We start from the raw sequence: 247023 nt of genomic DNA, 5'->3' as shown, positions 1-247023 counted from the left end.
AGCCCTGAAGGATAATCTCCCAGCACACACTGCACATTAGAGGGAGCTCTAGAATCTCCCAGATTACCGTGCACATGACTGGGGTATCTGTAATATCCCAATACACACTGCACATTACGGGGGGCTTTCCAATATCCCAGTACACACTGCACATTACTGGGGGGCTCAGTAATATCCCAGTACATACTGCACATTACTGGCGGCTCTGTAATATCCCAGTACACCCTGCACATTACTGGGGGCTCTAATATCCCAGTACACCCTGCACATTACTGGGGGCTCTGTAATTCCTCATATACTGCACATACCAGTTGCCTACACTCATTAAGTTTTTCTTTACTGTATATCTTTTTCCCACCCTCCGTTGTCCGAGTTTGGAGTTATACTTCACAAAAGCATTTGATGAGCTTGTCTCAACTTGTCAACCAATGCAGCTCCTTTGGCTTAAAACTCTCAATATTCTCAGCCAGATTCAGCAGGATGATAGCAGTCTATCACCGCATGAATAATTAAAATTGACAGGGTAGCCAGTAGCGTTGGCCTGTCACTGTAAGATGGGCCTGGAGCTTTAACTCCACTTGCCCCAATGCCAACCTGGCCTTGTGAAGGGCAAATTAGACTTGTATTGTGCCGCTACAGTGAGCATGTATTAGCTTATAGGGTGATTAATTCCCAGACTCATTGTTAGTCTCTTTTCAAGCATAACGACAGCTCTGTGATGGAAAATACGAAATAGAGAAACAGCTGTTTTATTGGCATTATATGGACTTGTCTTGTGTCATTAAAAAAAAAGTCCTCTCACTTATTAGCCTTAATAAAATGTCATGTTTTCGATTTTATTATTATTAAATCCTCACTTCCCCCATGCAAATAAGGAACAGGCACAGGTGAAAGTGTTTACCATTTCCATAACAGCAAAGGAATGCACAATCTGTCTTTCGCAAACGTGTAAAAACCTGCACTTAGGCAGATCTATTAACATATTTGCATACACATTTTCTAATATTTAAAACCATGTCCAACTATGACCTACATTTAAAAAAAAAAAAGGAAAAAAAAAAAAAAACACACAACCTTGCTAAAAGGAACAGGAATGGCAGGGACATAGGGAGGTCCAGAGTATGAAATTAAATTTTTTTTTGTACCCTAAATACCTTCCTGGCTTTGGGTAGAACACGTCCAGGGATGCAGTCCCAAAGTCTCTAGTGTGAGGAACAGGTTTTGAAGTGGTTTAATGGAGGATGAAAGAATGGGTTTCGGGATACACAGTTCCACATGGTCAATTTGAAGGGACGGAGAGGGTTAAAGGTCAGGACAGAGTCACACAGTGTCTCTTGAGAGGTAGTTGTTAGGGGAAGGGGGGGGGGGGGGAGGGAAGAGCGTGCAAAATAGAGGACATTGTCATAGTACACTTGGAATTCAAAGTGATTTTCTAATTTTACGGTCTAAAATTAGTCAAAACTAAAATATGTACTCCTATTGACTTTGAGACTTTTTGTGGAGATAGATATAGATATATTCCAGAAAGGTAGCTGAACTCACAGAATTTAAAAAGTCAACATTTTATTAGAAAATATTTAAAATAAGATCAACGTTTCAGTCCTATGTATAGGACTCTCTTCAGGATCTCTATCTATCTCTTTACTAGTATGAGGGAAGGGGATCCCACACAGGTGTTTGAACAAGCAAACAGCGCACTAAGTGATCCATATTGTAGAGTTTGCATTAAAATTAAAATATGGCCAACTTGGGATTTCAAAGTTCTCATGTTAAGGTAAGAATTGCCAAAAAGGAAAATGTATCTAGCATTTTTTTTTTACATAGATACATCATCATGTAGGCTATGTATTCTCTACCAGTTGTACTGGACGAGTTCAAAGTTCATAGCTCTTTAAAACAATAAAAATACATTTACTACATGTAGCAGAAAGGTGAACTACACTCCATGTATCTATATCAAGAATATCATGGCATACCTCCCAAGGTTCCCTATAGAGAAGGAACAGTATCTATTTTGGGCCTAAATCCTCCGGTACCTCTTTTCTAGGAGCTCTGCCTGCAAGGGAGAAGCAGTTACGTCTGTCTCCAGCGTGCAGTGCGGGCTGATGGACGTAATTTATGCACAGAATTGACATTAGGCAGCCCAGAACAGATTTAAGTGTGCTGGGGGTGCAACTTGCCCCCAGCAAAAAAATTAAAATATCTCTGGACGTACAGTGTTTTAAGCTGAAACACTGCACCTCCAGACTCCTACCACCTTTACCACTTCAAAAAGCAGAAGTGTTCGTGGTGGTTAGAGTTAACACTTTAAATTGATTTTCCAAGATTTCCTCATTTTTATTGGGGATGGTGATTGCAATGTTCCTTCACAAAGAATATTGTGTAATTTTACAGAATACCAATAGATGCTTTATACAGCTACAAGTTGCCACAGCTGAAATCAGATTTAAAGGGACACTGTAGACACCCAGATCACTTCTGCTAATTGAAGTGGCCTGGGTGCAATATCCCAGTCCCCCTTAGTCTTGCAATGTAAATCAACAGCCACTAGAGGCACTTGCGGCTTGCTAGTTGACTTTTGGTCACCTCATGCTAGACGTACGTGCGCTCTGCATGAGGATATCCAGCATCAGTTAAATCCCCATAGGAAAACAATGAAGCATTGCTTTCTTAGGGGAAGGGCCTAATGAACTTGCTGCGCTCGCCACGCACGCGCATTAGAGGGCCTCCCCCCATTGGATGACAATGAAGGAGGCGGAGCGCCAGAGGGAACTACAGTATAATGAATCCTTATAGAATTCCTTTAACTATAGCCAGTGTACCGGACATTTCTGGAAGCAGCATTTGACACCTCAAGGCACAGTAATTACAATGAAAACTTTTTTTTGCTTTTGTAAAAGCAAACAGTTTATTTTAATGTTGTTACTCTAACAGTAAACACCATTTATAAACTCTTAATGATAAAGTGATTCACATTCTTTAAAATACGATTTAGCAGTGTGAACATGTATTCTTGCCATACAGCTCTGCCATATGTGTTTATAGTAAAGGGAACCTAAAATATAAAAGTGTGTCAATGCCGTCATGTGACTGAGTCACATGACAAGACAGCAATTTGTTTTTCTTTAGAGTAGAGACCACACCGGTCTTTTCTTTGTACGGTGTAACAAAGCTCTGTAGCAGACTTGGACACATTAATTAAAAATACAATAACCCATCTGAAACAGGAACTGGATACAATTAGATACCGGGACGCAGGTTATATTTGGCAGAGATATCAGCTATCACATGATTGCCGCTTTGGAGAATTGAGGAGGACAAGTTGCAGGAGAGCTGCCTGCAATGAAGGGGTGTTTACATTGAATTTGCTTCCGTTTACGCATTTATTAAATCTATTGTTTGAACTGAAACTCCCTTGTTTCAACATTTCATTAAAAAGGAACTACTTTTGTCTGATTTTAAGTTTTAATTTATAAAATAGAGCCATAGAACAAAATAAAAGTAACTGACAGCAGATTTCAATGTGAGAGCCTGCTTGTAATTATTATTGCCATTTATATAGCGCCAACAGATTCCGTAACGCTTTACAGTATTATGAGAGGGGGGATTTAACTATAAATAGGACAATTACAAGTCAAATTACAGGAACGATAGGTTGAAGAGGGCCCTGCTCAAAACGAGCTTACATTCTATCATGGGTATCAGCTGTCCGTGGTATACAACCCTATTCTGCATTTTTACACGAGCACATGTAGGGTATGCTTATACCTTAAATCCTTAAATACCTACATTACTTTACAGGTTTTATTTAAAAATTAAATTACTGCTACTTTTATTTAATTGAATTTTTTTTTTTTTTTTTGCTCATTCACTTTCTTTACATTATTACAAATTCAGCTCCGTTTTTTTTTTTTATAGTTATACATATGACAAAACAGGGATAACTAGAGCTTTGAGAATAGGCGGTTCTTAAACAAAGTTAAGCCAATTTACCCACAACCCATCAGTCAAAAGAATTCTACAGTAGGCAACCTACATCATTAACAGAAGAAAACAAAACGGCAGCCCCCAGGTATTGAGATACAGCACACGGAAAAAAAGAGAATAAAAATAAAGGCAAGTGGAAATGGGGGGACTATAATTATTATGATACATGGGGCATAAGGAAAGAGAATGTGAGGGGGAACAAATGCCTGACAGGGCTACTTTAACCCCTTAAGGACCAAACTTCTGGAATAAAAGGGAATCATGACATGTCACATCTTTGCCAGATTCATGGTGGCACTGGTCGTTACAATGTCAATGCTAAGTTTGTGGTAATACTTAATTCTTTAATTGCTGGCAAGGTAATGCTCATGGATGTCATCCTTGTGTACATTTGAGGAAAAAAGGGAAAAAAAAAAAAAAATTCTTAATTTCTTAATAAAATGTTTCGTTTTTGAGGTAAATTTTCTCTAAGCACTTTATCTCCATATTGATAAAGGTAAATGTTCTGCATACTTTAACCACTTTTAAAGCAGTTTCAATCAGTAGCCACACATTTGTTTAATAACTGTAAATTGTACATTTTATATTACCCTTGATATGTCTGGTTTAGTATATTAGATTAGCTTTCAAAATGGACCATAGGAAGTACTTTTTAACTGACAAGTAATGTGATATTTTTTAGAGATATTTGCCTTATTAATTTACCTCTGCCTTGTACCTTTACCTACAATTTCTGCATAATTAGTCAGTCGCTCCCATCTCCACAAGTCAGCTTTCACCTCAAGTATAGAGCGTTGTATAGGACTTCAGTGAAAGTAAAGAAGTCAAAATATGTATTTATACTATGAAGTTTGAACCAGACAATGTTTTGACCTGTAAGTTCTTTTTTTTAAAGGAATAAACGTCAATTGTAACATGTGGTTTTAAAATAGTGGAGTTAAAAATAATAATTTAATAAGATAGTTTGAGGCTTTGCTCATTATACGCTTGCCCCACTAAATCTCTTGGAGAGGTGCCATGTTTGTGTGACTAGATCATTTGCACAACGGGTGTAGAACAATAGAAGCAAAATGTATTGGCCCCACAGCATTCGGGGAACATCTCAATACCTCCCATGTGTCCCTTTTTAGGAGAGGGAGAGTTCCTTTTTTGTTGGTGTGAGTGTATAACTGAGCTCCTCAGGAAGAATACCCAGAGTAATGTGTCTTTTTATACTACAATAAATGTGTTCAGAATTGTGGCTGTGTAAAAGGAACACTATAGTGAGAAGAATACAAACTTGCATTCCTGTCACTTTAGCTGTGAAAACCTATCAACCTGTCAGCTAAGTGAAAGGTGATTGTACTCATCTTTATTCCAGTGCCATATGGGTCTCCTTGTGGAGTCGCCACTCCACCTCCTTGGCTGACATCAACAAACTTGATGATTTCAGCCAATCCAATGTTTTCTAATGGGAAAGCATTGGGTAGCTATTGCGCATGCAAGGCAAAACACAAAGCCAATCAGCATCTCTTCATAGAGATTCATTGAATCAATTCATCTCTATGAGGAAAGTTCAGTGGCTCCATGCAGAATGTGGTGACACTGAATGTCAGTGCTGCACAACATTAACTCAGGAAGAAGCTCTAGTGGCCGTCTGAGGAATGGCCACTAGAGGCGTTACTAGGCAGCAATGTAAACACTGCCTTTTCTCTGAAAAGGTAGTGTTTTACATTAACCCCTTAAGGACACACGGCATGTGTGACATGTCATGATTCCCTTTTATTCCAGAAGTTTGGTCCTTAAGGGGTTAAAAAGCCTGCATGGACAGGCAATACACAACAGAACAACTACATTAAGCTGTAGTTGTTCAGGTGACTAAGTCTCCCTTTAGTAAGATACATTGACCTTGTTACACATTACATTTTAGTTGCATAATTGTGTATTAAGTCACCTCTACTTTCTAAGAATAGTCCTGCCCTTGGCCACACCCCCACTCACACCCCAAAAATGTAAGTGCCCTTCTCATTCCATTTGAAATGTTGGGCGGTATGCATCTTCCATCATCCTTTGACAGCATTAAGATAGTTGCTTAAATGCACACTATAGTCACCAGAACAACTACAGCTGATTGCATTTGTTCTGGTGAGTAGAATCATTACCTTCAGGCTTTTTGCAGTATACACTGTCTTTTTAGAAAGAAATGCAATGTTTACATTAAAGCCTAGTGATAACTCTACTGGCCACTCCTTAGATGGCTACTAGAGGTGCTTCCTGGGGTAGTGCTGCACACTGTGATTGCCATTCAGTTTCTCCGCCCTCTGCATGCAGACTCTGAACTTTCCTCATAGAGATGCATTGATTCAATTAATCTATATGAGGAGATGCTGATTGGCCAAGGCTGTGTTTGACTTGTGCTGGCTCTGCACCTTATCTGCCACCATGACAGTCTCAGCCAATCCTATGGGGAAGCACTTTGATTGGCTCAGACCACCACTTCTCATGAGGTCAGCAAACAGAGGCAATACACAGGCAAATCAGTGCAGAGCCAGGAGCTGCATACTTGAATACAAGTAATATTTTACTATATTTAGGGAAGCAAGAGAGGTCAGGGGGGCTAGATGGTGGTTTTAACACTATAGGGTCAGGAAGACAGGTTTGTGTTCCTGACCCTATAGTGCTCCTTTAAGTTAAGGGAGAAGTTAATTTTAGGCCCAAAGTGATTTGATGTCAAAAACAGATCTTTGTTCTCTTGTTCATAATTCCTAAGAGGAGAAGTACAATAGCCTTATAGAATATTTGTTTGGTGAAAGCTGAAGTAGATTAACACTTTTATTCTGTTTACAGTGACCTTGCACAGTTCATAAATACACAAGGGTGATATTATTCAACCCTCAATGTTACAATGTGTTAATGCAGTTTGTAAAATGGATATTTGAACAGATCCATTGAATGCTTGCCAGCAGAGACAGGATGTATAGCGGTTGACAGACCATAAGTTTCTCAAAAAATAAAAATAAATCCACAAAACAAAAAATTTAATCCATATAAAGTATTCCTCTACAGGTAGCATGAAAACAACATATCCAAAAGGACCAGTTATTAGAAATTAGACACAAACTTATTTAAAAAAAAAAAAAAGGTAAAATTTGTGGAGAATTTCCAACGGAATTTAGAAATTTTATAGCAAAATGGGATATATATATATTTTAATCAAACTGATCAAGTGTTCCCTCAACAACAATCTTTTTAGATCTGTTCCAAACCAAAGAGCATGCATCCCACTGACCAGGGTCATGTATTGCAGATGGCACTAAGGCAGGTCAAGAAGGTTAAAGCTGTCAAATTGTCATGGAAGTTGAATTGTACAACAGCTGAGGGCCTACCTTTTGGCCAACTCAGCTAAAATGCTGTAGGAGAAGTTTGAATGCAACCATTTGCTCTTGGCAACAACCATGTATGATGCACCTGCGGTATTACAAATAAAGTCAAAAGTGTCACACTAAAGATACGCCGGGTAAACATTCTATCTGATATTACTGGGGTCAACAACACAGAAGTGAAATTCTCAGATAAGTCTATTCACTGCGTGGCACCAATCCAAATTATTTGGCACTCAACTCCTCATCTATCAATGCAATAAATCACATTTATTTATACATATTGTAATGCACGTCATTTAAAATAATGACAGGTTAGACAACAGAATAACGTGAAGCACCATGTATAAAAGCTATATTGTATCGCACATGAGAGGTGAAAATGTTGGTTGTGTACTCACTGTCAGTTAGAGGGTTAATGCAATGTCAGGGACAGAAATTGAGCCACTTGCCCGGCAGCTGGTTCAGTGATGAATAGGGGCAATGAGGCCCCAACATTAAATGATCCAGGGGCCAACAAGCTAAGTGCAGATTGCCTGCACTGATCAGACAGATGTGAATTGGCGATGGGACAAAAAGGGTCAGTTTTCACAAACCAACTCGCTCTCATTTCATATGCAGAAACAGTGACTAGGTTTTATTTCATAACGTTTACAGACATCACATGGCATATCACCCCCTGCTCCTCTTGCATGACAATACGTGAGCAAATCGCACAGCAGGAGGGCAAGGAAATCGGAAAGAAAAGCATTAATCTGCCTGGATAATTATTCTATTTCTAAGCAAAGCATCCAAAATCTTTCAAAGATTGGCAGTTTGTAATTTGGATTATTAAACATGTTCTTTTATAACTGTACATCACGTGCTTTTCTGCACACGTAAAAAAAAATAAAAAATAAAAAGAAGCCATTTCATGTAAATGAAGCCTAATCCCATGATAAAAGGACAGGGTCCATGGGGGGATCTAGGGGCCGACCAGACTGCAATTTATTGTGCTTTGTCCTGGTTTGAACCTCTAAGATCCAGCCCAGAAAGACAGATTCTCTTCTGGACAGTTTTCAAATCTTATCTACCCCAGATTCTACAAAACCTAAAATGTATCTTACAAAAAGGGACAATCACTTTTCTATAGGTAATTAGATTGATCACATGAAGAAAATATTGGAAAAACAAACAAAACAAAAACACACACACACACACACACACACACACACCTAATCAAAACACAAAACCTGATGGTTTACTTGTTTAACAATTTACTATTCGTAAAGTTTTTAGTGAACAAAAAGATCATCATGCAAAAGGATGAGGGTTTTCCAAGGGGTGAACAAAGGACACAACACTTCCAAAAAAAATTAAATTGAATTTAATTTTTTTTTTTTGTAATAATCTTAATAGTGCATCAGAATTCACAGTTTAGTGAATGAGCCCCAAATATTTTGCCTAAAAATTGCTCATGTCCCTTTTTAGGAATATTAACCCATTGTAAAATGCATCATATTAGATTAGCATTTTTACGATTCTGTTTTAACATAAACACTCTGTTTTGTCACGGCTTATGCTGACAGAGTAGAAAAACAAGACATCGATAGGCCTTACTCCAAGACCTAAAATAACCTTAGCCATGTATGCAAAGAAATATGCAGAAGGTCTGCTCCATATGTCATTTGACGTATACTAGGCCTCCTGTGATTGGATCCTGTAGGGGTGTGTTTGAAACGTAAAAGGGATCTCCAAGCCACATGTCAAGGTTAGCACAGCATAAACAAAACAGGTTTGGGAACAATAGAAGGCTTATAATTCATTCATAACCAGCAAGGTGTAATAAAGAACTTAATGCAAATAAGATTTTATGTCCAGATTTATCCTTCTTTGGAATTTAGCAAAGTCTCTAAATAGCAATCTTTCATGCAGAAATTAAGAAAAAATTATAATTTTACTTAGAATATTTTTACTGCTATTTCTTATCAAACACCTGCAGATTTTACAGCTTCATTCCAAGCCACAGGGGAAGTACATAACAGTGATGGCTTGGCATGTTTTGAAACGACATTACCCATGATACTCAGCCAGCCTTTAGGTTAAGAATCAGTACAAATTAACATGCAAACACGGGTCAATTATAACGAAGACATGATACCAAAGAAAGAACAGAGGAAGACATACTTTTCTCAGAATACCAAAAAATCCATAAACCAAAACAACCTGCCGCGCCACAAAAAATCCCAAACCATTCAAGTTATAGAAATAAGAATAATCAAAATGACCAAATGTCACTAGAACAGGGATCGCTGGGCCCACAGAAGAGGAGTAAGTCCCCACTGGTTCTAGGCTTATATGTGTCTGAAATTGTTAGAATTGTCGTGTCGATTTAGATGTACATGAAGAGACAAGTGTATATTGGCTGAATTGACATGGCTGGGCATAGGGTAACTGAAGTACTCCTAAGAGTGATCTGCGTGGGGCATGCTGCTACTGTAGATAGATTTTGGAAGAGATGCCAAGGCAGTAATGTAGTCTCCACAGGTTAGATATTACTTTCCCTATACATACATACACTGAAAAGACATCCTTAAACTATGCACATTTACATTGGGAAATCTGATACTGACTGATGCAACGTGCACTTTGTCCACCTACACAAACTAGGAGGAGATGAAATTTTTTTTGCTGTATGACTTAAATGACTATTATGAAGGCTATTCACTAAACCACACATTTGTGTAGTACTCTAACCCATCTGTCAGCTCACCCACAAAGTGTTATGGGTGGTTAAACTGTATGCAATAGTCCACCATCTGCTACTATTTACAGTGAAAAGTGAGGGTCACTCAACATACAGAATTAATGCTTTATTTAACAGTTAGAGATGAGAAGTGGAGGCCATACGCTCTTAAGCACCTGTGGGTTTAATAAGGTATTGGAAATATATTCAGTTTGAATTTTGTAAAATGGACGCATCTCTCTTGGATTGTATGTTCCTGTGAACCAAACAACATGACTGACTTGACTTCTTAATCAACAGTTAGTATACAGAGCAGCAGAGGAGTCTATAGGATCGCATAAGAATTCCAGATTAAACGATACAACTCAACAATGTTTCTAAATACGTTCCGTGACCCTGTTGACCTGGTTTCCACTCCATCCCCCCACTTCCGTTTGGACCGGTGGGGGTCATACCGGTCCCACACTCACAACAGCGTTGATGTTGAGCTGACTACCTGCCACATAGACTACATGGCGGAGCGCACCTCTGTCCACAAGATGGCTGACAGACGCATACAACAAGGGCGCATGCAACAGCTGCCACACCAAGACCCAAGAGATTAAGTTGACAATTTTTTACAGAAAATGGAAGCACACTTCAACACCTTCTAGGCTAAGTTGGAAGCTAAGACATCGGCAACCCAGATGCAGCCTCCGGGCAGTGAACAGAGAAACGAGCAGCAGAATGGCGGAAGGCCTCAGGCACAATCGGCACATACTCACTCTGCTGACCTACCCGGGCCGAAAACCACCAAACATGCCTCCCACACTCACCCACCTGGGAAGTCAGCTCGACGTTGTCGGGCCCAACTGTCTGTCACCATCCCTAAGTGGGTGCTCCTCATTCGGCGAAAACCGTGCAACCGCGACTTGATGAGGCGGCGAACAGGCCTGTTGCGGAGCGGAGGGAGACAAGCTCTAGGACTGCTAGGCGGAAGCAGGAGAAGGAGAGGCATTGAAGAAATCCGGGAGGCCACAAAGTTTCCCGGTCACCACAACAGCCCTCACACTGCTGGGCTGGCGGAGTTACTCTACCCTGAGGGACTACCTCCGTATCGCAGCAAGACGCACCTGGTTGAACTGTGCATGCATGGCAGCATGTACCCAGTCTGGGATTGTGCTGACTCTCTGGTCCAGCTCACACATGTCCACATAGCAGGTTTAATTATCTGTTCGCCCCATTGCATTACCCTATGCCTTAACTAAACAACACCTCTTACTCCTTGGACATGTCTTATCAAGAGCCTAGTCTCCCATTACGTAGGGCTTAGGGCAACTGGGCTCTCATGGTATGTGCACCACTAGTTTATACAGGTTCTCGACACATCAGCGCACATCTAGGTATACTCAGATTGTACCCTCATCCCTGCTTCAAACCTAGATGTGACTGACACCTTGAGCACACATATTACGGTTTTGTTTTTCAACTCTTGTCCACACTCATGCTACGTTTAATGTTTATCATAAAACCCTTGGTTCATGTGTAAAACTACCCGAGATGTAATATTTTGATGCCTGTATTCACCAATGCCCATATCACTCTTTGTCTCTAATGATCACTATTTAGCGACCCACTCCTGTCTACATAAATTGTCTTCTTTATTCACTACACATGTGGCATTGATTCATTTGTTTATTTTTGTTATAAAAAAATAAATAAAATGTGCAAGTATCTCATGCCATGGCAATGTATTTTCATGTAAGTTAATGCAATGTTTGTTAACGCTGTTGTGACGCCACAAGCCTGTTTGTTCCTCTTTTCACAATAAAAATAAAGATTTTTTTTTCTTCTTTTTTTTTTAAACTACAATTCTGTACCTATGGGTTCATAAATGAAAAGCACTTTCATGCCAAGCCCAGATTTTCATTGGCGTTAGCATTGGAGGTGGATCAGTCAGTCATAAGCCTGTGTTTTCCACAACTAAATAACAATGCCCCGATAACTAATGTACAGAAACGCTTCCAGAGCTATTACAAAAAAATGTTGATACGGAAGAAATACAAAATGTCACTCTTCCAGTAGTCGACATATTTCAGCAAAAAAAAAAAACATCATTACACAATTGCTTTATGGTGGTCTCAAACCAATATAGACCTTCTCTGTCCAGTCTTGTTCCAGTTCAGAAGCATCTTCTGGTGAAGTCTTCAGATGGACCAGGGCTTTATCTCCACCAACCATTCCAAGCAATTCTAGGTCTTATATAGGATTTAGAATTAAAACGAAGACCCTTCATGATTAATTCTGATTTATACACCAATGAAAACTGGCGAATGACACCTACATTTCAGTTTGTTAGAGAGGCTGGATAATTATGGATGACCTCCCAAACCTAGCTATTCCGAATACACTTGCTAGAGATCATTGGTTTCCCATTAAGTGTTATCATTCTGGCAAAAATCCTGTTGCAAAATCCAAGATCAACAAAACAACTTTGCAATGTTTCCCAAAGCTCACGGCATCTAGAATCATCAATTCTACCAGCCCACACAATACACATAACTGACAAATACATGTGCCGCATTCTCAAGGGACTATCTCATCATTCCAACTCCAAGCATCGAGTCGACTCAAGAGATACACACATCACCAAAAAGTCAACGTGTCTACATACAGACACATATGCTGTGAAAAGGGAGGGGGTGGCCTAACATTTTGCCAAACCATATATTTCAAATATAAATAAGCATCAACGTCATTGTAATAAAATAATGACATGTTAGACCTGTTGGGAGAAAAAGAAAAAATGATCTTATTCTCTACCAAGGGTTCACCACTACCTCATTTATACTGTTGTACAGTTTGTATATCAGCATATACAAGTCAGAAAAACAAGCCACTTTATCAATCCAATGAAAGGGAGCACAGCCTGAGGCCTGAGCTGTCGTTATGACTCAGAGCAATGCAGAGAGGCCTGAATAGTTTCATTTTGAGAACAATGGGCTCCTTACCTACACAGTTTATTTATTTATTTGCACAATGAATGGATTCTTCAAGCTGTCCAAGGATCAGAGTAGATCTAGGCATAGGCCAACGTAATGGAAGTGGCTTAGCAACAGATTAACTCACGTGTCCTTTGAAGGGACTCTGTGATGCAGAAGATATGTTTATTTTAAATTTGATATAACTGGGATTGTGCAGGGTTGTTACAGAATTGCTTGGGGAAAAAAAATAGGTATAAAAAAACAAAACAAAACAAAAAATAAAAAAAAACCACCAAGAAAAACAACTAAAAAAGAAACCACAACAGATATAAAATTGACATTGTCACAAAGGCTTAGTGATGCATAAATACATTTACCCACTTACACTGGACTCTGCGAAGATGCATCATAGATTCAATTTGATAAGGAATATAAAATATATATATATATATATAATAATAATAATAAAAAAATAATAATGCAGTTTCCAGTTTAGGAAATAAACCACACTAAGGGAAAGGGATATGGATTATTTGCTTTATAACGCACATAGCCCAGTCTTGATTGAAGCTATAGGCTAGACTAGACTAGACTAGACTAGACTAGAATACCTAGCTATGCAGTATTCTTTGCACAGAGTACAGTTTGCTGCATTCTTTACACCGCATGCTGATCTGAGCTCACAGCTCCCCCACTGCAGCTATCTTAATCTCAAGAGGGCCAAGGTACAGGAGAATACCCAGGGAAGATACAAATAAACCCATTCACAATTACTGCACTTTTCAACCCTCTTAGCCTTCAGTGGGCAAAGTCCCCTCAGCACCCAGAACCTGCAGAAAAAGAATCTCTATGCTTTTGTCTTTCAGAGGAACAGGAAGCGATATTGCTAAATATTATTTATTACTGTGACATAGGGAAAGCAGTGAGTGGGCTCAGTGCCAGCCACCCTCCCAACCCAAAAAGCAAATCAACACCTTGACACTTAGTAAGGACCTGTTGCTTCCTCCCTCTTACTCATTCTTAGTGTTAAACGCCATGGCACGCTCTCTATATAGAGTGGCAAAGGCTGGCACATACAGCATGGGCACAGTCACCATCAGAACTTCGCTTTAAACTGCTTGGCATAGACTCCCACCACACAGTATACAATTAGCATGATTGGCACCGGTCTTCATATTGAGAGGCACAGACTGACTCCATATAGTGGTGGCACTAATCATTGATAATGCACCTTATATTGAGGACACAAATTGACTCCCTATAGTGTGATACAGAAGTTGACACTGGTATCTTTTTATATTAAGTTTGACAGGTTACCTCGATATAGTGGCAGGTACTCATCACAGAAACACTATTAAATCACAGATTACCTCCATATAGTGGTGGTAGTCTCCTCCCAATGAGGGGCACTATCTGCCTCCATATTGTGATGGTACTCATTATTGGCACCCACCCATATACGGAGGATCAAACCTTGCATCACTCACTGGTATCCTTGGCACACTATAAAAGAGATAGTAGCCCACTCGTGTTATGATGCCAGACAGCCAGAGGCTTCACTTTGTGCATTGATGCCTGGATTATACATATTACCCCCCTTTCTAGTGTGATACCGGGCGACACACATTACCGGTTCTCAGTGTATTGTTGCCTGGGGCCCACAGATTACTCCCTCCCCCCAGTGTGATGCCAGGGGCCCACAGATTACTCCCTCCCCCCAGTGTGATGCCAGGGGCACACAGATTACCTCCTCCCCCAGTGTGATGCCAGGGGCACACAGCTTACCCCTCCTTCCAGTGTGATGCCAGGGGCACACAGATTACCCCCTCCCCCAGTGTGATGCCAGGGGCACACAGATTACCCCCTCCCCCAGTGTGATGCCAGGGGCACACAGATTACCCCCTCCCCCACTGTGATGCCAGGGACACACAGATTACCCCCTCCTTCCAGTGTGATGCCAGGGACACACAGATTACCCCCTCCCCCAGTGTGATGCCAGGGACACACAGATTACCCCCTCCTTCCAGTGTGATGCCAGGGACACACAGATTACCCCCTCCCCGCAGTATGATTCTAGGCTAGGGGCATACATGTTACCCCCTCCCCCAGTGTGATGCTAGGGCACACAGATTATTCCCTCTCTCATGGCTATGGAGGGCACACAGATTACCCCCTCCCCCCAGTGTGATGCCAGGGGCACACAGATTTACCCCTCTGTCATGGCTATGGAGGGCATGTCTAATCCCACCAGTCAGGTCTCACCTCCAGCACATCCTGCCAGGAAGTCCATCGCTATTCTCCAGAGATTGATAAATATAGAGCAGCCTGGATCTGGGGTCCTCTGAGCGCTGCAAGCCCCCCGCAGCTCCTGCTCCCCAGAGCTGCCAGTCAGTCAATGCACAGTAATCTCCAGCAGGCGAGGTCTGACTCCCCCCACCCCTCCTCCCTTGCCGGCTGTGTGGCTGTGTACTAATACCAGCCTTTCTATTCCAGACACCACCCAAGAAGGTGCAAATGCCCTAATTTAGGAGATACCTCCTGCCCAATGAGAGCAGAGGGACAGGACAACACCCCCAGACTCCACCTCCAGCCTCAGCTCTCACCAAGGAGTGTGTGAGTGAGTAAGACTGAGAGGAGGAGAGACATCTCAACATCATCTGTATCTACATCAACGAGGAAGCCAAGGTAGGGGGGTGAACACAGGGGAGGGGAGGTCCTGGGTGGTAGAATTTAGGAAAGAGTGGTGTGTGTGGGTTATGCATGTACAGATATATAATCCGCTTCTTATCAGACCAGGAGAATGGATGGCTGCAGATGTATTATTCCTGAAACAGAATACAGGGATTTCGTTGCTATGGAATAAGAAAGAATAAATTTCAAAAAAATACATACATACATACATACATACATATATACACACACACACACACACACACACACACACACACACACACACACAATCCATATCTAAAAGCAGAGAAAGATGTGTTGAATCTAAGACATTTTAATAATAAATTGCTTCAGATATGAGGAAGTCTCTGGAAAGCTTATAACTAGCATGCTGATCGAATTAAAAAAAATAAACATAAAAATGTATCATTGCACACTGCAATACTCTGATTATTTTGGCATCTTTATAATAAATCCAAATAAACGAATAATAATAATAATAATAATAATAATCATCATCAAGACTACTGATTTTGGAAAAACCTAAATGGTGATTATTTATTAGTATCATTATCTGACAGAACAACAGCTAACAGTGACAGGCATAAGACCGGTTTGGCTGTTTTAGAATTACCTTCTTATTATATTGGGTAATGGTGCAATATTATTCCTATACTAAATACAATATTATTCTTAATACTAAATGCACCGATTATAAATATAAGTAAAAAATAAAAATTCTTAAGGCCAATATTTAATGCAATTATAGTTTTAGTGAATTAACGAATAAAATGGTTTACCTCAGTTGATACAAAGCCAAGTCCTTAACTGGAGGCTAAACCATGTCATTCTATACATTTTCACAGCCATAGTCTTAACATATCAATCCAGGCACAGCAAGCGACACAGCAAACACAGTTGGACCTACCGAACTATGGACTTTAAAGCGAGACACTCACCATGGTACACTGACCCGGCCGTAAGAGACACATACCATATCCCTCCCAAGGGAACGCACTCAAAGGCTGCTCAGTAATGTCTCACATTAACTTAACTACTCACTGATGTTACTAATTCCTTTCTTCCACTACTGTTCTCGATATGTATCTTTAATGACGCACTAACAGATTAACCAGTCCAAATACACAATAGTAAGGTTCTACCACAGCTATTATATACACACTGGCATGTCTCTACATCGAATGTAGCCTTATCGTCTTAATTTTGCCCTGTCTCCCGCTACTTAGCAGATATAGCTCCTACTTAGTGGCAGCTAGGAAAGCATATTGTCAGCTAATCACGTATTGTCATGTCTCTGCCCAGATGCAACTGCTGTAGACAAGCTAGTATGGCCTATTGGCATTTTCCTTAACCATAGTCTGCAAGGAACTCACGCAGTATGATGTTTTACCCGCTCCTCATGTTATACACACCAGACTCACTGAGTTAGCTACTATATAATAAGTGCTTACTGTGCTACCATTACCGCTACCATAATGCAAACCACTCTGCTGTCTCTTAATCTGTAACACTCTTAGGCTCGGACGGTTATCCTCATGTTGACCCTCAAGTTATTCCTGCTATTAAGCCTGGCACAGACTCCCAGCGTATATTTACTCATGCTTTACTATAATAATTACTTGCCTGTTACTGATAAGAATCTGCGCTGTTAAGCCATGTATAGCACCTATAATGTCCATCACTTTGATTTCTTTACTTTATTCTGTTCCTTCTGAGATAAGCTTGTTTATATAATTTAAAATGAGGATGTTAAACCTAGGAGATATTGCAATTCGTTATGATGTCCTTAACCTGTATATCCCCTGCAAGTCTCCCTCTCTTTATTCTGTACCACCATAATCACATACCTCAATAAAAGAAAGATTGACAAAAAAAAATATCAATCCAGGATGATCAATTTACGCTGAATTTCTAAAAACAGACGAAACACAGAAAAGCTGTAGAACCATAAAAGAATTAGACGTTCCAACTTAATTTAAAAAAAAAAAAAAAAAAAAAAAAACACAATGAAACCATTTGGAATTCCCACAACAAAAATAATCAAAAGGAATAGGTGTCACATAAATTGAAAAGAAATCACATTAAAGAAATAAAAAGGACCACTAAAATCACCAGCAATGTAAAGAATCTGCCTCCAGTGGATGTCTTCCTGACTGCAAGCGGAGGCACTTCCTCCTCCAGAACAGAGTAAATCTCTGTCCTGGAATCAAATGTTGCTCATAGTTCATTTGACTGGAGGAGTGTATCTTTCAAACCTATTGCTTCTCACCCAGAACATGCATTTCTACATAGTGGTGCAACCCTGAAGACCAACTATTCAATAATGCAGATGCAATATCATTCAAAACCACCCCATTGCAAATTATAGCACTATACTGATCGTTGGCATAGTTATAGGATTCCCATGGGTTCCACGGTGTAAAGAGGTAGCTAAATCTTCAGTCTAGGATCTTACTATAATAATATTAAATGGGCAGCAACAAAATCCTGCACCTCGGAAATTCATTGTGCAGGGGGTTTAGGATGGTAAAGATCCTCTAAAAGCAGACTGACTAATATACAAGCTCTACGGATTTACAGAAAAGCCAAAAACAACTCGTATGTTAAATACAAACATTTTGCTTTGCAAAACAAGCAATGATCTTCAAATTTAAAACAGGTCAAACTTAACTTTTCATATATAAAAAAAACCCAACGTTTTTTCTATTGTATTTCAATAACTCGGCTGTTTGAGAATAGAAAGGTATCATTCCTTTTTGTAAATAAAATAAATAAATAAATAAAAAAGGGCTTAAAGCAACATTCTTCTTCGTAAAAACAAAACAAAACACTTTCTTGACAACATTTAAAAACAGGCTTGGGTTGGGTTGGGTTTTATTTTATTTTTTTGCATTTTACGGACTTTAGTCCTAAGCACACATTGTAACCCCTATAGTACATCCCATCTAGTTTCTCTTCTGACAACGTTAAACAACCCTATGCAACACTTTCTTCTGTTTACATTCTTTGTTCGATAACCGTAACCAAAAACAACCACATTTGAACTGAATCCAAAAACCTGACAAGTTTGTATCATGTTGTACTCCGGATTAAAAATCCTTAGACACTGTAAGCTATCTATTAAGCAAATATTTCTATATAGATCCTTAAAGGAGTCACTAAAAGCTTTAATTTTTTTAATTATTTTTTTTAAATGCACTAATTGCAATCTTTAAAATCTGTTATTTCTGACAAAACATGCAATTATTTAAGAGATCTCAACCATACGTTTTACCTACAGCAGTATTTATCACATAACATATCAATCGATCATCAGGTCATGTCATTTTCTGACCGTTTACATGTATTTTTTTTAATAACCTTATTATACGTAAAGGGATACTATGTGCAGCAAAACAACTTTAGCTTAATAGAGTGGTTTTGGTGTATAGATAACGTCCCATGCAGTCTCACTGCTCAGTTCTCTGCCATTTAGGAGTTATGTTTATGCAACCCTAGTCACACCTACTCATACGGTTTTCCTACACATTGCCTATAAAAGGAGATCTAATGTTCACATTTCCTTTATTGTACAGTGTGTTTAATTTATAATTTATTATCTCCTGCTCTGTCAATAGCCTGCTAGAGCCTGAATGAGCTTCCTGTGTGTGATTAAAGTTCAATTAACAAATAAGGAGATAACTTTTACAGTAAACACATTGTGCAGTCAAGGCCGGCCTTAGGGGTGTGCGAGCTGTGCAGTCGCACAGGGCGCCATGCCAGTAGAAGGCGCCATGCGACCAACACAGCTTGCACACTCTCTTAGTGACATCTGTGAGGTAGTGCTCAGAGCACTCCCCTAATACAGGCTGCGCTGTGTAGCGTGGTCGTGCTCCGCCCCCACACGGATCAAAGGGAGCGGAGTTAAGCGGAGGCGGAGCTACAGGCAGGCGAACCCTCTGCCTGGTAAGTTAGGAGAAGCAGGAAATAATTCCTGCTCCTCCACCTACCACCACACTGCCACCTAGCCTCACTGTGCCCCTGCTCCCCCAACTAATAATAACTATAAATTTAATAAATCCTATATACAAAAATAATACACACCTATTGACACACACTGTACATGGATGAAGAGGTATAATGGGGGGGGGACGCTGTGAAGATTATTCGCACAGGGCGCCTTAAGGCCGGCCCTGTGTGCAGTCACATCTGAATGAAAACTTTTCTCATGTAGGCTGTGTGAATCACAGCCAGAGGGAGGTGTGGCTAGGGCTACAGAAGCAAAAGTTATTTAACTCCTAAATAATAGAATTGAGCATTGAAACTGCAGGGTAACGACCAATACACTAAAACTGCTTCATTAACCTAAAGTTATTGTGGTGTTTAGAGTATCCCTTTAATTCAATCTCATTTTGCTTTAGCAAGACTATTAGGAGGAGTCCCGAACTCTAAATTCTTTGTAACTGTACAGTTTCATTAGATAGAAGTTTTCTTATAAGGAAAGAGTAATCCAGACTTGGACCCCTTGCTTATGGTGCCTTCAGTGATATTGGCTATACCTCATTGATGATGCCCAACAAGGTTGACAACGATGATCTGGGGTTGCTGTATCTCTTGTGCAGAGAGGGCTGGCCTGTATTTTAGATATGTTCTGCAATTTTGGGTGAAACCGATCTGAGATGCATGGCTTGGTTCTCTCTGTAATGACACAAGATGAGCTAAAACCAGCTTGAGAACTGAACTGGGACCAACCGAAGGGCAGGCTAATTGAGCGGTTGTCTTGTCTCAACTCTCTTGCTACTTTTTCTTTGTTTGTCTAATAAGTACTCGTCCCCCGATACCTTCTGCATTCGGGAGCGCAAATTGTTGGATTGCAGAGATCGCCCTGTGGTATCTCATAAACCTTCCCACTTTGAAGGTGTAAAAGAACATAAGAAAGGGGAGAGAGAAAAGAAAAAACAGGGAACAGAGAACAAAAAATGTGGGGAGGGGAGGGAGGTCCATTGGTGCTAGGTGTTTTCTGCGTCTTGGGTACATCAGTCTGTAAAGTTACTACTTAACCACTTTTTTTTTTTTTCCATTGATCCTCTGACCCTTGCAGTCAAATTGTCTATTAGGCAATGGGTGTAATGGGGATGTTCATCTTAAGCAATGATTGGGATAATAGTTACCGTATATACTCGAGTATAAGCCGAGTTTTTCAGCACATTTTTTGTGCTGAAAAACCCCAACTCTGCTTATACTCGACTCGACTTGCATTGCCATAATACAGACAGGGGCTGTGGGGGCTGTCAGAGCTGTAACTTACCTCTCCTGCAGCTCCTGTCAGCTCTCTCCTCCTCCGCGCCGTCCGTTCAGCACCTCGGTCAGCTCCCAGTGTAAATCTTGCGGGAGCCGCGGCTCTCGCGAGACTTACAGTGGGAGCTGACAGAAGAGCTGCACGGACCGGCGCGGAGGAGGAGAGAGCTGACAGGAGCTGCAGGAGAGGTAAGTTACAGCTCTGACAGCCCCCACTGAACTGCCAATGCCACTGGACCACCAGGGAAGGAGAGCCCCCCTCCCTGCCATATATCAAGCAGGGAGGGGGGACGAAAAAAAATATATAATAAAATAAAAAAATAATTCAATTAAATAAAACATAATAATAAGAAATAATAATAAAAAAAAATATCAAAATAATTAAAAATAATAATAAAATTGCCCACCCCCCACCAAGGCTCTGCAACACACACACACACTGCACTCAAATATTCAATTAATATTTTTTTTTTAGGATCTAATTTTATTTATAAATTTACCAGTAGCTGCTGCATTTCCCACCCTAGTCTTATACTCGAGTCAATAAGTTTTCCCAGTTTTTTCAGACACTGCAGGAAACCCCTAAAATAGCCCTTTCAAAAGGAAGATTGCCTACTATGCTTTGGATATTTTTGCAATTCAGTGGTATTTTAAAAAATGATAATAATAAAAAAATAAAATTAAAAAAAAACAACAAAAAAATACTTTTGTTATGAACGTACATTAGTAATATACATACACAAATTGTGCGTATACATGCAGACAGTCAGTAGCATAGAACAGAATTAGAGGATGACTGATTTTATACTATTTGCATGGAGGGAGTGAGAAAATAAAAGGTCACACAGCCTGTTCTGTAAGGGGAGGAAGGGAGGCGAGTAGTCAGAGTGCCTATAGAAATAAAGGTGAACAGAAATGGGAGGGTGTGGATGGAACAATGAGGACATCAGCAGGGTTCTGGCAGAACAGGGGTGGGGAGCGATAAGGTCAATGCGAAGAGGATTGTACGTTGACAGAGTGAGATTAGTAGTAAGGAGCTCAAGCTGTCCCTGCGCAGACAGAGCGGGGCACACGATCGTGAAGGATATACAGCCGTACATCTTTTAAGTAAGTCTCACTTTTTATTAACGGACTTCCTGGGTGTTAGCGAGCCACATCTAGTAATGGTCCTTTCTCTGCAAAGTGCTCAGTACAAAAAGCAACTTTGTAGCTTTACAGGAGGGAACATCATTATTAGAAGGGCGTAGATAAAAAAAAAAAAATAATAAAAAACTACTTAAAAGGTGCCCTCCAGGCAACCACCCGTTCGATTACAGTTAGTTATTCCGAGTGTTTTTATTAAGAATCTTTAATTAAAAACATTAATAATAGTAATAATGATATTCTATAAGTCTGCATTTTGTGGCCCACTATAATTCTGAAAATTAGGTAATTAAAGGGAAACTATAGTGCCAGGTAAACAAAGCTGTTTTTCCTGGCATTATAGCTCCTTATAGTACCTCCTACCCCTCCGTCCCTTACCTGAGACTAGGGCTAATGTCACGTGGCACTGGCTCGGACTCCGCTCCTCCCCTGCCGACATGAGCCAGTGGGTGAGACCTAATGGCCGCACTCACATTAGCATTTCCCCATAGGAAAGCATGTATAATGCTTTTCTATGGGGATTCAAGTGACGCTGGTTATCCTCATGCATAGCGTGAAGTCCCTCCCGGAAGTCCCTCTAGTGGCTGTCTGGTAGACCGCCACTAGAGGGGTAGTTAACCCTCAATGGTAATTGTTGCAATTTATACAAAACTGCAGTAATTACTATTGCGGGGTTAAGGGACCTGGGACTATGCACCCAGACCATTTCAATGAGCTGAAGTGGTCTGGGTGCCTATAGTGCCCCTTTAATGAGTGAACGTCTTAAACTACAATTCCCTTAAAGCCTGGATATACCCATAAAGCACCGCTTAAGGGATAGGTTCATCAATGCTTTATCATTTCCTGGTTTGGTGTGACTTCACTGCAGCAGTTGTACAGGACGGATGTTCGTGGGATTTGTAATTCAGTCAGGAGCGGACTGAGAGCCTTTGGGGCCCTTGGGCAAAATTAGATCCCAGGCCCTTTGAAGGCCAAATATATGTGCATTAAATAAATGTTAAATATAACTCTCCTATAATATGGCATTCCTTTGGATGTGTATATTGTGAAGACCTGTGTATCAATGCATGTTTGTATTTGAGTCTGTGTGAATGCACTTGTGCATGTCTGGATGACTACATGTTCTTTTTTGTATAGAGTGTCAGTGTGAATGCATATGTGTATTGAGTGTTAGTGTGTGTCTGCATGTGCAGGGGTTTGGATGACTGGTGACAGAGTGAGGGAGGGGGTGACTAGTGACAGAGTGACTCCCCATTTTCCCCTTATATCCTACCTCTTTGCCCCGCCCCCTCTGGTCTCTCTCAGGGTGCTGCCTCTCCCATCACACAGTGCACCTCACGGGACAGGAAGAAGGAGACCTGGCAGAGAGAGAGCAGGTGAAGCTGCCAGGTCTAATTTGAGAGGGGGGGGGTTGATGTACAGAGCGGTAGGTTGCTGGGGCCCTGCGCTGCATCAGGGGCTCCCCAACCTATTAAAGGAAAATATTTTTTTTCTTTTGCCATTCCAGTTGGAGAGATGTCTGATCTCTCCATCTGGAGCATGGCTGTGCGGCCGGGCCCCTGGCTGTCTCGGGCCCTCGGCCCATGACCGATGTGCCCGAGTGGTCCGTCCGCCCGCCCCTGAATTCAGTCATCAGCTTTCTACCTAGGACAACAGTTTGCCAAGCTGTAACTGCTAGCCCTGTCTATAGCATTATTTATATTTATTATTATGATGATTATAAGGGGAACACGGAACAATAAATGCGACCTTTATAAAATGATACGGAAATAATTAGTACATGAGGACCCTGCCCAAATCAGCATACAATCTAGATCACGGGTGACCAAAAGGTAGATCCATAGATGTTTTAAAACTACAGCTTCCATGATGGCTTGTCATTTTACAGCATCCTAAAGGTATGCAAAGCATCATGGGAGTTGTAGTTCTACAACATCTAGGGATTTCCCTGTTGGGCAGCCCTGGTCTAGAGATTAGTGACCTTATCCTACAAGCCAGGGATGGGCAATCATTAGATGTTGTAGACTACATCTCCCATGATGCCTTGCCAGCATTATGATTGTAAAAGCATTAAGGGAGATTGAATCCACAACATCTGGATTGCTGAAGGAGGCCTACCCCTGCTAAGCAGTGCTTTAAGAGAACAGCAATGGTTCCAATGAGTTGTACTTTAATATTCAGCTTTCTGCTCTTCAAAAAGAACGAAAGCACTTGGAAATTAAAATAACGGCATCATGTGCAGAAGTATCTTTGGAACAAATAAGAAACAAACAAATACATGAAACTCCCCCCCCCCCCCCCCCAAAAAAAAAAACCCCCACATGTGCGTTAGCCTGTAGTGCTCCGTCAGTTCCTGTAATTCATATGGAATTTGGCCTTTTCTTAGTAAAGTAAATAAAAACCCTATCTTCACTCTTTGCCCTAAATATGAATGAATGTATAGCAGACTTAAAAACATATAGCCACCTGGAAGCTTTAACCACTTACACTAACTGGCGCATTTAGATTTAAAAAAAATTCTAGCCGCACTTAACCTCTTCGCTACAGAGCACGTTTTGATTGTAAAAAAAAATATTAGTATAAGATTTATCTGAAGCAAGAGGTGCATAGGTAGCATATCAACATTTAACAGCAGTTTCACGTATAGATTGCTTTGCAGACAAAACGTTAAAAATATATCAAATTTACACTATTTATTTTTCACTTATTTATTCATTCATCCTTTACAAAAATATTTGGGAAATGAAAAGATTTAGACAGCACAGTGTGAAATATTGCAAGATAAAAAGGACACAGTTTGAAATATTAGTATAAAAGCAAAAAATACAACGTGTCACACATATAATCGGTGTGACAAAAATAGATAAATAAAAATGGTCAAATACCTTGCTTATGGATATTAATACGGACCCAGAGGGCATTACTAGCGGCACAAATCATCATGGCAATAGAATGTAAAAAGAGTGTCTGCATTTGAGAATAATGTCCATATACAGTAAATAGTTAAATCATATATTTCTAAAATAAAAAGGTTTTTAAAACTACTATAGCAATCTTGATCAATCTCTGGACTGCTAATGTAATGCAGACTCTAACAGGCTGGAAATAGAAACAGAAACGTGACGACAGATAAGAACCATTCGGCCCATCTAGTCTGCCCAATTTTCTAAATACTCATTAGTCCCTGGCCTCATCTTATAGTTAGGATAGCCTTATGCCTATCCCACGCATGCTTAAACTCCTTCACTGTGTTAACCTCTACCACTTCAGCTGGAAGGCTTTTCCATGCATCCACTACCCTCTCAGTAAAGTAATAACTAAATGAGGGCATGCAAGGCTTTATGGACTAGATTTTATACTGCTAAACCCATGAAAATAAAAATGTTAAATACTAGATTTTGGTGTTGATGGGGTTAAACCCCTTTCTGCTGCTCCCACATGATGCAATGGCTGAGGGCACAAGAGGACTACTTGTTCCTTCAGTGGATCACATAGGAAAACCATTGCAGTATATTCAGCATAGTGGAGCCAATCTTGTCTAAAATGAGCAATTTACAGATTTTTTTTAAAGATTATTTCCACATGCAAAACTAACCTAGCAACAACCTTTTAAATTAGCGGTCGTGCAACATATGTTTAGGAGTTTAGTTTAATCATGCTCCTATTTAAAACGGTGCATTGTTCTAGCAAAGTAAATATCTAATAAAAAAAATGTTTTTTTTAAAAAAGTGAATAATGGCATTTGAAATACATACAGTTGCAAGCCTGCTGCTAAATTTCACAAGGAATGCCATATGGAGCCGCCATCTTGGAGGAGACCGATAAAGGGCTAAAAAAATAAAAAGAACAACCCTGTCAGTCACTTGCCTGTTTCCAGCGCCAAAGTCCCCTATTGGGTTTTGCTTGACGCCAAAGCGTGAGGACGTCCAGCTTCATTTCAAGGAGTCAAACTCTGTGAAACTGCATTAAGCGCCTCCAGTGGCTGTCTGGTAGCCACAGTTTCTCTAAAACAGCATTTTTTTTCATATCGCAGGGTTAAGGGAACAGGGACACTGCACAAAGAACACTTAAGTGAGATGAAGGGGTCTGGGTGCCTATAGTGTCCCTTTAAGGCAGTTCATTTGGAACTCTACCAGATTACTCAACTGATTTTCAGGTGCGGCCCACTAGAGTAGGAAAGTGTGCATTCTAGAACATGCAGGGTTATTTAAATAGAATTTTAACTCTAAGACCAAATAGTCGAACTGGAAGCATAGCTGACTTTTTTCCAGGTCAGCTACTTTGGCCTGAGATTTTAAATTCCTCACTGTTTTCACTTTAGTGAATAGAACACATTGAGACTTGATTCATGGAGTTCCTTTAAAGTAGAATAAAATAAAATTAACCCTTTTAGTGCCTGAGATGGTGAGCAAAAAACAAGCATAACAAGGGTTAATGCGGTAGAGTTTTATCAGCAAACTCCACTGCTATCATTAAGCAAATATTTATATGCACATTGCTTTGATATTATGATGTGGAGACTTTTAAAAAATGCTTCATGTAGATAAATCATTTTAAAACCTGCTGAGGGCATGTATGTACATGCAGAGTGTTGCCTCATAGTATGCAGTATTCATATGCTGCAAAGAGAAAATTAATCCAAGGAGGTCTTTTGTACTAAAACAATAAACTAAAAATAATTAAAAACCAGATACTCACATTTTAACTTCCTGCATTTGTTGCAAATCATCATCATTTACAGCTGCTGCAGTGAGCTCTCAACAAAACAGGAAGTAGGTTTGCTTATTGATGCCTAAGGCCTGCAAAAAAAAAGTGCAGGGGCAGAGCGATTGGGTGCCGTCTTCCAGACTTTTAAGTTAAACCTTTTGTTAACCGTATAACCCCTTAAAATAAGAAGGTGCCTGGAACCTCCTCACACCATAACAACTTCATTGCAATGAAGTTGTTATGGTGCCCGGAGTAGCCCTCTTAAGCAGTGCTATAGGGGCACTTCAATGGCTTCTATGAGTTGTAGTTCAATTATTGGATTTGCATACCTCCCACCATTTCAAAAGGACAAAGAGGAACACTTTAATGTTAGGGGGTGATAGTGGGGGTGTGGCTGTTCTGAGACATATTAGGTAGCTTACTAATAATACATGCAACTAAAAAGTAATTTAGAACAATTTAGAACAACCAATGTATCTTAATTCCGCAGACTGATTTCTAGAGACATTCATTGTAGTTTAAAGACACATTACTGGGAGTGTGATTGCTGTGGAGTTCTGTGATGCACTCAGACACACCAACAATATAGAAAAGAGGGATTTGGCCCCCATAATAGGGACTGTCCTTCCTAAATAGGGACAGTTGGGAGGTATGGATTTATATTCTATTCGTGACCAAAAAGGGAAACACTGCTGGCTGTGATGGAGGGGCAGCAAGGGTGGACTTATAGGGGGCAAAAAAGAATAATGAAGTATATTAATCAAAACAAAAAAGGAAAAAAAGAATAAGCCAAAATCTTCTCACATAAGTGAGGAGAGGGCTCCCTGGATATATACCAACCAGAATCTAAAGTAATGGTGTGATCTCTGTGGTGGAGGCAAATGTAACAAAAACTTAAAGGATCACTCTAGGGTCAGGAACACAAACATGTATTCCTGACCCTATAGTGTTAACACCACCATCTAGCCCTCCTGGGCCCCTCATGCCTCCATACATATAGTAAAAATCTTACTGTATTCAAGCCAGAAGCTGTAACTGCATGCTGTTAGACTCAGAAAAACAAACAGTCTGCTGACATCATCAGAAGTGGTAGCCTGATCCAATCACAGTGCTTCCCCATAGGATTGGCTGAGACTGACAAAGAGGCAGATCAGGGGCAGAGCCAGCATGATTCAAACACAGCCCTGGCCAATCAGCATCTCCTCATTGAATCAATGAATCTCTATGAGGAAAGTTCAGTGTCTGCATGCAGAGGGAGGAGATATTGAATGTTTGGATGCATTTTAGGTAGCCATGACCCAGGAAGGATCTCTAAGAGCCATCTGAGGAGTGACCAGTGAAGTTATCACTAGGCTGTAATGTAAACACTGCATTTTCTCTGAAAAGTCAATGTTTACAGCAAAAAGCCTGAAGGTAATGATTCTACTCACAAAAACAAATTCAATAAGCTGTAGTTGTTCTGGTGACTATAGTGTCCCTTTAACTTATAAGCAAAATGGCTAAATACATAAATTCCTTAGCCTTGTAAGGCTATTCCTATATTAGATGAAACAGGTCTACCACACAGTATACATGACTGGCTTAATTGTTGGTAAAAAAAAGTAGGTCCAGTGTAAGGTAGATTCTGTATGTATATTAGTCAGATTTGAGCAAAGAACACCACAGTATGTATATCAAATTAGTATACAAAGTAATCATGCCAATAGTATTGATAATACTAGCTTGTGTTACTTCTGATGTTGTGATGGCAGGATAGTACCAATATATACGGAAAGATATAGGTCTGTCAGGTGCTGTGCTTAAAGGACCACTATAGTGCCAGGAAAACATACTCTTTTTCCTGGCACTATAGTGCCTTGAGGGTTCCCCCACCCTCAGGGTCCCCCTCCTGCCGGGCTCTGGAGAGAGGAAGGGGTTAAAATCTTACCTTTCTCCAGCGCCGGGCGGGGAGCTTTCCTTCTCCTTCCTAGCGATGTCATCGGCTGAATGCACATGCGCGGCAGGAGCCGCGCGCAAATTCAGCCGGTCTTATAGGAAAGCATTTTCACAGTGAGAAGCACGCAAGCGCCTCTAGCGGCTGTCAATGAGACAGCCACTAGAGGCTCTAGAGGCTGGATTAACCCTCAGTGTAAACATAGCAGTTTCTCTTTTTTTTTTAAAAAAAGATAGCTGGCCAAATTATGATGACACAAACTGATACAAATATCCAATGTGCATCAAGAAAAATGCAGTTTTAGTTTTATTTATTAGTTTATTTTTTTTAATCTCTCTCAAACTGGGCTCAGTATTCCAGTGCTGAATTTGAGTGAAATTTGTTTTTTTAATTCCTTATATGACTTCCCCTGTGAAACCACCACCCTGAAATGGGAAGTAGAATTTCCATTTCTCAACACATTCGCCCACTCGTTGATTTCTTTGAAATCATGCAGAATGTAATCAAAGTAAAGAAACAATGCCTCTAACCATTGTTCTGATTTTTTAATTTTTTTTTTTTTATACGTCTGTTTTGTAAGGTCACAGATAAGCCGCAGTGCCGTAGGAAGCATAGTGTTTGCAAAAATATTCAAATAGTTTATTGTTCTTGTGATGCTTGCAGTTGGCAGGGAGAGTATATTAAAAGGTTTGTGGCATCTGCCACACCTATTAATACATGCATTAAATGTGAAAGCATGTATTCATTCGTGGTATATCTACAAAACTGTTGAGTGATACTTTAATTGCATTAGTGAGTGGCTGGTAAAATGCACCAGACGTTGTGTGTAGTGCAACCATGCCCGGAAAAGTTAGGTACTTGGGTGAAATTCACCCTCTGCATCTACCATAGCTCACCACTGGCAGTGATCGAAGCCGTAGCATAGACGTCTAAACGGTAAAGGTAAACTGTGGAACAGGATAACAGTAGTAAAGGCTAAGACAGAAAATTAATTTAAAATGGCTAAGATGTACATAAGGCTTTTTATCAAAACAAAATAAAAATCATCTAATCAGTCAAATTTCATAATTGTCAGAACAGATGGGGCCACGATTTCTCATCTGTTAATGCAATCTGTTTCCAAAATAATAACGCAAAGACTCACAGCATAATATCTTTTATTATCACAGTTATTTTCATATATTTTATTATGAAAGTATTTGTGATTTTTTTTATTTTTAGATTAACTTCAATATCAATCCAGAATAAAACTGGTAATACAACATAATATAATAATAAGCAGATTTATATACAATTATTACTTTATTAAGGGAACGTTTATCCAGATAATACATAAAAAGAGAGATCATCTGCTGGTGTTATCTGCCCGGTCCCCCCACTCTCCCCCCTCCCCCCTCCCCCCCCAGTGAACACATTTAATGTAGTTTAAAGACACATTACTGTATTATTTCTGTGGCGCTCAGTTATACACTCAGAGCTCCAACAATATTGAGCTCTTGGGAAAGAGAGACATTAGGATATAAAAGAGAGGGACAGAGGGGTTTTGACCCCAAATAGGGACTGTCCCTCCTAAATAGGGACACTTGGCAGGTATGTGTTACGTGTTACAAGGGATATTCTTTAGAGCAGTGTTTCCTGACCTTGGCACTGCAGGTGTTTGTGAACAATATTTCCCAAAGACTCTAAGACCACCACATACTTCCACTGCTCAATGACCAACAGCAGAGGGCAGCAGCAACCACAAGTTGTATTCAATTCTCAGGCACAAAGAAGCGGACCCAAAAAGATCTGTCGAGCAAGTTGTCCGTGAAGGTGGTTACCATGGAACACACAGTTTGAGCTGCCAATGAACGAGCAAATTATTGACAATAGTGAATGTTTCCAGAGCACCTGTCTGAACTGGATACACGGTGGTCAAGGAATGTTAAAGTAGAGGAATTAAATACAAGTAACTAGGTGACGTCATGGTGTCCTAATAGTAGGTATTATGTCTCGCTGGCTTGCAGTAATGACTGATGTCCCAGTTTCAAACAGACCTCCAGGATGTAAGCAACACTTGTGAACAAGTGACAGTTAGACCTATACATTACAAATCTGATGAAAATGACAGCATTGAGAAAAAAAAAATAACAATGTCAATAGAAAACGCAGCAGGTTAGACCCTACACACAAGGAGGAACAGAACAGTAAGAAATTACAAGAGTGTGTAAATACAGTGTTACAGAGAACTGTATATTAGTTATGTTTAAAGGGATAGGTAAGCCTCACAACAGATACTTCAAATCTTATGTCCAGAAACTCAGATCCACTTAAAATGCAGCTCAGTGAGTTTTCTTAGGTTTCCACAGCTATTTCATATCTTCAAATCCATATTCCTAAGAAATGAAATAATGAAATATTTAACGAGAGTGTTCTCTCAACATTTCTTTGCTTCCACAACATATTGGAAATTTACTACAAACATCGAAACCTCTTCTTGTCTTCTCCCAAGTAATCAGTCTTGGCTTTATTCCCAGGTGGCCTTGAGAAATATCCATATGGCAATAGGGCAATGCTCCCCATCGGTGACTGCCATAATATTCCTTGGCCATGTGCATTTACTTGTTAAAGACATATTCACGTTTCACGGTAGCCACATCTGTCTGACTAAACAGAAACAAAAGTGATTTAACTCCTAAATGCAGAGAATTGAGCAGTGAAACTGCAGGTGCATGATCTACGCACCAAAGAGGGCTTTATTAAGCTAAAGTTGTTTTAGTGCCTATAGTATCCCTTTAACACAGGATCCTGCCATGAATGCTAGGTATCTATGCTGTGTCCTGGTTAGTGGCGGAACTAAAGTATAGTGGGCCCTGAATTTTTTATGGGCCCCTCTATCGCACTGATGGGAAAAAAAAGATATCTCACTGTTTATTGTACAACTCCCATAATGCTTTGCCAGCTGGGGCTCTACCATCTACCTGTGAGGATTACTAGTTGATTCAGCACGTAGAACTGTATAACAGCTAGGACTAAAAGGTAACGTCTTACCGGGCATTAGAGTGGCCAGACTTAACGTACCAAAGAATAGTCAGAATACTTGCCGAAGTCGGGAACACAGAAAGAGACACAATGATGAGGGAAAGCCAAAAGTCAGGGATACCAGAATACAGGGTTGTCAAACGAAGCCAAAGTCAAAACCAGAAATAAATTTCGGATTTACCGGCACAGGGTTGCCGAGCAGTACCTTTTTTTTAATGCCAGGATGGCATTTGTCACTGCGGGCACCACAAGGTGAGGCTGAACAGGTGACACTACCCATTTTTGCAGGGTTGTGTTTAGCGCTGAGCAGTATTTGTATGTTTGAATGTAAGCATGGTTTTGTATGGAGTATGTGTGCGTGGCTGTTGAGGTGTATTTTTGTGTAGTGTTGTGTATTGTTGCCATATGAAGGCAGTGGTTTACTTGTGTGTAGAGTTTGCCTAGAGAGTGTTTCTGTATGTAGTGTTGATGTTTGAATGCAGAAGTGTATTTTTGTACAGTATTAGAGGTTGAATTCTGAGATGTATGCACATATACGTATACACTGCCACACACACTGATACACATATACACACACTGACACATATATATACACAAACACACGTGCAGACACACAGATACTGTAGTGGACCCCCTTGGTAACCTGACCAGTTACCTCCGCTAATTCCCTTCCTTCAGCCGTTCAGGAACCCTTACAATAAGTCATTAAAGCTCCGTTAGGACCCGTTCATGGAGTCCCGGTGTGAAGACCCTATAAGGGAAGCGTCTCCTTTCTGGATATGAATGCTTCCCCTGGGTGGCGTTCTCCTATACTAAAATGGCTGCCACCCAGAGGGGCACGCATTAATTACTTCCCTTGCAGTTTCACACTTATGTTACAGATGCAAACGTACTGATTGATTGGAGTGAACATTCTAATGGGGTACCGGGGTGGTCCGCGTTCAGGAGACGAATGGGTTCTGTTCGCCTGGGCGCTCCCGAACGGTCAACAGGGCATATTACACAAAATACTTAGGAATACATGGGAAAATGTACTGTACACCGGGGAAAACACACGAATGAGCAGTGGGCATGGTACTTAGAATTGGCGGTCCGCCACAGATACATACACTGACACACATACAGACACATAGATACTGACACACATACAGATACACAGATGACTTGTCTCTGGTGTTCCCAATAGTGGGATACCCGAGACAAAAAGTGGAACAGGGCTATTAAAGTGTGTTGTTCATGTGTGCAGATGTTCTCTGTGGTGTTGTATGTGTTTAAAGGCTGCTTTTGAGATTACATGTGTATATGTTAGACTATTTGTGTTTTGTGTGTGTAAAGGGGTCTGTTTGTGATGTACTATGTGTGGCTAGTGTTTAGGGTGTGTGTGTGTGTATATGTAAGTGTCGGTGGTGTAGTGTGCATATAGGGATATGGAGTGTGTGTAGTGTGTGTGTGCAGGGGCTGTAGTGTGTGTATATAGTAGTACAGAGTGTGTGTAGTGTGTTAATGCAGAGGATGCAGTGTGTATATAGGGGTAAAGAGTGTGTGTAGGGTGTTTTTGTGTTAGTGCAGGTGCTGTAGTTTGTATATAAGGGATCGAGTGTATGTAGTGTGTTTGTGTGTTAGTGCAGGGGCTTTAGAGTGTATATATGGATATAAAGTGTGTGAAGTGTTTGTGTGTTTAGTGCATAGTCTGTAGTGTGTGTATATCGGTTTAGCGTGTGTATAGTGTGTTATTGTGTTAGTGCATGGGCTGTGATGTGTGTGTATATGGGTTTAGAGTGTGTATAGTGTGTTTTTGTGTAAGTATGAGAGGATGTGTGGATATAGTTAGTAGGAAAGAGGCTTAAATAATTAACTTAATAATTAAAAAAAAAACACATTAAAACAAAAACAAACAAACACATTTTCTCCCCCTTCCCATTATTACCTTGCAGAGGGGAGACGGAGTAGGCAGATCCCTGGTGGTACAGTGAGAGGGGGTACTCCGCAAGATAATCCCTGGTGGTCCAGCCGGCAGGTTATTTAGTCTGTACCTCTGCTGGGTACAGACCATGTCTCTGCCTCTCGCGAGCGTTGCCGCGGGTTACTATGGCAACACTCTGATAATATCGGTGCTTGCGAGAAGACAGACTGCTTGCCCTGCGTGCATGGAGCATTTCGCTCCCTGTGTAATCTTCCTTCCTCTGGCCCGTGAGGGGAGAGAACTCCCTCTTGATCTCTTCTGCTGGCCTATGGCCATCGCGGCCCACCGGGCATTTGCCTAGTTTGCCCAATGGTTAGTCCGGGCCTGCTGACATATACACCATAGGTGACCAGCCGGCCAGCTCTTGGGCCCCCATAAAACGAGGCTAACAATGCATTAGCCTCGGCATTTGGGAGCGACGGTTTTTGCCGCCTCCTGGAAAGTGCTGCCCAAGGTAAAGGCCTTGTTAGCCTCGAGATAAATACAGCCCTGCCAGCACCGTGCATCTCAGTGTGCAGGGGGCCTGGTCTCGCTGTTAAAGTCCTGCGGCACCTGACCGGGCCCCTGATTAAAGATGGTCATCGGGTAGTCTTAAATATATGGGCCATTCAATGGGCTCCCTGAGCTTTCTGGCCCCAGTGCAGCTGCACTGGCTGCACTAGAGGTAGTTCCACCACTGGTCTTGGTGCCCTGGGCCTTAGTAGGCACGTTGGTTTACCTTAAGGGTAATTCAGCTGTGGTTTTAGTTTATTTAATGTTTTTTTTATTTTGTTACAGGATCACTATAGTGTCAGGAAAACAAAGCGGTTTTCCTGACACTATAGTGCCCTGAGGGTGCCCCCACCCTCAGGGTCCCCCTCCCGTGGCGCTCAAGGGGTTAAAACCCCTTCAGCAGCTTACCTTATTCCAGCGCCGGGATCCCTCGGTGCTGGTGACCTCTCCTCCCCTGCCGACGTCAGCGGAGCCGAATACACATGCGTGGCAAGTGCCGGGCGCGCATTCAAAGTGTCCATAGGAAGACAGCCACTAGAGGCGGGATTAACCCCAAATGTAAACATAGCAGTTTCTCTGAAACTGCTATGTTTGCATCTGAAGGCTTAAAACCTGAGGGACCTGGCACCCAGACCACTTCATTGAGCTGAAGTGGTCTGGGTGACTATAGTGTCCCTTTAACCATGTGTCTTCCTCTATTTAAATAAAGCAGAGTTTAGACCTTGTGTTTTTTAGTTATCATGACTCATGATAAAAGCTTTGCCAAATCTCCTGTCCTCAATGTAATTATTATTGGTGGTGTTGCCCTTTCTGTTATAATTCTGGAATACTTGTCTGCCAATATCCTCTGTTCTACTGGCTGTAGTATCTTTTTAACTAAATCCGCTTTGACGAGTTGTGATGATTAAATACATATTAACTGTACAGTATATTAAAATGATCAACTATATACTATAGACTATCAGCCAAGAGCAAAAGAAAAATAATTATAGAAAGTTAGACTAACCTGACTAGATAGCTGTATTCTCTTGTTACCAAAGTAGGACCGTGCAAAGTTCAGTTGGAAGTAAAAGGCGTCATGGTGCCCTGTCCAAAGAGAACTCTGTAACCTTACAATGTGGCCAAACGTCCAAATAGGGCAAAGATGAATCTCTCACCGCCTCCAGTTTTATCTATTAACAATTATCTCTTCACGCAGCAACTTGATCTAGGCTTCAGAATCAGTTTATATTAGATTATATAAATCGCGCTTTAAGATAATATCTTCATGATCCTTCAGCTACCATGAAAGCAAGCTTCATGTGAGGTCCATCTCCATCCACCTACCTGTACATTTTCTATTTACAGAATAAACAAAAAAGGGGGAAAAAGCAAGATAACAGATAAAAGGAGGCAACACATCTAAGGTCTAAAGAGAACTTAAGGTTTGCCAGAATAAAGATACCATTTTTTTGTTTTTTATAAAATATTTGGAAAGAATAAACCTGGAACTTGCGTCCTGGAGTCGATTCAAAATCCTCAAACGTTTCATAGAACGATCCTACATCTCTTCTAAGCTATGAGCCTTTCCTTCAGCAAATAGGTTTGGCTTATCAATAAATTACTTATTTGTTTTTTAATCTTTGATCTTTCAGCATTAATTCCTTTGTTTGTAAAATGTTTAATTGAGGTATAGATCATGTCTAAGCAGGAGTTCAATCAATTCTTTTGAATGCAATATACATTTAGGAATAAGGATTAAATATTTTGGTCATTATTTCGAGGGTCTAAATTAATGAAAATTATTTGAATGTCACAGTCGGATCTAAAAATTGTGGTGGTACATGTCTGGAGTAGAGAGAGGGGTTGTAGGAATGTATACTTCGGTAAATATTAAAGGGACACTATAGTCACCCAGACCACTTCAGCTCAATGAAGTGGTCTGGGTGCCAGGTCCCTTAGGTTTTAACCCTTCACGTGTAAACATAGCAGGGTTAATCCAACCTCTAGTGGCTATTTTCCTGAGGCCCCTGAGGGTGAGGGTCCTCCAAGGATTATATAGTGTCAGGAAAACGAGTTTGTTTTCTTGACACTATAGTGATCCTTTAACCCCTTAAGGACACATGACATGTGTGACATGTCATGATTCCCTTTTATTCCAGAAGTTTGGTCCTTAAGGGGTTAAAGGGACACTATAGTCACCTGAAAAACTTTTGCTTAATGAAGCAGTTTTGGTGTATAGAACATGCCCCTGCAGCCTCACTGCTCAATCCTCTGCCATTTAGGAGTTAAATCCCTTTGTTTATGAACCCTAGTCACACCTCCCTGCATGTGACTTGCACAGCCTTCATAAACACTTCCTGTAAAGAGAGCCCTATTTAGGCTTTCTTTATTGCAAGTTCTGTTTAATTAAGATTTTCTTATCCCCTGCTATGTTAATAGCTTGCTAGACCCTGCAAGAGCCTCCTGTATGTGATTAAAGTTAGATTTAGAGATTGAGATACAATTATTTAAGGTACATTACATCTGTTTTAAAGTGAAACCAGTTTTTTTTTTCCATGCAGGCTCTGTCAATCATAGCCAGGGGAGGTGTGGCTAGGGCTTCATAAACAGAAACAAAGTGATTTAACTCCTAAATGACAGTGAATTGAGCAGTGCAATTGCAGGGGAATGATCTATACACTAATTTAGGTGACTATAGTGTTCCTTTAAATATTTGTGGTTCTGATTTTCAGGGAGTAAATTAGACATAATCTAAGTGTCCTAAGTTCTCTGTGGTTTTTCAGGTTCTGTCAATTAGCAGGGGACATGAAGTTTTGCAGGGATGAACATCATTCAGTCACACCAAGGCTGTCAACTTTGTAACAGTGATACATTAGTCACCTGACGTGCCAGAGGGAGTGTGTCCAGGCACTGCTCGTTCTGATCCAAGCGTAGGTTTGTTTTAAAAGTGATTTACTCTTTCTCAATTTTTGTTTTTATTCCAGGTGAATCCGTGTGTTTGTGTGTGTATATATCTGAACCTCAGAGAGATAATGTTTGTTATTGGATTGGCTGATATTAAAATCTCTTACGATCATCTCAGCTGTTAGGGCTGTCTGCGAAACAATTGGAGCATGACAAGGAAAGAGTGACAGACCCAGCAGGACGGTGACACAAGTACGGAATCTTCACGATGGCAGATTTCATAGCTGGAGCGCTTGGCGGTATGGATTCATGTCTACGATTAGAATGAATTAACCCTTTCCTATCCCATTATTATCATATACATCACTGTTTGGAAGCAATAATATGACTGCAATAACTGCTTTTTTTAAATTATCCTTTATTTAGGGACTTTTTTATTATCCATTATTTAGGGACTGTGACTGTGTAGATCTCTTGCTATTCTTAGAATGTAATTACTCTGATTCACAGTGAGATATATTGAACCCATCCATTAATTATATCATATAAAAACAGCCAGTATGTACAGCATATGTGAAGAAGTGTGCACTTTGAATATGGGGTTTAGAAAGATCACATAGCCACCATTTGCTTATAGCTATGGTATTAAATAGAACAGATGACCATTATTTTAATATGTTTTTGGAAGATCTTGTAATGTGATCAGGTCTGCTCACCTTCCAGTGGTAATATAGGGGCCCAGTTGACCAAACATTTATGCCCATCTATACTAATTTCGCAGTCTTCCATTAGTCCGTCTGTTTTTAATTTCCTTTTCTACCCCATTGGGCCCACTTTCCCAGCACCTGAAGGTTATTCCTATAGGGAGCCATTACAATTAAGACTTTTTAAAAGTTGATTGAGTCTTTTAATGCATTTTTAAATAACTGAATATCTACATACGAAGAAGATAGGAACTCTTTGGCATCATTTGTCTTTCTTTTTAGATACTTTAGTATTCTCATATTATTGTGAATTAATGGGAAGATACCCCATTTCCTTCTATATTTACGTGAGGGAGTTGCTCTGTTTTATATTCCGGAAGCATCAGCACAGCAGTAGAGTGGTGACTTGTTTTGTGGCTCTGTAGATGGAGGAAGAGGAGGATTGGGTACCATTTTGATGCTGACCTTGGATATAAGGGGTGGGCACTGTATTTAAAACTGGAGTATTGGGAGCTTCGCGATTTAGTTGAACTATCTCATTTTTAATGCATCATGATGGCCAAGCGTGAAAAACACAACTTAAAATATTGAAATATAAAAATTCTTCTGAATTTCTCTCTAAACCTATAGCATCTTCAGGGAAGAGAAAGTGGGTAAGTATTCTCCAGCATTCCAAACCGTCGTTATTTGTTTGCAATAGGAGCATGGACTGTATCCAATAAACCTCTGTACTGTAGAGATTTGTGAAATATAACCCTCACCAGTCACATATTACTTCATTCATGAAAATACTTGAATGAAACTAATGTGCAAGCTAATTGCTCTAGTAGCTTGTTTATAATCTCCTATATTTTTTAATAAATAATAATAATAATAAAGTTGTTGTACAGCCACAGAACAGGATATATCATAGAAATATGTATCATCTCCAATGGAGTGGGCTTACCGTTATTACCCCAAATCACTTCAATTATAATAAATGGCATTTATGGATATGGGCTTATAGTGATTGTTTAATATAAGGTATGGGGATGTACTTATTGGTACTATGTGTGTTTTTACATCTTCCCTCTACCTGAGGGAGTATTGAATTTGTGTCTTTCCAGGTATTTGAAGAGACCTCCATTTGTTAAATCCCATGACCTTGGTGCTAATCTCAAAGGTCATTGTGGAAAATCCGTCATACAAAGAAAACAATACATACAGCCTTATTCATGGCTGTTACTACAAAAGCAGAATTTTTGTTTAATTATGTAATTAATCTTTAAAAGCACCCCCCCCCCCCCCCAAGCGCCATAACCTCTACAGCACTTTGTAGTGGTTACGACGCCAGACGTGCCTTAACGTCCTCACATTATAAGAAGTCAAACTGCTTTAGAATGGTTTAAATTGTTACCCGGGGTCCACGAGGTGCCACTAATGGAAAAATTAGGAAAAAATAGCCAAGGTGTAAACAAAAATCTCCAACACCAAATAGTGTTACCAAAGCACCACAAAACATAAATGCAAACTATGGTTGTGTTATCTTGTTGTTGCACAAACTTATTATGCTAAAGTCCACTCTGTGCTCAGCCTGGGAAGTTTATCAACACAACCCAGACACTTCTGCCAAGATTAGCTGAAACAAGCCTGGTGTCACAGGAGTTTTTTGTCTATAGTTAGTTCCTCTGAACATATCTTACCAGTGACATTCAACTACTATTATGACTCTTATTGATTATACAATATTGCGTAAACCATTTGTTCAAAGAGGTTATTTTCTGTATGCAACCTGTTCCTAAACCTAAACTACTGTTCTGATTTTATTGTTATTCCAGCAGTAAAATTTTAAATGTTACCATTATTTGCTAGCTTTAAAGGGGCTCTATAAGCACCATACCCAATATGGCATTTAGCAGTGGTTATGATGATGAGAGACTCTGGGTTTGTCACCAAGGTTGATCAGATTCGTACAGATAATGTGGAGCTATTATATCCTCATTAAGTCTTGCTGCAAAGTGTATGGGCTATTGGTGATATTGTGTAGCCACTCTAAAACAGTACACAAAAAAAGAAAATAAATCCAAACCAGGGAGAAGACGACCTTATATTCATAGCAACATGACCACTGCAAAGAGGTAGTGGTGTTCAGATCACTGCTGTGGTCCCCCTCCTCATCTCCCCCTCCTGAGTGTCTGATAGTCAACATTGAACTTAAACACTTAAACCTTAACTACTAGATCCCCCTCCGTGAGTTGGGGGTGGAAAGGGGAGTTGACAATTTTTTAAAATTATTAGATACACTACAATCCCAGAATTCCTTACAAGCCTTAACAAAACCAAGCTGTGTATCTATGATAAATGGAATAAAACAGCACATACTACGTATCACTCCTTAGTACATTTTGCTAAATAGGTAATGGGTATCATGAAGGGTACCATTTGTGTACAGAGTGAAACAATCCTCATTTGTCAAGCACTCCCAAAACTCATACCTTCTTTAAAAAAAAACAAAACCAAAAAAACACAAACCACCATGAGCAATTAATGGAATACAGAATAATAGAGGCATAGGTTATGTAACAGTAGGAAGTAAATTATACAATAAGGATACACAATTAGGTAGACACAATACGGGAGATTTATCAAAGTATTGACAAGACTTTTGTGTCTTATTTTTGTGATATTTTTTTCTGTAAAATTTGCAAAATCTTTCATTTTTTTTTTTTAAATCTTTCCTTCCTTTGTACTCTAATTTTAATTTCTGAATATACACTATTTTTTTCGGCAACACAACGGAGTTATAAATCTCTCTACCTTTTTTTCGGACAGAAATTTAATTTGTGTGAAAAGTAGCAACATTTTAAATGAAAAAACAAACAAATAAAAAAACATCACTTTCTAGATCACTTTTCAGAACTCTTTAATAAATATCCCGCAGAAATGTTTGAACAAAGAGACAGTTTGATATTGCTGGAAATTACGTGAGCCAGCTACTCAATCAGGTAGATGTGCGATGTAAGTGTAGCAGTTGTACTAACACATTGGTACATTACACAGCTGTACAATCAGTGTTTTCTGAATTATGTGTACATACTAAAAATACAACAACAGACACACAGACTTCTGCAACATCAGAGTTTAACCTTGCATCCGTAGATTTCGAAATGCCCTTTGACTTTACTGTTTAAAACAAGCAGATCTATCCAATGTGTCAACAAAAATATTTAGCACATTATATCAGTAGCAGTGGGCGAAAATCCAGGCTCCAAAAGCTGCTTTTACTAAGCTGTTTCTGTATGCTTGACATCACTGTGACATAAATACGTAACAACATAGAGAAACACTTCCAAGGTCATTGCAAATCAGTGTGTCGCATTTGCTGTGTGACTATTAAATTAATTGACACCGGATAAATTAAGAGAACTAAGTCATGAGAGTAGTTTAGGGAATGACTAAAGACATACAGATAAATAATGAAGAGAGAGAAGCAGTTGGACAAAATAGGAACTCTAGGAACTCTTGCAAAATTCTTAGCACTTTCCCTCTCCTTGCGGTGGTGTTGGGTGGTGTTTTAAAGGTTTCTTGGAAGCCGAGAGTATAATTAGTTCAGTTTTCGAAAGGTGATATTTCAGACAGCACTAGGACACCCAAGAGGAGATGGCAGAGAGTCTGTGATAAGGGGAAACATCAAGAAAGGAGAGTTTAGTTTGTGTGACGTTATACGACTGGCAGGGAAAGGGGTATAGATTTCAAGGAGCAGAGTGACCCAAGGATTAACCCATGTAGGACACCAATGAAGAGTACAAGAGAAGATACCATAACTTGGAGACCCATAGGTGGCAGAAAGTATGCAAAGTTGTAAGTGGTGATCAACAATAGTCGAAGGCAACAGAAAGGTCTATAATAGTTATAAGAGAAGGTTCCTTAAATTTGGCAAAGACCAATCCACGAGTCTAGATGTTCCGCAAACTGCTACGTACATGCGTAGGGCCTCCTTACCGAGCCTCCTTACCTGAGGTCTCTTCATAAAGATTATAGAAACTGTGAGAGGAGGAAAAGCCAGAGGAATGGTGTCTTGCAGGTATACTTTTTGTAAATTGGCAAGTGGGAAAGCCACCCAATTCCAGATAGGGATTTGCTGTGTATAGTAAGTGCTCAAGCAAGAGCAAGGAATTTTGTTGAACCTCTCTACTAAACCATCAGTCTGTGGGTGGTATACTGAAGTCTTAAGATGTTTAAACTGCAAGAGCCTGCACAACTCTTTTGTGACTCTCCCCTGGTCTGTCAGGATTTCTTTAGGGATACCCACCCTACTGAACATCAACATAAGCTCCTTAGCTATTGACTTTGCAGATGTATTACTCAAGGGTATGGCCTCAGGGTATTGGGTAGCATAGTTCAAGATGACTAGTATATACTGGTGCCCCCTAGCGGATTTTACCAGTGGCCCTACTAAGTCCATAGCGATCCTTTCAAAAGGCACATCAATTATGGGTAAGGGTGCAAGTGGACTACGAAAAGCTTTGAAAGGAGCCCTGTACTGGCACTCAGGACAGGAGGAGCAGTAGTTAGTTATCGCAGCAAACACTCCAGGCCAGTAAAACCTTCTAAGTACTCTCTCTCTAGTTTTTTCGACTCCCAAGTGTCCCCCTAATATGTGGCTGTGAGACAACTTTAGTACGTTTTTTTGGTAAGTCTGGGGAACCAACAGCTGCTTAATGATATCTGAATCTCTCTTTTCTACACGGTACATTAGGTCATTTTGTACTTCAAAATAAGGGGACGGCAATGATTCCCCTGGTTGAGTAGCAACCCCATTTACAACCTTAATATTATTTCTAGCGGTCACTAAAGTGGGATCTTCCCACTGAGCACTTTTAAAGTTACCTGGACTGATCCCAACATCAAATAAGTCATTGTCCTGCTCTGCAGTGCCAATAGGGTCCTCAGTAGTTTGAACAGGGTTATCTCCCACTAAAACTGGTTTAGTAGAGAGGTTTAACAAAACCCTTAAGAGGCTCAGAGAAACAGCTATAATCGTAATGCTACAGTCAGAGTGTTCCAACCTGGAGACAAGGTATTGGTTCTGGTCCCTACCGTGGAGAGCAAGTTCCTTGCAACTTGGCATGGACCATATGACATAATAGAAAGAGTCAGTGATGTCAATTATAAAGTTAGTCAACCAGGAAGACTAAAGCCTGAACAACTGTATCATATTAATCTGTTAAAGCCTTGGAAGGACAGGGAGGCCCTAGTTGCTTTGAAATCTTCAGAACCTCCAATAGCAGAGCCAGAGGTGAACATACCGGAGACTCTGTCTGTACATCAGAAGCAAGAGGTCAGGGATTTCATCAGAAGAAATAGGGATGTTTTCTCTGTAGTTCCAGGAAAGACTAAAATGATCAAACATGACATTATAACCGAACCAGGGAAAAGGGTTTATCTGAAACTTTATAGAATCCCTGAGGCCCGGAGGGAGGCTATAAACTTAGAGGTTGAAAAAATGTTAAAACTCAGAGTGATTGAAGAGTCCCAGAGTGACTGGAGCAGTCCTATTGTATTGGTGCCAAAACCAGATGGCACATGGAGATTCTGTAATGATTACCGCAAATTAAATGGCATCTCAAAATTTGATGCTTATCCCATGCCAAGAATAGATGAGTTGATAGAAAGACTGGGTAAAGCTCGTTATTTAACAACCTTAGATTTAACAAAGGGTTACTGGCAAGTCCCTCTCACTGAATGAGCCAAAGAAAAAACTGCCTTTTCAACACCCAATGGCCTGTTTCAGTATACTGTATTGCCATTTGGGTTACATGGTGCACCTGCCACATTCCAACGAATGATGGACAGAGTTCTTAAACCCCATGTTCGTTATGCTGCAGTGTATTTGGATGATGTTGTTATCCACAACGCAGACTGGGAATCCCACCTCCCCAAAGTTCAAGCAGTGCTTGATGCTATTCGCTCGGCAGGCTTAACTGCCAATCCTTCAAAGTGTACAATTGGCTTGGAGGAAGTGAAGTACTTGGGGTATTCAATTGGGAGAGGATTGGTTAGACCACAGACTGCCAAAGTGGAAGCCATCCAAAAATGGCCACAGCCACTTACGAAAAAACAAGTGAGGGCATTTTTAGGCTTAACTGGTTACTATAGGAGATTCATTCCAAATTTTGCTATTATTGCTGCACCTCTAACAGACCTCACTAAAGCAAAGTCGCCTGTTATAGTTAAATGGTGCCCAGAAGCTGAAGTGGCCTTTCAAGATCTAAAGGAAGCTATCTGTAGCCAACCTGTCTTAGTCACCCCTGATTTTTCTAGAGATTTTATAGTACAGACCGATGCTTCTGAAGTGGGATTAGGGGCAGTGCTTGCACAGGAATACCAGGGTGAAGAACACCCTGTCTTTTTTTTAAGCAGGAAGTTGAACCCACATGAGAAGAACTACTCCATTGTTGAGAAGGAATGTCTTGCCATTAAGTGGGCATTGGACTCTCTTAAGTACTATCTGTTGGGGAGAAAGTTCAGATTGGTGACGGACCATGCACCACTTACGTGGATGTGTCAAAACAAAGAGAATAACGCCAGGGTTACCAGATGGTTCCTGAGTTTACAGTCTTTTAATTTTACGGTTGAACACAGGGCTGGTCTAAAACAAGGAAATGCTGATGGGCTTTCCAGGATACACTCTCTGTTGTCCATGGTCGCTCAAACCCATACGTATGAGCTGGGGGGGAGGATATGTGAGAGGAGGAAAAGCCAGAGAAATGGTGTCTTGCAGGTATACTTTTTGTAAATTGGCAAGTGGGAAAGCCACCCAATTCCAGATAGGGATTTGCTGTGTATAGTAAGTGCTCAAGCAAGAGCAAGGAATTTTGTTTTGTTTATTTTTCACTTTTTGAAACACCTGTATATATATTTCACCAAAGTAATCTGAAAACAGAGCTGGATGTGTCCTGGACTTTCATTACCCTAGAAGACTGTGGTTACAAGATCTGTGACAAAATCCTACCTGGAAGAGAGGTGGTTTGTTACAAAACCCAACATCAATTTAAACCCTAAGATACCCGTAATCATCATATATTCATGTATATTCTTCCTATTCTGCTGTGTGTTTTTTAAAGGTGTGTGCTTTTTTTTTTTTTTCATTTTAGGTGCCTGTGGGGTTATGGTGGGATATCCCCTTGACACAGTAAAGGTAAATTGCATTTCATTGCCAATTTTTTGTCTTTTTGTCCTCCTGACATATTGAGAGGCTGTGTTGATATTGAATTCACAGTGACACAATAGGAAAAACAAAGAATATATATTTTTTGTGACAATTTGTTTATTAGTTGTTGCTTGCCTGTGTACAAAACTGATCAACAGCAGCAATACAGGTGTGTTAAAGGCTAAATGTGATGGAATTGAACCTGTATCTCACTATGTAACATCATTAACAAATCAAAAATACAATATATTAATAAAGAATGTAATCACAAATTATGTGGAATGCATATGGATGCATATTGGAAAGCATAATATTCACATATATATTGTTTTTTTTGCCTTCTTTTGGGTCAACAGCAAAAACAGAGGTGAGAAAGGCTGAACGTAATGAACGAATGTCTTTTTTCAGCCTATTTGCAATGTAACTATCTTTCATCATCGAATGCAGGTTTTCTTTATACAGTACACAATGTGAGAATTAAAAATAAATTGTAGCATAAGTAAATTTTATCTGTATGAACAGAATTAGTAGCATCTGTGCCCCTTTTCCAATATTTAAAGACCATGCTCCGATAACTATACAAGGGCAGAGAGAAAAGGGGACCAGTGATTGGATTTATTCACTACACAGTGACTTGTGTGATGGGTAAAACTGAATTTGCAATATTAACACCAAAAATTGTCTTGATTCCCTACTTTGTTATTTTGTTTTACATTTTCTAATTATTATTTTTTTTCAAAACAGAAATTAGTGAATAAATGCCTAATACAGGGAGTGCAGAATTATTAGGCAAGTTGTATTTTTGAGGATTAATTTTATTATTGAACAACAACCATGTTCTCAATGAACCCAAAAAACTCATTAATATCAAAGCTGAATATTTTTGGAAGTACCGTATATACTCGAGTATAAGACGAGTTTTTCAGCACATTTTTTGTGCTGAAAACCCCCCACTCGTCTTATACTCGAGTCAGTTGTCTGTATTATGGCAATTTACATTGCCATAATACAGACATGGACCGGGGGCTGTCAGGAAGCTGTAACTTACCTTCACAGCAGCTCCTGTCAGCTCCCTTCTCTCTTCTCCGGTGCGTGCAGCTCCCAGGTCAGCTCCCTCTGCAACTCTCGCGAGAGCCGCTGGGTCAGAGCGTTGCCACGGGTTACCGTGGCAACGCTCCGCGCGGCCGCGAGAGTTGCAGAGGGAGCTGACCTGGGAGCTGCACGCACCGGAGAAGAGAGAAGGGAGCTGACAGGAGCTGTGGTGAAGGTAAGTTACAGCTTCCTGACAGCCCCCTCCTACAGCCCATCCACTGGACCACCAGGGAGTGAGAGCCCCCCTCCCTGGACAGCTAACAAGCAGGGAGGGGGGACGAAAAAATAAAAATATTAATAATAAAACAAATAATAATAAGAAAAAAAAAATTAAAATAATAACATAAAAAAAACAATACTATTAATAATAAAAGAAAAAAATAGTTACCTAAAAAAAATAACATTAAAAAAATATTAAAATAATAATTAATTAATAAAATGCCCACCCCCCACCAATGCTCTGCACTCACACACACACAATGCACACACACACACACTGCACTCACACATACACACACTGCATTCATACACACACTGCACTGCATTCATTCTAAACACACTGCATTCATACACACTGCACTCATATACACACACTGCACTGCATTCATTATACACACACTGCATACACACTGCACTCATACACACACACACACTGCACTCATACACACACACTGCACTCATACACACACACACTGCCCTCATACACACACTGCACTGCATTCATTATATACACACTGCATTCATACACACACTGCATTCATACACACACTGCATTCATACACACACACACACTGCACTCACACACACTGCACTCATACACACGCACTGCATTCATTATATACACACTGCATTCATACACACACACACACTGCACTCACACTGCACTCACACACACACTGCACTCACACACACACTGCACTCACACACACACTGCCCTCATACACACACTGCACTGCATTCATTATATACACACTGCATTCATACACACACTGCATTCATACACACACTGCATTCATACACACACACACACTGCACTCACACACACTGCACTCATACACACGCACTGCATTCATTATATACACACTGCATTCATACACACACACACACTGCACTCACACTGCACTCACACACACACTGCACTCACACACACACTGCACTCACACACACACTGCACTCATACACACACACTGCACTCACACACACACACTGCACTCATTATACACACACTGCACTCCATTCATTATATACACACTGCACTCATACACACACTGCATTCATTATATACACACACTGTAAATAAATATTCAGTTAATATAATTTTTTTTAGGATCTAATTTTATTTAGAAATGTACCAGTAGCTGCTGCATTTCCCACCCTAGTCTTATACTTGAGTCAATAAGTTTTACCAGTTTTTGGGGGTAAAATTAGGGGCCTCGGCTTATATTCGGGTCGGCTTATACTCGAGTATATACGGTAGTTTTTAGTTTGTTTTTAGTTATAGCTGTTTTAGGGGGATATCTGTGTGTGCAGGTGACTATTACTGTGCATAATTATTAGGCAACTTAACAAAAAACAAATATATACCCATTTCAATTATTTATTTTTACCAGTGAAACCAATATAACATCTCAACATTCACAAATATACATTTCTGACATTCAAAAACATAACAAAAACAAATCAGTGACCAATATAGCCACATTTCTTTGCAAGGACACTCAAAAGCCTGCCATCCATGGATTCTGTCAGTGTTTTGATCTGTTCACCATCAACATTGCGTGCAGCAGCAACCACAGCCTCCCAGACACTGTTCAGAGGTGTACTGTTTTCCCTCCTTGTAAATCTCACATTTGATGATGGACCACAGGTTCTCAATGGGGTTCAGATCAGGTGAACAAGGAGGCCATGTCATTAGATTTTCTTCTTTTATACCCTTTCTTGCCAGCCACGCTGTGGAGTACTTGGACGCGTGTGATGGAGCATTGTCCTGCATGAAAATCATGTTTTTCTTGAAGGATGCAGACTTCTTCCTGTACCACTGCTTGAAGAAGGTGTCTTCCAGAAACTGGCAGTAGGACTGGGAGTTGAGCTTGACTCCATCCTCAACCCGAAAAGGCCCCACAAGCTCATCTTTGATGATACCAGCCCAAACCAGTACTCCACCTCCACCTTGCTGGCGTCTGAGTCAGACTGGAGCTCTCTGCCCTTTACCAATCCAGCCACGGGCCCATCCATCTGGCCCATCAAGACTCACTCTCATTTCATCAGTCCATAAAACCTTAGAAAAATCAGTCTTGAGATATTTCTTGGCCCAGTCTTGACGTTTCAGCTTGTGTGTCTTGTTCAGTGGTGGTCGTCTTTCAGCCTTTCTTACCTTGGCCATGTCTCTGAGTATTGCACACCTTGTGCTTTTGGGCACTCCAGTGATGTTGCAGCTCTGAAATATGGCCAAACTGGTGGCAAGTGGCATCTTGGCAGCTGCACGCTTGACTTTTCTCAGTTCATGGGCAGTTATTTTGCGCCTTGGTTTCTCCACACGCTTCTTGCGACCCTGTTGACTATTTTGAATGAAACGCTTGATTGTTCGATGATCACGCTTCAGAAGCTTTGCAATTTTAAGAGTGCTGCATCCCTCTGCAAGAAATCTCATATTTTTGACTTTTCTGAGCCTGTCAAGTCCTTCTTTAGACCCATTTTGCCAAAGGAAAGGAAGTTGCCTAATAATTATGCACACCTGATATAGGGTGTTGATGTCATTAGACCACATGTATAATTATGTATGCTCGTCTTAAAATTTTCCAATTAAACTGTAGGTACGAATTCAGACTCAGAAGAATTATAATGGCATCTGGCATTGTATACACTCAACGTATAAAATGGAAAGTGTAAGTCCCTCCTTATATTACACTATCACCTACATGGGCTCATTTTTTTGCTTCTAAACATCCTTACCTGTTTTGTTTGTTTTTCTTTTACATAAGGTATCTGGATTTTTCAAAGGGATGTCAATGCCGATCTCAACAGTGTCAGTCAGCTCATCCATTGTATTTGGTGTTTATAGAAACTTTCTATACCAATTATGCAAATTGAAATATGGAACGGCGGATATAAAGCCATCGAAATTGGATATTTTTGTCTCTGGTTACACTGCTGGAGCAGCTCAGGTATTTACTCACATCAATCAATTGTTGGTATTATTATAATTCTATATAAAATCAAAAATTCTATTTCATTTAGTTGTGGAAGGCCTCATTTGACAATGGAAGCCCATGTCGTAGGGATTCCAAACTGATGTGTTTTATGTTAATTTTTTTTTTTTTTTAATTCTTTATTTTTGTTGTGCATGTGATAGGTAACAATAAACATTTTGTACCGCTGCGCCCCAACAGCTGCAGCGGGGATTGACCAACAGATATTATTAGCATAGTTAAAACAGTTATAACAGTAATTGTCTTGCATAGTTTTTATATTGTGTGACCTTGTGTGTTGTTGTGTTTCCAGGATGGCTTGTAGAGGTGGTTGCGAGCGTGTGGTATGTGGAAGTGTGGTTTTTAATCTAGATCCGTGTTAGGATTGTATCGGTCCGGGCCGTTCGATATAGCTCTATCTTCTGATAGTGTGTTGTGTAGCTATGGAGGGTGGGTAAATTGGCCCGTCTTAGGTGGCACCCCTGACCTAGGGGGTGGCGGGGGGGGGGGGGGGAGAGTTAGCCTGTGTGGAGCTGAGCACCTGTCCAGTAGTGCCCCTTTACCAGGTTCTATCCGTCGTGGGGTGGTGGGTCTTCCCTGGGGGGCTCACATGTGTGTGGTGCAGTAACATATTTACATATTGTTAGTTAAGAACGTTTTGTAACAGTGTCTGGAAGTCTACTTTGCACCTTTGCAGGTAGGTATACAGTCTTTCCAGAGTTCAGGTCCCTGGGTGGGTGGCCGTGCCAGCGTTGGGCACGAACGGGTTTATTCGGGAGGGTTTCCAAGCATGAGGGTTCGCCCGTCTGTCGTCGGTCTCTACATGAGGTGGTAGACCCAGTGTCGTGAGGAAAGTTGGGGCTTCCGAGAGCGATGAGAGTTTGTGTACCGTCCCTTTGTGGTTAACCACCAGTAGCCTGGGTGACATCCAGCGGTATTTAATCCCTGCCGATCTCAGCTTGGTTGTGAGAGGTTGTAAGGATCTTCGCCACTGCAGGGTGGACCTTGTGAGGTCCTGGTAGAAGGTAAGGTTAGCGCCTTCGAAGGTGAGCGGCGTCTTGCCCTGCAGCGCTGACCAGATGGCGATTTTGTCTTGTGAGTGTGAGTATCGCACTATGGCGTCTTGTACTGCCGTCGCTGGGGCCTTGCTGGACTTAGGCAGGCGGTACGTTCCATCTAGAGTGACTTTTTTGGCCTGTGCGGCCGGCAAGATGGTGGCCACCAGGCGCCTCACGTAGTGGGGGAGTTCTTCTGGAGTTACCGAGTCCGGTATGCCCCTTATCTTAAGATGGTTTCTTCTGGACCTATCATCCAGTGTGGCTAGATGTATGGAGAGTGCTTGTTGCATGGTTTGTAGGTGGTGGACGGTTTCTTGTGTAGCATTCATGCCTTGTTTGAGGTCAGCAATATCCCCCTCTGTTGTGCTCACTCTGTCATTGACGCTCTGTATATCTGCCTTGATGGCTGCCATGTTAGTTGCCAGTAGGTTTTTTATTTCTCCTACTAAGTTTTGGAAGTCCCTTTGGGTGACTGGGGCTGACCCATCCCCTGTAGTTTGTGTGGTGGGCTCTGTGCAGGGCTGGACTGGCTGTGTATTGGAGTCAGTCTGTGGGGGACTCTCTGGCGTTTCCACGACCCTGTTGTACCCGGGCGGCGCCATTTTAGGAGCAGGCTGCCGCTGAAGCATGTGCCCGATGTGCTGTGCCCCTGATGGTGTGTGTGGGGGCGATTTTGGGGGTCTGCGTCCCATCCCTGTGGCTGTTGTGGCCTGCCCTGCCAGCCCCTGCTCTCCCGCTGTACATGGTGTAGTGAAGGCACCAAACAGAGCCTCCAGGTCCAGGCTCTGGGTAGTGTGGTAGGCCCCAGTCTTCCTCTTTTTCTTTGGCGCTTTGGCCGCTTGGAAGAACGGCATATGTCTTGCCGGGTGCGTGGTCTCGGTGCCCCCAGGTGAGTCGCTAGGTGGTGCGGGTTTTTAGGGGTAGTTTTAGGGGTTTTTCTCCCCGTTTGGCTCGGAGCTACCGCGGCTTGCGTCCGCTCCGGTTCAGGAGCAGGCTCCGCCCCCCTGTTTTATGTTAATTTACCTATGGTACGTTGTTTGCTAAAACTCTGATCTAGAATTAAGGATATATAGAAAAGTCAGTGTATTTAGGCTTTGTATCGAAAGTTGAAATGGCCATTATAGGGTAGGGCCATTGGAATACTTCTAGGTATTCTTCACTAAAAGGTCTGTACGGGAAACTCTGAGTTACAGATGACTCCTGGCTAGATAACTGTGAGATACTAGAATAGCAATTCTTCAATTTGGTAGATATGGCTGCATCTCAGATCTTGTCAGGATTCTAAATAAAGCAATATCTGTTTTTCTATTCTTTCTGACCCCAACACTTTCCCTCCCTCTGCAACCCTAACTGGGTTCTAGAACATGTGATATCAGGAAGCTGCCAATAAGTCAGCCTCTCACAGTGATTTTAGAGAAATGGGAACGGGTATCGAAATTCCAATGGGCTACAACAGTTGATGGGAACAGGCAAGGAGAATCTAAGTTAATTAAATATCTGATGCTTAAAAAAAATTGTAAATGGAGTAGGACGGAACAAAAACTACTTCATAAAATTATAGCAGCTAGACGTGCCATGGCCCAGGACTGGCTCAAGCCCACTACCCCTTCTATCTCAACAGTAATGGACAAAATAAAAGATAACTAACTACCTTATGGATAATTTGACGGCACAGGTGAGGAACTCTATACCTAAGTTTGAAAAGATCTGGTTACCCTGGACTGACAATGAGTACGTTGACTGACTAAAATGTTACTTGTTTAGAATTCAACGAACTGCTCTGTGGGAGCTCCCTTCCGTCTGCCCTCCCCCCCCCCCCTTCCATTTTTAATGGGTATAGCATGTTAAAAGACCTACCACTACCGACGACTGCCTTCTCTTTCTTCTTCTCCGTCTCCTCTTTTCTCCTGGTTCTTTCTATCGTTCATCCTCGGCAGACTCCCCTATGGGCCATCTAGCCCAAGTTATCTCCAAAGGGATTTGAAGCAATGCTCTTCTTTTTTGCTTTTTCTTTAAAATGTCCTTACTCATAAAGGTTAGGTTCTTTATTTAGCCCAGCAGTGCTTATCTAAGTACTGATGTGAAGTCTGTTGAAGGCGATGTGCGGAGCTTTATATGACTACATTAACAAAACTCTTTCCTTCATTTTATATATATTATAATACAAACCTGATGGAGTTGTTAACAAAAAGCCTCAGAATGTTCAGATAATCACCAGTATCTCAGAGCTCGCTTTATCTAGCATTCCACTTTGTTTGATAAGATGCTGATTCCCGAGATGAGTAACACAGTTCATGTCTTGTTTTGGATATGTTGAACCTTTGTATAATGTGTTACTCTGCCAGTCAAAAATAAATAATTAAAAAAAAAATGTTTTTTAAATTGTCAGCTTGTGAATTTATCCAATTCTTAATTTAAAAAAAAAAATGTTTTTCTTTTTTTTCAAATAGGCTTTAGTATCATCGCCTGCTGACATGGCCAAAGTACGTCTACAAACGCAAACGTTTCCACGCCATTCCAGCACGTGTTCTTTAGTGGCAGGGCCCAAGTATACTGGCCCAATCCATTGCATCATAACCATTGTGCGAGAGAAGGGATTTTTTGGGCTTTACAAAGGTTGTTCCGCTTTAATGTTCCGAGACTGTCACTCATTCGCCACGTATTTCCTGTCATATGCCGTGTTTCGAGAGTGGTTTGTTCCAGTTGAGCAAGGTAGCTCAGGTATGTGACTAATTACCTCCGTTTATCTGATAAAAGCAGTTAAGAGTACACTGTGTGAGCGCTGAATGCATTCATATCGGAAACATTTTTTTCCTGGAAGGCTGAGTAGTAAAGAGTGGAAAATACAGCCGTAATCTGCATTCCAGAGACCTTTATATGACCTTACATGTACGAATATCACTCTTGGCCTAAATCTTATTGTGCTTTTACCTGAGCTGGCCATGAAGTGGTTTCCATAGAGGAAAAAAATTAGATTGTATTGAAAAACGAAATCTGGATTTTAAACACCCTGTTAAGCTATGAATAGACAGCCACGGCAATGCAGTGGGTTATAACCCATGATGCATACCCAGCCTACAAGGACTAAGCAAAGTATGGCTGAGAGTGATATGGATAACAATCCACAACATTTTAAATGTAGATACCCCCTTAGGCTACGAACTCCAACAGGGTTATTTACTAAAGAAGTAAATACTCGGAATTTAAAATTCAAAGCCACGATTTCCAAATGGAAAATCGAATTGATTTGGTGAATTTTTCAGTTTGGAACTATTTTGGCCAGAATTTTGAACTTCATTACGAATTCCCTGTGATTCTCACTTTGATGAATAACCCTTTCTTTCTCCCTAGACCTACTGTATGGGATGTACGCAGCTGTACCCGGGGATGGGGTGTATCCCATGCCGTCAGTACGCTAGTTATTGGATGGTGTTGTAGTGACGCTTGCCTTTTGATACTAAGATTTATAAAGTGAATTCTTTTGAAGTGGACAAAAAAATAATAATATACGTATTTTTCTAAAATCAGTGTAATATATTAATGACACATGCAAAAAATAAGAAGAAAATAAATCGGTCCGTTGCTTACAGGAAAACAGAAGGGTGATTTGTTTTAATTTAAACTGACAGTATTGTTATTTAATAAGGAGAGAATTCCAAATTCTAAAATAATTGAATGAGTTTTAAACTTTACACAAAAAGAGCTAAACTGAGGGCATAGTGCCCCCCTCCCAAACAGCCATCCCCCATGGTGCAGAAGCGGTAAAAAGCCCCTTCTGTCACTTACCTCAGTCCAGCACTGATGTCTATCGGCGCTGGTTCGGGGCTCCACCTCCTGCCATTGCCAGCCGGTAGGAGAGACCTAATTCGCATGCAGCAATGGGTGCGCTCACATTAGTATTTTCCCCATAGGAAAGCATGTATAATGCTTTCCTATTGGGTTTTAAGTCATGTTGGATGTCATAGCATAGCATTAGTCATAGCATGAGGACGTCCATCATCAGTTAGGCCAAAGGTCGCGTAACAACCCGGGAATCCCCTCTAGTGGCTGTCTGGTAGACAGCCACTAGAAGTAGAGTAAACCCTCAAAGGTAATTATTGCAGTTTCCTAAAAATAATTACCTTTGCAGGGTTAGGGACCTGGGAATATGCAGCCAGACAACTTCAATGAGCTGATGTGGTCTGGGTGCCTATAGTGTCCCTTTAATCTGGATATACACCAAGAAAAGACCAAGTAAACGGTGGTGATTAATGAGAGTTATCAATTTTACCTGTAAAATAAGACATCTGGAAATCCACATGAATTTGCTGTGTTTATTCATAAACTGTTATTGTCAGAAATTCAAAGTCAATTTTAGATTTTCAAATAAAAAAATAATAATTCTCAAATTGAAAACAAATAAACCTACATTTTAATTTCAGATATTTTGGCACTTAAAATTTAAATTCTTCTTAACGTCACTTGAAATGCCCAATAATTCATGTTTAAAAAAAAAAATCTAAATAAATAAAAAAATAAAATCATGGTTGATAATCACTAAACTCTGAGTTTTAGTAAATTGGATTCAAATTGCAAAGCTGAGGCTAAAAGAGATGTGACTTTAGCTGAAATCGAGAATGTTTCCATATCCATTGTTTCATCCTAATTTTGCAATTGGGATTTAATTTCTATTCACTAAATGCTAAATTTGCTTTGGTCTTCAGTTCAGGTCCCTATAGAGGTTTAGGTACAATTTCCCTGACCGTTATCAGGTGAAACATTCTAATGAAAGAAGTTCAGTTGCGGTTCAATCCATTTGTTTGTGTATAGCTAAATCACCCATTTTAAATGGGGACTTGATTTATTTCAATAGACCCTTGACATGCAGGTAGATTTGCCTTTTGTGATTAATCAAATGGGTTTAACCAGTCAAACTATGACAACTGAACGCCATTTGGCTACTGCTAGGCTTTTTGGCATTTAATGAATTGACCCCTTATCTGGTGAGGCCAAGGAAGTCACTCAACTTCACTGATCCTAGCGTTCACGAAAGCAGTCTAGAATTAATTTTTCACAGTGTTTAGTCTTTAGACACTTCACAAAGGATATTTTAAAAATTATATTCCTTACAATAGAATCTAGATTCTTGATGCAGGACACAATATTTTATCTTCAAATATACATGTATTACAATTTCTTTGGCTCTTGTTTATTGTTGTCTCTCTCTTCTTGTAGAATTGTGGGGTGTTCTGCTTTCCGGAGGAAGTGCTGGGGTGGTGGCCTGGGGCATTGCTACGCCTATGGATGTGATCAAATCTCGGCTACAAGTTGATGGGGTGTCCCAACAGAAGTACAGAGGTGTTGTCCACTGCATCACAGAGAGTGTCAGGCAGGAAGGAATCACCGTCCTCTTTAAAGGACTCTCACTGAACTGTCTTAGAGCCTTTCCAGTAAATATGGTGGTATTTCTTACTTATGAAGTCTTAGTGAAGAAAATCAAACTCATTACTTCCTAAACAGGAGCCAAATGACAAGCCGTGTACACGGTAAGTGTCAGAAGATCCTGGGCACTTTAGCACTCAAATTTCGAATGGTCAGTTATTGCACTGTTGCTTATTAATATATCTATATATTGTAAATATTTCAGCGCAGTGTTTCTCGAGAATAAGGAATCAAGACCTGTGATACAATCTTTAAACAAATATACGCACTTATACCGTATAAATGAGGGACAATGAAATAAATGCTCTTTTAAAACAAAAAACAGTATTATAAAATCCACCAGTAGAATGATCTGACAATACAAATAAAATAACATCCCAATGCCTATTACATACTTATATACACCAAAAAGCAGGGCTATTCCAAATGAAGAATGTCAGAATGCAAAAAGAGGGACAGAGGTATTTTGGTCCACAAAAAAAGGTGCTATCCCTATGAAATGTGAACGTATGGGAGATATATTAATACAAGCTCGTGCTAATTAATAAATTATATTATGGTGTGCTTCATTATTAAGTCCACAATTTAACATTTTATCTATTCCTTTTCTTTTATGGATTAGTGCTATATCGAGAATGCAAATCCAGTCAGTTTTGGCTCCATTTAACCCCTTAAGGACCAAACGTCTGGAATAAAAGGGAATCATGACATGTCACACATGTCATGTGTCCTTAAGGGGTTAAAGAAAGTCTCGGCAGTAATGTACAGGGATTGCAAAGTATTTTGAAATTTACATTGTACATGTTGCTGTTCACTCACTTATCTTCAGTTCACAAGAAATAATCAATCAATTTGCTCTAGCAATGGCCTAATTGACCTGCGCGTTTTACCTTTCCAAAACACTTTAAAGCCATGTTCCTTTTGGTGGCATAGTATCGAGGTAAAGCATAGTCATTGAATGTAGTGTTAGCATTTGTGTGGTGCTCATGATTTTACACTATAGTTATGTTTTTAATGCTTTTAATGAATACTTTTACATTAAAAATAAATTTACACACAAACCAGTACTTCTCGTTGAGAAGAACTAAGGACCTCCAGGGCATTTACACCAAGTGCAGCACACAGCCAAGCAGATGCTTCTCCTGGAGACAAGCACTCATAGTATTCAGTGGCATTATGCTGCTCATGATGTCACTAAACATGACTTTAATTAAACTGAAAGTCTTCAATTTGGACATGCCCCTAGAGCAGTGATGGCGAACCTGTGGCACGCCGGGCCCTCTCTCTGGGCACGCGGCCATAGGTTCGCCATTAATGCAGAGTAGGCACCTGCCTGCCCAGAACGGCAGGCGCCTACTCTGCTTCCGGTTCGGGAGGCAGGGGGAGGGATCTGTGAAGCAGCTCCCCTGTCTTCCCGCACGATGCTGTGTGGAGCGTTGGCAGCATCGCGTGGGAGGACAGGGGAGCTGCTTCACAGATCCCTCCCCCTGCCTCCCGAACCGGAAGCAGTACTTACCACCACCGGACCCCCAGGGATGGCTGTGTGTTCCCCCCCCTCCTTCATTAAAGGTAGGAAGGGGGATACTGATTTAGTATACTTTTTTTTTTTTTAAACACGTTTACCCCAACCCCCCCCACACAGTACCCCTACCCACCCAGCAGCACCCCTACCCCCCCACACACACAGCACACCTACCCCCCCCACACACACAGCACCCCTACCCCCCTACAGCACACCTACCCCCTAACACAGTACCCCTACCACCCCACACACACAGTACCCCTACCCCCCCACACACACAGTACCCCTACCCCCCACAGTACCCCTACCCGCCCACACACACAGTACCCCTACCCCCATTAAAGGTAGGAAGGGGGATACTGATTTAGTATACTTTTTTTTTTTTTTTTAAAACACGTTTACCCCAACCCCCCCCACACAGTACCCCTACCCACCCAGCAGCACCCCTACCCCCACACACACACAGTACCCCTACCACCGCCACAGCACCTCTACCCCCCCCCCCCCCACACACAGTACCCCTACCCCCCATACACAGTTTGGACAACAGTACGAGTTGTTTTATCTAAACTTAAATCTCAGTATTCAGGTTTAATTGCCGTGTTGGCACTTTAAGGAAAAAAAAAGTTGGCATGTATTGCGGTTTGGGCACTCGGGCTCAAAAAGGTTTGCCATCACTGCCCTATAGGCTATTGATTTGACAGACATGTATTTTTGGAAAAATGCTAATATTTAGGCTTGCTATACAAAAGGAACAGACCGGGTCTAGGCAAAAAACAACAACGTTTAAAACGAAGTGGTTTTGGTGCTTAGCGTGTCCCTTTAAAGGGACACTATAGGCACCTAGACCACTATAGCTCATGAAGTGGTCTGGGTGCAGTGACAGCCACTAGAGGCACATCTCTGTGGTTAGGTGAGTTTTTCATAAGGACATCCAGCGCCATAGGAAAGCATTATATAATGGCCTATGGGGGAAATCTAAAACGAGAGCGGCCATCGCCGCACATGCGCATTAGGTCTCCCCTGCCAAAGGACATCGGCACAGGACTCAAGTAAGTCACAGAAGTGGGTTTTAACCCTTTCTGCACCATGGGAGGGGTGAAAGGGGGGGGGTCCTGGTACAAGAGTTTCCCTTTAAGAATGCATATTATCAACAAATAGTTAATTTTTCACTGATGGAATATTCTGTCAGAACAGTTTAAAACAGAACCACAGCAGTCTATTTATAAGGCATTACCAACACGGAGAAGGTTCTGCAGTACACCTTGTACTCCAGCCAAGGGCAAATGCTGTAAAATAGAAACAGCTGGGTGGGAGAGGGGAGGAAGAGAATACAGTGAGTGAAACACTAAAGTAAAAATAGCGTTATCGCCTATTTTAATAGCCACAGTAGCTATAGGTTGTTAGTATGAAAATTCTAATACATTCCTTGTATTGGAGAAAATAAATAAATGCCTTCTTTGATGCCTGTAGGTGCCAAAATTAATATCTAAAGCAATTTCTGTAAATGTCCTGGAGATTTGTTAATATAAAATATTTACATAAATATGAAGAATGTGTGTTGCTAAAAGAAAAAGTGGGGCAACGTTCTATAAGTGGAATGATCACCATAGAAACTGCTAGATTGCACTTGCGGATGCTACTGGTTTCCATGGTGACAACTCAGCTCTTACCATTCTATTCTTGACTCATTTAAATACCCTACAGCAGGGGTAGGCAACCTACGGCACTAGTGCCATGCACGGCACTCGAGGTGTCTTTCCACGGCACTCAAGGCTGCTAGAGCCAAACAGGGTCTGGCCTATCAGCAGGGCCGGACTGGCCCACCGGGATACCGGGAAATTTCCCGGTGGGCCGCGGCACCTGGGGGCTGCAGAGCTCTTACTCCCTATAGAGAGGGAGCCCTGCAGCCCTTTTTAAGAATATCGCGGCCGCCGGCCGCATGTCAGTGCCGCCGGGTGGCCGGTCCGGCGGCACACTCTGAGGTGATTACTCACCTTGCGGCCGGCGGCCCCATCTCCTGTGCTGACAGCTATGCTGCTGTCAGTATCAGTGAGTGTGCCGGGCGGCCGCCTAAGCGATCCAGCAGCACACTCACTGATACTGACAGCATCATAGCTGTCAGCACAGGAGGACTGAGGGAGGGGGCGGAGCTAACTACCAAGCTCCCTCGCGGTTCCCATAATTCCCAGCATCTACACATCATAGAGTAGTGATTACTCTATGATGTGGCTGTGCTGGGAATTATGGGAACTGCGAGGGAGCTTGGTAGTTAGCTCCGCCCCCTCCCTCAGTCCTCCTGTGACAAGGGGCAGACAGCAGGGACACAAACAGAGAAGTAAAAACTCAGGGAAAGGGGGACACAGAGAGGGGTAATGGAGAGACAGGGGAAGGGGGACAAAGAGAGGGGTAATGGAGACAAAGAGAGGGGTAATGGAGAGACAGGGGAAGGGGGACAAAGAGAGGGGTAATGGAGACAAAGAGAGGGGTAATGGAGAGACAGGGGAAGGGGGACAAAGAGAGGGGTAATGGAGAGACAGGGGAAGGGGGACAAAGAGAGGGGTAATGGAGAGACAGGGGAAGGGGGACAAAGAGAGGGGTAATGGAGAGACAGGGGAAGGGGGACAAAGAGAGGGGTAATGGAGAGACAGGGGAAGGGGACAAAGAGAGGGGTAATGGAGAGACAGGGGAAGGGGGACAAAGAGAGGGGTAATGGAGAGACACAGGGGAATGGGGGACAAAGAGAGGGGTAATAGAGAGACACAGGATATGGGGGGGGGGGGAAGAGAGGGGTAATAGAGAGACACATGAGATGGGGGGACACAGAGACAGAGGAGTAATAGAGAGACACCAGGGAAGGGGGTAAAAAGAGACAGAGGGGTAATAGAGAGACACAGGGGATGGAGGGACAAAGAGACAGAGGGGTAATAGAGACAGGGGAAGGGGCAAAGAGACAGAGGGGTAAGAGAGAGAGACACGGGTGGAGATGAGGAAGAGAGACACAAGGAGGAGAGGGGGAAGACAGACACATGGAGGAGAGGGGAGAAAGAGACACAGAAGGTTTTTATTGGGGGAACAAAGACATACAGAAGGGAAGGGGAACAAAGTAACACAAGATTTGTGGGAGGAAACACTGGGCTGGGGGAAAAAGGGACACAGAGTGGTTGGGAGAAGAGAAAAAGGCACACAGAGTCTGGAGTTAGAAAGAGACACACAGATGAGATTTGGAAAGGGAGAAAGAGACAAAGGGGCTGGGGGAAAGAGACATACAGAGGCTGGAGAAGGGTAAAAAGAAACACACAGGGACTGGGATGAAGTAAAAGAAACACAAGGGTCGCTGTAAGAGACAAAAAGGAGACAATTGGAGACGATACACTAAACGAGGTAAACGTAATAGACGTAATTGATGTGATCCTGACAGTAATACACACACACATATATATATATATATTTATATATGCATGTATATTGATGTGTGTATTAGCAACATATATAATTATGCCTATAATATATTAATATACATTTATATATGCATAATACACACATAAATGTCATTAATATATACATATTTGTAATGAGCACGTATTGGCCCAGTCTTGTTGCTAGTTGCATACTCATGCACAATAACATATTCAAAGTGAAGAGCATACCCATAGGACTTCAAAATGAGCAAGATAACTTAAAGGGACACTCCAGGCACCCAGACCACTTCTGCTCATTGGAGTGGTCTGGGTGCCAACTCCCACTACTCTTAACCCTGCAAGTGTAATTATTGCAGTTTTTCATAAACTGCAATAATTACCATGCAGGATTAACTCCACCTCTAGTGGCTGTCTACTGTGCTAGAGCGTCGCTGGACGTCCTCACGCTGTGTGAGGACCTCCAGCGTCGCTCAAAACCCCATAGGAAAGCATTGAAATGATTTTTCAATGCTTTCCTATGGGGAGACGTAATCCGTAAAGCCCTATATGCGTTCTTTCGCTGGAGTAATAGTTTTCAATTTTAGGTTATTTTTTCACCCTCTATATCAGCACACTATGCTGGCGCGACGCATTATTGGGCTGGTCTAGAATTTTTTTCCAGGGCTGCTTTTAGTTCCCAGTCCGGCCCTGCCTATCAGGAGTCTCAGTGAAACTTCAGATATCTGCTAATACAAAGAGGTAGTGAAGGACAATCCTCAATTTATGCATTGCAGCACATAGAGGTAGTAATCTCAGATCAGTTCCTCCCAGCACTTGTGAATAGGAATCCACACTGTAGTAGAGCAGCCCACACTGATGTTGCAGCTCCTGTCCTTGACTTGTACCTGCCCAGGCTGGTCCCCACTGGAACCCAGGGAAGCCACCCACACTGCTAGATATACACAGACCTGCAGAATAAGCCTCCCATCATACAAATAATACGAACAGCCCCCACACAAACATACACACAATCCCCACAAACGCAACACCACTAACAATCTACATACATGCACACAATCCCACATGCAGCCTCTCACATGCAAACCCCCAAACAGCCCCCATACACTACCTAGCACACAATGTGACATATCCATCTACACACAATTCCACAAGCAGCCCTCATACACAGCCCACATTCATATGTATCATACACGATACCATAAACTACTAATGAACATATACAATATAATAGCTCATATACGCGCAAGTACAGTATAAATAACACAAGCAGAATACGGCAGCATACACACCTCAATTTAAAAAAATAGGATCGGCAGGGCCGTTTGAAGGAATATGGGGGCCCCAAGCAAAATGGACATGGTGCCCCCCCCCCCCGCACGCAAAGCCTACAGGAACCACAGCATAGCCATACAGTTTAAGGTCACCCACACTTTATATAAATAAAAAAGGTTTACAGTGCAAATACTGCTGTTGCATATAATGTGCATAAAACTTGAACATTTTCAACAATTGAAAATTCCCTGTGTTCTCCTCATCTCCCCTTCTCCTCACCCCCCTCCCTGTGTTCTCCTCACCTCCCCTTCTCCACCCTCCTCCCTGTGTTCTCCTCATCTCCCCTTCTCCTCACCCCCTCCCTGTGTTCTCCCCTTCTCCTCACCCCCGTGTTCTCATCTCCCCTTCTCCTCACCCCCACTGTGTTCTCCTCATCTCCCCTTCTCCTCACCCCCTCTCCCTGTGTTCTCCTCATCTCCCCTTCTCCTCACCCCCCCTGTGTTCTCATAATCTCCCCTTCTCCTCACCCCCCCGTGTTCTCCTCATCTCCTCACCTCCCGTGTTCTCCTCATCTCCCCTTCTCCTCACCCCCTCCCTGTGTTCTCCTAATCTCCCCTTCTCCTCACCCCCCTCCCTGTGTTCTCTTAATCTCCCCTTCTCCTCACCATCCCCCTCCCTGTGTTCTCCTAATCTCCCCTTCTCCTCACCTCCCCCTCCCTGTGTTCTCCTTATCTCCTCACCCCCGTGTTCTTCTTACTCCTTCCCCCCTCCCTATGTTCTTCTTTCTGTCCCCATGTTCTTCTTACTCCTCCCCCCTCCCTATGTTCTTCTTACTCCTCCCCCCCCCATGTTCTTCTTACTACTCCCCCCATGTTCTTCTTACTACTTCTTACTTACTCCCCTCCCACCCTCCCTGTGTCCTTCTTATTCCCCTCCCCCTGTGTCCTTCTTATTCCCCTCCCCCTGTGTCCTTCTTATTCCCCTCCCCCTGTGTCCTTCTTACTCCCCTCCCCGTGTCCTTCTTACTCCCCTCCCCGTGTCCTTTTTACTCCCCTCCCCGTGTCCTTCTTACTCCCCTCCCCCGTGTCCTTCTTACTCCCCCGCCTATGTTCTTTTTACTCCCCCCCTCTCCCTCCGTTCTTCTCACCTCCCCTTCCCTGTAGCGTGGCCGAGCTCAGGGTGCACTTCCTGTCAGTCCGGCCGGGAACAGGAAACTGAATCTCCTGTACCGCGTGGTACCTGACAGGAGGAAGAGGAGCTCGGCCACGCTACAGGGAAGGGGAGGTGACGAGAGAGGCAGTGCTGCAGCCGCCTGAGGCTCTCTATAGAGCGCTCAGGTGGCTGCAGCCTTATAGGAAGCGCCGGCCCTGCTTGGGGGCCCAGGCCAGCTCAGGACCCAAAGCAATTGCTTGGTTAGCTTGCCTGGTAGCGACGAGCCTGAGGATCGGCACGCTACGGGACATCACAATCCTATATCGGCACAGTGCTGCTAAAAGGTTGCCTACCCCTGCCCTACAGTGTAGCATCCTGCAGGTGCACATCGCCATGGCAACCATTGATACAGTATGCAGTTCCATATGTAAATGACAATACATTGTACCATTACAATTTATTTACTTACATATTGAGCTACAATTCTCCCATGCACTAGCATCCATGGGGATACTAAGTTGCACTGTGACTTGCTTAATTAAAGTGACATAACCTAACCACTTTTTGTGATTCTTTGTGAACAGCTCTTGTGGACTACACTGGACTTTTTTTTTTTTTAAATGCAACTCTATCAAAACATATCCATGAGACATTGGCATTGAACCATTGACGCCACCTTGTGTGGGTTGTTTTGGGACCTCTTTTTGTACTCTTGTGCAAAATGGAAACAGTTTGCATAACTATTTTTAATTCATTGATATTTAATATACAGCCCCTAATCTTTGTTACAGGTGGGTGGGCTGGATCATACAAGCCATTGTGATAAGTATTTGTGACAAGTTTCATATCACAGAGTACTGGTATTTAACGGGACATTCCTAACCTATAAATATTGAATGTATTAAATATATATATTTACACTTTGTCTTGTAACATAAATCTTTATGTTTAATAAACGTATTAAAATGAACATTGCATTGTTTTGCTTTTAAGGGTATTAACAACATACAAAGCACTGAATGGATGTGATGAAACAGTTTAAACACTTACACTGGTGGTGGAGCTGAAATGTCAAAAAATAAAATTAACACATCACACAGGGTATTCTGTAAATACTAAGTGATGATAATAAGTAATAAGTGGAGGAATGTTATAATGTATGCGAGACTGTGAAGCTGGCATATGTAGGGCATAAACTGCTTAATTAGCCGTTTCTCATTCCTCCTCCTAAAGCTTCCAGAAATAACTTAAATGGGATGAATAATCATAAAAAAAAAATTGTTACAATACTGTTCTCACTGGAATTTAGCTAAAACACAGATTGAATATGCACGTGTTTATCTATAGACCGAACGTCATTAAACCTGAACTGCAACATGGATTTAGGAAATTGGCATTTCATACACTACACACGGCATGTTTAATTGGATAGAGGAGACAGACTTTAAAGGGTACTCTAAGCACCATAATCACAACATGTGGTCTGGCAAAGGGGGTGGGCTATAGCTTTTAAGGAAGCCAGTTTTTTTTAAACCACTCTTAAATTATTTCAAAGAGAACTGGGAGATGGCTTTAACCTTCATAACACCATAGCCACTACAATCAGATGTAGTGGTATGTTGCTTAGAGTACCCATTTAACAAGTACGTAGTATAAATCTGCGGTGTTATCTGAACTTATCACACAAAGTCATCGAGAGATTCCATGATTTTCCCATTTGGGTTTTGTGTATGGAAAATGAACAACCACTTTGGACAAGATCTACCTACCTGGCAAAGTCTCAAACAGAAAAGAAAGGAGATTGAAGCTGGGGCCAGCTGAGCATGCTGAGAGCTGGCATCAATAGGCTAGGGCTGTCTGCATACATTAAAAAAAATAAAAAAAAATTGGCCTCTATCTTGCCCTCTAGTGGACATGCAGATGGTTCTGTTTTGTTTTGCAGCTGTAACGTTTCAACGACTGGATATTGTATCAAGAGGAATGGCAACTGCTATGTGATTTGCATTGGTTAGCATTTGGAACCAATTTGAAACACCAGACTCTCCGATAGTTAAATGTGATGACACTTAAAGGGACAATTAGCCCCAAATGGCATTGTTTTTTTATGCAGCCGATATTTTTCAATTCAGAAATAGTGATGATCAAAGAGTATTTTCCAAGTAAAATACAGAATAACAAACACCTCTATTTATTTATTGGAAATGGTTTTATTGCACTAATATGGAATGCACCTTTTTGGAGTGAGGTACAAGGTGCGGCCTATTGACATGACTTGCTGACATGCTTTGAACTGTACAGGACAAGAATGGGCTTCTGAGAGATAAATAAGAATGTACAGTTAACTGGATCCAGTTCTTTACAAGCAGTTAGAAATCAAATGCCAGTTTCCGTGGGGTCATGAACTGCTTCACTATCTCAGCGGTGACTTGTTTTCGTCTCTCCTGATGTGCTGCTATCAGCGGCTGCAGTGTATCTATTAATAGTTTCTTAAGCTCTCCTGTGAGCATTGCTCCGCTCGTGTAATCCTGCAAGATACAAAGGAATCCAGTTAGAGACTAGGAAAATGTAGGTTATTTTTCCTTTAAATAAAACAAAATTAAATATGAAGAACAATTAGCACTACACACGTAATGCCTACAGGATCTACCATGTTGAAGTATGTATAAGCACTACGTGTGTATAAATATATATATTAATGACAATTAATGCTGTCAAAATATTGCTACAATATTTCTATAGATATAGTAACGGCTAAAAAACAGCTTTACCTAGCAATGTTGGAGTGCACCTGCATTTTCATAGCACCGTAACCACTACAAATGAAATGTAGTAGTTATGGTGGTTAGACGGCTCCTTTAACCCCTTATGGACACATGACATGTATTCCCTTTTATTCCAGAAGTTTGGTCCATAAGGGGTTAAAGGAATACTCAAAGCACCATAATCACTACAGCGGGCTCTATTAGTTAAGATGCCAGGAGTGCCCTGGCGCTCCTTCCTGGTAAGTGGTCAAACCATTTTAGACAGGTTTGACTACTTACCTGGGCTCCTACAAGCGCTTTTACTCGCCTCCACTACTGATGCCGCAGACCGCTGAACAATTTTAAAACTGTTTGACTACTTAAAATGTGGATCCGCCGGAGCACTTCTAGCACCATAAGTACTATTGTTGCCATGGAAACCAATCTCCCTGTGTCGCATAATTGCAAGCTGAAATTACTATGGATAGGAGATATAGTTCAGCTTCCTAATTCTTGTGCAGGGATTTGAATGTTTAAATGTAATAATTCTTATGAAATACAGCAACGCCGTAAGATTTTTGAAATATAGAAATGTAGTAAGATTTTTTAGACACCATGGCTACTTGGCTCTGAAAATCCAAATCCACATAAAATGTTTTCAATATACTATGTAAATTAATCTTTTGTAATGGAAATCGATTGCACAATATAGGCCAAAAGTACCAATTTAGAAAAATTCTCAGCTCGGCTCTTTAAGCGCAAGTATAATTCAGTGTTCAATTCACTGCCCTACTGAATATACCATTTTATGTTCTAGACATATTTGAAAAAGTCCTAGTTTAGTAACCATGATCGCAACTAAGTAAAGGTACCTTTAAGTCAATATTGTTTCGTACCTGTCTCACTTGCTCAAGTTTCTCATCGTCTTCAAGGAAGAAAGTTAAATACATATAACAGACATCGACCTCGCAGTTTCCTCCATATTTTCTGTGTTCTTCAATCGTATCTTTACCTCCAGAGAATGCATGCTTGTTGACCTTTGGGAAAAGGAACAATAATATGGAGTTTATTATATTTTCTTTCTGGCTTGGTTTGTCAGTAAATTATGGGAATCGTAGTCCAGCTCAGGGGCTGCAGTTGCCGTTCTTGGACTGGCAAGTAATGGATGACAAACCAAGACTCTCAACAAGAAAAGCTGTGGTCGCTAAGAAGGGGTCTTTGTTCACCAGACAGCTTATTAACTGTGTGAGTTTAGTGCCATAGTCTAACCCCAATGGCATCTATTCAGCTGCAAAAAAATCTTCATATAGAACAGGGCATGTTCAGTTAAACAGATCCATATCAAATACACACATCTTATACAAATCATTTGTTTTATGAAAGTAGTATCGTCCCAAGTTATGTGACGTAGCAAGATATTCATTTTTTATTTGTGTTCTTCAGAACTATCAGAGATGTACAGTGTTTTAGATTCAAGTGGCTGTCATATGAACTGATGTGCACCACCACCTACGGCCACAGAAACCTCTGCTCAAAGAAGGGGAGGGGGTGCAGTACATGCAAATACTAGACCTAGATACTAGAAAATAGGCAAAGGAAATAAAATGCAGATTTTCTGAAGGGGAAGTTTATCTACTAAATTGTTGTTTTTTTGTTTGTTTTTTTAGAACCCAAACTTATTTAATGGAATGTTCAGGTGAATGAGACAGGCAGCTTAGAGGAACCAATCAAACGTGTACAATTGTTGACATCACTCATTGGTCCTTGTATTCAGTAAACACCAATGAGAGCTTGAAAATTGTATTGCAACCCCACGGCCCAGCTCTACCTTGAAGATCTAAAATATTTTTAAGTAGTAATTACAACTATAATTCACTTAGATGAACATCAGTAATTTTTGAGGGAATATGTAATGACAGTATGGAATAACAAATACGCAGTGTATCTCAGGGACAAATCGTTGTCTTTTTTAAAAATTCACCAGGAAGTCACAGAATTCCAAACTGCACTGGAAACTCCAATGCATTCATTTGTGATATTAAATAAGGCGATACATTTCAGAGCGCATCTTTTCAAACCAATAAAATTGCAGGCTGGATAACCACACTTGACTTGACAAACCTCCCAATATATATTGCAGAGCATGTCATTCACGGTTGGACAGTTTTTTTCCTTGTGCAGTATTAACTTTACCTTTGTCTTTATTTGTTTGGGTGTGTCGGTCAGGAATATAGAGGAGTTGGCGTCGCTGGCACTCATTTTGGTTTGCGCCCCTTGCAGAGCTGGGAAAAATGTCGAATGCATCAGCGCTGGTTTTGGGTAACTGATTCTGGGGGCCACGTCCCTTGTCATTCGGAAGTATGGATCCTATTGGGGAAAAAAAAAATGTAAATAAAATAAATATATAAAAAATATATATAAATTAAAATATAAAAATCTAATTATTAAAATATTTTATGATTTGAACATTTTATCCTAAATATATATATATATATATATATATATATATGTTACCCTGCAATGCTTCATTTGTTAGAGTATTTCTCAATGTCAATGTGTGCCTTGATTATTTAAAATTACACTTTTAGTACAACATATCAATTGGATTCAGTACATTTTTTTAACGCTCTAGGTCTCTTGTCTAAAAACGCCTTTCATTCAGTTTGTTGCGCATTAGACCACGGACATCATTTGGAGGAATGTGACGGCATCTGAAAAGTGTCATGAGAACGTAACCAGTCCAATTAATTTAATATCCTATAGCTCCTTCATTTAAATACTTTTAGTCTGAGTTTAGGTATACTTTTCCTTTGGAATTTTGCAGGACATAAAATTAAATACAAATGACAAGAAAGGCATCTGTTAATACTGAAATATCTTGGGTTTAATAACTGCATTTGCGAGTGGACTTTCATTAAATATGCAAATTGCTGCAGAATCTTTTTTTTTTTTTTTTTTTTTATAATTTTCTGTATTTTTGTTAGACTTCATTTGATATGACTATAAACACAATGATGGCCAATGTTGGCGCTGCGGAGGTTTTTGAACTTTATTTCTCATGAGGCTCAGTAAAGGTGACTTATCGCTGCAATAAAGAAATAAACTCAAGAATCAATATAGCCCCGTCCCTTACTCCCTCTTCAAAATCCAATCATAAATGGCTTCTTACCTGGTCAATTGCACATGGAATGAGACACTGAATATCTTTTCTGCCGTTGAAAATTTCTGGGAACGAACTGCTGAATGACGGTGCGGCCTGGATTGCAGGAAAGCTGATTTTTCCTGAAACCAATAAAGTGATTAAAGCAATAAACATAAGTTTGGCAGGAATCTGAAACACTCCAATAAAAATACATTGGAAAAAAAATAAAAAAATTTAGTATATGTACTGCCAAAGAATAAATGTATGTAATTCATTTTGCATGTTCTCCTTTGTGGTATATGAAAACCTAGCTTGCATTAACTGCAGATAAAGAATCTGAACAATGTGTTAATCGAGCACACAATGTGCCTACAGAAGGACGCAATGCTTTTTTTTCACACCTGGTGTGTACACAATCTCACTTTAAAAGAGGCGTTGTTGTGTACATTCTTGCTAACTCACGTTTTTATAAAAATTAACTTAACTGCTGGGATCGGCGAGATTTCTCACCTGTTTTCTAACACTTTGAGGGGAAAAATAAAAAAGTATATCACAGCTTGATTGTAAGATTCTTACATGGCTCTTTTCTAATTAGAGTTCACAGTGCAATTACTGTTCATTAAAAGTACACTCCAAGAACCATAACCACTACAGCACTTTAGAATGGTTGACTTTTTACATAGAGTCCAGCATGTATGCTCTCATCACTAAGCAAAGCCTGATGGTGGAAGGCTTAGTTCATTGACTGAGAGTGATTAGCTGATGCTCTGTAATCAGTATCGGAGCTGCTTTTGGGGGCCCCCAGATAAGAAGTCAAACCATTCTAAAATTATATGATTCCATACAGTCAGAAGTGGGGAGGTGCCATTGCACTTCTGGCAACATAACCACTACAGTGTTCACACTAGCAACATACAGCATTTAGTCTGTGGCTGCCATCTTTATGTAAAGTTTTATTGCCATCTTACCTATACAGTCGCTGTCTGTGAAACCGAATATTCCTTTCACTTGGTTGAATGTTACATGCTTCTGGACCTGCACCACATTTTTATAGAAACCGGGACTCATCCTAATAAAAGTGAAGAGCATTATTAAGACAATCCTCCGAAACGGGCCTCGATTTAATACACTTTTCAAATGATTCAAAACTGTTAGAAAAAAAAAAAAAAAACCTTTCAAAATGATTTATCTATAAAAATTCACATAGTTTTTAAACGGTGACCTCTGGAGATAAATCAATAGATTTGAAAAGTTTTTCAAACAGTATTGAATCATGGTAGTCATCATGAACACTCTGACCGCCCTGCGACTGCGCAGCAAACTGTGGCGCAATGTGTGTTCTGACATCTTTCTCTCATGGCCAGCATTATGTTTTTCAGCAATTTGAGCTACAGTAGCTCATCTTTGTGATTGGACCAGACAGGTTTGCTTTCGTTCCCCGCATGCATCAATGAGCACTGGTTCCCCTGTTACCATTCCTTGCACCGCTTTTGGTACGTGCTAACCATTGCATACCGCTAACACCCCAACAGACTTGCCGTTTTAGAGGTGCTATGACCCAGTCGTCTATCCATCACTATTTTTCCCTCAGATCTTTTAACTTGCCCATTTTTCCGTTTTCCAACACATGAAATCCAGGAACTGACTGTTCACTTGCTGTCTAATATATCCCACCCCTTGACAAGTGTCATTGTAACAATATAATTCATGTTATTCAATTCCCCTGTCACTGTTTTTTTTTTTTATTTATTAAAGGTGTTATATTTTTACATCAATATATGCAATACTTTTATATTGGATACATTTAAGACAAAATGGTTTTGGAGACACATATATCAAATGTACAAAAAGAGTACAAACAAAACAACAAAAAATGAGTTTCTTGTAACAACAATACAATGACTTATGTTGTGGCTGATTGGTGTATTGTCCATTGATAAAAGTGTTATATTTTAGTGTAGGAACTTAGAATGTAAATAATATATTAATACAAACAGATCCAGAGAGTGCGCCACCCCCCACCCCCCAAAAAATCCCCCATATGTTATAGCAGAACATGGATTTATGTTCACGTGAAATTTTGTAATGATACTTTGTACACAGAATAAAAAAAATTAAGCAGGGTCTTTTTGTTTAATCTGGTCACATTTCCCTAAGCCTATAGTTAGACTTGCTAGAGAGGGCTAATATTTTATCAACTGTATTCCTTGGGGAATCTTTATGCTTTTGGTGTTTGTTGTTCTGAAATTAAGAAGGGTTCTAGAATGGAACGTAAAAAAACGTACGATACAGAAATGGATTGAAAATATGATTTATGCATGATCTCAGTCTAATAAGGATCAGCACAATATATACTGAGACAGATGGAGCAGTGTTAAAAAGAAAGCCTACACTTGTAGCGGATTACAACAATGCTATATGTGGAGTTTAAAAGTAGGAATTAATCACAGAACCGTATATCTAGCACAGACGTGCTGGCATTTTTTTTTAGCACATCTGTATAATAATCAATCTACTTTTGTGTTCTTCAGAAACTCCAATTCTAAGCCCATTCATTGGACATTCAGCGAGAACTTGATCAACACAAGCATTGTGTGTCATCATGTCATTGTTTAGATTTGTTTGGTTGGCATGTTATTTATGTAGTGCTGATGGTCCATCAAGATCTCCATTCATTGGTTCCACCGGCCTGTTCTAAGCAAAGGGAGATGATATTTAAGGAAACCCACAGCTTGTGTTGCTGTACATATGAAGTCTTATTTTACCCCTATTACAGTACTATTCATGAAATTATTATTATTATTATTATTGCCATTTATATAGCGCCAACAGATTCCGTAGCGCTTTACAATATTTTGAGAGGGGGGGATGTAACAATAAATAAGACAATTACAAGAAAACTTACAGGAATAATAGGTTGAAGAGGACCCTGCTCAAATGAGCTTACAGTCTATAGGAGGTGGGGTATTAGAAACATTAGGATAGGAAATATCAAGTAGGAGTGAAGCAGAGCTGGAGGAGAGAGCAAAGCACTATCCCATAGGGACAGGTATGTAAGGGAGAGATTACTCTGGGAGGCCATACGCTTTCCTGAAGAGATGGGATTTAAGGCCCTTCTTAAATGATTGAAGACTAGGGGAGAGTCTGATGGCAGTAGGCAAGTTATTCCATAGGAGAGGAGCCGCCCGTGAGAAGTCCTGCAAGCGTGAGTTGGCCGTACGGGTGCGAGCAGCGGTCAGGAGGTGGTCGCGGGCAGAGCGGAGGGTACGAGGAGGGGCATACCTCTGGATCAGTGAAGAGATATAAGAGGGGCTGGAATTGTTCAGTGCTTTAAATGTATGGGTTAGCACTTTGAATTGACTCCTATAGGATACAGGGAGCCAATGTAAGGACTGGCAGAGGGGCGAGGTGTGAGAGGACCGACTGGATAGGAAAATCAGTCTAGCTGCAGCATTCATTACAGACTGTAGCGGGGCAGTACGGCTTTTGGGGAGACCAATCAGGAGAGGGTTACAGTAATCCATGCGGGAAATTACTAGAGCATGGACAAGCTCCTTGGTAGCATCTTGCGTAAGAAAGGGGCGGATGCGGGCTATGTTTTTGAGTTGGAACCTACAGGACTTGGCAACAAACTGGATGTGAGACTCAAAGGTGAGACCAGAGTCAAGTATGACGCCAAGACAGCGCGCTTGTAGGGATGGACTTATGTGGATATCACTGACTTGAAGGGAGAGTGAGAGAGGAGGATCAGTATTAGGAGGAGGAAAGACAAGGAGTTCAGTTTTAGAGAGGTTAAGTTTGAGAAAGCGTGACGACATCCAGTCAGAGATGGAAGAGAGGCAAGCAGTGACACGTTGCAGGACGGCCGGGGAGAGGTCCGGTGAGGAGAGGTATATCTGAGTGTCATCAGCGTACAGGTGGTAGTTGAATCCAAAAGAGGCAATAAGTTTTCCAAGAGAGGCAGTATAAAGAGAAAATAGAAGGGGACCAAGGACAGAGCCTTGGGGAACTCCAACCGAGACAGGGCGAGGGGAGGAGGTATCCTTGGAAAAGGAGACACTAAATGAGCGTTGGGAGAGATAGGAGGAAAACCAAGAGAGGACAGAGTCACAGAGACCGAGTGATTGAAGAGTTTGAAGGAGGAGAGAATGATCAACTGTGTCAAAGGCAGCAGAGAGGTCAAGGAGAATTAATCTGGAGTAGTGACCTTTGGATTTAGCGGAGATTAGGTCATTAGTCACTTTGATAAGAGCGGTCTCAGTAGAGTGGAGAGGGCGGAAGCCAGACTGAAGAGGGTCAAGGAGAGAGTTGGAATTAAGGAAGTGAGACACACGGGTAAAGACAAGTCTTTCCAAAAGCTTTGATGAGTAAGGGAGCAGGGATATGGGACGATAGTTAGAGGGGGAGGACGGGTCAAGAGATGTTTTTTTCAGGATAGGTATTACAGTGGCATGTTTAAGGTCAGCAGGAACAGTGCCAGAAGAGAGAGAGCAGTTAAAGATGTGTGTTAGGATAGGCACAAGACATTATTATAGTAACAAATTATAGTAACAACAGCTAATTAGATGGCACTAGCTGTATCTACCGTATATACTCGAGTATAAGCCGACCCGAATATAAGCCGAGGCCCCTAATTTTACCCCAAAAAACTGGGAAAACTTATTGACTCGAGTATAAGACATGGGTGGGAAATGCAGCAGCTACTGGTAAATTTCTAAATAAAATTAGATCCTAAAAAAATTATATTAATTGAATATTTATTTACAGTGTGTGTATATAATGAATGCAGTGTGTGTATATGAATGCAGTGTGTGTGTATGAGTGCAGTGTGTGTGTATGAGTGCAGTGTGTGTGTATGAATGCAGTGTGTGTGTATGAGTGCAGTGTGTGTATGAGTGCAGTGTGTGTATGAGTGCAGTGTGTGTGGGTATGAATGCAGTGTGTATAGGAGTGCAGTCTGTGTATGAGTGCAGTGTGTGTATGAGTGCAGTGTGTGTGTATGAGTGCAGTGTGTGTGTATGAGTGCAGTGTGTGTGTATGAGTGCAGTGTGTGTGTATGAGTGCAGTGTGTGTGTATGAGTGCGTGTGTGTGTCTGTGTTGCAGAGCCTTGGTGGGCGGTGGGCATTTTTGTTATCATTTTTAAAAAAATTATTTTAATAATTTTTCATTATTATTTTTAAAGTATTATTATTTTTTTGTTTTATTGGTAATTTTTGTATTATTTTTTTATTATTAATATTTTATTATTTATTTATTTTTTCGTCCCCCCCTCCCTCCTTGATACATGGCAGGGAGGGGGGCTCTCACTCCCTGGTGGTCCAGTGGCTGTCAGAGAGCGCTTACCTCTTCTGCAGCTCCTGTCAGCTCCCTTCTCCTCCGCGCCGGTCCGGTCAGCACCTCTGTCAGCTCCCAGTGTAAGTCTCGCGAGAGCCGCAGGGTCATAGTGCAGCTCTCGCGAGACTTACACTGGGAGCTGACAGAGGTGCTGACCGGACCGGTGCAGAGGAGAAGGGAGCTGACAGGAGCTGCAGGAGAGGTAAGTAAGAGCTTCCTGCCAGCCCTCCTCCTACACAGCCCCCAGTCTGTATTATGGCAACGTAAATTGCCATAATACAGACATTGACTCGAGTATAAGTCGAGTTACTTATACTCGAGTATATACGGTACCTACGGTATTATTCTTCATGACATAATCTAATGAAAGGGTTATACAATATAAAAAAAATGATAAAAAATTATAATTATAAAAAAATATAATAAACACAAAAAACATTTCATTGTATTTTTCTAGCTAAAACACTTTTTAAAAGAATACATGAAAGACCATTTTACGTCATGTCCTTTCTTTGAAATTAACTCCATAAACATGACCATTCTCTAGAAAAAGTGATGCTTGCATTTGTTTTGGATAAACACACAGCATGTTACTTACCCCATATATTCAAGGTCTGAGAATATGAGAGTTTTAGTTACATCAAAGCCTAAAGCGATGATGTCTTTGGCATTTTCTATGGAGTACTGGTAAGCTTTCTCAATGGTCAGATCTTTCCACAGATACTTCTCGTCATCTGTCAATTGGACCACCAGGGGGACATTAAACACTTCTTGTAACCACCTGAGAATGGGAAAAAAAATAAAAAGAGAATTTTAAAGCAGAGAACATTATCAAGACTGTCCAGGTGCATTTCAGTATTAAAGCAACAGACAGGTCTCTCTTGGAGATCAAACCGGATAGGGGGAAAGAAGGTTTTTGCAAGGTTAAAGCAGCAATGCCCCACCATGCCCTAAACAGAAAACACATCAACAATAAAAGCTGAGCATTTCACAAAGATAAAATCTCTATGAAACACTCATAAAGATGGTCTTGGAATTTCACTAAAATTCCAACCCAGTGAAAAGATATCATGAGACAAATTGGGGACTACTCGGTCTTCTGTATTTTTCCTATGCTTGACAATAGTTGATGCTACGATTTGCCAAGCCCTCACTAGTGATGGCCGAGGGGGAATAAGGCTTTTTTTATGGAGGATCTTGGGGTTTTGTGGGATCATCTTAGACGTCAGCGTTGTATCTTTGCGCAAGCGACGAGAGTACAGTCCCGACGTCGGTTTCTGGCAGATAAAGGTGTTGCGGAAGATGATAGCGTCTCTCACGAGGGGTCGGTTCAGTTAAGTAAAAACTGCCTTCCCCCTAAACTTCTGGGCCACGCCACAGCAAACGGAGCAGTCATTATCTGGGGTCTGCAGAATATGAGACGCTTTGAAGTAAAAGTCACCTAAAACAAAGTTTAGCTCATTACGATGCTTTACCTAACTATTGAAACAAAAGCTGTTGTTTTCCCTGTTAATCATGTCTATGTAAGGTATTAAGAAACATACTCATCTACCTCCTCCTCTTCTATTTGTCTGTCACCAAGAGGTTCTCCATCGGTCGGAGAGTCCTGTTCACAAGCGATGCATTTTTGTCGTATTTTCTGCCTTGCGCAGATTATGGTATTCAGCGTGAGGCACAGAATAGAACAGAGATACAGGACTCTCGAACATTGTGAAAGAAAGCCTTTAAGGCAGCGTACATGTCTTTCTTGATAAGACTGTCTGTTTTGCAAATGTTGATGGTAAGTAAAAAAACAGAGAAAACCTACAGCTAAAATACAGCTATCTAATGTTATTATTATTCACTATTACATATGGAAACTGTGTTACATTCAAATAGGTTTCTCTTTATAAACACGTAGTGGAACTACCAGTTCCTAATTAAATACACAATTGCAGGTTTTACGGTGGGTAAGCGTTAACCCCTTAAGGAACAAACCTCTGGAGTAAAAGGGAATCATGACATGTCACACACGTCATGTGTCCTTAAGGGGTTAAACTGTGCTGTTTTCACACTTGACTGGAATGGCACATGGCTATTTATTTACGGTTTTATTTTCTACTGGTTAAATACAGACTATTAAAGTATCTGCACCATAACTACTATAACACATTAAAGTGGTTATGGTACCACAATTATATGGGCATCATACCCCGTGTGACACTTACTTGAGGCCTTCGGCCCAGCACTCTTCTTGGAGATCATTAATGCAGAAGTTCCTAAGTTTTTTAAATAAATAACTTATCTGTGCTTCTCAGTATTGTGCTATGGCTTAATTCTCTTTATCAACTAATCCTGTTGCTTGAATACTCTCCCATAAAACTGATTAAGTAAACGTGCACCTAATTAGGATAATTAGCCATCCACCCACTAAGCTCTATAGTGAGTGTACAACTCTACACTGGCTACAAGGCCTGGACACCAACAGAAGTGCTTTGAAAATAAGACATATTTACTAGCATGCATATTTGGGATCTTTACTCCAAATGTGTCTACCTTGCATGTTAACAAATAATTGGCTGGAGTTTCCTTAATATACATCACTTGGTATTATTTTAAACACCGCACACAACATTCCCACTTATCAATATTTGACATATAACATGAACATGTTGATAACTATTTATCTATCCTATAAACATTATCTTCTATCACACTTACTTTGTAAAGATAAAGGGGATGAGGTGGCCAACATGCATTGAATCCGAGGACGGGCCTCTTCCAGTATAGATGTAAAATGGCTTCTTGTTTTCGTATGCATCGAGGATATGATGCATGTCTCTGTTGAGAAACAAAGTCATTTTCTTTGATTTTAGAAGGACAAGTTTATTTAGTCCAACAACCTCTAGGAGGAGGCAGGGAGATCTTTTGATATTGATGTGGTTTGCAGAGAAATATCAGTGGGAGGACTATCAATTGTGTCCTAGGTAGGCTAAGCAGTGTAACATCACTCATAGTCTGGTACTAAAATACGCAATGCTTGGTAAAAACGGTTTATTTTGCTTTTTCCAAAAATGTCCTAAGTGAACGGATATCATTAGCACACAGTTACTTTTGAGTTATTAAGTAATAAGATGATGTTCATCTTCATACAATCATGCATATCAACAACAACAGTGAATAGTCAACAAATTGTCAATATAACAATATAGTTATATAGAATGTATTTTTCTATAAAGTTCTACTCTGCTTTCTTACCTCCAAGATAGACAAATTATTAATCATCCAATAAAACACTTGCCACGGTGCATACCCAATTGAAGCTGCACACCAACCCTGGAGTGTCCCTTTAAAAAACACCAACAATATGCTTAAAGGGACACTCCAGGCACCCAGACCACTTCTGCCCATTAGAGTGGCCTGGGTGCCAACTCCCACTACCCTTAACCCTGCAAGTGTAATTATTGCAGTTTTCATAAACTGCAATATTTACCTTGAAGGGTTAAGCCCTCCTCTAGTAGCTGTCTACTAGACAGCCACTAGAGGACACTTCCATGTTCATAGAACACTAAAAGTGTGTTATATGACGCTGAACGTCCTCACGCTATGTGAGGACATCCAGCGTTACTGATATCCCCATAGGAAAGCATTGAAAGCATTATTCAATGCTTTCTTATGGGGAGGTTAAATGTGCATGCGCGCATGCTCAATAGGTCTCCCCCGCCGGATTACTTCGCGGGGAGGAGCGTGGGTGGACTCTGACCCAGCGCCGAGGGACATCGGCGCGGGATAGCGGTAAGTCCGTGAATGGGGTTTTAACCCCTTCAGCAACATGGGATGGGGGATGGGAGGGCGAGGGGACCTGCAGTGCCAGGAAAACAGTCTGTTTTCCTGGCACTGGAGAGTCCCTTTAAAAGTAAACTAGTTAATGTGTAGTTTTCTTTTTCTAAAGTGTGTGATGCCAACTGTACTACCATATAAAAAGAAATGGTTCATATCTACTAGGCCAGTGAATTGTATTGTACATGCACTTTAAATATACTCCTTGCAGCCCACAATGCCTTGTGCAAAACCATTCATATGCAATTATAGAATTACAGGTCTACCATACCTGCTTACTGCAACCTACTCCCCTCTTAATTCCCAAATGTATATAGTAAAACAATTCAATAACATTTATTTTGCTACTACGATAATTGTACAATAGCATTTAAAAAAAACACAAAAATCCATACCTGTGTGAAAAAAATATCCCCCTTCGTAAAAAGTGATGTGCTTTTTTCCCAGTGACTCTCTCAATACGATCAATAAGTTCCTTGTCAATTTTGCTGCTTCCAAATCGAACTAAATAAAGAAAAGAAAAAAAGGTAAACTTTAATCTTTGAAATATTTGGTGACATCGTTGAATACGTTTAGAAATGTAATGCTTACACTTAAACACAGAAGACAGGCAAAATATTCACAAAGGAAAAGACTACAGTTTGACAATCTGATCTATATAATTTAATTACGCAATAATAAAAACAGCCAAAGAAACAAAATGACAACGATTAAAGGGGCAGCCTAAGCACTTCACGTGGCTGCAGAAACTGGAAAAAATATTTCTTGCCCCTTTTATTTTGCTACAGGCTATATGATCAAATTTAGATGAGATACAGTTTTATTTAAAAATAAATGTTGGCTGAAATCAAAGCGTTTTGCTTGCCAAGCTCTTAAATACCTGGTACTTTAACTTACATTCACAGGGGAGACTTGCATATGCTACTGTTACTAATACAAAATATCTTTGGAATAAAAGATTTTAATCTATTTTGCTGAATTTCAAATGTTTTTTTTTTTTTTTTTTTTTAAACTCATTGGGGAGAAATTTCATCATTAAATGTTATGGCTATTGTTATATGTTGGAGATGTCAGCAAACCGAGTCTGAGAAAAATGATCATTGGAATTTTTGCCTGGGCGAAAAACATAGCGTGATACAAACTCAGCTACATGTGTACAATCTATCTTTACAAAAATAAAAATACAAGGTCAACTGTGTGAACAAAAGCATGGACAAACACATGGGACCTTCTGTACACTTTATTTAGTTTACTTTACTAATACTACACTTTTATTCAAAGTCCCTTGCAGAATTGAGTGGTTAAACACAAGAGACAGGGAAAGGGGGTACATCGTAACCTATGAAAGATGCATATATTATAAAGTTTTTCGTATTCCTTTAAGGCTGGATTTTATGACAAACAAAATATTGTATACCATCTTGTTTTACATATATTTTATTATTCACCTATTAGCTTGTCATAGTCCACTCCTTTTGCACTGCCCGTTTGAACTGTCCATGGATCAACAAAATCGTCTTCGTCATCTGGAGGGCCGTTTTGAATGACAGGAGTGGCATCTGTCGGAGGCGAGCCAGCCTTATAATCTTGCCCAGTTGAAGTCTTGTAGTCCACTTTCAGAGCCAGCAACTGCTTTACGGCTTCATCAATATCACTCTAAAGACAAAAGCAAACCCAAGTAAATGAATAACAGGTTATACTATCCACATGACAACTCGTGACAGATTCTTATAACACGGGATCTGTCTCCAACATGAACTTGTACAATGCTTTTTAATCAGTTAAGGAAGCAGGTTAAGCACTTAAAATTTAAAAAGGTATTATTGAGACATTTCCCAGTTCTATTCCATTGCGGATACTGACAAAACCTGGACTGTTAGTGTCCGTGAGGACTGGGTTGGTAGACACTGGTGTAGAATGTCAAAAGTAAAATGAATACTTGCTTCTGCCCATACAATGTAAACAATAAGATAACTAAAACAATTGTTCCCCTGGAGGGTTTAGATACACCATCTCATAGTCAATGTCTCAAAGCATTCATAAAAATATAGAAGCATGTGGTTATCAGACTGACTAGACTAGAGGCTTCAATTTTTGATGGTCTTCAAGTTCAGCAGAAACACACGCAGCACGTTGACACTGCATAGTGTAAAAGAATCTCTATGATGGATTCAGTGCTTCTCAGTGAGAAAGCTCCAATCAGCAGAGCACGGTTATTGGAACGCATCTGTCCTAGGCCTCCAATGCTTTTTTTTTTTTGTTTTGTTTTTTAAACTAGAAGCCATATATGGGAGTGAGATCACCAGTCCCTTTAATTTGGAAAGATTATATTTTCCACCAAGCCAGCGGTTTTGAAACTTGATGTCAAGTTACACTTACCTTCTTTTTAAACAGACAGTGCCATAAAGCAAAGATAGGCCTAAAAACACACATTCTATTTACATGTTTATTTAAAAAAAAATACAAAATCTTTACCATGAGAATTAATATCCTGAACACAGAAAACAGACATTTGGCAGTAGTGAAAGAGTAAAAAGAGATACTACGAAGTGGATTTTAGCCACTTATGTAATGTGTAACACCCCATTAGCTCATGATAAGCAAAATTGTGCCAACATCACATGCATTTTATAGTTCAAACACGTATGAATCAGAGCACACAACATTAAATATTATAATTAACAGGGCTATTCACTATAGTAATAATTCAAAGTGTGAATTTGAAATTTTACGTCAAAGTAGCTGAACTGGAAGCATAGCTGAATTAGAGAATGTTTCCGTTTCGTCTACTCTGGCCTTAAATTTGAAATTCATTTACTTCAGTGAATAACCCTGTAAGTGTTCTGTGCAACACAGAATTAGTTGAGTGAGGTGGCTGTAATCGTACGTGATGGAATAAAACATTTTTATATTGGAGCAACAATTCCTGGATTTCTTTGGTGTGACCGTTTGTGCACGCTTTTATTTCTGTTAGCTGGGAGGAAGAAAGCAAGCTGAGAATTAAGTGACAAATGAGAATTCCCCTACATACATTGCTCCCTTCTTACAGCAACTATAGCATGTGGACTTTAGTTGTTTAGTTGAGTTTCTTACAAGAGGACTATAGGATAGGAAAGACAAATATCACTCCTATGGCAGGAATGTACTGGCAGAGGAGTTAGTCCCCAGAACTGTGTGCCTTGGTTCTAAAACCTCCCCTGACTGTCAAGCATTAAATTAGTGTACAGCATGGGGTATGTGTTTTTTATCTGGCAAACACCAGTTCCAGTGCTTGCCAACTTCACTTTGTGTCCTGTCATGTGTTGGTTGAGGGTCTGATGATCTCCCCCACTTGCTTAATATTTTTAAAAAAATGTTGCCAGTGGCAGCAATCAGCGCTGAATGCACTTCATTTGTGAAATTTCGTGCAAGATACTTGATCGTTGCTGAATATAGATTTGCTCACAAGTCAGGTATGCAACAAGTGTTTAAAAACAACAACATACCTTCGATGCCTTTTCAGTCTTCAATGTTCGTACTCTGTCCCCTTGGGCTGTCAATCTGTCATACAACTCCAGAGGAGTGAGAGGACCGGATTCATTATCAGCCATTTCTTATCTGAGCACAATGATGCAAAGTTTTCTTGCGAAGCTCAAAAAAGGTTCTGTACTTGTTAAATATTTATCTACAATCCCTATGAATAAACAGAAGAAGCCAGGATGATGCGAGAACAAAGTACCGGTATTAGCATTTCTTAGCAGTAAAAAGGATGATGCAAGAAGGCAGTTTGAAATATTTGTTTAAAACTTATAGAAATTAACAAGGACAACTCAGAATTATTTTTTAGTTTGTATTTGCTGAAGAAATGCATCATTTAAGCTTCATATATAGTCATTGGTTACAAACATGCACAAATGTATTTTACAGAAAGCCACATTTATATTCTCTCTATGGCAAAGTATCTATTCGTACGTGTAGGGGTGCTGCCCCTGACAATCATTTAGAGCAGGGGTTCCCAAACCAGTCCTCGAGTACCCTCTATCAGTTCAGGATTTAGGGATTACCCTGTGGTGTCTAGAGTGTTTTTTTTCTTCTCTCTTCTAAAACACTTTAGACACAACTGGCCAAGCTCTAAATCCTGAAGTGGTAAGGGGTATTTGAGGACTGGGTTGGGAACCACTGATTTAGAGTCATGTTTATCAACTGGTTTCAGAGTTTTTATAAAGATTGTTTTTACCTTGTCAGCTCTTCTAAACAATTGCATAGTTACACAGCAATCTAGCCTGTTAAAAGACTAAAGTCCATCAATCTTGAAGGGAAACTCCAGTGCCAGGAAAACAATCCGTTTTCCTGGCACTGGAGGGTCCCTCTCCCTCCCACCCCCCAATCCCGGTTACTGAAGGGGTGAAAACCCCTTCAGTCACTTACCTCAGGCAGCGACATGTCCCACGTCGCTGCCTGCTCCTCCCCCGCCGCTCCACCTTCTTCCTCCGTCGGCCGGTGGGCGAGACTGATCCCGCCCACCGGCCGAGGAGTCCCAATGCGCATGCGCGGCAATGCCGCGCATGCGCATTGGCGCACCCCATAGGAAAGCATTGAAAATGAATTTCAATGCTTCCCTATGGGGAATAGAGCGACGCTGGAGGTCCTCACACAGCGTGAGGACCTCCAGCGACGCTCTAGCACAGATAATCTGTGCTAGGGACCAGGAAGTTCCCTCTAGTGGCTGTCTAGTAGACAGCCACTAGGGGAGGACTTAACCCTGCCAGGTAATTATTGCAGTTTATAAAAAACTGCAATAATTACACTTGCAGGGTTAAGGGTAGTGGGAGTTGGCACCCAGACCACTCCAATGAGCAGAAGTGGTCTGGGTGCCTGGAGTGTCCCTTTAATAATACATGTATCCTTCTATCGGAAAACTTTGCTTAGCACATGGGCAGATTTATTGTAAGTCCCATTCCAGGGTTTTATTAATAATAATCATAAAAAAATCTATTTGCATAGATCAGTGATTTTGAAAGTAATAAAACCTATTTACCTATCAGCCTTAGTTTATATCATTACATGAAGTAGCCCTGCATGCTTTCTTTGCAATCCTGTGTAGTTTAGCATGTAGCATCTTGTCCCATATTTTGATTGTCATCACAATAAAGAAAATAAATTAATCTCTAGCTCGTTCGGGCAGGGTCCTCATCTACCTATTGTTCCTGTAACATTTTGTAATCATCTCATTTTTTTTGTTAAAATTCCCCCCTTTTTATAATTTTGTAAAGTGCTGCGGAATAAGTTGGCGCTATATAAATTCTAATAATAATAATAATAATAATAATAATCTCTTGGAATCTGGGAAGTAATAACAGTACAATCCTAGCATTCATCTTTCAATCCAAATGAGTGTGTGACTGATATGATAATGTCAGTTTTTCTCCCCTGTATATTAAATTATACTATAATGTGTAATAATTACAAGTTATTCAGTCCAAGACCACTCCCATGTGATTAGATGCAATGTACATATAGCAGAGCTCATGACATGTGCCATATGTCCAGCTCACTATCCCCCCATTATTAAATAAAATACAGCCAGTTGTCCTCTTACAACCATTATTAGCACCATCTCCCTTCCCATCAGCCATCCTCATCCCAGCCCTGACTCTGCCCTAGGAGAATAGCCATATATTCACCATGCGTTCCACGCAGCCAGTCCCTGGATGCTGCAATGCCTTGAAACCGTGCAGCTGTCAGTAAACGCCGTAGGGAAACAAGGACAGCAAGAAAGGTTCCGACCTACAACCAAACCAAGCTCAAATTCACCCTCTGCAACAACAAAATTATTAAATGAAAATTATTGTAGAAGAGCAATGCCTGGTCGTGGACAACCCCTTTCGGGCTTTGTTTTTTTTAATGAGGCTTTGAATGTCTCCATGTTTAAATATTGCGGGAGACCTTAGTCCACAAACATGGATGTATAGAGATGTATGTTGGCCATATAGCCGTGGGTCATATTTGTCTTTATATGCATGCAATTTTTAATTTGAATTATTCCACTTGTAAATGACTTTTTGGGAGGCGGAACGTTTCTCTCGGGGTCTTGTTTCCGAACGGGGAGGTTTGAGGAGTGCACAGTATGAGCTTTATTGACTTGCATGGTCCAGATGGTTTGTGAGCTTCATGCCAGGTACAGGGTGGCTAGCTGTGGGCATGCAGGACCTCCAGGGGCTGGCAATGGGGTATCTGGAGTGCAGTAATCCTGAATTGTTCATTTCACTGAGAGGGCAACTGTTTATAATAAATATAATAATAACAGCTGGTGTGTGGCTGTATATTATGTTTAATTGGGGGGTTTCTGTAAAAGGTGTTTGCCTTAGGGTGAATTCAGTGCTGCCTTGTAGTATTCATAATTCATAAAGGTTTCTCAGTGAGGATACTAATGGTAAATATTTTAACATGGTACTGAAGGTATACATTATATAGGAAATACTTTACTTCTAACAGTGAACTGAGGTTTGTCTCTTTTCGTGTATATTTTTGACGTTCCAGTACTTGAAATTACTAGAAAATTCAGTTATCCTACTACCTCCGGTCTTTAAGGGTGTTTTATTTTTTTTATATACTTATAGTTATGTCAGTATTTTTCTTTTCTCTCATGTACTGTCATAGCATGTCCCGCAATCTTGTCCCATTGTCATGGCAATCTTGTTCTGCAGAGTACATGTATCTCAAATATTGGGGTCTGCTCTGTGCCCTCCAGTACATCTAAGTGGGATATGGTATTACCCTCATCGAATATAGGGAACGATTCCAGGCTAAAACTGCACCACTTCCTCGTTCACCACCTTCTGATTGAGTGCTACCCATGGCCCACTTATCCCTGGTCTTGGTTTTATTTATTTTTTAGCCTAGACATTTACAGGTGATCACAACTGGTATTATGCCCTTGGTACTGCACAAAAGGTGGTGCCATTGATTATGTGTATGTCTGGCTAGTATCCTATTGTCCAGAGAAAAGCAACCCTTGATTAATAATCCATATACCAACAGTTCTACCCTACATCCAGTGGTCTCCTTGGTACAGGCTTTGAATACTGTATAGGATGACCTTTTCTGTGGTTAAATCCCCTATGCGTGTATTTCTAATGCTAAAGAAACACTATAGCACTAGGAATACAAACATAGTCAGATATTGGTCTCCCCCATTTGCAATAAAATAATAAAAAAAAGGTTTCCAGCTGCTGTCCTCTTGAGATGTCACAGAGGAGGCATGACCACCTCTGCCGATGTCCAATCCACTGCTTTCCTATGGGGACTTCGGAGTCAGGTGAATGGTTTTTGTTACTCAGTCAGTGCAGTGGAAGAGACTCTTGTGGCTGTTATACTGACAGGCACTGGAGATGGACTTAAAAGGAAGACTATAGTCACCTAAACAACTTTAGCTTAATGAAGCAGTTTTAGTGTATAGATCATGCCTCTCAGGTTTCACTGCTCAATTCACTGCCATTTAGGAGTAAAATCACTTTGTTTCTGTTTATGCAGCCCTTACCACATATCCCCTTGTTCTGATTGACACAGCCTGCATGAAAAAAAATTGGTTTCACTTTCAATCAGATGTAATTTACCTTAAACAGTTTTATCTCATGCTCTGTAAATTGAACTTTAATCACATACAGGAGACTCTTGCAGGGTCTTGCAAGCTAATATTTTAGCAGAGGATAAGCAGATCTAAATTAAATAGAACTTACAATAAAGGAAGCATAAACATTAGAGATCTCTTTACAGGAAGTGTTTAGACTGTGCAAGTCACATGTATGGAGGTGTGACTAGGGTTAATAAACTAAGTAATTTAACTCCTAAATGGCAGATAATTGAGCATTGAGACTGCAGGGGCATGATCTATACACTAAAACTGTTTAATTAAGCTAAATTTGTTTTGGTGACTAGTGTCCCTTTAACTGTGCAATGTAAATATTGTAGTTTCTAAAGAACTAAATCTAAACCCAGGATGTACACCACAGGAAATACCACTATAGGTGTAGCTTTATTGCCAATAATATGTCACAATGTAGCAAACATAAAGTGATAAGGATAGAAAAAACCATTCATTGACATGAAGAGGTCTGGGTGACTATATTGTCCCTTTAAGAATGTCACGCTATTGAAGTGTATTGGCCAAATACAATTTAGGTTGTTTTGTGGATTTTGACACAGTGCATGCAAGCAGTACCGTAAATGTCCCCACTATGGGAAATCCAGAACACTAAACACCATAATCACTACAGCTTTCTGTAGTGGGAATGTTGTCAGCATGCCCCCTGGTATTATCTACTAGTTCTGCATAATTTTTTTTTTGAGATATGACACAAACTGAGTGTGACGGATCGCCTGGCCCCCCAACCTGGTACCTGCGTCAATTGCTGCTTCCTAGTATTTGCTAGCACCATAAGTACTGCACTGGAACACCATAACCACCGTAAACCCCACAAACCGCCGCAGCTTGGTTGGAGTCTTGCTGTCCTCCATCCACCCTGGACCCAGGATCCAGCTTTCAGTGGGTAGACTTCTCCTAGTCCAGAAAGCGAAGCAGGTTGCTCCTATAAGAGCATGTGTTGTGATCCAAGGGAGTATAGTGATTATAGCAATCCCCAGAGTGGGACTATAGCTCTCCAATTCCCCCAAACATGAGCCTAGACTTCATGAAGGGTAAAACGAATCTCGTTTAATGGCAGCCACAACTGGCCTTTTATGACAGTCCCCATGCAAGGGGCACTCCCCCCTGGACCTGAGAGTAAACCACAGTCGAAACAAATACACAATCACATAGGCTCTCATTCTCAGGACACTCCCATACAAAATAGGTCATCCTCCCCTCCCTCCCTCCCCCCCTCCACCCCCCCACCCCCCCACCATGCCTGGGAGATAGAGTCAAGCAGTATACTAAACTCAATTATCTCCAAACACAAATAAACACACATTTTTTTATAAAACCCCAAAAGTACCTTACAACACACAAAATCCCCACAAAAGTTACATACCTTAATAGCCCTGATCTGGGTGACCAACATATCCAAAAATCCCCGAAATCAGTTCTGAGGTTCAGGAATTCCCTAGAAGTCTTAATCTTGACCGACCGCTCGCCCAGATGGTCCCATGCCCAAAACCGTTCCAGAGAATCAGAGCCTGTGGTCGGTCTAGTTCGGTAGTTTAAAAATGAACAAACTACAGAACAGAGTCAATAATAACACCGCTGCCTGCGTTCATGCGAACAAGATGGCCGCCACCTCGTGGTTTTCCATAGGAATTGCGGACAGCCAGACGAACAATGAGAACACTGCGGTGAGAACTGTTCCAAAGTGTTAATAGGTGTTAACAAGCTGCCGGCTGGTCCCTGGTTCGTGCGGTTGTTCGGTAGTCGAACGGGACAATGTTAGAATAGGAGGGAAATGCAATCTATCAAACAGAATAGAAAAAGGCACCAACAAGGTCAATTCTGAGCCTTTCTGCATGGCCCATTGTCCTGAGGTAAGAGGCTGGCCAGCAGGCCCCACCAAGAATACGTGACGAGGCTCAGTTTGTCACACTGAGGATCCCGGATAACTGTAGTCCAGCCTGTGCGTGGCATTCTTCGGTTGAGTGTGCTCGAATACCTTTTTAGCCAATGAATGCTGTTTACATTCTGGCATTAATTGACATTGCTAATGGTGAATAGCAATATTTTGAGCATAGGAGGACCCTCTCTATATAACACAGAAGAAGTGGAGAACGCGAGGGGCATGCTGGCACCATAACTGCTATATCCTGCACATGGCACGTATTCCTAGCTTTTCCTTGCAGTGGGCACAGTCGATAGACCTCACGATTATCGTAGATACCAAAACAAATAACTGCTTCCTGAGTCAAGAACCTGTCCACGTGCAGAAATTAAGTCCCCTGAACGGATATATCCTCTCCAAATCCCTCCAAACCATTGTTTGTTTAATTATTGGTGTACAGAGAACTTGAAATTCAACCTAATATCTTCTCCGTTAATTCTGGGCTGACCCAGGATGTGTACCCATAAGCCCTCCATCAACCTGGTGATCTCCTACAAAGATGCTTTACAAGTTCTCCCTCAGATGATGAATGTCTTTGGCAGGCAAATCTATGATTGCCCAATAGATCTGCTCCCTCTTAACCCATACTGTGGTATTTACCACTTATCTATACTTAAATGCAAGCCTCTCAAGGAAAAGATATGGAATAATAAATCACATGGGCCTGTCCAACTGACCCATCTACTGTCCAGTCCCATTTAGGGCAGCTCAGACTGCTGTTTGAATGCTCTGGCAGAAGATTTGTCATTTCATCAATCAGCTTATCAAGAAGTAAGTGCGTTTCTACTGGTCAGGCAAACGCAGTATGGTTGTTACTATTTTAAACAACTTTATAGCCAGCTTCTTGGCTAATAAAAAGAGCCATTGGAGCAGTACTATCCAAGGGTGTGGGCAAGGGACATATTACATTATTCTTTTTGTGTTTAGAAATCTTACTTAAAATTAAGATGCATTGTTCTTGTTCTAAATTACATTTTAGTTCCATAAATGATTAATAAGTTACCTAATCTTTCTCATGCAAGCCCTGCTTCTGGCCATATTCACACCCATAAAATTAATGTGTTCCTATTTTCCATCTGAAATTTTGAAAGGTATGCTTTTCTTGATAACAGGGCAATTGGGGCCCATGGTATTAGCTTTGTTGTTATGATGACCAGTTAGGTGACCTTTGTGAAACCTGCATCCAACAGAGCATCATTTACCGGTACTTTAGTACAAATGAGTGACTACATGGTGGCATGAGATTGTAAAGAGGGATTCCAGTGTTTAGATAATACTTTATTTAAATCATGTTTTATTATTGGAATTATTTCTTCATGTATCTTATTTCATTCTTACAGATCCTGCTGCTGTCTTGCCTGCCCAGAATGAGCTCACTGGTAGAATACGATGATTCTGACTCTGAGACGGAAGGAATACCAAATTGCGGATTACCTAGCAATGTACATGCTGAGAATCCCGCTGGACTTGTTATTCCATGTGTAGTTAGTAGGCCTCATTCCTGGAAAAAAGACTCTTCCAGCAAAGTTAGTCAATTATCTTCTGTTGACTTACCTGGAAATCCAGTAGAACGAAAGGAACATGTAGCTAAATTCACTGAACGTAGTTTACCATACAGAAGCCATTTTAACCCTATGACTGTTGCAGGCACATCTGATATTAGGAATCATGGCTCATATATGCAAAAGAGACCTTCTCTAGATGATTCAAATAGTGAGACTGCTGTCAAACCCTATATACCAAAAAGACGGAAGCAAGAGCAGATGTCCTCAGTTGAAGATGGTGGAGGAGCTTCAAACCAGACATCTGTTTCCACAGCTGATATATCTCAAAATATTTTCAGAGTTTCAGATTACCTCGGACCCTATTTGCCTGTAAAATACACTTCCACTGAAATTCCTCAAAAAGTGGTGTTCATGATGAATGAGCACGCGGCTCCAGTGAACAGAGTTCAATGGAATCCTCTACGGCAATACAGTCACCTCCTTCTCTCTGCGTCAATGGACACAACTATCAAGGTAATTGTTACACTGTATTGTTTCTATACGTTGTTGCTTCTTTCACATGAAGTATTTGTTCGTTGTAATGGTGATAAATTGAGAAATGTTTAAATTAGGTTGCGAATCAAACAAGATTCATATCAAGGTGTACGTCCACAGTGTGTTAGGAGTAGTCAATAAAATTGCTTATCTGTTAACCAGATATTGATGTCAAGAAAAGGTTTCGTGCTCGTGCCAGTCTGCTGAAAATCTGATATCTGATATCTGAGCTATAAATAGTGTTTTTGTAATATATGTATTAACAACATTAAGCCACTGATTCTCCAATCAGCCATTAAAAAAACACATATCGTTAGAAATACAAATATTTATTCCCAGTAAGCATTGGTAGGTTAGTGATTATGTGTGGCAAAACATCACTCTGCTATTTGATGAAAGTGCCACTAGAGGCAGGTTAACCCTACAAAGAAAACATTTCATTAAGATGATAGGTTCTGGGTCCTATAGTGTTCCATTAAAACCATCTTAAAGACCCACAAAGTCTTACGCCTTTTTTACAAAAATGTATTTTACATTTTATATAAATGCTGTATGAAGACGGCTGCACTCACGGTCTTAAAGGACCACTATAGGTACCCAGACCACTTTAGCTCAATGAAGTGGTCTGGGTGCCAGGTCCCTCTAGTTTTAACCCAGCAGCTAAAAACATAGCAGTTTCAGAGAAACCGCTATGTTTCACTGAGGGTTAATCCAGCCTCTAGTGGCTGTCTCACTGACAGCCGCTTAAGGCGCTTCTGCGATTCAGTGAAAATCACAGTGAGAAAATGCTGGACGTCTATAGGAAAGTATTGAGTAATGCTTTTCTATGGGCGGTTTGAATGCGTGCGTGGCTTTCTTGAGGATCATAAATATAATTAATTATGATCCTGAAGAAAGTGCCTCATTGGGACTGAAACGTTGATCCTGCTTTTAACAATTTATATAAAAGAACATTTTACTCAAGACAGTGAGTGCAGATGTCTTCATACATCATTTGGATACTGGAGCCTTGGTAGTGCACCCGGCCACTTAATCTACCTACAGCCTGAGTGCAAAGAACTTCATATATATATATATATTAGATTGGATTAGCCGTATTAGTCTAGTAGACAAGATGCCAAAATACCAGAGTATTGCAGTATGCAATTATACCCTTTTTTTTATTGGACTAACATTTTTCAAAGACAAGCTTTCAAGAGTTTCTTCCTCTCTACCTCAGGTCTGAAGCAATACTGATTAATCTGATAGAGTTTAAAGGACCACTCCCTCGGCGCTGGGACTCTCCTCCCTCTTCTGACGTCCCTGGCTAAACGCGCATGCGCGGCAAGAGACGCGAGCGCATTCAGCCAGTCTCATAGGAAAGCATTCTCAATGCTTTCCTATGGACGCTGGCGTCTTCTCACTGTGAAAATCACAGTGAGAAGTGCTGAAGCGCCTTTAGCGGCTGTCAATGAGACAGCCACTAGAGGCTGGATTAACCGATAGGTAAACATAGTAGTTTCTCTGAAACTGCTATGTTTACAGCAAAAGGGTTAAACCTGGCTGGACCTGGCACCAAGACCACTTCATTAAGTGGTCTGGGTGCCTATAGTGGTCCTTTAACACTTAAAACAACTAATATCAATACTCTGGTATTTTGGCATTATAAATACCGTAATTTTCGCTCCATAAGACGCACCTCACCATAAGACGCACCTAGTTTTTAGAGGAAGAAACCCAGAAAAAAAATATTCTGAACAAACTGTCCCATAGTGTTTCTTACTATGGGACAGTTTGTACAGAATATTTTTTTTCTCCCCTGTCCCATAGTGTCCCCCCCTCCCATAGTCTTCTCCTCTCTCCCATAGTCTTCACCCACCCCCTCCCCATAGACTTCATCCCCCCCCTCCCCATAGACTTCATCTCCCCCCCCTCCCCATAGACTTCATCTCCCCCCCCTCCCCATAGACTTCATCTCCCCCCCTCCCCATAGACTTCATCCCCCCCCTCCCCATAGACTTCATCCCCCCTCCCCATAGACTTCATCCCCCCCCTCCCCATAGACTTCATCCCCCCCCTCCCCATAGACTTCATCCCCCCCCTCCCCATAGACTTCATCCCCCCCCTTCCCCATAGACTTCATCCCCCTCCCCATATTCTTCTCTCCCATACTGTCCCCCTCCCCTTGTCCCATAATTACTTACCTGTCTTGTAGCGTTGGCCGGCAGCACAGGGCGCACCGCGGTAGTGGAACTTGAATTTCATGTTACGGTTTCCGGCGGGACTGAAAGGAAGTGCGCACTCAGCTTGTGCACACTTCCTTTCAGTCCCGCCGGAAACCGGAACATGAAATTCAAGTTCCACTACCGCGGTGCGCCCTGTGCTGCCGGCCAACGCTGCAAGACAGGTAAGTAAAGCTTCATATTCGCTCCATAAGACGCACAGACATTTCCCCTCACTTTTGAGGGGAAAAAAAGTGCGTCTTATGGAGCGAAAAATACGGTAATATATATATATTCCATATATTTAAAAAATATACATATTATACATATAACAGCTAATGTCCATCCCCTATTTTACCCCCAAACCCTGTAAATGAAATTAAAACTTACCTGAATCCAGTGCTCAAGCGTTTCTACGCTCTGTCCCGACGTCATACTGCATCACTCCTTTTCCTTCCATAGTCCAATCTAATGCTTCTAATGCATTTGATTGGACTGTTGTTACTGCTTTGAGCTGGTGTGGGGAGGGAGACGGGTAGGACAATGGAGGGAGAGGATTATTTAAAAAAAAATACAAGAAAAAAACAGAGAGCATGGTGGTCAGGAGAGAAGACATTCAAGTTTCCCATTGATGTTGGGTGTGGAAGCTCATAACGTATGATGCCAGTGAGCAGTGTGCGTCTGGCGGCAGACGTCATTTTTGCACATAATTGATATTAGGCAGTCAAAAACAGATGACCAGTTGCTAAGCCACGTGTACTGGGGGTGAAACTAGCCTCTGGTACAAAACTGCAGGTCTCTCCTGTATAGGAACGCTATACATATGGAATTCTTCCTCCTGAAATATTCTAAAAGCAGAAGTGGTCATGGACATTGGAGTAGCCCTTTAAACTAGTGTTAGAAGTGAATAAATACAAATAGGAATTCAGCGCTTGTAAAATACAGTTCAAAAAGGCAGCTTAGTCACCAAATCTGGGGTCTCTCAAAATAAAAGTACTGGTGTAGCGCTTCGGGTGTCCTTAAAAATATACATAACGACAAAAGAAGAGAACTAATAGTATATTAATATGTACAAAATAGTGGATAAAAGTAGTTCACTCACTCACTTTTTAGGAGCTTAGATCAGCTCCAACTTCAACGCTTGGGCAGAATGATCCCCGTCTAGGGATATAATGTGGTGCATGATTTGTGTATAGTCCTTGTATTGGTATTATAAAAAACAAAAACAAAGAATAAAACAATACAAGGTAAAATAAACCGTATATAAAACAATCTTTAGGTACACCTAACACATTCCACCATTAACTGGCTTTATGAAAAGTGTTTACAGACTAGAAGGACCAAAGTTGCTTATAAGGGGGTGAACAATTTGAAAATAACGGTTGTGTGACGTCATAGTCATATGACCTGAAGTTAATTAACATAAACATTCAGAAGATTAAAGGGACACTATAGTCACCGGAACAGCTACAGCTTATTGTATTTGTTCTGGTGAGTTGAATCATTACCTTCAGGCTTTTTGCTGTAAACACTGTCTTTTCAGAGAAAATGCAGTGTTTACATTACAGCCTAGTGATAACTTCACTGGCCACTCCTCAGATGGCTGTTAGAGATCCTTTCTGGGTCATGGCTGCCTAAAATGCATCCAAACATTCAGTATCTCCTCCCGCTGCATGCAGACACTGAACTTTCCTCATAGAAATTCATTGATTCAATTCATCTCTATGAGGAGATGCTGATTGGCCAGGGCTGTGTTTGAATCATGCTGCCTCTGCCCCTGATCTGCCTCTTTCTCAGTCTCAACCAATCCTAAGGGAAAGCATTGTGATTGGATCAGGATACCACTTTTAATGATGTCAGCAGACTGCTTGTTTTTCTGAGTCTAACAGCATGCAGAGTTACAGCTTCAGGCTTGAATACAGTAAGATTTTGCTGTATTTACGGAGGCATGAGGGGCCCAGGGGGGCTAGATGGTGGTTTTAACACTATAGGGTCAGGAATATATGTTTGATCCTTTATATACACCAATAGGGTTTCTAAAAGAAAGTATGGGGCGAGTAAGTGTTAGTGTTTGAAGTGCATGATTTGAAGGAGAAAATAAACCCTGCTTCGCAATATGGGTTATAGATACCTGAAATAACCTCGCAATGGAAGTTGTTAAGGCTAACAGAGTTTATGGATCCACAAATGTTTAGGATATGCTTAAGTCTATCCTGGAGAATTAAAAAAAATCCATCTGAAATGTCAGAATAAAATGTCAGACTAGATTATTAGTCTTATTGATCCTCTGACGCTGTGGCTATTAAAGTTAAGGAAGAAGTAGGTTCTAGGGAATGTTGATGTCAAGGGCATGCAAAGTGTGGCATTCAAAATTCATAGTACCAGGTAGAAACCTGGGAGGATCATCTAATGTTGAAAGAGCTAGTCTCTTAGAGCACCCGCTTTCCCTTCGCAGGTAGTGGTGGATTGCCATGGAGATCCAGCAATTTAAGTGTTAGATCTGGTGCCTCCTGGTCAAATTCATTGAGTTTACAGATATTTTACTCCAGGATATGCAAACACGCGCTGTGCCTCATGGTTTTTCATCACGGGTAGTAAAAAAATCTATTTCTTCCATAACTTCTTATCCTTTCTGCAGCATCAGGTCACTGATGAAAACCTGCCTTTTCCTTTGATCTTAAACATGACTGCTTTTTGTATCTGATGTATCTGTAAGGCTTCGAAATGTCTTGCAGGCAGCACTTAATATAGCCAGGCACATTGCAAATCTTATCGGTTGGCTTTTTTCTAAAGCTACACTTGTTTGCTTTCTGACTTATGGGACCAATTATCCCTTATGTTCACAGCTTTGTGGAAGCAGGATTTGCCTGGGTTCGTGAACCTCTGTAATAACTGAAGGGATAAACTAGATTGGAAACCAGGACTGCAAGTTTATTACTTTGCCATAAAACTCTTGTAGCAAGTTCCTACCAAATAATGTATTTTACGAATTGTTTTAAGGTATTGCAGGGAATGCAAATTGGAACATAGAATAACACATGCACTATATATATTATGCCATATATCGAATATAGTCTTGGTAGCATTTGGTTCTTCAATGTTTCCATTCAACCATTTGCACATTAATGGTATGTTAAGCATTGTGAACTGTGTTGCTCAAAAAGTAGACCAGTCAAGGGGCAGTCTAAGCACCTTTACCATTACAGCTCAGTATAGTGGTTGTGGTGCAAAGAGACACATAGTTTTTTGTTTTGTTTTTGTTTTTTAACAGTTTGAGAGCTGTTTGACAGCAAGGATTGGCTGAAAGTGTCGGGGTGAAGTTAGTATCTGCTGTAAAATCTCAAAAAACACCCAGGGTTTAGACACGCACCTATGATGTTCTATCACACCTGTGATATGCCCGATATATATTTCAGGCACTCACTGTGGTAGATTTAGGCAGGTGTATTGGACACCACAACATTACGACCTGTACCCAGGTCTTTTTCCAGATATATAGGGTATGTCTTTCTCACACAGTTTTGTCAACAGGGAGCGTCAACTGACAATCTCTGCTGTTCAGTGGTGCTCAGTCAGAAGCTTCTTCACTGTAGCTTTCGACCATCACGGAAAGGAGAGGGGCAGAGCAGGTGAATGCCGTCTTTGCAACTATTAGATTAAAACCTTTTGTAAACTAAAAAGGAAGGAAACCGCGCCCTAGACTTGAGAAAGTATATAAATGATATACGTACACAATGGTAGTGGTGGTAGTCTCTATACAATTGACCTCAAAAGATAGAACATAAAGAAATAATAGTGCTGTTAATCAAATACAGTGGGTACGTGAATGGTTACTTGAGATAATTCGCACTCACATTTCCCAGAGTTAACTTAGAGCTCGGCTGTTAATACGCGTGGACGGAACAATCCCCGTCTAAGGATATGTATGAAACAGTAGATATCTTGGCAGCCTCAGGTAGATAATATGTGAAGAGACAGAGAAATCCAAATAGTGCAGTATATACTGATAAAATGAATAAATTAAATAGTAAAATACCGTACTCACATTTGCTAGAGCAGAACTTGCTCTAGTTTGTATAGCATAGGTGGTATAGTCTTTTGTAAACTGCCTAGCGCTTTAAGGCCTTGTTTCTCAAGCAGTGGAACGCATAACCAACGGGGAACATGCATCAAAGGCAGGGGATAGGTCAATAGCTGGCCACCTTAGCGCCCCCTAGGAGGCTAAGGCAAAGTAGGCACCTGTTTACCTGGATGGCCAAATACAGTTCCCATGGGGTGGATGGAGACGGAAGCGGTGAGGGATCTGTAATCTTCATGATCTTTCAGTATGGCTCCCTTGTGCACCCTGCGGTGATGCCGGAAGCTGAATTATGTCACTCTGGCCTTGGCATCCCTAAACAGCGCACAATGGAGAAGGGCTTGAAGAGCACGAAGAATACACAAGCCCCACACTGGACCCCATCGAAAGGATCTACTCCAGCTCTCTAAAAGGTAGGGAGGCTGGGTGTACTTCAATAAAAATAATTTGTGTGTGTCTGTCGGTGAATTTGTGAGTGTCAGTGTTTGTCAAATCAGTAAGAGTGTGTCATTGAGTGTGCATGTCAGGGTGTTATTTTCCTATGTGTGTTAGTGTCCTATGTGTGTAAATGTGTGCTAGTGTCCTTTGAGTGTGTCTGTCAGTATGTGTCTGTCTGTCAGAGAGTGTGTCATCTATGTGTAAGTGTGTGTTTCAGACCTCTGTGTCTAAATGTGTGTGTGTGTCTCTGTCAGTGTGTGTCAAATCAGTGAGTGTGTCCTGTGTGTGTGTAAATGTGTCCGTGTCCTCTATATGTAAATTTGGGTGTATTACATTTTCACTTTCTGACTTTTATACTTTAGATTAATAGTTCCTACTCTCCTCATACTGTCACAATATTCACATTATATCATCTTTATTTCACTAATATTCTTTACTACCTTTTAATAAGGCTTGTTCTCCAATATGAGATGAACTTAAATATCAGTGTCTACACTTTTCATTTTGAATTTAAATCAATAGAAATGGCGTTCGCGTGGCAGTGGTGCTTAGACCTGCAGGGGTAGTTCTCCATCAATCCATCAAAGGTTGAAAAACACTGCCTTAAGGTAACATTGCATTAGAATCTCTTGGCACCATAAACACTTCATTAGGATTATATTGTTATGGTGATTCCCTTTATCCAGAGTGTTCCTTAAACCAAGAGATTTTGCTTTTTTTGTTAAACTGTTGAACTGTTTATTAAAACCAAGTAAACTGGGAAATGTGGAGAACTGATAAGGAAATTGCATATTTTTTGTCAAAAAATAGGCAGGGTGGACAAAAAAAACGGAAACAGAAATTGATATATCTGCTATATAGATCTATAATGTGCAAATCCTTAAGCCAGTCACAAGAGTCCCTGATTTAGTAAATCAATTCCTATATTTATCACTAAGCAAAAAATCTTGAATATCAATACGTTTTTCTTTTCAAATGATTTCCTATAAGCTTTCATTGGCATACTGAGGTGCTGTTCATAGATGTTAGAAATAATTGGCTCAGCTTTATATCCTCATGGGTCAAATTCTTCTTTTTTTCCCCGCGCTAGTGAATGATGAAGATTTTCAACGATCTCCCAATTATTTTTATAAATGGTTGTTCTAAACTTGTTGATATCCAAGGCAACCAGTGGTGACTTGGACGTGAGGAGCTGTATGCTAGACAAACCTCCCAGATGAAAACTGTTTGGATTTCTTTTTTTATCTCCAATATACTTTTTTTGTGAATTTACAGGGCAGCGAATGTTTGCCTCAAGTCTGACTATCCTTTGAGGATGACTTGTTAAAATAGGCAGGACTTGAAATCGACCATTGCTTACTAGGTTGGAAAAGAAAAAGAAATCTTAAACTGCCAACTTTTTTTTTTTTAAACATTCTACAGAAACACTCCATTGAATTCAAAAAAAAAACTTAGTAGATATACTCCCAAAGAAAGCAAGCATGTGTTTTTTTTGTGCTATACGAAAAGCCACTCGCAAAAGCTGCAGATCTCTTATCTGCAGCCTTTACAAGTCCTCGTCTTCTTTCCCTGCCGAGCTTTTCTGTGGCTGTCCAATCACAGACTTCCCAATGAAGATCAATAATAAGTCTTTGCAAGGCAGGTACTCTGGGCTGTTTTAAGTCTGACCTGGAACGGAGTTGTAATAAATTTCTTCGAGAAGATGGAAGGCACACTCTAGCCCAGGGGTAGGCCACCTTCGGCACTCCAGATGTTGTGGACTACAGCTCCCATAATGCTCTTACAGCCATAATGCTGGCAAAGCATCATGGGAGGTGTAGTCCAAAACATCTGCAGTGCCGAAGGATGCCTATCCCTGCGTCTAGCCCAACAGGAGAAACCTACACTGGCGATACGATGGTGACAACTGGCGCTTTTATAAACTCTCTCAAATATGACAGACTCCAGGACCCTGAAGTATTTCAGCACACTAAAACATAATTTAATTCTGGCAGGACTTAAACTCTTTCTCATCTTGGCCTGTAACCTCTAATTATGGCCTATGCTCATTTACACACTTATAACAAATTAGCAGACATATAAGTCTGTCTGATGAGTTTATGTGGAGGGGAACCAACTTGCAAGTGAATTTCATATGGTTGTTATGCATTGGGCAGCATATTAGACTTAATATCTCAGCGTGCATGTATTTTTATTTTTTGAATAGTGTGGTTTGTAGTGACACTTCAAGTACCATAATAACTTTGGGTCCTTCACACATTCTTGGCAATGAAAATGACTTACAACTACAGTCGCTACAACTATAAGACAGTCTACCAGAGCTGTCAATCAGGCATCTGGAATTTTGTTGTTAATGTTTATGGGGCAAGATTCCATAGATCAGAATGAGAGAGTCCTGCTTGATGAATCCTCTTCTTGGTGATGGAGGGGTTTGTCTCCACCTGTAGTCACCTCTCTAAACTGTGCACATTCAGGACCTTGGAAACACATTAAATTATTTTAATTGTACCAGACAAAAACCAGAGGCGCTTCCTGCAGTTTTACAAGTTGGAGTGAATCCATCCAACGTCTAGAAAATCTCCTTAGGCAAGCATTGAGTCACTGCTTTCCTATAGGGAAGGCCAAACGTGCATTTGGTTCCTGTATCGCTGTGATGTCGGTGGAGTAGGAGCACAAAGCAGAGCCGAGATATCAGCGCTGAAATTGGGTTTAAGAAAATAGGCATTCTTACACTTTATAGTACCCTCTACCACCCTCTCACTGGCTGCAAATAATGTTAAGAATACAGTTTTGTATTCTTAACACTATAGATGTTCTTTTAAAGTTGAATTTCTAGAGCAGGAAACAAAAACATCTAAAGTAAATTAACAGCTGATAGAAAATGAAACCATTTTTTTTTACATGCAAACTATGTCGGTCACAGCCAGGGAAGGTTTGATTATGACTGCAATAAACAGAAACAAAAGTGATTTCGCTCCTAAATGGCAGATATTTGAGCCGTGCAAACTGCAGGGGTATGATCTATACATGCAACCTGCTTCATTAAGCTAAAGTTGTTTTGATGCTTACAGTGTCCCTTTAAGGTAAAAAATAACTTAAATGGAAACTCGTCCCATTCAGGTATGTATTCAGTTTGGTCTTCAATTTGAAATTCACTTTGAATTTACTTTGAATTCCCTCAAATTCTTACTTAAGTGAATATCCCTGCTTGTCAAACTTGGTTCCCAATTAAATATGTTTATAGACCAATCAGCACAGACTACAAACACTGGCCATTTAACCCCTTAAGGACCAAACATCTGGAATAAAAGGGAATCATGACATGTCACACATGTCATGTGTCCTTAAGGGGTTAAAGATAATTTTTAAAGTGCAATCGGTAAAGCGCTCAGGTTCTTCATAGGGCGGCTGTCAATGCCGCTCTATGAAGAACGCGATTGGTGCAGCGCGAAGCCGCGCATGCGCACCACATCGCCCTGACGCTTCTCTCAGAGAAGCGTCCTATTGGGCCCCGCGATTTCGTCATTTTGACGAAAAAGGGGGCGCGGCCTGGCTGGGAGCTCGGCGCTGGAACGGAGGTAAGTTTTTAATATAAAAACACCTCGAATTTTTTTTTAATTAAATGTAAGTTCATATAAAAGCAAGAAGGAAGGCTGGGGGACCTGTCTTTCTTGCTTTTATATGTAGACTATAGAGTCCCTTTAATTATAATACAATAATATGACAGGAAAACAAAAACAAAACAATGTTAGAAAGTCATGTGCAGCGGCAAAGTCACATCAAATCCGTTTCCAGCATATGCCGGCTGTCTCAGGTATTATACGAAGAACGATACACCATATTTTCACTACCTAGACAATATTGCCAAGGCAGAATAGTTGAAACGTGGACTTTTTCTTTTTGGTTTGAACCCCATAGCCTAATCTCCTGCAAATTCACCTGGGCTTAAGTTTTACCGAACATTGTGAAAATTGTCTGTTTTTAACACTCTTATGTGGTATTTTTTTATTATTATTATTATTATTTTTTTTAACATTTAGAACTTGCCAAATATTTGCATCAGCATTATATATTGGGAGCACATGTATTAAATTCACAGTAACCAATCTGTGCCATGGGGTGGCACAATTGCTCTAGCAATCAGACTTCATATACTCCTATATGTTTTGGTTCCTGTGTTACGGTAAAAAAAAAGCAAAGGCCCTTAGGACACAAAGGGTGGTTATTGGTATGGAACCACAGGTGGCAATCAGTATCTAATATAATGAATACAAATATGATTTTATCTTTATTGCACACAATGTAACATAACCTAACATAAGTGTTTTAACATAAATGAATAATAAAAAAAAAGTATAGATATATACTGTATAGACCTGTCACAAAATACCACTCTCAAAGCAAAAAGACAAACTGAAAGCAAAAACAGTATAGACTATAGAATTTTAGTCCTGTCCAGTAGGATTGCTGGTTGGAGCTCACCCTAGAGTAGTGTTGCCATGGCCGGGAAATATACATGTATCCATATAAAAAACAAAACAAAAATAAGTAGCAACAACTTAAAAAAAAAAGTCAGTGTTGCTGTCTTTAAAATTCCCCTTTTTTAACTCTCCTCTTTATTATGTAGAAAATAAATGTCCCGTGGTTCACTTTACGTCAGTTAGCCGAGTTCTAATTGGTTTTATGTGCATAGGCCTTGGCGCTGTGCGAGTTAACTGCAGCTCAATTTTTTTTTTTATTTAAAGAAGCAGTAATGCAAATCATGTTCCCAACTTTTCATATCATGCTTTGTATCTGGTGTCTATGTAAGGTGGTTTGCATAGTAACTAAAAGGTCTGACCTCAAGCTTAATTTCCCCCTAGTCTAACGTTTCCCTCTCTATTTGGAAGATGTGTTCTTCTTCTGTTGGAAGAATGTAAACCCCATGTGCATTATGTTATTTCTCTGTTGGTGTTATGAACCACTGGAATCTATTTTAACTTAATTCCGTAAATATTTTCTGTTTTTGAAAAGCGCCTGAGGTAGTATAGGCCAAATTAGATGAGTTGGGGACATTTTTCTAATTAATCTGTTTTGGCTTTTGGCAATCTTGGCTTTCTGGATTTTACTAAGTATTGCCAATATTTACCATGGTGGCATGTCAGAGGTTTTTAAACATTGCCTTATCAATAAGAGCATATAATAAGATGGCGTCTTTGCTACAGACATTACAGACATGTAATAAATGTTTTGGTCTTACCGCTCTTCTGCTCGCCCACGTGGTGCGGCACCTGACGCAGACTCCTTTCACAGGCTAACCTGCAAGTCCCACGCCGGACACTGAAATTACTCCCCTTCTTCTGACGCAACGAATGCGCGTTAACGTTATTACACCGATGACGCCGGTCCGTGTCATTTCACCGGCCCAGACCGTTTTGGGGACATGACTTTAAAGCAATAGACGCTCCCTCATAAAAAGGGCGCCTTTTGCTTTGTTCTTTGCCCCATTGTGGTTCTTAGTGTCCCCTATAGTGCTACTTGATATTTCTCAGTGATTACTTGGTATATTTTGACTCTGCTTGGCTATTGACTCTTCTGTTCTCTGGTTTCCTGACTCGACTTGTATCTTGAATTTTCTCAAGATACAAGTTGAGTCAGATCTGGCTATTCCCGTAGCGCTCTCCTGATTTCTGGCATCCTAACTTATTTGGCTATTGTCAGACTACTCTGTTCAACTTTTATCTGATGGTTTAACCCCAAAATCTTCAATCAGGCGTCCCTCCATATCCATTTGAGTCTGAGGCTTGAAACAGGAAGGCTAGGTCAGCTAACACTCTCAGCCTGTCAGGTAGCCATTAAGAAAATTCCTTGAAGTTATTATAGTGCCCATAGTGTTAATAAGGTGTTCTATGTTGGAGATGAGGAGGGAGTTGGGGGAAAAATGGTCTGTAGGTCTCCTACACTGCATAAACCAAACTTCTAATCTTAGACCAAAATAGGCAACTTGAAAAAAATTACCCAAATCAGCTATTTATTTATTTATTTTTGGGGCCATTTTGGTCTATAATTTGAAATTCACTTTGAATTCCCCACAATTCCAATTTTTTTCTTTTTAGTGATCTTGACAGGTTTCCAAGCTCCTTTATACTCTTACCAGTTCAGAAAGGATAATGTGATGTCAGTAAGCCATGTAACCCTGAATCTATTGCTACCGTGAAAGAACTCAGAGTCAGGGCGCTCCCGTCAATCAGGGGGGGCTTTTATTAATTTCTGAACGTTGCTTGTGAGCAGAGATATAAATTCAAATCGCTTTTGTTTTTATTTCATTTTTTTTTTTTTTTTTACTCTTGTATGCTTTATATCTAATTTAGTGCATATATCTGTCCCCTCTTTTCTTTTAATCCTCAAATGCTAGATGTATGCCCAATGTGCTACGGAATCTGTTGGCGCTATAAAAATGGCAATAATAATAATAACAATAATGCAAAGAGCACAACTCTACATCTGCTGGGTACCAGTCCCTGCTCCTGATAGAGCATCTGTTAGCTCTCCTTAGCTAAACTGTCTCAGCCTATCAGCCCTGTGCTTAGTTTAAGCAGAGAGCTTCTGGGCTATAGAGAGGCAAGGAGCACATAAGCAGGCCCAAGGTTAGAAGCCAATCTGTTGGCAAACAGTTGGAATACTTACATGGGGATGGCGGCCTTCAGTGCTGTAAGGTATTATGAGCGTTCCTTTAATTTCCATTTTTTTAATGCCATTTATAATTTGACCAGTTGATAAGTATTTTTTTATAGAAAATGTATGCACTTTGTACCAGTTTGCTCTCATGTCAGATAATACTGTCATGATATGTGATGTTATGTGGGTGGACGAAAAACTAGTCGCTTATTGTAATGCTCCATCTGACGATATCCTGCAGATACACCACCTGTTAGTTATTTGACCTGCTGGAATTCTGCCGATACGTTTTTGGGTTTAAATCAGACTAGATTATTGTTAGACACTTTAGCTGCCATGGCCTGTGTTTGCCGAGATACTGCTAGCCATGGGGAAAAAAAGACTATAACAGCTGCAGTGCTGGTGGTCAGCTATCCATTTAATTAGTTTTAATGTAGAGTTCCGTTTTCAAACCTGTGTTCATTGAGCTAACATTATTTTTCCCGCATGACTTTGCGGGTTTCCCTTTTCTTTCATTGTTGGGAGACCCATTTGGCAGTTATATTCCAGATGATAATTTTGCAAATTAAATTCTCTTGTAGACTTGCTACATTATTTCAAAACCCTTGTGGTTAAAAGCTAATTTAGATATTACTGGCATAGAAGCCAGCATGTAGACATCATGAGGCCGCTTGCTCTGTTTGACTAAGGACCAAGGGATCGTGTTACTTTAATGCAGGGGTAGGCAGCACTGTGCCGAAGTGAGATTGTGATGTCTTGTAGTGTGCCAGTCCTTTTGGTTTTTTTTTTTACATTGAGGTGTGTATGTTGCTGTATTCTGCTTGTGTTATTTATTCTGCCGTTGCTGTGTATCGTTGTATTTGTGCGTATATGAGCTATTATATTGTATATGTTCATAAGGAGTTTGTGGTATTGTTTATGATATCTATGAATGAGGGCTGTGTTTGGTGGCTGCTTGTGGAGTTGTGTGTGTGAATGGATATGTCACATTGTGTGTTTAGTAGTGTGTGTATCTGTGTGGCTATTTGGGGTATTGCATGTGAGAGGCTGGTTGTGGGGTTGTGTTTGTATGTGGGCTGTTCGTATTATTTGTATGAGGGGAGGTTTATTCTGCATTTCTGTGCATATCTAGCAGTGTGGGTGGCTTCCCTGGGATCCAGTGGGGACCAGGCTGGCCAGGTACCGGTCAAGGACAGGAGCTGCAAGAGGAGCTGCGGGCTGCTCTATTACAGTGGGGATTCACATTCACAAGGGCTGGAATGAAGTGATCTGAAATCACTTCCTCTACGTGCTGCAATGCATAAATTGAGGATTGTCCCACCTTCTCGTATTGGCAGATATCGGAAGTTTCACTGGGACTTCTTATAGGCCAGACCCTGTTTAGCTCTGGCAACCTTGTGTGCCGTGCAAAGACGCCGCAAGTGCATAGGTTGCCTAGCCCTGCTTTAGTGTAACACCCACAAAGCTCCGGAGAAGGCAGTGCTAGAGCAAGGTAAGTAGTTCATATAGCGTGATTTTGTTTTAAATGAGTATCATTTATCACAATTATAAAATTGTATAGTTATAGCTTATGGGCTTCGAGACGGTTAAACCGACCCTAACATGCCAGGTTCATTTTAAAATTAAAAAGAAAAATAAGTAAATAAAAGAAAATGATACCACTAAACAGAAACAAATGTTGGTTCCTCGGATCCCCTCTTAAACAGGAGGGGCCTGACAATGTCCCTCCCATTCATTAATTCCTTCAACTGTAGGGTAACTTTTTGAACAAAAATACATCTTTTTAATCTAATTAATCATTTTGATCGTTAAAGGGACTCTCTAGTTCCAGGAAAACAAATACATTTTCCTGGCACTGCAGAATCCTGCAGTGCCCCCCTCCCTCCCTCCACCACCCATCCCATGTTGCTGAAGGGGTTAAAACCCCTTCAGTGACTTACCTGAATCCAGCGCCGATGTTCCTCGGTGCTGGGTCAGGTTCCGCCCACGCTCCTCCTGGCTGACGTTGGGATGGGAGACCTAATGCGCATGCGTGGCAATGGTCGCGCCCACTCGCATTAGACCTCCCCATAGGAAATCATTATTAAATGCTTTCCTATGGGGATTCCGGCGACGCTGGAGGTCCTCATGCAAGTGATATCTATTAACCCCACCCCTGCCCCTGCCAGTATGCTCAGAGGAGGCACCTTGAAATGTTTCCATTACTAGTCTATCTTGTGAGTGCATTTCAAATAGCACAGTCTATGTACTTGAATTGTATTACACGTGTTACACTATATTATTATTCATTTTTCTGTAGATCCACAGCTGTATCTCAACTACATAGTTGTGTATATTGACTACACACTCCATGCTGTGAGCTTCTCTAGCATTAGAAAGACAATCTTAATGGTAACATCTACACTATGGGTGCATATACCTGAGTGAAAACACAAAAAAAAACCCATAGATTTAAAAGGGAGATCTAGATCTTAAAATCTAAAATTTTTCTCTGTGATTTTATTTAAGTTTTTGGCAAAATCTAGCTCCCAGTTTTTATTGGAATCAAACCATGGCTGTCTCTTTTAAAAATGGGATAGTATCGATAAAACTCATGGCACTGTAGATGATATCGCATATCAAATATTGCTGTTCTTGTCACAATCCTGAACTACGACATGGCTCCGAGCCCTCGTGTCTTATTCGTCAACGCAGAATTTGATTAATGTGCTAGTGTGACGGGGGCTGGAGCCCTTTTTAATATGTGTGACATATATATATATACATAAAGTCATGTCTCCTCACTTATTTTTCCACACGTTCTTCGTTGCATGTCACTTTTCACATGACAATTCTATCATCTTCTATATTATGATTACATGTTACTATTAATAATGCTTTCAGAACATAAACTCAGCCTGTGACGTCATTGGCTTGAAAAAAAATTGTCATCCGTTTTTTGCTAATGAAGTAAGACTGTGTATTCGAGCCTACATGTGTATTATTGTGCAATTTATACATATAAGCAGGTTTATTTTCCACTGAATTTCTTGTCTTACCCTCACCTTATGGAAACATCCATCTTTAAAGGTACACTTTGGACCTCCAAAGCACCTTAACTTGCTGAAATGCTTTTTGTGTAAAAAGTTTGTTCTCTTTGTAAAATGAAAAGGGGGGAGGAGTGCAGGTTGCAATAGAAATTGGCCCTTTTATAAATTAACCTTGTTACAATCCCTGGCTGTCAAACGTGCATTAGGAAGTTTGTGATTGGACAGCTACAGAAAGTCTGGGCGAGGTTAGAAGGGGAGGGCTTAGAAAGGCTTTGTGAAGGATGCATGCATGTTTTCATTTGGCAGTGGAGTGTCCCTTTAACCTCATTAAGGAGCACTGTGCCCACCATCCTACAAAATGAGTATTTCATAAAGGTAAAATCTTTATGAAATACTCATATTGACTGTGTTGGCATTTAACTGAAATTCTAACCCTGTCAAAAGACATGCTAGTAGTATAGTAGCAGGGACTACTTTGTCTCAGTAATTTTCCTACACCTGACATTTCTAGACACTGGGCAGAGCTACCGCCATCCAGAAGTGTCAATCCCCGAGCCGCCATCAGTGACTGCTGCAGGGTACTACTGGCTCTAGACCATGACAGAGCCACTTAAACATCCATTGGCAGTTTTATGTTGTTGTAATCAACTAGTCTTCACAAATACTTTTGCAAGATAGAAATACCTGCTCCATTAACTACTGGACGTCTGTATGAAGCTGCTGCTATTAAATAATTTAGATATTCTACGCTGGTTTAAAAGGCACTAAACTCACCCAAATCACTTCATTTCAATAAAGCGTTTTAGGTGCAGTGTCCCCATCTTTTCAAGCCTCTAATGTAAAACATTGCCATTATGTAGAGGTACTTCTTGTGCTTTAACCGGGTCAAACTCTCTTATACATTGGATCAAGTGTCATTATCAAGTTCAATTCAGTAAAATAAAAACCTTAGTAGCTTGCGTATGCGTGCATGTTTTTTGTTTGTTTAGAGAAATATTATTATTGTTATTGTGTAATTTATGTAGCGCCATCAAATTCCGCAGCGCTTTACAATGGGTGGACGAACAGACATGTAGTTGTAACCAGACAAGTTGGACACACAGGATCAGAGACGGTGAGGGCCCTGCTCAATGAGCCTACGTGCTAGAGGGAGTGGGGTAAAGTGACACAAAGGGTAAGGATAGTATAAGACTAATGACAGTTGCAAGAGAGGAATCAGTCGGGAGCTATTAAAGCAACTTTGTAGAGTAATTGCAACAAAGGTTTCATTATGCATGCCACAAAACATTCACTTTTAACAAAATCTCTACTTATGCATATACAATAAGCATACACATTTAACCAAGCCAAATATATTGAGAGAAAGGATGGGGATAAGTGGTGTGTGCGCGTGTTTTTTGTTTATTTGTTTAGAGAATTTTTATTAATGTTATTGTGTCTAAAAGTGGCAACTTTGTAGAGTAACAAAGGTTTCATTATGCATGCCTCAAAACATTCACCTTTTATCTTGGAACAAAATCTGTTGCTATGCAGGGTCTCTGAAGCTTCGTGGCATGCAGAAGGTAATTAGGGGAGTCTTGCTTAGTCATATTTTTAGCTCTCGCTCTCATGGAAACCTAGAATTCGAGAGAGGAAGAGACAGGTGTAGCCTCATTCAGCTATACCAAACATATACCCTTATAGCAAATCCTAAAACCAGTCCTCACTGATGGCATATCCATTACCTCCTATCGGTTTCACATGGTACCAATATATTAATAATATTAAAAAAATAATAATAATTTGCCCTCCCACAGGTACCTAGTAAAGCTACGCCCGGCTAAGCAGCAGAATATCTAATATTTGAATGTAGCTTAATGTGCTAAAACATAGATTGCCCTAGGTTAGGAAATCGCTATTAGTAGATAAGCTACCACGTCTGTTTAATAAACATAGCAAGTCTGTATTCATTCAGCGCTTCGTATTCTAGAGGTGATGGCAGGGGGATTTCATAACATAATTAAAACGGCCTATTATGCATTTCTCTGGAGAGGCACAATTACATTCTTCAGCTTTGCCAGGCGAGATCTGTGCATGCCAATCATATTGTCAGATGTGATGAGTTTGTTCACAATTCACAGATGTATTTAAATGTTCAACTCCACAAACAAATTACCTCCCACCAATTATCAATGACAAGTCAAAGTTCTGTTAAATTACAGCAGCAAGTGTTTTGTACCAGTCTTGGCATTTGTACTTTTTAAGGAGTTTATCACAATCCAGTATCGATATCCAATCAATTTTCCAAACATCAGGTTGAATTGAGTGTGCTTTTTCAGCAGAGTTTCAATCCAAAAATATTACAAACTTTTTTTGATTTAAAACCGGGTTTGACCCCCAGTCAAGAGCACATCTGTAGCCTGGGTTCAGTGTCCCTGTCATTTTAGCCCTGCAGCTGCAAATATTCAGAGAAATTCCTATGTTTACATAGCAGGGTTAAGAGTTCCTGTAGTCTGTAGCGCAAGGGCGAACATTTTTTCAAGGGCCTTTTTTCTCTACGCACTCTTACTGGCCGACGGCCCAGGCGAGCCCCCAATGTTTCAGGCTAAATAGGAAGCAGAGAGAGGGGTTACGCTTACAGATCAGGAGTGGGGGAAAAAATCTTTATAGTCACACATCAAAGCTCTCAATGCTCCAAAGTGCAAGAAATGAATTACAAATTGCTGACACAGTGGTGCAGGACTCCAGAGATATTGCAACGTATTAAACCGGAGGTGGCGGATGCGCGTTGGAGGTTTGTGTGTGTGTGTGTGTGTGTATTCTGATACATTTGTATCAGAATCATGTAGCTCATGTAAATTCACTTTTATCATCTTTTAAATTGGGTTTATCGATTTTATATAAAACATATATTTATAGATGTAGAAAACAGTAAAAAATTGATAATCACTGAACCAAGGGGGCACACGGGTACCACACATGACACAGAGCTGTTGACAAAGCAGCTTTTCGACCTGTGTGCACACTGGGTTTATAATTTAAAAACATCTTTTTTTACTGTTTGCCACATCTGTAAATATTATTTTTTTTGTGAGAAAATGACTAACCTTTCTGAATAAACTGCAATAATTACACTTGCAGGGTTAAGGGTGATGGGAGTTGGCACCCAGACCACATCAATGGGCAGAAGTGGTCTGGGTGCCTGGAGTGTCCTTTTAATCTATGTGGGTCAAATCATTGAGTAATCACTGCTATGGACAAAAATGGCAGAATATGAAGAAGGAAAAACAAGTCACTCCGTTTAACCATTCATACCCCTCCTGTGCTCACGTATTTATTTGCTAGCAGTGTTATCTGAGCCGCTAGTGTGAGTATTGTTATGTATCATCCATGTTCCTTCCATTATTTATTAATACGATAGGGGATACAGATTGTGAAACCAGCCGCAGATATTATTATTTCCATTCTATCGCACACTTTCTTCATTCAGATCAGTATGATTTTTTTGATGTATGATCTGTATAGTGATGTTGATTAAGAATCAGACAGTCACAGATACATTTATTATTTTTTATTATACAGCAATATACAGGCAGGAATTTTAACATAGCTGCAGTTCTCATGATTAATAATAATATCTGATTGATCCAGAGGATGAAGACTCGCAAGAGAAAATACATTCCTTCCTGACCCCATTTATGGCGATCGGTTTAAAACCCTGGGCCAGCCATCTGATATGTTAAACTGTATATTGCTGAATATATTACACTAAAATGTTAATAGACAGGATACAATTGAGAGAAGGTCTCTGATCAGTGCTCACCGATCTTAGTCTAACATCAACAATACAATACCGAGAATGGATGCCTTTGCTTAAGTCTAATATGAATTGTACAATAATGAGAGGGGATCCCTGCTCCCAGAGCTTACACTTTAATATGAACAATACAATACAGAGAAGGATGCCCCTGCTTACACTCTAATATTAATGGTACAATAATGAAAGGCAGATCCCTGCTCACAGAGCTTACACTCTAAAATTAATTGTACAATAATAAGAGGGGGATCCCTGCTCACAGAACTTACACTCTAATGAGAATAGTACAATACAGAGAGAGAGAGAGAGAGAGTTCCCTGCCTGCTCACAGAGCTAACACTCTAATATGAACATTACAGTACAGAGAATAGATGTTACTGCTCACAATGTAGATTCTAATATGAAAGATAAAGTACACAAATATTTGTGGGAATCTTCATTTCTTTCTTTCTTACCTCCCAATGGATATTTTGCAATAGATGGACATTTTTGTGTTCTTTACAATTCATATCAGAAGAACTGTAATATTTTCATTTTAGAATTTGTCATGGTTTTCTAAGAAACAAAGACTGAATATAAAACAAATAGACAATACAATCCAACTAATTCACTGTGCAAAAATGTCAGTGATGACCATTTGTGACATCAAATCACAGGCATGGCTGGTTGATCTCACAATAGAATAGTTAGCTCCAGTGTCTTTGTGTCTTCAATCAGTACAGGAGATTTACCAGGTAGCTTGTTTTATATTCTGACAAAGAATATTACGCGGACTGTTTATCCTAAAAAATTAAGGTAGTAGGGCAATATAATCTAAATAGTGCTCAAACTGGATCAGGGTACACCAACCCCTGAATGTAATATAGGTAATAAAATCCAACTTAAAAATAATAAGATTACCGGGAGCCAATATTCTTATAATAAAATGCCAAGGATGATAGTAGCAAATAGAGAATAAAAATGATTGCTAATATAATATACACATAAAAATAGGATAGACATAATACTAGAAGGTTATGCTGAGTAGTAAAAGCCAGTGATGAAAGCATATAGCTCTAATTTCGTAAATATTAAAAGTCTCTTAAAATAAATCCACAGTAAATGTAGCAATGGGGATCTGAATACTGGTACAACAAATAATGTAATATATAAATTATGTAATACAATATAACGACACAAGTGGTAATGTTGTGTAAATCAGACCTCTTTGGTTAAATGCAAACTATAATGTCAGAAATATTAGAAACATCCTGACACTATAGTGCTGGTGTGGCCATTTAGGCAAATGGCCCCCCTTTGATCGCCCTAAAAAAGTGAATTTACTCACCTTTTCTCTCACATCTCGCCGCAGCTGGTCCCACCTTCATGGCTAAGATCATCAATTTTGATGATCTCAGCCTATCCAACGCATTCCAATTGGAAAGCATTGGGAGGCTATTGTGCTTCCGCATCTCCTCAGGAATCAATGCATCTCTTTGGGGAACGTCCAGCGTCTCACGCAGGACATGGAAACGCTGAATGCCAGTGCTGCTCTTGACTAGAAAGCACCTATAGTGATTCAGTGCATCTCTATAAGGATATGCTGATTGGTCAGGGTGGTGTTTGGCTCTGCCCCCACCCCGCCTCCTTGGCCGAGATCTTCAGAATTGGAAGCCAAAAAGATGAAGTGGGGGCGGAGCCAAATGCAGCCCTGGCTAATCAGCATATACTCATAGAGATGCTTTAGATCAATGCATCTCTAAAGGTAAAGTCCATACAGGTAAAGTCTCCATACAGAGCGTTGAGACGCTGAATGTCAGTGCTGCACACTGCGCAGCACTGACCCAGGAATCACCGCTAGTGGCCATCTGAGAAGCTGCTAGTGGAGATATCCTTAGCCCTAGACTGTAATGTAAACACTGCACTTTCACTGAAATCCCTTGTTTACAGCAAAAAGCCTGCAGGGACTATACTCACCAGAACAAATGCATTAAGCTGTAGTTGTTCTGGTGACTATAGTGTCCCTTTATTATTTTTAGAGGCTTTGAGCTATCTGCTTTCATCACTTGTTTTTACTACTCTACACAACCTTTGACTATTATATCTATCTATCTATCTATACCTATTTTTATGTGTATATTATTTTAGCAATCTTTTTTTATTCTATATTTACTGCGATCATTTTTTCAATTTTATTTTCTGAATATTGGCTCCTGCCAATCTAACTAGTTTTAGCTGGATTTTATTATCTATTTTACATTCATGGGTTGGTGTACCCTGATCCAGTTTGAGCACTATTTAGATTATATTCCACTACTCCCTCGTTTGGAGAAACACTCCGTGTTACATTCTTTATTAGAATATAAAACAAGCTGCCTGGAAAATCTTCTGCACTAGACGAAGACACAAACACACCTGAGCTAACTGATGAGGTGGTCAACCAGCATTGCCTGTGATATGATGTCACAAACGGTCATCACTAACATTTTGCCTTTTGAATTAGGCTGAGTCCCTGAACATCTTTCTCAAGTTCAAACTGTTTTTGTACTGTTGATCCATGTAAAGGGATCATGAAACAGAATGAAAAAGTAAATACAAATGTTTAATTGTATATTTAACCCCTTAAGACCGCAGCCAAATGTACAAGTTGTGATCCAAAAAAAACCGTAAACAAAACCTGGCATTTGCGCTACATGTCTGTCCAACCGTAATTCACCTCTTTCATATTAAATGCACCCACACTTATTATATATCATTTTATTCAGGGGAAACAGGGCTTTCGTTTAACATCAAATATTTAGGTATGGAACATAATTTAATATGAAAAAAATATTACAAAAATGAGAGAAAATAAGATTTGTTTTAATTTTTTTAGTTCTACGTGACATTCTAACTGTGAATGTCATAATACTGTTTGCTTTTACTGCAATACAATACACATATTTGTATTCAGCGATGTCCCACGTGTAAAACAGTACCCCCTATGTACAGGTTTTATGGTGTTTTGGGAAGTTACAGGGTCAAATATAGCATGTTACATATTTCAGTTTTTTCACATTGAAATTCGCCAGATTGGTTACGTTGCCTTTGAGACCATATGGTAGCCCAGAAATAAGAATGACCCCCATGATGGCATACCATTTGCAAAAGTAGACAACCCAAGGTATTGCAAATGGAGTATGTCCAGTCTTTTTTAGTAGCCACTTGGTCACAAACACTGGCCAAAGTTAGTGTTAATATTTGAAAATGCAAAAAACTAATTTGAACGCAAATTTTGGCCAGTGTTTGTGACTAAGTGGCTACTAAAAAAAAAAACATACCCTATTTGCAATACCCTGGGTTGTCTACTATTGCAAATGGTATGCCATCATGGAGATAATTTTCATTCCTGGGCTACCATACGGTCTCAAAGACAACCTGGCGAATTTTAATGTGAAAAAACTGAAACGCAAACCTTATATTTGACTCTGTAACTTTTGAAAACACCATAAAACCTGTACATGAGGGGTACTGTTATACTCAGGAGACTTCGCTGAACACAAATATTAGTGTTTCAAAACAGTAAAACGTATCACAACAATTATATCGTCAGTGTAAGTGCCATTTGTGTGTGAAAAATGCAAAAAATGTCACTGTCACTGACGATATCGTCGTTGTAATATATTTTACTGTTTTGAAACACTAATATTTGTGTTCAGCGAAGTCTTCCGAGTAAAACAGGACCCCCCATGTACAGGTTTTATGGTGTCTTGGAAAGTTACAGGGTTAAATATAGTGCTAGCAAATTAAATTCCCTATAGTTTCAGCATGGGTTGTCAGGCAGGTCCCGCTAATTGTAATTAATAAAATGACCTAATTATGTAAAATTATTACATAAATATATGCGTAGAATTATTATATATATAGGTGTGTATATATATAAATGTGTGCATATATATGTATATAATTTTTTTTATTATTTTTATTTATATATATAGGTATATATTTAGTGATATATACGTATATACTTATGTATATAGATATATATATTATTTCGTTCTACATGTATTTTGATATCAATATATATATATTAATTTTAAAATACAGTTAGAACGAAATTTCGCACGTTTATATATTTTGTATCTATTTATTTTGTATTATTTTTTTTATTATATTTTTTAACGTATTTATATATTTATTTATTTTTTATTATATATAAATATATATATAATAAAAATGTATATATTTAATCAATGTCATTGTACGTGTATTTTGATATTAATATATATATATATATAATTATGTATATATTAATATTAAAATACATGTAGACAGTGTATGTATATTTATGTATATTTATGTGTATATTTATGTGTATATGTGTATATGTGTATATATATACTTAGATCATATATATAATAAATAATAATGATCTAAGTATATATAATCTTATTTTTACACTGTTTTAACGGATTTTATTTGAATTTCAGACAGCAGGGGGAGTACCTGTCATTACAGGCACTCCCCCTGCTGGCACTGCCTTGGACGGCTATGCCGTCCATGTGATCGCGGGGTCCTCGCAAGGACCTCGCGATCACATGGCCCTGGGGGGGCCGAAGAGGACGGAGGGGGACTCCCTGGGCTCCCAGGTAAGTCCCCCATACCGCGATCGCCGGCGACCGGGTAAGTACATAAGACCGCAGGACGTTCTATGCCGCCCTGCGGATTTTAGAGCCATCTAAATAAGGACGGCATAGAACGTCCTGCGGTCTTAAGGGGTTAAAAGACCACTATAGTGCCAGGAAAACATACTCGTTTTCCTGGCACAATAGTGTCCTGAGGGTGCCCCCACCCTCAGGGTCCCCCTCCCGCCAGGCTCTAGGGGGTGGAACGGGTTAAATTAACCTCTTTCTCCAGCGCCAGGCGGGGAACTGTCCTCCTCCATATCGCCGTCATCGTCTGAATGCGCATGCGCGGCAGGAGCCGCGCACGCATTTAACCAGTCCATAGGAAAGCATTATCAATGCTTTCCTATGGACGCTGGCGTCTTCTCACTGTGAAAATCACAGTGAGAAGCGCGGAAGCGCCTCTAGCGGCTGTCAATGAGACAGCCACTAAGAGGCTGGATTAACCCGTAGGTAAACATAGCGGTTTCTCTGAAACTGCTATGTTTATAGAAGAAAGGGTTAATCCTAGCTGGACCTGGCACCCAGACCACTTCATTGAACTAAAGTGGTCTGGGTGCCTATAGTGATCCTTTAAGTGTAATTAACACACATAACAAACATGGTCTTCCTTCATTACTGTGTTGAAACATCTATATGGCAACAATGTCTGTCTGTCTTTCTCTCTATTACTCTGTACTATCTATCTATCTGTCTGTCTGTCTGTCTATTTATCTGTCTATCTCATACAAGATCCAGTGCACTCACTCATTCACTAAACAACAATTTTAATGCTCACATAGTGTAACAATTGTTTTAAAAAATACCTAACCTAGGCAAGAATAATGGTGGTTTAGTTACAAGGTATGATCATATGCCAATGTACCCCATACTTGGCAGGTCCTGTCCTAGCGACCTAATGCCTGCTCTGTTTAGTGAATGAGTGAGTGCGCTGGATATTGTATGTTGCATTAATTGGCCCCAGCAGCACCCTTGTGATGTATGCATGTTTAGGTGAGTGTGTCACTCTTGGTTTTATATATAAACAAATGATTTACCCCCAGCAAATCGTTAAAAATAAAAAGTAGAAATTAACATAAAATCTTAGTAATTCACTCTGCTAGTATAGTAATTCAACTTTTTGTCCTGGTTAGGTACCGGTAAGAAAACTGGCAACCCACTCAAATTATATTTGACTCCCAGGCAAGCACACAACTCATTTACATACCCTAGCTTTTGTGCCCTTTGTGTACATCTTGAATTTCCGAGATGACCATGAAGGAGGTACATGGCTGGGTGAAGGTCTGACAGTAGAAATTCTAGGCCAGGGCGCAACACCCCTGCCTGCATTAGCCCTCAGAAAGCCGACTGCCCATCTCCGCTCTCAGGCTGCCAGTCACCTTGTGGGCTGAACGGGCCCATAAATTTCCTGGTCGCCATGGCAACCTGGCGCCTGAGGTTTGTCGAGCCCATATTAGGCTGATTATCCCTCCCAGTCACTATGCTGGTAATACGATAAATGGGGTTTTTAACCCCGTAAGGACCAAACTTCTGGAATAAAAGGGAATCATGACATGTCACACATGTCATGTGTCCTTAAGGGGTTAAAAAGGAATATAAGTGATGAGGTAAAAACAGCAAAAATGTATTAATGAAAACATATAGACAATCACAGCACAAAATATGTGCAATATATCAAGAGTATAAAAGCCACAATAGGCTAAGGACCTATAAGTATAGCAGCTCAATATAAAATGGTACCGTACTAAGAAAAGTGCAGATGCTAGAGTGCAAAGCAAATAAAGTGAGAGAGCATAAAGCCAATCACTAATATAGGTGAGCTACACTCAGCCAAAAACAAATAATGCACAAGCAATATATGTATCCAGTATACATGTAAATAAGAAACCGCTGATACCAAATTACAGGGTCCCAGGTTGTGCTCAACGCGTTTCGTCTGTGCGACTTCCTCAGGAAATACACTCAGCCAAAAACAAATAATGCACAAGCAATATATGTAACCAGTATACATGTAAATAAGAAACCGCTGATACCAAATTACAGGGTCCCCGGTTGTGCTCAACGCGTTTCGTCTGTGCGACTTCCTCCCTGAGTGCATTATTTGTGCATTATTTGTTTTTGTCTGAGTGTAGTTCACCTATATTAGTGATTGGATTTATGCTCTCTCACTTTATTTGCTTTGCACTCTAGGATCTGCACTTTTCTCAATACGATACCATGTTATATTGAGCTGCTATACTTATGGGTCCTTAGCCTATTGTGGCTTTTATACTCTTGATATATTGCACATATTTTGTGCTGTGATTGTCTATATGTTTTCATTAATACATTTTTGCTGTTTTTACCTCATCACTTATATTCCTTTTTTAAAACCCCATTTATGGTATTACCAGCATAGTGACTGTGGTGCCCTGTACTTTTTAGTTTTTCTCTTTTGCAATTAGGGTTGGAGTGATCTTTACACAGAGGCTTGCCTGCACTTGAGTCTCACTACTTTTCACCCACCTCTCCATTCTTTTATGATTATCCCTCCCCTCTCACCTTTTGGCCAATTTAAACACTCATTTATATACAAGAGTTTAGAAAAATATTTTTATGTCTTGCTGCGTCTGATAGAAAAATATATATTTTTAAGGCTGGGCCTGTAGCTGTGGGAGGGGCTTGGGTCCCCTTTATAAGGGCCTCCAATCCTCTCTCACTTACCATTGTTGGTCTGGCGAGTTGAGTGTGACTTATTATGATACCACCCCTCACAACATTTGGTTACATTTCTCACTAATGGATTGTTTCACACAGGTATTATACACTTGCCATCTGGTACGCTGGAATGCAATAATTTGCAGACTGCAATAACAGATCCAGAGTCAGTGGATGTACTAATCAGAATTAAGTTAGAACAGGGTTTTGTTTTCGGGCCCTTTAGTTCCCCTCCTATTACTTCTTGGAGAACTAATCCTATTGGTATTGTCATGGGTAAATCTTCACCTAAACACAGACTGATCATTGACCTATTGGCACCACATTTCTCCATGATCCCAAGTCTTAATTCCCTCATTCCCTCTGAAGAATTCTCTCTGCAATACTCCACCATTGACAATGCCATCTGGGTCATTCTGGCTGCTGGGACAGGCTCGTGGCTCAATAAAACGGATATTGTCAATGCATTCAAATTACTTCCCATTCACCCCTCACTTTGACATCTGCACGGCATCAAGTGGCCAGGTTTATATAATTTTTTCTCCCGGCTCACTTTCGGTTCTAAGAGTAGCCCCAAGATATTTGAGATTTGCGCGGAAACCTTATGACTGTTACTACTTAATGTGAGCAGATGCCAGACTGCCATACACTATAAGACGACTTGCTCACAATTGAAGAATACCCAAGCCCCTTGCAGCCTCAGAAACATGATCGCTCTCTTTGAATCCATGGGTATACCAGTCTCCCTAAAAAAGATGGAAGGGTAATATGCAGTCCTGTCTCCCTCATGATAAAATTGAGCGCACCCTATCAAGCATTGAGCTATACGTACAGCTGGGTTCTTCTAACCACAAAGAACTTCAATCTCTGCTTGGTTCGCTTAATTTTTCCATGAGGATCATTCTACAAAGTAGATCTTTCATTTCCTGTGTACTCTTTTTATTCCCGGACCTCCCCTCAGACGTTTACACTCCATTCATACCAGAACCGGTTAAAGAGTTACGGCAGGCATTTCGTGATTTGTCTACATAATTTGATGTATTGTAGTATGAATACATTTTGTATGGTACACTTCTATTTGCCCTCTTTTTTACAGGCCTACTGCATTGTCGCTTCCGGCACACCAGAACCGACTGGTGTTATTTACTATGTTTATTTTAAACAAATTATATTTTATCTAACTATTACAGCAATATTGCCCTGACCACAAATTTAAGGCTAGGCCTGTAGTTGTAGGAGGGGCTTGGGTCCCCTTTAAAAGAGCCTCTAATCTTCTCTTACTTACCGTTGTTGGTCTGGTGAGTTGCCCCTCCCACCACTCCCTTTTTTCACATCACCCTCTAAGGTGGGCCCTCTTTATTGCCTACTGCATTGTCCGTTTCGGCACACCACCACCGACTGGTGTTATTAACTATGTTTATTTTATACAAATTATGTTATTTAACTAATACGGCAATATTGCCCTGACCACAAATATATATATATGTATGTATTTATTTTTTGGGCAATCTTTATTTATGGTTTTCAAAATAAAATAACAATAAAGTACTTAATGTGAAGCAAGTCAGCATGCACAGTCATAGATTGCAGTATACAATGGACTAGAAAATCTAGCAGTGTCATGTGTTAAAAGCGCAAAATCTAATGGTGGAGGAATACAAGGTTATGGTTGATCATATTCAACAGCAGACAGCTAGATCATAGAACGATATGTGAGGAGGAGAGCACCTTTGGACAACATCTTGGTGGACACACTGTCGTCTCGTCGGGGAGTTGGTTGGAATGCTGTACATGGTCAGTAATAGGTAGAGAGAAACTAAATGAGTGAGCTTTGCGGGACACTTCTAATCTATGCTGGCTACACAGGTCTCTACATTGCCCTCCCATGGAAAGGAGCAGACTGATAAGTCCAGAGGTAGAGAATTTTTGCCGGGCCTCAAAGGGAAAATCGAATTTGCAAATTTTTTCTTTTGATCTGACTCATAGCACATTCCAGTAACAACCAAATTAACCTTGACAATGTTGTATTCAGCCAATACACATTTCTCGTATTTAACCCTTCCATTGCTATAATCAGTTATACCACCCCTATTAGGTCACCATTTCTTATACATATCACAGTTTTTAACATTCTTTCTATAGTGCAACAATGAATCATGCTTGCTGTGTATGACAAGCAACATATAAGCAATTTAGTTTGCAATGCTGGACAAGACGTCTGTGTCTGTATGTAGACATGTGCATTCAGTTTCAAATGAATTGTCCAGATTTGTGGCTCAAAATGCATGAAACCTGAGTCTCCCGAACAAAAATGTTTTCGCCGTCCAGTCTAATGTAGTGTTCAACAGTGTAAAATCTGTTAGTGGTATATAAAAATTATGATGGTAATGGTAATAATAGCTCTGTCTCTACTGTGACATTATCTGCTTGACCTCATGAGTATCATCAATTCATTTATAGAAAACCACTTATTAATTGTGAGCAAGGCTTACAATGTAATGCAGGTAGTAGGGCTGCACGACTGGAGCTATGAGATTATGGTGCCTACAAGATTCACATGTATAATTAAACCTTTGTATAAAAGCGTCAGAACTGAAAATTGTTTCACATCGTGGCTGATGAGATTTTAAAAAACCTATTTGCCTCCTGCAGCTTTTTGAAATCTGTCCTTGCATGTACCCCCCCACGCCCCCCAGTCTTCCACTTTCCATTCTAAAATTGTCATTTTAGTCTACCTTCAACAGGATAGTACTTAAAGGGACACTATAGTTACCAGAACCACTACAGCTTAATGTAGTGTTTCTGGTGTCTGTACCTTGACCCTGTAAGCTTTTCAGTGTCAAAGCTGCATTTTCGGAGAAAAGGCATCTTTTACATTGCTGCCTAGTAACACCTCAAGTTGCAGTCTCTCAGACGACTATTAGAGGGGATTCCTATTTCAGTGGTGTACTGTGTGCAGCACCTACGTTCAGTGTTTCCACGCTCTGCATGGAGATACTGATTGTTCCCCATAGAGATGCATTGATTCAGTGCATCTCTATGAGAATTTGCAGAGAATTGAGCAGTGAGACGTCAGGGGAATGATCTATACAATAACATTTCTTCATTAAGATAAAGTTGTTTTGGTGACTGTTTTGGTCCCTTTAAGTTCAATTATCCCCTATATTTTATAAGTATGCATTGTGAGGTCTGAAAAATAAAACCAAATATAAGAATCCATATTCATCTATCCTAGAACTAAGCTCCTTAATTTAGCTCCTTGTCAGTCATTGTTTTGAGTTCTACTCTGTGCACCAATGAATCACAATACAGTGTGTTCCCATGGTGTGTTTTGATTGAGCTTGATTGTAATGTCAGTTGCCTTTAACTGGATCAATTAAAAAAGGTACGTCAAATAAATGTGTTCCTTTCTGTAATTAAAACTTGGTTCTTCTTCAACAACAGGAGCCATCTGACATGCTAAGGCATGATGTATATCGCTGGGATATTTTTAGGCATGCGAGGGAGCCTGTGACTTTGTTGCTCTCGCAAACAGTACATTTAAATTTGACCCTTTTTGCTTGAGGACACAGTGGATTTCGATCTTACCCTGCTCATACCCTTCCATGCTTATCTTTGTAGCTCCATTAGCCACAATTCATTTTGTTCCACCTTGAGATATCTGGAAAGCTGCTATGGGCATACATAGATAAGTATATATAGAATCAAGAGCAAGGAATCTATGCATTTTCCAAGGACAGAGATTTGTGATATATTGTTGGAAAAAAAGCATGATTTAAAAAAAAATATATATATTCCTTCCACGCTTTGTCCTTCGATCCATCCATTTCTTCCCACTGTGAGCTCGTGTTGTTTAATACAACATTCCTTTTTAGAATGTCAAATAGCTCTGCTCAGAAGAATGCACAATGATAAGAAACTGTGGCTAACACGGCATTGTCTTTGGTAATAATGTCTCACATCGCTCACGTATCAGAAATAAGAAATTTTAACAAATGTAATCCGTTATAAAGAAAAGTGTTTTTTATCGGCTCGGTATGTGGCTTTTATTTATTTTTTTGTTAAAGCGGGAATGAACCGCATTATGACGGCTTTTGTAAAATATTTATTTTAAGGTTGAAATAATAAAAATAATAATAAAAACATCTTTGTACATCTAAGAAACTATAATATTCTCTCAAAGAGCAATAAGTGTCCCCTGCTGATGTCTGACTGTCAGATCAAAAATGAGCTATGATAAGAGAGGCATCTAATTTACACAGTAAATGGGGTTATGGTCTCTGTGTCTGTCATCAGTGAGAGTGACACCACAAGAGACATACCATAAAATTCTGCATGGCAGGGCTTAATGGGCACAGCTGGGGGTTTCAGAGTTAATTTAGTTGTCTGTCTTAAACTGGTAAAATAACTGCAACTCCCTCCCAAAAATGCCTGCTAAGCAGCCTCTCAGGATAGTACAAGTACTTGTATCCCCCCGCATCCCCCTCCCACCATGCAGCATAATTAAATGAGGAGTGGGCTAATGCATTGATTTTTTTTCAGAAAGCTGCAGGAAAATATGTTTGGATCCCTTTAATTATATTTTGTTTCATCAGACAGAACTATACATGACAGTGAATCACTTGAATCTTTATTTTCATTGGCTCTATTTCAAGTCAAAACCTATAGCTAGGCGCAACCATATGTAAAATAAACCTTGCTGTTTAACTGTGGTTCCTTGTTGACACAAGAAGCCTGAGAGGCACCTGTTAAGCTAATATAACGTGGTGACACTTTGATGGAGGGTATCATTTAACCTACACGTACAGATGGATAAATGATAGCAAATGCATAGTTTAAGACTTTAAAGGGACAATGTAGTCACCCAGACCACTTCCGCTCAATTAAGTGGTCTGGGTGCCAGGTCCCTCAGGTTTTAACCCTTTAGATGTAAACATAGCAGTTTCAGAGAAACAGCTATGTTTACATTTGGGGTTAATCCAGCCTCTAGTGGCTGTCTTCCTGACAGCCACTAGAGGCGCATCTGCGACGCTGGAGGCAAATTTTGCCTCCATCGCGCAGAGCGTCCATAGGAAAGCAGTGAGAAATTCTTTCCTATGGACACTTTGAATGCGTGCGCGGCACTTGCTGCGCATGCGCATTCGGCTCCACTGACATTGGCGGGGGAGGAGAGGTCACCAGCGCCAAGGGAGCCTGGTGCTGGAATAAGGTAAGCTGCCTGAGTGCACCCTCAGGGCACTATAGTGTCAGGAAAACCACTTTGTTTTCTTGACACTATAGTGATTCTTTAACTTGTACCTGAATGCAGTCTCCAATTAATGTTTTCACATTTGGTGTTCGCTGATTTGTTCTTGTGTATGCTACAACAGAGTTAAAGGGATCCTATAGTGCCAGGAAAGCAAACTCGTTTTCCTGGCACTATAGGCTTTTGGAGAGCCCCCCTCCCTCTGTGCTGAAGGGGTTAAAACGCAGCCGACGTCAGCTCCTGAGTGGACCCAAGTGTGCATGCGCGGCCAGAGGAGCATGAGCATTCAAACCCACCCATATGAAAGCATTACTCAATGTTTTCCCATGGGGATCTTATTTGACGCTGGACTCCGTGAGGACGTGCAGCGTCAGATAAGTGCAATTTACTCAGTGTAAATTGTGGAAGCGGACTCTAGTGGCTGTCAGGGAGACAGCCACTAGAGGCTGGATTAACCCTGCAATGTAAACATTCTCTGAAACTGCCATGTTTTCAGCTGCAGGGTTAAAACTAGGGGGACCTGGCACAAGAGCTGCAACAGACCGATTCATCCCCTACCAAGAAATTGCTCCACCAATCGAGAGCTGGTTTATGGGATTATTTTCTTATCCCATTAACTGGCATACCACAGGCGCGATCTGCCTGGCATAACTCCAGGAACCAGCAGAAACAACATGACTGTATCTCCTTATTTGTTTATCTGCATAATAACTTGCATGCTATTACAGTAGGGTATCGATTATACTGCAGTTTATTATCAATCTTCTTTTATTATCTGCCGACGAGAATTTGTGCACAATCCATCGAAAGAGCAAAAACAATCAATTGATTATGTGTTGTGTCAACCCTGCCTCAATCTTTTTTTACATTGGAAAACTGATCGTCTAATATACACTGTTGGAAATTCAAAACCGCAGAATATGCTAGCAGATGCTGAGAGTTTATGAGCCAAAAATTTCAAAGTTGACACATTATCTTTTAAGTGCAGGAACCACTGGTATCCTTTAGAGCAGGGGCAGACATCCTTTGGCACTCCAGATGTTGTGGACTACATCTCTCATAATGCCATTGATCTAAAATTGGCATTAACATGTCTTTCACATGAATGTTACTGCAACAATTTAAATTTTGGAATTTATTTTGATGGTTTTATAGCCAACCTTAAATGAACATTATAGTATCAGAAATACAAACATATTCCTGAAGCAATAGTCATGAAGTGGCTGTTTAGGTTCCTGGACCCCTGTCTTTGCAGTAAAAAGGGGATTTTACTCAACACTTCAACCATGCCTGTCTTGCTGTGACTGGCCAAGCCTGGCTTTGTCTCCATCGCTGAGATCATCAGTCCTGATGATTTCAGCCAATCCAATGCATTCCCGTAGGAAAGCATTGAGAGACTATTGCGCATGCGCAGCAAAACACAGTGCATTGAATCAATGTATCTCTATGGGGAAGGTTCAGTGTCTCCATGCAGAGCTCTAGTGGTCATCTGAGTGACTGCCACTAGAAGTGTTACTAGCCAGGTATGTAAACAATACAAGGACATGCGATAGACACCATACATTACAGATACATAAAGCTGGTGACTATAGTGTCCCTTTAAGGTCCACCTATTGTACAGTGCTGCAGAATTTGTTTAAATAATCATAATAAAGGAAACCCTTCACAATAAATTATTAATAACTTAACTCCTTAGGACTGAGCCAAATGTACACGTTTTGATCAAATAAAACGTAAACAAAACTTGGAATTTGACTATGTTTGTTCAACCGTAATTCACCTCTTTCACATTAAGTGCACCCACACTTATTATATATAATTGTATTCAGGAGAAATAATACTTTGTGTTTACTGCAATAACATACACATTTGTATTCAGCGACATCCCCTGTGTTAAACAGTACCCCCTATTTACCGATTTTATGGTGTTTTGGGAAGTTACATGGTCAAATACAGCATGTTAAATGTTTCAGTTTTTTCACATTGAAATTCGCCAGATTGGTTACGTTGCCTTTGAGACCATATAGTAGCCCAGGAATGAGAATTACCCCCATGATGGCATACCATTTGCAATAGTAGACAACCCAAGGTATTGCAAATGCGGTATGTGTCAGAATTACTATATGATCCAGCACGTAGAATTATGTTACACAGATGACTAATGGTAATGACACGACGATAAAGGAAAGCCAGAGGTCAAGGATACCAGAAATACAGGGAAGTCAAAATGAAAGCCAAAGTAAAAAAACAGAAGAAACTTGAATCAGGAACGTGCTCTCGGACAACCACTAGGGAAACCATGACAGGACAATGAGGAAAGGTAATTCTAGGTTGTTACACATGCTTTACCTTTCCGATTGGCCGGGATCACTCTTTGATCCCAAAACGTGCGCTCGTGGTGCGTGCGTGACGTCATGTGGACGCCAACATTGTCATTCATGTGAGCGGGTGTGGGGGTATCATTAGCCGTGGATCCGCAGCGGCCGGCGTCCATTAACATGTCGCAAGTGTTAGTCATGCAGACGCACGGCCGCTGACAGCAAGATGAGGAAGAATATGTTACAGTATGTCAAGTCGTTTTTAGTAGCCACTTAGTCACAAACACTGGCCAAAGTTAGCGTTAATATTTGTTTGTGTGTGAAAAATGCAAAAAACTAATTTGAACGCCAATATTGTGGGACCTGCCTGACAACCCAGGCAGTCTCCCTGCAGTCAATCAAGCCGATCTGAATCATGTGATTGTGGTATCACAGCAATCACATGATTCGGATCAGCTGAATTGGCTGCAGCTGAATTGTGCATGGGTTGTCTGGCAGGTATCGTGATTGGCACGGATAGAATATTTGGGCTGGAGGGAGGACCGGATGTTTAGGGTGTGCTATGCCGCCCTAACGTTTGGAAGGGTTAATAACAGATGGAGCCATCAATAGAAATATGAACTTTGTCTTATATCGTTTTCATGTAAGTTATGGACTTGCATAGTATCATCCTTCAAGTTAAGAACCCTCCAGATTCATGATGGACGAAGGAGCTGGGAATCTAACAGAGGTTCCCTGTTGTTTAAACATGATTGATTGTAGATACCATGGAAGATAACTGACTAAATTCTGGTGTGTATGAAATCACTATTACATGTGTTGTGCATTGTGTGTAGGAGTGTTATTGTACTGGAATATAGGATCACAAATCAAGATTGTTCTGCTGGTTGTCAGATTTTGGCCCGCCCGAAGTTGATGGATTACAGCGCCCACAACTCTTTGAATAAGTTATGTGAAAAGTAATCTTACAACATATTGGGGGCACTGGTCTAATTCATGGACCAAGTTGAGTAATTATTCATCCCGACATGGCTGTTGTTAGCATAACTGATCTCCACACCATGTATAACCATTGGCAGCAGACAGTGTTATGAATTTAAGGTATCATTTGAGCATAGGCGTGCACTGCCGATTGCATTAGGGTGTGCTCCCTAAAGCACAAACACACGCCGCGTGTATATGTATGTATGTATGTATGTATATGTGTATGTGTGTGTGTGTGTGTGGGTGCTGTGTGTGTGTGTGAAGGTGCTGTGTGTGTGTGTGTGTGCTGTAAGTTTGGAGGGATTGTGGGGGTGGAGGTGGGGGCAGATTAGTTAATATCCCCCCTCCCTTCTTACCTTATGTAGGGAGGGGGGATCCTTTCCATCCCTGGTGGTCCAGTGGAGAGTGAACTCTAGCCGCGGCAACGCTCAGATCTTGCGAGAGGAACCCGGTGGAGCTGCTGGCTAGAGCTCCCCAGGTCCTCTCCTGCCTCCCTCCATGCCGGTGAGGTAGATATTTGATCTCCCCACCGGCCCATGGAGGCTTAGAGCAGAGCGGGCCCTCGGATAGCGCCGGCTCTGCATGAGCAGACAGGGGAGATCCTGAGATCTCCCCTGCCGGTCTCAATCCATAGGCATGCCGCGGGGATAAGGGTTTGCCCAGGCACAATGTAGACTGATCAAACTCTACTGGTAATTTCCGTTGCTCAGTGGTTGGATCTATTACTTCTTACACCACGTTATTAAGCGGTGTTCATTGGCATTGTATAGACATGTTTTCCAAATGGTAGCTGTGCTCATGTAGCATATATTTTATTTTGGTATGTGCCTTAAACAACCGTAGCAGGAAATGTATCATTTGTATTAAGGTAAAAAGCAGTGTGGATGATCAGTTACTAAACTCTACATCATTTTTATCTGCACACTTTTATTTCCCTCTCTGTCTTTGTCGGTTTTAAAGTCCTGTTGTCAAGGAAACACTAACCTGAAAGCGCTAGTTTTTTTTTTTTTCTTTCTTCTTTTCCTATTCACTGACAGCAGATTGCTCTTGCATGCTTTTCGTCCTGAAGTTGGCAGTATATACACGTAGTTCATCTTCAAATCATTACCAAGAGCAAGAGTAATTACATTTGCTACATAGGATCTTCATTGCAAACAAACCCCGTAACTAGTTCCATCAATTAAATTGGGTTAGTGTAGCACTAACACAACTGTGGATTGCAACGAGCATGCACGCCAATTAACAGGGAAAAATGAAAAAATCTATAATGGGCATCTATAGGACATCTCCGCGCTATAGGAATTATAGGAATTGGCATCTGGCACTCTTTTTGGGGGTGGGTGAGGGAGGGGTATATGACATTTTAACCCCTTAAGGACCAAACTTCTGGAATAAAAGGGAATCATGACATGTCACACATGTCATGTGTCCTTAAGGGGTTAAACACGCATTTCTCATTTATGTAAAATATAATGTGTATTGGTTAAACTGCAAGGCATATATATACATGACTTCTTTTGTAGAGGGCACTTGGCCGCAAACAAATAAATGGAAGACACTTTATGTGAAATTATATTTTATCCATTGATTGGACCATTTACATTGTTTAATTAATAATTCTCAACCGACTGTGTTTTTTTTTTTTTTTTTTTTATCTCCTTTACTGACACAGCAGATTTAATCTACAAAGACTTTTTCATCCATGTCTCTGTGACGTGGACAGTATCCAACAATATTTTACATCAGGGCTCTAGAGCAGTGAGAACCCATGGGAATTTATTTACTTACATTTTTTTTTGTGTTTCTTACTGTGGAGGACAAAGCACTGTTCATAGTACAGTGTACCCACCAACTTTATCTCATTGAAATGGTTATAGTGCCTGGAGTCTGCTGGCAATGTCCAGATGTTCAGTGTCAACCCGTTCTTGAACAAGCCTGAGCATTGATGGGCAGCGCTGATAGGCTGAGAGTGTCAGCGGAATGCTCATAACTTGTTACTACCACCCATTGCAGGTATTAATTACAATGCAGTCTAATGCAGAGACTAATTCCCCATTGGCTATAACCTCTAGTGTGGAGCCGAGCCATGGGCAGACAAGGAAACCTCATTCAGCTTCAAAGTGATCAAAGTTTGACACTGAACAGTGAAATGGTTAGGTGAGGTTGTAATGGTGCTTTTCAGGTACCTATAATGTGGACCTTTAATTGTCCATAATTAAATCATGGCATATGGCCTACTAAGATCCTTAATAATGGCGCTTGTCTTATTTAGCAGAAGAAATGACTGGGTCTGGGATGAGGCATGCAGCCAGCCCGCCAGCAATTCAGACTGTAATCACATAGTATGCAGTCTCTCAGACTCAAAGACTCACTTGGCCATGTCTAACTCTCTCCCTTTGTATTGTTGATGGTTGCATGATAGAGACAGGTCAGTTGTAATGCCATACTAAGAAAGGGGATTTTCAGAAGTTTGAGCTTTCTGCTGTCTAGTAGATAACTCCTTTATTTGGTATCCTCAGGTGGGAATGCGATATTTAAAGAAGCCAGATGATGAGTCTTCCACTTGCAGTGGTCATGAGGTACAGAGGAAGGAGAGTTTTAATTACCTGTACCTTGTTGCCATGGTCTTCCTGCAGGTTCTCTTTTGCTCCTGGTACTTCATCTCCCAGGAGCCCACGTCGGTGCCTGCAATTTTCTTAATTTTGTGCTTTCAACTCTTTAGTAGGTAGCTCCCTAACTTAGAAGAGCCTAGGCAAATCATGGAATTTTAAGCATAGATATGTGGAATTTAAGATACTTGAGATTATGTATCCTGGCATTCCTAGTTCTGTTGAAAGATCCTGAGTCCCAGGAAAGATAGCATTAAATTACCGTTCAGTCCTGGACTAGATCCATGCACATTAAGGCGCTGGAATCAGGTAAGTGACAAAAGCGTTCTTAAAGGGACACTATAGTCACCAGAACAACTACAGCTTATTGAATTTGTTCTGGTGAGTAGAATCATTACCTTCAGGCTTTTTACTGTAAACACTGTATTTTCAGAGAAAAAGCAGGGTTTACATTACAGCTTAGTGATAACTTCACTGGCCACTCCTCAGATAGCTGTTAGAGATCCTTCCTGGGCCATGGCTGCCTAAAATGCATCCAAACATTCAGTATCTCCTCTCTCTGCATGCAGACACTGAACTTTCCTCATAGAGATTCAGTGATTCAATTCATCTCTATGCTGATTAGCCAGGGCTGTGTTTGACTCATGCTGGCTCTGCCCCTGATCTGCCTCTTTGTCAGTCTCAGCTAATCCTATGGGGAAGCACTGTGATTGGACCAGGCTACCACTTCTGATGATGTCAGCAGACTGCTTGTTTTTCTGAGGCAAACAACATGCAGATCTACAGCTTCAAGCTTGAATACAGTAAGATTTTTACTATATTTATGGAGGCATGAAGCTGGTTTTAACACTATAGTGTCAGGAATACATGTTTGTTCCTGACCCTATTGTGATCCTTTAACCTTTTCAGTGCTAGGTGGGGGGAGGGGGAGTAGTGTGCAAGGGAGGGGGGCACAGTGGGCACTATATATAACACAATGTATTCCTTGCAAAATAGTTTCTCTTTAACTTTATTTTATACATTTTCAAAAAGCAAGCAAAGGGGTTTTAAGAAAATAGAAGATGTACTAAATTACTTAAAGGTTGGCAGACAATGTAATAGAGCAGCAGGAAATGCTAGCAGAATGCTTGGTTGTATAGGGAGAGGTATAAGCAGTAGAAAGAGGGAAGTGCTCATGCCATTGTACAGAACACTGGTGAGACCTCACTTGGAGTATTGTACGCAGCACTGGACACCGTATCTTCAGAAGGATATTGATACCTTAGAGAGAGTTCAGAGAAGGGCTACTAAACTGGTTCATGGATTGCAGGATAAAACTTACCAGGAAAGGTTAAAGGATCTTAACATGTATAGCTTGGAGGAAAGACGAGAAAGGGGGGATATGATAGAAACATTTAAATACATAAAGGGAATCAACACAGTAAAGGAGGAGACTATATTTAAAAGAAGAAAAACTACCACAACAAGAGGACATAGTCTTAAATTAGAGGGACAAAGGTTTAAAAATATATCAGGAAGTATTACTTTACTGAGAGGGTAGTGGATGCATGGAAAAGCCTTCCAGCTGAAGTGGTAGAGGTTAACACAGTAAAGGAGTTTAAGCATGCATGGGATAGGCATAAGGCTATCCTAACTATAAGAGAAGGACAGGGACTAATGAAAGTATTTAGAAAATTGGGCAGACTAGATGGGCCGAATGATTCTTATCTGCCGTCACATTCTATGTTTCTATGTTTTACTATTTCAATTTGCCATAAGAACAGCTAGAGCCGTCTATTAAATATAAAGGAAGAGTTTTATGCCAAATTCGGAAGAAATAACCCCTTCTGATTTGTAGCTTGTGGGTATCGAACTAAATAACAACCAAAAACCTACAGAGTAGATTATTATGAAAGTAAATTCAATAACCACAAATAATTTGATAGTTACGATGTACCGGAGGTAAGCTAGTATTGAGGTTAATAGGATATACGATTACTCTGGAGTCATATCAATCACAAATCAAAAAAACTCCATTGACAAGAAGAAACAGGGAGAGACTAGAAGAAACGATGGGAGTAAATTCGTATCATCTTTAGACTTTTTTGTGGTTATTTTCAAATTTTTAAAATGTTAACTTTAAAAAAAAAAAACACAGGCCTACTCTCACTCCCCAACCCCTTTTTATTTACCAATTCCCATCCATTCATGGGGGGAGAGTCGTATGATGATACCTGATTTATTCAGTGTATTCAATAATGCTTTTATCACGCTTATTTCCATTTTGTATGCATGCAGCAAGCCTAATACATCAAATAATAAAACCAACATACACAGTCTATAAATATGTATTGTGTCCCTTTAAAGCCACTCTTAGAATGTTGTGATGCTGTAACTCTCAGCTGTCTAGCTTTTCCTGTCCGAGCATCATGGGAATTGCAATTCGGTCACTGCGGTAAGAGCTGCCGTTTGGCTATGCTTAATTTAATCACTATATCGAGTTGTTAAAAGGGATCTGTTTGTGCTGCAGTTTAGTTGCCTGTTTTGTATGCTGGTTGTGTCCTATTTCATAGCATTCCTGTGGTGTCTGTTCCCCCGAGTACTGCTCCTTAGTGTCATGGTACTTTATGGCAGACATTTGGAGGTTTTTCATTATTATCTCTGGAGTCCACTATTTATTTCCTAAGCCCTTTAAAATTGCATTAATTGAAAGTTGTGACAGGTTTATTGAGTAGCGTTGAGTACACATTACTCAACACATTAATAAAAGCCTTTTATTATAATGGGTTCTAACAATGAATTGTGGGGTTCCCTATCTCAATGTAGCACTGGGTGCACGTGGCTAGGGCTGCCTTAGGTTGTTGGAAATTAAACTCCCAGTAAAGATTAATTGCTGCCACCATTAAGTCTATCCATCTCTATTTAGGCGAGTGAGACATCATATCTCTCTGCTCAGTGCTTAGCATGGCATATTACAAGGTTATGGAGACTTCCAAAATATCTGTGTCACTAAAATCCTTTGATGGTATTATTTTCTCACAATGCATTCTCTATCTTTTACTTTTTTCATATTTTTAGTTCTAGGCTTGCTCTGTTTATGTGCTCTATAAATCCATAGATAAATAGATCTAGATTAATGAGACCACTCGCAGGACTTGAATTAATTAAAAATTGACCATGCTACTTTAATCCCCATTAAAATCATGTCAAAGTGTCTGTTTCACATTTGGACCTTTGTCAATTGCTTCGGTTTTTTTTTTCTTAAAGGGTGCTAAACATACAAAGAACACAAAACTGACTGACCCACATTAAAGCGGCTCTATCACCAGAAAAAAATATTGTGAGCGTTTTATGAAGATAACATGTTTATGAAATGCTCATAAAGCCTGTGTAGGACTATCAATAGAATTCCTATGCAGTCAAAAGATAACATAATATAAATTAGGGACTACTTTGTCGTATGTATTTTTCCTACACTTGACAAAAAGGCAGAGTTATTGCTGTCAGATATTGTCACTTCCAACAGCCGTCGCTCATTGCAAGACAACATCTATAGAGGCTCCCACAGTTTTGCAGGAACATGCACAGATGATAGTGCTGTGCTCTTAAGAATGCGCAATAGATGAAGTGCCAGCAGCTGAAGAAAGAAGGAGACGCCCACGGGGACAACTCACCTCTGTGGCACCGCTGGGCCACCGCTCACCAATCGGCAATGTCATTATCGGTGGTCTTTGCAAAAGTATGCAGAGACACCAGAAGGTGACAAAGCTGTTTTAAAGGATCACTATAGGGTCAGGAACACAAACATGTATTCCTGACCCTATAGTGTTTAACCCACCATTTAGGTGGCTTGCCCCCATATAAATGTTTAAAACCCTTATTTCAAGTGCCACGCAGGTCTGCCGGCACTGGCTCTCCTCCCCCCCCTTTTGTGACTTCATCAAAATGGCAGATTTTTTGCCAATTCAATGCTTTCCCATAGGGTTTGGTTAAAATCGGCACAGGGGCGGGGGCCAAATGCCATTTTGGCCAATCAGGAACTCCTCATAGAGATGCATTGAATTAAAATTCAGCATTTCCATGCAAAACGTGGGGACGCTGAATGGCAGGGCTGCTTACAGTGCAGCCCTGGGCCAGGAATCCCCTCCAGTGGCCATCTAAGGAGTGGCCATTTGGAGGTGTCCCTAGGGGCAATGTGAACACAGCCTTTTCTCTGAAAGGGCATTGTTTACATGAAAATGCCTGAAGGGAGCTATTATATTTACCAATTCGGATTATCTATGAGGGAAAGTACAGTGTCTCCATGCAGAGGGTAAAGACACTGAATGTCAGTCACAGTGTGCAGCACTTCCCCTGGAAGCACCTATAGTAGCCATCTGAGGAGTGGACAGTGGAGGTATCTCTAGGATGTAATCTAAACACTGCATTTTCTCTGACAAGATAGTGTTTACTGCAAAACGCCTGAAGGGAATGATTTTACTCAGAACAAATTCAATAAGCTGTAGATGTTCTGGTCACTATAGTGTCCTTTTAATCTTCATTGTGCTGTATCTGCTTTTTGGAGAGACACAAAGTGAAGATTTTTAGGATAATGCCTGTAAATGCCAACTGTAATTTTTGGTACTTTCTCCGTAATGGTCAGACTGAGGTTGGTACTTTGTTGATTTATTAATAAGCATGTTGCCATAGTAATAAAATAGTGCAGAACAGAGACAGCTAATGGTAATATATTGTTGCTTCATGAAGGTGTGTACATTCTTATGACACATTGTATCATTGTTACCTGCCTAAGAGCATGTGTAGATGTCATAATCAATGTTATTTTATTTATTTTTTCTCTTAGGATGACATTTAATGGACTTTACTACTGTTTTATGTTACTTGCTTCCTAAATAACAAACCTTAGTTAAGCCCATTTCAAATTCAAGGCCAAATTAGCCAACCTTGAAAAATCCTCAGCCCGTTATGTTTCCAGTTCAGCTACTTGGGCCTTAAATTTGAAATTCACTTTGAATTCCTGACAGTTCTCCCTTCAGTAAATAACTCTGTTTTGGATCGGAAGTGTCATGGTACCCACCTCTGTGGTGCTTCCTTGGCGTACCCAGGCTCTAGTTACAACTTTCTTGGATCAATTTTGATGCTGGATCCTGCTCAAATTGTGTCAGTACCCTATATCATTCTAGCTTGGTGGGTTTCATGGTGTCATTCCAGGGTTAATTTACAGGGATTTTCTGGCACAGGAAAAGGGATGCCGGCCAATATGAAATACCCTGTTGCCATATAAACCCCATTCTCCTTGTTCTCCCCGTTGTGCTTTTTGTACCCTACAGTGCATAATTTATGTTTGTGTTCCTGGGTTTCACTTTTTGCTTATCCTGACTAGTCTAATGGTCTAAATCCAGTACACATACACACACATATATATATATATATATATATATATCCCTTTAAAGCTATCTCGTCACTTTCTCCCCTCTCCATCCACCATTCTATGATATGTCTCCCCAGTTCCCAATCTCCGCCCCCCCCCCTCCTGCCCTCCCAATGAATACGAGTGGTGGCCTGGAAACAGATTAAATTGTCTATTTTTCATGTCCTGCTTGTCTCACTGGGCCACAGTGCCATCATCTTTGTGTTTCTAAAATGGTGCTCGCTGGAGGTCCCACCTCTTCCCTTCCTAAGGCATGTACGTCGGACCTTGGGAGCCTAGCTTTGCACAGTGACTCTCAGAATCTCACGAGAGTTAACACAGAGTGACGGTGAGTCGGTGACGCAATGCTGGAGGGAGGCGAGGGAGTTGTGGTCAGCCACTGACAAAGTTGACAAAGGACATGGAACACTAAATCTCCACTCTTTGTTAACCTGCAAGTTCTAAATAAGAACTCGTTTTTCTTATGTATACGATTTGAAATAATAATTATTTGAAGAAATTAAAAAACAGAAAAACAAAAGTGGGGCTTCCAAGTGGGACAAAATGCATCACATAATAATAAAAAATAAATAGTGTAAAAAATAAATAAAAATAAAATAAAAAAAAAGGCCGAGCTGCTTTAGAAGCATTGGAAGTGTTAATAAATATGTAAATCTATGCAAGGATACAGGAAATCATGTTATGAATATTCATCTACACACATCCTTTCTAACCATATGTTACCATTTATAGTGGGAAAGGTCCCCTGGCTTTTTGATGCTTCTGTTTCTTGTCTCTGGCTATGCTGTTGTCAAGGGAACCGTTATCTTTACATAATTTCTCAGATTAGAGAGAACACTTTTGTTTACACTGTTGTTTTTCTTAAAGGGAAATTAAGGCTTGATTATAACATTGTTTTCAGTATCACATTGTTAGCTTGTATCTTCGGGGGATAGTTATCAGTGTTCTGAAAAGTGGCGGTTCTATCTGCCATTATTTTAATCATATTTATTAAGGATTTCTAAAAGTGATATGTTTTACTTTCTGAATGTGATGGGCGGCAGGGAGGGGGGTTTCTCAGTAATTTGCATCAGTCTGTTGCGTTGCCTAAAAAATTTCGTACATTCAAAAATGTTGGTTAGGGTGCAAAAGAAGCAACAGATGATAAACCCCACAGATTTCATAGAAAACTAGACGTAACTGTTTTGGCAACACTTTGTTAAATTGTATTTTAGATACCGTATATCAAACATTAGTAAAAATTAAATACGGTACTTTTAGGGCTATCCACTAAAGTGAGAATTCAAAGTACATTTCCAATTTAAAGGCATAGTAGCTAAAAAGAAAGCCTAAGTGACTCAAATGTTAATTTTTTTTTTTGCCTTAAATGGGAAAATTTCTCTGAGTTCACTTTGAATTTGTAAATAACTTTGTTAGACATAGTCTTTGCTGTGTGCCCTTGTGGCCTACCTTCCCACTACTTGGGAGTGACGGCCTCTATTTATAAATTTTTTTTTCCAATCCCGATATTCATCTTTTCTGCAAGCTCCTAATTGCTGTGTTCACGTTTATGCCTTAAAACTCTAAACAATCTGTCTTCAAACTATGACAAAGGGAACTGGAATTGCAATGCCCCTGTTGGTCCGTGTGAATTATTGTCAGATAAGGACCAATAATAAGTTAGTCTGCCTGGAAAGCTCTTACTACAAATACGTATTAATATGGCACACCCGAGCCATTGAGCACTAGCAGTGGGTGCGTTGACTGTCAGCCAGTTACCTTTAATGTTTTGTGTTGAAAGACCGTGAGATAAAAGTAAGCGAATATTGGTGACCAGGTCAGTGAGTACAGGCTGCCTTGCATAGTGTAAAATGGCATGCATGTAACACAGCTTACACTGTTTAGCCTAATGCTTTTAAATGATTTCTCTTTGCATCCTAACTACTCTTTAGTCCGCTATAGTGCTTCTTATGCCAGGAGTAGCTTGGTGCTGTTCCCTGGTCAGGAGGCAAACTGTTTTCAAATAGCTTACCTGTTATCGGGGACCTGCCGGATGCCGAGCCTCCTCTTGTGTCTAGCACATGCGCATTTAGAGCTGAGAGGCGGATCGGGGAGGTGAGATCTCCAGCGCCATGGGAGCCCTGTGCTGGAGAAAGGTAAGTGCTGAAGGGGTTTTAACCACACACACACACACTCTCACGAACAGACGCATACACACTAGCTAACAGGCACACACATTTACGAACACTCAGTGACAGACATACACACTCACTGATAGACAGACACACATACTCACTTACAAAACAGACACACACAAACTAACACACTCAGTAACAGACACACACTCACTGACACACAAACTAACACACACACACTGACACTCACTAGCAGACTGTCAGGATCGGGACAGGGATCCAACACGCAGAGTACAAACGGGTACAGGGTACGTATACCGGACCTTAGAATGGCCGGACTAACGTAAGTAGTAAGTAAAGAATGGTCTAGAGACAAGCCGAGGTCGAGGGAACGAGAGAGCAGGTAAGCGAGAGACAAGCCGAGTCAAAGGGTAATAGAGGTAAACAAGGTAGAACAGACAAGCCGGGTCAAAACCAAAGAAACTAACAGAATACAAGAGCACTGAGTGACTAGACAAGCTAGAACCACGACAGGGCAATGAACAAATGTAGAAAGCCCTATTTTATACCCTGGTTCCAAACAGGTAATCACGCCCCCGACGAATCCTCATTCGTGCTTGGGGCTTGATTGACAGATCGGGTTGGGTTGTCGTCATGACGTCGGCTACTGAACGCCGCGTCATAAAAGGTAGTGGATCCCTCGCGGCCGGCATGTAAACGACCGAGGGAACCGCGAGGAACGAGTGATTCAACCCTTTTGCGAGGAAGAACGTCCAAGTGTCTCACCTCCACAGAGGTAGAGACAACAGGTACCCTGACAGTACCCCCCCCCCCCCTCAGAAACGCCCACCGGGCGGAAGGAACCGGGACGAGATGGAAAACGGGAGTGAAAAGCCCTGCGGAGGCGAGGCGCATGCACATCCTCCTGAGGTATCCAAGACCTCTCCTCAGGACCATATCCCTTCCAATCAACCAGATATTGTAACTTCCCCCGGGAGATACGAGAATCGATGATGGAATTGATTTCATACTCCTCTTGTCCCTCAACCTGAACAGGGCGAGGAGAGGATGCAGTGGACGAAAACTTGTTACATATTAGGGGTTTTAACAAGGAAACATGAAAGGAGTTAGGAATGCGTAAGGCAGATGGAAGAGCCAGACGATACGCAACTGGGTTAATTCGAGTCAGGACCTTGTAAGGTCCAATGTAACGAGGAGCGAATTTCATAGAAGGAACCTTCAAGCGAATGTTTTTGGTACTCAACCATACCCTGTCCCCTGGAACAAAGACTGGAGCCGCCCTTCTATGTTTATCAGCGTGTTTCTTGAACAACATGGAATTATGCAGAAGAATTTGTCGAGTCTGATCCCACAACTTCCTCAAATTGGCAACATGAACATCAACCGACGGTACTCCTTGGGAAGGAGAAACCGAGGGAAGAATGGAGGGATGAAAGCCATAATTCATGAAAAAGGGTCTAGAACGAGTAGAATCACAAACGAGATTGTTGTGTGCGAACTCTGCCCAAGGAATCAGACCAACCCAATCGTCCTGGTGTTCGGAGACGAAACAACGCAAATATTGTTCGATCTTTTGATTAGTGCGTTCAGCAGCTCCGTTAGACTGGGGATGATAGGCAGAAGAGAAATTCAATTTGATACCCATTTGAGAGCAGAATGACTTCCAAAAACGGGAAACAAATTGGGAACCTCTATCAGAAACAATTTCGGAAGGTATCCCATGTAAACGAAATATCTCTTTAGCGAATATCTCAGCCAATTCAGGAGAAGATGGAAGTTTAGGTAAGGGCACGAAATGAGCCATCTTAGTAAACCTGTCAACCACCGTGAGAATCACAGTCTGTTTTTTAGAAACAGGTAAATCGACAATGAAGTCCATAGCTAAACAGGTCCATGGTTTCTCGGGAATTTCCAAGGGATGCAAAAGCCCACATGGAAGCGTCTGAGGTCGTTTAGTCTTCATAAAGACCTCACATGCTTCGACGAAATCCCTAATATCTTTACGTAAGGAGGGCCACCAGAAATCTTTGGCTATTAAGGAGCATGTCTTACGAATGCCAGGATGCCCAGCCACCTTACTATTGTGAAAGCATTGTAGCAGTTCTAGTTGGAGTTCAGCCGGAACAAAATACCGTGACTCAGGACTCTGTCTAGGAGCCAGATGTTGTAGCTTCATAATCTCGGCAAGCAATGGAGAATGAATCCTGAGGCTAGTGTTGGCGATAATATTGCACTTGGGAACTATAGAAGACAAAACCGTCTCAGATATAGTAGAAGGTTCATGTTGGCGAGACAAAGCATCGGCCTTAGAGTTCTTAGAACCAGGTCTATAAGTGAGCACGTAATTGAAATGGGTGAGGAACAAGGACCAACGAGCTTGTCTGGCGGATAAGCGCTTGGCCTCCCCAATATAAGACAAGTTCTTGTGATCCGTCAGAATAGTAACAGGATGCAAGGTCCCCTCCAATAAATGTCTCCACTCCTTTAAAGCCATGATAACAGCTAGTAGTTCCCTGTCACCAATATCATATCTGCTTTCAGTCCCAGATAGTTTCTTGGAAAAAAAAACACATGGATGTAATGCTTTATCCACGCCTAACCTTTGAGACAAGATGGCACCTATACCTGTCTCTGAGGCGTCTACCTCGAGTAGGAAAGGTAAAGTTGTATCGGGGTGAACTAAAATTGGTGCAGAAGCAAAAAGTTCTTTAAGTGTCTTGAAGGCAACGAGAGCTTCAGTAGACCAAGTCTTAGTGTCGGCCCCCTGTCTGGTCATATTGGTAATAGGAGCAATAATGGAAGAGTATCCTTTAATGAAGCGCCTATAATAATTGGAGAATCCAATAAACCTCTGAATGGCCTTGAGACCCCTGGGTAATGGCCAATCTAAAATAGACTGGAGCTTATCCGGATCCATCTTAAAGCCTTCCCCAGAAATCACGTAACCAAGAAAGTTTATCTGAGATTGGTCAAAACGACATTTCTCCAATTTGCAGTACAACCCATGTTGTAGGAGTTTGCGCAATACCCTTCTGACTTGTCTGTGGTGGGTCTCAATTTCTCTAGAGTGTATTAGTATATCATCCAAATATACAATAACACAATCCTGTTGAAATTCCCTAAGAACTTCATTGATCAGATCCTGAAATACTGCCGGTGCATTACAGAGACCAAAAGGCATTACCGTGTACTCATAGTGCCCATATCGAGTATTGAACGCTGTTTTCCACTCGTCTCCCTGCTGAATTCTCACCAAGTTATACGCCCCTCTGAGATCTAACTTGGTGAAAATCTTGGAACCCTTTAAACGATCAAAGAGCTCAGTAATCAAAGGAATTGGGTATGCATTTCTGATAGTTATTTTATTCAAACCTCGGTAATCAATGCAAGGCCTTAACGTACCATCCTTCTTATTCACAAAAAAAAAACGGCCCCGGCAGGCGAGGATGATCTCCTAATGAATCCCTTGTCTAGATTCTCACGGATATACTCCTCTAAGACTAAGTTCTCCTTAGTGGATAAAGGATATACATTGCCCCTCGGAGGCATAGTACCAGGTAGGAGATTAATCTTGCAATCAAAGGACCTGTGTGGAGGTAAAGTATCAGCATTCTTCTTGTCAAAGACTGCCTTTAAATCTATATACCGAGACGGTATTTGTAAGTCTGTAGACTGGGTGGAGTTAACCGGTGTATTACCTACGCAAAGTGGTGAGACTTTCTGTAAACACCTGTCCTGGCAACCCTGACCCCATGAAGTTATCTCCCCTAGCTCCCAATCAATAATAGGGTTATGTTTCTTTAGCCATGGATACCCCAGAACTATAAGAACAGAAGGGGACGAGATAAGCATAAGGGATATACCCTCCTCGTGTAAGATACCAACAGTCAAAATAACAGGTATAGTCTCATGAGAAATCACAGGTTCAGATAATGGTCTACCATCTATGGCCTCAACGGCCTAGGGGGTGTCTCTTAGCTGAGATGGGATAGAGTGTTTAGAAACAAAAACTTGGTCAATAAAGCTCTCAGCAGCTCCGGAGTCTTTATTACTCCCTTCTCCCATGCTAAAGAAACAGGTAGCAGAAGCCTGTGGTCTTTATAATTGTGTATAGAGGACAAAATAGAAACACCCAAGGCCTGTCCTCTAGAGAAACTTAGGTGCGAGCGTTTCCCGGACGATTAGGACAATTTAGGCGAAGGTGCCCTCTTACTCCACAATACATACACAACCCCTCCTTTCTCCTGTACTGTCTCTCTTCTTCTGAGAGGCGAGTATTGCCTATCTGCATAGGTTCCGAAAAAACTGGGATAGTGGTTTGAGTACTTTGAAATAAAGGAGCTAGTTTAAAGGAAGGTCTACGAATATTATCTCGAGTGTTCTGTCTCTCTCTTAAACGTTCGTCAATACGAGAAATAAAAGAAATTAAATCCTCCAAATTTTCAGGAAGCTCTCTAGTAGCTACCTCGTCTAGAATTACATCAGATAATCCGTTTACAAATACGTCTATATAGGCCTGTTCATTCCACTTAACTTCTGCCGCCAAAGACCTGAACTCTAGTGCATAATCCACAAGGGTTTGGTTATCTTGTCTAAGGCGCAATAGTAATCTAGCTGCATTGACCTTTCTACCTGGAGGGTCAAAAGTTCTTCTAAAAGCAGCGACAAAGGCATTATAATTATAGACTAACGGGTTATCATTCTCCCACAGAGGATTGGCCCATCTCAGAGCCTTATCAATGAGGAGTGTGATAATGAATCCAACCTTTGCCCTATCTGTAGGGTAAGAGCGAGGTTGTAATTCAAAATGAATACCAATTTGGTTTAAGAAACCACGGCACTTCTCCGGAGAACCACCATAACGTACAGGAGGTGTAATACGGGAAGAAGCACCTACAGTGGCTACTTCTAGACCTGAACTTACAGAGGAGATGGACGTGGCTCGCATCTCTTCCGGTGGATTACTAGATCGAGATAATAAAGCTTGCAGCGCTAGAGCCATCTGGTCCATTCTGTGATCCATGGCATCAAATCTAGAATCGGAAGAACCAACCTGAGTGTTTGTACCTGCAGGATCCATTGGCCCTGTCGTAATGTCAGGATCGGGACAGGGATCCAACACGCAGAGTACAAACAGGTACAGGGTACGTATACCGGACCTTAGAATGGCCGGACTAACGTAAGTAGTAAGTAAAGAATGGTCTAGAGACAAGCCGAGGTCGAGGGAACGAGAGAGCAGGTAAGCGAGAGACAAGCCGAGTCAAAGGGTAATAGAGGTAAACAAGGTAGAACAGACAAGCCGGGTCAAAACCAAAGAAACTAACAGAATACAAGAGCACTGAGTGACTAGACAAGCTAGAACCACGACAGGGCAATGAACAAATGTAGAAAGCCCTATTTTATACCCTGGTTCCAAACAGGTAATCACGCCCCCGACGAATCCTCATTCGTGCTTGGGGCTTGATTGACAGATCGGGTTGGGTTGTCGTCATGACGTCGGCTACTGAACGCCGCGTCATAAAAGGAAGTGGATCCCTCGCGGCCGGCGTGTAAACGACCGAGGGAACCGCGAGGAACGAGTGATTCAACCCTTTTGCGAGGAAGAACGTCCAAGTGTCTCACCTCCACAGAGGTAGAGACAACAGGTACCCTGACACAGACACACACACACACACACTCACTGACATACTAACACTCATACACACTCACATTTTTTTTAAAATCTAATCCCCCAGTCTCCCTACCTTTGGGAGTGCTGAGGGGATTCCAAATTTCCCTGGGGTCCAGTGGGGCTGCTGGGCGGCCGGTCCATCAGCCGGCGAGGAAGCACTGATCCTCCTGTTCAGCTCTCTCGCGCACCGCTTACTGATGCCAGAGCCAGAGTGACGTTATATTCCGGCTCCGGCATCTCTGCGGTACGCGTGAGGGACCTGGGCAGAGAGCGCTCAGGGGAGAGTGCTCCCTCGCGCGCCCGCCTGGTGACACCACTGCCAGCCTCGGGGAGCCCTGAGGTGGCCAGCTCCTGGGCCTCCCAGGAGAAGAGACTGGCAAACTGGCGTACATACCCGGGTCGCAGGGCAGCCGGGCTCCCTGGTGAGCTGGGCCCAGTCGCAGCTGCGATCCCTGCATCCGCGGTATGTATGCAAGTGGTTGGGGAGCTCAAAAGGTTGATTGCCAGATGTTTTAAAACTTCAGCTTTAATGATGCTTTGACATTCCAAAGGCATGCAAAGCATTATGGGAGTTGCAGTTTTGCAACATCTACCTTTTGGGTACCCCTGGTCTAAAGTTTTTTTTTTTTTTTTTTTCTTACGCAGCCTCCCCTTCTCTACCAAGTGCACCTCTTTCCCACAACCTTATTGTTATCATATATTGTCATCTTATTGTTATATCAGTTCACTCTATAGACATCTATCCAGGTGAGGGAACGACCATATAAAGTTTCAAAAAATACATATATTTTACATTTAATGAAAAAACAAAAAATGAAACATAGATTTACTGGCAACTCTGCTAGCACAACATATAGATGGAATTTAATGCTCTTTAATTTTAACCTAGCGTGCATTATTGTGCGGTATTTTGCACAATTAGATGATTAATTGCAAGTATATAGTTGTAGTTATTGTATTTTCAATTTAATATCCACATAATCTTTTACACTAATTAATTGGATCATTTATGTGTGAAATCTCATCTAGATGCATTTATCTATTTCTATTAATTGGTATAATTTCTTTTTATGGTTAATCATCTGGAAATTAGAGTGGAATTATCACCAATTTTCCATTTGCTTGTCTAATAGGTATGTACTAAATGAGCCTATGATGATGATCTTTTTGTTAACTATGTGAGTAATTTCATGGCTGTAGAAAAGGTAAACATCTATGAAACTTTATTGCTACTCTGTTATGAAATACGGCTGTAAGAGGTTTTAAGCATGAGCTAGAACGATCATATTCGGCTCGGTTTCTAGTTGGGCTTTTTTTTGTTTCTCCCATGGATTTGCATTTAAGAATACAGTACAAGCACAAAAAATTTAAATAATCCAGATGAAAATAATGCTTTGTTCTAGAAATATTATTGATATTTGCACAGCTCCTTGTATAGTTGCTTGCATAGGGTCGGAATGTAGGGTTTGTATCCTGTAGTAGTTTTGCAGATGGTTCCTCACCCTTTGTAAAACCCCAAGGTCCTATGAAATAACTTTAAAGGTGCCAATAAGACAAGTTGATGTAAAACCTGTCATGTTTTGTGAAGTTCAAGTCCTGGATCATTTCAGCAACACAATATAGGGAAAGACCTGCTTGAATCTTATAAGCTAGAAGATGGGATGTATAAGAATATGCAAGCAAGATCCGTGTGAAGGTTAAGAAGCTATGTAAGTGTGGGATGTTCCTCTTGTGTCGGGGATTGGGTTACAGTTTGATAACCAGGCAAGCAAAGATGTGTCTTCAAGGGACGCTCCAAGTACCATACCAGCCTATACTACTTGCATAGATTATGTTGCAAGGAAGTCCTATGTCCATGTGAGTCTACACACTCTGTTTTTCAACTGTCGCACACACACAGATAGTACAGGAGGAAACTAATACCTCTCACTGCCAATTTTAGTAGATGTGTGTGCTGTCTTCAGTAATAGACTTGTTCACATTTTTCGGAGAAAGAGGCAATTGCGTAAATGGAGTGGTTCATCTGCCATCAGCAAAGGTAACAGTTTCTTTAAAGGAACACTATAGTCACCAGAACAGCTACAGCTTATTTAATTTGTTTTGTTGAGTAGAATCATTACCTTCAGGCTTTTTGCTGTAAACACTGTCTTTTCAGAGAAAATGCAGTGTTTACATTACAGCCTAGTGATAACTTCACTGGCCACTCCTCAGATGGCTGTTAGAGATCCTTCCTGGGTCATAGCTGCCTAAAATGCATCCAAACATTCAGTATCTCCTCCCTCTGCATGCAGACACTGAACTTTCCTCATAGAGATTCATTGATTCAATTCATCTCTATGAGGAGATGCTGATTGGCCAGGGCTGTGTTTGAATTGTGCTGGCTCTGCCCCTAATCTGCCTCTGTCAGTCTCAGCCAATCCTATGGGGAAGCACTGTGATTGGATCAGGCTACTGATACCGGAGAAACTGACGGAAGCCAAGCACAGAGAGATGGACACAGGTTTCTTCAGGAAGGAAGAGATTCTTTATTGGATCACCGATCGGGACTCAGAGGGACTAGCGTCACCAAAATACAGCAAAGTCTGAGTACTGAATACATAGAGTACATTCCTTATATAGCACTGTAGCTCCTCCCACAATTAACTACACCCACACATACCCTTAACCTATTTAATGAATAGAGTCTAAACTCATCCATCCGGTCTAACCACGTGGCTCATCTGATACAAAGGAGAGGGACGCGTAATTCCAGTTCTTACATTCCTGCACCTGGTCAGTACAGTGATGACAGTATCTTAGCTACGTGTAATTAACCAACTGATACTACAAACACATATACATACATATGCCTTGTGGCAATCTTAGCCTGCTAAACTTGTATTTTACTGGAATTACATCACATTCCCCCCTTTGATGCCTCTGATATTTCACAATTACTTGAGGCATCACTTAACCTTGGTTTGCATATACCTCAGGTTACCATGAACCAGACCAGACTTATCTTATGATGTGAATCTTCAACATTCATCTTCTTGCATTGGTTCTCCCTGATCTAGAGCCTTATACTTATATATCGCCATTATCTGTGCAGCAGCCTTCCTCTCTGCTATACTTCCTATCAGGCTTTGCACAGACCTAACTACTAAGGGTATAAGACACGGTAGGAGTAGACACAACAGTAAAATCAGTAGGACTCCACCTACCACTGCCTTAAGCCCTCCAAACCACTCATACCAGCTACCAAACCAACTACTTGGATTGTACCCTTTCCATACCTGAGTAGGCACATGCGCTAGTTTAACCATATGGCTAGTAAGCTCAGCTATTGCTTGCCCTTCGTCATCTATTTGAAGACAGCAATTACTTAGGTTAAACTTCCCACATACACCTCCCTCTACTGCCAAAAGGTAATCCAAGGCTAATCTATTTTGGTAGACTGCTGTCCTCATCCTGGTGTTATGCTTCGCTAGAAGATTGAGCGCTTGTGATGTCTCATTTGTGATAATCTCAACCACCGCCTGTAATCTTATAATACGGTTGAGCATATAAATAGGGGTTCTATAACCAAAGGTACCATCCTCAGCCCACGTGGCTGGCCCATAGTAATCTATAATACGCTGGGGAGGCCATTCATCATCTTCCCAGGCGCCTATCTCTATGGGTCCCCTTTTCTTCCTATGATTCACATCATACACTTTAACACCTAAAGTCTCACCTGTTTCAATCGGTAACAAGAAGAAGGATGGTTTGAGCATACCCAACACACATGCCCCTTCCCAGTCCTGTGGCAGCTCCGAATAGGCTTTCTTACCACAGATCCAGTACAAATTTGCTGGGGCTCTCCAGGTAGATGTGATGGATAGATCAAACCACACGTCCTTTAAATTGGCATATCTAGCAAACGGGTTAGATGGTTCTGAGACATTTGAAGCCGACCACCAAGTTGTATTCTTTGTATCATCATCATAAGCTTTTTGCCCTAGACAAGTTAATTCTCCTACAGAAGTATTATACATTATTCCTTTCCTTGCTATGCAAACATAACCTATGATGGAGGTCTTTAATCTCCACTCAGATTTACCTCTAACACTCATATGATAATCGGCTTGTGTAGATATTAATTGGTCAACTGCCTCAGAACCGGACATTACCTCCTTTGCTTCCCAAGGCCATTGGTCTCCCATGTTAGTACCTCCACACACATAGCAGTTGGTAACATTAAGACTACCGGCAATACTTTCAGCTAAATCGATGAACAGGTTTTTAGCATTATGGGGGATCTTATTATCTATACTCATCTCTTCGTAAAAGGAATGGTATACTTGATGAGTCTGGGAGGATACCGTATCAGTCTCTATTCCTATAAACAATAATGTCCCAGGATCTAAACCCGTCCCGTATATTTGAAACCCAAATAAATTTCCATACTTATCTAAGAACTTGTCGGGGTTATTAATGAGTATATGGACTGGGTTGCATTCCATAGACTTACAATAAGGGCTAGTCGGCAACTTAGTCACTATCATGTCTTTGTCTACTGTCTGTCCCCAAGTTGCCCACCCCACACAAGACCAATATGGACAAAAGTTATAATCTCTATTTGGGCATCTAGGACTCACATATTTATTTTTGCTACTGGGACAAATATATTTATCGTTAGACCCATACGTCCTCTCCCATCTAAGATCCCCACATACATTCCACGGCTTTCTACCACTCGATATCGCTTTACACGCATCAAATAGCAGAACACCCGAAGAATGTACGGATTCTAACACCGTTTTATTAATTAGGGTCCCCTGAGGATCTCCATTCCTGAGAGTCAACCAAATTGTACGAGGCTGATACTCCGGACTGAAGCACTTAGGTTCTCCTACTCCTAAATGGCACACACTATAATCTATATTTAAGTATCTACATCTCGATACATCTCCTTTACATTCGTATTGTGAATGCCAAATTAGGGTTTGGGAAATATGGTTACCTGTTCTCGTAGTCTTAATGCATACCTCACAGCTAGGAGTGTCGGTACCTCTACCTTCCTGAATATAAAAACACATGTAAATAAACACAATCAAAAGCACATCTTTCGCCGTCATCCTCAGTCTTCGTCCGTGCGATGGCGCCTCAGCTTCCAGGATGTGAGGGGCTGCAGGGAATGGAGTTCTGCTCGTCTTCACAGGTGTCCCTTCGAGACTTTCCTGGCTTATACACTATGTGATGGTAAGCGGACAGGCTTTATTATGGCCTTCTCACTCACACCTGTAACAATAAAATTTGTAATCCACAATAATTCCTCGTTACTCCGACTGAGTAGTGCGTTTTAACCGGATCTTGCAGGGATTCTCTGGATCTGCTGTAACTTGCCAAGAATCGACTGCTGCTGGTTTAACCCTGGAGTGATGTATCCACGGAGTCACTTCTGCTACTTTTATTGCTGTAGGGGTAGACAAAAGAACAACATAAGGACCTCTCCACTTGGGCCCTAACGGTACAGTATTCCACTCTTTAATCCACACTTGGTCTCCTGGATGGTAACTATGAACAGGGGGATAAATATTCACAGGTAATCTATCTTGTACCCATTTCTGTACCTCCTCCATAGTTTTACCCAACTCTACAACCTGCTGCCGAGTAATTCCTTCTCCCAACTGACTCAAGTCCCCCCTTAAGTTACCAAGTACGGGAGGTGGTCGCCCATACATGATTTCAAAAGGAGAGAGGCCCATCCTTCTGGTAGGGGTACTGCGGATTCGCAATAAAGCTATGGGTAAGAGAACGTTCCACTTAAGTTGGGTTTCCTGACACATTTTAGCCAACTGGTTCTTTATAGTTCTATTCATTCTCTCTACCTTACCAGAACTCTGGGGTCTATATGCAGTATGAAGCCTCCACTTTATACCAAGCATATGAGTCAGTTGTTGTAGGCACTGGTGAACAAAAGCTGGACCATTGTCCGATCCTATAGAACAGGGTAGTCCATATCGGGGTATTATTTCTCGTAGCAGGAATCTCACAACTTCTCCTGCTTTCTCTGTACGAGTAGGACATGCTTCTACCCAGCCTGAATAGGTGCACACAATTACCAGCAGGTAACGATGTCCACCCGATTTAGGCATCACTGTAAAGTCTATTTGTAGATCGGACATGGGGAGTCCCCCCATAAACTAACTCCTGGTGGCTTTACTGGTCCTTGTCTTGCATTATTCTTAGCACACGTTACACATCTACGTACAATGGCCTGAGTCAAGTTGGACAATCTTGGTATGTAGAAATGTTTTCTAAGAGATTCTTCAGTACTGTCTCTCCCAGAATGTGTCCCGTTGTGATAATTTTGGACAATTTCTACCGCTAGCGATGCTGGTATAACTATTCTTCCATCTTCTAGCTGATACCACTTGTTCTCCAGATACTTTCCCGGTTCAGTCTTTAACCACTCCTCTTCTTGAGCTGTATAAACTGGAGTCCATTGGGACAGTGGAGTTGGTATAAGAGCAGCTATATGCCCCACATACTCCTGTCTTCCTGATTCAGCAGCACGCTTAGCTGCACTATCTGCCATCCGATTTCCCTTGGTTACATCACCATCACCTCTCAGATGTGCTCGACAATGAATAATACCGACTTCTTTCGGCTCCCACACTGCTTCCAATAGTTGTAGGATTTCAGCTGCGTACTTGATTTCTTTGCCTTCTGAATTCAGTAGTCCTCTTTCTTTATACAAAGCTCCGTGGGCATGAGTGGTTAAAAACGCATACTTAGAGTCCGTATAGATATTTACTCTTAAACCTTCAGCCAATTGTAACGCTCGTGTCAGTGCTATCAATTCTGCCTTTTGTGCTGATGTTCCTTTCGCCAGTGGCCGAGCTTCTATCACCTTGTCTATGGTTGTTACTGCATATCCTGCATAGCGGATCCCTTCTTTCACATAACTACTGCCGTCGGTGTAATATTGAACATCGGGGTTCTGGATGGGAAAATCACGAAGATCTGGTCTACTTGAGAATACTTCATCCATTACTTCCAAACAATCATGTTGACTTTCAGTAGGTTGTGGCAAAAGGGTAGCTGGATTTAAGGTGTTTACAGTCTCTAAATGCACTCTTGGGTTTTCACACAACATTGCTTGATACTTGGTCATACGGCTGTTACTAAACCAATGATTTCCTTTGTAATCCAACAACGTCTGTACTGCATGTGGGACTCGTACATAAAGTTCTTGACCCAGAGTGAGTTTATCGGCTTCAGCTACTAGCAGGGCGGCTGCAGCTACGGCTCTTAGACAAGGTGGAAGTCCGCTGGCCACTGCATCCAGTTGCTTAGACATGTAGGCAACAGGTCTTTGCCATGATCCCAAGTACTGTGTCAATACTCCCACAGCCATTCTTCTTTGCTCGTGTACATATAAGTAGAATGGTCGTGTGTGATCAGGTAGACCTAATGCTGGGGCACTCATCAAAGCCTTCTTCACATCTTCAAATGCCGTTTGCTGTTCTTGGGTCCATAAGAAGGGGTCGTGCTCTGTACCTTTGATAGCTGCGTACAGAGGTTTTGCTAGTATCGCATAACTGGGAATCCATATCCTACAGAAGCCTGCTGCCCCCAAGAATTCTCGCACTTGTCTTCTATTCTTGGGTATTGGTATTTGGCAGACAGCTTCTTTTCTCTCTGGCCCCATAATTCTTTGACCTTCAGAGATATGGAACCCCAGATACTTGACAGTTGGCAAACACAACTGAGCCTTCTTTCTAGACACCTTGTATCCTGCCTTCCAGAGAATGTGTAGTAGATCGTGCGTTGCTTGCTGACAGATTTCTTTTGTAACTGCTGCTATCAACAAGTCATCTACATATTGTAACAATACACACTCTCCTGGGATGGACTCGAAATCCAATAGATCTTGACTTAGGGCTGAACCAAATAGGGTAGGTGAATTTTTAAACCCTTGGGGCAGTCTTGTCCAAGTCATTTGGCGTTTTGAGCCCGTTACAGCGTTCTCCCATTGGAAAGCGAAAATACATTGACTTTCTGCGGCAATTCGGAGGCAAAAGAAGGCATCTTTGAGATCTAAGACTGTGAAGTAAGTAGCCCCGCCCGGAATTAAAGCAAGCAGGTTATATGGATTGGGTACAACTGGATGTATGCTAACAACCGCATCATTGACTGCTCTTAAGTCCTGCACAGGTCGATACTCATCTGTGCCGGGCTTTTGAACAGGCAGCAATGGGGTGTTCCAGGGGGAAGTACAGAATTTTAGGATACCATACCGTATGAACTTATCCAGATAGGATTGGATGTTCTTCTTAGCCTTCTGCGGAATGTGATATTGTCTTAGGCTCACTGGATAAACCCCATATTTCAGTTCAATTTTTATTGGTGGAATATTGCGGGCCAGTCCTGGTGGGTTGTTCTCTGCCCAAACTCCTGGTATGTTAAACAATGTCTCATCACTCCTAGGGTTTTGGCTAGTCAACACTGTATAAAGTCGCCACTCTTCTTCCTTTGGTACGGATAAAGTCATAATACCTGAAGGTCCATTAAACTTTAAAGATGTTGTTCCATCTGGTAGGAACGTAATCTGCGCTTGTAATTTGGATAGCATATCACGTCCCAGCAATTGGACTGGACATTCAGGCATATAAAGGAATTGGTGTTTTACTACGTGGCCTCCCAATGTACAGAGTCGACTTTTAAGAACCGGTTTTTCAGCACTTCTTCCAGTTGCTCCTATCACAGTAATAGTCCTTCCAGATGGAGGAGCAACTAGATTAGTCACCACTGAATGTTCAGCACCAGTGTCGATCATGAACGCACTCCTTTTCCCCCCTATTGATACATCGACCATAGGCTCCGCTCGACCAAGGGGGATGGAGCCCGGTCGGTATCAATAGTCCTCCATGACCGTGTCAGCCAATCCTACGAAGTCCCTACCTTCTCTATCGCGGGACCTTTGCGCTGCTGGAATATATCTGTCTTCCCTAACACTTCCTCTGTTCCCATTACTCCCTCTATAACCATTACTCCCTCCGGGACCTCCTCTACCTCTCGCTCTGCCTCTAAAGTTTCCGTAGCCTGCCCTGGGTTGGTCTCTCTCGTACTGCTCTCTTTGCGGACATTCGTTCCTCCAATGCCCTTCTTCCTTGCAATACGCACACTGATCCCTACTCAAAGGCTCCCTACTCCATCTATTATTGCCTCTATCTGGGCCCCGTTTATCTACGCCTGCGATCGCTACCGCTAGCATATCAGCCTTTTTACGCATCTTGCGCTCCTCCTCTTTCTTGCTTTCTGTTTCCCTATTCATATACACCTTATTAGCTACCTCCATTAGTTGGGAGATTGACATACCTGCAAACCCTTCTAACTTTTGTAGCTTGCGCTTAATATCTCCGTAAGCTTGGCTGACAAAGGCGGAGTTAACCATTCGGGAATTGTCTGCGTCTTCCGGATTAAAGGGGGTGTACAAGCGGTACGCCTCCAATAATCGGTCATAAAAGACACTGGGCGCTTCATCGCTTTTCTGAATCACCTCAACTGTCTTTGACATATTAATAGCCTTCTTTCCTCCGGCTTTCATGCCAGCAATTATAGCGTCTCTATAGGCTCTGAGTTGAACCATATCAGCACCATTTACGTTCCAATCGGGATCAGTGTTGGGATAATGTGTTGCGGCCCATGCTGCTGGATTAGCTTGGTTCAAAGCACGGGCTCTATCTTCTAATGCTTTAATGGCTGCTTGATTTATTCTTGTCCTTTCCTCATTGTTAAATAAAGTCATTAGTAACTGCTGGCAATCAGCCCATGTCGGATTATGCGTCTGTACTATTGAGGTGAACAGATCAGTCATGGCTTGTGGTTTCTCAGTATACGAGGAATTATGGGTCTTCCAGTTTAAAAGGTCGGTAGTGGTGAAAGGGACATATACGAAGACAGGGTCAGCGTGTGCCATTTGACCTGCGGCATCGATATAAGCTGACCCGGGATTTAAGCGAAGAGGCATCTGATAGTGCTTTAATTGTTGGGCACCAGTCAACTGTCGGGTTTGGATGGGGCTACGTAGGGAAGCGTCAGTCATGGGTTCCGGTCGGGGAGATATAGGGTATGGGGATGTGGGAGGTTGGTTTTGGGAAAAGGTAGTGAATAGAACACTTCGGGCCGAGCTAGATGAAGCTTGACCGGAAGTCTGAAGTGGCGCCAAATCAGGATATTCGTTTCTAATGGGGGTGGGTTCTGGTTCCGGAAGGGGAGATTTAGTACGAGGGGGGGTGGATCCTGTACTGGAGGAGGAAGCGGAAGTGGATGAGGGTAATGAGGGAAGGGTTACAGGACTTCCTGTATTTGCGTCACTTCCTCTTACCGGAAAGTAAGGGGGCGGCAAAGGGATCTCGGACTCAGGGGGCGTGTCCAAAATGGGCCTAACACCAGCCCTAGTGGACGAACAAGTCCTAGCTACCATGAGGCGACACTGTTCCTCGTGGCATGTCCGGAGCCATTTTGGCGAGTCATTTACGGCCTGTCTCCAACAATCAATATAAGGAAACTGGCCGTAAAGTTCAGGCCTACCTGATACAGCCACGTGTAAGCGCTGTACCAGAGTTGGATCCAAACTGCCACGTGGCGGCCATGCCGCAACCAAAGTAGGCCACTCCCTAGTGCACAAAGTGACCAAACGTACAGGGGACATCTTAACCCCAAAATCACAAACTTTGAATCCCTTTTTAAAATTCTTAACCATACATCCTAAGGGATCCGGAATCGTTGACTGCGACGCACCCATATTTAACAGTGGAACGTCGTCGACAACGATTACTATACACGCGTACTATTCAACAGTCACACCCGTTTCCTCTGGCAACAGCACCACGTGGTACGGTTACCAAGTGAAACGTACACAATAACAATAAACACTCAGGGAATTCCCGTACACACACAGCTGCTACACCAGTCACTATATAATCAATATTATGCCCTTTGGCGTAACTACACAGTCACCCACGCTATAATTCTCTATATACGAATTACCCGTCTATAACACACCCCAGTAACATCGTCTTTTACAAATAGCGGTTACAGTACGGTTAGCATAGGTCAAAGCACAAGTTAAGGTCACAATACAATTATTAGTGGTTATGGTGTTAAACATGCAATGGACGACAATGATTAGTACTTATTATATAATGTCAGTAAATATACAGGGTTATGGTACCGTGCACTATAATACAGCAACACACTATTAACACTCTCGCTAGACGGCTGAGCTCGCGCTATCTAACAAGATATACACTTTACTAAAACAATCGTTAACACATTTACAATTCCCAACTAAACTATTGGCCAGTACCTTGAATGGACTACCTAAAACTATATACACCCGTTTTGGTTAGCCACACTGCCCAATCACCACATATATAGCGAGCTAGAGAACCGAATTTACACAGACGCCTCTTAGTCGCACTATACAACGAGCTAGAGAACCGAATTTACACAGGCGCCTCTTAGTCGTACTATCAAAAGTCTAGTGGGTTCCAAATTTACACGCCTTCCCACTTAGCCCAGATAGGATGAGAACTAGCGAACCGAATTTACACAGGCGCCGCTTAGTCTCCCGGTCCCTCCGACCTAGCGAACGTAATATACACCCTAGAACGCTAGTCTAGACAAGACACCGGTGTCCGGCTAGGGCTATCTTACACCAGGACCCCGCCTGACTAACCAAATCAAACGGTCTGACTAAAGAGCGTTCGATCGAGCGGTGCGCCTTCGCTCCTTCCCTCCGACAGAGGGGGCAGATACAGATTCAAAAACCCCTTTGGGCCTACCGCACAATTGGTATACCCCTAGCGGGTCCTGCCGTCTAAAACAGCAGTTATCTTACCTCCTCGTTCCTGAACCTGAGTTCACACTCATCGACGGGGACACCCCAGCACTTCTCACGTAGAGGCCGATGATCTCCTGGACAACAGACCAGTGGCGCCGAGACGAAGGGAGGTCCACGCAGAAGTTCAGGGGTGCAGCCGTAGAGAACGTGGGCAAAGATAGACCGTCTCACGCCTCTGCCTCTCAGCTACCGTTGAACGATGAGCTTCCCGGCCAATGCACCAAATGATACCGGAGAAACTGACGGAAGCCAAGCACAGAGAGATGGACACAGGTTTCTTCAGGAAGGAAGAGATTCTTTATTGGATCACCGATCGGGACTCAGAGGGACTAGCGTCACCAAAATACAGCAAAGTCTGAGTACTGAATACATAGAGTACATTCCTTATATAGCACTGTAGCTCCTCCCACAATTAACTACACCCACACATACCCTTAACCTATTTAATGAATAGAGTCTAAACTCATCCATCCGGTCTAACCACGTGGCTCATCTGATACAAAGGAGAGGGACGCGTAATTCCAGTTCTTACATTCCTGCACCTGGTCAGTACAGTGATGACAGTATCTTAGCTACGTGTAATTAACCAACTGATACTACAAACACATATACATACATATGCCTTGTGGCAATCTTAGCCTGCTAAACTTGTATTTTACTGGAATTACATCACACTACCACTTCTGATGATGTCAGCAGACAGGTTTTGACTATTGACTATTTTGAGCCAAACAGCATGCAGAGCTACAGCTTCAGGCTTGAATAAAAGTGAGAAAAATAAGAGGCATGAGGGGCCCAGGGGGGCTAGATGGTGGTTTTAACACTATAGGGTCAGGAATACATGTTTGTGTAAATGTTTAAATGTTTTGTTATTGCAATACAATGTGACAGTTCTTGACTGACATTGTAGGTAAACGCAAAGAGAAAGGGAGAACATTTTTAACAGTCTAAAAGGCAGGCCCACTGTGTGAAGGAAAAATACCCCAAATGGCAGCTACAAATTGAAGTGCTTTAAAAATAGAAATAAAATCATGGTGTGATTTAAAAAAATAAATAAATAAATCAAAAATGGCAAAGCCGGGCATTTACTGTGCATTCGGTATTATTCTCCATTTGATTGATCCTGCTGAATCCGTGCTATTTGAAGCAGTTTGCACATGTTTAAGGTTGACTTACATCACTCATGTTAGGGCCTGTCAAACGGAGAGGAGGGATAGTCATTAATATCTACAGACCCTAGCGTTGTGGTGAATGAATTCACTTCCCTTTGAGAGAACAGAATGAACACAGAGCTGTCACGTTCTCTTGAAAAGGGTTCCAAACTGAATTAGGAGGAAAATACATATCCTGGGACTTTTAGACAGTAGAACTAACCACTTATCAAACGATGTACATTATTCTCTGTTAAATAAAGAGAATCAGTGGTTAAGTAGAGCACAAACAGTACAGAACTTCATTCAGTAATGTGTGGGAAGGCAAAGCATAGAGTTATTACAGGGAAAAACATAAAGTGTTCAAAGATATTATGGAACACAGAATACTCATTGTGACACTTTTAACGTTTTTGTATTTTACTTTTTATAATTGTATAGGTATAGTAAAGCGTACGCAGCAGACAATGGCTTTTAGAATCTGACAGTATAGCATAATGTCCAGATACCAGGAGGGAGGGAAACAATAATTTGAGAAACACAGTATAAGGGAAGCAGATTGATTAACAGTCATAGGCAACAAACTGGGGTTTATGGGGAGACTGGGCATAGTATATAGACAAGATTAGTTGTGGATGCGTGGTCAGGACAAGGGAGCACAGGTTCACGTTTAGAGTATAAAGATCTGATAACTGGAAGTGTGCAACTGATAGACAGCCAATAAGGTGTAGGCAAGGATATCATTTGGTTGAAGGGTCTGAAGCTCTGGATGCACAAAGCCTGTGGTCCCACAGATGGAGGTACCTGATGACCTGGCCAGGTATTGAATATGGTTTGCATGCATTACAACTTCACGTGGTAGACAAGCAGACTGCTATACATATCAATCCAAGATTAAGCCACAGATTTCTCAATGTTCAGGTTTGGGATTTTCCTGATGTGTTGGTAAAAGGGTGGTCAACATCACAGATTTACAGATGTAGGTTTATTTATTTTTTTTGCAAAGATTTTGTTAGGAGACTTATTGTTAACATCATTGAATTTTATGTAGTAACTTCAACCTTCGCATTTGTATAGACCTTTTTTTTTTCTCTCCTTTTAATCCCTTCTTTAACACATGCACTAGTGTGTAATACCAAATAATAGGACACGCTACACTAAAGGGACACACTCTGTACTATAGCTACTTCATCTCTTCGAAGTGGTTATTGCAAGTGGACACTTGCAGGCCTCCTACCTGTCCTGGTTTCAGTGGGACAGTCCCTACTTTGGAGTCCTCTCTTGGGTTGGTTCCCCGGTGTCCTGCATCCAGAAAAGAAGGGAACTAATCTCAGCCAGCACAGCGTTCAGGCATCTTTAGTTGTGCACACACTGTGCTGAGGGCGCTAGGACTATGGAAGTAGAATTTCAACAATGCTCTCGGCGTGGTCTGCTGTATTTGTTGCTGGCTGGGATGCTGTTAATCAACCTGGCATGCGTTGACACCAGACTGGGAGGTCTCTCCTGTGGGATATCGAATATTCTTTCTGGATATTACGTGTTCCATCCATACACTGAACAAATTTATAAACGCAACACTTTTGTTTTTGTCCCCATTTTTCATGAGCTGAACTGAAAGATCTAAGATGCCAATTGCACTCTCCCTCAAAACATTGTGATATCTGTGGTATTGTGTTGTGTGATAAAACTGCACATTTTAGAGTGGTCTTTTATTGTGGCCTGCCTAAGGCACACCTGTGCAATAATCATGCTGTCTAATCAGCATCTTGCTATGCCACACCTGTGAGGTGAATGGATTATCTCGGCAAAGGAATAGTGCTAACACAGATTGAGAAAGGTTTGTGAGCAATATTTGAGAGAAATAGGCATTTTGTGTACATAGAAAACGTCTTAGATTTTTTTTTTTTTCCTCTGTGAGTGTTTTCTTTTTTTTTTCCTGGGTGTGCTTGTGTCACTGTGAGGGCATGTCCAGTTCATATTCAATTTTGAGTGAGGGCTTGTATAAATGCATCGCCCAGTTTCTTCCTATGCCAGTGTGAGTGTACGTCACTTGGCACTTTCTGTGTATGCAATTTGAGTCTGAGTGCATGTCAATGTTTCTGTGCATGTAAAGATAGTGTGAGTGCATATCAGCTTCTGTGTTTCATTGTAAGTGTGAGTGCATGTCAGTGTTTCTGTGTATACAGTGTCAGCTTGAGTGCATGACAGCTTCTATGTTCGCAATGTTAGTGTGAGCGCATATCTGTGTTTCTGTGTATTTAGTGCGAATGTGAATGCATGGCAGTTTCTGTGTATGCAATGCAAGTGTGAGTGCACGTAACTTGTAACTTTATGTGTATGCAATGTGAGTGTGAGTGCATGTCAATGTTTTTGTGCATGTAAAGATAGTGTGAGTGCATGTCAGCTTCTGTGTTTCTGTGTATAAATCGCTGGTAAGACCACACCTTGAATATGCTGTGCAATTTTGGGTGCCTGTTCTAAAGAAGGAAATCATGGCACTAGAAAAAGTCCAGAGACGAGCTACAAAATTGATAAAAGGAATGGAGCATTTTAGTTATGAAGAAAGGTTAAAAAAATTTAATCTGTTTAGTTTGGAAAAATGGCGCCTGAGAGGGGATATGATAACTTTATACAAATATATTCGGGGCCAGTACAAACCATTATCTGGAAATCTATTCATAAACAGGGCTATACATAGGACACGAGTTTGCACATTTAGGCTGGAAGAACGGAGATTTCATCTCAAGGCAAAGAAAAGGTTTTTTTTACAGTAAGAGCAATAAGGATATGGAATTCTCTGCCTGAAGAGGTGGTTTTGTCAGAGTCACTACAGATGTAAAAACTGCAATTAGATAAATACTTACAAAAACATAACATACAGTGATATTATTTCTAATTAGTGGGGTAATAACGGCTTGATCCAAGGAGACATCTGACTGCTATTTTGGGGTCAAGAAGAATTTTTTTTCCTAGTTTGTGGCAAAATTGGAAGCGCTTCAGACCAGGTTTTTTGCCTTCTTTTGGATCAACTGCAACAACATATGTGAGGAAGGCTGAACCTGATGTACGGAAGTCTCTTTTCAGCTATGTAACTATGTAACTAATCTTTGGATTCACTAGGTGCACCAGTTGTGCTTGAGCTGGTACACTTGAAATATCTGAACTGGCTCGGGGTTTGTTGAGTGTCACGTTTGCCTGCATGTTAGAAATATGGCTAAGTCAAAAGAATGGTCCACAAAGAGAAGAGATCACCGCCCTTTACCAACAAGGAACAGGATACAAAAAGATAGCAAAGACGCTGAATGTTACTAGAGACACTGTTGGAAGCATAGTTTGCAAGTTTAAAGTTAAACTTGAGAACTTGTGATGCAGAAAAAGGAAGCGATCAATGGCTGCAGTCAGATTTCTGAGAAGGCAGGTTGTAAAAAACTATCGAGTGACTGCAAAAGACCTGCAGCAAGAACTCGTGGCATCAGGCACTGAGGTTTCAGTGAGCACAGTAAGGCACGTACTAAACACAGAAGGTTTCCATGCCAGAACTTCAAGACGTACAGCGCTACTGACCCAAAAGCACAAGAAAATTTGGCTCCAATTTGCTTAAAATATCATAAATAAGCCACAGAGGTTTTGGGATTCTGTTCTGTGGAGAGATGAAACAAAACTGGAACTTTTCCGCCCAATGGATCAATGGTATGTTTGAAGGGAAAAGAATGAAGCATACATTGAAAAGAACACTGCCTACAGTTAAGCATGGTGGTGGCTCGGTAATGCTCTGAGGCTGCTTTGCATCATCTGGCACTGGAAACTTGCATTATGTGGAAGGCAAGATGGATTTACTGAAGTTTTAGGAAATCCTACGAGAATACGTCATGCCATCTTTGAGTAAGCTGAAGCTTGGGCACCATCAGACCTTCCAACAAGACAATGATCCCAAGCATACCTCAAATTCCACCAAGGCTTTTTTTTGCAGAAGAAGTTCTGAAAAATTCTACAGTGGCTATCACAGTCACCTGACTTGAACCCATAGAAAATCTCTGGTGGGATTTAAAGACGGTTGTAGCACGCAATTCCAAGGATATTACTGAACGTCTATTGCTTATGAGCAATGGACTAAGATTCCTAAGGAATGCTGCCAGAAGCTGGTATCTGGCTATGCATCTCATCTGCAGCAGATCATAACTGCAAAAACGTGCTCTACGAAGTACTAAAGATGCTTGCCATGAAGTGGTTGAGTAATTTTGAGACTGAAAAGTTATTTTATGTTGCATTTTCAGTTGAATTTGGGGAAACCACTTGAAGCTTTCATTACGTCGAGCTATTTCCATTGCCTTTTGTATGATTTGTTCATTGTAAACAGCTGTAAGTCTGTAAATTGTGACAATGAATCTGATTTTCAACTGGGGTTGTATAATTTTGATTACAACTGTATATGGACATTATTAGTACTTCCGTTTTTTTCCTCCAAGTGTAAAATTGGAAGAGGTCAATTACTCCTCTCTGCAACGAAGATCTGTTTCTGGTGATAGCTCTCTGCCTTAGGTGTGACTAAATCCTGCTAAGGACGGAGAGACTGGTAAGCCGATAGCTGAGCTGGCTGCACAGTAATATGTAATTGACTTTGCTTGCTGGTTAGCCCATTTCATCAGTTTATGTAGGTTTAGCAAAAGCTCAAATGCAAACATTGCAATAATATTTTTCAACCAGAAATTAGAATGAGAAACCGTAATTTGTTAGGATTTTTAATCTTCTGTTTATCTATCCTATAAAGATAACCAATATGTTTTTGTGAAGTCTGGAAAATAAAAATAAATGTAGAAATCTATGCTTCTTTTCTGGGAATATGTTCACCTCCATCTTGGCTTTTTGTTCTCCTCCACATTTGCATTATGTGCCCTGGCTTTGCCTGGACTATACTGGATTGTGATATAATTTGCTGAATATTTGATATACATTTTAAAAGAAAAAAAACATCAGATAAATAAAACAGATTAAAGCAGTGGTGGGGAACCTTGGTCCCTCTTGTCAGGATTGTAATTGATCCAGCATGCAGAATAGCATCACACCTAGGACTAAGGATAACGTCTAACCGGATCTTAGAATGGCCTGTCTTAAATGACCACTATAGTGCCCTGAGGGTGCCCCCACCCTCAGGGCCCCACTCTCGTGGCGCTGATGGGGGGAGGAAGGGGTTAATCCCTTACCTTTTTTCCTGCGCCGGGCTCTGGGACTCTTCTTCCGTCATCGGCTGAATGCACATGCGCGGCAAGAGACACGCGCACATTCAGCCAGTCCATAGGAAAGCATTCTCAATGCTTTCCTATGGACGCTGGCGTCTTCTCACTGTGAAAATCACAGTGAGAAGCGCGGAAGCGCCTATAGCCACTGTCAATGAGACAGCCACTAGAGGCTGGATTTACCCTAATGTAAACATAGCAATTTCTCTGAAACCGCTATGTTTACAGCAAAAAGGGTTAAACCTAGCTGGACCAGGCACCCAGACCACTTCATTAAGTTGAAGTGGTCTGGGTGCCTATAGTGGTCCTTTAATGTACCTGTGAATAGTCAAAATACTTGCCGAGGTCAAGGACACAGAATGAGACACAATGAAGTCAAGGATACCAGAAATCAGGAAAGTCAAAATGAAGCAAAAGTCAAATACCAGAAAAACGCAATCCGGAACACACTCTCGGAGAACCAGCTAGTGGAAACCACGACAGGGCACTGGCAGAAAGGTTTAAATAACCCTTCTTAGGCTGTAATTGGCTGTCTTTGACCTCTGACCCCAAAACGTGCGTGCCCAACTATGACGTGATGTCGCACTCACGTTGGTGCCATCTTTGATGTGGGCGAAGGTAAGTTTCCTATAAAAAATCTGTACCGCAGCGGCCAGTGTTCCTAAGAACGTTGCACCAGCTGGGGACCGGAACGGAGGTTAGTCAGAAATATCTCTGTCTGCGTGGCCGCTTAGTTTTTGTGCAGCCACGCTGGCAGAGGAGCCGGGAGACGTGACCCCTCCAGATGTTGTGGACTGCATTTCCCTTGATGCTTTACTAGCATTATGGCTGGAAGAGCATTATGGGAGATGTAGTCCAAAACATCTGGAAGGCCAAAGGTTCCCCACCCCTTTGTTAAAGGGACTCTATAGTCACCAGAACAACTACAGCTTCATGTAGTTGTTTTGGTGTCTATAGCATGTCCCTGGAGGCATTTTAATGTAAACACTGCCCTTTCAGAGAAAAGACAATGTTTACATTGCTTCCTAGGGACACCTCCAGTGGAAGCTTCCTGGGTCAGTGCTACACTGCCGTTCAGCGTCTCCACGCTCTGCATGGAGACCGTGAACTTTCCCCATAGAGCTGCATTGTTTCGATGCATATTTGTCAGAAGATGCTAATTGGCTAGTGTGGCTAGTGTGGCTGAAGCATAAAGATCTAAAGAAGAGCGGCAGAAAGAGGATTGCGGCACCTGTGAGGGATATGTTCAGGTAATTTAATCTCACCTTTGTCTGCCCCTCTTGTCACCGGACCCCGAGCGGCGATGTTACCTTCGGGCATCTTTGCAAATTAGGCAAAGACCCCAGACAGTGAAATATCCCTTTTAATGTTTGGTCCTACACTTTGGAGTTGACTGTCAGATTGAGACACTAGAAGCATGTACTTCTTAAGAACTTTGAAAATTGAAGCACTGGATTGGCAGAACATTGGCATTTGCCATGCATGCGCCCTATGTGCCCAGTACTTCTTTATGAGAAGCACTGAATTGGACATAGATCACCAGAAATATTTTAAATAGGGGGCTCTGAATCTAAAATAAAAAGGGAGTCTATAACATTAAAATAAAAATATATTTAGAATTTTCAAGTGTCTCTTTACTTTAAGGAAACTACCTTGCGTTTTGTGTGAACTTGCAACTATTTGCTCCCTTCTAAACTCTCTACATGAACATTATTTTCCTTGTTTATTTTCCTTGTTGCGAGTACGTCAGTCACCAACAAAGTGCTAGTGTCCAATTTTAGACCATGGAATATAACCACTTCAGAGAGATGCATTGTAAGAGTAATTGTACAATGATGGGCAGATGGGTAAGGATCCTTTGTAGCAAAGGAACCGTGTGAAGCTTCAGATGAGAATTCTGCATTGTGTTGAAATAGTCAATCTAAGAAAGAGACCACTGAATCTAGCTAGAAAATAGGTCTTCACGTTTTGGGATGCTGCTGACAAAATCACTGTATTGTATAGAGTTAGAAGAGAAGTTACATCATTGTTCAAAGTTGTCAAAAAGATCATTTGGTTTGTTCGACGCTAGGAAGAGGTCTTCACACAGTAAAAACGTGTAGAGGTCTCTGTACTGTGAGAAGCCAGGGGACAAAGCCTCTGTATTGTAAGACCATATGAAAAAAGTCTCGGCTTTGTATAACCCTATGGATGAGGTCTCTGCATTGTGCAAAACTCATTGTGTGAAGTTAAAAGAAGCTTGGTGGAGAGAAAGTGCAAAGCCCAGAAAATAGAGTTTACATTTTTGAAATGTTTAATTCTTATAAAGCTTTTATTTGTTGAACATTTTTCTTCTTTGCAAGGTTAATGCACAGGTTTCAATGTTTTTTGTGTTTTTTTTGCCATAAGTAATACAGCTTTGAGCTTTTCTGTTCTCTTTTCCACAATGAGCAGAAACATGTTTTAAAATAGCACTGAAAACATAAAACAAGCAGGTTAAGCCTTCAACTGTGTTAAGACACTACCTGGAAGTAAGACAAGCCACGTGATTGACCACTAACTGCTGTCTTACTGTGTATTGTTGCTTTACATCAGGAGTCCGCAACCTAAGGCACATATTCCATACATGGCACTCAAGGCTGCTAGAGCCAAACAGGCTCTAACCTGAGACCCTGCAGGTCGCATTGCAGTTTTTAGAGGAAGCGATCTCAGAAAACTTCCTCTCTGCACTTGTGAACTTGGAATTGGGACACTGGAGTAGAGCAACCCACAGTAGCTCCTTCCCATGACCTGTACCTGGCCAGCCGGTCCCCACTCAACACCAGGAAAGCCACCCACACTGCTAGATATACACAAAGCTGCAGAAGAATCTTCCCCTTCATACAAATAATCCAAACAGCCCGCACACAAACAGAGAGTCCCCACAAACACAACACCACTGAAAATCAACATACATGCACACAACTCCACAAGCAGCCTCTCACATGCAATACCATAAACAGCCCCACACATACACACGCCACCAAAAACAATGTAACATATCCAGAAACACAATTCCTCAAGCAGCCCGCATACACAGCCTTCATAGGTCTCATACACAAAACCGCACACTACTCCTGAACATATACAATATAACAGCCCACATACGCACAAACACAAAGTTACAAAGCAACTGCAAAACCCATAAATAACACAAGCACAATACAGCAACATACAAACTTCAATTTAAAAAAGTTATTTCATGAAAACACAGTAGCAAATAAAAGAAGGCAGTGAGTACTAACTACCATTTTGCATACGTGGTGCAATTTTTTTGATAATTATTTTTTTTTGTGGTGGGGGGCGACAATGGAAGTAATGCTAACGTTTTCTGCGTTTGTACTGTTTTTTTCTGCAAATGCCCGGGTGAGCAGCTCAGGCTATCATGGGGCAGTTATGTTACCCTAAACAAGGGAAATGGTAGCGTATACCTGGATGATAGAATGAGGAGCGGTTACTCCTCAATATTGATCCACTAGTCGTCCTAAAGAGATTTATTTTTATTAATTTAGGCATTTACACAATAAAAGAGGAATGTTTCAGCCAAGTGCCCATGTGAGGCTGAAACGTTGTCTCTTGTGAAGTGCACATAAGAAGTGCTGGACCTTTATTCCTACTAGTAGATATATTGGATTGTTGTTCTGGGATATCTATACCTCCTACTGTGATTGTTGTGCTGTTGCTTTAACGCAGGGTCACGTGAGTGACCCCGGCGTTTAGATAAATGTGCCGGCTCCCAGCGTGCAGCGTTATACATGCTGCCGCTGGGAGGAGAGGAGGACGCGGCGAGCGGCGCATCAAGCAGAGAGGACGCCGCTCGCCGACAGGTAAGTGAAGAGGGGACCGCGGGCGGCGACGGACCGAGGGTGAGTGCTGCGAGAGGATTGCAGCCTCCCCTCACAGCCACCTGCGGAGCCCTGACAGTACTCATTACATACATATATAATATAGTATTCTTCCTCCACACATACATACAGTTAGAACCTGAGTTTGGCTTTTAAAGTCGAATGTAAATATGAAAATTACACATGGACTATTGCATACTTACAACGCAATTCAAGATACATTTTGGCAGAGATCTTATAGTAGTGTTTAATTCCAGTAATGTATAAATCTCTTATATAATGTCAATATCTCTTCCGCTCAACAAAAACCTTACTGCAGTATTAATTATTACTGTTAAAATGTATTCCTTTCTATGTAATCAGTGATTGCACTGCGATGGGTTTACTTGACTAACGTCTGTTGTTATGCTTATGATTCGTTTCTGCTTAAAATTATGTGCAATTTTGTAACCATATATTTAACTAGATTCCAAGGCTTGTGAGTGATAAAATGCCACGTTAGCATAACTTGTCACAATGGATAGTCCTTGATGACATCATGCCATATTCAACCAATACAAAGTGCTTATAGTATAAAAGGTTAAATCACTCAGAGAGTAATGAGGTCCCTTGAAGTGAGTTGTGATATGGAGCAGGCATAAGAGTGGAAATAAAACAGTACTGAACGGGTAGGATCAAAGAATCTCTAGCATCAAAGCCACAGGAATAGCAGTAATGAGGTCAGGGCACACAAACATGCTGCATCGGCCAAAGAACAAGTCTGGGGTCAAATCGCAAATGAAGAATAATAAGATCAGTACAGGCAGGAAAGTAGAACAAGAGAGTAGGATAGGCAACGTTTAGTAGGCAGGTATCACACTCAAACTCTGCAGGGAATTTGCAAGCTAGATCTTAGCCAAGGTACTGGTGTGACTGGCAAAACGGCTTCCTTATTTCAATGACAAAGTCAGATCTACAAAGGTGTCCCTATCACTTCTCCATGTGCAGGCCACAAACACTTGCACAGGACCCCGACGGTGAATGTACGTTCACCGCCCTAGAAGGGACTTTGTCCACAAACTGGCTTTGTGATTGCGGACCATGTAGTCCTGACATCGATGAACTGTGTTTTCAAATGAAAACAATGTATAGAGCTTAACCGTTTACCTCTAATAGTGGGTTTATGATGTCACTAAATGTGTTTTGTTCATTGTTTTAGGTCAGGGGCGACCAAAAGGTAGATCCCCAGATGTTGTGGAACAACAACTCACGTGATGCTTTGCATGCCTTTAGAGTGAAAAAGCATCATGGAATCTGTAATTTCGAAACATCTAGGGATCTACCTATTGGGCACCACTGTATAGCCCAATAAACAGATCCCATTTTCCAGTTGACAACTGATTCCACATGCACTTACCAATGGCTAGATCCTTTTTAGTGAATTCTTGGTTTGCTATATAGACCTTGATGACAAATGGATTTAATCGGTTATTGTCTTAATGGTCTCTCCTTGGAGAAAGCTGTTGGTATATTATTCACTTACAGAGTTGTGCGAAATTAAATAAAATGTTCTTGTCATCCACAAAGTAACCATTACAGTCAACGTTTTTGCGTGGTGTTTCCAATCTTGCTAATTTGCATTTGTTTTTACTGACATTTAATTACTGAAATCACATTATAATTACTGATTTTGTTACTTTTTTTTATTTTTTTTATTGCTTATCATATTTAATGTGCGCTAAAAATTCAATTCCAATATAATTTAAATGGATCACGCTATGTAGTAGGTTATACAGATGATGCTTGGAATACAGAACTATTTATTATATACAATTAGGTATTCACATTAGAATGTCCAGTGTTTGCTGCAAATCCCCACAGTATGAAGAGGAAATAGCGGAGTTTGGCTAGGTATCACTGATCCTTACTTTGTTTCCCCCAGTGGAAGTGTTGGGCATATCCCACTAAACCCTGTGCACTCTTATATTAAAGGGACATTTTTTGACAGCTTATAAAATGACCAATTTCCATAGAAATCGTCACTTTTAGAACTGATGTCAAAAACCTCTCCCGGCTGTCTGAGTGTCACACAGACAGCTAGGGAGGTTTTCTTCTGCTTTCGTTAGCTCCACAGATATAATGGAAGTGGCAAGTGTGTGTCTGGAAATCCACAATCGCGCGTACACGTTGGCGACTTAACCACAGAGGCTTCTCAAAGAGAAGGTTCTCACTGGTGTAATCCCCAGCACAAACTGGGTTAAAAGAAAGGGATTTCAAAGGCTGCAGATAACAGGTCTGCAGCTTTTGAATGCAGTTTTTATTGTAAACGCCCAAAGAAAACATGCAGGAAACTGCAATGTGTTTTTTTTTTTTTAATCGCTTTTACTATCTGTAATAGAATAAGTGGTGACAGTGATCTCGTTGCAACCGGACCTATGGAAGGAGCCTAAGTGGTTATAGTGCTCGATGAATAATCCCTTTAATATGTGATAGTCTTAGACACTTAGATATTATAAACTACACATTAAACTTTTTGCTTAATTCGTAGGTTCCTGAAAGCAGGCACAGGTGCAGATATGATGACCATTTCTGACTCAGGATGGGCCAGCTTTGGCCCACCACTTGTTAGTCTACATTTTCCATATTTTATGCCATTCACTCTGATTTTAGCAGAAATAATTAAAACTGCTCTTGCTGTTGTCTTCTGTTTTTTTATGTTTACAATTTATATAGGGCACTTTGGATAGATGCTCTAACAGGCATAGGCAACCTTCGGCACTTCAGATGTTTTGTGATTGTAATTGGGCAGACTAGATGGGCCGAATGGTTCTTATCTGCCATCACATTCTATGTTTCTATGTTTTGGACTACACCTCCCATGATTCTTTGCCAGCATTATGGGTGTAAGAGCATTATGGGGGATGTAGTCCACAACATCTAGAATTCCGAAGGTTGCCTATCCCAGCTCTGAAGAGTACTGTTTATATACAAAAACAAACAAACAAGGAAACAAAGCAAAATCCTTCAGTCCTTGTCTAGGTCATGGTGGATGGAGGTTTCCTGTCCTTGTCTGCTTTCTCGGTTTTCTACAACTGCCCTCAGTCTAATATGTAACAGTGGACAGACATGGTTTCTAGTGTCTCATTGAACTGAGTTTACCTGCAGCGTGGATATATGCCATTCAAGTCCCCAACACCCGAAAACACGAAAAGGCCTCTTGTTAAAGAAATACTACATGCACCACAGCTGCTACAGCAGGCTGTAGTGGCTATGGTGCCAGGAGTGTCTTTGCATCTTTCACTGTACGAAGTCAAACCATTTTGGAATGGTTTGATCTTTCAACTGGTGTCTCCTGAGTTAACCTGTGCAATGCAGGACTAGCTTGTTGGCTGAGAGCAATCAGCTGACCTTGAGCTAAGCCTGCGCCACTTCCAGCTCTCCATAAGAAGTATGGACCCCAGATAAGCAGTCAAATCATTCTGAAAAAGATTGATTCCTTACAATGGAGTGGCGCCATGGCACTACTGGCACCATAATCACTACAGCAAGATTGTGTTGTCGTGCTTGAGTGTTCTTTTAAGATGAGAATTGACGGTTAGCAGATCTAAATTTCAGCTGGCTCCTTTAAGCCCAAGCTTAGTTTAATCAGTTTAATTTGTGTCTGTGCATGAACTAAACTGTTGCCAATGCTGAGCTGCAAATCACGCTAGATTTTTACTTTAGCAAAACAAAGCTGTTAGGAAAGTCTCCAACACCGCAGCCCCTCTGGTGCCTCCTATTTGTTTTTTGGAGCTCAAGGAGGACATTATTACTCTCACTGGCCGCATCAAAGCAGCCAAGGAAGTGGTTTCTGACACATGCCAACAGTCAGTGGCTGCCCAGATCTCTGAGCAGCATGCATTTAAAGCAGATCTACTATTGATCGTTCACACAAGCTGTCAGAGAAATCTATCTAATCTAAGTTTCTAAACCCCCCATGGCATTTACTGCTTGAAATGTCATTGTCCACTTCTAGAACTTGGCGAAAAATGCTGTTAATGTTTGAATCGTTCAAGTCTCCTTTATGCAGCATATTTGCCGGTGTACTCTGTGTCAAGTCACCAAATGCTGAAGGGAATCGAATATTTAAAGGACACCTGTCATGACTCACCTGACCCTAAGCTCCTTATCGTTAGTGATACTTGCTCTCCCCTAGCGGAGATGTGAGGCTGTCAATGCAAGTTAACTTGGAAACCCAGGTTCGAACCCTGTCTGACTAGGAAGTGTCCCTGGGCAAGAAACGTTTCTGATATATATCTACCTACCACAAATCCTCATAGATTGTTAGCTTGTTTGAGCAGAGTCGTCAAATATATATCCCCTTGCTATAATTGTAAAGTGCTGCAGAATATGTTGGCGTTATAGAAAGGCTAATCTTGGTGGCAGTCTTATATCTTCAGGTCCTGTTTTAAACAAAGGGCTAGTTAGCCCAATGTTAACTTTTATTTCAATATTTGTTTTATACTTATGACAACACTCTACTCCATATATGAGAATTCTACTTCCCTGCAATATTTATTTGAAGTGTAACACTAGAATCCTAAACAGATATTTGGATAGAAAGGTTCAATGCATTTGTTTTTGTCTGAAACTGGCCATGGCACCTACCGAATATTTATACTATATGTGTTTATCAAAATGTTAGCACGTTCCTTTTTACACTTTAAAATGGGTAGTAAACAAAATGGTAACTCTTGACTATCCCGCAGCATGCTTATTTGTTTGAATTGTCCATCCTATAGAAATAGAATGTATACATCTTCATTTTGTGCCTGTTACTAGGTGAAAGCAGTTGATAGCTGTCAACCAACTCTCTCAGCTAAAGGTGCGCAGAATTGATATTTTGCGCAAGTATGAACCTCTGATTTAGGATATTTGTGCAGGTGAGAAGGGCGGCATGCGACCGAAAGAACCAGGTAAATTGCAATCTATTCGTAAATGGTTTGACGGATTACCCTCGGACTGTGCCAAGGGACTCCTGGCACCATAACCACTAAAGCGCACAGTATCCCTTTAAGAAAGACACACACACAAAAAAAAAACACATTTTTTTTTGGTAAATCATTAACTTTTCATATCCTCTGCAGTATTTCTTTTCTCAGATCAGTCTTCCATAAGTCTGTTCTTTTCCTCACTTGTCTGAACAATCATATTTTATCTTTTTGGAAGTACTTTAACATAATTGCAAAGCTGAATCCTTCAAACGAGGTAACCGTAATTATTTTCTTGAAGAAGATGATACATTTGGTTGAATAAAAATGTTAATCAGATCACCAATTAATGCTTCTTGACAGTAAAGACATATGGAAAGATACCGTAGTAAAGAGAATGCATTGTCAAATGGTTTTATATTTTTCCTTAATTTTATACATTTTTTTTTCTTCTATAAAAAAAATAAAGCATAATGCTTTGGGGACCTCATTTATAATCTCAAAGCTTCAACTTTAAATAGCTTCTGTTCCTTTCATGTCTTGGGAGCTTTTCAGCTCATTTAATTTTCCGTTTGATGGCCGTTTAACCCATATTTTGCAGGCACCATATATTTAGAATTTATTGAAAACATCCTAGGTACATGTATATTAAACCTGGCACTTTATTCAGGGCTGAAGATAACTTATTCTTATTGGTTTAATAAACATAAAATCACATCCAATTTTAAAGGGACATTGTAGTCACCAGAACAACTACAGCTTAATGAGGTTGTCCTGGTGAGTACAGTCAATCCCTGCAGAATTTTTGCAGTAATCGCTGTCTTTTCAGAGAAAAGGCAGTGTTTACATTACCGCCTAGGGACAGTTCCAGTGGCCACCCCTCAGATGGGGTGTGCTTATTGGGGCATGAGTCTTTAAAACAGCCATAGCACCAGATAGGGCCAGCCTTAGGGATGTGTGGCCAACACAAGTCACACATGGCTGGATGTGAAGTGTGTGCATCTGCTATTCGGATGGAGGATTTCATTTTTTTCCACCCGGGTAGCTGACTATCCCCCAAAAAAATGCTTAAAAAAAAACCAAAACAAAACCCTGGGGAAGTTTTTTTTTTGGCAAATTAGCATGATTTGTGTGCATAATAGCTTGGCAACAATAAATGCACTTGTATATTGCATTGCTTCACTAGTGACAGCTAATCATAAAGATGGAATTTCAGATGAAGAGATGTGTTTTCTGACTGTGTATGCCATATTTCTTCTCGTCATACCTGTGCAGGGGGACACTTTGTTTATTATCTACACAAGAGGTTCCCAACCTAGTCTTAAAGTCCCCCCTAACAGTACAGGACAGGATTAAGGGATTACCCTGTTGTGTCTAAAGTGTTTTTCTTCTTTCTTTCTTTCTTTCTTTCTTTCTTTCTTTCTTTCTTTCTTTCTTTCTTTCTTTCTTTCTTTCTTTCTTTCTTTCTTTCTTTCTTTCTTTCTTTCTTTCTTTCTTTCTTTCTTTCCTTCTTTCCTTCCTTCCTTCCTTCCTTCCTTCCTTCCTTCCTTCCTTCCTTCCTTCCTTCCTTCCTTCCTTCCTTCCTTCCTTCCTTCCTTCCTTCCTTCCTTCCTTCCTTCCTTCCTTCCTTCCTTCCTTCCTTCCTTCCTTCCTTCCTTCCTTCCTTCCTTCCTTCCTTCCTTCCTTCCTTCCTTCCTTCCTTCCTTCCTTCCTTCCTTCCTTCCTTCCTTCCTTCCTTCCTTCCTTCCTTCCTTCCTTCCTTCCTTCCTTCCTTCCTTCCTTCCTTCCTTCCCTCCCTCCCTCCCTCCCTCCCTCCCTCCCTCCCTCCCTCCCTCCCTCCCTCCCTCCCTCCCTCCCTCCCTCCCTCCCTCCTCCTCCCTCCCTCCCTCCCTCCCTCCCTCCCTCCCTCCCTCCCTCCCTCCCTCCCCCCCCCTCCCCCCTCCCCTTCCCTCCCTCCCTCCCTTCCTCCCTCCCTCCCCTCCCTCCCTTTCTCCCATCCCTCCCTTTCTCCCATCCCTTCCTTCCCTTTCTCCCATCCCTTCCCTCCCTTTCTCCCATCCCTTCCCCCCCCTTTCTCCCATTCCTTCCCTCCCTTTCTCCCATTCCTTCCCTCCCTTTCTCCCATCCCTTCCCTCCCTTTCTCCCATCCCTTCCCTCCCTTTCTCCCATCCCTTCCCTCCCTTTCTCCCATCCCTTCCCTCCCTTCATCCTAGACTGGTAGGCTGTACTTGAGGACTGGGTCTGGAATTGCTAATCTACACTATTCATAGAACCAAATTTATGAATTGCATCCTTGTCATTTAATACACCTGATTCATTGCCCGCATCTCTCCTAACAAATATGTTTAAAAAAAAAAAAAACCTGCAGACTTCCTGGCGTTCACATGAGGATTCCAAAGACCAAAACTGTTGCAAGGTGGTCACAACAGAAGATCACTATCAATCTCAGATAAATCTATCAGATTATTACAACTAAATTTCCCAGTGATTAAACTGTTTCTAGATGATCATAAGAGATGAAAATTGAGGGCAAACTATTGAAAATTGATCATAACACGGGCAAAAATATTAAGTTAGGCCTCCTAACTGCTTTATTTTCCAACTGTAGATGTTGCTGGACAAATTGACATGCTATTCTCTTTGCTTAATATTTCTTTCCAAGCGGATTTGTAAGCATTTTCTTGAAGAGATGTGTTTTCTGACTGTGTATGCCATATTTCTTCTCGTCATACCTGTGCAGGGGGACACTTTGTTTATTATCTACACAAGAGGTTCCCAACCTAGTCTTAAAGTCCCCCCTAACAGTACAGGACAGGATTAAGGGATTACCCTGTTGTGTCTAAAGTGTTTTTCTTCTTTCTTTCTTTCTTTCTTTCTTTCTTTCTTTCTTTCTTTCTTTCCTTCCTTCCTTCCTTCCTTCCTTCCTTCCTTCCTTCCTTCCTTCCTTCCTTCCTTCCTTCCTTCCTTCCTTCCTTCCTTCCTTCCTTCCTTCCTTCCTTCCTTCCTTCCTTCCTTCCTTCCTTCCTTCCTTCCTTCCTTCCTTCCTTCCTTCCTTCCTTCCTTCCTTCCTTCCTTCCTTCCTTCCTTCCTTCCTTCCTTCCTTCCTTCCTTCCTTCCTTCCTTCCTTCCTTCCTTCCTTCCTTCCTTCCTTCCTTCCTTCCTTCCTTCCTTCCTTCCTTCCTTCCTTCCTTCCTTCCTTCCTTCCTTCCTTCCTTCCTTCCTTCCTTCCTTCCTTCCTTCCTTCCTTCCTTCCTTCCTTCCTTCCTTCCTTCCTTCCTCCCTCCCTCCCTCCCTCCCTCCCTCCCTCCCTCCCTCCCTCCCTCCCTCCCTCCCTCCCTCCCTCCCTCCCTCCCTCCCTCCCTCCCTCCCTCCCTCCCTCCCTCCCTCCCTCCCTCCCTCCCTCCCTCCCTCCCTCCCTCCCTCCCTCCCTCCCTCCCTCCCTCCCTCCCTCCCTCCCTCCCTCCCTCCCTCCCTCCCTCCCTCCCTCCCTCCCTCCCTCCCTCCCTCCCTCCCTCCCTCCCTCCCTCCCTCCCTCCCTCCCTCCCTCCCTCCCTCCCTCCCTCCCTCCCTCCCTCCCTCCCTCCCTCCCTCCCTCCCTCCCTCCCTCCCCCCTCCCCTTCCCTCCCTCCCTCCCTCCCTCCCTCCCTCCCCTCCCTCCCCTCCCTCCCTTTCTCCCATCCCTTCCCCCCCCTTTCTCCCATTCCTTCCCTCCCTTTCTCCCATTCCTTCCCTCCCTTTCTCCCATCCCTTCCCTCCCTTTCTCCCATCCCTTCCCTCCCTTTCTCCCATCCCTTCCCTCCCTTTCTCCCATCCCTTCCCTCCCTTCATCCTAGACTGGTAGGCTGTACTTGAGGACTGGGTCTGGAATTGCTAATCTACACTATTCATAGAACCAAATTTATGAATTGCATCCTTGTCATTTAATACACCTGATTCATTGCCCGCATCTCTCCTAACAAATATGTTTAAAAAAAAAAAAAACCTGCAGACTTCCTGGCGTTCACATGAGGATTCCAAAGACCAAAACTGTTGCAAGGTGGTCACAACAGAAGATCACTATCAATCTCAGATAAATCTATCAGATTATTACAACTAAATTTCCCAGTGATTAAACTGTTTCTAGATGATCATAAGAGATGAAAATTGAGGGCAAACTATTGAAAATTGATCATAACACGGGCAAAAATATTAAGTTAGGCCTCCTAACTGCTTTATTTTCCAACTGTAGATGTTGCTGGACAAATTGACATGCTATTCTCTTTGCTTAATATTTCTTTCCAAGCGGATTTGTAAGCATTTTCTTTAATTATTCCAATTCACTTTATGAATATTTTTTAAGAGACTGGTTTGTGTTTATAAGAAAGAAACCTACTATCACTCAATGCATGCTACATTTTTGATCACTTGTGTGTTTTGTAAATGCCACCCTAGAGGGAACAGACTCGCATATCTGCCAAGATGTTAGGTGTCTTCAAGATAAGGTCTAAATACAATGAAAGGTGAACGTAACATCTTTCTTCCAACTCCCAGTGGATCAGTTGCAATCTGGTTTCTTCATTCACTATCTCATTTATATTACACAGACATGTTCTCCTTGCTATGTCAAGGCAGAGGTGTTTTCCCCAGTCAACAAGAGCTGCTTACTCTATCTGCTGCAAATTTCAGGGAATCTCATTGCAATCCTCTGCTGTGCTTGCCGTGGGTTGTGTATGCTTTTCTAGGCAAATCCACACGTTGGGATGGTAGCAGCCACTTTAAAATGCAGTATTGTTTTGGATTAGGTAAGCAAGAAAACACTATCTGTTTACCTTGCACTGAGACATATTTGTAAGAATAATTAAGGTTCTAACTTTGAGAAGAAAAGCACACAATTAAGACATCTGTTAAGAAGCATAATCAATTCAAACTCCTCAATGAAAGTCTTCAATGCTCGCCTCATAATATAGTTAATAAACTCATATAATACTAATGGCAATGATAATATTTTCATATAAATACCTTGGTATGAAATTAAAGCAAAACTCTCATAGATGAGATTTTTGAGTAACCAGATAGATAACTTAATTACTTTAGGACATTCCACCACTGCTACAGGTTTCTCTTACCTTCCACACAACTAGTACACTATTGTCCATGCTTTGGGAACAGTTCTCCAATCAGAGTGCATCTCCTACACCAAACCAATATGCGGACTTCAATGATGTTACATGTCACTTTGTGCCGATACTGTTCTATACATATGCATTCTAGAGCAGTGGTTCCCAAACAAGTCCTCATGGCCCACCAATACAGGGATATAGATACACTATCACAGTGATAGTATCTTTGAAGGTTCATTTGGGCACAATTTAAATTTTGTCTTAATTCTATTTAAGACTAAGCTGTCTAAACTTAGCCTCGATCGCCCCGTTCTTTTTAAATCTATTTTTCATAATAATTGGTCTACGATACGACCAATTATTTTGTGCTACACTGGTTTGCACATTCTCTCTTTTTCACATTTATTTTTATGTGTATATTTTAGTTCTATAATACTATTAATAATGTTTATTTTGATTTGCCATTACCTTAAAATGACTTTAACCTGGAGGTAATTTCAGTGAGGTTAGGCCCTTTCTCTTTTGATGGGATCCTTCCCTCATTTTCTTGTTCATTAACTTTCATTTCTGAGTTATGCCCATATTACCTCTTCAACCCACTCTACAGATTGAGTAGATCTTATATCTGAAGCTTCTAATATAGTCTTTCTCTAGAAAAATGCTGAATATAGCCTCTACTATTTGGCCAAATCAATACCCGGTCAATCGCTTCTGGAAATGTTTTGGTTTCAGGGCATTACATAGTTTAACAGCTTATGGATAGCCCCATTCATGATTTTCCCTGAATGTAGCTATGGAAGCCTGCTGCTTCATGGAACGCTATTATTTCAGCCTTCACAGATACCCTAACTCGTGTTGACACTAGAACACCTGCATGATCTTGCTCTTTCTTTGTCTTTTTTAATTTTCCATTTTTGTTTAGCTGTTTCAGTGCAGACGTTTCTATGTAAGCTGCCGCTACCACCATCTTTTCCATGGCAACTCCTGCCGGGTGTTTTTGAGTGATGTCAATGACTCGTGGTGCGTAATATTTCTATCTACGTCACAATAACTGTAAGAGTTCTTTCCTGATCCCAACCGCGATAGTGGCTGATATATAACATAGATTGTCCGCGTATATCAGCGACTGATGCAAAAAAATCAGGATTCTGTTCCCTAATTCAAAAAACGACATCATTTGTAGTCGGGGACAAAAGCCGTATACATGATAAGTTAGATATATGAGCAAGTCTAATATGTATAAGGGGAGAGGTGGGAGGGATGAACCAGGCAGCATCAGCCCTGTGGTGTAGGGGGCCTGAGTTTAAATAGCCGGGTAACCCCTCCCACAACTTCAGGCTACGCCTTCCAATTTGTAGTCGGGGACAAAAGCCGTATACATGATAAGTTAGATATATGAGCAAGTCGGTTGTGGTGTGCCGAAACCGACGTATCGGGTAGGCCTGTAATAAAAGAGGGCAAAAAGTTGAATAAGATACCTTATTACACATCGTTACGTTGCAAGATTCATAACGGCTTTACCTACTCAACTCTAGCTCTGGTTGTGGTATGTATCTAGTATTATACTGTGGATTTCCAGCGTCCTAATGTTTATGGTGTGAGCAGGGATATTTTTCTGGAAGCAGCTGATGCTGCCCTGATTCTGGAGGAATGTCCCGAAAAGGGGTTGAGTCCCCGCCTAGTTAAGAGGGTTCTGAGGTACATTATGAATTTAGCTGTAGTGAGTGGTTTGCCCTGCAGTTAAATAGGGGCATATTGAGATTTGGTCCTGTGAGTGATAACCTGTAAAGGTCTGACATTTTGACCGGCACCTTATTGCCCGTAGGATTGTCCCTACGTATTACATATGGCAAGAGGATGTGAACTGTTTGGTACTAGGATGGGCACTTAAGACATGGTGTAGCCAGCCAGGTAAGTTTTGTAGTGTTAAGAGAGATTTTATAAATTGTGTGGGCAAAAAGGAGAGGAGTGTCGCAATGGTGACTAGTGAACGAATATCGGTTTTATAGTAATCGGTGGTAAACTTGTTGTAAAGGTGAAATCTCTATTGTATGCTTGTGATGTATAATCAGAGAGGGCAGCTCAATCCAGAAATCTGCCAAATGCCATGAGGCGAGTTAGTGCAGTATTAAGCCATGGAATGTGGGTATAGCCTGCTGCTTTATTGTCAGAAAATCCCTTGACTGCCCCTATCCGATCATACCTCCCCAGGCCTTGTAGGCGGCCACTATGGGGCAGATTCCAAAGAAATGTTGACGAGGAATAGAAATTATTATTTTTTTTTTTTTTTTTAAGAGTCTCAACTGGCCAGGCAACTCAGAACCAAAAGTCACCAAATTGGCTGTGAAATCAGTGTGTGCGGACGCATTGGTCCATGTAACTGGGAAATGATGAGAAATGGCGGGAATAACCTGGCCCCCAATCCAATGTGGTATGAACCTGAGCCATATGTGTAGGTCTGCTTACAACTAGTGCCAGAATGCAACTGTCAGTGGGAAGAAGACTCAGCGGTCGGGAAATAAATGTGCAGAATAATTCTCATGGCAAACCTCAATGTGCCCAGTAGGACTGTAGATCCATTCTCCCCCCACCCTCCCCGCTTGTTCTTCAGAAGGAAAGGTTCCCAGGACTCCGATGCGCTGTACCTTCTCTGTAGGTGGACATGTTCTGTAGCTTATTAGTGTCAAGATGAATGCCTAAGAAGGTCAGTTTGTGAAAGTGGAACCCATAGTGAGGAAAAGTGCCATCGTCTTGTGAATACTAACCAGAGCGGAGTGAGGGCGTTCTATCGTGAGGAAGTTATCTAAGATAACCGGTGACTGCAGGACATTCGCTAATATTGAGTGTTAGTCAACATAGTGTGTAAGCAAATAAGATAAACAGCTTGGGGTTACTCTTTGCTCTAAAAGTTACACGTGTAGGAAATTCATGACAATCCCTCCATAAAATGCCATGAACATGCCCTTGGGATGGCTGAATAGGTAGAAGCTTGGAGGCATAGGAAATGTCTGTCTTGCCCACCCAAGCTCTGGTCAACCCCTTTGGCATAGTGCTGGGAGAATTCTTTAGAGGAAATCAATGAGTTGAGGCTAGGGGTGGGTAATTAATATGGTTGAATACCTTCTTAAGCAACGTGATTGTGTTGCGGGGTCTATTAATGCAGACAGAAGGTTCTGACACTCGTGAATACCGGACAGGAGTGTGACCAGACCTGTGTGGAACTGGTGTGTGGAAACCTTGATGTAGAAGTCGACTGAGTGACAGAAAGGCTGTGCTTAGAGGTAAAACTCCAGGTTGTTGATGCAAACCTTCTCTATGGTGAGGAGAAGTAGAGCCACTTACATCACAAAAGTCTGAAGGCTAGGATGAATTCTGGGATAGTGAGTTTCTGATTGAGTCTGGGATTCTGGTGTATAGAACGACGTACAGATCATCGTAGTAGTAAGACTTGTACTCCAAGACATCGTGGGAGGCAATGAGTAAGGAGACTAAATTAACCTTTCCAGATGTCTTTGCGTATGGTCAGGGACACAAAGTATGAGGGAGTAATAATGTAAACCGATGTGCTAAGGGAGGGATTTGAAAGGATAACATAACCATGAGAGGGATTTGGGAGTCCTGTGGCTGGGATGTGCATCAGTGCCTGTGGAGATTCCAGTTTCTGTAGTCCATCGTTAATGTTATGTATGGAGGCAAGTAGAGTGGATATCAACGGTTTGACTTCATGTGATTTGGACTAGTGGGCAGGGGCCACTGAAAGGTGTGGCAAGAACGTTGGCCTCTTGGGGACTGTAAAAAGAGTCAATATAAGAGGCCATGCTGGGTGAGGCCCTAACTCGTAACCTGGAGAGGTTGATGTGAGGCGTTAGCTATGTGTTGGGCCGAGGGGCTTGTACCTCCATATGCGGATGAAGATGGGTGTTGGCCTCACGGAACTGATAATGATGAGGCTAGTTACTGGCATAGCTGGGTACCAGGCCGATAGCTGACATAGCGGATCCGAGAATGGGACGGGTAATGGGTAGTAGCTTGGGGTAGAATGTGGTTTCCTTGCCAGAGGAATGAGATATTGGAGAACCTAAAGGGAAATGATGGTGGGAGGCAAGTTGGAACTGGAATTGGGCTTGACTTACTGTGAACGAAATACGCCTGTATAATCGGGGTGGTTGTTCTTGAGGCTGGTCTATGAATAGGTAACCTGAGGACATAGTTGTTAGAATCCTGACCCTACGATGGTGGGTACAAGATTCATAGGACATAAATCAAATATCCCTATAAGTGAGTAGGGTGAGGATCCTAGGCCATTACCAGAGACCATGGGGAGTGTTTAACCAATACTGCGACAATAATGGGGGATAGGCAGAGTCATGAGTGACCGCTAATTGGTCCTGTGACTTCTTTAGCTAAAATACATATAGGGGGATATGGAATACCAAGCTATGATGGCAGTTTTGAGCTATCCCGGTAGGACTTAGAATATTTAATTATGGTCGTGCCAGCATGGGAAGGAGGGTGTATGTGTGGGGAATTAAGGATCCCCGGGCGTGGGCCTGTGTAAGGCCTGGCAAAGGAATTGCGTGCCAGCGTTGGCTGATGTAACATAGAACAGTTAGAGTGGAGTTGCTGTAGGTTTAGTGATACAAGGGTCGGTTAGGATGATGAACTTGCTTGAGTAGAATATAGCATCAATGAGTAAATAACCTTTAGTGCATAATACGTGATTATTTTGACGTAGAGTCAGGGGGAACATATGATGGTATGGTAAAGCCTGGTACACTAGGGTTTGTCCCAGGGAACATGACGATACATATGAACATAGGAGTGTGGCGTGTTACAAAAAAGGTTTAGCGAATAGGTGATCGTCCTCCAAATAAGTAATATACCTATCGTGGAAGCAAGTATACAGATTGGCCATAACACATGGTAACAAATGTGAACGTGATGACTGCCTCAGAACAGTACCAGGTCCATAAGTGATAGAATAAGACATATGCGATATATGATGGTAATGCTATATATGTAGTGAATATTAAATGCTTACCAGAGCTGAATTAGTAATGGGAAACTGACAATATCCATGCACAATCGTAAATAATAACAAGAAACATAGCAAATATAACAGAACTACAGGGGGCATGTAAGGATAACTAGTAGCAGGCTAAAGAACCTGGACATTTCATGTATCAGGGAACAGTGTAAAACTAACGAATTGGTACTATGATTGTGGTGGCCGTTGATGGAAGCATGGAATGGAAGATGGAAGCATGTAATTGAGATAGACTGGAGACTAGTTCGGTAGAAATTTGACGAAAAGAAACTAGCGAATAGGAATGGAACAAAGAGCAGGCAGGAGTAGGTGAACTGACTTAAGTCCTGAACGGGAAAAAGTCCAGAATAGACGGTATGTAATAACGTAAACGTGTGAACAATTGTGTGTTCATGGATTTGGCCCGTACAGGCAGACTCACGGTTCGTGGATTTGACTGGTACAGGAAACAAACGAGAGGTCAGCTATGTGGCTGGAAAGTACCCAGACTTGGTGGACACGGAGGTTTGGTCCAGGAAAAGGCCCGATAAGCCGGTAAGGGGTCTCATAGCGTCAGCGGGAACGAACAGCCAGTTCTGGAGAGGAGGTGAGTAGTCTCTGACTGCGTGTGGCTGGAACAGCGTGATGGGAGTTGTTGGAGCAGGGAAAACTTGGTCCGATCAGCGTGGGAGTCAATGACCGCATGTGGCTGGAACAGCGTGATGGGAGTTGTTGGAGCTGGGAGAACTTGGTCCGATCGGCGTGGGAGTCTGACCGCATGTGGCTGGAACAGCATGATGGGAGTTGTTGGAGCTGGGAGAACTTGGTCCGATCGGCGTGGGAGTCTGACCGCATGTGGCTGGAACAGCGTGATGGGAGTTGTTGGAGCAGGGAGAACTTGTCCAATCGACTTGGGAGACTTTGACCGTATGTGGCTGGAACAGCGTGATGGGAGTTGTTGGACCAGGGAGAACTCGGTCCAATCATCGTGGGAGTCTCTTACTGCATGTGGCTGGAACAGCATGATGGGAGTTGTTGGAGCAGAGAGAACTTGGTCCGATCGTCCTGGGAGTCTCTGACCGCATGCGGCTGGAACAGCGTGATGGGAGTTGTTGGAGCAGGGAGAACTTGGACCAATCAGCGTGGGAGTCTCTGACCGCATGTGGCTGGAACAGCAGGATGGGAGTTGTTGGAGCAGGGAAAAACTTGGTCCGATCGGCATGGGAGCCACAGTAGGCCCAGACCAGCTTGTTTGGAGTTTTAGGCAGTCTGTGTTCATGACCTTTGAACCGGAAGTAGTCATGAACCAGGCAGCATCAGCCCTGTGGTGTAGGGGGCCTGAGTTTAAATAGCCGGGTAACCCCTCCCACAACTTCAGGCTACGCCTTCCAATTTGTCCTTTCCTTTCATGGCCCCTTTAAAAAGCATTCAGCGTAAAGAAAAAGGAAATTGCCTTACCCAAACCCCAGTGCTTCTATTTTCATTATTTCTCTCGTGCCAATGAGGATTCCTAACTGATTGAAGTCTTCTCCTCCATGCTAAATTTATATGATAATGCCTCCCGTGGGACCTTAAACCATGAAGAGCAAATTCATCTCAGACTTTTAATCACATTATCAGGAATTTCAATTTTCTTTCTATTTTATGACGATATTTATATTTGCCCTGATATGTATTAGGCCACAGAATGTGTATGGATGCATAGCTTTTTGTGTCATTGTGACTGGTTCATAGTTACAGATTTAATAATCAAAATGAAGGGAAACAAGATCATAGGTAGATATTATGCTCGATGTGCCTTTTAAAGTGTCACATCCCTGGATTTCTAATATGTTTAATAATCCCTATATGTAACGAAGCACTATAGCATTAGGAATACAAACCATATTCCTAATGCTTTATTGTTCTCCTATGCATTTAGTTTAAAGTGTACCCCCTTTCCCCAAAACATGATCCAGTCCCTGCACCCACTAGATCTACCTCCTGTGATGTTAGACACTCCAGTCACCATAACAACTTCATTTAAATGAAGTTGTTATGGTGCCAAGAGGCCCCCAGACTCACTCTTACCTTAAGGGCATCAACTGTTAAAGAATGGTTTAACCCGAAAGTGTCCCTCCAGCACCGATCCAGCAACCTCAGTTTCAAAAAGCGTGCAGTGCCGCTGATAGACCTAGAACGGTCAGCTGAGCTCTAAGCCACAGTGGCACCCCTGCCCAGATTAAGAAGCCGGATGCTGCCCGAAGGCACACTTTGGGGTAAAACTGTTCGGGAATGGTTTAACCCCCGTACGATAAATTGGCGCCAGGGGGCCTCTTGGCACCATAATAACTCAATTTAGATTAAATTGTTATGGTGACCAGTGTCCCTTTAGGCCGACTCTTTTCTTTTGTCCAGCCCAGTGCTCCCCATTGAGGAGAATTAGGGATTAAGAAGCACAGGCTTGGCCAGCATTGTGCTTCGCCAATGAAATTAAGTCTTGCTTACTCTATTCTCACAGGTAAGTGCCTCTAGTGGCTTATCTACAAAATGGCAATGCATTGCAGGGTTATGACTAAAGGATCACTGCACCCACAACACTCCACTGGACGATTTAGCAAACTTTCCATATAAAAAAAAAAAAAAAAAAGATGGGTTTTGTTTATTGAGAGTTTAGGTAGAGGGAAAATCAACTTTAAAACCAGTTTCAGAACAAATTTTAATGGAACAGAGACCCAAAATATATATTTTTTCAGAACAGTGATAACTCTCACCCAGTGTTTCCGTTTTTCAAATGTGCCCTGGCTCTGCCAGGAATGAACAGGGTTGTGATATCTTTAACACACTGTGCATTTTAAAGAAAGCATGTTATGGAAAAAAAAATGTGCAAGATATTGGTAATGTTTCACGGTTTTATTCAGTGGTAAATTTCCAAAAAAAGTGGTGATTCCTCTTTAACTCCATTCAAGCGTTAGCGAGAGTCTTGAATCCCTCTCAGTTGCTGAAAAATATTACATACAATTAATGTTTGCTACATTGGCTTTGTTCGACCCTGTCTGCACTCCATTTCACAGAGTTGTGTTAAATACAGTGCCACTGGCATTTTGTGTCATTAATCAGAATGATTTATTGCGGCATGGGGTGGCATTACTTTCTAATGTGCAAATGCAGGTTTTAGTGTCTATTCCAAAAATGCATATTCTAGAATATGACATTTTCAAACAAAGATGATCACTTTCCTTGGTTAAAATAAAATTGGTTTCTAATTAAATGCCTATGGTGTTACATGCTACAGATAGCCCCTAAAGCAAATTATTAGCAATTTATAATACATGGCAAAAGTTAAAACACACAGCAATACTGCAACCCTAGAACTTGCTGGTTTCCAGCATGTGAAAATGCTTTTGTAACATGTTATAGGCAATGTAAGATATTTATCAAAGTGGTGTGTTTTGAAAAGTGGTGCAAAGATGTGGAAGGTGATCTATCACCAGTGGAATGTGTCTGGTTCCATTAGTTTCCATGGTAATTGCTTCATATTTAGTACTTTGCACCATTTTCAGGACATGGCAGTTTGATGAATCCTCCTTAATATCCTTTTTATTTATTTTTTTTTAACTTACTTTTATATTGTGAAGCCTTAATGTCTAGAAATGCTCAGATTTATTTGTAAATTTACTTTTTGGCCATTTTGTCCATCGTCTCTGTGTCCTAGGCATTGGTTTAAAGAAAGTAAAAACAAAAATAAAAACTATAAAATAAAACAAGTCTTACAACTATGGTGTTGTGGTGCATATAGATGCTAGACATTTTACCTTTACATTCTAAGCACTGTAGCTTTCTTTCCAAGTCAGCTTATCCTTTCACATTGTATATTGCTTTGGGTGTAGTCCAGTAAGCTAGAGTATCTACACAGAAATTATTAAAGGACCACTCTAGTGCCAGGAAAACACACTCGTTTTCCTGGCACTAGAGTGCCCTGAGGGTGCCCCCACCCTCAGGGACCCACTCCCGCCGGGCTCTGGGGGGAGGAAGGGGTTAAACTTACCTCTTTCTCCAGCGCCGGGCGGGGAGCTTTCCTCCTCCTCTCCTTCTTCCTTGCGACGTCATCGGCAGAATGCGCATGCGCGGCAGGAGCCAAGCTCGCATTCAGCCAGTCGCATAGGAAAGCATTTACAGTGCTTTCCTATGGACGCTTGCGTGCTCTCACTGTGATTTTCACAGTGAGAAGCACGCAAGCGCCTCTAGCGGCTGTCAATGAGACAGCCACTAGAGGTTTTGGAGGCTGGATTAACCCTCAGTATAAACATAGCAGTTTCTCTGAAACTGCTATGTTTATATAAAAAAAGGGTTAATCCTAGAGGGACCTGGCACCCAGACCACCTCATTAAGCTGAAGTGGTCTGGGTGCCTAGAGTGGTCCTTTATTTGTGCAAATTAAAGGGACGTTATAGTTACCAGAAAAACTACAGCTTATTGTATTTGTTCTGGTGAGTAGAATCATTCCATTCAGGCTCTTTGCAGTAAACACTGTATTTTCAGAGAAAATGCAGTGTTTACATTACGGCCTAGGGATACATCCACTGAACACACTACAGATGGCTGCCAGAGGTGCTTCCTAGGGCAGTGCTGCACAGCGTATAGCACTGGCATGCAGTGTTTCCACCCTCTGCATGGAGACACTGAACTTTCCTCATAGAGATGCATTGATTCAATGACTCTCGGTGAGGAGATGCTGATTGGCCAGGGCTGTGTTTGGCTTCTGCTGACTCTGCCCTTGATCTGCCTCCTTGACAACCTCAGCCAATCCTATGGGAAAGGATTGTGAGTGGCTTTGATCAAGACTGCTGATGATGTCAGCCAAGTTACACACAAACACATACACTGCACCCCTCAATGCAGTATGTGTGTGTGTATTCAGCAGTCTGTGTGTATTCTGCAGACTGTGTGTGTGTATTTTGCGGACTGTGTGTGTGTATTTTGCAGACTGTGTCTGTGTATGTATTCAGCAGACTGTGTGTATGTATTCAGCAGACTGTGTGTGCGTATGTATTCAGCAGACACTGTGTGTGTATGTATTCAGCAGACTGTGTGTATGTATTCAGCAGACTGTGTGTATGTATTCAGCAGTCTGTGTGTACTCAGCAGTGTGTGTATTCAGCGGAATGTGTGTGTGTATTCAGCGGACTGTATGTATTCAGCGGACTCTGTGTGTGTGTGTGTATTCAGCGGACTCTGTGTGTGTGTGTGTGTGTGTATTCAGCAGACTGTGTGTGTGTGTGTATTCAGCAGACTGTGTGTGTGTGTGTATGTATTCAGCAGACTGTGAGTGTGTGTGTGTGTGTGTGTGTATGTATTCAGCAGACTGTTTGTATGTATTCAGCAGTCTGTGAGCGTGTGTATTCAGCAGTCTGTGTGTGTGTGTATTCAGCAGTCTGCGTGTGTGTGTATTCAGCAGTCTGCGTGTGTGTGTACTCAGCAGTCTGCGTGTGTGTGTACTCAGCAGTCTGTCTGTATGTGTATTCAGCAGTGTATGTATTTAGCAGACTGTGTGTATGTATTTAGAAGTCTGTGTGTGTATGTATTCAGCAGTCTGTGTGTATGTATTCAGCAGTCTGTCTGTGTGTGTGTATGTATTCAGCAGTCTGTCTGTGTGTGTGTATGTATTCAGCAGTCTGTGTGTGTATGTATTTAGCAGTCTGTGTGTGTATGTATTTAGCAGTCTGTGTGTGTATGTATTTAGCAGTCTGTGTGTGTAGGTATTTAGCAGTCTGTGTGTGTATGTATTCATTAGTCTGTGTGTGTATGTATTCAGCAGTCTGTGTGTGTGTATTCAGCAGTCTGTGTATTCAGCAGTGTGAGTATTCAGCGGACTGTGTATGTGTATTCAGCGGACTGTGTATGTGTACTTAGCGATCTGTCTATGTGTATTTAGCGGTCTGTGTGTGTGTATTAAATGACCACTCTAGGTACCCAGACCACTTCAGCTTAATGAAGTGGTCTGGGTGCCAGGTCCTTCTAGGGTTAACCCATTTTTTCATAAACATAGCAGTTTCAGAGAAACTGCTATGTTTGTGAATGGGTTAAGCCTTCCCCTATTTCCTCTAGTGGCTGTCTCACTGACAGCCGCTAGAGGCGCTTGCGTGATTCTCACTGTGAAAATCACAGTGAGAGCACGCAAGCGTCCATAGGAAAGCATTATGAATGCTTTCCTATGTGACCGGCTGAATGCGCGCGCAGCTCTTGACGCGCGTGCGCATTCAGCCGACGGGGAGGAGAAGAGGAGGATCGGAGGAGGAGAGCTCTCCGCCCACCGCTGGAAAAAGGTAAGTTTTTACCCCTTTCCAGAGCCGGGCGGGAGGGGGTCCCTGAGGGTGGGGGCACCCTCAGGGCACTCTAGTGCCAGGAAAACGAGTATGTTTTCCTGGCACTAGAGTGGTCCTTTAAGCACTCGGTGTGTGTGTGTATTAAGCAGTCGGTGTGTGTATGTATTAAGCAGTCTGTATGTATTTATTGCATTTGTTGGAGATACTAATAAATATAAGCTTAATTTAATTATTTATATCATTATTTAAATTGTGTGTCACAGAACTCTCTGTTGTTTTCTTCTTTTAAAACAAAAGTTGTTAATTAGTTCGGACAACTTTACGACTAGTTTTTTTCTGAACTTAAACCTCAGTATTCAGGTTTAATTGCCGTGTTGGCACTTTGGTACAAAAAAAAAAGTTGGCATGTATTGTGGTTTGGGCACTCGGGCTCAAAAAGGTTTGCCTTCACTGCCATAGGGTCAGAAATACATGTTTGTGTTCCTGACACTATAGTGTTCCTTTATTAAAGTTCAGCCAAGCCTGAAATGGGCATGAAGTGGAAAATTGTTAGCTATACAGTTTGATATGTCAGACTTTCTCACATCGGTTTTTGCAGTTGATCCAAAAAAGGCACAAAACCCTATTAGAAGCGCTTTATAGTTATGCAACAAACTAGAGGAAAAATCCTTCTTGACCCCATTAATGGCAGTCAGATCTCTCCTTGCATCAAGAAGCTGTTAAAGCACATATTAAAAATATATCTGAACATTTTGTTTTTGCAAGTTTTTATCCAGTTGCTGTTTATACATCTGTATGGACTCTGATAAAACTACCTCTTCAAGCAGAGAATTCCATATCCTTATTGTTCCTACTGTAAGAACCATTTCCTTCTTCTTTCTTCCAGTCTAAATGGGTGATCTCATGTCCTGTGTATAGTCCTATTTATGAATATTTTTTTCAGACACTGGCTTGCATTGGCCCCAAATATAGTTGAACAACAAATCCCAGGATTTCTACTATAACCCTCTGTAATAGAAATGGGTAGATCACAACCACTGGGTTAATTAATGCCTGTTTGGAGAATCACTGCAGTGGGCCGCAGTCTTGTATAAAGTCCCTGGTTTTCCATTTGAAGCAAAATAAATGGACAAAATAATAAATTCCATAATAAGCTCTTTACATCATTTGAATTAGTATGAAGGAAGACATATTGATGTGTATTTAAATACAAATAAGAGGTAAGGAAAACTTAGAGGATACAATAGATATACCCTCCTGATAGACACAAAATTAGGGAGTATGAGAAGGCACAACGAAATAAAAAGAAATATAATACCCCACTACAACTGGTAAATATAAAAGCCCCCACCCAAAGCTAGGTAATAGCAAATATAATAGCACAAGAAAAACCTAATGCAGCGTCCAGGAGTAGGTTAAAGTGGAAATATTAAAAGAAAGAAAACAATTATTGAACAAATAAATAAAATAAAAATATAAAGATAAAAAAGGGGATTTGTCCACTAAGCAGTGATTATATTCTGCTACAACCAAATTGGCTAAAAGTCCAGATAGGTAATGTTTGTCCATGTCTATATTGCACATAAGAGAGGGTAATATATGTTGCAAAATGTAGTAATAGTGGTACAGTCTATGCAACAATGTATCAGCTGGATGAGGCATTAAATACAAGGGCTCCTGTTACACAAACAAACAGGAGACCTTTGGTTATGCTGAAATAGTATAGTATCAGACTTCGTTCCTGGCTATAAATATAAGCACTGATACACAGATATAAAAACGATAAAAGACTGGAGACCAGGTGGATAATCCAAAGCTTCAACATCAAATTGATCTATGAAGGAAAAAACAAGGCCATAGTGCTCTTTGTATTGCTTTATTGCAAAAAGGATAACGGATAAAAAATACACTCACAAAGGTGCAGGGCAGTCAGGCATAAATATCGGAGTCCAACTCCCATCAACCGTGGTACCACTCTGGACTCCTTCCTAATTTGCCAGCTTGGAAAGGAGGAGAAGGGGTACAGGAGAGGTTCACTGCTCGCTGGTCTCATTGTTCTGCTGCATTCGTTCCACTGCCGATCATGCGTTCCACTGCACTGCACTTTTCAGTTTCTCCAAGATGATGATGATAATAATAATAATAATAATAATAATAATAATAACAAAGTATTTAATCAGGAAAGGTACATTCAGATTACTCAAAGATAGATGCAGCCTTACGCGTTTTGTGATTGCTACGATCACTTCATCAGAGGTTACCAGCGAGCAGGGAACCTCTGATTTCAAAATTGTAATGGTTATAATTGGTACAACTGAATATACCCAGGAACAAAACATTTCAAAAGATATTAGTTGAGCCACGGATAATGGATAATTATGGCATGGTTAAATTAATAATGCACAATTTCTCTATGCTGTTTACCTCTAAAGGCAGTTAATACTCAGCCCTGAAGGTGGTTCTAAAACCTTGTAATTATTTTTTCCAGATGAGAGAGGACATTGACAAACATTGGAAAGATAAACTGAGTATGCCTTTTGGCCAAAACATACACTGTTGTTGTCAGAAAGGTCAGATTGGAAATCGAGTACCAATTACATGTAGAGAGATCTTTCAACTTACTGCATAATTGGACCTCCAGTGTAGACAACTGTATGTGACAGTTGGAATATGGTCATATCATGAACACCAAATAATGAAGTCATTTGGAACAAGTGTTGCGGAACTGTGTTTTGATTACTGTGGGTGTATATCTTCCAGATGACTTGTTATCTGGTGTAATGGTTATTTAACACTTATTTTTCTACTGTTCTTCCTGATGCCAAAAAAACCCCAACACATTTTTGTTAAAAAAAAAAAAAACGAAAAACAAAATGTGTATAACCTGTTCTCTATTCATTAAAATTGTCAACATGTTACCTTTCTTACTTCCCTGACTATACTGTCAATTAAAACTATAAAAATCAATAAAAAATAATATTTAAAAAAATAAAATAAAAAAAATAATGTGTATATTAGGATTTATTTGTGAAAAAAATCTGTCTTTAATGTAGAGCAATTAAACATACCCTTTTGTTGGTTTCAGTGGTGATTGCTGCAATTTTAGAGCCTTGCCTTATTTTGTCATATTGTGTTATTTTCTTCCTCTTCTAAATGTTATGCTTTTTAGAATAATAAACTACCAATCAAAAATTGCCTCGCCGATAATGGGAGTATAATATTTGTGTTATCCATGAATCGACACAGGAGGCAGGATAGAGGTGTCAGAGAGAGAGACATTTTTCTGTCAACCCACTCCTAAAAAAACACTTGGAGACAGCACCCCCAAACTGTATTACATTAAGTGGTTGTCGTCCATGGGGTGATCTTTTAAGCATTCATTTTCATGACCTTTACAAGTATCATTTGTGTACCTTTAAATGTGAATCAGCAATTCATATATATAAATATATATATATATATATATATATATATATATATATATACAAATACAAAAAGAGAAGTCCTGCGCTTAAGCAGCAAGGACTACAACACACATCAGCCCCAATATATAGTAAAAACCAAAGAAAAGAAAAACGTTACCTGCGCTTTCTCCTTAATCCCTATGTATATTTAGACAAATGGAGGTCATTTAGTTGCTCCAATGGCCATTGGAGGAATGCCCGCCTGCCAACGTCAAGGCAGACCCCCCTAAGCGGGTCCTAACACTGACCCTTCAGCCTGCTTCCTTGAATATATATATATATATATGTTCTAATTGTTTTTCAGATTTGGGATGCAGTGGATTCTGGGAAGTGTTTAAAGACCCTCTCACATCACTGTCAAGCAGCACGAGACGCTCAGTGGTCTTCGTGTGGACATAAAATTCTCAGTGGCGGATTTGACTCTACTCTTTATTTAACAGATGTTGAAACAGGTAAATTGCATATAAATTCATATGTAACTATTAAATTGAATTTTCACATTTCGTTTTATTTTTGTTTCCCTGAATGATTAGAGACACAATTCTAAAATATCTCTCTCATCTAGTGATTGGCATTGTCTTGTAGCCAAGTGCAGGATAGCATCTAAATCCACTTCCATCTTGGACTGTGAAATAGTTTAAGGGCTTTAAGTGGACAATCCATACAACACCTAGCAAAATCTTCTCTTTACAGTCCAACTTAGCTTGGAAGTTCTAGAGATCCATGGCCTTTTTCCCTAATGTATGTTCATGTATTGTGCCCTATTGTATGTAAGGTTGTGTAACAGGATTGTGAAGTTCACTATGTATTTCAAAATATTTTGTGTCCTCCCAAAACCTATGTTTATTGTAGGATATATAATGTAACTTGGGATACAATGGTCACGTCTCTGGTGGTCTTTTGGGGAAGCAGTCACGGGGGTGCAGAATTGTACCCATGACTATTCATAAAAGAATCCTATCTTCTCTCCCTTGGCATGTATCCTTCTGGTATCTGTACTGTAGTGGGTTCATGTCTGCTCCCCCATCAGTGGCCATAAAATATGAAGGCAGACGTTATTTTGTAGCTGATCACATTAAATCCATTTTGACTATGCCTATGTTTGTATCCCTGTTGTATTTTGCTATTATTATAGCAACATTTTTATTATTTACTATGATGTCTCACATATTGTGAAATCTTTATTTTTTTATTATATTCTGGTATACAAAATCACCCTTCAATTTATTTTCATATGCAGTTTTCTGTTGCTGTTTTAACTTTTCTGAGTTAAATGAAGAAATTAGCACTATCCGTAGTACCCTGCCAAGACAACTTCCATTCTCTATAACACACAGCCTGTTATAATGGATGCGTGTTCTTCTAACCATTTATTATAAGTTTTTTGCTATGCCAGCTTGCACTGTGTTTTACATTTCTTTCATTTGCTTGCAGAGTTTTTCTGGTATTTAATTTAGCGTTACAGGTCACAAAAAACGCTTCCAAAAGTCATTACCCCTCGGAAAGGAGGGAGAATATACTGACAGCAGAATATGCCACTTTGCATTCACGTAGTAATTAGGGTAGAAAACCTTTAAATTGCAACGGACTCCAAATCACACACAGCGGCTTACGATGTTATATTTTCCTTCACATGTCATTCGGTTTCCCAAGGTTTTGTTAATAAACTTTTTGTATATAACTACTGACTCGTGTTCAAATCTTGTACATAATTGCATCTCAAACAGTGTAGCCATAGTAACCACTTTTTTTCCTCCCATTTAATATGTTTCTGTTATTCTCCTTAGGGAAATTAAGGGAGACCAGCTTCACATTTAACACTTTACATTAAAATGAAGGAATGAATACAATTTGCTCTTAATTATGTATTGGGGTACACATTGTACTTAGGTTACACATGGCCTATTTTAGCATCAAAAAGAATTACAGGTTGTTTTAACCCTTCGCCTTCCAAAATGGTAAATAGACATCGTTACAGAGCCATTTCGAAGCACAAATAATTCATTATTTACATTCGGGATATTCGCAAGGTAGATCCACAGCTGAGCACCTGTGGGTTTTGACCACCCTTGCTTTAGATTATTCTCCCTGTGTGCCGTCATTAATTATTTTCATAATTCGTTCTTTCAGGCAAGCAAATATACAAATCAAAAACTGATTTCAAGGTCAGTGTGGTCCGCTTCCAGCCTCAAGACCTTAATGTTTTTCTTTGTGGAGGATTCTCACCTGAGTTAAAAGCGTGGGATATAAGGATGGAAAAGGTATGTCACTTCAATTTTTCAATTTCTGGTTGTGTATTTGTTTAATGTATCATTAAGTGTATAATGTAGGCCTTACGTGCATCAGAAGATCCATTTACATGTATTTTCATACACAGACAGATTTGCAGGTCCATATGATAAAATAATCCGGATTATTTAAAGAGGCAGGAACAGCAAAACAATTGATAACTGGGGGTGAGTTAAATACATAATTGTTAATTTACCATGAGTTTCTAGTTCTCACAAATTTATGGATGACACTATTTCGTACGTTCCACCCCCTCGACTCACCTAATGATCCACCTGACTTGGCCTTAATTTAATATTGTTTGCTATTCAAATAATGTGATACTTTGTGGCTAAACTTTAGAAAATAATTTTTTTATTTCAACTTATTAAAATATCAAAAATATATTGTATATTTAAAAAAATATAAAAAAAAAATTAACATAAATAATTTAAAAATGTTATCTAAAACTATAAAACAAAACTATAATTTGGAAAGAAAGGCATAAATAGTCATTCTTTACTCCCCCACAACGACTCTATCAGTGTTTGGAAAAAGTGCAGGTGACATAAAAAAAAAGGGAAGAGACTATATGGTTTCTTTTAAAAGTCTCGTAGGATAGTCAAATTCATAATGAAGTCAGTATTGATCATACAAGAGCATGAACAAATACATTAGTAACTATTATGAAGTAAATATTATAATTGTGAGCTTTTCAATGCATCCTCAAAGTCCATTATATTACTGCAATATAACAGTTATTATAATTTATATGGTAGATGATGATGATATTGATAAAAAAAAAAAAGTAACCAAAGTGTATATGAAGTCACAGCATATTTATCTGATATCATTTGTACAGCTATGAAAGGCACAGCTAAACTCAGTCATTTTGTTAATTTTCAATGCTGATATATATCATGTCTCCCAGCTATCCTGGATCTTGGAGGGCAGGTCATGATTTTGGACCACTGTCCCACCATGCTGTTTTTTGTTTTTTTTTCTTGAGTGTACTGCATCACAAAAGACCAGAGAACAGTAGCTATAATACACACCTCAAGCGCGAGTCATTAAACTTGGCCTTTGTGAATTGTCAGCCCTAGTTGACTGCCTGTTAAGTTTCTACTCAACTATGCCGAAATGCTTAAAGTGATTTGCATTTCATAAAATTGTGAAGCGTTAGAAAATCTCTTTTTTTTTTTTACCTTCTAATTCTGTTATTTATCTCTTTAAATGCTCTTGTTCTCTGATCTCCTTCAATGATTCGCTAGTTCCTTAGGCCATTTTGTTATGTGGTGGTGATGGCGTTGTATTCTGGTTTTGTTAAAACTGTGTGGATCGTGTTCCTAAAGCAGGTGTAGGCAACCTTCATAACTCCAGGTGTTGTGAACTACATCTCCCATAATGCTGGCAAAGCATCAGGGCAGATATAGTCCATAATATCTGGAGCGCCGAAGGTTTCCTACCTAAAGTTTACAGGTAGAATTAATATACATTGATGCAGATTTGCTTTATTACTGTTTGTATAAACCGGAGATGGTCTCTTTCTTAAATTTTTGACTCAGAAGAACAACATCCTACCCTCTGGGCACGAGGCATGGTTTCAGGGCACCAGCTCTAGATCTTTAGAAATGACTACTGAAATAGTCTAGAATTGATCAACACATGGTACCGACCGTGTGCCTTAACAGACCTTATCATTTGATGAATATTATATGACGAATTTTAATCTGGCGACTTTGATACATTGATATTATTTAATTTCCCATTTCCAAGTGTGTTACAGATATAAATGAACATGGTGCATTTGTTCGGCTCCGAGACTGCCAGAAAACAATTGGCAGGGGCCTTTTGATTGCTCACATTTGTTTGCTTAAATGATGAATAACAATCTAGGCCTAACAGTTGTGCGTTGCAGACAGCATGTTGGCCAACGTCCTGGTCACAACGCACATCTACATAATATGTTAGGCAAGAATTATTCTGATTAATTACCACTGAATGGCATATCTTTCCCATAATGACCCATTAGAACAAACAGACGAATAAAGCGTAGAGACAGTGACCTTTCTCAAATGCCTTTGTTCGTTTGATATTAATTAATGCAGTCACCACTTCAGTCCAGCGTTGCATTGTTTTCATAGAATACATCAGCACGATTAGCTGTGAATGTGCCTTATTAGCCTCATAATAAACTGTGATATTTTTAATAATGCTATTTGTGCTCCCCCTTCTTCATCCACCCTCTATGCACTGTGCAATAGACAAAATAATAGCAGATATTTAGTAGCTTACTGGTGTTTTTGTCTGACAAGACGCGTAGATGGAACTGCTGACAAGGACCAGAGGTGGCGCTACCTTCTCCTTGTGAAATTGTACATTAAAATGTTAAAAGGAGAGGAACATACAAGTGCAGTATGATGAACATGTATGATATATTGCCTTACTGTATTTATAAGAACGTAAAAGACAAAAATAAATGTGTTACTCTGCTTGTATGTTAAATGCATCAAATGTGTTATAGCTGGGCCACCTCGATATATTTTTTTTCTCTTTTTGCTATAATCCCATTAACAGCTAGGGCTGCTAAACATAAGGGACTAATCGTTCTGTTTGGAGATTTATGCTAACCGGTGTCATTGTGCACATTTTCATGATCAGTCTGATAATTAAAGGGACACTACAGTCACTAAAACATCTTTAGCTTAATGAAGCAGTTTTTGTGTATAGATCATGCCTCTGAAGTTTCACTGCTCAATTTACTGCCATTTGGAGGTTAAATTACTTTTGTTTGTTTATGTAGCCATAGCCACACCTCCCCTGGCTGTGACTGCACAGCCTGCATGAAGAAAATGGTTTCATTTTCAATCAGATGTCACTTGCTTTAAAAGTTTTTAATTCCTGCTTTGTAAATTAAACTTCAATTACATAGAGGAGGATCCTGCAGGGTCTAGAAAGCTATCAACAGAGCAGGAGATAAGACATTCAAAATCAAACAGAATTTGGAATAAAGGAAGTGTAAACATTAGATGACTCTTTACAGGATGTGTTCAGGAAGACTGTGTAAGTCACATGCAGGGAGGTGTGGCTAGGGATTCATAAACAAAGTGATTTAACTCCTAAATTTCAGAGAATTGAACAGTGAGACTGCAGGAGCATGATCTATACACCAAAACTGTTTTATGAAATGAAAGTTGTTTTGGTGACTATAATGTCCCTTTAATAATGTGTACTGCATTTATCATAATTGTTATAATTTGGATCTTTTCTATTCTTTATGTGAATGTGTGGGCTTACTATAGGTTAATTATATACTTTTGCAGTGGTCAGGGTGTTTTTTTTTAAGACTTTGATAATGAAGGAGTGGCAAAGGCTTCTGAGAATTTAAAGGTACTGAGTGCCTTGTAAACTAGGTTGAACGACTAGTGGAACGGGGCTCTTGGGATGAGGGCCTGTGATTTAAAAGGACTTTTCAGCCTTGTACAAAGGTACTCCGGGTAGCTATGAACCCACTGCAGGTAAATCTTCTATTTCTTCTGGGCTATTTCTTCTTGATGTAATCTGCCAAATGTCCACTTTATGATGCATTCAATTGCAATACTAGTGTAAAACGTCATGCGGCTTGACTATATCTTGATTGAGGGACATGTCAAAAACTATCTTTGAGTGTGATGGGTCATGTGGGATTCTGCTTAGCATGACTGCTTCAGCTATCCTTCCATTTTTTTTATTTCTTGGAAAGTATGTCAAACATCGTAATCCCCCACCATGGCAACTGATTTGACCTAGTGATCCATCAGGAGGTGTAAAAGAATGGTTGTCTTGCTATGTTCCTTATCAGGTTTCATGGCTGACCTTATGTTTTTAAACCTCCCTGTAGGTATAAACTTCTCTGATCATGTTGGGCTAATCTCTTTTAATAAACCTTCCTTTGGCTTCCAATAGATATGTATTGTCACTAAGTTAATATATAATATACAGCCTGTTGCACAATGTGTGTATTAAATTATAGTAGATTTGCAGAAACACATTTATTCAATTTTGGTTGGCATAATTTGGCTGACATTCTCTGTATTTACTATCCTCCAAATATAGCAGAATTTAGCCATGACAAATTAGAGGTACAATTTCACCTAGCCCATAAATATAAAATGGACCCATGTACTGCACATTTAAATGTCACTTAAAGACACTAGGACAGGGAAACCGGGGGAAGGATTGGCAGAGTTAGGATTAATGATATGTGTGTCTATATGTTTTTCAAATCCATTCCAAATGTATCAAACATGTTCAGTTATGGTATTTTATATAGAATTATAGATTGAGCACTGTTGTGTCTGACAAAACCCACTATTTTGCATATGTCAAAGATATCCCCATTCATGTTTTCCCCATTCGGGAGCTACCATCTCCCGACCACCGACCACCCCTGGCTAATTAAACATTAAAGAAACCACAGAATTAAGTGCTCTCTCGGTGTGGCCGCAGTTCGTATAACCGAACACCACGTGCTGGAGAAAACTGCGGGCATCTTGTCGCATGAACCCAGGCAGCTGGACTTGGTCGTTGAGTGTTTGGAACTAAAAGTCGGACACTCGACGGCATGAACACCTGTGAAAGTATACAAACGCCTGCTTCTTTCCGTGATAAGCCAGGAGAGCGCTTTTCAGTCAGTTTGTAGGCACGAACAAGGCAAACAAACACTACCTATTTTGTGCTTTTTTGAAACTCCTGATATTGACCGACCGCTACCCCTGAAACTCTGGAACTGATTTGGGCAGACGCCTCATGTGTGGTCAGTCAAAACTTTACCCCCAGTGGCGATTGAACTGTATTTGTGGGATCTGAGCGCTATTTGGACAACTTGGGGGCTCAGATCGAGGATATCCGGGGATAAAATATTTGTAGAAGTTCCTATATGTCTTATATGTATTTTTATGTCTTTTTAATATTTTATGTTTTTATGCCTAGTTGTTCAGACACAGAAATTCATGGGCATGTTGTGGGAGTGTTCTGGGCGTGTTTGACTGTACCCTTGCTGTGTATATAGGTGGGCCATCTGGCCATAATAAAACCAGTTCTTATATACCCTTCATCAAGTCTAGGCTGATGTTTGGGTAGCTCGGAGTTATAATCACTATTTCACTTGGGACTCGGGAGATTGACAACGGATATACTCAGCCGGAATATAGGGGATGCGTTACAGTGTCATGTGAAAAACATAGCACTGACCTTTCCTACTTAATTGAGTGGAATTATACATAGATTCTAAAAATAGCTTGGAGTTAACGCACACCGGATGGACTATCAAATATGTCCATGCATTAATGGGACTCTGAACCGAAGTCATGGAAGCAGTTCAACAGGAACATTCTGAATGGAACGCAAAGGCCCGTGAATTGAGACTTTAAGAATAAAACTAGCAGATGGTCCATAGTGCTCTGAACGAGCTGACTGTCATACTTCAGCACCTCTCAGTGACACCCCGCCATAAGCCTCAAGGAAGCAGACCTTGCGTAAAACAGAGAATAAATCTGTCATCTCTCTGCTGAAATGACTCTGGCAAACAGCGCCTTTTACATTTCTTTTTTTCTTAAGAGATTTAAAAAAGGTCCGTGTGGCTGACTTCTGTTTGTGAAGATTTAACTATATACGGGATTAGCACTCGAGTCACTCTTTGGAAAGAAAAAGTCACACTTTTCTGCTCAGCTATTTACTCTTTCTATGTAATAGCCTTTGGGCTAATCTACCTTTGAAATGCATAAACAGAGCTAGCAGATAAACCCCAAATGGCAAAAATGTATGCACTGTTTCCTATGGCTAGGCTTCAGCAAAAGCAGACAGGCAAATTCAACTCTTGCTGACTTTTTCTCTGCAGAATACATGAGTTGGTCTCTATTGAAAAGGAGTTGGACAGTTTAATGCAGTGTGTCCTGTTATGTAGGGAATATTTGTAGATGACATGTTTATATATAGCGACCATTCTTCATTTGCTTTCCATATTCATGATGGCAGCTTGTTCATTTGAATATATTGAGAAAATGTTGCGAAATACTACCCTGCTCAAAAGATTGTAAGCTCTTTGGAAAATTTAACACTAATGCCTTATCCTGTTATGCAAAAGGACAAATAACTTTACAGACAAAGGTATTATCAATTGTATACTGTAATTTATATTTTATTTAATAGCCCCTCTTATACCTCTAGCTTAGTGTCTGAGATTGAGCTGTGAGCTTCGTGTTATCCCTGAGGAAGTCCCACATTTTATCGGACGAAACACGTTGGATTTTCTCCTTATGGACTTTTGATTTATGTTTTATTCTATATTTTATTATTTATTTGTATTTGGCTGCCTTCATATATCTGCTCCTGGATTTCTGACCACGCTATTGAGTTCCATGTTATATGGAGACACGCTCTTCTTAAGATTCTTATGTGTAAGTGCGACCAATAAATGTGATTTTGCATTTTTATAACAAACTTCACTATATCTGATTTCCTTTATTCACATATATTCCATTGGATGATAATTCAAGCTCATACTCATCATACATCACATTACCCCTGAGAGGGTGAGAAGCCTGATTTCACGCTTGTTTGTGAGTGTATCCATCATCACATTTATTATACACTCTATTTAAATACTGTATTACGCTATGTTAGCTTTCTGATTCTTTCATACAGATCATATTCACAGATATTTTACGTTATTTCAGGTTGTTCAATTTATTTTAGATATATTTTACGTATTTTGGGTGTTTTCCACTTTTTGCTTGATTATCAATTGTATACTGTAATTTATATTTTATTTAATAGCCACTCTTATACCTCTAGCGTAGTGTCTTAGATTGAGCTGTGAGCTTCGTGTTATGCAAACTAGTTGGCATGAACCTTACTAAACTGACCATAAGACATTATTTTAGTTAAACATAACTTTTATATATATAAATATAAACTTTTATATATATATGAATGTGTGTTGTGGAATTCACTCACAATGTATATATAAAAAAACTGACCTTGCCATTCACACGCAAACCTCCTAAGTTTCCCTATTTAGGAGGGACAGTCAGTTTTTTGGACCTTAATTCCTCTGTATTATCCTAATGAATATAATCCTCTTTTGTAGGAGCTCCATATTGTTGGTATGTCTGAATGTATAGAAGAGCTATCTACAATCTACAATAAATGTGTTTGGAAATCAGTCTGTGTAAATAAGATACATTGTTCTCATTCTAAATTACATTTTAGCTACACAAATTATTAATAAGTCAACTGAAATGTGTCAGAAAGTGCGGCACCTGGCCACATCCCCACTAACACTGCTTTTTTAAGCACAGCCCCATAGTATGGGGTCCAGGACAAGTTTATAGGGAATTTTCCCAAGATGCATTGGGTCAGAGAGATAATTGAGCTGGGAATTTTAGATAACTCAATGATCTCTCGGTTACATGAAATAAATAAATAATATAAAACACCCCAACAACATAATAAAACAAACACAGACTCCCCTTGGCTCTTAGGTAGCGAATGCTCCCCCCCCAGTAGGTAGATCATATCTCCCGAACGTGGTTCGTGTAGTTGTTTGGGAAAGTCTACAGGCAGCAGTACCATCTTAACCGGGATTCACAAAAACGTGTAGCCCAAATTAGTTCCATGCACTCGATGACTAAGTACCGCTGCCTGTATTCGGGAGACAAGATGCATTTGTGTTACAAACGGCGGCCAACCAGGGAAAGCACTCAAGTACTCCTTAATTGCGGTTAACAGCCAGGGGTGGTCGGTGGTCTAAGTCAATAACAGGGGGGCACCACACATGTTCTGCTCGGTTCCCGAACAGGGGGGTACAGATCTGTTCGCAAGAACTCAATATGGGTTCAGGCAACCCCGGGGACTGATGCCAGGTCCGCCACAGCCACCACTGCCTCTGATGCGATGAGTGGAGAGTATATTAGTGATGTAATCCATATCCCCATACTGGTAAAACTATATATAATAGAAACTCGCCTTAGAAAGTCTATTTTATTTTGAACATTGCCGACTTCATCCTCTTGTCCTAGTGTTATAACACTGCTTTTTTGATGTCTTGATGCAGACTTAGACTGTATGGATTACTAGAGGTAAAACAATAAATTGTAATAAAAAATAAGCTGTACATATAGCCTGCCAAGTGGGTTGATCCGAAGCATGAGATCTTAGACAACTTTGATGGAATTTCAGTTTTGTTATCTCTATGATGAAACAAGTGCCATAAAACCACTGTGTGGGAACTACTGCTTTTATTTGTTTGTGGTACATATCTCTTTTTCATTCTTGTTTTTTGGAAAAAATATACTTGCAGTAATTTGAGAATGCTTAATAGACAGTTCATTAACTGCAGTGTTTTTGCAAAACACAAAAACCACTTCAGCATTAAAGGGAGCCTTCCACCACTTACCCGACCCTCTGATCTCCGAAGCAATCTCATTATAGAGGTGGATGTCACACTTCTGTAGCACCCACTACCAGTCTGCACTAGCTCCTCTTGTGGTCTTCACTGATTTGCCATGCTTGTGGGCCATGGATGGTCATGTTTGTATGTTCTGTTCTGTTCCTGATTTATTTATGTATTTATTTATTTATAAAATATTTAATGAGGAAGGATACATTGAGATTTTTCTCGTTTTCAAGTCTGTCCTGGGTCCACAAAACATTGCATTGTTACAATAGGATGCAATATTACAAAAAGAAAAATAATAATAATATACTATATATATATATATATATATATATGTATATATATATATAACTTTAACACATAATAGGTAATAAATATATTCAACAATGACAGGTGCATTCTGTGCTCAGGTATATTGCCTGCAACGTGTCACTGCTTGACTTTCTTCCATCTCTGACTGGATGTCCTCCCGCATTCTGAACTCAATCTCTCTAAAACTGAGCTCCTTGTCTTTCCTCCTCCTAATACTGATCCTCCTCTTTCGCTCTCCCTTCAAGTTTGTGGTACCCACATCAGTCCATCCTTGCAAGCGCGCTGTCTTGGTGTCATACTTGATTCTGGCCTCACTTTTGAGCCTCACATCCAGGATGTTGCCAAATCCTGTAGATTCCATCTTAAAAACATAGCCCGCATCCGCCCCTTTCTTGCACCAGATACTACCAAGGAGCTTGTCCATGCTCTAGTAATTTCCCGCATGGATTATTGTAACCCTCTCCCGATTGGTCTTCCCAAAAGCTGTACTGCACAGCTACAGTCCGTTATGAACGCTGCTGCCAGACTGATTTTCCTCTCTAGTCGTTTCTCTCAAACCTCACCCCTCTGTCAGTCCTTACATTGGCTTCCTGTATGCTATAGGAGTCAATTCAAGGTACTAACTCACACCTATAAAGCACTGAACAACTCTAGCCCCTCTTATATCTCCTCACAGATCCATAGGTATGTCCCTTCTCGGTCTCTCCGCTCTGCCCGTGACCACCTCCTGTCCGTTGTCCGCACCTGTACGGCCAACTCACGCTTGCAGGACTTCTCGCAGACGGCTCCCTTCCTATGGAATAGCCTGCCTACCGCCATCAGACTCTCACCTAGTCTTGCATCTTTTAAGAAGTGCCTTAAAACCCATCTCTTTAGGAAAGCTTATGACCTCCCAGACTAACCTCTACCTCACATACCTGTCTCTTGCTCTCTCCTAAAGGGCAGCACACCTTATTTGACTGCAAATTCCTGTCCTAATATGTTTTACAACCCACCTCATATAGAATGTAAGCTCGATTGAGCAGGGTCCTCTTGAACCTATTGTTCCCGTAAGTTTATTTGTAATTGTCCTATTTATAGTTAAATCCCCCTCTCATAATATTGTAAATCGCTACGAAATCTGTTGGCGCTATATAAATGGCAATAATAATAATAATAATAGATCTCTTAAAATATTTTAGATTGAAGGAAGATTTGACTGTGTCCCTGCGGTTATTCCATAATTGCGATGCTTGAAGGAAAACAAGGATCGAGCCACTTTATTTTTGTATTGCAGTATGCTAAATATCATGCTAGTATTGGATTGGAGGTTATAGGAGGTGGGAAGAGTTGGGGGGAATCATTCAACTTCGGTAGGGTGGGAGCTTCCCAGAGAACCTCTTATGCAAGAGGCTGGAAAGATGAAGAGTGCGTCCGGATTCCAGCAATTGCCAGTTTAGCTCTTTTAACATAGAAACATAGAATGTGACGACAGATAAGAACCATTCGGCCCATCTAGTCTGCCCAGTTTTCGAAATACTATAATTCCCTGGCCTTATCTTAATAATTAAGTCCCTTATCTTAATACTTTAACTCCCTGGCCTTATCGTAAGTCTAGGATAGCCTTATGCCTATCCCACTCACGGTTAAACTCCCTCACTGTGTTAACTTCTACTACTTCAGCTGGAAGGCTATTCCATGCGTCCACTACCCTCTTTGTAAAGTAATACTTCCTGATATTATTTTTAAAACTTCACCCCTCTACTTTAAGACTATGTCCTCTTGTTGTGGTAATTTTTCTTCTTTTAAATATAGTCTCCTCCCATACTGTCCCTTTATGTCACAATGGTGGGTCAACTAATTCAATTCTAGTACAAAGCGGCAGAATGATTAATATAATGTATTAAGTTCATGAAGGTGGTTTGCAATACACTACATCCCCGTAATCAATGCCTGGCATTAGCATTTTTTGCACTATCGGTTTCCTTACTGTAGGGCTTAGGCAGTATTTGTTTCTGTATATGGCACCTAGTTTTGTATGAAGAGATGTTTTCATTTATTTATTCTCGTTTTGTTTCATTTTATAAATGTATATAGCTAGATAGAGAAATGAATAAACAGAAAAGTCTTTCAGCTTAATTCAATGTGCAAACATGTTGGTGCTATGACCATTTGTGACATCATATTACAGACATGGCAGTTGATGACCTCAAAATAGAATAATTATCTCCAGTGTTCCAGATCTGCTTTGTTTGTTCATTCAGTGCAGGAGGTTTACCAGTCAGCTTGTTTTATATTCAGTCTTTACTTCCGGCCATGAAAAATTAATGTTTCCAAGAAGTTTCTTGAGTGGAAATATTGCTTCTAATGTGAATTATAAAGAATACAAATGTCCATCTACTGCAAAAGATTCATTGGGAGGTAAGAAAGGAAGGAATGAAGAAGAAATGAAGATTCTGAAGAACACACGTGTACATTATGTTTAATATATGATAATAGAGTGTGATCAGGGACCACCCCCTCTGCATTGTACCATTCCTATTAGAGTGTAAGCTCTGTGAGCAGGGACCTCTCTCTCTGTATTGTACTTTTCATATTAGATGTAAGCTCTGTGAGCAGGGACCTCTCTCTCTGTATTGTACCATTCTCATTAGAGTGTAAGCTCTGTGAGCAGGGACCTCTCTCTCTGTATTGTACCATTCTCATTAGAGTGTAAGCTCTGTGAGCAGGGACCTCTCTCTCTCTGTATTGTACCATTCTCATTAGAGTGTAAGCTCTGTGAGCAGGGACCTCTCTCTTTGTATTGTATTGTATAATGTTTATTAGAGTGTAAGCTCTGTGAGCAGGGACCTCTTTATTTGTATTGTATTGTATAATTCTTATTAGAGTGTAAGCTCTGTAAGCAGGGACCTCTCTCTCTGTATTGTACCATTCAGATTAGAGTGTAAACTCTGTGAGCAGGGACCTCTCTGTGTATTGCACCATTCTTATTAGAGTGGAAGAAAGAAGGAGGGCTTAAGGGAGGTAAGAAAGGAAGGAAAGAAGAAGAAATGAAGATTCTGAAGAACACACGTGTACATTACGTTTAATATATGATAATAGAGTGTGATCAGGGACCACCCCCTCTGCATTGGACCATTCCTATTAGAGTGTAAGCTCTGTGAGCAGGGACCTCTCTCTCTGTATTGTACCATTCTTATTAGATGTAAGCTCTGTGAGCAGGGACCTCTCTCTCTGTATTGTACCATTCTCATTAGAGTGTAAGCTCTGTGAGCAGGGATCTCTCTATTTGTATTGTATTGTATAATTCTTATTAGAGTGTAAGCTCTGTGAGCAGGGACCTCTCTGTGTATTGCACCATTCTTATTAGAGTGGAAGAAAGAAGGAGGGCTTAAGGGAGGTATATAAGGAAGGAAAGAAGAAAAATTGAAGATTCTCAAGAATACATGTGTACTTTATCTTTGTTATTAGATTATACACTGTGAGTAGGGAACACTCTCTCTGTGTTGTACCATTCATATTAGAGTGTAAGCTCTGTGAGCAGGGACCTCTCTCTCTGTATTGTACCATGCTTATTAGAATGTAAGCTCTGTGAACAAGGACCTCTTTCTCTGTATTGTAACATTGTTATTAGAATCTAAGAAACAAGCAGAGGGTAAGGGAGAGAAGGAAAGAAGAAGAAATGAAGATTCTCAAGAATTCATATGTACTTTATCTTTCATATTAGATTATACATTGCATTGTACCATTCATATTCGAGTGTAAGCTCTGTGATCAGAGACCTCTCTCTATATTGTAACATTTGTATTAGAGTGTAAGCTCTGTGAGCAGGGACCTCTCTCTCTGTATTGTACCATTCATATTAGATGTACCGGTAAGCTCTGTGAGCAGGGACCTCTCTCTCTGTATTGTACCATTCTTATTAGAGTGTAAGCTCTGTGAGCAGGGACCTCTCTCTCTGTATTGTACCATTCTTATTAGATGTAAGCTCTGTGAGCAAAGACCTCTCTCTCTCTCTGTATTGTACAATTCTCATTAGAGTGTAAGCTCTGTGAGCAGGGACCTCTCTCTCTCATATTAGATGTAAGCTCTGTGAGCAGGGACCTCTCTCTCTGTATTGTACCATTCTTATTAGATGTAAGCTCTGTGAGCAGGGACCTCTCTCTCTCATATTAGATGTAAGCTCTGTGAGCAGGGACCTCTCTCTCTGTATTGTACCATTCTTATTAGATGTAAGCTCTGTGAGCAGGGACCTCTCTCTCTGTATTGTACCATTCTCATTAGAGTGTAAGCTCTGTGAGCAGGGACCTCTCTCTCTGTATTGTACCATTCTCATTAGAGTGTATGCTCTGTGAGCAGGGATCTCTCTATTTGTATTGTATTGTATAATTCTTATTAGAGTGTAAGCTCTGTGAGCAGGGACCTCTCTGTGTATTGCACCATTCTTATTAGAGTGGAAGAAAGAAGGAGGGCTTAAGGGAGGTATATAAGGAAGGAAAGAAGAAAAATTGAAGATTCTCAAGAATACATGTGTACTTTATCTTTGTTATTAGATTATACACTGTGAGTAGGGAACACTCTCTCTGTGTTGTACCATTCATATTAGAGTGTAAGCTCTGTGAGCAGGGACCTCTCTCTCTGTATTGTACCATGCTTATTAGAATGTAAGCTCTGTGAACAAGGACCTCTTTCTCTGTATTGTAACATTGTTATTAGAATCTAAGAAACAAGCAGAGGGTAAGGGAGAGAAGGAAAGAAGAAGAAATGAAGATTCTCAAGAATTCATATGTACTTTATCTTTCATATTAGATTATACATTGCATTGTACCATTCATATTCGAGTGTAAGCTCTGTGATCAGAGACCTCTCTCTATATTGTAACATTTGTATTAGAGTGTAAGCTCTGTGAGCAGGGACCTCATTGTCTGTATTGTACCATTCATATTAGAATGTAAGCTCTGTGAGCAGGGACCACTCTCTCTGTATTGTACCATTATTATTAGAGTGTAAGCTCTGTGAGCAGGGACCTCTCTCATGGGATGGGCAGCAGCATTGTAACAAGGCTGTTTGATATAAAAAGTGAATACAAATACAAAAAGATAAGTCCTGCGCTCACACAGATTTGTTACAAAGCTGCTGCCCATCCCATGTATTCCCTATTAAGTGTTAATAAGCATATAGGGATGTGTATAAAAAAAATTCTGTCTCATTAGAGATATCTTTGCCAGAATCTCAAGGAAGCAAGATGAAGGGTCAGTGTAGGACCCGCTTAGGGGGGTCTGCCTTGACGTTGGCAGGCGGGCATTCCCTCCAATGTCCATTGGAGAAATTAAATGACCTCCATTTGTCTAAATATATATAGGGATTAAGGAGAGAGCACAGGTAACTCTTTTTCTTTTTTTCCCTTTGGTTTTTACTATATATTGGGGCTGATGTGTACTGTGGTCGTTGCTGCCGCCCAGGAGTGATGGGAGTGAGCACAGGACTTATCTTTTTTCATGTTTGTATGTTTGTTCTGTTCTTTATTTATTTATGTATTTATTTATAAAATATTTAATGAGGAAGGATACATTGAGATTTTTCTTGTTTTCAAGTCTGTCCTGGGTCCACAAAACATTGCATTGTTACAATAGGATACAATATTACAAAAAGAAAAATAATAATAATATACTATATATATATTTATATCTTTAACACATAATAGGTAATAAATATAATTAACCATGAACGGTGCATTCTGTGCTCAAGTATATTGCCATAGATCTCTTAAAAGATTTTAGATTGAATGAAGATTTGACTGTGTCCCTAAGATTATTCTATGATTGCGGTGCTTGAAGGAAAACAAGGATCGAGCCACTTTGTTTTTGTATTGCGGTGATGCTAAATATTGTGCTAGTACTGTATCGGAAGTTATAGGAGGTGGGGAGAGCATTCTACTCTGGTAGGGTGGGAGCTTCCCAGAGAACCTCGTATGCACCATCTAGTCTGCCCAGTTTTCGAAATACTTTAATTAGTCCCTGGCCTTATCTTAAGTCTAGTATAGCCTTATGCCTATCCCACTCATGCTTAAACTCCCTCACTGTGTTAACCTCTACCACTTCAGCTGGAAGGCTATTCCATGCATCCACTACCTTTGCCCCTCTAATTTAAGACTATGTTCTCTTGTTGTGGTCGTTTTTCTTCTTTTAAATATAGTCTCCTCCCATACTGTGTCTTATGTCACAATGGTGGGTCAAGTAATTAAATTCTAGTACAAAGCGGCAGAATGATTAATATAATGTATTATGTATTACGTTTATGGAGGTGGTTTGCGATTCTCTATCCCCGTAATCAATGACCAGCATTAGCATTTGTTGCACTATCGATTTCCTTACTGTAGGGCTTAGGCAGTATTTGTTTCTGTACAGGGAACCTAGTTTTTTATAACTTTTTGAAGAGATGTTTTTCATTTATTTATTCTCTTTTTGTTTCATTGTATTCATGTATATAGCTAGATAGAGATATGGATAAACAGAAAAAAGTTTGAACTTAAGAAAGATATGGCGCGGGGACTTTCAGCTTAATTCAATGTGCAAACATGTTGGTACTATGACCATTTGTGACATCATATTACAGACATGGCAGTTGATGACCTCAAAATAGAATAATTATCTCCAGTGTTCCAGATCTGCTTTGTTTGTTCATTCAGTGCAGGAGGTTTACCAGTCAGCTTGTTTTATATTCAATCTTTACTTCCGGGGAAGCCATGAAAAATTAATGTTTCCAAGACGTTTCTTGAGTGGAAATATTGCTTCTAATGTGAATTATAAAGAATACAAATGTCCATCTATTGCAAAAGATTCATTGGGAGGTAAGAAAGGAAGGAAAGAAGAAGAAATGAAGATTCTCAAGAAAACACGTGTACATTACGTTTAAACTATGATCAGGGACCACCCCCTCTGCATTGGACCATTCCTATTAGAGTGTAAGCTCTGTGAGCAGGGACCTCTCTCTCTGTATTGTACTTTTCATATTAGATGTAAGCTCTGTGAGCAGGGACCTCTCTCTCTGTATTGTACCATTCTCATTAGAGTGTAAGCTCTGTGAGCAGGGACCTCTCTCTTTGTATTGTATTGTATAATGTTTATTAGAGTGTAAGCTCTGTGAGCAGGGACCTCTCTATTTGTATTGTATTGTATAATTCTTATTAGAGTGTAAGCTCTGTGAGCAGGGACCTCTCTCTCTGTATTGTACCATTCAGATTAGAATGTAAGCTCTGTGAGCAGGGACCTCTCTCTCTGTATTGTACCTTTGTTATTAGATTGTAAACTCTGTAAGCAGGGACCTCTCTCTCTGTATTGTACCATTCAGATTAGAGTGTAAGCTCTGTGAGCAGGGACCTCTCTGTGTATTGCACCATTCTTATTAGAGTGGAAGAAAGAAGGAGGGCATAAGGGAGGTATACAAGGAAGGAAAGAAGAACAATTGAATATTCTCAAGAATACATGTGTACTTCATCGTTGTTATTAGATTATACACTGTTAGCAGGGACCTCTCTCTCTGTATTGTACCATTCAGATTAGAGTGTAAGCTCTGTGAGCAGGAACCTCTCTCTCTGTATTGTACCATTCATATTAGATGTACCGGTAAGCTCTGTTAGCAGGGACCTCTCTCTCGCTATTGTACCATTCATATTCGATGTACCGGTAAGCTCTATGAGCAGGGACCTCTCTCTCTGTATTGTACCATTCTTATTAGAGTGTAAGCTCTGTGAGCAGGGACCCTTCTCTCTGTATTGTACCTTTCTTATTAGATGTAAGCTCTATGAGCAGGGACCTCTCTCTCTGTATTGTACCATTCAGATTAGAGTGTAAGCTCTGTGAGCAGGGACCTCTCTCTCTGTATTGTACCATTCATATTAGATGTACCGGTAAGCTCTGTGAGCAGGGACCTCTCTCTCTGTATTTTACCATTCAGATTAGAATGTAAGCTCTGTGAGCAGGGACCTCTCTCTCTGTATTGTACCATTCAGATTAGAGTGCAAGCTCTGTGAGCAGGGACCTCTGTCTCTGTATTGTACCATTCATATTAGATGTACCGGTAAGCTCTGTGAGCAGGGACCTCTCTCTCGGTATTGTACCATTCATATTAGATGTACCGGTAAGCTCTATGAGCAGGGACCTCTCTCTCTGTATTGTACCATTCTTATTAGATGTAAGCTCTATGAGCAGGGACCTATCTCTCTGTATTGTACCATTCTTATTAGATGTAAGCTCTATGAGCAGGGACCTCTCTCTCCGTATTGTACCATTCTTATTAGATGTAAGCTCTATGAGCAGGGACCTCTCTCTCCGTATTGTACCATTCTTATTAGATGTAAGCTCTATGAGCAGGGACCTCTCTCTCCGTATTGTACCATTCTTATTAGATGTAAGCTCTGTGGGCAGGGACCTCTCTCTCGGTATTGTACCATTCATATTAGATGTACCGGTAAGCTCTATGAGCAGGGACCTCTCTCTCTGTATTGTACCATTCTTATTAGAGTGTAAGCTCTGTGAGCAGGGACCTCTCTCTCTGTATTGTACCATTCTTATTAGATGTAAGCTCTATGAGCAGGGACCTATCTCTCTGTATTGTACCATTCTTATTAGATGTAAGCTCTATGAGCAGGGACCTCTCTCTCCGTATTGTACCATTCTTATTAGATGTAAGCTCTATGAGCAGGGACCTCTCTCTCCGTATTGTACCATTCTTATTAGATGTAAGCTCTATGAGCAGGGACCTCTCTCTCCGTATTGTACCATTCTTATTAGATGTAAGCTCTGTGGGCAGGGACCTCTCTCTCTGTATTGTACCATTCTTATTAGATGTAAGCTCTATGAGCAGGGACCTCTCTCTCTGTATTGTACCATTCTTATTAGATGTAAGCTCTATGAGCAGGGACCTCTCTCTCTGTATTGTACCATTCTTATTAGATGTAAGCTCTATGAGCAGGGACCTCTCTCTCTGTATTGTACCATTCTTATTAGATGTAAGCTCTGTGAGCAGGGACCTCTCTCTCTGTATTGTACCATTCTTATTAGATGTAAGCTCTATGAGCAGGGACCTCTCTCTCCGTATTGTACCATTCTTATTAGATGTAAGCTCTGTGAGCAGGGACCTCTCTCTCTGTATTGTACCATTCTTATTAGATGTAAGCTCTATGAGCAGGGACCTCTCTCTCCGTATTGTACCATTCTTATTAGATGTAAGCTCTGTGGGCAGGGACCTCTCTCTCTGTATTGTACCATTCTTATTAGATGTAAGCTCTATGAGCAGGGACCTCTCTCTCTGTATTGTACCATTCTTATTAGATGTAAGCTCTATGAGCAGGGACCTATCTCTCTGTATTGTACCATTCTTATTAGATGTAAGCTCTGTGGGCAGGGACCTCTCTCTCTGTATTGTACCATTCTTATTAGATGTAAGCTCTGTGAGCAGGGACCTCTCTCTCTGTATTGTACCATTCTTATTAGAGTGTAAGCTCTGTGAGCAGGGACCTCTCTCTCTGTATTGTACCATTCATATTAGATGTAAGCTCTGTGAGCAGGGACCTCTCTCTCTGTATTGTACCATTCTTATTAGATGTAAGCTCTATGAGCAGGGACCTCTCTCTCTGTATTGTACCATTCTTATTAGAGTGGAAGAAAGAAGGAGGGCATAAGGGAGGTATATAAGGAAGGAAAGAAGAAAAATTGAATATTCTCAAGAATACATGTGTACTTTATCTTTGTTATTAGATTATACACTGTTAGCAGGGACCTCTCTCTCTGTATTGTACCATTGTTATTAGATTGTAAACTCTGTAAGCAGGGACCTCTCTCTCTGTATTATACCATTCAGATTAGAGTGTAAGCTCTGTGAGCAGGGACCTCTCTCTCTCCGTATTGTACCATTCTTATTAGATGTAAGCTCTGTGGGCAGGGACCTCTCTCTCTGTATTGTACCATTCTTATTAGATGTAAGCTCTATGAGCAGGGACCTATCTCTCTGTATTGTACCATTCTTATTAGATGTAAGCTCTGTGAGCAGGGACCTCTCTCTCTGTATTGTACCATTCTTATTAGAGTGTAAGCTCTGTGAGCAGGGACCTCTCTCTCTGTATTGTACCATTCATATTAGATGTAAGCTCTGTGAGCAGGGACCTCTCTCTCTGTATTGTACCATTCTTATTAGATGTAAGCTCTATGAGCAGGGACCTCTCTCTCTGTATTGTACCATTCTTATTAGAGTGGAAGAAAGAAGGAGGGCATAAGGGAGGTATATAAGGAAGGAAAGAAGAAAAATTGAATATTCTCAAGAATACATGTGTACTTTATCTTTGTTATTAGATTATACACTGTTAGCAGGGACCTCTCTCTCTGTATTGTACCATTGTTATTAGATTGTAAACTCTGTAAGCAGGGATCTCTCTCTCTGTATTGTACCATTCAGATTAGAGTGTAAGCTCTGTGAGCAGGGACCTCTCTCTCTGTATTGTACCAGTCAGATTAGAGTGTAAGCTCTGTGAGCAGGGACCTCTCTGTCTGTATTGTACCATTCATATTAGATGTACCGGTAAGCTCTGTGAGCAGGGACCTCTCTCTCTGTATTGTACCATTCAGAATAGAATGTAAGCTCTGTGAGCAGGGACCTCTCTCTTTGTATTGTATTGTATAATGTTTATTAGAGTGTAAGCTCTGTGAGCAGGGACCTCTTTATTTGTATTGTATTGTATAATTCTTATTAGAGTGTAAGCTCTGTGAGCAGGGACCTCTCTCTCTGTATTGTACCATTCATATTAGATGTACCGGTAAGCTCTGTGCACAGGGACCCCTCTCTCTGTATTGTACCATTCTTATTAGATGTAAGCTCTGTGAGCAAAGACCTCTCTCTCTGTATTGTACCATTCTCATTAGAGTGTATGCTCTGTGAGCAGAGACCTCTCTCTCGGTATTGTACCATTCTTATTAGATGTAAGCTCTGTGAGCAAAGACCTCTCTCTCTGTATTGTACCATTCTCATTAGAGTGTAAGCTCTGTGAGCAGGGACCTCTCTCTCCGTATTGTACCATTCTTATTAGATGTAAGCTCTGTGAGCAAAGACCTCTCTCTCTGTATTGTACCATTCTCATTAGAGTGTAAGCTCTGTGAGCAGGGACCTCATTCTCTGTATTGTACTATTCATATTAGAGTGTAAGCTCTGTGAGCAGGGACCTCTCTCTCTGTATTGTACCATTCAGATTAGAGTGTAAGCTCTGTGAGCAGGGACCTCTCTCTCTGTATTGTACCATTCAGATTAGAATGTAAGCTCTGTGAGCAGGAACCTCTCTCTCTTTATTGTACCATTCTTATTAGATGTAAGCTCTGTGAGCAGGGACCTCTCTCTCTGTATTGTACCATTCTTATTAGATGTAAGCTCTGTGAGCAAAGACCTCTCTCTCTGTATTGTACCATTCAGATTAGAATGTAAGCTCTGTGAGCAGGAACCTCTCTCTCTGTATTGTACCATTCTCATTAGAATGTAAGCTCTATGAGCAGGGACCTCTCTCTCTGTATTGTACCATTCTTATTAGATGTAAGCTCTGTGAGCAAAGACCTCTCTCTCTGTATTGTACCATTCTCATTAGAGTGTAAGCTCTGTGAGCAGGGACCTCTCTCTCTGTATTGTACCATTCAGATTAGAGTGTAAGCTCTGTGAGCAGGGACCTCTCTCTCTGTATTGTACCATTCAGATTAGAATGTAAGCTCTGTGAGCAGGAACCTCTCTCTCTGTATTGTACCATTCTCATTAGAGTGTAAGCTCTGTGAGCAGGGACCTCTCTCTCTGTATTGTACCATTCAGATTAGAGTGTAAGCTCTGTGAGCAGGGACCTCTCTCTCTGTATTGTACCATTCTTATTAGATGTAAGCTCTGTGAGCAAAGACCTCTCTCTCTGTATTGTATCATTCTTATTAGATGTAAGCTCTGTGAGCAGAGACCTCTCTCTCTGTATTGTACCATTCTCATTAGAGTGTAAGCTCTATGAGCAGGGACCTCTCTCTCTCATTTTCGATGTAAGCTCGATAAGCAGGGACCACTCTCTCTGTATTGTACTATTCATATTAGATGTAAGCTCTGTGAGCAGGGACCTCATTCTCTGTATTGTACTATTCATATTAGAGTGTAAGCTCTGTGAGCAGGGACCTCATTTTCTGTATTGTAACATTGTTATTAGAATCTAAGAAAAAAAAGAGAGGGTAAGGGAAAGAAGGAAAGAAGAAGAAAATCTATATTAGAGTGTAAGCTCTGCACTGTACCATTCTTATTAGAGTGTAAGCTATGTGAGCAGGGACCTCTCTCTCTGTATTGTACCATTCTTATTAGAGTGTAAGCTCTATGAGCAGGGACCTCTCTCTCTGTATTGTACCATTCAGATTAGAGTGTAAGCTCTGTGAGCAGGGACCTCTCTCTCTGTATTGTACCATTCAGATTAGAATGTAAGCTCTGTGAGCAGGAACCTCTCTCTCTTTATTGTACCATTCTTATTAGATGTAAGCTCTGTGAGCAGGGACCTCTCTCTCTGTATTGTACCATTCTCATTAGAATGTAAGCTCTATGAGCAGGGACCTCTCTCTCTGTATTGTACCATTCTTATTAGATGTAAGCTCTGTGAGCAAAGACCTCTCTCTCTGTATTGTACCATTCTCATTAGAGTGTAAGCTCTGTGAGCAGGGACCTCTCTCTCTGTATTGTACCATTCAGATTAGAGTGTAAGCTCTGTGAGCAGGGACCTCTCTCTCTGTATTGTACCATTCAGATTAGAATGTAAGCTCTGTGAGCAGGAACCTCTCTCTCTGTATTGTACCATTCTCATTAGAGTGTAAGCTCTGTGAGCAGGGACCTCTCTCTCTGTATTGTACCATTCAGATTAGAGTGTAAGCTCTGTGAGCAGGGACCTCTCTCTCTGTATTGTACCATTCTTATTAGATGTAAGCTCTGTGAGCAAAGACCTCTCTCTCTGTATTGTATCATTCTTATTAGATGTAAGCTCTGTGAGCAGAGACCTCTCTCTCTGTATTGTACCATTCTCATTAGAGTGTAAGCTCTATGAGCAGGGACCTCTCTCTCTCATTTTCGATGTAAGCTCGATAAGCAGGGACCACTCTCTCTGTATTGTACTATTCATATCAGATGTAAATTCGTTGAGCAGGGACCTCTCACTCTGTATTGTACTATTCATATTAGATGTAAGCTCTGTGAGCAGGGACCTCATTCTCTGTATTGTACTATTCATATTAGAGTGTAAGCTCTGTGAGCAGGGACCTCATTTTCTGTATTGTAACATTGTTATTAGAATCTAAGAAAAAAAAGAGAGGGTAAGGGAAAGAAGGAAAGAAGAAGAAAATCTATATTAGAGTGTAAGCTCTGCACTGTACCATTCTTATTAGAGTGTAAGCTATGTGAGCAGGGACCTCTCTCTCTGTATTGTACCATTCTTATTAGAGTGTAAGCTCTATGAGCAGGGACCTCTCTCTCTGTATTGTACCATTCAGATTAGAGTGTAAGCTCTGTGAGCAGGGACCTCTCTCTCTGTATTGTACCATTCAGATTAGAATGTAAGCTCTGTGAGCAGGAACCTCTCTCTCTTTATTGTACCATTCTTATTAGATGTAAGCTCTGTGAGCAGGGACCTCTCTCTCTGTATTGTACCATTCTCATTAGAATGTAAGCTCTATGAGCAGGGACCTCTCTCTCTGTATTGTACCATTCTTATTAGATGTAAGCTCTGTGAGCAAAGACCTCTCTCTCTGTATTGTACCATTCTCATTAGAGTGTAAGCTCTGTGAGCAGGGACCTCTCTCTCTGTATTGTACCATTCAGATTAGAGTGTAAGCTCTGTGAGCAGGGACCTCTCTCTCTGTATTGTACCATTCAGATTAGAATGTAAGCTCTGTGAGCAGGAACCTCTCTCTCTGTATTGTACCATTCTCATTAGAGTGTAAGCTCTGTGAGCAGGGACCTCTCTCTCTGTATTGTACCATTCAGATTAGAGTGTAAGCTCTGTGAGCAGGGACCTCTCTCTCTGTATTGTACCATTCTTATTAGATGTAAGCTCTGTGAGCAAAGACCTCTCTCTCTGTATTGTATCATTCTTATTAGATGTAAGCTCTGTGAGCAGAGACCTCTCTCTCTGTATTGTACCATTCTCATTAGAGTGTAAGCTCTATGAGCAGGGACCTCTCTCTCTCATTTTCGATGTAAGCTCGATAAGCAGGGACCACTCTCTCTGTATTGTACTATTCATATCAGATGTAAATTCGTTGAGCAGGGACCTCTCACTCTGTATTGTACTATTCATATTAGATGTAAGCTCTGTGAGCAGGGACCTCATTCTCTGTATTGTACTATTCATATTAGAGTGTAAGCTCTGTGAGCAGGGACCTCATTTTCTGTATTGTAACATTGTTATTAGAATCTAAGAAAAAAAAGAGAGGGTAAGGGAAAGAAGGAAAGAAGAAGAAAATCTATATTAGAGTGTAAGCTCTGCACTGTACCATTCTTATTAGAGTGTAAGCTCTGTGAGCAGGGACCTCTCTCTCTGTATTGTACCATTCTTATTAGAGTGTAAGCTCTATGAGCAGGGACCTCTCTCTCTGTATTGTACCATTCGGATTAGAGTGTAAGCTCTGTGAGCAGGGACCTCTCTCTCTGTATTGTACCATTCTCATTAGAATGTAAGCTCTATGAGCAGGGACCTCTCTCTCTGTATTGTACCATTCTTATTAGCTGTAAGCTCTGTGAGCAGGGACCTCTATCTGTATTGTACCATTCTCATTAGAGTGTAAGCTCTATGAGCAGGGACCTCTCTCTCTGTATTGTACCATTCTTATTAGATGTAAGCTCTGTGAGCAGGGACCTCTCTGTGTATTGCACCATTCTTATTAGAGTGGAAGAAAGAAGGAGTGCATAAGGGAGGTATATAAGGAAGGAAAGAAGAAAAATTGAATATTCTCAAGAATACATGTGTACTTTATCTTTGTTATTAGATTATACACTGTTAGCAGGGACCTCTCTCTCTGTATTGTACCATTCAGATTAGAGTGTAAGCTCTGTGAGCAGGGACCTCTCTCTCTGTATTGTACCATTCAGATTAGAATGTAAGCTCTGTGAGCAGGAACCTCTCTCTCTGTATTGTACCATTCTTATTAGATGTAAGCTCTGTGAGCAAAGACCTCTCTCTCTCTGTATTGTACCATTCTCATTAGAATGTAAGCTCTATGAGCAGGGACCTCTCTCTCTGTATTGTACCATTCTCATTAGAGTGTAAGCTCTATGAGCAGGGACCTCTCTCTCTCTCATTTTAGATGTAAGCTCGATAAGCAGGGACCACTCTCTCTGTATTGTACTATTCATATCAGATGTAAGTTCGGTGAGCAGGGACCTCTCTCTCTGTATTGTACTATTCATATTAGATGTAAGCTCTGTGAGCAGGGACCTCATTCTCTGTATTGTACTATTCATATTAGAGTGTAAGCTCTGTGAGCAGGGACCTCATTTTCTGTATTGTAACATTGTTATTAGAATCTAAGAAAAAATAGAGAGTAAGGGAAAGAAGAAGAAAATCTATATTAGAGTGTAAGCTCTGTACTGTACCATTCTTATTCGAGTGTAAGCTCTCTGTATTGTACCATTCTTATTAGAGTGTAAGCTCTCTGTATTGTACCATTCTTATTAGAGTGTAAGCTCTGTGAGCAGGGACCTCTCTCTCTGTATTGTACCATTCTTATTAGAGTGTAAGCTCTGTGAGCAGGGACCTCTCTCTCTGTATTGTACCATTCTTATTAGAGTGTAAGCTCTGTGAGCAGAGTCCTCTTTCTCTGTATTGTATAATTCTTATTAGAGTGTAAGCTCTATGAGCAGGGACCTCTCTCTCTGTATTGTACCATTCTTATTAGATGTAAGCTTTGTATTGTTATTAGACTGCAAGATCTGTGAGGAGATACCATCTCTAAAATATGTATCCTTTCTATTAACATGTTGGTATAATATATTCAGCAATATACAGTTTAACTTATTAGGTGGTTGGTCCAGGGTTTTAAACCGATCGCCATAAATGGGGTCAGGAAGGAATTTTTTTCCCCCCTGTGAGTCATCTTCCATCGGGGTTTTTGTTTGCCTTCCTCTGGATCAATCTATTATTATTATTAATCATGAGAATTGCAGCTATGTTTAAATTCCTGCCTGTATATTGCTGTGTAATAATAATAAAAATAATAAATAAATCTGTGACTTTCTGATTTTTGATTGATATCACTATTCAGATCATACATCAAGAAATAACACTGACTGAATGAAGAAAGCGTGTGATATATGGAAACTGGTGATTCTAGAAACAGTACACACGGGGGAAATATGATACCACAGTCAAAACTCAGGGGGCATTATAATTTCCACCATCATATTAGTGGGGGTTTGAGGGGTAATAGCGGCTGTAGTGGCTGGAGGGGAGTAGGTGCTTTAGTGGGATGCAGGGAGTAATAGAAGCTATAGTGGGTGCAGGGGAGTAGGTGCTTTAGTGCGGTGCAGGTGGGGTAGGGACTTTAGTGGGATGCACTGGGGGAGAGAAGGGGAAGGGACTGTAGTGGATGCAGGGAGCCTAGGGACTGTTGTGGATACCGGAGGATAGAAGCTTTAGTGGGACACAGGGAGTAATAGGAGCTATAGTGGGTGCAGGGGGGTAGGGCCTGTGGTTGGTGCAGGTGGTAATAGGAACTGTTGAGGTGGCAGTGAGTTAATAGGGATTGCAGTGGGTGGGGATAATAGGTGGTTTAGTGGGTGTTGGGGATTTGAGGGATAAGCGCTGTGGTGGGGGTAGGAGCTGTAGTAAGGGGAAATTATATAGGTTTAAAAACTTAAAACCAAAAAAACAACAAACATTATAAGACCATTTATTCCCTCTGAGCCTTACCTTTGGTTAGTGAGGGGGGAATCCTTATCCCTGGTGGTCCGGAGGTGGCAGAATTTTCTTGTCTGCAGCCCCCAGTGGGTGCAGACAGTTCTTTCCAGTCCGACCCCTTCCTGGGTCAGCGCAGGGGCATGTATCAGTGTTGCCGGTACTCTCTGAAACAGTAGGTTCTCCCTCCTGCCACTCGGCATCGATGCAGCCCAGCTGGTGACACATAACAATACTCACACTAACAACCCAGAACTCATATATACTTCACTGCTATCAAATGAAGTGAGCACAGGGGTGGCATTAATGGTCACACCGAGTGTCTGATGTACAATCTAGATGCAAATATCTTGCAGAAAATAATTGAAAAATATTGTAGGAAATTGGGATTAATGGACATTCACATCCTGAGCCAAATTTATATTAACGCATGGGGCCCAATAATCTAAATCGTTAGTAGAATACTGTAGTATTAGAAATATGTTAATTAAAAAAAGAATGAGTTAAGAGAAATCAATTGGCATATTTAATAAACAGTGAGTATGGTGTGAGGTAACTACAGATTTTGATGCATGTCAGTATTTTCTTTTTTTTTTTAAATATTGCCACTCAAGAATTCGGCCAACATAGAGCAGTTAACCTTCTCCGATATTTTCACTTTGGAGGGGATAGCAAGCATCACACCCACTATGAATGATCACACATGTAAAATGTCCTGTGACGAGGACTGGCCTTGGACCTTTAGACGCCCTGTGCTAAACATTTTCACAGCGCCTTCTGGCCTCATCCCTCTATAGCCACTCCCTGTTCCCTGCTAGTGTCTAGTGCCAGTGTGTTTGTAGTGTCAGTGTGTGTAATTTCAGAGTAAAACGTCTAAGTGGCACAACCGTGTGTGTGCATGTTCAAATTTAGGTGAGTACTTGTATGGAATGTCAATTTTTATGTGTATACACGGCCGACCTGTCTATAGAGCCTAATGGGGCCATAGCCACGGTACTGTGACAGAGGCGGTATATTGCCGCCCCTTGGGGAAAGCACTCACTAATTTTCCCAAATCAGCCCCTCTGTCGTGATAGACTTGGGTGGCCATCAAAAACTAAAAAAAATCTGGGACTTCTGGGGCACACCACATCCCCAGCATACACACAGAAACACACACTTCATCCCCAGCATACACAGACACATACAAACTACATCCCCAGCATACACAGACTCATACAAACTACATCCCCAGCATACACAGACACATTTCACTCAAGCACACACATATACAAACTACATCCTCAGCACACACAGACTCATTTCACTCAAGCACAAACACATACAAACTACATCCTCAGCACACACATACACATTTCACTCAAGCACAAACACATACAAACTACATCCTCAGCACACACAGACACATTTCACTCAAGCACAAACACATACAAACTACATCCTCAGCACACACAGACACATTTCACTCAAGCACAAACACATACAAACTACATCCTCAGCACACACACACTGCATCCAAAAGCACTCACACAGGCACTGTACCCCTTATCTAATTCTATATCCCCAACACACACTGAATCATAAACACACACACACTGCATCCCTAGCAAATATACACTACCTCCACACACACAGTAACTCCCATTTCCCTCACAGTGTGCGCTTTCCTCCCACCCAGAGTGTGCCCATATTATTCACCTATTATTTTGTGCAGGTTGTGCTGGCCAGGAGTGATAGGAATAGATCTTCCTGTGCTCTAGCTCGCAGAGCTCCTCAGTAGCAGGAAGCTATTCTCTGCATTCTCTGTGTGGGAGTAGGGATATAGCTTCTGCAAGGCAGTGGGCAGTCAGAAATCCCCCTGTGCACTCTCTGTCTCAGACTCTAATAGGGAGCGCTCAGCTGGTCCTGCAACTCCGAGGTGAGAGGTACGTCCTGGCACCACCCAATCCCTAAAACAGTCTGTCTGCCAGTATAACTTGCAAGCTGTGTCGGCCCAATGGAGCCCCTGTTGCTAATGCGCCCTGTGCGGCCGCACAGCTCGCACACCTCTAAGGCTGGCCCTGTCTGTGACCATATAAGAACAGAGACCATACAAAGGATAGAAAAATCATATAGGAGTAGATTTTAGCCCCTGAATCTCACACCACAAAAATAGATCTCCATGTCATCATAGTGAGTCTTCATTGGTAGGACTAGGTAAACCAGTACCTCCACATTAATGGAGGCACATTTGATCATGTAAAGAGAGTCTAGTGCTGATGTTTTGGAAATGTTGTTGTTGTTTTTATTTTTTATTTGTAATATACTTTTATTTATTTAATTATTTTTTACTGAGATAAAGCTCAAGGACAGATACGTGAAACAAACACATTACGTCTCAAACAAAGGAGTCATATACAATTCAGAAAAGGAAAACTTACAAAAGGTTACAATGTGTTCCACAAAAGTAGAATACAAAGACGATCAATTAGAATGTTTCAATAATTAACCAGATAAAGCATCATCGTGGTGTCTCCGAATTAACCTGATCTGCCAGCAGAGTCTCACGCTAAGTGGGGAAGGTTCTCCACTTGACGTACCTCGTGCAAGTAGGCAATAACTTGAGGAAATTGAGAGAACTGCAGGAAATATAGCTCCCTCTGTCTCGCTTCCCGCACTCCCCCATGGTGGTAAATAAAGAGACACTGCACCTAGACCACTTCAATTAGCTGAAGTGGTCTGGGTGCCTATAGGGTCCCTTTAAAACATTAATAGGGTTACAACATTCATGAACAGTTTATCTCCAAAATCTGTGCTCCAGCTGCATTGCGCTCTGCCCCCTGTCCTTCGACTTTCTAAAGTTCCTCATAAAGGATTGGCATAGAGAGTCATCCGTGCAGGCTATCCTTGGCATTGCCAAAGTTAATTCGGCCAACTTACGACCACAAAGACTTTGTTATTGGTTGTGAATGCCAACCTTGTATAATGGGGTTTGTGGTAGAAGTTTTGTTTGTGTGTTTGGTTATTTTGTGTCACATCACCTGAAACTCAGATCAGGGCTTTCCTAAATTCTGCACCTCTAACTAGAATCTCAGTTTAGTATTTTCACCTGGCTTTGTCTTCTTTTCATCCAGTCTACTGCCTTCTCCCAGAACAGGTAGAGTTAACACCAGTCAGGAGCCTTTCATTTTTGTTTATGAGGTCTAATATTATTCCATTAACCTCTGTCGAGAGGGGGTTTATAAAATGTGTATTCCAGTTGCCAACAGATCCCTTAGACTAATGAACGGAGCTGCTGAATAAGCTTGTAACAGCCATATTGTCCACTCTCAGGGTATCATTGACAGCTCACAATTTTGGCAATGGGGTTATGCGCGGCGTTTGTTCAAATAAAGGTGCTGTCTTGGCTTGAACTTTTCCAAGAGCCACACAGATTTGAAATGTGTGTACCCACAGCCTGCTCATGTCATACAAATGTATGTATGACTTCAGACAAGAAAGAGGCAGGCGTCTAGCTGCAGTATTATTTGCCTATTGTTTGAGTTTTATAGGCAACTAGGTTTAATGAGACATAGATCCCCATTTTCTATAATGTGTGCGATTAGCATACGAGCATAGGTTGTTATGGTGCCGCATGTGTCCCTTTAAGCTTGTTATGGTGTTATGTAAAGATAGTCAACTGTAGCACCAGAGCCCACAAATATTACACTTCCAAGCAAAAGTATTCTTTATTTACTATTTATTTATTTTCCTAGATGGTCTTATTCTAAAATACCTGTTGCAAAAACACTCACACACTCACAGCCTGCAAAAAAACAAAAACAGAACTGCACCATTTATGTCCGTAGTCTTTTTACAGGAACATAAGGTACATAGAGATCCAAGGATTCCATTTAGAGTGCATTGTTCTAGCCACTCACTATGTTTAAAGCTTCATTATAGGTTTGTGAAATGCTAATGAATGTATACATTGCATCTCCGCTTCAGCAGTTTCCTTGGAAACGTCTTCACATTGTGATCCTTTGTCATAGCAGCGATATCGGGAGGCCTGCTTGACAGGTTGTGGGAAGAAAAATATAGTCAAGAACGTTGATGCATTCATCAATAGTTGATAATGCAGTACTGTGAATTTAAGCTGCAATAACATGATAATAGTTTACTATGCAAAGTACCAAATCTTTGGTTTCTATGGCAATGGTTTGTGCACATTGTGGTCAGGTAGAAAGCAATATTATTCTGCTTCCGTAAAAATCATGTGAAGTAATTGTCCTTATACAGAGAAGTTAATTCACCGGGCCAATAACTCACATTCATGCAAAATCAATTTTTAACAAGACATGTCAGAAATAAAAATGATAGCTTGAATGCCAACATCAAATTTGTGAAGTGTTACTGGTTAAAAATGTAGGCGTCAATCAAAATAATTGTAGTACTAGTGTCTTCTTTTTTTTATTAAATTCTAGTAAATGTTTGGCTGGATAAAATGCACAGAATTTTGAAGAGATTTCCTAAATACATCAATAAACTAAATTATGTTTATTTGTATAATATGCATAGATGCATATTTGTGACCGGTAAATATTATTAATTGTTTTATTCCTTTTATAAGACACAAGTCGTCTCTAAGTATACTTGTTAACTTACAAGGAATTTTGATTGTGGCCAAAAATATTTTTTTTTTATCAGCTATATACGAATCAATTTAAAGGAACACTCTGGGCACCATAAAAAAACTGAATCAGAATTAAGTTGTTATGGTGCAAAGAGGTGCCTGGGCGCAGGTTTACCTGGAGGGGTAAAACCGTTCCTTAAAGACTTTCATGTACATTTCTCATTTTGTGAGAGAGCTACTGAAAGGCCGCGTTAACTGATGCTTGCAGGCTATCAGTAGGCCCACGTCCTGGCCTGATTAAAACCTCGGACTGCGGCACAAAGTGATTGGCAGGCCGATCAGGTGCCAGATTTAACACTGTGAAGTTAATCTGATTGTTATTTAACCTATTGAGGTAAGCAGGTGCCCGGGGACCTCCTTGCACCATAACAACTTGATTCCAATTAAGTTGTTATGGCATCCGGAGTGTTTCTTTAACTAGAAGGGATACAAATCTGTTTTGAATAAAACCTGCAAACCAGAGGAATAAAGATACTGTACAGTCGATGCATTGACCCACTAAACTATCTAACAGGATGTATGTTAAATAACTGAATGTTATCCTGTGATGTTAAATACATTTCACACGGTGATGCATATAGAAGTTGCAAGTGGCCCTCTGCAATTGTGAACATTGAATGATAACAACACGCTTTTAGAGTCAGTTAAAGGGACACTGCTGAGCCCTAGGGCACTTCAGCTTGCTTCAGATTTCAGTAGAAGTTAGCACTTTTATCAATTAACCTTGTTACACTCTCCCCCCGGTGGTCAATCAGACACTCAGGCCTGTTACTTTCTGGTTTGGTTAGCTCAGTAAAGTTAACTGAAGGGGCAGCAATTGCTCAGAGCAAAGACTTTTCATTGAGCTGCATTGGAAAGTCTGTGATTGGACTTGGACAGCCACATAAAGTATGGCCTGGGGAAGAAGGGGAGGGATTGCAAAGGCAACAGACAAGAGATCTGCATGGTTTGCAAGGGTTTTTTAGATATAACCTCAATGAAAAAATGCATACGCAAATATGCAGGAGTGAGTAAAATCCAGTATGGGATGTGCCACAGGAGATAATAGGATATACAAATTGGAAATATGTAAATATAAAAAAGTCCAAGAGAGAAAAAAAAACAACTTTATATTCACGCCAATGATTTCTTTGGGATGTGTTCAGGGTGGACTATGGGTTCTTAGGGTCTGGGGTTAGGGTGATCAGTCTCTCTGGTATGCGATAACATACTCACAATGTACCGAGCTATAGCTAGCTCTAGCATCAAGCGCGTGTAGTGGTACAATCCCCACCGCAGGATATAATGTGAGTATCCTCATTCTTGAGAGCTCAGCGACAACTGGGGCTCAAATGACTATAAGGGGTAGGGATGTGGCAATAGTGCTCTACGGAGATAAAAACAGTGTGATCAGAATATAATAAAATATACTCACAAATTAGAGAGCAGGCCAACTGCTCTGTGGTATCAGCTTTGGTGGTATGATCTCCACCTCAGATTTATTTGGAGTGATGATAAAAAAAAAAAAAAGTAGGAAACGATAAAAAAAATAAGAAAATAAAAATATAAAATAGTTTAAAGGAATTTGGCACAAACCTTGGTATATTGTCTGAAAAAAAAGGTTCCTTTATTGTACATATATACAAAGTAAATAAAACATCCAATAATCCGTTTCGCCACGGAGGCTTAATCAAAATGGGGTAAGAACAAACATCCTGGCTTATTGAGAATTTATAGGTGAAAGCTAATTAAAATTGGCACCAGAAATAGAATCATAGGTAGCCAGCCAATCAGAAAAATTGCTTAATACAAACTTGAAATAATGTCTAAAATATGAAAGAGGTAAAAATTAAACTTTATAAAATGAGGATTGTTATTAAATTAAAATGATATTAGAACGACTTAATGATACTGAAGTGTACGAAAAACTCCCTTCAGACCCCACACAAAAATACAGAGTATTTTATCTTCCCTTTTAAACAGTGGCCTAGAATCTAATATTTTAACCAAGCAAGAATTTAACTATGTTAACATAAAATTCCGAAAAATCCCCGTTATTTATTTTTTGCCCAAGATACATAAAAATGAAACAAAACCCCCGGGCAGACCAATCGTGTCAGGGATTGGTTCCTTGTTGTGTAACCTATCCCAATACCATCCGTTAAGGAGATGAGATCTTTTTTAAAAGACTCCATGTCACTTATAAGGTTTTTAAATAATTTTACATGGCAGACAAATTTTATGCTAGTGACATGTGATGCAACATCTTTATATACTATTATCCCTCAAAATATAGGGTTTTTGCTGTCAAGCTGTAAAACGTGTTCTGTCTGAGAAAAAAAGAATTCCAAATGCCCAGAAAGATTTTCTTACAATTATTATTTTTTGTTCTTTTTAATTCTTTATTTTTATCTTAATGGGTACAGCAAATAGACAGTAACTTTTGGCTTGCGCAGAAGCCGTAACATGAGTATTTTTAATATCACATAATACAAATACAAGAAAATTGAGAGAAGGTTTTTTACTGCTTATAGCCAGGCTGTTAAGCAACTTAATGGAGCCCTTACTTATCGAAGACTACACTTGCCCTTAGGCTTCCCTGTTCCTCCAGCGTTTGAATCACACCTGGCAGAAAATAAAAACCTCTTGCCCTTGAAAAACAGGGCCTGGAGGCGGGAGTTGCATTGTCGGCCGCAGGCTCGGGTAGCAATCCAGGCTTCCCCATGTCTCCTGCGCACATGACGCCTGCCATCTTGATTGCGGCTGTCGTGCCCCCCAACCTCGGTCGCTGCATCAGAGTCTGGGCCTTGGGGTGAGAACCGGGATAACCCCCCGGTCCATGGGGGCGGGGGGACACCGGGCCGGGTCCGTTCAGGGTCATGGCTCAGGCTGGGTATTGTGTTGCAGGATAGCGGGGCAGCGGCCGTCTGCCCCGCTCACCGCCGGAGAGGGCCTCAGTTAGGGCAACGATGATCTCTCCTCCAGGGGACTGAAACTCAGTGAGCCAGCCTCTCCCTGGTTCCAGTCTCCCCTCAGTGTTAAGGGCCTTCGCTGCTGGTCTGTAATTAAGTTGATTTTCACAATTTTCATGGATATAAGCTTGTATGCAGCAGGAGCTAGTCCTGCTTGCAACCGTTCAGCTTGGCGGTCTGGCACCGCCCCCTGGTGACAACATTTTTTGGGGACCAGGCTGTGCATATATAGATCTTTGTTTTTTAAATGTGTTATTTGTAATAGCATTCAAGCTTTTCTGTAAATATATATTTATAGTTGATAAATAGATCTCTTAAGCTGAAGGAATAGTGCAAGTAAATTGTTTGTTTTATAATATTTTATAATATTTTTTGGGAACTTGTTTTTCTATGGAAATTACTATAAACCACGGTTTTAAATTAGTTTGTATGTATAGAAATAGATGGTCTTGGATACTGGTATCAAAATTTATTTTGTTGTTTTGTTATTTTGTTGGAACACATGACATTGCGACAGGATAAGCCCTACTGCCAGGAGATGGAATGCATACTGTTGTTCTTGGAGCGTGATGACATCATTGTTGATTGGAAATGAAGGATTGCAATCAGCTGGAAGGAACAACCAATCAGAATGGATTCAGAATAATTAAGAGTTTAAAAAGGACACTAGATGGGAGGAGGGATTTGTATTTGTTTTTGTACTGTGTGCACATTTGAATAGTCCCAGACGAAACGCATAGGACCACTTGCATGATTCTTTTAACTACCCCTGCTGTTTTTACTTCAATGTAAGTGAAACAAATACCATTTATAATGAGACTGAATACTGATCTGGAACATTAGATACATCCATTATTGGAGCATTACCTAGAAGGCACGCATTTGGCATACAATTGGAAAATACCCACTTATATTTATTTATACACAATTTATTTTTTTTCATATACAAATTGTGCACAGTTTGACTTTGGTTTTGATTGTCAAATAACACATATAATTTATATATAAAAAATCTGATTGAATATTCCCTGCAATTTGATTACTTATGGATATAGTTTTATAGTATTTTATGACTTCTGGTGCTGTCCTTTTTGCCAAGAGGCCATGTTCTCAGCTTCTGCTGAATCTGGCAAACATACCAGTTTTGGAGCCGTGGAGTGTCCCTTTAATTAAGTCTAGAAAGCAATGCAGTATGCCAGCATGCCAGCCTGTAATATGAAGGTGAGAATTAGGTGATTTTATGCCAAAATAGGTCAATTGGAGATTTTTTCTTATACAGCTATTCAGGCCTAAAATGATCAATTTGCTTGTCAATCATCCACAATTACTGACTTGTTAATGACCCAATTGAATACAAATATGTATTCATAACACTTTAGTATTGGACTACCCGCTTAGGTGTCTGCCCCTTCCCAATGGAGTAAAAATGTATTTTGCTTACCTTTTCCCCATCGCTGCGCTGGTCTTGCCATGGCTGGCTCCGCCTCCATGACTGAGATCTTCAGTCTTGATGATCTCAGCCAATATAATGCTTTCCCATAGGAAAAACGCCATGCTGCGCCAGTCAGCATATTCTCATAGATATGCATTGAATCAATGCTTTTCTATGGGGAGCGTTCAGCGTCTCCATGCAGAGCGTGGAAACTCTGAATGTAGGTGCTGCATGCAGTGCAACAAAGCGATATAAAGCACCTCTCGTAGACGTCTGAGTGACTGCCACAAGGATTGTTACTAGGCAGTGATGTAAACACTGCCTTTTCTCTTAAAAGGCAGTCTTTGCAGTGCTAAGTATACAGAGAAAGGATACATTAAGCTGTATTTGTTCTGGTGACTATAGAGCCCCTTTAATTCAGTTGAAATACCCATGTCTTTGTGGAGGCAGGAATGTCTGTCAATCACCTGCTATAGACAACAGTGCTTTTAATTACCTCTATTCAGAGAGAGATTTAAGTCATAGTAATTTCACTGTGAATTACACATTTCTTTTAAAACATTTTTTTTTATACATTAAACTTGTGTAGGTGAGCCTCACCAGGAACTGTTTATTCTGTCATTGTGTTCTCTTTAACTGCTTAATATCCCATTGCATACCGTACCGTCTTCATAATCTTGTTTATGCATACGTAACGTCACCTTGGAATCCTGTATTTAGTGTTCGCAGTTCTCTACTGTACGGCATTCCTCGTCGACCTGGGGTTTGTAAGGGTCACTGTTAGGATCATATGAATTGTTACTTGCCATTGGCAAGTCAAGACATTTGCACTTAGTATCAATAAACAGCGTGCAGATATTTTTTACTCTCCCTACCTATTTTCCCCGTGCAGTTTTATGCAGTCTATTTCTGTATGAGCGAAGGATTGCAAGCTGAGAAATTTGGAACAAATCCCTAACAAGACTTTTGACCTTCAAATGGGTATTTTGCTTAAAAGCTACGTTTGACAGCTTGGAGGCAAAATCAGTGACCTGAACTTGCTGAGGAATCAATATGTGCCCATTTAATTGTTTGCTGGCAAGGGTTTGGTTATAAAGCAATTGTATGTGCTATTTATAGGAACTGGCAAAATTGAGTGTTCACAGCTGTTATGGCATTTGTATTTTTAAAGGGACACGCCTTGCTGTAAGTGACCCATATTTTCATTGCATAGAGACCCAAGGATTCCATTTAGAGTGCATTGTTCTAGCCACTCACCTATTAAAAAAACAAAAAACGAGAAAAGGGAAATTAAAGGAGCACTGTAGCCGCTTTATCTCATTGAAGTGGTTATAGTGTTTGGAGTCCCTTGGCACAGACCTTCCATTGAGCATTAAAGGGAAACTCCAGTGCCAGGAAAACAATCAGTTTTCCTGGCACTGCAGGTCCCCTCTCTCTCTCCCACCCCCCAATCCCCGGTAGCTGAAGGGGTGAAAACCCCTTCAGTTACTTACCAGAGGCAGCGACATGTCCCACGTCGATGCTTTTTTCTCCGCCGCCGCTCCTCCCAGTGATTGCATTGGCCGGTGGGCGACACTGATCCTGCCCACCGGCCTGGGAGACCTAATGCACATGCGCGGCAAAAAACTGCAATAATTACACTTTCAGGGTTAAGAGTAGTGGGAGATGGCACCCAGACCACTCCAATGGGCAGAAGTGGGCTGGGTGCCTGGAGTGTCCCTTTAATGAGTTTTTAGTGCTAAACAGGAGACCCTAGCAGCTTATCCCCTCTGTGCTGCTTGGACTAATGAGGAGGCTTAATGAAGTGAATGGATATAGTGCCTACAGTGTCCGTTTAATATAAAAAATAATTAACATTTTCTGCTGAAAATCCACTAGCAAATAGCAGAAAAAGATCACGAAGAGGTTCCACCAACCAGGAGCCTCTAATTATAGTCTGTGCAGTCTGATCTTATACTGTAAATCCCTGGTCAGGTATTTGTATTATATGTAATTAAGCTCCCTATCGCAGTTCTGATCTGATGACCGGAACTGCTGCATAAGCTGGTAGTGTGGTCATGCTATACAAATATTTGTACAGTCAAAGGAAGATGTGTAGCTTCCTTTTTTTAATATCAGAGGAAAAGGAGTGGATTTAGAAGTGCTGCAATTTTTGAATATTGCTGCAATTACAAGCAACCTGTGTGCAATGAGACAATGACATGGACAGGGATCCAAAATATAAACAGACCTCTGAGGATGACAGAGCCACTTTAAATAAGTCTGTCTCTCATAATGGACAGCTTCCAGAATGATAAAGCCCTGTTGTGGGCCGAAACGTTGCTTTTCATCTGCTTTAATAAATCTGCTCACTGGATTTACCTTGAGTTCCTGGACCATCATTACTTTTCTTTATATTACGTTGTGAGGATTGATCAACCTCAGATCCCGTTGCACCCTTGGATCCAGGAGAGTGTGGCATTCGTTTCGGTAATTAATACTTAAAGAGTGAAACTATTCTGATGCTGATAGATCCGTTCACATGTTTTATTCCGATTTCATTCGGGGTTTCTGATGGTATTGATTCAGAAGGTCCTCCAAGCTCTTTGTTTTGTGTTCTGGAGCAGGCTTTTACAGAATTCATTTTGTGATATTCAATTAATATCCGGACCTATTGATACAAGGCTTCCGGTTTCAAGCCTTGGACTCAAATGGAGGGGGGATAGGCAGAACTCGACTATTTAATTCCTGAAGTTAAAATGCAAACCTACTGGCACCATAACAAATTTATTCTGAAGTTGTCTCTGTGCCCAGTGTTTTTTATGAAACTACTCCGAATATAATGTATTTTAAACTTACAATAACCACCCCCTGAAGATCTGGCAGTGATGATGCAAATTATGTTTTGCTTATATAAATGTGGCAGAGAAGCTGAAAAACACAAAACGTATTAAGACTTGCCTGTTTTTACTTAATTGCCCCAGGATGTCTTTATCTCATAGCACACTGAGAATACCGTTTTCTTTTATTTTTTTAGTGTTATTTATTAGTTCCCAAAGTTCCATGTGCACAGAAGTGCAACTAGGCAAAAACAACGCCTGCTATGCCCCTGCCAATTAGTGTGTTTTACCTTCATAAAGCTGCACCAACATGTGAAACATAGGAAAGAAAAATGTGTCTTAAATTGAGTGCTCAGCTGTAATCTAACTACTGTGTATTGCTGCATGAAAAAGCATCATCTAAGTTGTAGTTCTAAAAGATCTGGGTATCAACCTGTTCGACACCTCTGCCTTTTAGAGTGTCGTATGTAAACTGGTGCATGACAAATTCACGTTGGATATTAGCACACCACTTTAAGTCAAGAAAGCTCAAATATTAAAGTATTATACAAAACAAACATTGAGGGACAGGTGGGAAAGAAACGTGTATAATGTGAAATACATAAAAAAACAAAACAAAGAAAAACTTTTCTTCATATGACAATTCATACTTCAAAGGAATGATTTTAAAAAAATGTATTTTAACTATACATGTGTTAACATAGTATACATTATTTAGTACATTCACTAGAAAGGTTGTCTTGCGTTTTGCTATACAGATCAAAGTGTAGTCGATGTTTGTGTATATATATATAACTCCTTTCCTGATCCCGTGTACATTTCCACGCAGACACTTGCCTCTTTGGCCTTTAGAATGTTCCTCGGTTTGGGGTGCAGGTTTAATAAGGGATTGTGTGGGGAAGCTTCGATACACATTTACTTGTTTGGATCTTTAAAACAAAAATCCTCTGTAGTCATCAGCAGAGTAAACAGATTGCTGATTAAGGGACTGAGAAGGATGTCTGCAATCAGAGCGCACAACAGAAGGAAAAGGCATTAACTTAACCTTCTGAGAGGGAGCTTTTTCTGTGACGCACCAGAGTTCCAGGCTTCCCTGAGAAGAAGAAGTTTTATCTTTGCAAAGGCATTTTCTATGCTCAGCATGAACAGAATGGATCAAGAAAAAACGGAGAGAGCCAGTCTACTTTGTGTTCTAAATATAGTATTGCAGCAGGGAGCAGATAAACACCGTGCAGGACTGTGGAAAAGCTAGAAACAAAGCAGAAAAAAAACACATTCATGTACAGTTTCACCATCTAATGCCAAGAAAAGACCGAACATTTGTGTTGTTGGCAGGCTCAAGTAACCTAGAGCGTTTATTCTAACAAAATTGACAGCAAAAGCACATATTGAAGGGACACCCAAGAACAAGGAAAATGTTCCTGCAAAATTGCCCTTTAATTCCTTATATTTTTTTATCAAAAGGGAGAATCTAGGCACCATAACCTCTTTACCTTTTTAAAGTGGTTATGGTGCATGGAGTCCCAGGTTGCTTTTTTTACAGGCGGCCTCCCGAGGCTCTTCCTTCAGTGCCATACCACCTGAGATTGGTTAGATATTGAACAGTGGGGTGGCACCACAACCACTTTATTTTAATGAAATGGTTATGATGCCTCCAGTATCCCTTTGAATGAACACTCAAGCATTTTAAATAAATACAATTTTAATGCTGGAGTGTTTTGAACACTGTTTAAATGTAGGACAAAAAAGCAGTGAGTGGGTCCCTCGCCACTGCTCCACTACGCCTCCAGGAGGTCATCACTAGTGATGATCTGCCAGGGAGTATAACGTTTCTTATAGGGAATCTTTGAAACCAATGCTTATCTATGAGAAGGTCTTACTTCCAACTTGAGTAAGCACACACTCCCAGCTGCCTCATTAATAGCCATGACAAGTTAGCAAGGTGGGATTTTACAAGTGCCAATTTCTTATGAAATTGTCTTCCCTCCGCAATACATGCCAACTTTTTTTTCCTCAAAGTGCCAATACAGCAATTAAACCTGAATACTGAGGTTTAAGTTTAGAAAAAAACAACTCGTACAGTTGTCCAAACTAATTAACATCTTTTGTTTAAAAAAAAAAAACCACAAGAACAGAGTTCAATGATACAAATATTAAATATTGATATAATATTGATAAATAATATATAAAATTAAGCTTATATTTTAGTATCTTCAACAAATGCAATACACACATACAATACATACACACAGACTGCTGAATACATACACACACACACAGTCAGCTGAATACACATACAGACAGTCTGCTGGATACACACATACTGCATTGAGTGGTGTGTCGGTGAGGGCGCTGTATGTGTGGGAGGATAGGAGTGCTGCATGTGTGTTTTGGGCGGGCAGGTGCCTACTCTGTATTGCTGCCGACCGGCACCAGCACCCCTCCTCCCCCCGGCGACCTATGGCTGGGTGGGTGCCCACAGAGAGGGCCATCACTGGCCTATAGTGTATCTAGAAGAAAAACGGTCATTGTTTTTCATTGTTTAAAAATGAAAGATCACATGTATTAAAGTCTCTTTCATGGTTATTCAGTAAAGTCAGAATTGTTGAGCAATGCAAAGTGAATTTTAAATGCGGGGTCAAAACAGTTGAACTAGAAAATTCTCCATGTCAGCTATGTCTCCAGTCCAGCTATTTTGAAATTCACTTTGAATTCTTGACAGTGAATAACCCTGTTTGTGTATTAATTTTTAATTCATATATATATATATATATATAAGTAAATACCTTCAGTCCATATGCTTTTGTGTGGACGGCCATCTTGATGTGCTCTTTGATCAGAATCACCAATGTATCTGTCAAGACCACGCTGAAATCCAGCGCAATGGTTAGCCAGAAAATGCACGAAAACATGGTACTTACTTGTATGAATGCATTATCAAATGAAACACAAAGAGGATAAAATAAATGTTGAGTCTTAGCACTAGAAATGAAAGGAACGCTATAACCACCCAGACCACTACATCTCAATGAAATGATCTGGGTGAAATGAAAACACAAATCAAATGAAACACAAAGAGGTTAAATATATATTGAGTCTTGGCACTAGATATTAAAGGACCACTACATCTCAATGAAATGATAAGTCCTTTTAACTCTACAGTGAGAGAAACTGTAAAGTTCATATTGTAGGGTTAAGACTGCGCATGCACATTTGGTTTCCCCGTGCTGACATCGAAAGAGGAGACTCCGCGCTGGAGTCCGGTAAGTGTTTAGAGGGTTTTTAACCCTTTCGAATAATACAAAATATACCGCACTCAAGTTGAACTTGACACGAGAGGGACACAATAGTGTTAGGAATACTACTTTGTATTCCTAATACTATAGTGTTCCTTTAAGTCCTCCTCTAGTTGCTGGCATACTGACTGCCACTAGCTGCTCTTCTACTGCACTGACAGAATAAAATGGGAGAGATTCTTCATATGTATAGATTACTTCTCCCTCTTACCAGCGTAGGATGCGTAGAGGACTTGACCGCTTCTTCATTAGGCTCAGTTAAATAAAGCACAACTGTAGGACTTGTCCACTTCATATTGTTTGTGCAAATCAATCCTTATATAGTTCTGTAATTAATAAATGTAACACACTTGTGTTGGGTAATCATGCTACCGATGCTGGGATATTTCTGAAAATGAAAGTCAAATCTCAATGCATTGTTCCTTTAAAAATACTTTTTTGAATCCGCTCCTGAATTATTATTATTTTTTTTACATACTCACACACGCTCCTCCTGGCACTAAAAAGGTTAAACAAATCTCCGTGATACAGTGTTGTTGTCTCTGTGTTGGATTTCATCTTGTACCTACATTTAATCCCCAAATAAATGCTTGTCTTACAGGCAATTCACACGTATAAAGCTGCTGTTCAGCAGCATTTTGAAATCCTCTTTCTTCCCGGTGGAAATGAATTCCTGAGCACTACAGATTCTGTGAGTCGGGATTCTGCAGACCGCACCATCATCGCATGGGATTTTGGCACCACCGCAAAAATCTCCAACCAAATATTTCATGTAAGTTTACTCAAGCAGTGATGGCTAATATTACAGTTTTTTTGGATTGCATCTCCCTTAAAGGAAACCATCTCTACTGTGGAATTTATAGCTTAGATGTAGAAAAAAAAGTAACACATTGAAAATCACCTATAGCATGTGTTAATCATTTTTTATTTTTTATATGAGATGCTCTGGTTTTCACTTACATTTAAGATTTAGCAAATTACATCATAGCCAACCTCAGACAGGGCATAGGAGGAGAAATAGAAACATTGCTTAATTTTTCCTCTTCTCTGTATGCTTTCTCTATGCTGACTGACAGGTACAACAGACAGAGCTTATAATAATGATTGACAGGGAGCACCCAGTTGCAGGATAAAGAGGTGTGGATTTCAGCATTTAATTTTGTTTCTCACAACTCACAAATACATATTTTAAAGGGACATCAGAACAACTACAGCTTATTGTATTTTTTTCTGGTGAGTATAATCATTACCTTCAGGCTTTTGCAGAGAAAATGCAGTGTTTACATTACAATCTAGGGACACCTCCACTGGCCACTCCTCAGATGGCTACATGAGGTGCTTCCTGGGGCAGTACTGCACATACCAGTCAGTGTATCCACCCTCTGCATGGCGAAGCTGAACTTTTCAATTTTCCTCATAGAGATGCATTGATTCAATTCATCTCTATGAGGAGATGTTGATTGGCCAGGGATGTGTTTGGCTTGTGCTGGCTCTGACGCCATGACAGCCTCAGTCAATCCAATGCTTTCCTATGAGAAAGCATTGTGATGGGCTCAGAGAAACACTTCTGATTATGTCAGCCAAGCAGGCTGATCAGGGGCAGAGCCAGCAGCAGCAGATGACTGGAATAAAAGTAAGATTTTACTATCTTTAGGGGGGCAAGGGGGACCATGGAGGCTAGGTGGTGGTTTTAACACTATATGGTCATGAATACGTTTGTGTTCCTGACCCTTTAGTATTCCTTTAAATATAGGGATAGTACAAAAAAGTCCCAGGGAGGGCATCAATAAACAACAAATAGATAGTGGTTTAAAAATAAATAAATATATATATATATATATATATATATATATATATATATATATATTTCAACAATCCCCGGTGCTTGTCCCTGGTGCAATATTATACAGATTCCAAATAGATAGCACTCCAGTTACTTTCTCTAACAAAGTTAAAACTTCGCTTTTAATGCTTACATAGATAAAAAAAATCAACGTTTCAGTCTGCCCCATCAAAGCCTTGATGAAAGTCTGCTGGGGCAGACTAAAATGGTGATTTTTATCTATGTAAGCATTAAAAGCTAAGTTTTAACTTTCTTGGAGAAAGTCCCTGGAGTGCTATCTATTTGGAATTTGTGTGTAAATATATATATATATGACGCACTCACTACCTCGAACTGGAGCCCAGACGTCCAGGTGTGGTAAGATCCAATAGCATCCAAGAAAAACAGGCAATAATGCAGGATGATAGAATCCACACGTATAGTTTAAAACTTAACTTATTCAGACCATAAGGTATTAAAATGGGAGAGAAAAACATCACAAAGGAAACAAATTAAAAAAGTGAAAATATCCGCAGTAAAAACGCCTAAAGTGTTTTGTGCTAAAAGCACTTAATCTTAGGCTGGCAAACTGACAAAGTTATAAACTTCAGCCGCAGCAGTCCCTTAATTAAAGAAAAAGCCTTTCACCATTACAAAGCTAAAAAATGTAATGGGCCTATATTTGGTATGGCAGTGTCAGACTCAGATTTAAGCAGACAGGCTACCGTTTTAAAAGCAATCGAATAAATGTAGTCAAATAAACAAATATATACATAAATATAAAAGTAATACATTTGCTAAAAAGTAACAAACCAACCCTGTATAGGGATTAATTATCATTAAATAGAACATTTTCTACTCAAACCATCGGGACGCTCATTCCTGATAAATCCTTATATAGTTATCAATACAAAATCTAAAATGCAGACACCAAAAATAGAAATAAAAAATTAATAATTGGGAACGTCAATTTCACTATTTACAACATGAGGTCGCCGTGTATGTATATCCACTTTACCTTTGAGCAGTTTAATTTAGACCTACCAAATTAACACAATATAATTGATATAACATCTGTAAATAATAAAACAGGGTGAATGTACTCCCAAAGATACGGGACTCCTCAAAGCATCCAATACAGGGGTTGGCATATGATGGGGCAAAATTGGTTCCCATCGCAATCCCCCATCTCTGGAGGTAGAACATACCATCAACAAAAATAGATTATGATGTAACGAAAACCAAATGGCACCCAGCATAAAAAGTTTTAAAAGCTTGTCATGCTTAGAATAACGATCCAGATTATTTTCAAAGGCGTGGATACTTTTGGATACCTTTGTCATGAGGAATGCAGTAGTATAGGGAGGGAACATCAAGCGTGACCCACCAATACCCTGGCTTCCACTAAGTATTTGATAACACTCTTAACACGTTTGGTGTCATGCATATGTGAATATAAATGCACCCTATGGGTTGTAAATGGATTACAATCATGTTCACTCAATGATCCAATGCCCGACACAATAGGTCTGCCCAATGTCACAGTACCAGGTTTGTGGACCTTGGACAGATGGTAGAATATGGGAGTGATGGCATCGGACCTTCAAACAAACAGCAACATTGGGAGTGATGACAAAGTTACCGTATTTTTCGCTCCATAAGACGCACCACACCATAAGACGCACCTAGTTTTTAGAGGAGGAAACCTAGAACAAAAAATATTATGAACAAACTGCCCCATAGTGTTTCTTACTATTGGAAAGTTTGTTCAGAATATTTTTTTTTCTCCCCTGTCCCATAGTGTTCCTTACCACCCACTCCCCTCTCCTGTCCCATAATGATCTTTAACCCCTGTAACGGACCGTTTCAGCACACAAGGGTTTAAAATCCGTTTAGGCGATATCCCCCCTTCAGATATAAAGGCAGCTACTGTAGAACACCAAACTCCCGAATTGAATACAAGGGAATGCACCAAACTCCCGAACTGCATACAATGGAATAAGGTAGCACTCCAAACTCCCGAACCGGAACCTCACAAATAGACGAATAGGAAAAGCATCCAAGCGGCTTACACTCCTAGCAATCAGTCTCTATCAGCATACAGTGAATTCCCCCAAGAACGAGACAAAGCTCCGTGTTGAGGGTCAAGCAGTGGTCTGCTTAATGGCACAAAAATAACCTTCTTTTATGACAGTTTCCCTTAGGTAGGACCACCCACAGGGTGTTACAAAATAACCAATCAAAGACGTACATTACAAAAGACACTCCCAGCATTTACACACAAAATCCTCCCCTCTGCCTGTGATATAATTACGTTACAAAATGGTTTAACATAATTATCACAGACAGTAAAAATATAGTTTTTCCGCATACACTCTAACTTTAAAACCATACATCCAATCTCCATATTTAAACTCAGCATACTTTAAACAAAAACACTCTCAAAAATCATACAAATCCCCCCAGTAGATAAAAAGATAGCCGGAAGTCCTTTATGGTCAATTTCCTGTAGAAAAATGGCTAAGTCCCATTCGAAGGCACAAACAGGTCCGTTCGTGCAAATAGCACATTAAAACAGTATGTTCGAATTGTCGAACGTACTTCGACTTTTACCGAAGTGTCGAAGTGGAGGCGACGGTAAGGGTCAGAGGTGTTTGTGTATTTGCGTAGCCGATTTTAGTTCCACGGTAATGGTGACAGTAAGGGTCAGAGGTGTTCGTGTATTTGTGTAGCCGATTTTAGATTCTTTAGCATACACCGCTGACCGCGTTCGACTAAATTAAAATGGCCGCCGCCACGTGTTCGTTTGTCGAATGGCGGCCACTTCAACGACTTCGGCACTTCGATTGCATCCGAAGTGCCATATAAACAGTGTCAATCCTTCCCCACAGTAGTTAAAGGGACAGAATGGGTGACATACACTCTGGTATGGCCGAATACTGTTTTTAAAGGGCCCAATCTCCCAGGGCCATAGTCCAAAAGCAGCAGGCGGGCAACCAGGCTTCTCCAATGCAATGTGGCGAGATTGCTCTCGTCACAACCCCCCCCCTCCCCTGTCCCATAATGATTTCTAATCCCCTCTCCCCTGTCCCATAGTGATTTCTAACCCCCTCTCCCCTGTCCCATAGTGATTTTTAACCCCCCCTCCCCTGGTCCAAGTGTTCTTTAACACCCTCCCCTTGTCCAATAGTGTTTCCCCCTCTCCACATCCAATAGTGTTCTCCCCCCTTCCCGTAGTATTCTCTCCCCCCCTTGTCCAATAGTGTTCCCCCCTCTCCTCATCCAATAGTGTTCTCCCCTTTCCCATAATATTCTCCCCCCCTCCCCTTGTCAAATAGTGTTCCCCCCTCTCTTCATCCCATAGTATTCTCCCCCCTCCCCTTGTCCAATAGTGTCGTCCCCTCTCCTCATCAATAGTGTTCTCCCCTTTCCCATAATATTCTCCCCCCTCTCCTCATCCAATAGTGTTCTCCCCCTTCCCATAGTATTCTCCCCCCTCCCCTTGTCCAATAGTGTTCCCCCCTTCCCATAGTATTCTCCCCAGCTTCCCTTGTCCCATAGTGCACTTTCCCCTCCCCTCCCCCATAGTGTGCCATAATTACTTACCTGTCTTGTAGTGTTGGCCGGCAGCACAGTGCGCACCGCGGTACTGGAACTTCAATATCAGGTTCCGGTTTCCCGCGGGACTGAAAGGAAGTGTGCACTCAGTGTGCGCACTTCCTTTCAGTCCCGCGGGAACCGGAACCTGAAATTGAAGTTCCAGTACCGCGGTGCACGCTGTGCTGCCGGCCAACGCTACAAGACAGGTAAGTAAACCTTCACATTCGCTCCATAAGACGCACAGACATTTCCCCTCACTTTTGAGGGGGAAAAAAGTGCGTCTTATGGAGCGAAAAATACGGTATATACCGCTGCATCAATTAGTTGAAAAAACTCCTGATAATCAGCCCATGGGATGAGACCTAAGACATAAATAGGTCACTTCATCTCTCAGCTGATGAGAAGCTTCATTGAGATAATCGCATTTATTGAGGACAACCACCCTTTTCTGCTTTCCATATAACTACCGTATGTCATCATCATCCCTGAGTTGTTTAATAGCCAGTTTTTCGATGTGAGACAAATTACCTCAGAAATTCCTACCCTTATATACCATATTAGCAAGGGTGCATAGCTCCTTTCCAACCCATGTGTTCCCTATTAAGGGTTAATAAGTAAAGGGGTGTATATAAAAAATACCCCTTTCTGTCTCATTAGAGATATCTTTGCCAGAAGCTCAAGGAAGCAGGCTGAAGGGTCAGTGTTAGGACCCGCTTAGGGGGGTCTGCCTTGACGTTGGCAGGCGGGCATCCCTCCAATGGCCATTGGAGCAACTAAATGACCTCCATTTGTCTAAATATACATAGGGATTAAGGAGAAAGCGCAAGTAACATTTTCTTTTCCTTTCCAACCAAGGCCTGATATAATTCAATAATTTTAACCCTTGAGTGAAAGGTACTCTTATTTGAAACCTGTTTTGAAGCGCAACTTTGACAACCCCAACATCGGAGAGCAAGGGCTTTAGAAAGAAACTGCCCTTAGTGTCTAATGACATGTGTCCGGTACATATTTATTCAAGGAAACAATAAGGAACTGCACTCTAAGCCAGGGTGCAACCAAACTGGGACTCAGCACCAGGTCCCAAACACAGTATATGTATGAAGTAGAAAAGGGTTTAGGCACTCCAAGGTTCAGAAATGGCAAGTTATTGAAGCCCAATGTCACACAATGTTTTGACCTACACGGTCTTTGTCAAGTGCTGTGTGACATTGGGCTTCCATAAATTGCCGTTCTGAACCTGCATACGGTACACATTTATTAACAGCTTGAGTCTTAGAACTATTCATCCAAACCTTCCTGGTAAAAATGACCAGAGAGGGTTAACTTGCGAACAAATCTGTTAACATCAACCCAAGTATTAAAGTTATTTGATGGGGCAAAGGTGAGATCTTTTTCCAAAACTCGAGTGGCGGCCAGGATCCTATTTAAAAAATTCAATACTCTGGGATTCTTTCCATTTGGTCACAGTAGATATTTCGTTCTTTTTCTTTTTCTTTTTACTCAAATCAGATTGATTTAACCGATTTGTGATGACTTAAACGATCCTAATGTTGAAACAATTATATTTATCTCTGATTGGCTATACTTGTGGATTATGGTAGCCCGGCGTTGTTGCCTATTTTTCCTAAATATAGGAATAAGTAATCATAATCGTAAAATAAACAAAAAAACTGGGAAGTTAGTTTCCCTTTAATCCTTTGCCAGCCTAAAGTTGTTTGCATTTTTTTAATTCTCTCCCCTGTAGAAAGATATACATTTTTTTTAATATTGCAGTCATGTGCCAGTAAAAGAATATCTGAGCATTATTTACTCTATCGAGGAAACTGGCTCCTACAAGGTTCGAGAGCCACCTCCGTAAAACCTTTATAGTACTTTACATAATAAGCGGCTATAGGAAGTCTGCCTACTGCAAAATAACATTCATTAGGAAGTAGAACCTATTAATATACTCCAGACTGAACGCTAAAGAAAGCGTTGGTTGGGTTTAGCTTTTATTGATTGTAATTCATGAGTTTTCTCTAAATGTGTATATTTGCCATTCATCAGGCCCTTGTCTTCAATTAGAAACACCACTTAGGATACACTCTACTTCCACCATAGAGAGACACACCAGAAATTACCAAAGAGACAAACATGGCATTTTTTTATGATCCAATTCATTCTGAAACACAGACGTACGTGTAGTTAAAGAATTTTGAGATCATTGTTGTTGCGAGGTGTCATGGTGGTAGTAGATTTCATTCCATATAGTTTAGTATGGTGATCCACAAAATACCAGTTCATTTTTCAAGTGACATGAAGCAAACATCTTTCAAAATATTGTATATTATATACAGAACATTTTTTTTTTTTTTGGAGAGGGAGAATGAGGATTTGCAAAGTAAGTAGTTTACCAATCATGTCTTGAGTTTTTTAGATCATGAAAGAAAGCAAAAGGCGAGGCAATTGCTTATTTGCTAGCATAAATCCGGCTTAATGGTGGTAGGAGTCTGCACTGCCCCCATTCTGTGAAGCCATTTGACCACCCAGTGCCTAGTCCCTTGTTTACCGGATTGCTAATACAGAAGCTCCACTTCCACATTAGCAATGTCAGCTTTTGGGTGATTAGAGTGCCCGTTTAGTTTTCAGATTGCAAATTTAAATATGCTGGAGACAACTTAACAACGCAGAACCGATAAACACATTTTAACAAATCTGGAAGGAGTTTATGCAAAAGACAACTATAAGCACCCAGACTACTTCATCTGAATTTTCAATGCAGGGTTTACACACCTCTAGAGGCTCTCATACTGAATAACTGAGTCAGACTTGGTAATTCAATCGATTGCTGCTCATAGAGACCATTTGACTGGTGCGGCTTGGTGTATTTACGCGCATGCACACTAGCCTCTCAATGCTTCCCTAGAGGAAGCATTGGATTGGCTGAGATCATCATGGTTGGATTGGCAGTAGCAAGACCAGAGCACTGCTGGATATAGGTAGCCAAATCTTTAATTAACCCTTCCAAGGGGGGTCCTGAACAACTAAATAGTGAGGAGAACATGTTTGCAGTCCTAAAGCCATATTGTTCCTTTAATGTGATTGATTTTCTATGAAATCCTTAATAAAATAACCACATTTCTTATGAGCTAAGCTTTTACCTCATGTGTAAACTGTTACATAGAACACGTACGTCTCTGCCTTTGATTTAAATGTGTTTGTGTTCTTCTCGTGTCCTTTTACAAGGAAAAATATATATTTTGTTGTAATAAACTGAATTTTAAAATATTTTTAATTTATTTGTTTTAGGAACGCTACACTTGCCCAAGCCTTGCCTCGCATCCGAAAGAAAGTGTCTTTATTGCTCAAACAAATGGAAACTACATAGCTTTATTTTCAAACCAGCGTCCGTACAAAATGAATAAGAAAAAGCGATTTGAAGGACACAAGGTATTACTTTGAAATTGATTTTCAATCTGGGTCAGTGGAATATGTCACTGGGAAGCTGGTTACACGGCTACATGTAAAAGTTAAATGAACTAGGCCATTCTACGAAAGCAAGGCTCAATCGATCAAAATAGTTGCAGTAACGGTCTAAATGCTAAACTGTTTAACTTAATTTGAGTGTTATAACGAGATATTGGGAGTTCCACATTTTGTGTTTCGTTTGAGTTAGGGTTTTGTGTCACCCTTTTTATGAGGGTGTACCACGTGAAATTTTTTAAAATTACCAAATACTATAATATGCAGCTTTTACCTAATACCGGAGCGCCTTAAATACAATGACTAACTACCAAAATAATCTTTCCTTTATGAAATTGCCGTATGTAATTAACTCAAAAATGGCAATTGTTTACATTGCAGATCTTAGTCTGGCTCCAGTGGCGGTCTCCCAGACAGCCACTAGAGGGTTTCCTGGATTGAAACGGACCTTTAGTATGGTATCTGACACTGGATGTCCTTGACTGGGGAGGGGGGGGCACATGAGGGAGGGATAGTGCCATGAATACTGCTTTTGTATTCTTGTCACTATAGTAGGGTGTCATAGAAAGTTACAGAGTTAAAAATACAGTGCTAGCAAATTAAATTCTCTGGACTTTCGGCCTGGGTTGGCAGGCAGATCCCTCAAATTGCAATCAATAAAATTACTTAATTATGTAAAAATATTACATAAATACCCACGTAGAAATTAAATATATATGCATATTTATATATTTGAAGTCTACGTGTATATTTATGAAATTATTTATGTAATTTTGTATATGGATATATATATATATATTCCGTATTATTTTGATTTATGTATATATAATTTCATTCTAAGTGTATTTTGGTATAAATATATATTAATATCAAAATACAGTTAGAATCAAATTTCATATAGATATAATTTGTTTTATTATTATTTTTACGTTTTAAATTTTATATATATATATATACACGTGTGTAATTTAATTATAAGTGTATTTTTATATTAATATATCTATATATTAATATAAAAATACTTAGTATGACATAGATATAATATATGTCTATATATACACATATATTTATATATATATGTACACATATAGAATGATATTTTTTTACTAACATTAACATTTTTATTTTACACATGCAGGGAGACTGCCTTAGCTGTTCAGGCTAATGCTTCATTAGCACAGAGGGCATGAGCTGCTGGGAGATTCTTGTTCAGCATTAAAGGACCACTATAGATACCCAGACCACTTCAGCTCAATGAAGTGGTCTGGGTGCCAGGTTCCCCTAGTTTTAACCCTGCAGCTGAAACCATAGCAGTTTCAGAGAAACTGCTATGTTTACATTGAGGGTTAATCCAGCCACTAGAGGCGCTTCCGCAATTCTCTGCTAGAAAATCGCATTGAACTCATGCAGCGTGAGTTCAGATTCCCATAGTAATGCTTTCCTATGGTTAGTTTGAATGCGAGCGCGGCTCTGGCCGAGCATGCACATTCGGCTCCACTCGGGAGCTGATGTCGACAGGGGTAGGAGAGGTCACCAGCCCCGAGGGAGCCCAGCCCTGGATTAAGGTAAGTGGCTGAAGGACTTTTAACCCCTTCGGCCCGCATGGGGGGGGGGGGGGGGGAGGGGAGTACCTAATAATAAATGGGTTTGTTTTCCTGGCACCATAGTGCTCCTTTAAAACATTAAAAATTGTTTAACACTGAAAGGAGGGATTGAGACAGGGAACTTCATACACTATAACCTCTTCAATGAGATTAAGCTGTTGCAGTGCCTATGGTGGCCCTTTAATGTAGTGGTTTTGATGCACAAATGCTGCCCCTTTTTTGCCTGGCAGTGGACACTTTCTAATCAAGACATTTATGTTGATGCTGTGTGTGATGACGCCGAACGCATCCAATGCTTCTCATACAGAAGCATTGAATTTAATGCATATCTATGATAAGCATGGGAGTGACAGAATTTGGCAATAACTGCACATGTGCTGTAGGTCCCCAATGCTTTGCTATGATCAGCATTGGAGTGAACCCACAATCATCAGTCATAGCCACCTCATTGAGTGAGGAGAGGTACATTTACCTACATTCCCTACAATTCTCATTTTAGTGAGTAACCCTGGTAAAATCCATTAAAAATAAATAAATAATAAATTCAGTAATCTAAATACAGTGAGGACCATTGGAATGTCATGAATAAATATTTATTTTTAATGTCCACATGTTCCGTTAATCTGATGTACATACGCATTCCTATACTTTACTTTTATGGAACACTTCAAGCACCATAAGCACTGCAGCACACTGTAGGGGTTATAGTGCCAGGAGTTACCACTCCAGGGAAAATAGTGGTATGACAAATTACTTGAGTTTCGCTTGTTGCCTCCTTGGAGCATTGCCGAGCTCTTCCGAGTGTATGTCTGTGTGTATCTGTATGTGTCAGTGTGTACCTGTGTACCTGTGTATGTGTCCGTGTTGGTATCTGTATGTGTCAGTATGTGTATGTGTATGTGTATATCTGTGTGTATTTGTTGTGTTAGTATCTGTATATCTATGTATGTCTCAGTATGTCTGTGTTCGTTTCAGTGTTGGTATCTGTATGTCTGTGTATGTGTCAGTGTGTCCGTATCTGTATGTCTGTGTATGTGTCTTTATGTCTCTGTATGTGTGTATATCTGTATGTATGTGTCCGTGTGTGTATGGGTCAGTGTTGGTATCTGTGTGTATGTGTCTGTGTCAGAGTCGGCGTGTGTATCCTTTTTTCTGTATGTGTCATTGTCGGTGTGTATCTTAATGTCTGTATATCTATCTGTGTGTCTATCTCTGTGTATCAGTATGTCAGTGTTTGTATCTGTATGTGTCAGTATGTGTATCTGTGTACACAGAGGCACACATACAGATACACTTAAAGTAATTGAGAAGGGCTGATTTTTGTTTCTTGGTAACAGGGTGCACATCACATGTTGCATTCATAGTTTGAAACAGAGCTCATTGTGGGTTTTAAGTTGTAATAATGTATGTAACAACATCTGTTGATTGTAGATTGCACAGCCCCCAGCACCACAATAGCTGTCGTTTTCAGCTTCTACAATCTATATACCCAGACATGGCTGGTTGAGGTTAATCTGAGAAGTAGTTTAAAACCACCCACAGTATCCTTTAGAATGATATTGGATTCCTTGTCTCTATAAAGGCTTAGACAGTTGTGAAAAGCTGCCATACATCAAATCCAAGTCTCTGCTACCCTAGGGATATTGACGTAGTCTGAGGTTCCGTTAGAACCATTATTTAAATTCAGGAAATGTAAACGCTGTCTGGACCATTTATTATTAATGCAATTGCAAGAACTTTTCATTAACCTGTAGTTTGAAAGAAACATTTGTGTATGTATAATTCATTTCAGATTAAATTATTTACTCAAAGATCGAATTCTCCAGGATAGCCACTAAAAATCGATTCAAACTGTTTCCCTTTACATGATGAATTCAGCACCCACAAAATAGGATAACCAAGTCATCTGGGGACAGGCAATTGCCACTGTGATTTCCTGGGCACATATTAAAGTTACTAACTGATGGTCAGTACTCAAAGAGTGCTAATCTCCAGTAAGTAGCATTCATGTGCTGCAGGAATTAAGTCAGTTTGTAAATCAAGGAGAAATCCCAAAGATATGGTACTGGCTAAACATTTCTAACTCATTTCTTTTGTTACTTACTCAGGTGGAAGGATTTGCAGTACAATGTGAATTCTCGCCCGACGGGTCTCTCATCGTAACTGGAAGTTCTGAGGGCAAAGTCTTCTTCTACAACTACCATACATCAAAACTTCTTCGATCCATCCCTGGCGATGACAGCGCTTGTGTCAGCGTCACTTTCCATCCTGTTCTCCCATCACTCCTTGCATCATCTTACTGGGATGGGAACATCAGAGTATGGCAGTAACCAAAGAGCGTGATTACATCCCAACGGAATGCTGTGTGGATACATGTATGTCTGTTGTGTTAAAGTGTGCCTGCCGTGGCACTGACAACAGAGTCCTGTAATGTAGAGCTGTTATTTCTAGCAATTCTAAGTTCAAATAGCAACAAACACTCAAAGCACTGTTACCATAACCATCACAGACCTCTGTAGTGGTTATGGTGGCAGGTGTGCCCTCCCACAGTTAGTTGTCATACAGGTCAAGAACAATTTAATCTTTTCAACCATTCCAGCATGGTTTGACACTTATTTGGCAATACCTGTGCTGCATCCAGTCTTCTATTGAACCAAACAGAAGACTGGATGCAGTGTGTGTGCCAGACTGGACCCAGGTAAATGTCAAACTGTGCTAAAATGCTAGTATGGTGCCCAGCCCCCCTCGGCACTCTTTAGAAAGGTAATAAACTTACCTTTCAGCACCGAGAGGGACTGACATGGCTTGCCCTGCCACCTTGGCTGAGATCATTTGCCCCAACCTAATGCTTTCCCATAATTTTGGAGAATTCCCAAAGAAATAGCAAATTCTAGGTTAAATTAGCCAAACTGGGGGGAAAAAAACCCAAGCTAGAATATTTGCAATTTTTCTGTCAATTCTGCACAATTCCTAATTAAGCAAAGAGCACTATAATATATATTATGACAGTTTCACAGATTTACTGATTTAGGGATACATTTCCTTAGGTGACAAGTTTACATGTCAAGAGGAGTTTTATTGCCTAGCACAGTGTTAAAGCAATATAAGGACCACTCCACCATAACAACTTTATCGCAATTATGTTGTTATGGTGCAGTAAGTCCCAGGTGCTGGCTTACCTGAGGGGGTGAGACCACAAAGTCTGCAAGACAGCACCTGATCGCCCTTCCCCTCCACTTCCTCTGAAGATTGGAGGCTTCCTGATTGCTTCATAGTAAGTGGAGGGGAAGAGCATTCAGGCCCCGTTTTCCAGACTTTAAGGTTAAACCATTCATTCATAGTTTAACCACGTCAGGTAAGACAACCCCTGGGACCGCTTTGCAGGATAACGTCATAGAAATAAAGTTGTTATGGTGCCCAGAATGGTCATTTAATTCTTTGTGTTAGGCAATAATACTCCTCTGGTTAATAATAAGGTGCCATGATCATGGACACAATCCAAATTAACTTTCAGTACGTATACACGAATGTATTTATTTCTGGTTGAAAATTATCTACTGGTTGTCAGCTGCAAGATAGATTGTACAGAAAGTATATTTTTATATTTGTAAAATATTTTAGATTTCTAAATACTACACGTTGCCATCATCTGTATGTCACTTAACTCCAGCATAATTAAACTTCTAATTAAAAGCTGTACATAAAGCAGTGTTTCTTAGCCTCTGGATTCGTACTTGGATTGCCAGATCGCTATGTATACGGTCGGCCAGCATGCCTGTATGTGGACTTGAGCAACTGGTGAGAAATCGATTAATTAATCACAGCAATACTATTCTCTATTTGTTAACTGATCTCACATCAGAAGAGCATGACCATTGTAAGTAGTGGAATTTTGTCCTTTAACCCTTTAAGGACCAAACTTCTGGTATAAAAGGGAATCATGACATGTCACACATGTCATGTGTCCTTAAGGGGTTAAAGAAACACACCAAGCACCATAACCACTACAGCTCACTGAAGTGCTTATACTGAAATAAGTGCCTTGATGCCATCCCTCCCATTTTAAGTAGAACAGTTTGACTTCTTACCTGGGGACTTCCCGATGCCATTCTCCCACCACCACTACAACTGCAGAAACTCCATGTGAGCAAACAGAGTGGTGCAAAGCTTAACTCACCGGCTGAGAGCAATAAGCTGATGCTCTACAGGAAAAAACAGGACTTTGTCAATTCCAGAGAAGGTCCTTCACTCTGTTACTTCATCTCTGCAACTGCTGGGAAAAAAAAAAGTACTTACCTGCACTGCACTTCCTTGTTGCAGTGACTCCCGTAGCCAATAGAAAAATTTCGTACACTCGGTTATTATTTTCTGATGCAGTTCTGTACGTGTGCACAGCACTGCAAACAATAAATTGCGACCCCCATTCTTTGGTGAATAAGTAGTTGTACCACCAAATAAAGCTACATTGCTGTTTGGTATTGGATCTTCCCTTTAATTAAATTATAATTCCTATCAAGATCAGCACAATATTATAGTTTTGTGCATGGCAGATTCTGTAGTCCAATGCAAATTAATAATACCAAAATTCTAATAAAATGGCTAATAAAATTGCACTAGTATTTCCAGGACAATAATTTTTAATATTACATCTTTATCACACAAAGCTTTTTTGATAAATAACCAATTAGTACTTTTTGTAATTTTCTATTCCTTTATATCTTTTTTTTTTCCTTGCCAGAGGGCCAGGCAACATGTTGCATTACAAA

At 40.8% G+C, this 247023-nt stretch overlaps 4 protein-coding genes across 5 annotated transcripts in view; 2 read left to right on the top strand and 2 right to left on the bottom strand.

The window, feature by feature from the left end:
- The window catches only part of SLC25A29 (solute carrier family 25 member 29), a 42338-nt gene extending 26854 nt beyond the window's left edge, over positions 1–15484 (bottom strand). Inside the window, exon 1 of the mRNA XM_063440104.1 lies at positions 15297–15484. Within this exon, the coding sequence (XP_063296174.1) occupies positions 15297–15324 (28 nt within the window). The 5' untranslated portion in view covers positions 15325–15484. The remainder of the gene's footprint in view (positions 1–15296) is intronic.
- A 21573-nt stretch (positions 15485–37057) lies between these two features.
- On the top strand, positions 37058–56197 carry SLC25A47 (solute carrier family 25 member 47). The gene is made up of 6 exons (XM_063440274.1): positions 37058–37446; positions 44988–45031; positions 48949–49020; positions 49117–49299; positions 52832–53102; positions 55596–56197. Exons 1-6 carry the CDS (start codon positions 37416–37418, stop codon positions 55874–55876), a joined length of 882 nt encoding a protein of 293 aa, XP_063296344.1. The 5' UTR covers positions 37058–37415; the 3' UTR covers positions 55877–56197.
- Positions 56198–65357: 9160 nt separating this feature from the next.
- Positions 65358–83931, bottom strand: WARS1 (tryptophanyl-tRNA synthetase 1). 2 transcript variants are annotated; one of them, XM_063440174.1, is made up of 11 exons: positions 83871–83931; positions 81693–81880; positions 79656–79863; positions 78603–78711; positions 77089–77208; positions 74987–75169; positions 70022–70122; positions 69081–69193; positions 68105–68278; positions 66808–66948; positions 65358–65695 (listed from the first exon to the last, which is right to left on the bottom strand). In XM_063440174.1, the coding sequence occupies exons 2-11, from the start codon at positions 81795–81797 to the stop codon at positions 65537–65539; spliced, it is 1413 nt and encodes a 470-aa protein (XP_063296244.1). In that variant the 5' UTR covers positions 81798–81880; positions 83871–83931; the 3' UTR covers positions 65358–65536. The 2 variants fall into 2 exon arrangements, with proteins under 2 accessions (XP_063296244.1, XP_063296245.1); XM_063440175.1 differs by lacking the exon at positions 83871–83931 and adding an exon at positions 83786–83804.
- A 382-nt stretch (positions 83932–84313) lies between these two features.
- On the top strand, positions 84314–246672 carry WDR25 (WD repeat domain 25). Its single transcript, XM_063439153.1, has 7 exons — positions 84314–84364; positions 89114–89791; positions 188996–189143; positions 190822–190952; positions 232371–232541; positions 240480–240620; positions 244366–246672. Exons 2-7 carry the CDS (start codon positions 89141–89143, stop codon positions 244585–244587), a joined length of 1464 nt encoding a protein of 487 aa, XP_063295223.1. The 5' UTR covers positions 84314–84364; positions 89114–89140; the 3' UTR covers positions 244588–246672.
- The last annotated feature ends 351 nt before the right edge of the window (positions 246673–247023 follow it).

This window comes from Pelobates fuscus, chromosome 13, assembly GCF_036172605.1.
Source record: "Pelobates fuscus isolate aPelFus1 chromosome 13, aPelFus1.pri, whole genome shotgun sequence".
Lineage (NCBI taxonomy): Eukaryota > Metazoa > Chordata > Amphibia > Anura > Pelobatidae > Pelobates > Pelobates fuscus.
The sequence above is the reverse complement of the archived record's forward strand: the minus strand, read 5'-3'. Positions and strand labels throughout refer to the sequence as shown.

Coding starts and splice junctions, on each gene's coding strand:
- SLC25A47 (XM_063440274.1), top strand. CDS start 37,416: ATGGCAGATTTCATAGCTGGAGCGCTTGGCG. Junction 45,032..48,948: donor ATCCCCTTGACACAGTAAAG/GTAAATTGCATT, acceptor ATTAAACTGTAG/GTACGAATTCAGACTCAGAA. Junction 53,103..55,595: donor AGTTGAGCAAGGTAGCTCAG/GTATGTGACTAA, acceptor CTCTTCTTGTAG/AATTGTGGGGTGTTCTGCTT.
- WARS1 (XM_063440174.1), bottom strand. CDS start 81,797: ATGGCTGATAATGAATCCGGTCCTCTCACTCCTCTGGAGTTGTATGAC. Junction 79,864..81,692: donor AGACTGAAAAGGCATCGAAG/GTATGTTGTTGT, acceptor TTTTGTCTTTAG/AGTGATATTGATGAAGCCGT. Junction 65,696..66,807: donor AACTTGAGCAAGTGAGACAG/GTACGAAACAAT, acceptor TGTATCTTGCAG/GATTACACGAGCGGAGCAAT.
- WDR25 (XM_063439153.1), top strand. CDS start 89,141: ATGAGCTCACTGGTAGAATACGATGATTCTGACTCTGAGACGGAAGGA. Junction 190,953..232,370: donor GGGATATAAGGATGGAAAAG/GTATGTCACTTC, acceptor CTTGTCTTACAG/GCAATTCACACGTATAAAGC. Junction 232,542..240,479: donor TCTCCAACCAAATATTTCAT/GTAAGTTTACTC, acceptor TATTTGTTTTAG/GAACGCTACACTTGCCCAAG.